This window comes from Pteropus medius, unplaced genomic scaffold, assembly GCF_902729225.1.
Source record: "Pteropus medius unplaced genomic scaffold, Ma_sr-lr_union100, whole genome shotgun sequence".
NCBI classification, from domain to species: Eukaryota; Metazoa; Chordata; class Mammalia; order Chiroptera; family Pteropodidae; genus Pteropus; species Pteropus medius.
Window position 1 is genome coordinate 5,316,399 of NW_024345600.1, and position 269,200 is coordinate 5,585,598.

General features: G+C 34.1%; 6 protein-coding genes, 1 long non-coding RNA gene and 3 pseudogenes across 14 annotated transcripts; 4 read left to right on the forward strand and 6 right to left on the reverse strand.

Annotated features, from left to right (window-relative positions):
• Positions 1–19,375: 19,375 nt before the first annotated feature.
• LOC120611704 (ovostatin homolog 2-like) lies at positions 19,376–60,122 on the reverse strand. The gene is given in 36 exon segments (XM_039874275.1): positions 19,376–19,526; positions 19,942–20,016; positions 20,743–20,845; positions 21,462–21,530; positions 21,898–21,988; positions 22,971–23,095; positions 23,550–23,759; positions 24,727–24,938; positions 26,161–26,326; positions 27,157–27,229; positions 29,133–29,306; positions 29,923–30,004; positions 30,782–30,958; positions 31,665–31,748; positions 32,551–32,602; positions 33,312–33,430; positions 34,987–35,116; positions 35,471–35,699; positions 36,106–36,202; positions 38,852–38,993; positions 39,796–39,966; positions 42,816–42,965; positions 43,318–43,463; positions 43,904–43,958; positions 44,928–45,155; positions 47,087–47,245; positions 47,567–47,676; positions 49,223–49,334; positions 52,157–52,274; positions 54,372–54,456; positions 54,964–55,132; positions 56,890–56,910; positions 57,554–57,606; positions 58,871–59,027; positions 59,551–59,734; positions 60,058–60,122. Coding segments are annotated over 35 exon segments (4,368 nt in total). The 3' UTR covers positions 19,376–19,526; positions 19,942–19,966.
• Positions 60,123–69,732: 9,610 nt separating this feature from the next.
• On the forward strand, positions 69,733–70,329 carry LOC120611753 (ubiquitin-conjugating enzyme E2 S-like; annotated as a pseudogene).
• A 23,103-nt stretch (positions 70,330–93,432) lies between these two features.
• Positions 93,433–104,943, reverse strand: KLRB1 (killer cell lectin like receptor B1). Its single transcript, XM_039874276.1, has 6 exons — positions 104,744–104,943; positions 101,997–102,095; positions 101,224–101,298; positions 99,592–99,746; positions 99,071–99,183; positions 93,433–94,135 (listed from the first exon to the last, which is right to left on the reverse strand). Exons 1-6 carry the CDS (start codon positions 104,826–104,828, stop codon positions 93,988–93,990), a joined length of 675 nt encoding a protein of 224 aa, XP_039730210.1. The 5' UTR covers positions 104,829–104,943; the 3' UTR covers positions 93,433–93,987.
• A 10,240-nt stretch (positions 104,944–115,183) lies between these two features.
• LOC120611706 (uncharacterized) lies at positions 115,184–226,051 on the forward strand. Of its 5 annotated transcripts, XM_039874281.1 has the most exons (14): positions 115,184–115,707; positions 119,122–119,200; positions 129,612–129,733; positions 143,616–143,729; positions 146,738–146,916; positions 147,495–147,601; positions 150,941–151,054; positions 178,040–178,165; positions 207,415–207,506; positions 208,405–208,503; positions 209,469–209,600; positions 213,645–213,799; positions 214,605–214,717; positions 223,718–226,051. In XM_039874281.1, exons 5-14 carry the CDS (start codon positions 146,749–146,751, stop codon positions 223,848–223,850), a joined length of 1,239 nt encoding a protein of 412 aa, XP_039730215.1. In that variant the 5' UTR covers positions 115,184–115,707; positions 119,122–119,200; positions 129,612–129,733; positions 143,616–143,729; positions 146,738–146,748; the 3' UTR covers positions 223,851–226,051. The 5 variants fall into 5 exon arrangements, with proteins under 5 accessions (XP_039730215.1, XP_039730213.1, XP_039730211.1 ...); XM_039874279.1 differs by lacking the exons at positions 115,184–115,707; positions 119,122–119,200; positions 129,612–129,733; positions 150,941–151,054 and adding exons at positions 129,777–129,793; positions 141,010–141,147; XM_039874277.1 differs by lacking the exons at positions 115,184–115,707; positions 119,122–119,200; positions 129,612–129,733 and adding an exon at positions 140,863–141,147.
• On the reverse strand, positions 132,243–139,470 carry LOC120611707 (uncharacterized). Its single transcript, XR_005655272.1, has 2 exons — positions 139,354–139,470; positions 132,243–132,298 (listed from the first exon to the last, which is right to left on the reverse strand). It is a non-coding gene; the product is annotated as an uncharacterized LOC120611707 (long non-coding RNA).
• Positions 182,148–182,266, reverse strand: LOC120611804 (uncharacterized; annotated as a pseudogene).
• Positions 182,974–190,211, forward strand: LOC120611727 (C-type lectin domain family 2 member D-like). The gene is given in 5 exon segments (XM_039874313.1): positions 182,974–183,049; positions 185,102–185,301; positions 187,232–187,275; positions 188,206–188,275; positions 190,041–190,211. Coding segments are annotated over 4 exon segments (333 nt in total). The 3' UTR covers positions 188,219–188,275; positions 190,041–190,211.
• Positions 226,052–228,690: 2,639 nt separating the features above from the next.
• Positions 228,691–238,951, reverse strand: LOC120611708 (C-type lectin domain family 2 member A-like). 4 transcript variants are annotated; one of them, XR_005655273.1, is made up of 6 exons: positions 238,801–238,951; positions 237,451–237,605; positions 235,259–235,416; positions 233,643–233,812; positions 231,795–231,898; positions 228,691–231,263 (listed from the first exon to the last, which is right to left on the reverse strand). XR_005655273.1 is itself a non-coding variant. In XM_039874284.1 (6 exons), the coding sequence occupies exons 2-6, from the start codon at positions 237,497–237,499 to the stop codon at positions 231,140–231,142; spliced, it is 591 nt and encodes a 196-aa protein (XP_039730218.1). In that variant the 5' UTR covers positions 237,500–237,581; positions 238,801–238,951; the 3' UTR covers positions 228,691–231,139. The 4 variants fall into 4 exon arrangements, 3 of the variants coding, with proteins under 3 accessions (XP_039730218.1, XP_039730219.1, XP_039730217.1); XM_039874284.1 differs by having other exon boundaries at positions 235,259–235,402; positions 237,451–237,581; XM_039874285.1 differs by having other exon boundaries at positions 233,643–233,809; positions 235,259–235,402.
• Positions 238,952–259,443: 20,492 nt separating this feature from the next.
• On the reverse strand, positions 259,444–267,244 carry CLECL1 (C-type lectin like 1). Its single transcript, XM_039874321.1, is given in 6 exon segments — positions 259,444–259,507; positions 259,509–259,569; positions 259,572–259,628; positions 261,129–261,219; positions 264,352–264,452; positions 267,169–267,244. Coding segments are annotated over 6 exon segments (450 nt in total).
• An 84-nt stretch (positions 267,245–267,328) lies between these two features.
• On the forward strand, positions 267,329–267,447 carry LOC120611793 (uncharacterized; annotated as a pseudogene).
• The last annotated feature ends 1,753 nt before the right edge of the window (positions 267,448–269,200 follow it).

Below are 269,200 nucleotides of genomic sequence, written 5' to 3' on the forward strand. Positions count from 1 at the left end.
TAAACCTATAACTCCTCACATACACTTAACATGACATTTAAAATTTTTTATCTCGAGAAAGATAACAAAAAATATATTATAAATACTGAGATTTAAAAAATAAAACTGTAATATTAGTTTTTAAATATATCCGATGAAATGCATATACTGTAGTCATTGTTGCAGAATCACCTCCCCAAATTCAGGTTCGTGTGCCCGACGCCCTAGGAAGCTAAAACACTGAGACACAGGTGTTTGGAGACAGAGGTTTATTTGATTTGGCTAAAGCGAGCAGACGGGAGAGCAAGATCTCTCAAATTTGTCTCTCCTAAAAAGCAAAAGGAGGGAATTTTCATGCATCTAGGGAGTAAGGATTGGGGGTGGTTCCCAGGAACCGAGAGAGAAATCTGTGTTTCTTTAGTCACAGATGACAGTAGCTGGTCACAGCTACCTGGGGGACATATTTTTTCTTATGCAAGACAAATATATAAATTCTTCACGTGATCTTGAAGTTATCTCTTTCTGCTTGACAAAGAGACATATCAGCAATGTATGACTACATTTGTGAGAACAATAGTTGAGCAAAAAGAGTGGTTAACGTGAACAAAGGCCTAATTAAGAATTAAATTTTTAAATTTTAGCTGCCAACAATATTAGTGCCATTAAAATCACAAGGGGTTTGGTTACAATACGAACTCTTTTTTTATCAGTTGGAAACTTTATATCGTTCTTGTTTCTTCTTGGTCTTGTATTTCAATTTTAATTCCCCAGATAATTTTATCCTGTTGTTTTGTGCTTCAATATATTTTAATGATCACTCTATAATACATTTCTGTAACTAAAAGTAATCAAAATTCTAAAAAAGTTTTTTTTACTTATATAGTTCTGACAAGTAATACAATTTTTCTGGATTGAATTATCATTACAAGTATTATCAATATATTATTTATCAAAACCATACATATCTACTACAATCTTAATAAATATTAAACATGAGAAATAAATTTTTTTTGAAAATCATTTCTTACTGAACTATTGTGTATTCTATCTTTCTGGCTCCTCCAATCAGATTTTGTATCTTTGGATGAATATTACTTATTGCTAGATTGAAACAAGTTTTGCCTATCTATTCACTTTCTGGTTTTTCTATTTTACTCTATTTCTTTTTAGAATATTCCTATTCTATTTCTTATTGTGTAGATGTAAACACCAAGAAATCTTGTTTACGTAAAGTGAGAGATAGAAATGAGAGAAACTCTGTTATAAAAATATCATTTAATTATTTAGGCATCTAAGTTACAAGTCAAAGATCATCTTATAATTTTGTTGACAGCGAAGCACTTGAAACTAGGTCAATTGCAGAAGGATTTGGAACTCAGTCATTAGAATCATTCTTCCTCTGTTTCTAGAAAGTATGCAAAAAAGGCTTACCAGAACTTAGAAAAGGCTACGATTGTTATTATTTTTTTTACTTGAACACATCTAATATACTTAAGAAATTTGGTAAAATTGAGATATTATTAATTTAATTAATTTAATTTAATTTAATTTAATGTCACTATAAAATGTCATAAAATACATTTATCTTACTTTTTAAACCACGACTTACACATGTAGCTGAATAAATTTCTAGAAAATGTCCACCAATAACTTAATTTGCAAAGCCTGTTCTAGTTGTCAAAATAATCAGTCCAATTACACTTATTTTTGATAGAAAAAATAGTACTTCATTTTCAATTTTAATAAACTCACAAATACATATTTCTATGACAATTATCCCACTTCTAAATTCTAAGACAAGGTAAAGAGTCTTGCTGAATATTTATTACCTAGATAAAGTAAGGCATTTCCACTTCAATATTTCTTTCCATGTTCTCTGTTTTATTCTTTTTTTAAAAAAACATAATTGCTAAGTTTAATTCAACTGTTATACCCAATTCTGCCTTGTTAAAATAAAAAAATAGTTCCAATGGAAATCGCATTGTGATGTGATATAGATTTGCTGTTTTTGTACAACTCTGGAAAAATTTGGCACCAAACACATTGAAAAATGTTTTAAAGCTTAAAAATACAGACTAGTAATTTTTCAATGCAGCTAAAGGTTGAGAACAGGACACTAAGAGTTAATGAATCTTCCAAATTCAGGCAGTCAGTCCCCAGGGTCTAGAGCAGACTAAATCCACTCCTAGGGCCCTAGTGAGGGAGAGAAATGGGAGCAGGGAGATGGGGAGAAAGATAAGGCAGGGAGTTCCGTCACTGCTTCCCAGAGGCTCTTGCCATCGTTCATGTTTGCCTCATTCCCTCAAGTCTGTCTTCCCATCTCTGGTTTCCTCCGTCTCCATTCCAGAAATTCCTGCCAGTAGACAGAACTAGAGAGCTCTTCCTCTTATTTGTCTGACAGGGAAAGTGGGGATGAAGCCACAAGGGCCAGCACTGCAATGTCAGGGTTCTTCTTGATGATCCAATTTGGAATTCACAAATCATTTTCATGTATATTGAAAAACAAAACGAAACACAGTTATAAATAGTAGTTCGCTTCTACCATTAGAACATTTCATTTTAAGTTAAACCAGTGAGTGTGTTTGAGCTTAAAAGCTAACCACCATTTATGGTATTTTTTTTTTAATGGAGAAAATGCTCTGAATTCCATACAACTTTTTTATAAATGACCATTCAAAGGAAGGAGACAGGAAGTACTTTGACAGAGTCACGTGTAGTGAATATTTCAAAGTTAGCAGGGCCATTGAAAGGGGGAAAACTATTTTGAGTTGACAAAGCCATGTACAGATACCCTCAATGTACCATGGAAGAAACTTTTGCCTGATAAATTATAGCAACATGACTCTTGTCAGCCCATTTCTTTACTGGCAAATACCATGGAAACAATCCCAATTGGGACTTTGCTGCCAAACTACTTAATCTCCTGGCCTAAGTTCTCAAAGTCTCTTTTGGAAACTGTGAATATGGTCCAGAGGTGCTGCTGAGTTTTATAAAGGGTGGCCTAAGCAAACTTTTCTTTCTCTTTGGTGTACCTGAGCAACTGATTTTTTCTAGAAAGGTGTCAGAAACGGCCCAGAGTCAATAGGCACTTATCTAAAGCTGGTATCTCAAAAGGGCTCTTTAGCTACTATTAAAGAATTCAAACCTAAGAACCCAAGGTTCTCAAATAATCTTGTTACCTGGATAGAGCTAGATAGAGTTTTAAAGTTTTGCAGAAGTCAGTGAGCCTTACTGATAAACAAAACAAAACAAAACAAAACAAAACAAAACAAAACAAAATAAAACTGTAGCTTGTGAAAGAAACCATTTGTGAAAGAAACCATCCACATCATTGGTGAAGAGCAAAAGACTGGACTTCAGGCTCATGAGAAAAAAAGGGAACAATTCACAAGTGAAACTAGCTTGTGAAGAGACCAAACCCAGCCTCTTGTGAATGAAAAGCAGAGATCCCTGTGTAAGATCTGGCCACGTTTTGCATGGCAGAAATAGAGGATCAAGGTGCAAAATCTTTCCAAGAGGCATAAGACTGAGAACAACTTTTTGGTTTTTGTGGACAGTTTCCAAGGAAAAACAATCAAGATGTTTCAAGAAAAGACTGCAGAACAATACAGTGGGGCCGAAGTGGAAAAGAGGCTTTGGAGGTTAGCAGAGGTAGTCTTAGGAATGGAGAGCTTATCCATGAAAGGTAAATGGCATTAGGATCGGAGTGGGTGATTTACCCAGAGATTCCCTGCTTCCATCCTTAGTCTTTCAGTTTATGCCTTGCTCCATGATCCTACAGCAATGAAGAGGTTGTTTTCAGTTTTCTTTCAAAAGCTTTAAATTCTGCTACTACTGTGTTAGTGATTTCTAGATACCCACTTAGCTGGCAGATGGCTGATCCCACCAGGATGTGGAAGATCCCATTTCAGCAAGCCTCTCTGCCTTAAGCACCTCCCCATCTACCCCTATGTTAGAGTTCCTCTCACATCTAGAACTACAAATGACTGTACACCAAGGAGTCACATGTTAGTGTCATGAAGACGTGTGGAAGACAAGGTCCACTGCAGCTCTCTCAATGGCAGTGGAGCCTGAGTAGTGGTTCAAACACATGACACACCTCCTCCCCATGACCACTTCTTTGGGCTAACAGAAACTGTATTTGTAATTCTATCTCTCAAGTTTTTTGTCTGGCTATGTGGAAGCAGCAGGTTCACTTCATGGAAGGAAATGCTGAATTTGTTTCTGGGTGGTTCGGACTGTGTTTTGAGAATGAGGCCTTGGGCTTGGTTCCTGGGCATTGTCTGCTTCTCTCTGCCTTCTTTCCTGTCCAATTCTTCTCTTGGCAAAGTGCTTCTTGCCTCTTTATGGAACGATTTTGGGTTTTCTCCGTCACACCAGCATGCATGGTCCTTGGGCTTTTTGTTTTTGTTTTTGTTTTTTTGAGTATGTCAGGGGTGCAGTGGCAGTGACTGGGGATCAAAAGTGTCACTGATTTTCCCACCAGCTGGCCTCAGATGTTGTCAAGTCGGCACAGATGTTGATTTGTCAGAAATACCACTTCCTTTTCCTCCCTGGGGGATTGGTCTTTTTAGGTATATTCTGAGGTTCTTCAGTTAGTCCAAAAATATTAGATGCCATCCTGTTAGGCCTGCTTGAAGAAATAGCTATTTCTGGATTTCTAAAAAGATTGCTCGATTCTCTTTGCAGGGGCTTCATGATCTTGGAGCTGGACTGGCCACCCTCTCTCCAGGCCCTGAAACATGTCAGCCACTGCTGGATACTTTATTCTAATGGAATTCCCAGAGGCAATACAAACATTGACAAGAGTTGGAGGGAGGAAGAGGTGAGGGTTTTAAATAAAAATTGTTATTGCTGCCATCCACAACTACAGTATATATGTGCAGAAAATTCCAAAATGTGCCTAAAATACACATTTTTAATGTCATACTTTTTTTTTAAATAACAGAAATATATTAAGGACAAATGGTTGTATGAGGCCTACAATGGGCTTATGATGCCTTAAGAAAGTTTGTACAAATATCAATATTTAGAATTGCTTTTTTGGTAAAAGACAAGCAAAAAAATTTTCACTCCAAAGTACATCTAAAATACATATAAGTGAATATTCATATATTAAAATAAATCCACATCATGCCTTAACATTATTATAGTGATTTTATATAATTATTACCTACAAAGACTGTAGGATTATTGATCATGTACAATTTCAGGGATTCCAAAAATGATGTTGAAATAGGTTGAGGCCAAAGATGAACTAGAATGGCAGATTTTAGCCAAGTGTCAAAGTCAAAGATCAAAGTCATCACAGTCCAACTTTTAAGAGCAGGTAGCCACTTAATTCATGTGAATGAAAATATAGTAATGAAATTCCAGTCATCAGTTTAATAGATACTGAATAAATATTTGGTATTTGTTGAATGGAAGAATAAATAAAATAATTTGACATCATTTACTGGCTAAAGTAATGTTCATATAGGAAGTGAAAGCACATAGAAAAGAAGCAATCTGAAGTATAACAGGGGAATATTTTAACTGCACAAAGCAGCACAGCATAGTGGTTAAGAGAATAGACTCAATTGTCAAACTGCCTGGGATAGAATTTCAGGTTTACTTACTGTGCCATTTTGAGAAATTATATAACTTCTTCATGCTTCAGCTTCCTCTATGAAAAGTTGGCTTAAAAATAATTTTCCTATGATTGCATTACATTAATTAACATATGTAAAGCACTTAGAAAGTACCTGGCATGGAGTAAGCATTTTATGTGTCAGTTATTATGAGTAAGATTGCCTTTCCAGTTAACGTTGCTGATTTTTGTCTTAGAAACTTTTCTGTGCAAGAGATGTTTGCTATACCTAACTGATGTGTAAGATTCATGGTTTTAAGCACCAAGTATAACTGACTCAGTCAAGAAATTCTCACACAAAGAATAAAAATGCATCTATGAAATCACTTACTAAAACTAAAATTAATATTAAGTGAGTGGAAATGTTTAATAATAACTAAGAAACATGTTGTAGATTGCCTTGATAGAATATTACACATATATCGAAAGTGAAAAATATGAAGTCTTTATCACAGCATCAAAAGCTTTAATTAGTTACTGCTATATGAAAAAGACAGAACAAAAGCTAAGTTGTGACTCTAATAACAACATTAAATATTTACAAGGACTAGAGGAGAATAACAAAACATGAAGAGTTGACTTTATAATTGTTGATAATTCTGACATGCTAATTATATAACAATAGATGAAAAACATTTTTTTAAATAAAGCTATTAAAAAAAACTATGAAAGGCACCATTACCTTTGGACATATTTCTAAACCAATGTTATTTCCAAAGAAAAATGTGTTTACAGAGCATTGAGTAACTGTGAGTGGGTGAGAATGAAGGTGTCCTTGCCATCTCAGTGAACAGTGGGGGAGGTAGAGTTAGAATCTAGCATATGTAGAATGAAATTAAAGCTCATATTAACAGATATGGGGCATTTATAGCAACATTTTTAATAAATAAAAAAGTAGGAATCCTGGTTGTGATAATTTGTCCTTCATGATAACTTGCTGATTTTCTGTATGTTTTTTTCTTCTTTTGAATACTTGGCTCAGTAGAGAACAGGCTGGAAAATTCTGGGGCTTAAAGGACACATTTCTTCTTTCAAGGATTTCCTGGCACCAATTCTGATAGGTAGGACAAATGATAAAAATAATATAAGGAATGTGTTATTTTTTTGTCTTACTAGAAAGACTCATGTTTAACATTACCATGATGATTCAGAGATCAGGCCAGTGGGCTTGTCAACTGAGCTGTGATTTCTTCATCCTGACTTATTCAGACTGTAGTAGTGTTTTCTTCATACATGTCATTCAAAATTGCCCTAGTGGCAATCTTCTTCCTCTGAGTCATCAGTGGAAGTCTTGTCCAGGAGCATGACATTCTATGCCTGCATACCCTACCGTGATCCCCAGTCTCCACTCCTGCAACCTGCTGACTCCTCTAACTTATCTATTTCAGCCATACTGAACTCCTCGCTTTCCTCCAGCACTTGAGAACCGTCCTGCCTTTAAGACTGTGCTTTTTGTTCCTTTCTCTTGTATTTGTCTTTTCTCAGATGTTCACATATCATAATTTAAGATGTTATCTATCATAACTTTCTCATCTTAAACCTTTGCTCTTCTATCAACTTCTCAATGAGAAGCAAGTGTCATGTCTCATGGGGACATGATTCTTCATCCATTTATCCAACAAATAATTTTTGAATGCTTGCTTTCCATGCTAGGAGGCAAGGCAAAGACAAATGCTCCGATACAGGATGAAAGACCATCTCCTTCCTACTCTCCACTCCCTATACACACCAAGTTTCCATGCAGCTCCATTGTGTATTGGCTTAATATGATTTCAAATCTACTTGTTTGTGACTTAGTGAAGTTATTTTAATCCACTTGCTTCTGACAAAAACAAAAAAATTTGCTTTGATATAAGAATGAAATAAATTGTGCCAGAATGTCATCGTTTTTTCATTCGTTGTCACTGATAGGCAGTCAGCAGCCCAGCTGCTGAGATGCCCTGCTGGGATAAGAACATGGGGAGATGCAATTATGACCAGGAGATATTAGACTATAAATACTGAGGATCTTAAAAGATAGTTTTGTTCATGAATACTATTAAATAAGAATAGAAGTTAGGTACAACAATATGTTTATTTAAAAAAAGGAAAAATAATGAGAAATAAGATGATAGAATAAATATATTAAAATATAGTGAGCTAAAAATAGAAATAAAATAGATATTAAAATGAAAATCCAAAAATAGAGATATATACTTCAAATTTCTAATTTTCGATCAAGTATTGATAAGTGCCATCACAGAGTATAATTTTAGAAATGCAGTTTAAGATTTCCTGAAACAAAATTGTATTAGGGACTATGTTTACCATGATCTCTCATCTTTACCAATAATTTAAAACTTATTAACACATATATTTATATTCTGAAGCAATAGGAAAGACATGAACTATTTTAAAGGAAATGTTAATGATAGACCCATTAAAGCTGCTAACTGAATTAATCCTATATTTTAGGCCAGTGCCTGACTTAATCACAGTGGAAACAGGAGGGGCTTTATTAGGTTAACTGTTTGAAGGGCTCCTGGCCTCATTCCTGGGGCTGGGTCCCTTTCATTGGTCAGCCACTCCTCTACCTCTCTGATCATTTGCTACCCATCCAGTAACAAAGCCCAGTGACTGGATGCAGGGAGGCATCCAGATGTCTTTTGACAGATGATTGGATAAAGATATGATACATGTATACAATGGCATATTAGTCATAAGAAAAGGTAAAATACAGCCATTTGTGACAACATGAATGGATTTTGAGATTATTATGCTAAGCAAAATAAGTCAGATAGAAAAAGTTGGGAACCATATGATTTCACTCATTTGTGAAATATAAAACTAAAAGCAACAAATGAACAAGACAAACAAACAAAAACTCATAGACACAGAAAACAGTTTAGTGTTTACCAGAAGGTAAGGGGAGAGAGGAGAGGTAGTTAAGGGTCAAGGGCATCAAATACATGGTGATGGAAGAAAATTTAACTTTGGGTGATGATCACACAATGCAATATACATATGACATATTTTTGAATTGTACACTTGAAACATATATAATTTTATTAACCAATGTCACCCTGATAAATTTAATTAAAAAATTGAAAGAGAAAAGAGATTGATTACATATTTTGTGAGATTTTATTCCTTGCTAAACATTATTTTAGGCTTTTTTTGCTCTTGGCTTAGAAGCCAAAAGTCAGGTAAAAAAGGCTTTACTGTTCCTCTATTCTAGGGAGACCAAGTACCACAGGGAAAGAAGCCCTTGTGAAAATTGATTTTATCTCCTAGTAATGCTGTATCAATAAATATATGATTTTCTTAAATAATTTTAGTCACTTAAAAGACATTGATTATAAAAGAAAATTAGAGTCTCTGATGTTTAGTTCAAGCAATAATTTTCTAAAAGAAATTCTATTCTCGTAACAAAGAATTGAGCCATTTACTCCCCCAGTGAATGAAGACTAAATTGAGATGAGCGTTATTTTCAGGTTTTTTTTTTAATTAAACTTGTTCACATTATAGTTTATTTCCTCATGTATATTCTTTAGAAAAGAGTTAATAAACTTTATAAGTCTCTGAAAGATCAGATATATAAAGAATTGGGATTTAGGAAGTATTTTTCCCTAATGAGAAATAACTTCTTCCCCAGGGATAAATTGAAGTTATTTTTTTTCATCCCAATGGGGCAAAGATTTAAGGACTACACAAGACAAAAACCAGTCAAAAGGATTTACAGATCTTTATTTTGCCTCTAAACACAACACCAAACTAATATTTAATACTACTGGAATAGGAATGTCTGATGGAGTGCTTTGTGTTCAAACAACCTTCAGGCACAAAGTAGCATGCTATTCCCTCATGTCAGGATTTCCAGGAGTCTTGTGGGTGGGAGACATCATTTCCATAGTTTGAACAGAAGAGTTTTTTTTTTTTTTTTTGGCTAAGCACTCAATATAGTTTTACTTAATCTAATTTGGCACCACTACAAATCTTCCTAAATTTTAAATGTAGGATAAATATAGCTGTGTTTAGACACTAGACTTTCCAGGAAAAATTCAGTTATCCAGGGATTTTAAACATGACTTTCATAAATAGGCTTCATGGGTTATATGAGCTCCTAGAAACTTTATACACTCACATAAAAGTGAGAATACGAATCTTCATGTTTAAAGGACCTAAAGCTTTGATTAGATTATCAGGGTACCTGGGAGCCACAGACCTGACCTAATCATTTGATTTGCATATGACTTAATCCCTTCATCTGCACTGATTAATTTGCCTTCCCTTAAAAAGCACATCCTCTTGGTGAAAGGCTCTCTCTCTTCTGTGATTTCAGAAATGGAGTGCTTGTGAGCCAAGGTAAGTTATTTATTGTCATGAGTTATCAAAATTGTATAATTTTTTTAGGGCAAACAAGCATTCATTAGATGCCAAGAGAAAATTCACAGTGGACACATGAAAGTACTAATGACTCTGTGTTCAGGACATGCTTTAACCTGAAGGAAATGTTGCATGAAGAAAGTATTAGTGGCTTGTTTACTTTACTATTTAATAGATGTGTGAGCTCTAAAAAATTATGTAGAACTGCAAATGGACTTGTGAGGTTTATGGTCGAATTAGGATGGAGCATGAGTTCACTGCAGCTGTATTGGATCTGTCATGAACGCAATATTGGACACAGAATTACAGTGGCATTGTGGCAAAGCCATAGACTATAGACCCCTCTCCAGCTTGACTGCAATGACCTAATTACTTGTGAATATGCCAACAAAAATCTATTGAATAAAATTTTAATCTGTAGGGATAACCATAGCCTTAGTTTCACTTATCTTTGAGTAACAATATTTAGCAAAAAAAGAGACACACAAATGCCAGATTTAGTCATCTACATTGTTTAATAAATCTGAATGGCTCCCTTATGCTTAAAAATATCATTAAAATAAAAATATTCTGAATTTTATTTTGCAGAATCATTCATTGGACATTCCTTTGAACACACTCCAAAGAAAGGTGCCTCCCGTAAAAGTATGCTTTTCATAGTACTGTTCTTCTCCTCAGCATTTGTCTTTATTATTGTTTTATCTGTTGCTTTTAGGATTCTTAATTTCTATCTGTTGAGTTTTTCAACAGTTTTCTATCCTGGTTAAAGAAAGGAAAAAATCAAGGCTGAAGATAAGCCTATATTTTTAAATTTTTTTCTCTATCATCAGATAAGCCTGTCGTCGGCAATGCCTATCTGGTAAAGTTTTTACAAAACTATGAAATGCAAGAAGATTTTCAAATGCTCTTGGAGATGCCAGCAAATGGAGAAAAGGAAACGGCAGGAATGATTGAGGTCCGTGAAACTACTTCACCAGGTTTGTCTGTCTACAAGAGTTTTTGAAAGATAATTGGCATGGAATAAAGGAGTCTAGACGGGTTGTAAAAGACAAGACATTTTATTCTTGGTTTCTTGTATTTGTTAGGACCTACTTCAGGTTCCTACCCACTATCAATTAAATTGTTCATGCATTTGTTCACCCTTTCATGTATATATTTCTATATGCATAGGTCCTAATTTCAAGTATCACTGAGTCAGGAAAAACTGACATTTGTTATTTTCTCCTCAGGGCTTGTTTTTGAAGGGCCAAACTTGAACCTTGATAATCAGAAGGTAGAAAAGAAATCCTTGGTTTCTGAGAGTGATCAGGATGGAGTGTGAATCGAGAACAGAGAAGATACTAAGGAAAACTCGCCACCATTCTAGAAAAAAGGTTAGGCCAACAGCAATTTGTGAACCAGATTCAACTCTCAAAATGCACATCTATTTTTTATGTTGAGGCCTTTCCGATAAAACTACCCTTAATTCAGTAACACTAGGAAGTAAAAGACACTGGCATCTAATACTTACAATTTCCTACCAAAATTCTAATAAATCTGGAGGGTCCATAATAGGATTGAATAATAAATATAATTTAATTGTATTTTAATTAAGGTATTCCTGTTTCACAAAAAGGAAGAAGATTTCTCAAAATGTTGCATGAAATCATGGAAGAAGTGAAGAGCTGCGTGGGTACTCTTTCTCAATCTACCCCACAGTCATGGAATAACGCTTACTTCTCAATTCGTTTGTATGTTTCTTTGCAATGCTTATTTGGCTTGATCAGCAGCTGTGGCTTTAGGTTTAGATTAATAATGAAACCCATGAGCCACAAGGCTTCACTCTGCCCAAATTTACTTTTTTCGTGTATGTGAAAATACGCAGGACAGACAAAACAACATCTTCAGGAACAGCATTCTGACATTCCCAAATCGTGTAGCAACTGGGACACATGTGGTCATAGGGTCATGATAGATAGTATTGAGTTAGCTCAGACCTCTTCAGCTCAGGGCAGCCACTAATTCTGGATACTTTAAGATTTTATGCTCTGTTAGTCACATCACCTTCCCTGATGTCCATTCCAGCTGTATGTGACTTACCCTCTTCTCTGGTGTCTATACCTCATCACCACAGATTACTCTTTACTCAATAAACTTGACAATAAGTACAGAATAACCTTATCTAGATTCTCATTTATTTTAGATCCAATGTATTCATACATTTTTTAGTTATTGTGTCAAGGAAGATTTGACCAAAAATAAAATCCTCAGCTTTCCTAAGGCTGGAAGGTAGGTCATATACCAATTTTTCACCCTCCTTCAACCTTTTTTTTCCCCTCCTGCTTTTTCTTTTCTGCTTGCTTCTTCTCATCCTTCTGAGTCTCTTTCTCTTTCTCTTCTATACACACACTTTCAGTATTGTGATGGAAAATCTTCTTAACAAATCCCAACCTTTGTCCATTGAGCTGTTCTTTGAAATACCATGAGAGTATGTAGAACATACTCTTTAGACCTAGTAGGAAAATATTTCTTATCACACTTTGTCTCTGAAATGTGTGTCTTATCCATGACTTCAGCTGCCCATATATACACAGGGCTATATAATTAATTTGAATATTTTTTTTCATTTCTTCCAGGATGAACTTATTTCAAATATCCTGTATTTTATGAAATTAATACTACTTTTAGAAGGTCAACCCTCTGGAAATATTTGTGAATTTTCTTTCAGTGACTCATGATTGGTGCATCACTAATACATTTAGTTTTCCTTTTAAATACTGAAACATTGTAAATATATCTTAATGTTTTCTACATTGATCCTCTACTTACTTGTCACCAACACAGCTATAAGTTAGAACGAAATCTCTTGTTTGCTAAGTTTGATACCTTTTTAAAAGAAACTCTAATTCTGATTCATGAAGTATCATTTGAATGTACATTATTGACATAAATTGTATTAAATGATGTCTAAATATTAAATTACTTTTGTATTTTATAAATAGAACTTGATTTTTGATATATTACTGGATTGTATTTGATAACATTTTATTTAGAATTTTTAAGTACACTCGTAATTGATATTGATGTTAGTTTTCGTTTATGAAACCATATCTCTGGGTTTTGGCATTTGGTTGACTTCATAAAGTGAAGTGAAGGTGAAATCTTATTGGAAGTCCCTAGCTCACTAAAGGTCAGTTATACTTCAGTTAGGAAACCATATGTAGGTGCCTTTATTAGTAAAATTAAGTTGCCAACCTTTTCTGTGGTATTTATTCCAGGTTTCCATTCCCTTTGAGTCAATTTTAGTCATTTATTTTATACTAGGAAATACCTGTTTTCCCTCTAGTTTCAAATTACTTACCTGATAGTCATTGTAATAATCTCTTGTAATTAAGGAAACTATATACTATATTGCCCAATTTAAGACTTTTGAGAGCAAATGACCACTATTAATAATCGTTTGAATGAGGACAACAGGCACAAGCCAGTTGGTCTTAGGCCATCTAGAATTTAGGTTTTCCATTCAGAAATTTTTCATTGCTTATAGGCATAAGCTATGTACCTTTTTTCATTTCAATGTTGTTTTTAGTTTTTATATTTATTTTCAAAGAATTCACTTTTAGATTTGACTGCTTTTTTCAGTTTGGTTTTCTGTTTTATTTAGTTTTACTTTAATCTTTATTAATTCACCCTTTCAAGTTTTCTTCAGTTAGCTTCTTGTAATATATTTTTTTATTTCACAAAATGAGTCATAGACACCTTTATTTATAGTCTTTCTTTGATAATCGTATTTAAAGTCAGACATTTTCCTCAGAGTACCACTTTTCTTCTGCCCTAGTAGTTGTGGTATGAAGGGTCTTTGATTTTCATTTCTCTTTAAATAGTTTGTATTAACCCCATAGTATATCTGCAAGTAATTTTCAAGATAAACTGTAAATAAGACATGTTCGAATCTGTGTAACTTGTGACCATATTTCAATAATATTATGAATAGAAATGGAGTACTTTTATTTCCACTGAAAATTTCTATATATAATACATGAACACATTTTATACCCACTTAACTTCATCTACCATAAAAAAATAATTGAAGAGAATATAGGCAATATATACTCTTAAAAAGTAAGTAGATAATACATACTTGTGAAAAGTAAAAATAAAAAAAGTAAAAGAAAAAATTGTGTTCCCCATCTTAGTGAAAATATTTTCCCTGTTCCAAAGTCAATTTTGGAATAAATCTGCTCATCCTTTTGTCCTTCTCACCTTTTATGCTTCCTTTTCTTTAAGTATGATTCCTCAGGTGGTATTAATAAATCTAATATTAAGGAAATATGAAACTCCTGGGAAAAAAACCTTAACCATTTTTCAACCTTTGACTCATTACTTTACATAACATTCAGTGTTAGGTAACGTTTCTTCTTAGACAGGGGCTAATGGGCTTAGAGAAAATCTGCCAGGAGCTTACCGTGAGGCAGGAAACAAATATGAACTTGTTCTTCCCTCTGCAGGACTTGTTCTTATGCAGAATTCCACCCACAACCCCAGCAGGCAGATATGTCGTGCAGTAGATGGTCAGCCACAATCATCCGTCTTCTCCCTTCAGATTTCTCTTTGTGTGCAGACCTACAGGAGTATGTGCCTGTGGTGGGACACTGTCAGGGGTGGCAAGCTCGCGGTGACCTCTTCTGAATTACCATTACCGATAATAATAAGGTGTCTGTAAACCTGTTGGTTTTGGCATCAAAGTTGTCACAGCAAGTTTTAAAATTTTCTAGAATCTTTTTGCCAGCAGAGGCTGACTTATGCTTTCAGTGAGAGGTGGTTGGGAATGAATGCAACTTGCTAGGAAAGGTTTGTAGTCAATGCAACCCCTTGGCATAAAAAAAAAGGTGTAGTTTTGTTGTAGTCCAAAGGAAACTAGGTTCACTCACCCTGTCTTTTAAACATTAGTGTATTAAGAATGTGATTTGTGTGTAGAATGTTTCTTCCTTTCTTTGCAAGCCAGTTACAAGAAGGTGCCCTGGTGCTAGAGCTTCACAGCCAGTGTCTAGGTCCTTGGTTGAAAGAGAGTGGGGAAAAGAGAAGAAGAAGAAGAAGAAGGAGAAGAAAGGGACATTCTGATTAAATTCCTCTAAGTTAGACATTACCATCTATGTTTTTTAACTCCCCAGGCACCTAGAAAGTTCAAAAAAATTTATGACTCTTTTAATACATATGTTCTAACGGTTCAAGAAGAATGAATGCAAATTACTTTGGTATATGATGTTCCTGTGTGAGTAATAGTTATCTAAGTAAGTAATCAATTTGCAGTTCTCATTTTACTTGACTAGTCAGCAGCACTCAGTGTACAGATCATTCCTTTTCCCTTGCTACATTTTTTTTTTTTTTTTTTGTTGCTTCCAGGAGACCACACTATTTTGGTTTTCATCTTACTTCACTGGTTTCTCCTTCATGGTCTCCTTTACAGAGTCTTCCTCAACCTACCTGTTCTCCACTTCTTGATGTTCAAGTGCATTACAGCAAATTTATTTGTTCTCTTCTATATCCAGGCTCACTGCCTGAGTAATTTCCTCCCAGCCATGGTTTCTGTGCTAAAATTGCCTAAATTTATATTTTTAATTCGTAGCTTCCTCTCCCAAACTTCTGTACTGATTGCTCAACTTCCTACTTGATATCTCCACTTGAGAACAGTTGACCCTTGAACAATATGGTTTGAATTGCACGGGTCCACTTATAAGCAGAGTTTTTCATTAAATACTGTTGGCCTTTTGTAAGTGTTGGTTTTACATCTATAGAGTCAACCAACCATGGATGGAAAGTGCTTTTTCCATCTCTGGTTTGTTGAATCCATAATGCCAAAAGCAGAGTGCAGAATGAAAGTCATATGCAGGTTTTCAAGTGTGTGAGAATGGGGGGTGACTCCCCTAACACCTTCATTGTTTAAGGGTCACCTGTATATAAAATTCATCTTTGTGTCCAAAGACGAATTCTTAACCTTCTACCCAAAATTTACTTCAATCACCGCTAGCTCATGTGATGGCAATTCTATTTTCCAGTAGCTCAGACTAAAAGCATGGAAATAATCTCTGATCACTCTTTTTCTTATTCCTTATATTCTATCCATCAGGAAATTCTATTGGTTTTGCCTTCAAAATACACCCAGAATCTGAGCACTTCTTACCATCTCCATTGCTGCAATCCTGGCCCAAGCCAGCATTATTTTTTACCTGGATTAATGCAATGGCCTCTATCAGGTTTCCTTGTTTCTACTTTTGCACCTCCTGTAGCCTATTCTCAACACAGAAGCCAGATGATCATTTCTAAACATAACCAGATCAGATCACTCTTTGTGCAGATCCTTGCACTTGTTCCCAGTTTTGCTCAGCATGAAAGCTAAAATCCCCTACCTATTCTGTCTCTCCATTATGATTCCCATCTCCTTATCTCCTACCATATGCTCCTCTTTGCTCTCTGTTCTGGCACACTGTATTAATTGCTACTCTTTGAACACACAAGACACATTTCTACCTTATGCCCTACCATCTCCCCTTTATGTTTTCTAGCTGCCCCTGCTGCCTGGAATGTTTATTCCACAGATATCTATGTGGATAACTCTCTCACTTCTTTCAAACCTTTCCTCAAATCTCACTGCCTCAGTGATGTGGACTCTCAGTCTGCTACTTGGTATTTCAGTCTTTCCTTTCTTATCTCTTTGAGAATTCTAGATCCTCTTACTTACCTCTACATTTTTTTTATGATCTACAACACTTTTTACCTTCAAATTCTCTATATATTGCTTATCTATTATGTTGATTTTATGTCTGTATAGATCGTTTGATTGTATTACATGTGTCTCCTCCATTAGTGTGTAAGCTCCAAAGGGCAACCATTTTTATCATTTTCATTCATTTGATTATTTTCATATTGAAAGCATCTAGAAGAGTGCTTGCCACAATAGGCACTCAAGATTGGTGATGTGAACTAAGGCAGCATAGCGGTGGTAGGTTAAAGCAAGTGGATCCATAAGGCATTCAGGAGGTGGATCAACAGTGATCACTTTTAAAGAGTAATTAATAGAATGTGAGAGATGAGAAAAGAAAGGAGTTAATATTGATACTTAGATGATTGTTTGGTGATATTATTACACACTGGATAGGAATCTCATTAGGATAAGATAGTTTAGGGGTAGATGATGAATCCTATTCAGGTGGCTGTATGCCATTATGCTAAAGAACACAGTAAGTAGTGGCATATAAGGGGCTAAAATGTAGATATAGAGGCACATATTTGGAAATCATAAAAATACAGATGGTAATTTAAATCACAATTTTAAGTATGTACAGTGAGAAGAGAAGGCTTGCTAGAAATATAAAGAAAAATATTTATGTTTGGGAAAACAAGTGGAGCTTAAAAAAGTTAATGTTTTCAGAAAGCGAGAAGAAAAATGTGTATATTATGGAGAAAGAAATCAAATCTTTAAGTGACTATGAAAATAAAAAAAACTATAAATGAAAATAAGCTGAGACTAAAGAAAAGAGAAAGAAAACAAAATTGCTGAAAAGAGGAGGAGGACAAAGAGGATAGGATTTCTAGAAGACAGTAAAAAGGATGCTAAGTGTTTCAAGTACTAGTTAAATGTATGTATAATTTATTTCAAAATACAAAAAAAAATATGTAATTACTATATAGGAACATGATAGATGGAATTAATTCCCATTGTCGAAAGTACTTTTGTGTGGAAGGGAAAGAGAAGCAAGTGCCAGATGAATGCTTTGATGACACAAGCCTCATCCAAATCAGTACTATACAACCTGCATGAAATATTTCAAGGTGTTTTGGTTTACTAAAGATCACTTCTTAAATACACACATGCACACACACACGCACATACACGCACACTCACTCATATCAAAGCTCATGTTTCTCATTCAATACTCCTCAACTAGAATGCTCCGTATGCTGCATTTTCTGTTAAAATTTGGACCAGGGAAATGACTGTTATTTTATTATTATTATTTTTTTGTCCAAAATAAACTAGAGAGAGGTTTTAATGAAAAGGGTAAGTAACAGAGCTGTATTGTTCCTCTACAGTTCCTCTATAGTCTGCAACAATTTTTTAGAAGGTATTTCAATCTCAGTTTCTTGTTACCTCCTATACCCATTGTGACATTAAAAAAATTTGCAAATGTAAACATTAAATCAGACTTTCTCTTGATGTACAGCAAGTAGTTGACTCTGCATACCTTCCCTACTTGCTTATATTTTGAGGAACAAATTTATTATGTGAGCAGTCTAATTATTGAATACATGTTGAGTAAAGTAAGGACTAAGAAGTAATTGTTTACGTTGGGAAAAAAAGCTTCCCACCAAGAGATATTACTTGCCACAAAGTAAATTCCCTTTATGTTTCTTGAACCTTTAGCAAAAATTGTACTAGAAGAGCCACATTTTCCTTTAGTAGAATCCTTGAATAACTATAGAGCCTGGGTATTTTTAAAACTGAATACTGATGCCTTATCTATACATGTGATGTGCCATGTTTTGGTATAATAGGAGAACTAAGACAGTATAAAGGAATTCTTAACACAGCAAAGTAAAATTTTATAGCACCAGACATGGACTGACAGTCTATCTATGATAAAATAATTAATACATATTTATTAAGGGTCAGATGTAATTTAGGTATTAGAATATACATTGAACAGGGAGACTACAAAAATAAATAAGTTTAACCATCTTCTATTAAAACGTTATGTTTTAAATTCGTTGAATATTGATAGAGTCTCAGGCATTCAGTTTCCAAATTTTTTAAGTCCATATCTGGAAATTTGATCTATGGTTTTTTGTTGACTGTAGAAATGTCTTAGGAGAGTCAGAAGCTTGTGTTAAAATTAGTAGAGAAATTTTCATTTCCTTTCTTTTCTTAATATTAATGTATTGCTATAATAATAATATTAAGTTAAGCAAAGGATAGATATTGAGTATTGCTTATCAATAATAAGTGATAAGTTCAGAACAATAAAATAATTTTTAAAAAGATAAAATGCCTCTGGATTATCCTTTCAATAATAAACATGAACCCAATAAATCGATCAGTTGTGACTCTCTAAGTAATGTCCCCCATTCTTTGATGATATTTTACTGACAAGAGTCTGTGTGTCTTTGTTGTGTTTTATGTGTTTAGTTTTATTTTCTTGACCTCATGTGAAGTCCTCTTCAACTTAGTCTTTTTCTCTCTCCCTCATCAACTTTGCCTTTCTCTCTTTCTCTGAATGTTAGAAGATTCCATATTTTGTATGCCATAATGTCTAAAAACTTGAATTTAGTATTGACGATAATAAAGCAAGTTTCTAGAGTTGCTATCAAATGAAGCCCTGTGTTTTCTAAAATTAAAATTATGAACAAAGTACTAGAAGAAGAAAAATCATAGACTCAAATGTAAAATCACAGCATTTAATGAGACAATAAAGAAATAAAATTTGAAAAGAAGTCATGGCAGATTACAGACTATTCATGGTGTTTTTCCAGGTTTGATATAGAAGAATGAGTTTGTTCAAAGTAAATAGCTTTCCACCTGGGATTTAAAAACATCATTTAAATAATAAATAAATGTGTCTGTGTACATATACATAAACATATAGATATGCAAACATACATATATACCTACACAGATACACATATGCACATATATACATGAATGTGTATGAATATACATATTTAATAATCTGTTAACTTATAAAACAAAAATGAGTTTTTTAAATGAGAGATTTACAAAAAGGCACATATATAGCTGTATATTCTTTTAAACTATTTTAAAGAAACTAATAAAATCTGAAATACTATCATAATACTCATCTAGTGTACACAGCTATGCAAATTTTGTGAAGTACCAGAGACTTCTCTTTGTTTCATTCCTTGTTTTATCTTTAGGTTTTAATTTTCTTATCAGATATGTTTTCAATGGTCTTCAATGTACATAATTTCCTTACCTTTACTTGTGCTTCGTTTGTCTCACTAGGAAACTGAAACACTGTTGACATTATAAGAAACAATAGCATATTCATCTGGAAAATAAAGGAAAAATTCATCCTTTAGATCTCCAAATTTCTATAATCAGATTATGTCAGACAATTATAGATACATTGGGTCTAGTCTTTTCAGTATTTTGCAAGAGAGTCAATTACTTCTGTTTTCTAAATCCAAAAAATATCACTAAAATTTAAGGCACTTGATGAAGTGCATCCAATTAGTTAATGACAACTGGAATTCAAATACTTCTTGACAAACCTTGTAAGATATTCACCAGGAAACTAATAGCATTAACAATCCAGGGAAAATTTTTATGGTCTCTACAATATCTTAGTAACTTATATAGAACCTCATCTATCGACATTTTCCTATACTATTTCAGAATATTGCCCACTCTCCTTCTCAAATCAAAGTTAATAGAGGTAGTATGAAATGGAAAGTCTTGCCATTACAACAACAACAACAATGACAACAACAATAAAAGACCTGATGCTAACACAGTACTTATTTCAAGTTAAGGGGGAGCTCTTGCACATTATATCAAAAGGATTCTATGTGTTGAAAAACTCCACTAACTGGAAACTGGCCCAGTCAGAGGATATATCATGAAGTAAAAAAAAAAAAATCAATATATAAAACAAAACCATTTGTTGTTTAGTCTTTGTAGACTGAGGATGATTTTGGAAAAATTGAAAGCTTGGGGAATCTTAGATATAGATATCATGTTCAATAGCTTTAGAAAGTGGTTGCTGCTTGCTTACCTTTTTCATAATAATCATAGACCATGACTGGGGCTGGCTGAATGTTGGACACAAGGTTGCTTTGCTCAACAGAGAAAGTGAAACTATTTTCTGTACCAGAAACCTATAAAGACACAAATTACAAATATATCAGAGCAGATCTGCTGGGGAAAAAATCACTGAGCAAATTATCTCCAGACATTCATGATCTACCCAATTAAATAGATCCAAGTTATCAATATCTTACATAATCTTACATGATGATGAAATAATGAGTTAGATAACAATAAATTGTATAAAAATCTATATTCCATGGCTTATATTGAGGTGCAAGGGATTTAGTTGAAAGCAGTAGAGTAATACAACATTTATGTGAATGGTAATGATGTACACATAGAAAGGATGACTCTAAAACTCACACCAGCCTTCGTTGGAGTTCATGTCAAACTACAAAATAATTATACATCTATTCTGGACCAGACTGTGTTAGATGCCATGAGGAATGAAAAACAGGGAAATTAGTCTCTAAACTTAAGAATTATCTAGTCAGGTAGTCAAGGCATACGTGACATAACATTAGAAGATGATCAGTGGGATAGAACACTGATCATCTTTAATGTCCTATATTAGATCCTATTTGTTTTTGACAAACCCTGTCATATGTGTCTTTAAAAAAGGGTTATCTAATTACCCTCGCAAGAAAAGAAAGTCATAGAAGAAAAAGTTATTGTTCAACTTACATTTTCCAAGTAGAAAAGAACATGGTCATTCTTGACTTCAGTCTTTATCACATGGCCATTGTTTTCAAGCTTTGAAGAAATTGGCAGGCAGGCATGGAGGATAAATATTACAGAGTGCCATTCCAATACTAAATGTTTCATAATTTTTATTTAACCAATTGTCAGAAATATATCTTATGACATGTTCCCTTGTACCATGATGCTTTCATAAGCACAGGTAGGAACTAAATAAAGAAATAGATGATAAACTATAAAGAATAATGACTGCTAATTACTACAAATGAAGAATGTTATCCCTCCAGTGTTATAGCCAAAATAAAATAAAAGTGTGAATTGAGAATAAGTTTGTTTAAATGAAGCATTCGTAGCTTGGTTTTGTTAACCAATTACTTCACTATTGCTTTTTCTGTGCTGAAACTGAGTTTCTATTACTTACCTCCTCAATGGATGACATGACTGGAGTGAATCCTGATAGCATTTTTACATCAACAAGAACCATATCGGAGTTATTGCGCATTCCAATGTATCTGAAATTTAAGAATAAAACACTAGTGTAGACATCAGTCTAGAAAAGTGACATCTTATGGCAAGAGTGAAGGGCAAATAGATTATTGGCTATAGGTCTGGAAACAAAGCTGAAGAAGAAAACACCTGAAGAAAGTCATTCTAAGACATCTGAGAATAGGCACAACAAGAATGATAATGAATGAGATGATACAAAGATGATACATATGCTGATAGTACACATACTTATGGTAGTCTTATGTTTGCACAACACCAAAAGGAAATCTTTGTTTAAAAATCAGGATGTGGGTAGAATCATAGAATAGACATGTCTCCAAGAGAGCTTTCAGGTCATGTCTCTAACTCAATAGCATTGCATCTACTTCTGATTTTAGCTCTGGTATTCATGAGATTATCATTTGGAAATTCTAAGAAAATCCTCCAAACTAATTTTACTCAGGGTTTCCTCACATATTAATTAAGGTTGAAACTCTTTGGCATCTATATATTATATTTTAATTTGAGAGAATTGTTTTTTTAGTCTGAAAAATAAATATCTAAAATTTTGCTCTGTATAGTTATGAAATAAGCACTTGTAGGTTTTCTCCTATCAATCTACCTGTGCTTGTTTTTAGGACAGAAAATACCCAAAACTGACAGTATTTCCACACACACAGACACACAGACACACAAACACACAGATATACACACAAATGGAAGCATTGCTGAAATACTGGTGTGGCAGAAGCTTGCAAATTATACTTGCATACAGTACAAATTATACTTGCCTAATTCTAGCTCTGACTTGGTTAAAATGTACTAAATTGTGGTGTCTACACAGAGAGCTATAAAGTGACTATGCTATAGAAATTACACACCAATAAGTGAACTCATCATGATTACCATCATTCATATTTTGTTATTCTGTGATGGTTTAAAATAATTTTTTTAATATATATTACTCTTTCTCTAATCTGGGAGTTGATATTAAAGTGGGGCACTTACTTGACAGACAATGTCAGGTCAAAATTATTCTGGAATATATCTGAAGAGTTTTTCTTTGCCATTTGCAAGGAAAGGGAAAATCCAGATGCCTTCTTAGGTAGTAGCACATTATACCTAAGGGTAGCCTAGAAAAGATAACAAATTATAAGAAAATTCATCTATTTATCCTGTAGTAAAAACTGAAGAAGTTATTGTTTCTCTTATTTCTATTATCAATTACACTTTATTTTAAATCTTTGCCATACAAGAATCACGCTAAAATTAATTGTTTAGTTTTCAGAAGATACAATAATATTTAACAACATAATTTAACAAAAATATCAGAATACTTTCAAACAGTGACATTCCTCAATTCCTCAAAAAAACTTCTCAGTTACCCAGTTATCTTTAAGGTAAATATCTCTTCATTAAATAACTTGCATTTTAAGATATTAAGTAGAAATTTTAAATGAGAGAAAAAATAAAGATAATCATGGAAACAGGCAAAATGGTAAAATAACACTTCATATATAACCAAACAGATAGTCTGACTATTTTACTGGCAAACATTCATCTCCCTCTCAGGTAGATTTCTGTTACCTGGATAAATGCACAACCTTGCCCTTCCACATCTACTGTATATTGTCCATGTGCTTTTGTTAGCTCTGAACGTTGGACCAGTAAGCGATTGTCACCGTTAATTTGGAAAACCTCATTGGATTCTTCATTGCTAAAGGTGACAGTGTTTTGATCATTAGAGAAGGTTAACTTCATGTAGCGGGTTATAGCAAGAAGGCAGACAGCAGTGTCCTGCATAAAACAGTACAAGCAACAACTCTGTTATGCTGTAATATTAATCATAATTTGACCTTGAACTTTAAATTAATTCATATGAATATTCCTAAGACATGTCAGTACAACACCAAGAAGCAATATTCTAAAGAATAGAAAAATATATTTGCTTGTGCTAATAGTTCTCATTTAAATTAATTTTATTCCACAAATCTTAGATTTTAGTTTTCTAAATGATTTTATAAAGTATAATCTCTAATGTTGAAAATAGTGCCAAATCTTTTCTAAAAATTAAAGGTATTATATAATTAGGCTGCCTTGGATAATGCTTATACCCAATTATCTTCAAAGATGGGAAGTCAGAATCCAGAAAGGATGTTGAGAGATTCACTAATGTATGGTTTTGCTCAGAAACTAAGACTGAAAAAAGGTAAGTAAAGAAGGAAGTAAAGATTTTCCCCATGAGAATGAAACTACATTTCTTTGTATTAAAAATTTTTTTCTGTTAAGACATATGTCATTGTTTTTCATAATCATTTCTTCTGTTACTCATTCATTTTCTTTGCTTTTCCCAATATGCAGACCACAGAAATAGAGAGAAAATTTCTTCTTAATTGGTATGTGGTTCATCCATAGTATCACCAGATATCTAATTTATCATCAAGACTCTGGTGCTTATGACAACATTTTCTTCTAGACTTACATTCTACTTTTACTGTGTGAATGGAGATATAAATCAGGCATAAATTCTTTGAAAAAGAGCTTCATTTTATTCATTTGTATGTAGAGAATTCTTAGTAGCCTGCCTGATACACAAGAACTACCCAATAAAAAATTGTTAATTAAATGTAATAAAACTTATAACAGGAAATATTCCTCATCTCAGAAAGTGTTTTCTATGATTACCTCTGCTGTCTAAATTATTGTAGAGTACTGTTTTTTGCATTAAACATATTGTTATTAATATCAGACTCACGCCAATCACCTGAGTGGAAGAGAAGCCACCATGAGAATTCATCTGTTGAGCAAGCCACTGCACAATCTTACTAGCATAGGTGAGATTAGGCATTTTCTGGGACATGAGAGCCAACAGCACATAACAAGTCTTCTCAGTCTCAGCAGAAGGTGCCCAAGGAGTAAAGAATGGGGTTGCTTCTGTCTTAGGTTTCTTTGGTCTTTCCCAGTATATCACATTATCTGAGAAAAAGGAAGAATTTTCACATGGTCTCTATAAAGAGAACTGATTAAACAATGTAAGAATGCTGTAAATATCATTATTGGCCTCTGTTATGGGCTGGATTGTGTCCTTCAAAATTTATATTTTCAAGCCCTACTCCTCAGAACCTTGGAATGTGACTGTATTTAGAGATGGAGCCTTTAAAGAAGTGATTAAGTTAAAATAAGGCCAGTATAGTGGGCCCCAATACCATATGACTGGTGTCCCTACCAAAAGAAGAAATGTGGATACATGAAAGGAACACCAGGGATGCATGCATACAGAAACAAAACAAAACAAAACAAAACAAAACAAAACAAAACAAAACAAAACAAAACAAAACTGAACATGGAGAGGGAAGAAGACCGTCTATAAAATAAGAATAGAGGACTCAGAACAAACCACATCTGCTGACACCCTGATCTTGGAATGCTAACCTCCAGAACCATGAAAAAAATAAAGTTCTGTTGTTTAAGCCACCCAGTCTATGGTACTTTGTTATGGTAGCCTTAAGAAACCGATATAGTTTTAAATAACAACTTCCTAAGGTCAAAAATGGTATGTAATTAAGTTTTACAAGCAGTTTTTATGGCATAGTCATTATGCTTGATTTTCTTTATTTCACTCATTTACAAAGAAACTAACAAAAAAAAAAGCAGAAAACCGAAAGCATATAATGTTCTTTAAAGATAAAAGACCACTCAAACAACAAAAAACGAATGAACAAAACAGAAACAGACTTGTAGATGCAAAGAAGAAACTGATGATTGCCAGAGAGGGGTGGGTGGGAGTGCTGGATGAAAAAGGTGAAGGGATTAAAAAGTACAAATTGATAGTTACAAAATAGTCACAAGGAATAGAGTCAATAATATTGTAATAACTATGGATAGTGCCAGGTAGCTACTACTTATTGGCAGGGGTGGGGTGGGGGGTGTCACTTTGTAAATTATAGAAATGTCTAACCACTGTTATGTATACTTGCAACTAATGTAAAATTATATTGAATGTCAACTATAATTGAAAAATAAAATTAATAATAAATAAATAAATGCAGTAAAAAAAAAAGAAAAAAAGCCACTCGGAAATTCCATAAGAGAAATACAAACATACTAGTGAAGAGGGTTCCTGCATGATTGCTAACTAATTTTCCTCACTTTATTCTCAAGGCCATCTTCATTAGCAAAAGTGAATAATCATATTTACTTATTTTTGTAGCAGATTGATCCAGGATCTGGAGTAAGGATTCCACTTGCTTCTCTTTTCCAGCTAATCCAAAAGCATAAGCTAGCACTGCACGAGTATAGCCATTGGTGATACCATTTTCTAGTGCCTCCTCTAGACAAAAGAGCCCATGTCGTAGAGCGGGAAACTAGTCATAAAAAAGAATACATTTTAAAATAATATCTGAATATAGGTTTGCTGAATATTTAAACTAATTATTCTCTATACTATATACTATATAATGTATCCTTGAAGTATATTTTACATACAAACCTGTTTATATATACATATATATTATACTTTATACATATCATTAAAATAAATATTAATGGATTAATAGTATTTAAGAAATGAAAGATAGTATGAAAATAGCAGCTTCTATATCTGATCAGTCATATTCTAGTTAAAAATGTAAATTTCTTCTATGTGGCAAAGAATGTAAATTTATTTTTACACCTAAGATATTTTAACACCTAAAATAAAAGCTTATATTTCTAAAGATGATTTTTGAGATATACCAATGACCCTGAAATTTTCTAGTATCTGATTTCAGGAATAGATTTTGCAATCAGATAATTTGACCTTTGGATTGGGAGGTAGCCAACACTTAAGTTGAAACATTTACACACTGAATTGGTTAGACAAACAGAACACAGGTTACGGTTACACTTAAAGCACAGGTTCTTAATCTGAATTTCATGGCTGAACTTCAAGAGATCTGTAAATACCTGAAACGGTATGAAAAACTTGCGTAAGTGTGCATATGTATGCTCTCCCTAGGGAAAAACTCAATAGTGTTCATCAAAGGTTTAGATGCATGAAAAAAGGTTTGAGTAACATCAACTTAAAGAGAGGTAATGAATGAAGTGTTCTTTTGATGTTTCATTGAGTCTAAAAATTTCAAATCACTCTGAACCTACAGTCTATTTAATAAATGCATTCAGCTGACTGAAACTAAAAGATGATGGGTATCCTTACAGTGAAATTGAGCCCGGCTTCAAGAAATGCTCCAAAAATATATGCAGTGAGTAAAATGTCCTCTTCATCTCCACTCTAAACACAAAGGAACAATGAGTCATACAGGATAGTAGAGCACAAAAGAACAACTATTCTTCTGAAGTGAAACTAGGTATGAAAGGAACACTGGAACAACTACCATTATTCATAAGAATACCTGCAAATGTGCATTTTTCAAATTGAATGTTAAATAACCAAATTCTCTGAGCAAGAATCCATCAAGATCCAATGTAATAATGGAATAAAACATACAATTAATCTCATGTATACTTAATGACATATATAATTGTATTTATGTGGCCTGGAATTAAACTTGAATTCCAAACAATACATATGAAGAGTCATATTTTACTTTATTTGGTATTAATTTGAAAAAGCAAGCAAAGAATTTCTCATGGGATGGAACAGAAAGTTGCTGCAAAGCTTTCTGAACATCTCTGGAAAAGTATTCCAGGAGGTAACGATAGTCAGATCTCATAGATTCTTGCAGTGTAAACTTAGAAAAACATTTATAAGTGATGTGGTTTGCAAACTGACTGTACATAAAAGTCTTCTAGGAAACTTATACATGAAATCAACCAGAATCCACAGAAGAGATTCTGATTCAAGAAGTCAGGAATAAGATATAGAGAAATAATTTTTAGTGGGTGTTCTAATGTACTGATGCAAATAATATTCAGACAGCATTTGGAACCCACTGATCTGGTATAAACCACTTGTTTTACCTATTTAAGCAAAAGATGACCCCCTCTTTTCTTCAGAAAAGAATATTTCTGAGGAGCTCTGTTTTCAAGATATAAGTAATTACAGATGGTGAACACTAAAATAAGATGTGGGGACCCAAAGCACACTTAAATTATAAGCAAGTTCTATCATCATTTCTCTCCAGTGTGAGTTTTATCTTTCCCGTGCTTCTTTCTCCCTCCCAATTCAACACACACACATAATGTCATTAATAATAATACACACACACACACACACACACACACACACACACAATTATGGAAGAAGAATTGGGTAAGATCAGGTGAACTGCAGTAGTGATCAGTAATGAATCCAACAAGAAGAAAGATCTGGAGATGTTTGGAAGGGAACATGAAAAATTCTGATTTTTTCAGAGGAATAAATCGTCTTTTCTTTCAGGTCCTCCTGATGTAAGGAATGGGTTTGGAATAATTTAAAGACATTTTTTTCCTACACTCCATAATGGTAAAGCAATGTGAAAACAATTCACCTTAAAATTAAATACCATTCAGAGTTGCCATTCACCCATATTTTGAAGTGGATAAGCTTTACATTACAAAAACCAAGACTAAGAGTGGTATTATGGACACAGAGGAAAAGTTCAGGATATTTCAGGGGACATCAGGGCCTGCTACAATATTATGATCAGGTATTTTATTTCCAGGGGAAAATAATAAAAGACACAGATGATGGGATGGAGGTGAAGGAAGGACATCAGAAGGAAGGGAGAATGCCTTAGGTAGTGACTTACCTAAATATGAACAGGAAAAGAGAAGGAGTGATTACTATCAAGGATATACTTCATCTCATTCGCATTTTGAACAAGGGCAAGCTAGGCCTTCATGTTTTGACTTGAGAGGGTATTGAAAGAGCGCTTCATTGAAACAATGTAAATTACTAGATACTATCACAGAACTTTCTTGCCATCCACAAGCCCCGCTCCCTTAACAGATTGTCTGGCTCTAAATTTATGTTTCCTTTCTGGGTTCCTTTTCTTTCCCCTCTCTCCTATCTCCAGTTTATCTATTGACAGAGACTGGTTCTATGGAAAGGGTTAAAAACAGTAAGGCAAACAATAGATTCATGAGGAATTATATATAGACTGTGTTTAACGTGTATGCAGTAGACTCAAAGGGGGTAATATTCCCTAGAGGTAAGGAAAACAGGTAGGCAAAGGAGCAAGGAAAGCTTACTTCTCTTAATCCCTTACCTCCCAGGCGTTGTTAAAAAGCTTGCCATCACTTTTAAAGCAGCCATTGCTTTCCTGTTTGCTTGAAAGCCAGATTAAGGTCTGTTGTTGAACTTGTTCATCAATGAAAACATATTTCTTCATTCCTTCTAATGTCTTAAAAGTAAGTGCACTGAGCCTGCAGTGCAAATCACCAGTTAGACAAAAGTTAGATAAGAAAGAAATGATAATGTCAGCTACTCAACAGGTTCATTATCATTGTTCCCTTTGGGTAGTGAATGCATCTAATTTGTCTAAAGTTGATTGTAATGAGTCTTTATTGATAGCGGCTCTTTCCTTTGGGTCAGTAAAATGTTTTGAATAGCAATATGTGAAAATAAGACTAAGTAATTTCCAGCATGTTTACACCTAAAGTTCTTGCTATACAGTTCATTAGATTATCCACATGTGGAGAGAGAGCGGGTGTAATTGGATGCTTTAGGGCCTTCTAGTTTTACTCTGCTGAATCTATACAGAACTCTGAGAAGTGCAGACTAAGTTGAGGTGTTTTCCATGGAGTTAGTTAATAAGCTATGGAAGTAGAGGGGCTGTCATTAAATTTGCCATGAGACTCGAGGTATATTGAATTAGAGTGGGAATAATCAAAGATTTCGTTTTATCTGATTCACCTCTGTAAATTCACCTTGAAACTCACTTTGTTTTTAAACCCCCACCTAACTCAACTCCCTTTATTCTCTCATAAGCCCTCTTCAGATCATTTCTACATTATTTAAAACAAAATGTTCATGTCTCACCATAAGCTTCCTTTCTGATTTCTCTGCCAAAACACACTATATGAGCCATCAGAGTTTTTGAAAGACAACTGCTTTTGATAACCTAAAATACAACATTGTAGAAAATTATTATTTTTTTTAATTTAAGAAAGTTAGAAGAAAAAAATGATGTAGTGCAAATTCTGTGTTCTGGTGTTAAACAGACATAAATTACTAAGATGATCATTTCAATTTAATTTCTGAGACTCAGGTTCTCTATCCATAATGAAAGAAAAAATTCCTCCCATATAGGGTTTTAACGGCAAATATATTACATGTGACTAAGCCTAGTTCAATACTTAACATTTACTAATTGTTTAATACTTTTCCATTAAGGTTATTTTACTGCAGTGTTATCTTTCTGAAAAGAAAACTCCCTAAAATTATACCCCTGGACTTTTTCTTAACATCACATTTTACAAGATTCTTATATCCTTTTTCTACATGCAAATCCAATCTCTTTATTGCAATGGAATACAATTGAAAGACAAACACAGAAGTTGATAAATGAACCAATTCTAGCTACTATTAAGAGCAATAACAACAAACAAGGCAGCCTGGCAAAATTATAGGCATTAAAAAAAAAAAAATACTGAGCTCATAATTGAAAATGTTACAGGTCTGAATTGTGAAACTAAATGACTACTCAGGTATTTAAGTTTAAAAAAAATCCTAAAATATCAAAACCAAAAAACGAAAAAGTAGCTCAGACACAGAGTATGTCGATTCAGATCCACTTTTTCCCTACGAGACCACCTCATAATAACAGCTTTTTGAAATCTGGGTATTGGTAATGACGGATTTCATCTCTTATAGGCAGAAATTACTTAAATATTCTTACCACTAGATAAGGAAAATAAAGCCTTAGATTTAACTTCCTCTGTTAATTGTTCAGTAGATTTCAGATAGTCAAGGACATAGGTATCAGACGCGAGTAGGGCAATATTCTGTTCTCCAGATCCATAAGGCATTTGGAGAAGATTCTCCAGATTCTGTGTTGCAAGTCCTAGAATATCCCCTAAAAATAGGAAAAGCAGAAGGTTACCATTGCTTACAGCATTAATAACTGTAGATAAAAGTCACAGGGGAAATAGAAAATGTTAAAAATTGAGTCTAAAAGGTGGAAATAAGGAAATTTTTTCTGAAGTAATTTTAAAGAGGAGATAGACATAAAGGGTGAAGTTAAAGGGGTTTCTGGTATGAAAGTTGTTTCTGAAAACCTCATTACTAAAGAAGAGGAAGTGAAGAAAACGTATTTGCTTGCTTGCTTGTTTTTGTAAAACTAACCTTATGAACTATAAAGTATAATTCATACCTTCCTAAAAAATATTAATGATAGACAAAGATATTTGACTTTTGTGAAACAGATTTTTCCTATTACTGAGGAAATGTTCAGCACCTTTAACAAGCAAAGATTATTCTGATTCTCCAAAGGGAAATTTAATATTTCAGATTAATGGGCTGTAATAGAACCCTTTGTTTTCCAAACACCGATTATCATCCACCAGAACAAGTGTTTCCCAGGGACAGAGATTCGAAAATAGTACTGTAATTTTCTCAGATCCCATACAGAAGCAAGCATAGAGGATAGTCCTCAACAATAATTCTCTCCAATTGATATCATAAGAAAATCTCTTTATCCTGTTATTTTTAAGAAAAATTTTGAAGACTATCACAATCAAAAATTTTAAGTTGTTTTGAAACAAAATATTTAGCCAGCTTACCCACAACAGTGAAAAAGGCCCTGGCTGATCCTTCTACCACATTGTTTGGCAAATCCAAAATTACCTGTTTGGAGGCTTTGGTGCCTGGAAAGAAAATATCAATAAAATAATGTGATGACTTCCTTTTATAAAAAAATAGCAGAAGTTTTGTAGGACAGACATGTTAGGAAATATATTCGATTATTTATTTTTATTTTACAAGTTGCTTTTTAGAAGAGATGAAATTGAGGTTTAGATTTAGTTCAAATAAAAATACATTCAGAAAATGGCATATAATACTGTGTGTTAGATAACAACTCCTATTCTCCATCAGTTTAATGTCTAAACTATTTACATATAGGAAAAATGTAAAACAAACTACTGACTATGACATATAAAACAGTACATAAAAAGATAAAGTTTGGAGAGTCCTATTAGGCATTAAAATTATATCATAATCATCCAGATAAAACACTACTCATAATTACCATAAATGAGGCAATTGAGGGGCAATGATTTATCTATAACTTGTTTCATTCCAAGAGTAAAAAAAACAAAAGTTACATTACGTGCTATTTAGGCATAACCCTGATTTCCCACTGTCTAAATTTATGCCAATCATATGAGAAGAGGAGTTAAAAATATACAAGATAGGAAAAATAGGCTGAGGCATACCACTGTTATGGGCAAACTAAAAAAAAAAAAATCTCATAAATATAATTTTTGTTTGCTAAAATTATACAATGAAGATAGGGCATGAAATAAAATAATCCCAGTGGGTATTTAGAATGAAATCACTGAGGTACTCAGTAAGGCAATTGGACTAAAGTGGAAGAAAAAGAAATACACTGACCTTGTTGATAAATTTTCTTTAGAACTAATTGGACCACCTAAAAGATCCTCTTACCTTTAGTACAGATAAGGAAACTTTCAGTCTTTTCTTTTTCAATACCTTCAGGCTGTCAAAAAGTAAACAAAAACGAGCACAGAATAATGAATCTGGATCATCCTCCCATGAAGGAAAGGTAATTAAGCATCAGTTTACACAGGCAGGACATGTTTGTCCCCAGGAGAAGATCCATTCATTGCCCCCTTCTGTTTGTATCTGGAAGCTACTATACGTTAACAGCATCCATTTTGGGCTGTGTGTTCTCATAGTTCAGACAGAGATAACATCGGTATCATTGTGAGATTCTCTCAACTCCTCCGATCTTGCCTGGCATTTCCAGTAGACAAACAAAAGCATTTCACAGAGTAGGAACATGCCAAGAGGTGAGGTGAGAACGCTCTACCAACAAACTTTGTTTTTTTTTTGTTTGTTTGATTGTTTTTACGATAATGGGAACTACATAGGGGTACAGGACAAATAGATTTGTCTTGGATTTGAATCAGTTAAAAAAAGGAAGGGAAGAAGAATAAGTGTTCAGGAAACATCATGAGTCTGGAGCAAACAAAAAATTAACAAGCCCATTTCAGGTGATAAATTTTACTATCCTGGGTCAGGTATTAATTAGATAAGGATGCACTTTAATGATGTTTTAATTAATTTAAAATGACATGTCTTGTGTCAAAAGTAACTGTAAAGATAATTTTTTTAAAATAGTTAATCTATCAGATACTGCGATTTTTTTTTTTCAATAAGGGCGTGATAGTTTTGTGTGTACATACCTCTACTAACAAGCTTCTGACCACAGTATCTTTCCAGTTTAGATTTTGCTGCTCAGTTGCTCCATTAGGGCAAGCACTACTCTGTTTGGACTCAGCGACTACAGTGATGTTCACTTTACCTGGAAGATTCCCAAACATAAGTTGAATTGACGACTGGCCCCCTCTGTAGGGGGAAATGATGAATCTGAACGACATCTTGAACTGGAGAAACAAAATTCTATCATATTTATGCTTAGACCAAAATAACTTGTTCTTTCTCCTGACTGGACTTAATTTGGTATGTTCTGTTTTACCTGTTTCAGGATTCCTTGTATTAAATAAGTGATTTGTTTACTTAATTAGAACTCAAGAAACTTTAAGGAAAAATGATAATTCTACAAAGTCAACTGAGCCATTTTCTTGATATTGGTTGTTTATAAAAGTTAGATATGACAATTAGGGATATAACATTAGATTACCGAGCTCTTACCTTTTCATAAGATCAAACAAGCAAAAATAGTAAAATATGACATAGTTGAAAGGGTACTGGATTTAAATCAAGTGCTAGCAAGGAATTCATTTTTTTTTAACTCCCTGTGATATCATGGATCACATAATTAATACTAATCACCAGTTTCCCTACTTGCAAAAATTAGAGGATTGAAAAACATAATTATTTTGGTTTAATGTTACCTATACCTATCTACCAATATATTATTCTTGCTTTTTGTTCAATGGTATGTTTTGTTTCATTTGTTTCTTTTTTAGAAAACCTTTGATACTCCACTCTTAGAATTATGTCCTCCACTTAATACTGTAAAATTATACAAATGAGTACAGTATTCTATCTCAATTGCCAGGGTAAGATTTTTAAAGACTTTGTGTAGTTAGAAAAATTGAGAAACTTAAGATTTAATAGGAAAACTAGTCTTAGGAAGATCAACATCACAGATGAACTAAAATAATCTAATAAACACACTCTGTTGCTAAAATAATATAATGAATATGAGACATGAAGTAAAGGAAATTTTAATGACCCTTAATTTTTTAAATTAATGATAATGAGTATCATGCATCTATAACATCTAGCATTCTTTGTTTACTAGACTCTTTTAAACTCTTCTCTTCCCTTATATTTTCCCTTATATTTTCAAATTTATTTTTTTATGTAGAAGATAATATATATGCACTGAGACAATACTCAGTGTTTGATCTTGTTGAGATCTTGTTGATCTCAAGAGTTCAGTGTTTTTGGTGTCTCATGGCATATTTAGTAAATCTACAAATCCTGGCAATCATTGTGGTTGAGGAGCAATTTTTGTATAGGTAATATGAGTTCATGATGATAGGTGAAGGAGCAAATGAGAAGTGAAGGAACTGGTCAGCATTAATGAACATATGACCTTCATTTGGGATAATATATAGAGACTTGATAGGTCATGCAAATTAGCATTTATATTGTATTTTGATCACATTATGCTTTTGTACAAATGAAGGGTGATTTTGCTCTACACAGGCACTAGCAACCAGAAATTAGATTAGAAAAATAGGATTTTTAATGGAGAATTTTAAAAAAGAATTTAAAAATGTGATGGAGAAAGTTATATTTACATAGAGAATTTAAGGAAAATAAAGAAACGCAGTAAAAATGGGCTGGTTTTCCATGACAGATCGGCATAGACGCATAGCTGCTTACCCAATTTCTTAGGTGTAAGAGTCCAGACGTATGTTTTCCTCTCTCCAGCTTGAATAATCTCACTGCCATTGTTTTTAGGGGTGCTGATATTTGCCTCAAAATTCTGAGATGCTTCTAGTTGAACAGAAATCTAAAAGAACAGTCATGGTAATGAAGGTGGCACTCTAAATACTTTGCTCTTACTATTCCTCCCATCTTGAGAAAATCCTGCTTTACTTATTTTGTTTTAAAATAGCAAAAATAAAAGAAACCAAATGGCTCCTCTCACAAGAAAATAAATATGGTAGAACGCATATCATTATGAAATGACATTCTCAAAGCAGTATTTAAATCATTTCTGTGAATTAAAAGACTACAGAAACGAGTCTTAGCACTTTATAGTACTATTATTCATTTAAGAATAAAAATAATATTATAATATTCAGGGAGAATGTTAAGAATTCTTTTGCCCTTGTTAGATTTTTGTCTCCAGGGAGCAACTTACCTCTATACATGTATTCAGGTAGCTGAAGACAGTAACAATCACATCAGATTGTTCATTTCGAATGACTGAAAAGGGTAAGGTCATTTCAACAAAGAAAGATTGGGAGACTTCCAGGGCAATTGTTGATGAAATGCCAAAACCAACTTCTCCATTCATACAGAAGCCATTTGTCTCCCATCGAGTGATAGTGTCAGGGATGAGAAATGAAAGATTTGCTGAACCTGAAGAACTGCAAGGCTAGATTATTAGTAAACTGCATTTTTTTTTTTCTAATCCAGGAACCCAAATTTAATACAGAGCAAGCAAAAAAGTATTAACTGAAGGTTATAAATGAGCTATAGTGTTTGGAAAGGCATTAAATAAAAGTCTTGAGAGTTATATTTCTATGAAATTTAACTTTAAAAAGGTCACATTTCTTTAAACATCAGATTTTTTTAAATTGAAGCATCTTACATTTACATAAAATTAATAAATGAGAAACAAGGCTGGAGAAAAAAATAAAATATGTGGTCAGTACATATTACATATTTTACAAATGTGGTTTTGCTTTATATACACAGAAATAAAGCTTCATAAAGAATAAAAGAAAAAATAAAAATAAAGACATATAGGAGAGAAAACTGTTAACAGCTCACTTGACACTGACGAGGTCCCATATCCATGTCTCTGGAAAGTTTGTTCTTACTGTTTCCGTTATAGCCTGTTCTACAGAGTCAAAATTTTCCTGCATGACTTCACCAGGTATAAGAAAAGAGAAATGCTTAATTTAGAGAGAATAAAAATACATGTTTCAATGACACATACCTATAAGTTATGCCTTTACCATACATGTTTAGTGTGAAGCAATATAGGGATTTGCTCCTGGGGCTCATTGACAATAAATCTCAACCTTGGCATCAACATTTTGATGTTCAGATTGCTCCCATTATTAAAAACAACAACAACAAATAAACAATCAGCCTACATTTTGCCTCTATAGCCAGATTCAGAAAAAGTGATATCTATTCACTGAATCTAGTTTCTCATCTAAAATCCTGGCTTCTGCCAGAAAGCACTCTGGTGCTTGCCAATGCCACATTGCTTTCACTAAAGCTCTAAATGACATTAATATTGTTAATTCTAACTTGGCCTCTAGGCTATATGTGACATTCTTATAATCGCTGTGTCCTTTTCAAACAGTCACTTTTGTTAACTTCCATCACACCGCATCCTTCTAGTTTTTGTTTCATCTCTTTTTGTTGCTCTTATTTTGCCATTCTTGTTCTAAGATGAGAATTTTCTCATCTTAGACACGCTCCTAAGAGTTCTGTTTTAGGTCTTCTTCTTACTTGGCACTCTCTCTTATTGATATCCTCACACATGGCTTCGTTACAATACTTATGCTGAAGTCTCCTAACTGTGTCTCCCACCCGGACCTCTTTTCTGATCTCCACATTGTACACGGGACACCCCTGCACACATTTCTTTTTAGATGCTTTACAAACATTTCAAATGACACTGCTCCAAAAGTAAACTCATTATTATCCTCCCCTGCTTCTTTCCAATATTTCCCATCTCCATGAAAGATACCAAAATCTAACTACTTACTCAAATCGGAAATTTAAGAATTGTCCTTGACCCTGACCCCTCACATCATGGATTTCTTATCATAACCAACTAAATGAAAACTGTTTGAAAACAGCCTTTTTATAGTAGTCCAAGCACCTCTGTCTCTCAACTCAATTACTAGCTTTTAAAACGTTCCATACATACAGACTTAAACAGCTCAAGTTCTAATCCCTTTTTCCACAGAGCAGCCGGAGATATCTTTTGAAATCACATATTAAATTGCTTGTTGATAATGAATTATTACATTAAAATGAATTCCAAATTCTTTAAATGCCTTACAAAGTCTTTATGGTGTGTCAGTTTATTTCTTTTATTTCAACTGTCTTTATTCTTTCTCTTGAACCCTACTTTCTGCCATTCTGAAGTGCATTTAGTTTCTTACCTTATTTTTCATAGTATTCCCCTCTATGCTTGGAAGGCCCTTCTAACTCTTTCTTTTCATTAAATTTATTGTGATGACATTGGTTAATAAAATTATATGTTTCAAGAGTACAGTTCAATAACATGTCATATGTATGCCCTTCTAACTCTTTTTGTGGTATATTATCATTCACCTTTCAGGATTTAGTATAAATGCTACTTCCTCCAAGAGGACATTATAGGCCCTTGAGAAATTTAGATCTCTTCTATTGATCTTATTACCATTTAATGCACTCTTTCCAGGTTTTGGAAATTATCTGTTTCACTGTAAGGCTTCCTTGTTAGACTAAAAATTCCAAAAAAGCAGAGATTAAGCCATTGCATTTGCAATATGTAACTAAATTCTTGGTCTCAATAAATGTTCAATGAGTTAATAAATGAATAACTGAAGAAAGAAGAGATTAAAATTGATGACTTATGAGTTTCAGTATATTTTATTTCAGTTCATTTTATTCAATGATACTAAAAAGTTTAGGTGTTTCTGATAAAGCTCAGTAAGTATGATTTAATCTAGTTGCAGAAAAGTAGATAGCTTCAACCTCTCGACAGGACTTCAAAGTAGTTTTAACTTTTGGATGCTATAGGGCCTCTTGAATTCACTGAGTCTACTCTTGTAGAAAGTTGCGAGGTCTTTCATTTTTCTCAAGTGGGGTTTCTAATACCCTTTTTCAAGATCAGCCCCACTTCAGTTACTAGACTAATCTCAATGGTAGGCCAGAGAGATTTAAGGAATTTTCAAGTATTTTTAGATCTGGAGTACAGCTTTTATTTTAGTTCTATTGTTATGTCCTTGTTTCATTTTGCTTCTCTGATGAAATTTCTATATTGGAAATCTGCCTAATTACCTTTCTGACCTAAGATATAACTGAGTTTTGTGCTTATAGTCCTTATATCAGGAAATAGACTAGTATTTGAATATAATTCTCTGATGTCAGCCATTTGGCTATCTGGGAATCAAAATATCCTCTGCCTTGAACTCTGTGAGTTATGGTCTATACATAATAGTATATAAGGTTTCCCATAAGGACACCTCATTCTTCTGTATCATATTCATTTAGAATGACTGTCTTCTCATATCACCACACATTGCATGCTCCTACATACTTCTGATATTGCGTTCTACCAATAAAAATAAACTTTCTCTCATATCTAAAGCTAATTCTTCCTTTTAGCTCAAACCATTCTCATCCTTTCTTATTCTGCTTTATTTTGCAGGATGTGTAGTTGGAGCCAAAACCTGGCATAATTCACATTTTAAATCCCATTTTTTGATAGTTTTATCCCAAATACACCCAAATCCATAACATCATTTTGGCCATCTTTCAGATACAAAATTCTAGCTAGATTACTCACCTGCAGCTTTAGATGCACCGTACAACAGTTTAGAATCTCCTCTGGCTAGATACAGTGGCCTAGGAAATGGCTTCATTCTCTCCATTGAACATACTTCTGGTTTCCGGTAATGGAGATTGGTAAAAACTTTCAGACCCATGTCCTTCGAAGAAACAAACAATGAAAGAACAATTGTGCATTCCTTTCATGCAAGACCTAAAAAAGGTCTATTACCTACATTAATGATAAATATATGTATTTCCTCTTCTAGTAAGGGTTTGGAATTTTAGAAGTCAAGTCATCTCTATTTAGCATATGAGAAATCTCTAATTTAGAGAAAAAATGATAATCAGTTTGATTTATCTAACACTCATCATGTGCTAGGATTTTGCTAAGTATTTTACATCATTTTCCATTTAATTCTATGGGAAAATTACTTATGAGATAGATAATTTAAACTCTAAGTAAACATACACACATACACACACACACACACACACACACAATATACAGTCAGTAATTTGGAGAGCTGAGACTTGAACTAAAATCTCCATGTTCCTTTTCTTCTATACCTATGACTTCAATTATAAAAATCCTTTTATGAAGGTCTCAGCATATCTAATTGATAATCCAGGTACGAATGGAGCCCATACTATATTCTAGCCTCTTGATTTGATAATTTCTGAGTAAGATTTATCATAATAAATAGAAGACTATCTCATTACTTCAAACATAAGTTTTTACAATTTCAGCTGCCACTTAATTTATTTTCAACAAAAGAGAGAAAATCAACAAAAATTAAGATCTCCTTTTAATGACAACTTCCAAGCACTCTTTAAGCAGGTTACTGACATCTCTTTCAAAGAATAGGAAGAAAACTACATAATTAATAAAAAAGACATACATTATAAATACTAAAATTAAAATTGAGATGAAATAATTTAAAAAATTTTGAGTGATCTTACCTTGATGATATTATATATGTCTCCATCCCCACTGTTGCTTACAGGTATGTAATACAAACCATTATAAAACATATCCTTCTGAGGAATGCAAGGGTCTAGCCTGGCATCATCAAGGTTGAGATCATGATAGAAATAACCATAGAGTTCTATATTTGGAAGCAGACTGTATACCTATGAGAAAAATCACATAGTTCCCAATGATTTTAAGCCCTTTTTTATTTTTATAAAATTGGCAAATTTGTGCCATAACTATTTATTCTTGTTCTTTTCTTTAAGACTGTAGCTGTAATATTGAATCTCACACTTTTGAATCAGCTCCTTCTTCTAGGAGAGGAAACCTTCAATTTTATTTTAAGTGGTCAATGACATGTTTACAAAAATTTTCAGCATTGGTGCAAGAATAACATGTGAGGAAAAGAAGCCCGAAGATCTATGGCTTAACCCAAGGCCCAGCGTACAGATAATTCATTGCAATTATGATGGTAGAACTCTCAAATTTGGCGAAAAATGGTATTTGCCTGGTTCTAAATGTTTTCACAAATCCTTTCAAAGAAAACATAAAATTGAAGAGAAGTAATAAAATCCATGACTTATATCTTTAACATTACTTGGGTACAGATAATATTGTGACCTTCAAATGACTTGTTATTAGAGAAATAAATACCAAATTCCAACTGAGTTTCTACTGCTTCTGAAAATCTAAGGGTATGGAAAGCCGGAGAGGGAAGGCTTAAGAGACTACAAGAAAAAAACAGAAGAAAGCTAGAGAAATTAGAGAAGATATACAACAAATCAACTCCAGATTAATAAAAGTACGTTAAGTGTGAAAAAAAAAAACAACAACAACGAATCATTGGATGTAATAGTTTCCAGTATAGGAAACAGGGAAGGTGCTTGAAATGAATGGATCTAGAAGTGGCAGATTTCAAACAGAATGGCTGATGGGAAATCAATTCATTCAAGGAGGTATAGTGACCCTTGGAAATAGAGCACTTAAAGGAAGAAAGGAAGTAAAAGGGTAAAATTTAGGACACTGCAGAAACAAGAGGAATAAAATATGCTAATCTCTTCACTCCTATTTCTATCATCAACAACATTTTTATTAAAGAAATTTTATTTCACTAAAATAACAGGAAAAAAGTACCCTTTATTTATGAACACTGTCCACAAAATACCAAGAACTGGAAAAAATTAATTCCAACAAAGTTACTATAAGATAAAAGAGAAATAAATGCTAAAGTGTTAGGAGCTCAAGAAAACAATAGATTGAAAGAAAAAGTTAAAAAGTAGCATAGCAAAAAAGAGAATAAAAGTGAGAGAAAGAATGGATTAAAATAGGTCATAAGCAAAGTGAATTGGAAAGCAGGCAAAGATAGAACATATTTATAGAGTTTTTCTAGAAAGAGAAAAATAAACAATAGAAAGACTGATATTTAAAATTGTAATTCAAGTCAAATTCTGGAAATAAAAGGTTTGTATTTACACATTGTACGGGTCCACTGAGTACTTAGTAAAACTTCCTCCAAATAATAAATTCTGACAGGTATTTTACTAAAATGAATGATTACATTTAAAATATAAAAGGCAAAAAAATCCTCAAGGCCTTCAGGCAAAAAGATTAAATAATTTACAAGGCAAAGGAATTAGACCTATGTCCGGATTTTTAAAAGCAATATTCAAAGCAAAGCAATAGTGGAGAAGTATTTTCAAGAAACCTAAATAAATTGGGAACCAAGTATTTAATATTCAGAAAACCTGCCCTCCTCACAACAAAACTTTAGTAAAACAATTTTACATTGGGAAAAAATATATAGTTTATGTCATGATTCAATTATTAGATATTGTTATTAATTTTTATAGCTTTGTATTTAAAACTAGATTTACTGTAGAGTGTTGATAACAAAATAAAAAACTGCATTTTTCGGTGAGATTTTGTTTGTTAAATATATATGCCATCAGAAAAGAGATTTTAAAAATTAGAAAAAAAAGTACTTATGTCTAAGTTTTAAGATTATGAGTGATTTTAAAGATTTCCTTCTTCATGCTTATGTTTATTTCACATATTTTCTACAATACGCAGGTGCTGTGGTTTGAATGTTTGTGTCTTTCTGAAATTAATGAGTTGAAATCCTAATGCTTAGTTTGATGACGTTAGGAAGTTGGGCCTTTGTGAAGTGATTGGGTCATGAGGAAAGAGCTCTAAAGAATGAGATTAATGCCCTTAAAAAAGATGATTAAACGTTGTGAGTTATGTGGATCTCTGGTCACTATGCTATACAATTAAAACTGGTATATTATTGTATGCCAACTATAATTGAAAAAAAAAAACCTCTTTGAATTGTATGATGTAAATACAATCAACTGATTGTCTATTATATTTCAATAAAGACAAAAGGAAAAAAAAGCTCCCTCGTCCCTTCACCATGTGAGGACGCAAGGAGAAGTCGGCAATCCAGGAGAGGGACTTCACCTTATGGTACTGGCACCCTGATTTCAGACATCCATCCTCCCAAACAGTGAGAAATAAATTTCCATAGTTTATAAGCAACCCCGACTGTGGCATTTAGTTACAGCAGCACCGATGGATTAAGACAATTTTTAAAATTATTAGATTAATTTTACATATGATCATAAATTTCCATATTTATATATATTTGTGTTAAAAATAAAGGGAAAATTATCAAACGGTTATTAACTGAAACAATTTTGGTGTGAAATTCTGAGATTTCTGGCTTGAAATACTTATGAAAATATGAGATCCATTAATAGATAATAACTTTAGACTGTATCTAAGCATATATTTAAATCACATTGTTGTACGATCCTTAACCCATTACAATTATCCGCAGAATTCTATATTGTTATGAGTGCTGGGTCAGCCAGGAGAAATAAATATATAACTCATGAAGAAACAAAGAAAGAGAATATTTGGTATTTTCGACATGTTCGGTTTCAAACAAAAAATGTCATCTGAGGAGTTCAGATAAAAATGAGGAAAATGAGGAAGTCAGAGAGCTTACACTTTCAGCTGACAGCTCTTTTTCTGATTTCAGTAGAAGAACGCTCTTATCCACAGCCCGGAGGGCACAGAATGAGTCAGGGGCTGCTTGAAGATACAGGCTAGTATTGGAGCCAGGTAGTCCCTGCTCCTTAGAGAACTTTATGCTAACCTAAAAGACAAAGAAAAAGAATGAGAGTAAAATAATTTTATATGAAAATAATTTGAATATATTCGATATTTTCCAAATAAGTCTTTATAGATTTCTTACCTATATTTCCCCTGCCTACTCTCACCTTCGACACTCCTACGGGGACATCCCCTAACATGTCAGGATTGGCATCGCTATCAAAAGTTATTCATTCCGTTTGGTGATTCTCTCATCCCCTAATAATTTAATTATGCCAATATTTATTGTGGGATTGCCATGTAAAGTTTATAGTAGTGAGACAAGAAAGAGGTGACAGAGAGAAAACTGCTTACCCCTCTCACTCAGGACTGACAAGAAATAAAAGAAACATCACCTTGTTTTTAAAGCACTTGTCAACCTGGAATTTGACACTGTCAGCCACGATTTCCCCACTGGGGTGAAGGGTGTAGACAAACACGATGGCCACAGGAGCCAAGTCAGCGCTGATGTTGATTGGGAATGAGAAGTTTCCTTTCCAGGCTGTGTAAATAGGAGATACCATTGACAGATGTAATACTAAAAGTTTCCTGGCTCACTGAGTACACTTACATAAAAGAGAATTGGCTTATGGATAGAAAGAGCAAATTGGGCTTTATTTTAAAGGCAAATAAATTAAATAATGGGAACTACACAGACAAATAAAGAAGACTGCTTAATTTAGGCAATAACAGTAATTGAGTTCCAGACACCACTTTTCTATAATGCACTTGATAACTTGGCAATAATAGAAACAGGTTGAAATTGCCTTCATCAAAATATTTAGTAGGTTATCTTGGGCCACGCTATTGTCCTCCATTCACAAATAGTAATGTTAAGCATTCTTCTAATCTAATTATTGACTCTATTACTATAACATTTCCTTAAAAAGGAAGAAAAATGAAAGTAGAGTACATATTAAAAAATAAATGTATTATATACACCTTTGTTTCTGATTTCCTTTTGTCCACTGAGGAAGATAGTTCCTTTTGCCATCACCTGTGCAGGACAAGACAACCCAATATGTGAAATCATATTATTTAATATGATATTATATTATTATTAGATAATAAATGATCTAGTGATAATTCTATTTGTATGATACGGTATTTTCCATGAACAAATATTAAAATAGGACTTCACATAACTTGGAAAAGAACAGACCAAGTGACTATACTTTATTGAGAGTCTATTATGTGTTAAAAACGTGTTGAATAAGAAGCAATGCACTCTGTGGGAGGGGATGCATAAAGCTGCATAAAATCATTTAGATTGTCTGGCTTCAAATAAGTCATTTCACTTCTTTGCCTCTGTTTCTTTATTTATAAAATGGAGATATTCATAAGGCTGACTACCAAAGTAATACTCATAACATGGCCTGATACATAATACTTACCCCAGGAGGTAAGTCATTATTTCCAATTACAAATATAGAGAAGAAAAACTTAAGGCTTAGAGAGTTTAAACAATCTGTCCCAGATCAACTAGCTGGCATGATAAATAGGAGAGAATAAAAGATTTCAATTAAGAGTCTAAATTCCTAAGTCTGTAGATTTTCACCTTTTAATATGCCTTATAGAGACAAAATAGATAAACATAAGGACAGAACCAAAAGGGCAAATTCCTTTTATTGCTTATCAAAACTAGCCTTCCACTTTAGTCTCTGATATCTGCCTAATATCTTACTCTCATGAAGAGTCATAAATACTTGATATACATTATAGTCGAATGCTTAAAATAGCAGACTCTAAAGATTAAGTTTCTCAGCCTTAGGGAAACTGAAATTATCTTGGATCTTTTCATGTGTTCATTGATTTGTTTCTGTTTGTTTTTAATGGTTCCAAAAGTATTCATCAGCAAAGTGAGGTTGGCTCACTCAGATTAACATGCATGACTGATATACCTATTTTAAGTTGAACTGCATTAAGCGGACAGACAAGATCCAAAAATCCACCAGCTGAGACTTACCAAATAAAAGAAGTTTATATTTGAATCATCCTTATATGCTTCACTGTTTAGTGAGTAATGCACAGTAACAATTTTCTGTTGATCGCATCTAAGTTGCTTTTGTTCAGGAACAATCTTCAGGAAACTGTTCGTTCGAGAGTAAAAGCGTGGGGCTGAAAAATGGGCATCCACATATTTAGGCGTCAACCAGCTGGGAAGATAGCAGCTCTCAGGGTGAAGATATGAGGCCTGATAAGATAAAAGAAAATAAAGAATCTCAGACAAGAAAAAGCTAAAGGAGTCATCACCATAAACCAGTATTACAAAAAATATTAAAGGGATTCCTTTAAGAAGAAGAAAAATATCAAAAATATATATAAGAAAAAAAAACTCAAAGAAAAAAAAATCTCACTACCAAAGGCAAATACATAATAAAAGCAGTAGATCAACCAACACTAAAGCTAATACAAAGATTAAAAGGCAAAAGTAGAAAGATTATGTGTAATTTTAACAATAAATTAAGGGATATGGATATGCATACACAAACAAAAGAAGTAAAAAATAATGACAAAAACATAAATTTGGGAGGGTTGAGTAAAAATGGTAGCGATTTTAGAATATGTTCAAAGTTAAACAACCATCAACTTAAAATAGGCTCCTATAAGCATAGCTTGGTGCATATGAAGCACTTGGTGACCACAAATCAAAAATCTATAAGAGATATACGAGAAATTAGGAGAACAAAATCCAAACACAGGAATAAGAAAGGAACAGAGAAGAACTCCAAAAACATTCAGAAAGAAATTAATAAAATGGCAATAACTATATACCTATCAATAATTACTTTAAATGTAAATAGAGTAAATGTTCCAATTAAAAGAATGGAAGATTCAAAAGAATGGAATATTACCCCCTTTGAATCTACTGCATACATGTTAAACACAGTCTATATATAACTCCTCATGAATCTATTGTTTGCCTTACTGTTTTTCTTCCATTTCATTCTTCCATTCTTTTGATTGGAACATTTAAAGTAATTACTTTAAATTTACATTTAAAGTAATTATTGATAGGTATATAAAGAATATGTGGTACATATATACTATGGAATATTACTCGGTCTTTAAAAAGAATGAAATCTTACCATTTATGACAGATGGATGGACCTAAAGGGTATTATGCTAAGTGGGATAAGTCAGACAGAGACAGACAAATACCATATGATTCTACTTATGTGTGTAATCTAAAGACCAAAATAAACGAATGAACAAAACAGAAACAAACTTGTAGATTCAGAGAACAAACAGATGGTGGCCAGGTGTTGGAATGGGGTTGGTGACTGTATAAAAAAGGTGAACGTATTAAGAAGTACAAATTTGTAGTTACCGAATAGTCATAGAGATGTAAAGTACAACTTAGCGAATATACTCTATAATATTGTAATAATTACGTATGGTGTCAGGTGGGTGCAAAACTTACTGGGGCTTCACTTTGTAAGTTATATAAATGTCTAACCATGATCCTGTACACCTGAAACTAATATAATATTGAATGTCAACTGTAAATAAAAAAAAAGAAAACCAAGGATCTTAGCACTATTACCTTTTCAAGGACAATAATTATTACGGAATGGAAGCTTCTTATACTTTCAAAGTAGGGAGGAATTTTAGCTTGTGGCTGACTTTTAAACTTAAGCTATTGGAAGTAAAATAATAATAGCACTCTCCTCTTTTTGCATATAAAACATGACCATAATTGTATGTCTATTTCATTAGGCCTACAATGAATTGTTTATTTTTGGTTTGTAATTGAAGTCAGAGAATAGCCTTAGGCCCTTTGTCTTTCAGCTACATTTGAACACTGATACATTTTTTAACTGCAAAATTGTGCTTAACAGAAAAAGAAAATCCTAATATCTCCCCTATTTATTCATAAAATGGTCAGAAGAAAAAAGTCAAATCATCTTCGTGAGCTATTTCATTTTCTCAGAGAAAAATATTGGTTGTTAGAGAATTTATAACAGTTGCGATAGGTTATCTCATCTTCTTGAATACATATTCTTACATATTATTTAATGAACAAGCAAACATAAAACATCCTAAATTTTAAAACGTTAAAATTTTCAATATGTTATCTTTTAAGAGATTCCTAACATTCAAATCCTCTTTAGTATATCTTACTTTAAGGGTGAACTCCGGATCAAATATATCTGAAGTGTCAATAGATAACTGAGCTTCACCATTCTCATCTGTGGTGTAATTTCCTATAAATTTGTCATTAAGCTCCAATTGCAATAACTTGTTCACCATCGGTACATTATTAGGGCCGGAAAATTTAAGCTGTTAAAACAAAAAGAAGTATTAATTTTTAAAATTTGAAATGTCATATTTATACAGAGAAGGAATTTTCTATTCATAAATATAATCATTTATTTGTAATTTTCTTAAATTCTGACAGAAAGATGTTCTAATAAATAAATGTATAATATGGAAACAGCTATAATTTTATCTATTGCTTTCTTTCAGCTTAAGACTTTTTCCAGTATATCAGACACAGTAATGCTGCAAATGTGTTATGAAAAAGGTATTCAGAAAATTTAAAAGGGCAAACTAGGATCCAAGAAAACGAAATAAGAAAATGTATTTTTTAGTCAGACTCACAGTTCCAAAATAAGGAATTCCTCTTCTATAAAAAGTGTCCATGTTCTCAAAATTCACACTCCCAAGCAGTTGAGTGATAGAAACAGAAGCCTTTTCGCTGATCTGCATACCTGTAAGAAATGAAAAACAGTGTCAGGGAAGATCAATCATTTGATTAAGAATTTTAAAAGAACAAATAGCTTAGGGTACGTGTGCAAATGTCTTTACACAGAATTATATTCTTGCTCTACATTGAAAGGGAGTTGTGGATGTTTCATGGATATCACATATTTTATTCAATAGTCTATTATTGATACACATTTGGGCTAATTTTTGTTTTTTTAAATTAAATCTATTGGGGTAACATTGGTTAATACAATTATATAATTTTCTGGTGTACATTATAATTTGACATCTATATATTCTATTGTGTGATTACCGCCCAAAGTCCAGTTTCCTTCAGCTACCATATATTTGATCCCCTTTGATGTGTGAATGTTTCAGAGCATGTTTCAGGGTACTCTATATCAATCTGATTATAGCATACATCAAACTGAATAATGTAATTAATATGAAAATATTTAAATCAAAAGCAGGAGAAAATGCTCTTAATTTCTTTTCTCTTACCATTCTATTCAATTGTTGCTTATAACTCTCTTTATGATAGAGAATGTCAAAGATATCTCAAGAATAAGGCTTTCACTTTCTGAAATCTTTTAGCTTGCAAGATAACTGTTTTTACACTTTCACCAGATTGGAAAAATATCTGATAGTAAAGTAAGTAGAAATGCATTGTGATGTCAACAAAGCATGTAATAAATAGAGGCAAACACATCTAGCTAAGTTACAATATAAATGTGACAAACATCCATCAAGAATGCCATCACAATATTGGTCAAGTATATTTATACAAAGCACTTTATAAATAATATGATTCCAATTATTTTTAAGTAACAAGAAATAATTAATAATTGAATTTGGTTTTCCCCATCCCAAATTAAATTTAACTTTACTTTTTTTCTTTTTTTTAACAAATATTTATTGAGTACTCACTATGTGCAATCTTATAAATGTCTCACTAATAATTTTTGACTTGCAAATGTCCCCAGTTATATTATACAGAGGCTGAAAAACTTCTGTAAAGGATCTGATAGTTATTATTATTAACTCATGGACCACATGGATCTCTGTCACAACTAACTACTCGACTTTGTTATTGTAGCTCTTAAGAAGGTAAACAAATGTGGCTCTGAACCAATAAAGCCTCATTTACATAAACAGGCAGAAAGGTGGATGTGACCTTGTGGATGTAGATTGTGAACTCATATTAAAACAAAGATTAGACACTGGCAATTGATAACCAACTAATTTACACAAAGTTAAAAAGAGATATCTAACTTATTAGTTTAGCTCTACTACTTCAGCTCATCTGCCTGATTGATGCAGGCATAGAAGCAGATTTAAACATGTAACAATTACATAATAATTTTATTTTGAATATTATGGGGAAAATCTTATTCCAAAGCAACCCTCCGGTTGACCTATTGGCAAATGTACACCACTTTACTATGTTGAGCAGTTATTGATCTGTAGTTAGTGAGTACTGCTAACTTGACAGACTTCTCCCTAGTGAAACACTGCATATGTTCTCAACTGCCCATAAAACACAATCATTACCTGTTCCAATTTCTGTCGCAGTTACAGTGATATGAAATGACATGTAAAATCCAGAACGGTAGAGTTGGAAGACTTTCGTATTTACAATTTGAGAAACACAACCATTTCTCAACTGAAAAATAAAGAGTAAGTATAATTTGAAAAGTTAGGAATTCAAAAGTCAAACGAATATGGAGTTTGATTTAGTGCAAATATATAACTCCCCCCACTGCTCCATGTTTCTATCTCACAAACTTGTTGAAATGACCAAATACTTACAGAAGAAGAGGAAAGGGGAATTAAAACAGCAACGAAAACAAAGTAAAGAGATGATGTATATTTTATAGATTTCAGAGTTATTCTCCTGGAAACAATGTGTAAGGGAACAAATCAAAAGATAAAAATGGAACTGAATGATATTTTAAGAATAAGAAATTAAAATAATCTGTAGAGGCACTACGAATGGATGGAACAGAAGCACCCCTCAAATGTGTAATACCAGAACATGATTTAAGGTAAACCTTTCTTAAAATAAGGAAAAATCTATAGATAAACTTTCACTGGTGACATCAGTAATTAGAGAAATATAGATTTAGTTATTTTTAAAATAAAAAGTATTAACAATTTCAAATTTAAAATGTTAGAGAGATGTATCAATTCATTTGATACTCCAAACTGCTATATGAGTGAGACACTATTATCATCTCTATTATGTGGATGAATAAACTGAAGCACAGGTAGCTTATATAATCTGTCCAAGCCACATGAAGGGTTTTGGAGCAAACCAGGCATTCTGATTTCAGAGTATGTGTTCCTCTGAAACATCAACTACATCAACAACAACAAAAAGGGAAACTTTACTGATACTTATCTAATGGTAATTTGATATTTATCTAATGATAATTATCTAATGATAATACAATCAAATTTAAAAAATAATAAAAAGTAAGAACTTTAATTGCTTTGGAATTAAGAGAAAAATATTTTTCAGTAATGCCTGAGTCAAAGAGAAAATATAAGATAGATCAAAAAGAATTTAGATATTAGTCTGAAGAAAAAAATGCTTTGCATCAAAATCTGCAGTGTTGTTATAGTTGAAAGAAAATGCAAAACAATGAATGTGTTTTTAACAAAAAGAAGCAACTAATATTTTTTAGAGCCAACAAAATAAACTAAAATTTTAGGGAAAAAATTAAAAAGATGAAAACTGAAATAAATTATTTAGAAACACAAAAATAATATTAGCAAGAAAATAATAAAAACAAAAGTCAGAGTAAGATCTAATAAAATAGATGTTTTTCAGCATGAGCTAGAATAAAGAGGAAGAGCAAAATTATGCAAGATTAGGTGCTAACACAACTGAATATTTGCCTGGAAGAAAACAAAATTTCTTATTTTAGAATAAAATAAAAAAATATTTATGTTGATTAGAGAAAAAATTTTTTAAATGCCAGTTTATTTTTTTCATACTACATATACATAATTTTTAAAATATTTTATTTTTTATTATTTTCCCATAATATTTGTTGATTAGAGAAAATTTTAAAATCTTAAAACCACTCTTAGCTACATGTAAAACACAGTGGCAGGTGAGACCTCTTTCTAAGGCTGAGAACCCATAAATATTAGGAACTTTGATATTTCAAAATTTCTACAATAAAGTCAATATTTAAATAAGAGACTTGAAAAACAATATTTGCTTAGAGGCTAGAGGACAATATTTACAATAAAAGAAAGTTTCAATTTCATATAAACAGGAAAAACAGGAATTATTAAGAGTTCTCAAAAGAATAATCCAAACTGATAATAAAAATATGAAGATATGCTCTAACTACCATAATGCCAATTTAAACAAAATAAATTTCTAAAATGACAAAAAAATTTAAAACTTCTCTATATATTGCTAATAGTAATTTAGAAAATATTTTATATTCATATGTTACTGACAGAAATTTGAATTCTTAAAATTTTTTGACAATATGTTAATATTTTTTAAATTAAAATTATGTGTAATTTTATCTATCTATATCTGTCTTTTTATTTTAACTCAAAAAACCAACTCCAAGTAATCTATGTCAAATAAATAAAGCTTCACATTTAAAAAGATAGGTTTAGTAGATCGTTTATTACTACATTTTTCACAATGGGGAAAAAAAATGAAAGATTAACTAAATGAACATCCATCACTTGTTAAAATGGTTGACTAAATTGCATTACAACCACATCACAGAACCGTGTGTTGTTGATGTAGAAGAATTCCACTCAGCCTTTCTTAGCCTGTAGTTCTTATCTAAAAGATAGGTTTCAGCCTATCTTTACTGAATATTGATATTTATCTAACTGGTGTTCACCAAATTTGGTGAGTAATTTTGGGACAATCAGGCTTAAAAATTTAAACTGTGTGGTGTATACAATTTTCGCTTTTAAAGTCCAAAGGTGATCCTCAGAGAATGGGCAGAGTTGCTCACTTAAGGTTAAAATGATACAGATTGAGAAAGCAAAATAGTAGCTTCAAATATGAACTTCGAATCTAAAGCAACAAAAGTAGCTACTCTGAATTGCAGATGTCTATAAACAACCCTTTTTCATAAGGACTACTTTAGGTTGCATGAGGAATCCTATGAAGGATTCATTTATTTAAAGGGTGATTAATGATTCCCAAAGAAAGATCAAGGAGGTCACTAAGACCGAATATGATACAAGGAAACTAATAAGATCTTTGAATTCTAAAACTGTATTAATCTGTAGGTGAATAACAATTTAAATGGCCTAGAAAATAAGAGACTACTATTAAACATTGTTATTTTCTCCCTCATTCTTTACCTTATCTAGCTGCAACTTCCATTATTCACAAAATAAAAATAATAAGTCCCTTTAATAAATGAAACCAAAGAAAGGACAATAATGAAAATGAACAAGAACTTTGATTTTTTGAATAAAGATCATGATCTGTACCTGTGCAATAAATTGTTCACATATTTCATTGTTGTCTGTTTCACAATTCTGTGAGGAAAAATACTCTCTGCACACACGGATTTGGGCTTTCCCTTGCACAGGTTGGCCAAAGGTGTACCTAGCAGGAGAAGGTGTACTGGTAATTATGGATGAACAAAACCATCATAACATTTTATGGCCTTCTTCAGAAATTATATATGAAATCTATAAACTAGGACCACCCCAGTGATCAAATTCCATTAGGAATTCTCATCTACTGGTGCTGTCATCTCCACAGAATTTAGATTAATTTAGTCATTTGATCTGTTAGGAGGATTCAGCATCTTTTTAAAAATCAAATTCAAGATAATGTGGACTCTAAAATCTCATTGAATAAGATTTAATGATAAATTGAGTTTTTCAAATTATATTTTAATCTGATAGGAATATTACAAAAATTGTTTACAGCACTTTTTTTTCTTTATCAGAAAATATATACTTACATAAATGAAACTTGGATTATTTAGGATTTGAAGAACTTCTAGATCAAGATTTTAAACAATTCTCATTTTACCACTTAATAACTATAACAAGTATAGAGAATGGCATAAACTAAATATACTTTGACCAAAAGCATAATGTCTTATGAGGTGGGATTAAATAAATATCGCATTATCTCTTAAAACACAAAAGACTACAAGTTTTTTAATGGTTCAATCATAGGCAAATATAGTTGACTTTAGTTTTTTGTTAGCATACCATCGGCAGATATTTTAGATATTAATCCTATTGACAATTCTGGCATAGTGTAGGGTTTTTCAAGTGAAGCCAGTTTAGGATCTTGGATTTCTTTAAGCTTATATTGATTACCCCCATTATTTTTAACATAGATAAAATAACATGCATTCTTTCAAATATTACATTTAGGAAATTCTGGCATGTGTTCAGCTACTCTTCATTAAAACTCAGAAATATATTATGATTATTTTCCTAGAGTCCAAAGTACATTTTAAATATTATCACCCCCCAAAAGGGGTTGGTGGTGGTAAAAACTGATTTTCAAGATTCTTTGTGGCATCCTCAAGCATTGCAACTATTTTATTAAACAGCCCTTTACCCATTGTGCATTTAATAAACTGCTGAAAATATTCAAGAGCAAGGAATTTTCATGTGATCAATTAAATAGTGTTTATCAAATGTGGCAAATATTAATATTTTAATCATTTATATCAAAGGTCTTAAGAGAGTGGCTCAGAAACCAAATAGCTAAGGTCTAAATCCTAGTTCTATCATCAAAACACTCCACATTTAGCATTGTGCTGAGACTATCAACCTAATGCTTAGCACAGTAATTGTCACATATTAATAAATATTAGCTATTTTTATTATGATTAGAAATTTGAGAAAAGGCATCACACTTTAAAAAGTGATAAATGACACTAAAAATAATTTCCCAAAAAGGAAATCAAAAATTTTCAAATCATATAGGAATTTTTTTACATTAAAAGGATTCAAATTAATTCCAATTAAATGGATAATACCTTTTTATTCCACCAAGACATTTTTAAAAGTTTATTTTATTTTATTTTTTTAATGAAGATTCAATGAGGCGGTTATTTCTGTACAAACTGTGGGAATTGTACATTGCACAACATATTTTGGGAGGATCATGACAATCAAAAGACTAAAAGAATGCAACACATTTTGTTTTGGTAATTCAAATTCTGGAAATCTTTCTTAAGTAATTTTTAATTCAAAAGCCATTTCTTATACACATATACAAAGACATTTACTTTGATATTTATATTTATTACTAAGAAAACCAGTGGAACAGCCTACATGCTATATAATAAAAGAATAGTTAAATAACTTTAGTAAAGCCACATACAGACATGTTTAGGCAGCAAAGAATTGGAATTCATGGAAAAGTTGCCATAATATGAGTACATGTTCTCTTAATTATAGTGGGTAGAAAAGTATGATTGCAGTTGTGGAAACTATTCATAAAAGATTGGAGGAAAAATAAATCCCAATGTTAATGGCAGTCAGTAGAATTATTTAAGGTAATTTCTAATGTTTTTCTTTATATTTTTCAAATATTCTACAATAAGAATTCATTACTTCTCTAACCATTTTAATGTAAGCATATAAAAAAATTAAAGCTACATGGTTAATTTCATTTCTTTTTCTCTGGGCCTTGTATTAACCTGAGGAGTCGACTCTCCTGAATACTTACTTAGCACATGCATCCACTTGGAATTCATCATCTGAAATAGTTATTGTTTGTGGCACATTGACTTTAACTTCAAACTTGGGCAACACTGGAAACAAAAAGAAAGATACTTCAGCCTTAGCAATCACTGGTGAGCAAAACTTATTGCAATCATGTAACTAAGCCAGCTGCAATGCACAACATTTCCCTATGTACGTGTCTGTATAGACCACATTTCAATTGTCCCACATTCTGTGTGATTCCAGTAACTGATGGTGTCTCATTAATGGTCAATTATTCCCCTTTCCTTTCTCTTCCATAGTCTCAGATTTTCACATTTTATTTGTTGTAATACATTAGATCCTCGCTAGAAGATTGTTTGGATTCTATAAAATGAGATATTTCCTGGGGAGGAAAAGTTGGGGTCAAAATAAGAGTACAAGCAAGGAGTGAGGAGCAAGAAAGGAGAGACGATAAAGAAGAAAAGGCCAAGAAAGAAAGGTGGCAGAACACGAAATCAAATCTCGCCTAGTTTTGTGTAATTCTAACATTAAAGTTGTTTTGTTCGGTCCTTGAACTCTTCATTTATATAACACAACTATAAATAATTGGTTACCATATCTATTAACAGTAAATTGGTGTATCAATGTATTTCTTGATTTCCTTTGTACAATAATAGAGTAATCTCCAAACATTGGTTCTGAAATCAATGGGAATGAGAGTTGGGTAATATTTTGAAAAGAAGTCACATTTTCCCATTGAAAAATCCTATTATTTTGAGGATCCTAGAAAATAAAGAAGAAATAAAAAGAGAGGTCATATAAGAATATTATTTGTTACTTCTTCATTTGGGGCACGTTTTGTAGTTATGGGAAGTGAGGAAAGCTCTACCATTTTATTAGACTAATATCTCCAATTGTAAAAACAATATAATTTCCTTAGGTATTCACATTCAGTCTTATGGCATATCTCTCTTAAGCCCAAAAAAGATAAGAAAAAATAATCTATAATTAATGCCTTTGCTTGTGATCTTCCTGAACCAGAGTTGCATAAAGAATTTAAAACTCGGTGTGCATGCTGTGGAGTAGTACTCTCTGAAGTATAGTGGACCCGCAGCAATAGATGCATAAGGAAATACTCATCCTAACAAATACTTATAAATATTGTCACTAGATTTTATTTGGTCTGTAAGTAAGTTGGTTGTGAATTCCACACGGCATGCAAGAGCTGTTAAATGGAAGTTCTACAATAAAAAAGGATTGATAATACCATCCTTTTCCCTTTATTTGTTTTTAGCCTATTGCAGATTATGTGAGCATGGGTCAACAAATTTATTGATATCACCCAATTGTGATTAAAGAAATTCTGATAAAAAGATTTCTGCAGAGCAACACAAACATTCTCTACACACTTTTTTTTCTTTCCTCTACAAGAAAATCTAGAAAGCTAAATTAATTTTCCATACTTCCTTTCAGTAAGGATTGTCCATGTGACTGGATGCTGGCCAATTAAATGTGAGTGTTGTCACTGGATTAAAATATCTTTCAAAAAAATCAGACTCAGTTGGCATTGAAAATAAAACAACACATTGAGGATGCCAAAGAAGTAGAAGCCTGGGTCCTTGGTAACGTTTCGCTGTTACTATTCTAAACTCCAAGTGCCTACACTCAGACAAAATGGTTTGAGAAAACAGTAAACTTTTTACTGAATATAAAACAATGTTAATTAAGCTTTCTGTCGCTTTCAATGTAACACAACACTAGTGGAATTAGGATGTGAAAATAACACTATTTATAGATTACAAATAATGCAGAAAACATTAAAATGGCTGACCTAACATTTATTGTACTAGAAGGATGTGCTATTTGACACCCATATAACAAAGTCAAAACATTCAAATTATAAAGAAGACTATTTGAAGTACGTATTTACACACATAATCATTAATGATGAACCTAGATATCAGTGTGTTAACCTTCAGAATTAGTTAATAATAATGGTACATATATTTTCTGTACAGATTTAAATATATACGTTGGAGTTGAATGTTATTTGCTGACAGGCATAAGGCTTCAAATATGTTTGAATGTCACACTACACAACATTAGAGATTTGAATTAGTAGAAAGAGACTCAATTAACTATTTTCAGAAAACAAAGATTCAATCTTATATTATTGCTTTCTAGCTAATGTGTAAATTTGTACTCATTTATGTTTTCTATTTCCTTAAACAAGATAGAGCTAAATTAAGATAGAGAAGGGCTAGCAGCTCAAATTAAGCAATTCTAAATATAAACCTCCCTTTAAAAAAGCCCAATCTTTTCTTTCCATGAAAACCTAAGTTACTGCATATGCCTGCCACACAGCCTACACTAAAAGTGACAACCTTTTATTTAAAGCTTCATCTGATGTCTTACTAAAGATTTCTCTTCCCCTTATTTCAGTTATATTAATTTCTAACTAGACATAATGAAAACTAGAACTAGACAAAAATCATTATCTGAATATTTTAAGTAACAGATACGAAAAGTAGATCTCTTACCTGAAGTGTGATTAAAGGGTACTGAAAGAGGGGGAAAAATGCAGGTTAATATTGTAATAGTGCATTCATTTTTTTGCCACATATTGCATGATAAAGATTATATAACTTAATTTAAGTGTTGAAACTTAGCTCTCATTTTGTGAGCGCAAATTTTCTACAACTAAAGATGCCAAGAAAACCCCAAATGTGAAAAGGATCCCAAACCTCTTCTTGGAAATAAGTGCAAAGAAGGTTTCATGCAACTAATTTTCTTTCTTATATGGTGAAACGTCCTAAAGAAGTATAAATTAACTCACTATAAAGAAAAGTTTTATCTTTAAATTTTGAAGTTTAACAATGAAATTATAGCTATATATGTCTCCATGTTAGAATTTATTTTTTATTTATTTTTATTAGATTTATTGTAGTGACATTGGTTAATAAAATTATATAGATTCAAGTGTACAATTCAATCATATGTTATATGTATATTGCATTATGTGTTCACTGCCCAAAGTTAAATTTCCTTCTGTCACCATGTATTTGACCTCCTTTACCCTTATTTACCTTCTCCCACCCTAGAATTTATTTTTATATTTATGAAAAGCTTCCTGACGACACTTTATATAACAATGGATTTAATTTGTTTAAATTTCCTTGTACGGTTAGAAATGATTGAACTTACCAAATCCTCAACAGGTTTGAACTTGGTATTCAGTGTCACAATGCGAATTTGAACTAAAAGAGAAGAGGAAAGGGGGACAATATATATATATTTTTGTTATTTATCTTCCAGGTATGATTGCTTATAAATAGAGACAGAAATCAATTGCCTTGCTATCATAGAACACTGCTTTCCCTTTTCCCTTAGCTCTGACTAGTCCCTTTGAGATCAGAGTTCCATTTGGAAGGATCTCTTATTGCACATTTGTAATTCCTCTGTTGATGATACTCTGTTGTTATCAAAGCTGACACTAGCTACTGCCACTGCTGGAAACTTTTACCTCAATAGCCCATAAGGATACCTTAAAAATTAGTGACAAAATTAGTCATAGAAGGACAAATGTGAAATGTGTATGGTAGAAGTTAGACATAATGTTAGCAAACATTACACTATATTAATTCAGAATTCTAGAAAACCATTTTAGTTACTTTTGTATACAGAGCATTTTAATAAGTCCACAGAAAAAATATAATACAAAAAAAATCACCATATGGATTGTTTTAATTCTTTTATTTCTTTTCAATAAATCATACAAATATATACTATTAGAACAAAATGTATAGATGCCCTCATTTAACTCTCTATTTTACACATGAGAAAACTAAAGATCTTAAAGGTCAGAATTTGCTTGACAAAAGTCAATACTTTATTAACAGAGCTAAGGCAAAAACCATATCCTTTTGAACCCTTCTTTGGCATTCTTTCTGCTACCTTTTATTTACAATAATAAAGAAAATAAAAGGGCTCTGCTTAGGTTATCAGATTTATGATTACATCTACTGACATAAATAATAAAAATAGCGATAATAAATATTGCTTATGGAGTCTTTACTGTGTGCTAAGTACTATTTTATATTTACTCTCTTATTTTATTCTTATAATATTTGTATAAGTGAAACAATTTTATTGTCTCCATTCTACTGATGAAAAAACTTAGTCTAAATAGAGATTTAATTAGTTTACACAATTGATAAATTATGGAGCAATGATTCAAATCAAACATTTTTGTTCCACACCCATGCTTGTAACCATTATATTGTGTAAGCCTGTTACTACAATTAGTAAAAAATTAAAATGACATGCACAAACATTTAGTTACTGAAGTTGGAGGGAATTATTTTATAATCGAGGAGCCAACTAGTAAAAATTCTAGAAATCCATAATCCCATAACATTAAGAGTAAATTTAAGACTAAAATTCATGTGTTTGGATTACTCTGAATGTGAAGAATGTGTTTTTCAGGTCAATTATACAAAGGAAACACAAATATTGACTTACCATTCTCTCCAGGTTTATAGATTGGTTTATCTGTCTGCATAAAGGTTACTGTCTCTTCTGAAGTGAGTGCTACGGATCTTCTTTCAAAGATTTTAAGAGTATCTCCCTTAGCCAACAATGTCACAAAAGCCAACTGTTCAGAGGACTTTGGAGAAACCTGTTTATGTTAAAGAGCAGAGAATGGGAAAATTACTTGTAGATATTAAGATAGCAAACAATGTTTTAATTTGGTTTGTCAGACAGAGAGAGCCTTGTAAATTCATTTCTTAATGAGAGACTTAGTGATCACTTGTTATAATTCCTTTACATGAGAGCAATTTGCAATTAAGTTATTTTCATGTCTTCTTGTCTCCTATTTTCATTTTTTTTTGTTGCCCTAAGTCCCAATTCAGCTTTCCTATAACCAGATTCTCTTTCCTCATGTTGTTAAAAGGTTCTATCAAAAAGCAGAAATTGTGTCTTAGTGTCACTCCTACAAGAGAAAAATGACAATATTCCACAAGTTTTTTGGCTATGTATATTTTCCTTTTATTTCTTACCTCTTGGAAATTCTTTAGTTTTACTCCCTAGCTTCCACAATTAACCTGAAATGAAGATTTGTTATCTCTCTAAAAATAATTTTTAAATAATAATTTTATTTTCCCATCTGAAGTTCTGAAATGGCAAATTCAGTGTCTCACCTTGAAATCTGCACAAGCATAGAAGTTCTCCTCCTCCACAGACTGGTCAAAAATAGTGGTATTGAATTCATTATACTCTAAAACAACACTCAAAGACACAGATTCATTGAGGTTTAAAAGGTGGAGACAAGCCTTTTCTGTAGAATGACTCTGTACCACAGAGGAGATCCACAGAATATATCGCCTATGCAAAGACAATAACCAACACTCTAAACAAGTGTACAAAAAATGCAGATCATGCATAAAAAGCAATGTTAACTTATCAAAATATTCCTGAAACACACATTTTTTTCATAGACAGTATTATAACATATTTGAGTATACAGAAAGAAATATCTCAAGAAAAAGATGTCAATTCTCTTCAAGTACTTGTTTAAAACTTATAAGGCAAATCAGCACTCAGTCTCAGAAGCTGAAATGGTAAAATATCAAATTTTAACACAGAACATATTTAATAAGGTCACTTTGCTAGTACTTTAATATATAGAGAGTATAATATTCTCTTACGGTTCTGAAGCCACAGCAACAATAAAATGAAACAAAAAGGTGCTTAGAAAAATGGTGGACACCATTTTATCCCAATGCCTGAATAATAAAGAGTTCAAGATAAGTATTTTCTCTGTCTGTCTCTTTGTCGCTTTTTCTCTTATTAAAAGTCAGCTGCTTCAAGTCTCTAAGATCTTTCCTTCCATCTAGTCTGCTTCTCTCTGCATAGTGTTGCTTTTATAGTCACGCGCAATGAAGGATAGATTACTTTTTGGAGCAAGTATCATGAGACCCACCAATTACATTTAGATCACCTTTCTCATTACTTCTCAAGAGGTGTCATTTAATATACTACTTCCTTCTTAAATTTACTGGATGCTGCTCTGTTTTTGGAATCAATAGCACAGGTTGGGCAGGAAGAAAGAGAAAAACAAAGAAAGCAGTTGTGTGACATTTAGGAGTTCATTAGTTTAATTTAGTACCTCACTCACAGGGCTGACCACAGTTTCAAAAGCATTAACACATCGGAATTAGCTCTTGGAAGAAAACAGCCTGTTATTCCAGTTCCCAAAACGTAAATTTTCCAGGCTTCTGAGAGAAGTGGCATATTTGATGTTGCCCAAACCCAGGAGCAAATAGATATCTCAATATGGGCTCATTTGACAGATAATTGAAACTAGTTTTTAAAAATAATTTCATAATACAGAATAGAGCATTTAAAATATTGATATGCATTCAACACTTACTATGATTTTCTTAGTGAGGTTCTTTTTACAATGTTCAATATTTTTATACCCTAAATATAAGAAAAAAATAAAAGAAAAGGTTATAAACACATGTGGGTGCATACACATCTACTAGAAACTTTTGTCAAAAAGAAAAAAGAAAAAGATTCATTACCATTTTGATTGCAAAACAGTCCTACAAGAAAAATGAGCCATACCAAAGAAACTGGCAACTTTTTGCCAGAATCTCCAGTGGGTTAATTCTCCCATCCATCTTGTTTTCTTTAACATCCTTTCTGTTTCAAATATTGATGGAGTTCATGCCTCTGGCTTGAAGAATGTTACATCGGGTAATGAAAGACAGAAATTGGTGTGAGTCTTTTAGAAATAGGCTTGCAACATTGCAACAGCAAATACAAACAACGGAACAACAAAACCAATTATAATAGATGAGGAACTTTACTGGAAAGTAAAATACGGGCAACAATGAGGCCTAGGGAATATGAGAACAAGGGTTCCTTGTTGACCATATTTCATATTACAACGCAGAACTATGTTCATGAAAACTCTGACTGTGCTATTCTCTCAGTAGAATTAAAACTTTGCTCCTTTCTCCACTCATATTTAGGACTTTTGTTTTTGTCTGCCTTTACTCTAACAAGCTGATCCTCAATTGTTGAACTGTCCTACCAGTTTCAAGATTTAATTTCTTTCCATTGGAACATAAAACTGTTAGTCTCTTTCTTTCCCTCAGCCTTATAGGCTTATTATTAGAACCAGTCTCTATACTCCACTCTCCATACTCATAAAATAAATCAAGTCATTAGCTTCCAAAACAAATTTGAAGCTCACAGCTTTTATTAATCAGCATTCAAGACAAACAGCACCATAAGGCAGATTGTTTTTAAATTAAAGCAACCAATTCTTTATTCCCAAGGCTGATAAATCTAAAGTAATGAAACTTCTCTAAAATAGCTTTCTCAATGTAAAATTTTCATGTTGAGTAAATGATTCTATTCAATCTTAACTTTAATCAAGCAACTTATTGTTAACAAAAATATATGCTTTGCACTATTCTATTAAATCATCTTAGGAACTAATGTGTTATTATGATATATCTCTTCCTAAATATACTTTTATCTGGTTAACATATGTCAAAATAATTTTATCTGATTAACATGGTCATCAGGTTAATGAATGAGCTCTTATTCCCAAAAATTCAGATATGAATCCAAGATCTATTGAGTACTCGTTATTTACTAGCAGCAGTGCTAGTTTCTAGAGACAACAAGATGAATGAGACACAGTTCTCTGAGAGAGTTTATCTTCTGGTAGAGAAGAAAAGAAAGGAAAGGAGAAAGAGAGGAAGAGAAGGAAGGATGAAAGAAAAGGAGGGAGGCAGGATGTGGGGAGATAAAAGAAGGAAGGAGTGTTAAAGAAGGAGGATATTTGCTGACTAATAATTAGCAGGCAGTGTGCTAGATGCTGACATTAACGGTATCTCATTTAATCTTCAGAAAATACAATTTTAAATTTATCATTTATTCTCATTTTACAGATGAGAAAAATACAGCATCAGAAAGTGATTAATTTTCATAGGATCCTCCAGACATTAAGGGGTTGGGAAAAATTACTTTTAAAATCATAAATTAAGTGAGATGGAAGGACAACTTTATACATAAGAATACAAATGAACATGGATTAATGTACTATGTTCTAAATTCTCAGTAGGTTTCTACTGAGCAAAGAAGTATATAATAGAAAATAGATATTACACCATCATCACTTGACAGATTCAATGCTATTTAAGTTATTGGTGTTTACTGCTACAGGAATACTTCTATTCACGAACTCATTCAATATATATTTATTGATTACCTACTATCTGCTAGAATTATGATTGGGATGAAGAGGTGAATATAAGTTTTGGAATTAACACTTTGTCAGGAAAACCAGAGGCTAAATAATTAATTGCACAATTAATTATTTCATTATGATTATGGTAAGTGATTCAGAGGAGAAAGAACTATAGGGCATCATGAGAATGTATGTTGGGGAAGACTTAGCATTAAACCAAGTTTTGATGATAAACAGATGAGTAAGACCACTTCTTTTCTTAGAATAGTCCACTCAGCAGAATATATAAGCAAAAATTGCTATGCCATATGATACAAAAATTACCCTATATTGAAACTCTGAGCAATGCTCAATGGAATCGCATTAAATAGATAAATGGAAAAGTTGGAAAAGAATTAAATAAAGGGGTTTTGAGTTGGAAATAGTAACATAGTTATGAATTTTTCAGGTAGAGAAGAAATTGAAGAAAGTGTTACCAAAATAACATCTTTTTGAAGAAGATTATAATATTATAATCAAATATTGTGTGTGTTTAAAAAATAATAGTAGGTTCAGTTTTGATGAAGAAAAAAGTGTGGTATAAAATGACATTCAATAAGCCTACCGATAAAAGGTTACTGTTCACTTATAAAAAGTGTTTTTCTTGTGTTAGGAGTTTGAATGTTATTTCGAAGAGGAATTATAATGAATATAATAACTGTACTCCATGGAAAACAGAAAGGAGAATTACATAGTGGTAAGAGAACCAACCGTATGTGAGTCTGCTCAAAGACTGCCCTTGGTTACAGAGGTAAGGGCCTGAACAATGGCAATATCAAACAACATTTTTTTTTTTCATTCTGGTTGTTAGAACTTGAGGCAGTTTTGATATGAGGATGAAGAAGAGGGAAAGGGTGAGACTGACATTGATGCAAACGCTGTTGCAATTAGACAAGAGAGGGAAGAGAAAATAACTATATAGATGAAGTGGTGATTTAAGTTCGGTGTATATTTAATGTGAGATGACTGCAATACAACAAAAATATGATACCCAGAGGACAGTTGAAATAATAAATCTGGTGTTCTGAAAAAAAGATGAAAATGTGGATGTGGATCTGAGAATCATTATATCATATAGATGATATTTGATATGATGGATATGGCTAAATTATATCAGAAAACCATCTACAAAGGGAAAGAAGAGAGTCAACAGTAAGAGAAAAACTGGTGAAGATCTGGCTGGCTACTCTGCTACTCCAGTTGTGAGATATTCAACAGGATATTCAATATTACTTTATTTTCCTCATGTTACTGAGTTGAAACTGAGGCAATGCCTCGAAATGTTGTTCTGACATTATACGTTTTTCAAATTCTTGAAACAACACAAAAAAGTTTTCTTGATTTTCCCAGCTGCATGATTAATGATAGTCTGTTTTAAGTGTCAGAAGTTTAAAATGTATTTCAGAATTCCATAGAACATCTTGAACTTCTAGTTAACCTTTATGAAATGTTTAAAGTCAACACTGCAAATAAGAGTATTGCCCAAGATCAGTAATGTATAGACTGTTAATTAGATTTTAAAACAAACAAACTATTCAGTTCCTGGTGTTGTAATCCATTGAAAGGGAAATCACCTTTTTCCCTTGACAAGTAAATTTGCTTGACAAGTGAAATTGCCTTTCTTGTTCTCAGATGTTGATCTTCTGTATCATTGATTGATTGTTAGAGTGGCCAAAAAATTTCTCATCACACAATATCCACTTGTGGCTGAGTAACCAAAAATAAAATAAAATAAAATAATAATAATAATAATAATAATAATAGAGTAGAAATGGATAGATAATGAAGGGCCAGCTGAATACTTATTATATGACTGGGTTTACAGAGCCACATATTTTCAATCAGACAAAGTTCAACATTGTTAAAGATAGGATTTTATCCTAAGTCACTTCAGATCAGTTTTTATCTTTCCATTTACCTAAGCATTCACCACCGCTTCTAAGTACTATCACTTCACTCAAACAGATGGACAGAATAAAGAGACAAATGTCAAATGGAGTTTTACCAAGTTACTATCAGTACGATTGTTCAGACATCTTTAGTTCTACAACTTTTTCCTTTACTAGAGAAAATGTTACAAGCTTGAGATAAGGGATGAATGAGGTAGGGAAGGATGTGTAATAATAAAAATGTAATGTATTATTCATAATTATATAATTCGTCAGTGAAACCATCATCCCCATGGAAATTCCTGTTACTGTCCTTCGAATAACATGGCCTTAGAAAACATTTAGACTTCAAATAATATTATCCATTCAATACAGAGTTTTATTCATTGGCTCAAAAAAAATTTACCGACATGTATTTTAGATTTTGTGATTGGATAGAAACAAAAAATAATAATATATAGTTTATTTTCTTCAAGAATATGGTGATATAAATGGAGACAAACAGAAAATCAACTCCAGACCTTGTCATTCATTTAACAAATAATTACTGGACACCTACTATCTGCCAGACCTTAAAAAAGGCACTAAGAACTCGATAATTAATTAACAAGGTGTATGTGATTCCCACTCTAAGAGATTACCACTTAGTGGGAAGGACATTTTCAAAATCAGTTTTAATACAGTGTGATGAGTGCCTTGATAGGAGCAGTGAAAGGTGAATGAGAGGTGCCTTTTACCTGGAGAGGCATCTTTCACCTAAGAGGTAACTACCACAGACTCGAGCAGCAGGGAAGGCTGCCTTCTGCAAGTGTGATAGCTCACATGAAAATAGGAATATGTTTGTAATGGAAATACATGTCTATTGTTGGAGTAAGTAGTAGATCTCAAAGGTAAAAAATGTTCCACAACTTAGAAGTAAGAGTCTTTCAAGTACAAGGATTCAGTAGCCAGAACAGCTAGAATGTAGAACAAGAGAGTAGAATGTAGTGAAATCTGAGACACTAGTAAGCTGAGGTGCCAAATTTTGAGGCCATTTTGTTTTTATTTTGTTCAAATGACAACTGTGAGCCATTAAAGTGTTTTAGATACGGAAGTGACAGAAACAGTTCTTTGATTGGGAACTGGATTCAAGAAAGCTCCAAGACTTGTATTACTCAAATTAACTAAAATATTCAGAAAGTATAGGATAAACTTGATTATTTACATTTATCAATCTATCTGGCATCTCCTTGGCATATAAAATTCCCATTTTTCCTTCTTGAGGGAATATTTGGTGAGTTGTTTCAGATACCTTATCAAGTAAGAGCAGTAATGAATTTTACATGGAGAAAATGTTTTTCAGAAAAATGATTTAGAAGGAAAAATAAGAAAAACGACATTTATTAAGTCTTTATTACATGTCAGACACTGTGCCAGGTACTTGCATGTACACTTTCTCCTGCAAATTTAGCCTGAGAAAAGGGAGGTAACGAGAAATGCATTCGATTAAACATTAATCAACTCTGACCCATGCGGCTTCAAATACGAGTCAAAGTCCCTAGTTGGAGTCATAAAATGCCAGGAAACAAGGCACTGATGTTCTTTCTAAGAAGTGTTGCCCTGAACTGCTTCTGAACTGCTGTCTTGTCAATATAGGAATTTCTTTACTTCTTTGATCTTCTACATCAGGGTTTCTCAATCTTGGCATTATTGATATTTGGGCTGAACAATTCTTTGTTGTGGGGACTGTCCTCTGCGTTATAGGATGTTTAGCAGAATACCTACTCACTAGATGCCAGTAGCAGCTGCCCAGTTATGACTACCAAAATATCTCCAGATATTCCTAAATGTCCTTGAGGATGGGAGGCAATATTATCTCCAGTTGAGAATCACTAGAGCAATGCCCAAACGATGATGTGAGAGTATCTGAGAAAAAGATATTGGTGGTGTTGACAAAGTTTGCATTAATCCTTGGGAGAATAAAGAAACCTGACAACAAATTATGTTCTTTAGTCTGAGTTTCCATTCTTCCTACATGTTTGGTATCAAATGTTCTGTCTTTTATAGAGTAATGGTAAAAATAAATGGTTGTACTTTTTAATGTTTAACTTCTTAGTTGGCAAAATAAAAAATCAGCCAGCTTTGGCAATTTTCTAATTTTTCTGTTATTTTATTAATAAATGAAATCCAAAATATCAGGTAACCTCTTATGTAGAGAAAATTTAATGGCCACCTCATCAAAAGAGAAATGTGCTTACAACATCTGGGAAGAAAATATCTGGGTTAATTCTGACTAAATAGGAAATAATGGTCTCCCTTAAAACTCCATACATTCCATTCTAGCCCTCTCTGAAAAATCTCCTTCTGTCACTTGTAAATTCATTCTGATAATATCGAAAGTGTTAACTGCTCTAGGGTATGTACATTTTAATATAAAATTAGTGAATACAAAAAATACTTCAAGGCCAAACAAAAAGTCTCTAATAGTAGAATTTCAAGCACAAGCAACTGTGGAGATCATTAGGGGCAGGAAGTCTAGCTTAAATTATACTAATTTTGCTGTTAAGATGAGTCCTATAAAGTGATAATTTCCATGGAAATTTAAAAACATAATATAGATGCATAATGCAGAAGGAAAATGAACAAAGTTTATGTTTTTCGAAATACTTAAAATTTTTTTTGCGAGTTACAAGTGCTCTTTTAATATTTTCAGTATGGATTTGAAACAAAGTTCAAAAGGCACAAAAGTCTTTTAAGATGCTAATATGTTCCAGGGCATTATAGAAGATGGCATAATACAACTCATCTGTGTCAAGCAAATACAGGGACTGAATTTCCGACTCCTGCGAGTGAATGTATCCCCCAAAATCTATGCTATTTAAGTACAACATACTGAAGTACTGTTTTTGGATAGTCTATAGAATCACATGTTTCTACGTTTCTGAGTCTTCTGCTTGGTTACTTACTCTTCCCTTCCTATTTCTTCCATGCAGAAAGGTCTGCTTATTCCCTGCATTGCCAACTTTAAAAGTTGTTATACGCTCACAAGAGAATATCTAAATCAGAGAGATCAGACATTGTGTCGAGACCTCTCCTGAAATCTCCTCACACCCTGGAGTGATTTCATAAGCCTAGTCTGAACAGGCTTCAAAGTTAGAGTAACTATTTGTATAAATGTAAAAGAATGCTGTCTTAGACTGTGAAGAAGAAATATATGTCCTAATAATTTAGCAAAGTCCTGAATGTGACCATCGGAAGCCCAGGAACCTTTCTTTAGTACGCTAAAGAATTACTTGTTAGTCTTTCATAGCCCCTAAAGACGGGGCTGCCACCAGTTTATACAGTATCTTTGTGTGAAGAAAAAGGAACCTCTTCTTCTAGGTGGATGCAGACAGGCACTAAAGAACACTGCCTGGCCAGCAGGGCTTGAGTTTCTGGCCCTCATGTCAATTTACTTTATATCGACATTAATTTTAACTTTCGTATATTCTATAATTAAAATTTTGATTAAGTCTTCCATTGAAAGTTCTAGAATTTACTGTTTTGTAATTTGATGTTTGGTGTTTCTAACTCAGTGTTTTCTAAATCCAAGTGGAGAGGTTTTCTTGGCTAAACTTTGGATGTAAAGTTCCATTTATATGTGCTGTTATATATGATTTATAAAAAGTACATTTCCATTGTAAAAGTCCTTTTCCCTATAGTACACATTTCTAAGTGAATACTGGTATATTAGTTATTTAATCTGTATTTCATAGATTAACATTGGAAACGACTACCCAGAGACACTTGAAGCTAGACTAATGTCTAGTATTATTTAGTTTGTAGTAACTGACGTCAGTCTGTTGGTATAAAACCTGTTTACTCAAATTGTGGTCCCTAAACCAGCAGCATTAGCTGCTTGTCAGATCACCATTTCAGACCTCATTCCAGATTTATTGAATCAGAATCTGCATTTTACCAAGATACTCCGGTGATTTGTGTGCACATAAAAAAAGACCAGACTGGTAATAAGCCATTTGTTTTATTTTCCAGGTTTACCACTGCTTACCAAAATAACTTCAAATTTCTAGACTTTGTTCCTTCTGTAAAGCAAGAGTTTAGAACTAGATAATCTCAAAACTCACTTTAAGTTCTAAAACTCATTGTCAAATGTGTAGCAATTCTATATTTCAAGAAGGCTATTCTACTTTAAATGTTTTATTCTTTAAAATTTAAGGATTAACTTAATAAACAACTCAATCTTGTTAGAAAATAGTGAAAGTTTCAAATAATTTAAAATTATTTCCACATGAGATGCTTCATCAAACACTTAATGCAATTTAAATATTTTATATTATTTAACCTCTCCTTATCTTAATGGGTATGCTTGCCATTATTTTCTTTTTCAGACTTGTATGTTTTTAATTATTCAGAGTTCTTACCTTTTAATGATATGAGACACTTCCATATATTATGTCTGGACAACGTCCAAACAAAAAGGGCACAAGGTGCACTGCGTGAGAGAAACGCTAAGCTTTGAATCCAGTTCAATTGGCTGGAACATTTCAAATCATAAGTAGTCTTTCATCTTCAATGCTTGTTCTATAGAATATATACATATATATGTATATGTATATACACATATACATATATACACTTGTTCTATAGAATATATACATATATATGTATATATACATATATATGTATTACATGTATATATAAATACATATATATATAATTACTTTAGAGAAGAAATGGATATTTCTATTAGAATGCATTCACTCAGCAAATATACATTCACAAGGGTTTTCCAGAGAAGAGCACAGTGTCTAAAACATAGTAAACATCTAATGTGTTAATTGAAGTATCAAATAAATGAAAAAATATTAATCACCTCAGCTGTGGAGACAGCCATGCTCTCCTGTACTCGATCTTTTCTATCCTTTCTCACTATGCTAAGCCCTGGATTTATAAAGAATATACATGTGTTCCAAAATGTTCTTTAGATAAGACATTAACAACTTATAAACAACCTAGAACTCAGAAGTGATGGAATTTCTTCTTTATTTTTTGAGGTGAAGAGGAATCCTAAAAAATTATAGTATGATGTACATGCTTTAAGACCTTTTCAGTTGCTGTTTCCTCTGCATGGAATGCTCTCCTCCTATCAATCTTTAAGGCTCACATTCTCATCAGCTTAACATTTTGTCAAACATCAGGTATTCAACATGGAGAACCTGCCCCCACCTGCCCCACCGCCTGGTGTACAAGGAGGTGACGATGTTGACCGCTGACCTGCCAGGTGGAATCAAAGTCTTTCCCAATGAGGAGGACCTTACTGATCTGCAGGGCATGAAACCTGTTGGGCATGAAACTCCTGCTGAGAAAGGACTTTCCTGCCCCCCAATCTCCCACCCTGCACCCTATGGGCTACTTCCTGACCAAAATTTTCCATCCATTGTGGATGCCTAATGGTGAGACTCGCATCAACATGCTCAAGTGGGGCTGGATGGCCGAGCTGGGCCTCTGGCATGTGATGTTGACCACCAAGTGCCTGCTGATCCACCCTCACCTTGAGTCTGTCCTTAAAGAGGAGGCGAGTCGCCTTTTCTTGGAAAATTGCTGGGAGTGTCCTGCTGGGTCCTGCTTAAACAGGAAGATTTACTGGGGCCAGTGCAGCTGTGATGTCCTCCACCCACCCTGTAGCCCCAGGGTACCTGGAAGGAGCCGAGGGCACCATGGCCAAGAAGCACCCAGGGAAGTGCAATAAGAAGCTGGGGGCAAAGAAAAAGATGGAAAAGGGGCAGATGCTTTCGTGGCTCTAGTGGGCTCTTCCTACTCAACCTGATCTGACCCTCCTGACTCGGACCCACAACATTGTCTCTAAGTTATTTAAATTATTGCTGGAGTAGGGTAGAGCATGGGGACACTGGGCCCTGGATTTGTTTTTCAAAATAAAGTTAGAAAAGCAAAAATAAAGAAAAATAAAAGTAAGCTCTTTCCTTATCTCTCTATTTTAAATTGTGTTATTCTGCAGAGCGCCCTATTCTTGTTCCTTGCTTAATTTTTCTCAAACTGTTTATATGCTTAAGACAAAGTATATATACTAATATATGTAGTATCTACATATGTGATACTGATTTATAATAACATTACTATGCATGAAAATATATTAAATGTATATTAATATAAAATTATATATATAATTTGTTGATTGATTTCCCCACTAAAATAAAGGCAAAAATTTTGTATTCCTAATACCTAAAAAATGCCTGGTACCAAATATGTGCTCAATTATATTTATTAAATGAATAAATTTAGGAGTTTGTCTTGTACTTTCCCTGCCTCAGCCCTAGAATTCCCATGCCCTGCCTCAGTGTTTGTGCTTTTTAGAGTTTTCCTGACTTTAATGATTGTTTATTTTACCATAACAATTTTAGAATTAGCTTATTTCCAGAATAAAAGGAATTCTGTTGTCAGTTTTATTGGAGTGCATTAGATTAGAGAGAATTGATATCTTTATGAAATATTGATTTTTTTCCTGTTTAATACATTGCATGTCTGTCCATTCTTTCAAGTCTCCTTTGCGTCCTTCAGGGATATTTCAGTAATTCTGTCACACGAATTTTAATATTTTGTTGTTTATTCTGAGTTGTTTTATTTTTTGTTACTACTATAAATAGTATCTTCTAATGTATGTAGACATTATGGTTTTTGATTTTTCATATGAACATTCATTTCATATTTTACTAATTTGTTTTATAGGAACATTTCAAATGTTTTTTTTGAGTTTTTCAAATATACAGTAATATTGTCTGCAAATAATGGCAGTTTTAGATATGTATTTTTTACCTCCATTTAGATACAAATTCTTCAGATTGTAATTGCAAAGGAGTAAAATCTCAATGATCTGCATGAATTTGTTCCTTTCAATCCACTCATTAATTTATCATATTTATTCAGTACCTGCTATATGCCAGATACTAGGAATCATTATTTTAAAAAGTGAAGGGAAAAGAAAAGCTGGGTTTTGCTCATGCCTCAGGGAAACAAATGCACCGTTAATTGCAAATTAAGATTTGTTTTGTATTAACTAACTAGTAAAGGAAGAAAATTCTGTAGTATACATTTCTAAAGAAACACTGTTCTTTATTTTTGAGGTGTACTGTATTTAATAGATTTAGTTTTGAACAGCTTGCTACGTTTCACAAATGCATCAGTGATGAGTACAGACATTGGAAAGGGATTATGATTATCTAAACTGATAAATACAATATCTATTAAACTAGATTGAATAAAAAATAGTTTAAATGATGTTTTTAACCCTGAAAAATAAGGTATGTAAAATGTGACTAACAATTGTATTGATATAATAAAAATATTTGTGTATAGTTTCACACACCTGAGTAAATTCATTAGGCAATATTGCTAGTTATAAGGTATTAGAGAGGTAGAATATGTTATATTTAAAATGTGGGGTGTGGAATCTGACAGGGTTTAAATCTAGGCTCTGTTAAATAACAAAATTCAACTGAGTAAATCTGAAGATCTAATTGGCTTTATTAAGCCATTTCATGAATCGGGCAACATCCCGTCTAGCAAGGTCATTTGGAGGGGTTGTACAACACGGAAGGTTTTAGAGGAAGAAGAGTGTGACAGGGGATACATTAGCAAAAGAAAAGAAAGAATTATTTTCAGACTAGGGCATCTTTTTTGTGTATGGAAAAGACCGGCAAGGCAAGTGTATTATCATGCAAATTGCTTCTTTTTTCTTATGAGGAATGGAGTGGGCCCACAAAACAGATTGTTTCATTGGTGTTGACCAGAAAATTCCAGACTCGGTGGTTAAGATTGTATTTCTCCAATTAAATCAGGATTAAGTCTAAATTTGCTATCATGAACTTTTATCACAATGATCTCATTTTGGGCCTGTGGTTTCTTTTTAACAGCTCTTTCATTTACAAACTGATTAATATTGGGCATGTTGAAACCTCGTGGAAACTAATTTCATCATCTGCAAGATGAGAAAAATAATACCAATCTTATAGAGTTTTTATAGAGATTAAATGTGTTATTAGAGTTAAAATGCTTAGGACAATCCTTGACACTTAGAAAAAACTCAATAAATGCTAGAACATATAAGGTGAGGTAAGAGATTGGACAAAAGCAAAGTAAAATTCTTTGACGTGGCCTCATGTTTGCATTTGTAGAATATGGCCATTGTGTAGTACATAATCTCTATGATTCCTTCTATGTTTATATATCTTACCTCTCTGGTTAGATGGATATTCCAAGCTACAGACAGAATCATTTATTTAAGAAAGCAGGGGTCATTCACTTGGTTCCAGGACAAAGATTTGCATTGTTCCAGGAAGTAGGAAGGAGAATCAGTTGCTTGCTATGACTTGGACTCTGACCAGTTGGTCTGATATTGTGCAAATTAGTACAACAATATTTGATTAATTTAGTCCAATACAAACGAGGAAATTTCTTCCTGACCAACTTTATCCACCAGGATTTAAAAAAAAAAAAAAATCCAAATGTAACTGAGCTCTTATAAAACCAGGCATTTCTCTTTATAAACTAAAGATTGTATAAATAAGAAAGCATTTTTTCGGGATTAGAAAATATTCTAGAGTCAACAAATCATTAAGACCTTTGTTGAAAGCCTTTTAAAGATCTATCTGAATGGTATGTTTCCCTTTGTTTATTGATCTGTGGTATTTTTTAAACTGTAAAGAGGAGAAGAGCTACCAATGTATTATCTCACATCAAACAAAAAGAAAAAAATAAAATACTTTTTATTGTAAAATCATTATTATTCTAGATAGCCCTGACCAAGAAAAATGTGCCTTTCTTTTTTTTTTTTAAAAAAATCACGGCCTACTTTTGAAGAACTAACACAACTATATAAATTAATCCCTTGTAGAGAAAAAACCTTTGGTGGCCCCTGTGATCTCCTAAAGAAAAGATCTTGCCATGATCAACCTGTTTTTTTTGCCTTGTACAACTTCTTTGTTTCTGCTCCTTTCTGCATATAAAAGTCTAACTTTGTACAGCTGTTTGGAGCTCCTTTCTATCTACTAGATTGAATGTTGCCTGATTTGAATCTATTTTTGGTCAAATAAACTCTTAGCATTTATAATATGCCTCAGTTTATCTTTACAAAATTTTTTAATTTATTTTTATTTTTAAATTTATTTATTTAAATTAGTTTCAAGTATACAGTACATTGGTTAGACATCTGTATAATTCACAAAACAATTCCCCCAATTGTTCACTCCCTTCCCTGGCCCTCTACCTAGCCATCATATTAATGCTAACTGCATTCCCTTTGACATGCTCCCCAACCCCATGACTATCAACTACTAATCTGCACTTCTTTAACCCTTCGCCCCATTCTCCCAGCCCCCTAAGCCCTCTTCTGTGTCCATCATCATTTTTTCCACTATATTTGTGAATCTGTTTTTGATTAGTTTGTTCTTTTTGTTACTTAGGTTCCACATATAAGTGAAATCATATGGTATTTATCTTTCTCTGTCTGACTTATTTCACTCAGCATAATAACCTCTAGGTCCATCCACATCATTGCAAATGGTAGGATTTCATTTTTTTTAATGACTGAGTAATATTCCTTTGTATATATGAACCATAATTTCTTTGTACAATCGTCTGTTGATGGGCATTTAGGTTGCTTCCATCTCTTGGCTATTGTAAATTGTGCTGCCATGAGTATTGGGGTGCATGGATCTTTATGAATTATTGTTTTGGTTTTCTTCAGATAAATATCCAGAAGTGCACTTGCTGGGTCAAAAGCTATATCTATTTTTAATTTTTTGAGAAACGTGCAAACTCTTTTCCTTAGTGGCTGTACCAATTTGCAATCCCACTAACAATATATGAGGGTTCCCTTTTCTCCGCATCCTCTCCAACACTTGTTTTATGATTTATTTATGATAGCCATTCTGACAGGTATGAGGTGATATCTCATTGTGGTTTTAATTTGCATTTCTCTGATGATTAGTGACATTGAGCATCTTTTCATATGTCTATTAGCCATCTGTATTTTCTCTTTGGAGAAGTATCTGTTCAGGTCCTCTGCTCATTTTTGAATTGGATTGTTTGTTTTTTGCTGTTGAGTTGTATAAGTTCTTTATATATTTTGGATATTAACCCCTTATCAGATGTATCATTAGCAAATATCTTCTCCCAAACAGTCAGTTGTCTTTTTGTTTTGTTGATTGTTTACTTTACTGTACAAAAACTTTTTAGTTTGATGTAGTCCCGTTTGTTTATTTTTTCTTTTGTTTCCTTTGCCCAAGGAGATACAACTGAAAAGAAATTCTTGTTAGTAATATCAGAGAGTTTACTGCCTATGTTTTATTCTAGAAGTTTCATGGTCTGGGGTCTTACATTTTTTAAGTCTTTAATCCATTTTGAGTCTATTTTTGTATACGGTGTAAGAAGGTGGTCCAGCTTCTTTTCTTTTTTTGCATATATCTGTCCGATTTTCCCAACACCATTTATTGAAGAGACTGTCTTTACACCATTGTATATTCTTACCTCCTTTGTCATATATTAAGTGAGCATATAGTCATAGATTTATTTCTGGGCTCTCTATTCTGTTCCATTGATCAATGTATCTGTTTTTATGCCAATACCATGCTGTTTTGATTATCGTAGCCTTGTAGTATAGTTTAATATCAGGTAGTGTGATACCTCTAACTTTGTTCTTCTTTCTCAAGATTCCCATAGCTATTTGGGTTTTTTTTATGTCTCCATATAAATTTTAGAAATATTTGTTCTAGCTCTCAAAAATGCCATTGGTGTTTTGATAGAGATTGCATTGAATCTATAGATTGTTTTGAGTAGTATGATCATTTTAATGATGCTGATTCCTCCTAACCATGATTATGGTATGTGCTTCCATTTATTTGTATCTTCTTCAGTATCTTTTTCAATGACATAATTTTCTGAAAACAGGTCTTTTACCTTCTTGGTTAATTTGATTCTCAGGTATTTTATAGTTTTCCATTCAATTGTAAATGGGATTGTTTTCTTAATTTCTCTTTCTGAAAGTTCATTATTGTTGTATAAAAATGGCACTGACTTCTGAATATTTATTTTATAACCTGCTACTTTACTGAATTCATTGATCAGTTCTCACAGATTTTTGGTAGAATCTTTAGAGTTCTCTATATATAGTATCATGCCATCATCAAATAATGAGAGTTTTACTTCTTCCTTTCCAATTTGGATGCCTTTTATTTCTCTTTCTCATCTTATTGCTGTGGCTAAGACTTCCAATGCAATGTTGAAGAGGAGTAGTAAAAGTGGGCATCCTTGTTTTGTTCCTGATCTTAAGGAAAATACTTTTAGCCTTTCCTCATTGAATATGATGTTAGCTGTAGGTTTGTCATATATGGACTTTATTACGTTGAGGTATGTTCCCTTTATTCCCACTTTGCTGTGAGTTTTTATCATAAATTGCCGGAGCCTGCCGGCTGAGATGAATGGTACCTGAGAGGGGGAGTGAGGATTAAAGAAAAGACAGAGACAAGAGATAGAGTCGGGAGGGCGTACAGTGAATACTGCAGCCCCGAGTTTATTTACAACACACTACTTATAGCATTGCAATGAGAAAACAGCAGTCACAACCCAAGGTCAGCCAAAGTACTTATCCTGCAAAACAATGAATTTCTCACAACTCAGAACTCTCTGCTCTGCTATCAAGTTCCCTTCTTTGAAAATACTGAGTGCTTCAAATAGTTTAGTGCCACTTATCTCAGAGCTCGCCAAGTTCGCTCGGCTCCCAACAATAAATGGATGCTGGATTTTGTCGAACGGTTTTTCTGCATCTATTGATACTATCATATGGTTTTTATCTTTTGATTTGTTAATGTGGTGTATCATGTTAATTAATTTGCGGATATTGAACCAACCTTGCATCTGAGAAAGAAATACAACTTGATCATGTTGTATGATATTTTTAATGTATTGCTACATTGAGTTTGCTAATATTTTGTTGAGGATTTTTACATCAATGTTCATAAGAGATATTGGCCTATAGTTTTCTTTTTTTTGTAATGTCTTTGTCTGGTTTCAGAATCAAGGTAATGGTGGCCTCATAAAAGGAGTTAGGAAGCCTTCTTTCCTCTTGAATTTTTTGGAATATTTTGAGAAAAATAGGTGATAATTCTTCTTTGAATGTTTGGTAAAATTCACCTATGAAGCCATTTGGTCTAGGACTTTTGTTTTTTGGGGAGGTTTTTGATTATTGATTCTATTTCATTGGTGGTAATCTGTCAGTTCAGATTTTCTGTTTCTTCTTGACTCAGTCTTGGAAGATTATATGTTTCTAGGAATGAGTCCATTTCTTCCAGATTGTCCAATTTGTTGGCATACAATTGCTTGTATGATCAGTTGTATTTCTATAGAGTCCATGGTTATTTCTCCTCTTTCATTTCTGAATTTATTTATTTGAGTCCTCTCTCTTTTTTCCTTGATGAATCTGGCTAAGGGTCTGTCAATTTTGTTTATCCTTTCAAAGAACTAGCTCTTGGTTTCATTAATCTTTTGTATTGTTTTTCTAGACTCTATTTCATTTATTTCCACTCTGATCTTTATTATTTTCTTTCTTCTATTCACTTTGGTCTTTGTTGCTGTTCTTTTTCTAGTTCTTTTAATTGTAAGGTTAGATTGTTTATTTGAGCTTTTTCTTGTTTCTTGAGGTAGGCCTGTATTGCTACGAATTTCCCTCTTAGGGTGCTTGCGTTGTGTCCCATAAACTTTGAGTCGTTGTATTTTCATTTTCATTTGTCTAGGTATCTTTTGATTTCTTCTTTGATGTCATTAATAACCCATTCATTGTTTAGTGGCATGTTATTTAGCCTCCATGTGTTTGTGTATTTTCCAGTTTTTTTCTTCTAGTTGATATCTAGTTTCATACCTTTGTGAACAGAGAAGATGGTTGATATGATTTCAATCTTCTTAAATTTATTAAGACATGATTTGTGTCCTAACATGTGGTCTATCCTTGAAAATATTCCATGTGCACTTGAGAAGAATGTATATTTTGCTGCTTTGGAGTAAAATGCTCTGAAAATATTTATTAAATCCATATGGTCTAGTGTGTCTTTTAGGCCCATTGTTTCCTTGTTGATTATTTGCCTGGAGGATCTGTCCATTTGTGTCAATGGGGTGTTGAAGTCTCCTACTCTGAGTGTTTTTCTGTTGATCTCTCTTTTTGTGTCAGTCAATAATAGCTTTATAAATGTAAGTGCTCTTATGTTAGGTGCATATATGTTTACTAGGGTTATGTCCTCTTAATTTATCAATCCTTTTATCATTATGTAATGCCCTTTTTGTCTTTAAAGTCTTTAAAGTATTATAGCCTTTGTTTTAAAGTCTATTTTATCTGATATTAGTATCGCTACCTGGCTTTTTTTCATTTCCTTTTGTGTGAAATAGCTTTTTAGTCTGTGAGTGTCTTTTGATTTGAAGTGGGTCTCTTATAGACAGCATATGCATGGGCCTTGTTTTCTTATCCATTCAGTTACCCTATGTCTTTTGAATGGAGCATTTAATCTGTTTATGTTTAAAGTGATTACTGATAGGTACATTGTTACTGCCAATTTAGTATTCATATTTGTTATTTCTATTTTATTTTTTACCCCTTCTCTTTTTACAGAAGCTCCTTTAACATTTCTTATAATTCTGGCTTGTTGGTGATGAATTCCTTAAGCTTTTGTCTGGGAAGTTCTTTATCTCACCTTCCATTTTAATCGAAAGCCTTCCTGGGTAGAGTATTCGTGGTTGTAGATCCTTGTTTTTCGTAACTTTGAATATTTCTTGCCATTCTCTTCTGGCCTACAAAGTTTCCATTGAAAAGTCGGCAGACATTCTTATGGAGGTACCCTTTTAAAGTAACTAGCTTTCTTGCTTTTAAGATTCTCTCTTTGTCTTTGACCTTTGGCATTTTAATTATGATGTGTCTTGGTGTAGGTCTGTTTAAATTCTTCTTGTTCGGGACTCTTTGTGCTTCCTGAACTTGTATGTCTAATTTCTTTGCCAGGTTAGGGAAGTTTTCTGTGATTATTTCTTCAAATAGATTCTCAATCCCTTGCTCTCTCTCTCTTCCTCTTCAGGAACTCCTATGATCCAGATATTTTTATGCTTCATGTTGTCTCAGAGGTCTCTTAAACTATCCTCATTTTTTAAAATTCTTTTTTCTTTCTGTTGTTCTGATTGGGTGTATTCTGCTACCTTGTCTCTCAATATGCCGATCCAATCTTCTGTTTCGTCCAATTACTGTTGAATCCTTCTAGTGTATTCTTCATTTCAGTTATTGTATTCCTCATTTCTGTCTTTTTTTTTTTATAGTTTCTACGTTCTTTTTTATGCTGTTGAGTTTCTCCTTGTGCTCATCCATTCTCCCCATAAGTTCGATGAGCATCCTTATAACCATTATTTTGAACTCTGTCTCTGGTAGGTTGCTTGCCTCCATTTCATTTAGCATATTTTCTGGAGCTTTCTCCTATTGTTTCATTTGTGGCATATATCTTTGTTTTCTCATTTTATTAGCCTCTCTGTGTTCGTTTCTATGTGTCAGGAATATTTGTTTCATCTCTTAGCCTTGGCCAGATGGTCTAATGTGGAAGGTGTCCTGTGTGGCCCAGTGGCACACTCTCCTGATCCCTTATGCTAGGGACTCTGGAAGTGATCTTTGTGTGGGTTGTGTGTGATCTTCTGTTGTCGCCAAGCCTTTATAGTTGTTAGTAGATCAGTGGATATGATTAATGCTCAGGCTGACTAATTATGGGAATTGGCTGCACCCACAGGGTAAGAGTTGCTGTGTGGGGGCTGACCCCACATGGTGGGATTTGCCTAGCAGGTGTGTGTACTTGTTGCAACCACCCTTTGTGTGTATCACTAATGGGACTAGTTAGGAGTTGCTCCATTGTGGTCTGGTGCCAGCTTCTAGATGCGTTGGTTTTGTGCCCCTTGGGAGGGGCTCCCCCATAGGCTAAGGTCAGCTGATGTTTTTGATTGCTCGGGGCTACCCAGTGAGAATTACAAAGTGATCCGCAGATGATTGTTGCCTATGCTGGATCTATAGATAAATGGAAGAGACAACGCTATAGGCAGCTGTCAGTTATCCCCTGGCCCTGACCTATGGCAGTTTAGCAGAGGGACCAGTGTGTCTCAAGGCCTGACACTGCCTGTCAGTTGCCTGTAAGTCTCTGAAACTGAATGAGCCTCTGGGTGATATGCGTGTTGGGTGGTGCAGGGACCCTGGGAGTCTCCAGGTCTAGTGAGTAAATTTCCCCCTGCCACTGTGATGTCAGTATATGTGTCTCTGTGGCTCCCTGTACAAATTTCCACTCATAGCAGGGTCAGCTGCTGCTCACCCTGGTCCTAAATGCGCTACTCCAGGGCAGGGCAGTTGCCTATCAATGTGCAGTGGCACTTTGTGTATTAGATGGGGCAGGAGCTCAGGGAGTCAAGGGCCGTCAGGCCAATATAGACCCCTGCAATCCCTTCAAGATATATTGCAGCTCATATAGGCAGCAGTGGTCTGTCCACAACTGTTTTCCTCAAAATGCTCTCACTGTGTTGCAGAAAAATCAGACTAGTGAGAAACCAAGCATCACTCAAAGAGTTGGAGAACTCAGGTTTATTATGCCGGGGATCCCAGAAGAGATAATGCTCTCAAGATCTGGGCCCTGAGCTCAGGGGTAACCTTACTTTTATAGAGCTTATCTGCGCAGTTACAGTTGGCATGGACTGATTGGCTAATTTGTCCTTAGGCGGTTACAGAGCGGGAGTTGCTATGGGCTACGGGCAGTTACAAAGAATTTTGGCAATATATCTGTTATCTAGTTAGAACAAGCAAAGGGGATACATCTGTTATCTAAAGAGAACAAGCAAAGGAGAGAGTGAGACTTCAGTTGATCTTGAGATCACCCTGCCCTTTGGCTTATGTGGCAAGCATGTCTATAGAAGCAGAACAAAAAGCTGATTACAAGGTTAGCCATTTGAGAGGAAAATTCCTCTTCAACTACTCTAGCCAAGATCTGTTGCCTGCGCTGACTGCACAATCCTAGAGCCAAGCAGGGCACAAGAGGCTACTTGTTAATGGGCCGCAGGCACTTTGTGGCTTGGGTGAAGCAGAGTCTCAGGGAGACAAGGTCTGTCTGGCCAATACAACCTCAGTTTTGCTGCAACACAGATCACAGTGAGACCAGCTGCCATCCAGGGTGGTCCCACAGACCCCTGTATTCCACTGACACAATATTGCAACTCTTGCAGCCAGCAAAGTTCTCCTTGCTGTTGATTTCTGTGCAGTGCCCACCCTGTGCCAGCCAAGGTTTGTTGCCTGTGTGGATTGGGAAATTAGGGGAAGGCAAGAGCTGGGCTGTGTCAGTTCACTGACAATGGGATGCCTGGGATAATTTGTGGATAGGGTGAGGCAGGGTCTCAGAGAGATATTGGCAGTCAGATCTGTACAGCCTCAGTCTTGTTGCAACTTTGGTAACTGTTTGTGAGTTCCCGCAGAAGTCCCAGATCACAGCAAGATTGGCTACTCTCTGGGATTGGTCCACAGGTCCCTGATATCCACCTAATTTCATGTTGGCAGCAGTGATCTGCCTGACCCTACCTCAGAAATGTGGCTCACAGTGCTGGTAGCCCACCGAGAATGGAAATGTGGCTCACAGTACTGATCGCAGCTGGGATTGAAAACACAGCTCACAGAGCTGGCCACCCGCTGGAAATGCTTGGGCCCTGAATCTGAGCAGGGCTTGACAGCTATCCAGCAACAATTTTCCTGGGCAATCTGCAGGTTGGGTGGGGTGGGCTGATCCCCTCTGACCAGCACTTCCTAATGGTTCTGTGGGAGGGATCTGCACAGTAAAGCTGGCGTTATCTGTAGATTGCCCGGTAAGGGGCTGGACTAAGGCACAATGGTGGCTGCCTTTCCAGCACTCATTCTGTTGTCAGGTAATGCAGACTTTCTTAGAATGAATCCCGTGCGAGCCTCTGACCCCCACCAGTGTCCCAGGTGAATGTCCATAGGTCAGAAAGCTTGTGCGCAGGTCCTTCAAAGGTACAGTCTCCTTCTGTCTCACCCAGATGGCTGGAATCCCCTCAGGTTTCTACGGAGTTATTAGAATCTTCTCTTCCATGGGCTGGGACCCTGGGCAGGGTCCTCCTACCCTTCAGGAGAGCCTCTGTAGACTCTTTCTCCCTCCCAGTGATCCTCCGCCACCTGTGGGTGCGGGTCCAGCCCTATTATTGACTTTGCCTCTCCTACCAGCTTCAATGTGGCTCCTTTATATTATCAGACGTAGGTGTTATGATCAGCTGGACTTCAGGTGATTCTCCATGTTGATTATTTTATAATTTGGTTGTAATTTCAACGTGGACCTGGGAGGAGATAAACCCTGCTTTTACTTGCCCTCAGTTTATCTTTTAACAGTGACAATAACCAAAATGCAAAGTGTAAACCTTGATTAGATCCTGAATTGAATAGGTAAGGGATTCTAAAAATATTTTAGAAAAATTTGAATATAAAATAAATCTTAGAATATATATTTTTAATTTTTAGATTTATTTATGTGTGCAACTTGCTTTCAAAGCATTCAGGAAAAAAACAATTGAAAGCAAGAAAGAGAGGTAAAGTATATGTGAACAATTTGTACAAATTATTAGAAGAAAATAACTTTAGCTGAGGAAAATATTAGTGTTTATTAAACTATTCTTGAACCTTTGATAAATGTGAAACTTTCCCCCTAAAAACTGCATTTTTACCATTGTAGTTGTACATTATAGTCACAAGGGGGCACTAGACTCACTTTTGAATTTATACAATACCACTCCTGCTGTAAAAGGAGCATCCAGAAGAAAAGATTTTTCTTAACATAATATTCTTAAATGTTGGCTTTAGGAGGAGAAATGTGTAAAAATCTCAGAAAGCAAAAAAACACTTAGAAAATTAACACTGCTGATGAGTAGTTAATATTCCAATAAGCATACTGGAAAGTGGAAGAAATATTGAAACAGCAAGAAGTAACAAGGACTGATCATTTGGGAGAAATCTAGATTCTAGTCTTGGCTCTATCATTTTAATTCTGTGACCTTGCCCAGTCACCTATGAGTAGTGCTCACATGTAAAATGAGGACATTGGACTCAGGAATCTTTGGCTCTCTTTCCTGTTGTGAAAAGAGTTGGTTATCCTCGGGTTCACCTTGAATACGGTAACTCTTTAACGACATCCTTAGTCTTCAGAGGCAAGGACACTAGAAGAAAATGACGGATAAATGTAATTGACATCCTGTTTCTGTGATAGGTTCCTATGGAGAAGGAAAACATAATTTTTCTTAAAATATGTATACATATACAATTAATAGATGCCATAAAATATCTACATAAATATAATGTGTCCACTATATCTGTCTGCAGCACATGGGTAGGTGTTTCTAAAAAAAAAACATATGTATATACATACACATACACGTGTATATATATGTGTGTATGTATATGTACCGGGTTTCTGTAATTCTCACTGTAGAGACAGTTAATGAGAGCTAATTACTTCTCTCCTTGCTCCTATGCATTGCAATCTCTTATGTTAGCAAGGATGGGAGAATAAAGCAACAGAACAACAAGGGATGAAGAGGCAGCGAGCAATCATACATACAATAAAAGATCTGGAAAGATTTGCATGATAAATTTCTTTGACGAGGAAAGGAAATAAAGCTGGTTTTGAATAAATTATCCTGCCAACTTCATCTTTCTCACACTGAAGGCCATTCATTTTGTGCATGATCCTCTCAAACTTTCTGATGTGCCATCCCAGGAGTCTGGTTTCCTTTTACTGTCTTCTGGCTGATTCAAAAGCATCCAGATCTTCCGTCTTTTATCATATTCACTGTTATAAAAATTTGCAACTCCTTTTTCTCCTCAAAACTAGACTTCATTCCCTAGGTAAAACATATTTTCAAATTAATAGACACATTTTATTGATTGAAAGTCTCCTTTCTTTCTCTATTCTTTTAATTTTTGTGGGTGAAATCATATACATAATTGTTAAATTCTTCCATTGGAAAATATCTTTGTGGCCATCTGGTACCAACACCTCAATTAATAGAAGAAATTTCTCTATATACACTGTAGAGCAAGGTACACCTAGAAATAATTTTAAAGGGTTATATGTAAATTGAGTAAAAAAATTAGCACCAGTTCTGGTTCTCTGAACCTCTTTGTGCCCTTTGTAATGTGACTTTGTGCCTCCTTTCATCAAGATAAGAAGTCTATTCCCCCACTCCTTGATTCTGGGCTGGCCTTGTGACTCTATTTGTCCAACAGAATATGGGGTAAGTGACAGTATTCAGTCAGAAACTTAGGCCCCTTTACTTCTTGGAATTCTGCCTAGCCAGTATGCGAACAACCTGGGATAATCTGATGGAGAATAAGAAACACATGGATCTGTCAGTCATGTGGACAATGAGCCAATTGCCCCTCAGGTCACTGAGGTCATCTTGCACCAGCCAGCCCTCAGCTGATCAATTGACTGCCCACAGATTCATGAGAGAGCTCAGACAAATTCACCTGAAGTAGAACCGGATCAGTAAACCCTGCCAGTTAACCAGTAGTCTCATGAGCAAAATTAAATCATTGCTTAGTTTTGGCGTGATTTTTCATGTAGCAAAACTTAACTGACTCAGCAAGTACAGTTATACTTATTGTTTCTATTATAATTTTATTTTATATAATTTAATTAATTAAATCTGAAATGTGTTTGAATAAGTTGCTGCTGATTCATTTGCTTTGATTTGATTGGTTAGATATTTTGGAGGTTATTCTGGTTTGTTTTAACAATTATCTCTCCGGGTTCTTTTGTCTGGCTGATAACTGCAATGGATACTCATTTAGGATGGAATAGTGATAAGCCAGACACAGCACTATTGCTAAGCTGATGCTAAGTAGTGTAAAAAGTTTTAAAGAAATTTTTAAAGAAATGCTAAAGATCTGTATTTGTCTTAGCATGACAACAAAATTGAGAAAAAAATTATAATATATTTAATATAAAATATGTGACCAGAATTGAAAGTACAATAAGATTTCATAGAAAACAGCATTTGCTGCAATCTGAAATAATCATGGGTAGCGCCATAGAGGTAGACTTAATTAGAGCCTTAAAAAATATTCAAAGTTTTCAACAAGTAAAGAAGAAAATAATTGGGTATTCAAACAGAAAAATGGCATTTTCATCCTATATACCATCTCCCAAAACATTGTTCTTCAGCTACCTACAATTTCCTACAGAGTTTAAACTCTGATATGGAATATTTATACTTCCTTTTCCATCATCATTTATTTATTATTCACTGAGTGCCCACCATGTGCCACACATTTTTCTAGATTCTTAGGATACATCAATGAAAAGAGAGGCAAAGGTAATTGTGATTGAGGTGCTTGCAAAAATCACTTTACTTATAAATTAATTACTAATTTAAATTATCCTATATTCACTTTAGCACCAAACAATAAATTGAAATAAATTAGTAATAATTGGATATTGCTTTCCATGTTTTCACTCCAAAAATCATTACTAATGAATAAAAAATATTTGAACAAAAACTTGGAGAAGAAAACGAGGTATCTGGAATGCAATTTCACTCAGAATTGGAATTAGATTTAGAAATTATGCCCATTGAATGTCTTTGCCTAAGACTATTTAGCCATGTAGCAGCTACTTATTTGCTGAAGTAAAACATTACAAATTTCCCAGGAAGCACAAAAGATCAATCCAAAGAACAATTTGATTATGCAGTATTTCAATGTTTATTTTGAAAGGGCTCTGATATATTGTGTTGAGATAGAGAATGTAATTGGCTTCATACACTTGGGAGATCAGAGGTAGGTTCTAGCTCTAGTAGTGGGTCACCCCTAAATGTAGAAAAATTATTCTTTACTGCTTGCATTACTTGAAAAATGGTTTCTTTAGAAAAATCGCTCTTGTAACTCAGTTATCCTACTGAGGTTCAAGACAACAGTCAAAATCAATAGCCACACATGTGAGTGAGGAAGGCTTTGAGATAACTCCAGTCCTAATGACCATCTCACTCCAAAAACATTAGAGACCTCAAGCAAGAACCACCTGGGTAAGTTCATTCAATAAACAAATTTGATTGTAAAATTACTTATTTATTTAGTAAATGTTTATTGAGCATCTACTATGTGCCAGAACCATCCATTGGTTAACAATACCATGAATGTCCTTACTCTCATGTTGCTTATATGCCCATGGAGAGGGCCTAGTAGTAGTAGTAGTAGTAATACCAAAGTAATAACAACAGCGACAAAGTAATAAGCAAATAAATCAAAAGAGTAATTATCCAATTCCATACATGATGAAAGAAATAAACCAGAGATAAATAAACCTCTTTAGAGCTGTTTTTCTCTCCTTCTGTTTTGCTTGTTTGGAAGGGAACCAGTGAAGCCACAACAAAAACAAAACAAAACAAAAATCAGTCCACAAGGTGGCATCATGGCATTTATCACAACGACTGCAGAAATAAACGTGAATTACTGCCAAGAAGTAGACCAAGGACTCTCCCTGCCAGACCAGATTAAGTTGTGCCATGACTTTACAGGTGTTTAGAACCCCAAATTATTTTTTAATAATTACTTTTTTACTTGTACTTAGAATTTCCTTTCTCAAGCTGCTTAGTATGAAAGTCAAAATTTACTCTTGTTTACACTTACGTACATCATAAAGAGAAGAATCTGATGGCTGGCTGCCTAGCATGTGTAGATTGAAAACAATGGTTCAGAGCAAAAACAAACAAACAAACAAAAACTAGGTTAACACATCAAGAATATTTTATTTTTTAAGTTTTCCCCTATAAGCATTTTTCATGATACTTATTTTTTAACCCACCTCAAACATATTGAAGAGCTCTAGCAAGAAGGTAAAACAGAAGCAAATAGACTTCAAATCCAAGTACATAAGAAACGAAATAAACACAAAGAACTTCATTGGTGTAGCCTCAAGGTCCATTTACTACAACATAAATAGGCCGTTAGTATGCCAATACTCTTTTAGCTTACTATATTAGAATAAGTCAGAGACTGTCTCTTCATCCTTAAATGTTTCAATTTTGGTACTGGTCCAACTTTAGAAAGAAAAGAAGTGGAACTAGCCTTACAGACATAAAAACAACTAATTATAACATAGCAAAGAAGAAATTTAATCATATTTCAGAAAAGTGGGGAAAGTAGATTACAAATTGTGAGAGACAGAGAGGTTCCAGGACAAATTTACAAATAAATATACATTTGATTCAAGCCTTCCACAATTACTAGGAATTTTGTAGGCAAAAAAATAAAGGAATTGTGTGAAGACAGTATCTCACACTTGTGAAACAACATGCATTAAGCTAAGAAATCATAGAATGTCAAGGATGTCTTCAGAGAATGTTACAGAATTGGTGCACCTGGAGCATGGGGCTGCAGAGAGAAAATGTAGATGGCAGATCCTGAATGACATAGTACCTCTTTTGGCTTCTCTTGTAGTCACAGTTAGATTATTGTCAGTAAACACTGAATCAAATAAATTTCCCTTTAGAGCTAATATTTTTAATCTACCTGGACTATAGTTAGATGTGCCCTCCTCAGGGAATCGCACCTTCATAGTTTGAGATTCGGAGATGATCTCAGCAGTGTCATTCCCAATTGTAAATTTACTTAATTATCTAATACTACAATAACAAATGACAGTGACACAACTTTAGTTCTTGGGCTTAGTTTCATGGTAAAAATTTCTCCCAGATGTGTGCTTTTGGGTCACTTGATTTCAGATCTAACAAGTATAGGAGGAGAAAAAGATCTATGTTTGGAAAGAATTCTGGACTAACTGGATGTACTTAGAGAGCCTTACTCTGAATTAGAACATTGCTTTGAACATTATTCCGAAGAGGCGGAAACGTACATTGTCGATCTTGGAACATTTTTTTTAAGATTTCTGTTCTTTACAGATCTCTTCTTCCAAAGATTCAGACACCTCAAAATCTCACTTTTATCATATATTTTATTTGTAATGATGCTCTTGTTCGTAATGTTTCCCTAGGTAATTTATGTCCTGAATATGCGGTATGAAACAAATGATGCTTTCAATTTTTGATGTTTGAAATTCTTTGTTAATAAATATTATAAATCATTATGCATGGAAAACAGGAATAGAATGATATTTTGGTCATTATAGTAAGTATTTGAATTTTATATAATTCAAATTGACATTGACTTATCAGAGTAAGAAGATATCTATTTTTCAGAAATTTTATTATGTCTTTTTAGTAGGTAAATTCAATATTATCATTATTTGATTTCCATAGAAAATTTGGCATGCATTTTTTCTTTTTATATTTTTCATTGGTTAATATAATTATATAATTTTCAGATGTACATTATAATTGGATAGCTATATATTCTATTGTGTGTTTATCACCCAAAGTCCAGTCTCCTTCAGTTACCACATTTTTGACCCCTTTTACCGTGTCTACTTTTCCCTCCTCCCCCACCCCCTACCCTCTGGTAATCACTATTCTGTAGTCCAGGTTAATGAGTCTCTGTTTGTTTATCCTGTTCATTTGTTGCTTTTAGGTTTATATCCCACATATAAGTGATATCATGTGATTTTCAACTTTTTCTGTCTGGCTTATTTTGCTTAGCATGATTATCTCGAGTTCTATCTTTGTTGTCACAAATGGCAGTATTTCATTTCTTCTTATGGCTGAGTAATATTCCATTGTATATATGTACCACTGCTTCTTTAGCCAATCATCTATCGTAGGACACTTCGGTTGCTTCCATGTCCTGGCCACCATGAATAATGCTGCTATGAACATCAATATGCAAATATCTTTTTGGATATGGGTTTTCAAGTCTTTGGGGTAAATAGCCAGTAGAGGGATTGCTAGATCATATGGTAGATCAAGTCCTAGTTTTTTGAGGAACATCCATACAGTTTTCCATTGGCTGTACCAATCTGCAATCCCACCAGCAGTGTATGAGGGTTCTTTTTTCTCCGCAACCCTTCCAACATTTGTATTACTTGTCCTGTTGATTACAGCTAATCTAGCAGGTGTGAGGTCGTATCTCATTGTGGTTTTGATTTGCATTTCCCTAATAGCTAGCGATGTTGAGCATGTTTTCATATGTTTGTTGGCCATTTGTATGTCTTCTTGGGAGAAGTGTCTGTTCAGGTCCTCTGCCCATTTTTGAATGGATCGTTTGTTTTTTTGTTGTTATTGAGTTATATGAGTTCTTTGTATATTTTGGATATTAGGCCCTTATCGGAAGCGTTGCTTGCAAATATATTTTCCCATTCGAATGGTTGTCTCTTTACCTTGTTGATGGTTTCTTTTGCTGAGCAGAAGCTTTTTAGTTTGATGTAGTCTCATTCATTTATTTTAGCTTTTACTTTTCTTGCCTTTGAGGTCAAATTCATAAAATCCTCTTTATGTTCAAAGTCCTTGAGTTTCACCCCTATGTTTTCTTCTATGCATTTTATTGTTTCAGGTCTTATATTCAGGTCCTTAATCCATTTTGAGTTAATTTTGGTGTGTGGTGATAGACAACAGTAGGTTCATTCTTTTGAAGGCGGCTTTCCAGTTTTCCTAGCACTGCTTATTGAAGAGGCTTTCCTTTCTCTACTGTATGTTTTTGGCTTTTCTGTCAAAAATTATTTGCCCATATAAATATGGGTTTACTTCTGGACTCTCGATTCTGTTCCACTGGTCCATGTGTCTGTTTTTCTGCCAATATTGTGCTGTTGTTTAATTTGTTTATGTGGCGTATCACATTAATCAATTTGTGTATGTTGAACCATCCCTGTGCCCCTGGGATGAAGCCCACTTGATCATGGTGTATAATCTTTTTAATATGTTGCTGTATTCGATTCGCTAGTATCTTATTTAGAATTTCTGCATCTGTGTTCATGAGAGATATTGGTCTGTAGTTTTCTTTTTTTGTGTTATCTTTACCAGGTTTTGGTATCAGAGTATTATTGGCCTCATAAAATTAGTGTTGACTTCTCTGATTTTTTGGAAGGGTTTGAAGAGAATAGGGATTAAATCTTTGAATGTTTGGTAGAATTCACTGATGAAGCCATCTGGTCCTGGACATTTACTTTTTGGTAGGTTTTTGATGATTGTTTCAATTTTTATATTGCCGATTGTTCTATTTAGATTTTCCAGTTCTTCTTGATTCAGTCTAGAAAGGTTGTATTTTTCTAAGTACTGGTCCATTTCTTCTAAGTTATTATATTTGATGTTATATAATTTTTCATACTATTCTTGTATGATCCTTTGTATTTCTGTGATGTCAATCATAATTTCCCCTCTTTCATGCCTGATTTTGTTCTTTTTGTGTCTTTTCTCATTTTTTTTTAGTGAGTCTAGCCAGGGGTTTGTCAATTTTATTAACTTTCTCAAAGAACCAGCTCTTTGTTGCATTTATTTATCTATTTATTTTTTCAATTTTAATTTATTTCTGCTCTAATTTTGATTATTTCTTTCTTTCTGCTGACTTTAGGCTTCATTTGTTCTTTTCTAGATTTTTTTAAGATGAAGCATTAGGTTTTTGGGGGGAGCTCGTTCTTGTTTTTGGAGGTAGACCTGTAATGAAATGAACTTTCCTCTTATGACTGCTTTTGCCATGTTCCAAAAGTTTCAATATGTTGTACTATCATTATCATTTGTTTCTATGCATCTCTTGATCTCTCTTTTTATTTCTTCTCTGACCTAGTTATTCTTCAGTAGCATGTTGTTTAATCTCCACATATTTGTGGTTCTTCCTGCTTTCTTTTTGCAATTGATCTCTATTTTCAAAGCATTACGATCAGAGAATAAGGTTGGTATGATTTCAACCCTCTTATATTTGTTGAGGCTATCTCTGTGTCCCAGTATGTGGTCGATTCTTGAGAATGTTCCATGGCACTAGAGAAGAATGTATAAGCAGCTAGTTTGGGATAGAAGACTCTATAAATGTCAATTATGTCCAGTTAGTATAATATGTCATTTAAGGATGTTATTTCTTTATTGATTTTCTGTTTAGATGATCTGTCCATTTCGGACAGTGGGGTATTTAGATCCCCTACTACGATAGCGTTTTGGTCTGTTTCTCCTTTTAATTCTGTTAGTAATTACTTTACATATTTCGGGGCTCCCTGATTGGGAGCATAGCTATTAATAAGTGTTATGTGTTCTTGGTGCATGATTCCCTTTATTATTATAAAGTGTCCCTCGGTATCTTTCTTTACTTTTTTTGTTTTAAAGTCTATTTTTGTCTGATATTAGTACCGCTACTCCTGCTTTTCTCTGAATGCCATTTGCTTGAAATATCATTTTCATCCCCTTCACTTTGAGTCTATATTTATTTTTGGAGCTGAGATGTGTCTCCTGAAGGCAGCATATGGCTGGGTTTTGTTTTTTTGATCCATTCTGCAACCCTGTGCCTTTTTATTGGTGAGTTCAGTCCATTTACATTTAGGGTGATTATTGAAATATGAGGTCTTCTTATAGCCATTTTATCTTTTGCTTTCTGGTAGCTTGATGTTTCCATTGCTTCATTGTCCTTGCATTTCTGTTTTCTTTATTTTGGTTGGCTTTTGTGGGTTTTCCCTCTGGTCATTCTTGTTTTATGTTATTTACTTCAGTTCTGAATCTTCTGTGTGTGGTTATCATTATGAATATGTAAAGGATAGTTATAGATATACAGTCATCCCTTTTCTTCTGTGTGTACCTTATTTCCATTCCCCTTTGCGAATTTGGATTTTTGAATCCTCCCCTTTTCAGTCATTGTTATCTTAATTTGTCTCTATGTATACTGAACATTCATTACTATCTTGCTATAGCAATTCTCTTCTTATTGTTTAAGCTTGTAATGCCCTGTTCTTAGTAAGGGTTGTACTCCTCTGCTTCTCTTTGCCTGGTAGTCACCTTACGCCTGATGATGATGATGATGATGATGATGACGATGATGATGATGATTAATTTGTCCTTTTGTTTTAGGTGAGCTGACCCCTTTCAGTATTTCCTGTAGTGCAGGCCTCGTAGTGGAGAATTACCACAATTTTTATATGTCCGGAAAGGTCTTTATATCTAAAGGAGAGCTTAGCTGGTTACGTTATTCTAGGCTGGTAGTTCCTTTCACTTAATAGTTTAAATATTTGATTCCATTCTTTTCTGGCTTGTAAGATTTGTGCTGAGAAGTCCGACGATAATCTAATGGGTTTAACTTTATATGTTATCCTTTTCTTCTCCTTGGGCGCCTTGAGAATTCTATATTTGTCATTGATTTTTGATAACTTTAATACAATGTGTCTTGGTGAAGGCCTTTTTGGGTTGAGATAATTGGGTATTCTGTTGGTTTTTTGAATTCCAAGCTCCAGCTCATTCCTTAGATTGGGGAAATTCTCATCCACTATTTGTCTGAAAATGCTTTCTAGTCCCTGCTCCTTTTCCTCACCTTCGATAATGCCCATTATTCTTATATTTCCTCTCCTGATGGTATCAGCTAGTTCTTGAATTTCTCTTTCATTATTTTTCATTCTTCGGTTTCTTTCTTCTTTCTTCTAATTTATTTCTACATTTTTTCTTCGATATCACTGATCCTCTCCTCCATTTGGTCAACTCTATTTCCCAAACTTGTTATTTCATTTCTCACCTCTTTTAGTGTGTTCTTCATCTCCAGAAGTTCTATTTGGTTCTTTTTGAGGGTTTCGATCTCTTTGCTCTGCTCTTCTAGTTGTTTTTTAAATTCCTGAAATTGTTGATATGATTTGTTTTTGACCTCACTGAGTTTTTTCGGAAGTATCAACCTAAATTCTCTGTCATTTAAGTCACATGTTTCTATGTCTGTAAGCTTATTTTCTGGAGATTTTTCTTTCTTTCTGAAATGCCTTGTCACTTTCGTTGTTCGTGGTGTTTAATGGACGATTTCTCCACCTGGGCATTAATAGAAGTATATTCTGCTTTTTTTCCAGAAAGAAGATTTTATATACAGGTCTGATTTGTAGTCTGTTACAAAAAAGACGTTTTTCTTTTGGTTTCCAGTAGATGGTGTCTAAGCCTCTTGTATCCCTGCTTTATATAAAACCTAAAAAATGCCTTTTTTATTTTCTTGTAGATCTCTAATAATGCTCGTTACCCTCAGCTTCAGTCCATCAGTGTTAGCAACAGTTTTTGTAGCATTTGCTCAGATTCCCCGGGGCTCTGAGGTGATTGGTCTTGGAGGGTATAGGGGGAGAGGTCCTCTGAGTTGGAGGTCAGGGGCTACTGCTCAGCCTTGGTTTTGCAACCGTGGCTGGTAAAAATCAACTGTCGTTTCTCTGCCGTCCCCACTTTTTGCCGTCTCCGCTTCTCTGCCTTCTGCCCTGATGACTGGGCCCTGCCACTGGCTGCGTGGAACTCACAAACTCTCCCAGACAGGGCTATTCAGAGGAGTCACTTCACCTTCTCTCTTCTCTCTCCTCCTACAGAGAGCTCCTGCGACTGTGAGAGGCAGCTACTATATTTCTCCTAGTTTACCGCCTAACGCCTGGAGTTCTGACCTGTGGTAGCTCATGTGCAGATCCTATGCTCACACATGCTGGTGTGCAGTTTGGGTGTTTTTTGTTGAGTTTTAGATATTCGGCTTATTGTTATTTCAAGGGGAGAGATCTGGGGACATGTCTCACTCCGCCATGTTTTCAAAATATCTGGCATGAATTTTTAAAGAGTGAAAAGATCTATAAAAAAAATTTTTGTTTGTTGCTTTAGTTTAACAACTGCATTCTTAAAAAAATATCACTTATTTTTCATTAGAATAATGAAAAATTGGATTGCCTATTTCCTACACTTAGTGTGTGAACCATAGAGAGAAGGAGATGTAAGGAAACTAAAGAAGTTATGAAAAAACTAAAATGGGAAGAACTTTGGAATGGTGGGAAGAGTTAAGTTTCCTTCTTAAACTCCCTTAGTTATGAATCTCTGACGCGAAAGTCAAAAGAATGAACTTAAGTCGATGTTCTGCCACAACCCAGTGTGTGATGATGTGAAAAATCACAGACTGCACAAGACTTTAGAAATCATATACTCCAACTTTTCTGGAGATGAGCTAAGGCACAGAGGGGATCAATGAAGGCTACATATACATGCCAAGATAGAAAACCATTCTGCTCATCTGATCTTGGCTTTTTTCCCTAAAATATCACTCTCTCGTAAAATGATACATGATTTCTCTATGTATCTGTTTACTCATTTGAAGAAGGAGTAGGTTAGTAATGAACTTCTTTAAGATTCACCATAGTTTTAGTATTCTCAGTATTTGATCACTTTGTGCCACCAAATGTACAGTAGGCCATTTTAACAGTATATATAGTTAAAATTACAGAAACCTATAATAAAAGGAAAACAGATCGAGAGGGGATGCATAGTCAAGAGTCAGGATATCCTTTATTTCTGACGGATTTTAGTTCTTTTTGGCATATCCAACAATTTTCTACTTCACAGTGCTCAGAAATAACTTTTGTCGAGGAGAGATAAGCACAGCTGTTTTCTTCATTATCACCAGTAATTTTTAATCTGTGAGGTAAAAGAAAAGACTCTCTTAGTATTTAGAATTTTCTCACATAATTTTCTTTCTCCAGCTAATATTTTCTACAACTTTCAGGAAATAATAGAATACGAAATTATTAAACAGTAAGTTTACAGTCACAAATATAATGATAGAAACATTTAATGGAAAGTTAATATAAACCTCTGGAGTCTGCAAATTTATCTTCACTGAAAAAACAATTCTAACAACAACTTCATAATCATTTTTTTTTTTTAAAAAAAGAGAGAAACTTTGGAAACCGGGAATCGATTCTCCTTATTCTACTACTAACATGTCATATGAAAAGTATCTTAACTTTATTGAGCCTCAATTTTCTTAAATATGCAGGATACCACCACCTAATATTTGGGGGAGGCATTGAGAACATGTGACATGCTTAAACAAAACACAAGCATACCTTGGAGATATAGCTGGTTTGGTTCTGGACTATCATACTAGGACAAATATCACAATAAAGTGAGTCTTACAAATTGTTTGGTTTTCCAGTGCACATAAGAGTTACATTTACACTATACTGCAGTCTACTAAATGTGCAAAAGCAATATGTCTAAAAATATGTACTTCCCTTAATTAAAAAACTTTATTGCTAAAAAATGCTAACCATCATCTGAGTCTTCAGTAGTTGTAATCTTTTTGCTCATGGAGGGTCTTGTTTCATTGTTCATGGTTGCCGACTGATCAGGGTAGTGGTTGCTGAAGGCTGGGATAGCTGTGGCAATTTCTTAATATAGTGAAGTTTGCCATATTGATTGACTCTTTCTTTCACAAATGATATCTCTGTAGCATACAATACTGTTTGATAGCATTTTACCACAGTAGAACTTTTTTCAAAATTGGAGTCAATCTTCTCAAACTATGCTTCTACTTTATCAACTAAGTTTATGCCATATTCTAAATTCCTTGTTGTCATTTCAACAATCTTTGTAGTATCTTCACCAGATGTAGATTCCACCTCAAGAAATCATTTTCTTTGCTTGTACATAAAAAACAACTTGTTATCCATTAAAATTTAGACATGGGATTGTAACAATTCAGTCACATCTTCAGACTCCATTTCTAATTCTAGTTCTCTTGTTATTTCCTAAACACCTGCAGTTACTTCCTCCACTGAAGTCTTGACACTCTCATAGTCATTCATGAGAGCTGGAATCGACTTCTTCCAAAATCTAGTTAATGTTGATATTTGACTGTTCTCATGAATGATAAATGTTCTTAATGATATACAGAATGGTTAATCATTACTAGACGGTTTACAATTTACTTTGCACATATCCACTAGAGAAATCATTATCTATGGCAGCTCTAGCTTTATGAAATGTATTTCTTAAATAATAAGACTCCAAAGTCAAAATTATTCCTTGAACCATGGAGTGTGGAATGGATGTGTGTTAGAGGGCATTAAAACAACATTAATCTCTTTGTATATCTCTATCAGAGTTCTTGGATGACTAAGTTTGTCTTCAGTAGGTAGTGATATTTTGAAAGGAAACTTATTTTCCGAACAGCAGATCTCAACGGTGTCCTCATAATATGTGTAAAGTATGTTATAAACAGACGTGCTATCTGTCATTCAGGCTTTGTTATTCCATTGATAGAGCACAAGCAGAGTAGATTTAGCATAAATCTTAAGGGCCCAGGACTTTTGAAATGGTAAATGAGCATTGGCTTAAACTTAAAGTCACCATCTGTGTTAGTTCCTAACAAGAGAGTCAGCCTGTCCTTTGAAGCTTTGAAATGAGCATTGTCATCTCCTCTCTAGCTATAAAAGTCCTAAATGGCATCTTCTTCCAATATAAGGCTGTTTCATCTACTGTGAAATTCTTTTCTTTAGTGCAGCCATCTTCATTAATTATCTTAGCTAGGTCTTCTGAATAACTTGATGCAGCTTCTACATCTGCACTTGCTGCTTCACCTTGTACTTTTATGTTCTGAGGGTGGCTTCTTTCCTTAAACCTCATGAACCAATCTCTGTTACCTTAAAATTTTTTTCTGCAACTTCCTCATCTTTTTCAGTCTTCACATAATGTAAGAGCATTAGGGCCATGCTCTGGACTAGGCTTTTGCTTAAGGGAATGTTGTGACTGGTTTGATCTTCTATCCAGACTGCTAAAACTTTCTCCATATCAGCAATAAGTCTGTTTCGCTTTCTTGTCATTCCTTTGTTAACTGGAATAGCACTTTTAATTTCCTTTGAGAATTTTTCCTTTGCATTCATAACTTAGCTGTTTGTCAAAAGAGGCCTAACTTTCAGCCTGTCTCAGCTTTCTATATGCCTTTCTCACTAATCTTAATCATTTCTAGCTTTTGAATTAAAGTGAGAAACATGCAAGTCTTCATTTCATTTGAACATTTAGTGGCTATTGTAAGGTTATTAATTGACCTAATTTCAATATTGTTGTATCTCAGGGAATAGGGAAGCTCAATGAGAGGGAGAGAGAAAGGGCAACAGCCAGTCAGTAGAGCAGTCAGTACACACACAACGTTTATCAATTAACTTCTCTGTCTTATATGGGTGTGGTTCATCGCACCCCCAAACTATTACAATAGTAAAATCTAAGGTCACTGATCACAGATCATCACAACAAATATAATAATAAGGAAAAAGTTTGAAATATTGTGAGAATTAACAACAAAGTGACACAATGTCAGAAAGTAAGCAAATGCTGTTTGAAAAATGACACCAATAGACAAGCTGGACATAGGATTTCCACAAACCTTTAATTTGTAAAAATGTAATGTCTGCAAAACACAGTAAAGTGAAGTGCAATAGAATAAGATATGGCTAAATGTTCTCAGTAACTGTAATAGTGACCTAGAGGGTAATGTCTATAGAATTTGGAGGCAGCTAAGAAAAGAGGCTCAGTTCATGTGCTATATAGTCAGAAGTTCGTTTCTTTTCCTCATTCCAAAAAGAGATTGGTGGGTGTCTGCTTCAACATGCTATTAGTTTTAAACAAGCCTGAGCCTTGTCACTCACTGCAGGTGGGAGTCAGAGTAGAAGTCAGACAATGGGATAGGCAGTATTAGGGTTGGGGTGAAAGAATCGAGTGAGTTCAAGACTCACTTATTTGTCTCCAACAGAAAGTGAAATGGAGACAGTGGGCTGGATTTCATCACAGCTTTTCTTTGTTCCTTTGTTCCATTCTTCATGCAGCCCTTGAGAACCTATGCAGCCAATTTGATTTCTTCCTGTTTCCCAACAGTCTTGTCAAACTATGACCTTCTCTCAACTGGGCTATTGCAAAAGTCCTCTATATTATTTATTTTTTTCTACCTTTCTGATCCTTCGATATTCAAGATATCTTTTAAGTGCTCATCTGACTCTTCCAAAAGGCCCTCACTTTCTTCTCAGGCTTTCCTTGATTAGATATCTGCCTAATTCTCTAACATTATCTCATTTAATCCTCAAAACAATTCTGTAAAAAAAAAAAATCATCCTCTATTTTTTTCCCTTACCTGAAAAACCAGTGCTGAGATTCAATAGAAAAGCAGAGTCTTACTGATGTTTTTTCTATTAAACCTGATACTTTCCATGTTTACCCAACTGTTACTGTCTTACCCAAAGCATCATTTTTATCCTCAGAGAAAAATGGAATGTTCAACTGAATTTAACACATCCACTAAACATGTCAGTGTTTTTTAAATTTTATTTGTATTATGAACCTCAATAAAATAAACATCATGGCCTGATAAGAAACAGACACACATACACACAATTTAATAAACAAAAATTAACCTTTACTATGTGTGAAAAAATAAAAGCAAGTTAATATCAGAGTTTCATTTTTATGTAAATAACATGTAAATAAGATGTAGAAAATAATTCTCAGAAAGCATATAAAAAATCAGCATAGCTTCTATTTAACAAAATAAGTATGTTGCCTTTTTCTAAATTTATTCTAGTCCAGAAAACTGATTTTAAAATACACGTTATTTTAAAGTCTCACATTTAAAAAAATATTTTAAAATAGCAATCAAACAATGTCAAATTTGCTAATTAAACTGACATTTCTTTTAATATTTAATACTTTTCCATATTTAATAATTTATCAGTATTTTAAAAACAATCTTCGACATGCTTCTGTGTTTTAAAGTTTAACCTTTTTTTGAATGATAAGAAAACCCATTTTAACGGTAACATACAAATATAAATAAATCACTCACAGAGTCATAACACTTAATACTATCTCTTCTGAAAAACTCATTGAAAATACTTTTACAAACTTGGTTGAATGCCTGTACACATTTGCTTTAGAGAGAAAAAAAATCCTGCCCTTTGCTATATGATTAATCACGAATTCTGTTAAAATATGTAATTTATCTGTGGAGCATTGGTGATGATCTTGACCATCTTACACAAGAAACTACAATGAGACACCCAGTAGAAAACAGCAAATGACGCCTTTGTGGCTATGTATCACATCCCCTCAAATAACTATCTTTTTTGTACCACTGGTTAAAATATACTATGATATTTGTCACAATGTGTGTAGTTTCTCTTAGGTGTCTGGAATCCATACTCTGGTATATACCATTTTCTCCCTTTGTATTAATTGTTCTAATTATGACCCACTAGGTTTGGAAAACTCTACTTAAAAATATTTTGTGTGCCATAAGCCTCCAGCTAGAATTTTTTAAATTTTACATGTCCTTCCCTATTCTCTCTCTCCTCGGTATCCATTGTGGATAAAAATATTTATTCTTATGAAGGGCTAATGTCTTCATATATGGAAATTTTCAACCAACTTCAGAGTTATCCACCTTCTCAACCTATTCTGAACCTCTTGAGAATTTTTGACTAAATTAAAACTATAAAACTCCAGCTTTAATAACAATGTTACCATCTTGCAATGTAAACCTGATGTAAATTGATTATTAAAAATAGTTTATGTAATACTCACATATTAGAATTTAGAAAAGAACCATTTATCCACTTCCATTTCTTATCTGGTAACGTAAATTTTAATCCAATCCAAAACATAAGGCTCTTATCTTTCAGGTTACTTATGAATACCTGTAAATGGAACTGAAAAAACAAAAAGACTAAATATTAAATCTATTTATCTACTCATGCTTTATCTACTCATGCTTGAGTAGATAAATAGATTTGCATTCTTCTACTCTTCCTCTAAAACACAGTTCAATGATCTCCCCCTCTATGAAGCCTTTCCTAACTCCACCTGAGAGTTAGTTATTCCTTTTTTGTGATAATTCTTCTCTGCATTTATATTTGTATTGTTAAATTCATCATGTCATAGTAAATCATTGCTTACGTGTTTGTTTAGTATCTCAAACTGTGAGCTTCTTGAAGTCAAAGTCACTACTTCCATCTGCATAGAACCTTTAGGCTAAAACCCAAAGATGTTGATATGGTTAGAAGAAAGTGTTATGTTCTATTCAAGTATTTTATTTAATTATTTACCAGTTCTTCTTGATTTTGAATAAGCAGCAAACTGGATTCTTGTGTGGAACAGTGAGCTAGACTGTCATTCCAAGGTTTGTGATTATTAGAAAAAAACAAGCATTTTTCTTGGAAAAGGTGCCAATGCATTGGGCACTTTAACAAACTTGGTCTCTCTAAGGTAAGAAAGAAAAAGAAATAAATGTTATATTACTAACCTGTCCTCACCCCACCACAACTAGTGACACACACATACAAGTCACTATAAATGCTTGGAAGTCTTTATCACCATAAGAACAATTCATGAATTTATTATAATTTTGAGTTTTTTGAGACCTACTCTTCATTCTAGTACCAACAATTAGAAATTAATGACCAGTTATATTGAGCATATGCGAAATCATAGGCTATCAGAATAGGAAAAGATCATCAAAATAATTTAAGCAGCCATTTCTTACATTTTTAGATGCCAACAGAATAACTTGGTTAAGTTCATACAGTGAAATGGTGGTAGAATCAAAACTATTTCTCAGTTTCTGTAAATTCACTACTCCCTGGACAAAAATATCAAACCTATCTCCAAATTTTTACTTCAAATAAATAAACTTCTAAGCAAACAATAATTTACTTCACTAAATTAATGATAGAAGCCATGAAGAAAATCATCATAGAGAAAATTTCTATTTGCCAAGTGGTATATTTGTCTATTTAATGTAATCTATAAGATTTAGTAGATCCAATAGATCCAGTAGATTCCAGTTTCTTAAAATGTCCTATAAGAATGTGCACACAGGTCACATTCCTCTACAGTCATTCAACAATAGTTATTTTCATTAACACACACAGTTGAACCTTGAACAATAGGAGATTGAACATGGATCCACTTAAAAGCAGATTTTTTTTCAATAAATACATACAGTACTGTAAATGCATTTTCTCTTCTATATGATATTTTTAATAATAGTTTCTTTTATCTAGATTACATAATTGTAAGAATACAGTGTACAGTACATATAATATGCAAAATATGTGTTAGTTGACTATTTATATTATTGATAAGTCTACTGGTCAACAGTCGGCCATTAATCGTTAAGTTTGGGGGAGTCAAAAGTTATTCATGGATTTTCAACTGTCCAAAGTAGTAAGCACCTCTAACCCCAACATTGTTTAAGAGTCAACTGTACTTACTAGAACAAGATTTTTTTGTTAGCGATGAATACAATCAATATTAAAAAATTCATTTATGTTTGAGTTCTATTAATTAACTTCATACCAAAGTTAACTATTTTGCATATTCATTGAAATCATCAACTATTTCAGTTAAAGGCAATATTCTACTTTTTAACTTCATATTTGGTTATTAATTATTGAATATTCTAACAGAAGCTTCTCATGAAGCAGTATGCTCTGGTAGTTAAGATTATAGGCTCTGAAGTCAGATCCTGCTAAGTATAATTCTTGGCGTCACCGCTTTCTACTTGTATGACCCTAAGTGAGTTGCTTAGCCTTTTCACGCCTGAGTTTTATCAAACATAAAATCAGGGTGATAATACTATCTTAACATATGAGCTGTTATGAGCCTTAAATAAAGTAGTGCATGATATCTACCAAATGTTAGTTGTTATTCTTGGGAAATTAAAGTCACAAATTTACCTGTTGTTTCATTTCTTTTCTCTTGAACATCCACATTGCTCTTTTCTGTTGATAATTTTTGTTTTAAGAATATCACTAGTAAATAAGGAGAAACTGTTAAGAAGATTAAATACTGAAACACGTAGTGAAATAGATATGTTCTGTTTATCACTTCAGGAAAATAAGTTATCTCAATAAGCTTCACATCAACAGAAGATAAGAGCAATAGCAGAGTAACAAAGGGTCTAGTTAGAAGACAGCATACATAGACAAACAAACAAATAAGAAAACACGTAACAAATAAACTCACAAAGGGGTTGGATTATCTGTTATCTACTAGATAAGTAAGGATATTACTTAAAGTTATAAATTGCTTAAATTCTTGCCCCAAATTTCTTATCTTTAGAGTGAGTTGTATTATTCATATCCCAAGGGAGAAATTGCCTCATGCAGTCTGAAATTTAGTAGGTATTTAAGAAACTGTACATAATTGGAAATTTAAATTTTATTTGTTATTGTTATATTTTTATCATAATAGTGATTTTTTTTTTAACTTCTTGAAACACTTATGAAATACTCCATGAAGACCATCAGAACAATTAGGAAGAAAAATGTGAAAGACTGTAGTCCTCAAAGTAGACATGGGCTGAGCATTGTTAGAAGCATGTTTTGTCATTTTTTTCCCATTGGGCTTTCACTAAGTTTGGGGTGACTAAATTATGTTATGATATTCTAATATTAATGATAGAAGCAGAATAAGTAGAGCAATAAATAAACGATCTTGCTTCACTTACCTGAAACACTCAACCCGATTATAGCCAAGGCAAGAAGAATAATCCCAGTACAAGCAAGTTTCAGAGCAAATTGATGCCAAGTTGGCCTTTGACAGACATCTGAGAAATTAAAAAAAAAACACACACAACAACATTCCATCAACTCAGTTGAGCTCATCTATTTTAAAAGCAAAGGTGGTTTAGATCATATATGGACAGTTAAATTCCAGTTGGGAGATGGAGCAGCAAAGAATATTTATCAGCCATCTTAAAGTTGAGTCACAAGATGAGATCTCAGTCAGATCCAACTGAGAACTTGCTCATTGATAAAGTCGAAATATTTATGCTTGTTCTTGTGTGTGAAGGATTGGTATAAGAATCAAGAGAAGTAGATGTGACAATGTTTTGAAAATTGCCGAATGCTATAAAAAATAAAGCATATGCCCTATTGTAGGAAGTAAGTCAAAGAATTCTGTCTAAAAAGAATAGCCTTCATTCTAGACATCTTTAAAAATATAGATTTCATAGGGAAAAATTATAAAAGAAGAACTTATAAATTACAGAAAATTGGAAAAATTCAAAATTAAATCAGCTCTGATGGGAATTGTTCTCGTAATTCATACTTGAATTTCTCTACTTGAAGGTTAGCATCTACACCTCTGATTTAATTATAAAACCCTTTTGTTCTCATTTGGTTGATAACATATTACATATACTCTAGTTATCAATTGTTTTCTAAATTGTATTAGAGGCAAAGGTTTTGCAAGTAATGTTTTTCTAATTTATCTACTGCTATTGATTTATTTATGATACTGATTTTTTTATATTTTTCCAATATTTCTCAATATAAATGATTTGTCAATTGTTAAAATATTTAGTATCAGGTACATTAAAATGTTGTCTTTTATTCTCATTAAACGTTCCAGAGTGACCTGTAAGACTATTTCTATCTGAGGGATATCTCATCTGAGGGATATTGCATTTGCTGGTACAACTTCCTAAAAGTCTCTTCTTCCAGAGAGCATGCCTTCGTCCTGTAATTCTTTCAGGTCTTTACTTAAATAGCATCTTGTCAGGGAGGGCTTCTATGATTATTCTATTTGTTATGGTACCCTCTCCAAAAGCTAGATCCCAATTTCATCTTTTATTTTTCTCAATTGCACTTAATATCGCCTAAACTTTTATATGTACTTAGTTATTTGTTTACGTATGTCTCCACAGAGGTATACTACAAACTTAATTCAAGATGAGATTTTCCTCTAGTTTATTCACTGCTGTACTCTCAGCACCTAGAGCATGCCCAGCACATTGTAGGTGCTTATTTCTGAATAAATGAATAAACTCTAAGGTACCAACACCTTATCTACTTTTGTAAGAAAGCAAATCCTTTGCTGTAAATAAAATAGGTCACAACTCACATGTCTCTTTGGTTTTACTGACTGCCTTTGATATAATCACTGTTCTATGTCGTTACCACAACCTGAATAGTTTAGCCAAAGAGCTCAATAGTGTTTTCAATGATAATTGTAATACCAGATCAGTGTTTTATAGTCACACATTTTGTTCTGACTCTATTCTACTATTTTTTACATATTTACTTTCAAGATGATATTTTGTAAGATAATAACAATCAAACTAGACAAATTTCCTAGACCCATTGATTTGGGATCATGGATAGCAGCTTTTGTAGAAAATCTTACTGTCTTTCTCTGTATTCACTTTCTGACATCCTCTTTCAACACCATCATCCCTTCTCCCCACTTTTGCTAGATCTGAATAGGGAAAAAGAAAGTCTTGCTCTTATCTATCAAAAAATAACTGTGACTTGACCAAAGCTTGACTGTAGTTATCACAATCTTCCAATTTCCCTTAACATCCATATGAAAAGTAGAGTGAAACTTATTTGATAACCCTGACTTTTTCTCAATTTAGAAGGTTGATAATTTAATAGTTTCAAACCTATACCAAACCACCTTAAAAACGTATAATCCATATGCTTAGCATAATACAGAATGAATACCAGACTGGATAAAAATCACAATATTATTGACTAGCAAACTTGATTAGATTTCAAAAAGTAATACTATGTCATAATGATTTCAGCCTAGTATCTGGTCTTTTAAAAATCCATTCCTAGACTATGGCATTTATCACCTATTACCTCACATCACAGTTCTCCTTTCATTTGGAAGAGTAAATCCTCTAAAACACACAAAAATGCCAATTTCAACAAATTTCAAATAGGTTCATTAGTGATATTTTCCAGGATATTGTGGCTTGTCTCTTTCTAAGCTGTAATACTTTTCAAGTTAGAAACTAACAGATTATAATTATTCTCAAGTCTTTAATCTTAAATACAATATCTTCCAGAAAATTTTTCACCTACCCTTTGGAGAAGGAAGAATGTTAATCATTAAGCCAACATTTTGTATTCTAAAAAAAAAAATACTTTGAATTCATATGCACTGGAACTTAATTATAATATTAGTATCTTGTAGGAAGATTTGGGATAAGGTAGGCTAGTCTTACAACAAGGTAACAATGTGTTTCTGAAATTCTTCAGGGTCTTTCAACAAAGCCTCAGTAATAGGAGTGATGTTCACTTTTCACACTGATATTTTGATAAAAAAGAAATCTCTGAGATATGTGTTCTTCTCTACAGTTAATAAGATTCATCCTCAAACCAACACTTTAAAGTCATACATTTAAGAGGAAAACCTAACTCTACAAGATATACAAATGTCAACAGGAAAATTAAAGCCACTTACCCTGAGGAAGAGATGGGGATGATGAAGTTTCAAGGCCAGTATTCCCAGTTAATTTTAAATCAGCATATGTCACTTCTCTGTCCATTGTAAACAGGAGAATGTGGCATTAAACATTTATATAAGGAGATACTCCAAGTTCTATAAGGCAAGATCAGTAAAAGGAAGTGACCATTGTAAAATGCTTTGCTGTTTCTCTCGTATTGTTACCCACCCACACTTCTCGCTGTGGGTTTTCTTCATAAATTAGAGAGGCAATCTATTACTGGTTGTCCACTATACTTAGACATGTAATATTGTATATACATGGAGAGAGACATTATACACACAAACACATGCATAATATATAATATTAAAGCTAAACATTTCAATGATTAAATAATTATAAGTGACATCTTATAATTAAATAATTATAAGTGACATCTTATAATTAAATAATTATAAGATGTGGCAATAGTAGCAATAATATTGAGTAACTCAAGGAAAAATAAAAATAGATTTTTTTTATTACTTTGTCTCTTGTTTTGACATTAAATTTTGCTAGGTTAATAGTGGGAGTTGGGATGGACAAGAAAATAGAGTAAAATAAAAACAAAGTTATTTTTGAATGTGAAAAAGTGTAATATGCTAGAAGATAGCTATGGCATGGAGAAAGGGGTGATAAGAGAGTGATGAGAATCATTTTGTGAAAGAAGGTGAGAACACGAGAAAATCTACTCTAGATTTAAAATAGAAAAGAAAATGATGACTTCAGTGAGATGGCAGACTAGGAATCTACAAGCCATTTTTCTTTCAACAGAGATATTGAGATGACAACAATATATGAACCAGAATACCTCTGTGAAGGCTCTAGAGACCAATTGATTAGCTATGGCACCAAGGCCATTGTAAAACCAAGAAGGCATTCTAACGAAAGGGGTAGGGTAATTCCCAGCATTTGGTGCACCCATTAGTGCCCCTCCCCTTCCATGGCATAGTACGGACACACCAAGAGGAACGCTCATATAGTGGGGATCCTTCAAGATGGAAGCAATAGTTCAACATTCTGGATTGTCTGGAGCTACTGAAGAAACAGTTCTCTGTCTTGCTTGACTGAGTATGTATGGGATCAGCGCAAGTTTGGATGACACTGAAAACTAAGGCAAGCAGCATGTAAAGCCATGGGGCAAGAGATAAAAATGGTTCGAGATGTCCTATGAGCTTCAGCTAGGCTGATTTGTGAGGGCACTACCCTTCAGAAAAACAGTGCACCAACACTTTGAGCAGTGGTTGTTTCTTCAAATGTTAAAATAACCCCCTCAAAAATAAATAAATAATACAAAGTATACAAAGAAACAGAGAAACATGGCCCAATCAAAGAAACAAAATAAAACTTCAGAAATTGATTCTAAAGAAGTTCAGATCTATGAGCTGCCTGAAAAAGAATTTAAAATAATGGTTATAATGATGTATGGTGATGGATGATAATCAGACTTATTGTGATGATCATTTCACAATGTATACAAATATCAAATCATTACGTTGTATACCTATAACTAATATAATGTTATATGTCAATTATACCTTAATAAAAAATAAAATAACTTAAAAGATGCTTAATGAGCTAAATGAAAATACAGAAAGACAATTTAGCAAAAAGAATACTATAAAATATTGTACAATATAATGGATAGCCCAAGAAAAATGGATAAATTCCTAGAAACACAACAAAATGAATCACAAAGAAACAGAAAATGTAAACAGATCAATGGCGAGTAAGATTTAAACCATATTTAAAAACTTCAAAAAAGCCCAAGACCAGAGATATTCACTGGAGAATTCTCCCTAACATTTAAAGAAAAATTAACAGCAATTCTCGCTAAAATCTCCCACAAAACTAAAGAGGACAAAACACTTCCAAGCTCATTTTATGAGGCTGAAGCCAGACAAAGCAACTACAAGAAAACTATAGATTAATATTCCTAATGAATATTGGTGTAAAAATTTTAAACAAACTACTAAGAAACTAAATTTAACAGTGTATTAAATGACCAAGTGGGTTTATTTCTGGAATAAAGGGACAGTTTAACATAAGAAAATCAATAAATGTAATATACCATACTAGGAAGGACAAAAAACATGATAATCTCAATTGGTGGAGAAATATTTCACAACATTTAATATCCTTTCATGATAAAAACACTCAACAAACTAGAAATAAAAGAAAATTACCTGAACACGATAAAGGCCATTTATGAAAAGCCTACAGCTAACAGGATATTCAATGGTGAGAGACTGAAATCTTTTTTCCTAAGATCTAGAAAAAGACAAAGATGCCTGCTCTTACCACTTATATTTAACATAGTGTTTGAAGTCTTAGCCAGAGCAATTAGACAAGAGAAAGAAATTAAAGGCATTCAAATTGGGAAAAAAGAAAAGCGTCTCTATTGAGAGATGACATGATGTTAGATATAGAAAACCCTAAAGATTTCACACACACAACACACAATAACACACACAAACTGTTAGAACTAATAAATGCATTCAGCTAAATTGCAGGACATGAAATCAACACATAGAAATCAGTTGTATTTGTATACATTAATAATAAACTATCTTGAAAAGAAATAAAGAAAATAATTCTTTTTCTTTGCAATCTACAAAATGAAAACTATTTTTATCAAAATTCCAATGGTATATTTTTCCAGATATTAAAAAAAAGTCATCCTAAAATTCACATGGACTCTCTAGGGACCTTAAACAGACAAAACAATTTTTAAAAAGAAGAACAAAGTTAGAAGACTCAGAATTCCTGATTTCAAAATATATTATAAACCTACAGTAATCAAAATAGTGTGGTACTGGTGTAAACACAGAAAAATAGACCAATAAAATAGAATAGAAAGCCCAGAGATAAACTCCCATATATATGGCCATATGATCTTCAACAGGGGTACCAATACTACTCAATGAGGGAAAAGACAGTCTTTTTAACAAATGATGTTGGGAAAACTAGGTGTCTACATCTGAAAGAATGAAGTTGGGCCCTTATCTTACACTACTGTATATAAAATTTAATTCAAAATGGATTAAAGACCTAAATATAAGACCTAAAACTACAAAACTCCTAGAAGAAAATATTAAAAAAAAGCTTCATGACATTGGACTTGAAAGTAATTTATCTTATATAATACCAAAATATAGGCAACAAAAGCAAAAATAAACGATGGGAGTACAGCAAACTGAAAAAACTTTTGTGTGTTAGAGGACACAATAAGCAGAATGAAAAGTCAATCTACGGAATGGGAGAAAATATTTGCAAATCATATAGCTGATAACAGGTTAATATCCAGAATATAAAAAGAATTTTTATAACTCATTAACAACAACAACAAAAAAATCAAAGAACGTAGTTTTACAATGAGTAAAGGACTTGAACAAGCATTTTTCTAAAGATGCTATACAAATGGCCAACAAGCATAGGAAAAGTTGATCAACATCACTAATCCTCTGAAATATGCAAGCCAAAACCACAAAGAGATAGCACCTCACCCTGGTAGGATGGTTAATATAAAAAAACACACCCACACAAAGTAACATGTTGGCAAGGATGTAGAGAAAGTGGAACCTTTGTGTACCATTGACATAATTGTAATATGGTGTAACTAGTATGAAAAACAATACAGGCATGCTTTGTTTTATTGAGCCTCGCTTTATTGCACTTTACAGATGTTGCATTTTTTACAAATTGAAAGTCAGACTCTCCACTAGCAAAAAGATTATGACTTGCTGAAAGCTCAGATGATGGCTCACATTTTTGGCAAAAAAGTATTTTTAATTAAGGTATGAACATTGTTTTTTAGACATAATGCTATTTCACACTTGCTAGACAACAACATAATGTAAAAATAACTTTTATTTGTACTGGGAAACTAAAAAATTTGTGCAACTCAGTTTATTGCGATATTTGCTTTATTGCAGTGGTCTAGAGAGAAACCTACAATTTCTCTGAGTTATATATAACTGTATAAAGTTTCCTCAAAATTTAAAACTAGAACTACCATCTGGATATGTATTTAAAAGAAGTGAAAGCAGATTTTTGAAGATATATTTGCATACTCATGTTCCTAGCAGCACTATTCACAATAGCGAAGAGTTGAAAAAATTCAAATATCTACTGACAGAAGAATGGATAAACAAAATGTAATATATACATACAATGAAATATTTCGACTTTAAAAAGGAAAGAAATCTTGCTACATATTACAACATAGATGAACCTTGAAGATATTACGTTAAGTGAAATAAGCCAGTTGCAAAACGACAAATAGTGTATTATTTTACTTTTATGAGGTATCTAAAATAGTAAAATTTATAGGAACAAAAAGTAGACTGCTGATTAACAGTGCCTGGGGGAGGGCATAAAGGGAGTAGTATAATGAATGCAGAGTTTCAGATATGCAAAATAGTCTGGAGATGTGTTTTACAAAGATGTGAGTATAGTTTACCATATTGAACTGCACACTTAAAAATTGTTAAAAAGATAAATACCATGTTATGTGTTTTTACCACAATAGAAAAAAGAAAAAAATACAAAAGTAAAGTTATATAACTGGAGAGAAACTAGTGTTCAGTAATGACAAATAAGAGAAGGGAGGGTACAATATCTGGAAATATTAAAAAAGGAAGGACAGTGTTTTCAATGAAATATCTTCTGAAAATGATCAATTGTTGGTGGAATGCAGTGGGATGATGGAGACAGGCCATGGACTAAAAACTTTTAAGGATGAATGAGTGTGCAGCAGCATCATTCCACTTACCTATCTTATTTAGAATTAACACACAAACCTGTGGCATCATTAACTAGAATATTCACATATGAAATTATAAATAAAATAATTCTTTCTAAATTTAAACAATTAAGAATGTAGATATTTTAAAAATATTATTTAAATAATATTTAAAATATAAGAGGGTTGTTGTGGTTTCAGACAAGTAAAATAAATCAATTCTAACCACTGAAGAACTCATCATTTGGCTATGGCTTCACTTTCTCACTCATTGGCATTCAGCTGTACTGCTTCAGCATCATTTTTTGTTTTGTTTTGTGTAAGTCTCAGTACTTCAATGTTCTATAAAGACAGATACATTTTATCCCTTCTTCCTCTGGGTTCTGCAGATTTTGCAAACAAAACATATATATATAATTTATTTTCAATGTCATAATATCAATTTATCTGTTTTTGCTATTAAATGGAAATTTTTCCTTGAACCAGGACTGTTTTTGTAGTGTCTGAGAATAAATTACGTGAATATATATTAAAAAAATGAATGTATGATGTACTTATTGTACTTAACCCATGCTTCACATTCGCACAGGGAAGTCGATATGGAGCACCTCTTGTATTAATCCGCTAGTGCTGCAATAAAGTACCACAGACTGAGTGGCTTAATATATTTTCTCATAGTTCTGGTGGCTAGAAGTTCAAGATCAAGATGTCAGCAGGGTTAACATCTTCTGAGGATTCTCTCTTTGGGTTGTAAATAGTTGTCTTCTCTCTGTATCTTCATATGATCTTCTCTCTATATATTTTATCCTAATCTCGATTTATAAGGACATCAGTCATATTGGATTAGGGCTTACCCTAATGGCCTCATTTCCACTCTTTAAAGAGTCTATGTTCAAATATAGTCATATTTTGAAGTACTGAGACTAGACTTTGAATATATGTATATTTTCTGGAAGGTGGCAGAAGCACAATACAGTCCATAACATCTCCTAAAAATTTTTCACCTTCAAGCCAAGCTAATGGTTTCATCTGGCTACAAAATATGATGTTGTATGTGTGATTGGGTATTATAACTGACTTATAGGTTGCATGTTTCTAGAAATTTAAACATTTTTATAGGTTATTCAATTTGCTAGCATATTATAGTAATATCTCATGATTCTTATATTTCTGTAGTGTCTGTGTTGTCTCCTCCTTATTTTATTTGTTTTCTTTTGTTGTCGTTGTTGGTCTAGCTAAAGGTTTGTCTATTTTGTTTATCTTTTCAAAAGAAAGCTCTAAGTTTCCTTGATTTTTTTCTATTGTTTTTCTGGTCTCTATTTCAATTATTTTCACTCTGATCTTTATTATTTCCTTCCTTGTTTTTTATTTTGTTTTCTGCTTAATATATGTATTTACCACTATAAACTTCCCTCTAAGAACTGCTTTTATGGCATCCCATTGATTTTTGTGTGTTATGTTTCCATTTTCATTTGTTTTGAAATATTTTTTAATTTACCTTTTGATTTTTTTCTTTGACCCATTGGTTGTTTAAGAGCGTGTTGTTTCATTCTACATTTTTGTAATTTTTCAGCTTTCCTCTTGTTGTTGATTTCTTTTCATATCATTGTGATTATAAAAGATACTTGTATTATTTCAGTCTCTTAAATTTGCTAAGGCCTGTTTTGTGTCCTATAATACATAGTAGCCTGGAGAATATTTCATGTGCACTTGAAAAGAATGTGTATTCTGGTCCTATTGGATGGAATGCTCTATAAGTGTCTCTTAGGTTCATTTGATTTAAAGTATAGTTCAAATCCAATATTTCCTTGATGATTTCTTTCTATCTATTGCTGAAAGTGGGATATTGAATTCTCCATACCATTATTATCTATTTTTCTCTTTAGATCTGTTAGTATTTGCTTAATATATATAGGTGCTCCTGTACTGGGGTGTGTATATATTTACAATTATTATATTTTCTTGTTGAGTTGATCCCTTTATCATTATAGTCATGCACCGCATAACAAAACAACATTTTGGTCAATGACAAACTACATATATGATGGCGGTCTGAAAGTATCATAAAAAATTATAAACAAAAGATTTGTTTACAATTTTGAAAAAAACACTGGATCCAACTAAGATGTTGAATTTACTGCTATGTGTGGGTAGTTTAAATAGATGAGGAGCCTCAGCATGCTGTTTTCTCACCCTGTACCCACTTGTAACTGGGACACAAATTTGGTCTAGGGAGTGAGGGAAAAGGGCTAGTAAGGAGGAAAGCTCAGAAGCCAACCCCACTGCCAGCCCATAGCCACACCTGCCCCTGAACCCACATGTACATGTACATACTCTCTTGTGTACAAATTCACTTCCTTCAGTATCTCTTCCTTCTCAGTTCTTTTCTTCTCTTTACCAACTCCCTTTTTGCTCTTTGTCTCCTCTCTCTCCTCTCTCTCTTCCTTTTATTATTTCTCATCTCAAGGTTTATCTCTCTGGGTCTCTTTCTATCTCATGCTCTCTCTCTCCTTCTCTTTCTTCCCTCTCTCCCTTCCTTCCTCCTGATGTCTACTCTCCCTTCAATGGTATCTACCTCTACAGCTCTCCCCATCCCTGCAATGCACACACACACACACACACACACACATCTTCTATACTATATTTTTACTGTATCTTTTCTATGTTTAGATAAGTTTAGATAGACAAACACTTACCATTGTGTTACAATTGCCTATAGTATTCAGTTTAGTAACATGCTGTGCAAATTTGTAGCCTAAGAGCAGCAGGATATATCATATAGCCTATGTGTGTAGTAGGCTATACTATCTAAGTTTGTTTAAGTGCATTCTGTAATGTTTACATAATGATGAAATTGTCTAAGGACACAACTCTTGTTGTTCAGTGGTGCATGGCTGTATAATGACCCTTTTTGTCTCATTATTGTTTTTGGTTTAAAGTCTATCTTGTCTTATATAAGTATAGATACCTCTGCTTTCTTTTGGTTTCTATTTTAATTGCATGTTTTTTTTTTTCTGTCCTTTTGATCTGAGTCTATGTGGGTCCTTAAAGCAAAAGTTAGTGTCTTATAGGCAGCATACAGTGGGTCTGTTATTTTTTTTTAAAATCCATTCAGCCACTCTGTGCCTTTTGATTAAATAATTCAATTAATTTACATATAGAGTAAGTACTCATATGTAAGAACTTACTAATGCCATTTTATTAACTGCTTGCTGGCTGTTTTGTAGTTCCATTGATCCTTTTATTCCTCTTTTTCTGCCTACCTTTATGAATTGGCGATTTTCTATGGTGGTATGCTCTAATTTGCTACTCTTTATTTTTTGTGAATCTACTGGGGTTTTTCACTTTGCAGTTATCATGAGGCTTACATAAAACATTTTATAGATAAAATAGTCCATTTTATGCCAACAGTAACTTAACTTAGATTATGTACAAAAACTCAACCCTTACACCCCACTTTTATGTTTTTAATTTCACAATTTACCTTTTATATTTTGTATTTGTTAAGTAATGATTGTAGCTATAATTAATTTTAATACTCTTTTCCTTTAACTTTTATAATATAGTTAAATGGTTAACACACCATCATATTACAGAATTAGTGTTTTCTGAATCCGATTACATATTTCCTTTACCAGTGTGTTGTATACTTTAGTATGTTTTCTTGTGACTAAGTAGCATCTTTTCATTTCAGCTTTAAAAAACTCCTTCCAGTATTTCTTGTGAGGCAGGTCTAGTTTTGACTAATTCCCCTAGATTTTGTTTGAAGTTTTATTTTTCCTTTTTAAAAAAAATTTTATTTTTCAATTAGAATTGACATTCAATATTATTTTATGTATGAGAAAGTCTTTATTTTTCCATTTATAAAGAATAATTTTGTCATGTAGATTATTTTTGGTTGGCATTTATTTTTCTTTCAGCACTTTTTTCTTTCATTTCCCTCTCTCCCAGGCTGTTAGGTGTCCACTGAAAAATCTGCTGATCACTAAATGGGGGTCCCATGTAGGTTAGAATATTTTTTGTTTGCCTCTTACTGCTTTTAGGATTCTCTGCATTTTTGATTTTGGCAGTTCTATTATAATGTGTTTTAGAGAAGATCATTTTGAATTTAACTAGGAGCGATTTATTATCTTCATGAACCAGGATGTCCAAATTTATCCTCAGGTTTGGGAAGTTCTCAGCCATTACAGTAGTCCACTCCCACCTTTTATCTGAGAGAGATATGTTCCAAGACCTCCCAGGGGATGACTGAAAACACAGATAGTACTGAACCTTATACATACTACTTTTTTTCTTATACTTATATAACAATGATCAAGTTTAATTTATAAATTAGGCAGAGTAAGATATTAACAATAATAAATAATAATAAAATAGAACAATTATAATAATATACTATAATAAAAGTTATGTGAATGAGCTCTCTGTGTCTCTGTCTCTGTCTCTGTCTCTGTGTCTGTCTCTCTCTCTTTCATAACCGATCTGATAACTGAGAAGGCTATAAGTGACTAGCAGGTGGGTAATGTATACAGTATGAGTATGCTGGACAAGGGGATGATTCACATCCTGGGCATGACAAAGAGGGACGGCACAAGATTTCATCAAGTTACTCAGAACAGTATGTAATTTAAAACATATATTGTTTATTACTAAAATTTTTCATTCTATTTTCAGAATGTGGTTAATCGTGGGTGACTGAAACTGGAAAGTGAAATTGTAGATGAGGGGGGACTATTGTATTTCTTTACATAAGCTTTCTGCCCTCTTCTCCCACTCTTCTCCTTCTGGAACTCTAATGATTCTGAGATTGCTTCTTTCGATGGTTTCCCATAGATCGCATAGGCTTCTTTACTTCTTTTCATTTTTTTTTTGTTGTTGTTTTCTTCTATGACTAGTGTATTTTAAAGTTCCTTTCATGTGACTCACTGGTCTCGTCTTCTGTTTGTCTATTTGATGTTGATGCTATTGCATTCTTTGTTTATTTATGGAATTCTTTAGCTCCAGGATTTCTCTCTTTTTTGTGTAATTTCTATTTTTTTGTTAAATTTCTCATTTCATTCATATATTGTTTTCCTGACTTTGCTGAGTTGTCCTTCTGTGTTTTCTTGTAGCTCATTGAGTTTCCTCAAAACAACTATTTTGAATTTTTTATCTAGTACATCACACATCTCTGTGTCTTTGGGTTTGGCTAGTAGAGGATTACTATGATCTTTTGCTGATATCATTTTTCCTTGATTAGTCTTCTTTGGAGTTTTGTGTTACTATCTTCACATTTGAAGTAACAGTCACCTCCTTCAGACTTTTCCAGTTGCCTTCAGGTAAGACATAGTTTTTGTTTGTTTTGATTATGTTCTGAAGCTGTTTCCAGCCTTGTATGGATACATCTGCTCCACACTTCTTGCTCTCTCTTTTGGCAGAATTGGATGCCTTTTCTTACAACACACCAGGCAAACTGTTGATAACCTCTTTTTTTTTGTTTCTTGAACATGGTGCTATTGCTCAAAATTGTGGTTTCTCCCTTGCTTTCAGACCCTGGCTTTTTTTTTTTTTTTTTTTTTTTGCACATTCTCCCTGTCTAGCCAAGCTTGCTTGTGTCACTACCCTCAGGGGTACACATTAGGTGCCAGCTGCAGAGTGGGGGAAGTTTGGCAGTTGGGATACTGGGGGGTACCCACAGGTCAGTTGGGAGGATCCTCATGAGAAGCTTTCCCAGCAGCATTTGGGCATGCCTTCTGCTGGAATCTGGAATGCAATCAGCAGGTTCTGTGTCCCTTTAGTACCCTTCGATATCCTTCTCTGTCTCTTTCCCAATCGCATCCTTCCCCTGAGTCATAGAACTCTTGCTTGAATACAACAGGAGCTTCAGGAGAGAGGCTTTCTTTAGCAGCATCTCATACAGCTGGAGAAGTTAAGTACTCACTGATCTCTGTTTTCCACCTTGGGGGAGAGTTGATGCTCACAAAGTTCCTCTCACCCAGTCCAATGCATTCAAACTTATTAACTTTTTTTTTTTTTGTCCTATGGAATGTTGAAACTTCTCTAGAAACAGGAAGTTCTATGAAAATTCTCTTGTCCATGGGTAAATGCCCAAGTCAGTGTTTTTCAGATACCATAGCCAGAAGGGGTTGGAAGTGGTTCATAAGCTCCAGCCAGTTCCACAGTCATACTGGGGTCTGCCTACCTATACCTGATGCACAGGTGAGTGAGACTCTTCCCGAGTCCCCTGGTGTGGTGGTAGATACCACAGCACCCATAAAGATATCTTTGTTTATGGATGGATGCCAAATTTTAGATGTTATAGAGGAGAAAAAATAAAGGACATCTTATGACACTATGATGCCGATGTTGTTGTGTAACTTTTATAATTTAAATTAATGTTCTTAATTTTGTATTTGTCTGCTGATCAAAAATATATGAAATTTGTACCTTTGTCAATTTTACTTTGTGATATTTCTAAAATAGTTTTCTTTCTTAAGGTAATATTAATTTAAATTGTGATTTAGCCTTAGTTCGATACTTCTTCATACATGGTGTGATATTAGTTATACACTACTTAGTTTAAACTTCAGTGTTAAATACAATCATTAGTTCTAGTGATAAAGTTATTTTATACAATGTCTTCACCTTTCATTTTATACAATGTCTTCACCTTTCTTGAGATTCTTAGTTTCAACTATTCATTAGTTGGCTGGATTTCTTCAAGTAATTTATTTTCAGAAAGGGATACGATGTATCTAATAGCTCCTACTGTTAAATTTTGATAATACATTTGCATGACCATGGGTGTAAGAACTCGGCTTACTCATTGTTTTCCTCAGACTGTGTAGACATTATTCTTTTATTTTCAGTAATTGGTGTGACTGTGACAAAGTCTAAGATAGGATTTATATTCTCCATTGTAAACAATATACTTTTATTTTCTACTGGAAACTAACAAACTTCACCAGGATGTGCTTTACTTTTGTTTTTAATGCTCATATTTAGTTGTCCTCTTCTTTTAGTACCTTTTCTTCTATTAATGCTTAACTTTTACTATTGGGGTCTAGTCTTCAGTAATATGACTTTTGTGCATGTAAGTTCTCATTCTTTCTTTCTTAACAATCGCCATTTTAATTGCTTTGACTTGCTTAGCAGAGTCAATTTTACATTGTGATATTTCTAAAACAGTTTTCTTTCTTAAGAATATCAGACAACATTCCTTTCTTTCTGATAAGAATATCAGAAGTGGTTTTCACCTTCCTTTTCTGTGCTGAGTACTACCAGCATTTTTCATCTCCTACTATGTTTTATTCTTTTAATTTCCTTTGTTATAGTTCTTTCTCAGTCTACGTTGTCCATAATTTCTCGAAGCATGAAGTATTTATATAAAATGATCTTATTTCTCCTGAAACATTTATTCTAATACAAATTCTTCAACTGCTTTTGGATCTTTTTCACCCTAATTTTGGTGGGAATGACAGTAAAACAGTGTAAGGAGAGCGTCTATGCATAAGTCCCTTGTAAGTTACTTCTGGACATTACTTATTGTGTATGAGAACAGCTTTCCAAGCTAGTCATTTATTCAAACATAGTTTTGGAAGGGAAAGTTATAGTAATACAGACAAGCCAGGAATTTTCAATCTTTTTACTAGGCGTAATATGATATTGTTGAAGGATTTTAAGAAAGAAGTAAACTATATATGCACACATTAAGAAGAATGCAAGTAGAATTTGTGTAAAATATGAAAGGAGATATTATATAAATATGATAACATTTTCAAACAACTGATAAGGAGAAAAATCTATCATCTGCCTCTAAACACCTATGCAGAACTCCTTAATGTCAGCTGATTTTCAGAAAAGACTTTTCTGATGTATTCAATCAGTCTCCACCTCCTGTAACTTCCATCAGGACATGCACAATTCAACAGAACAAACAGAAAAAGGTCAAAACACATAAATCTCTTCACAATAAGCGTTTTTCTAACAGACCCATTTTTCTAACAGATCCCCGCTGAGATACTCTTAAGCATCCTAGAAGTCCTGTTGTTTGGTTGAGAAAAACCAAACTATAGCTTTAAAACTTTGAAGGGACTTTATTTAGTGTGACTATACTACTCTAGACATCAATTTTAATTTTTCTGAAATCTAAAAATAAGTTTACAGTAATACCCTAGGCTTTATCTTTAGACCACAGTATTCCTGGAATTACCCTTGGTTTGGCATATGGGCACAAACCATTTATTAACGTTATCATCATTTGCCATCTGGAGAGCCTAGGCATTTTAAAATTAATGAAGTCTTGGTTCCATTTGATTTAAAACATTCTTTCCTCAAGTTTTCTCTCCTTCGCATTTCAAAACATAAAGAAAAAACCAGGCCACACTGTCAACACTTTGCTTAGAAATCCCCTAGCTAGATCAGCCTATTTAATTAGGGAGATTTTCTGCTTTCCACATAACTGCAGATAACAGAATTGCTAAATTTTCTGATAGTGTTTAACAAAGATCTTTCCTCCAGTTTCCAATAACAGGTTCTTTACTTGATTTTAAGCCCTCACTAAATCACCCACAAAGTCCAGATTTCTACTAAAAATTTGTTTCAAAGGAATTTGGGCATTCTGAACATACTTCTCAAAATCCTTCCAGTCTCTGCTTATTCTCTGTTCCAAAACTACTCTCACATTTTCGATATTTGTTATGCCAACACATTGTGCTCCATACTAAAAGATGTTATTAATTATCAAGCTTCTTACAAAATGACCTCAGCCACAGAATAAAAAAACAAAACAAACACTTATTATCTCAGTTCCCATAGCTCAGGAATTTAAGCACAGAGTAGTTGGGTGCCTCTGATTTGGGGCTTTTTACAGTCTGCAATCAAGGTTGACCAGGGTCAGTGATCTCAAGGTTAACTAGAAGAGGATCCACTGCCAAGTTCATGCAAAGGAAGTTGGCAGGCCTCAGATGGCCAGACACAACAATTCCCTTCTAGTGAGACACTCCATATGGCTATTCGCAACATGGCAGCTTACCTCCCCTAGGGTAAAGGCTCTTAGAGTGTTATGGGTTGAATAGTGTCCCCAAAGAAAATATGTTGAAATCTTAACCTCAGTACCTCAGAATATGATCTCATTCAGGCATGGGGCCCTTGTAGGTATAATTAATTAAAGTGAGGTCATATGGGAGTAGGTGGGCCCTTAATTGAAAATGACTAGGTGTCCTTATAAAAAGAGAGAAATTTGGACACACTCAATAACAGTAGGAAGAATGCCTTCTGATGACGGAAGCAGAGTTTAGAATTATGCAGATACAGACTGAGGAATGCCAAAGATTCCCGACGACACCAGAAGCTAAGAGAGTCATGGAACAGATTCTCCTAATAGAGTGTGATCTTCCTCACAGCTTGATTTCAGAATTTTAGCCTCCGGAACTGTGAAAAAATTAATTTCTGTTGTTTTAAGTCACCCAGTTTGTGGTAATTTTTTATAGCAGCCCTAGGAAACAAAAAGGGAGAGAGAAAGAGAGAGGAGGAAGAGAGAGAGAGAGAGAGAGAAAGAGAGAGAGAGAGAGAGAGAGAGAGAAGACGCAGTCTCTTTTAATCTCAATACTGACACACATCTTTTTTGTCTAGTGTCAAAGGGAAAAGATTACGTGATGATGTGAATACCAGAATTCCAGGAGGCTGGCATGACTCCAGACCATCTTAGAGGGTACGTATCTATATGTCCCATTAGATTGTTAAGAATAGGAATTAGTTCATTCTACTATATATTCACTATAGCCTAAAACTGTGATTGGCACATATACTATATTCACAATTATGTTTTGATATTCACTAATTAAACACAATGTAATTTGCAAAATTAAATATTATTTACTTTTATAATCAGAATAATCTTCAACACTGACCTAAAAACATCCGTTATCAGTCAGAACAGTTTAAACTATGCTGTGACTCTGGTTTCTCAGTCTTTAAAAGTCATATTAAATTTAGACATTTTCACATATTGTAAGTCATACTCATTATGCCCTCAATATAAACACGGGTAAAATTTCCTCATAGATCTTGAAACCACATTAGATGTTTTTGCACTTGAAAAATAGTTCGTGTTGTCTTGGTTTAACTCTTTTCACATATTGTAAGTCATACTCATTATGCCCTCAAAATAAACATGGGTAAAATTTCCTCGTAGATCTTGAAACCACATTAGATGTTTTTGCCTTGAAAAATAGTTCGTGTTGTCTTGGTTTAACTCTTTTCACATATTGTAAGTCATACTCGTTATGCCCTCAAAATAAACATGGGTAAAATTTCCTCATAGATCTTGAAACCACATTAGATGTTTCTGCACTTGAAAAATAGTTCGTGTTGTCTTGGTTTAACTCTTTGATAAATGAGCAATATAAACCTTTCAATTGTGAAATCTAGCAGCAATTAATAACTTCCAAATTCCTAGATATTTTTTCTCATGCTTCAAGTCAATTAAGAGTTAACTAGTGATTCTGCTTTGCATTTACCTCCCTTCAGGAACCAGAGGTACAGAGAAGGTACCACTGGGAATGCTGCCATCTACGATAATAAGGGGGAGAGGGGAAGTATGTGGCAAATTACACTTTAGTTTAAAACTCCCAATAATAATATATATTATACACATTCATTGACTAAAACAAGTCATATGGCCATGCCTGAGCTCAGGGAGGCAGAAAAGTATAATCTTATTATGTTCCCGGAAAGAAGAAAACCAGAATATATTTATAATTAGCATTAACACTGCTAACACTCCCATAGAGCATTCCAGAATCCAGAGTAATATAATCCTTAATACTTCAGAATATATGTTTAATGATGTTATTTTTTTAAACCACATAAATAATATAGTCCATACAGTATCTGTAAAACAAATAAGGAGAAATGGATACTTATCCACATTGTTTGTCTTTGAGCTTGAAGGTCTGAAAACTTTTAAGACTCTTGACATCTTGCCAGTTGCTTTCTAGAAAGGTTGTGTCAATTAAATTTCATGCCAATTATGTAGAAAAGTGCCATTTCTCATCTACCCTTAACACCCCCAAGTATTTCCTTTCTCATTTTCTTATATTTGCTGATAGGTAAAATTGTATTTACTTATTTTTATATTTTATTCTAATCATGTAGTCCTTTTGCTGTTGTTGATGTTCCAGGACAAATTCATATTTATACTTTAACCTGTGTGTACTAAGCCAGCCCAGTGCAAAGCTTTGGAGCCAGACTTAGAAACTTGCACTTGAATCCTAGCTTTAGCTTAATAGTTTTAACATATTGGGGCCTCTAACTGTCAGTTTGTAAAAACTTTAGGATCACGGATTGCACAGATTCAAGTCCTACCTTTCCATTTTTCTTATGTTGTTGCCTTGGACAGGATTTATAATCTGTCAAACCTGTTTCTTAATCAGTGAAATCTGGAAATAATGGTGCTTTATGGAGATGGGAAATTTGTGTAATGGGTTTAAGAGAGCTTTTGGCTGGTGGTAGGCTCACACCAAAGTAGGCTCAATATTTAGACAATCACTGTACAAATAAAATAAATTACAGGTACAAAGTATATATGTCATCCTTTATTCATTCAAAAAAAGTCATTGAAAACAGTTTTATTATTTAAGTAATTTATGAAGTAGTTGAGGTAAGGCATTATTCTACATTATTACAGATTTTTACCTGGAGGGGTTCTTTCTTTCAGTTTTATACAAAAAGCACTAAACTTTATCACTGGCATGGGGGCTAAAAAAATACTTTTCTTCCCACTTTCTAAATTCTTCTACCTCAGCTAATAATCAAATTAAAAGACAGATTAACAGGAGAAAATAAAAATTTAAATACATGCACAGAGGAAATTTATATAACAATGAAAATTCCAAAGACAGTGAGGAAACGCTGGGTATATATGACATTTTGAACAAAGGAGAAAAGTAGGGGAAAAAGGTATTAGATTTTAGAAGTGAGAATGGGTGATTTACAGGTAGTTAAGTAAGAGTAGGACAAACATAGCAGGAAAATTCTTGCTAGGCGAGTCAGAAGCAATGGGACGTGGTGGGAGTGTGTGTTCCTAGCTAAACACATCCCTGCATGAAGCCCTCCTATTTACCATCCTTAATTCAAATTAGGCTAAGGTAAACACACTAAGATCTTCTTTCTGAAGCAGATTATTCTATCTGAATCTCTTGGGCAGGAAATGGGGGTGGGATGTAGTGTCAAAGTTTCTTTCTGAGTCTTGTTTCTCAATAAACAGCTTTTAAAAATACTCCAAAAAGTATAACCACACACAAACTTCATTTCTTTAAGATAGCTTTTTCTCTGAGTCACGACTTTGCTTAGTGTAATGGCATTGTGACTTGCTTGCTTTTTCCACCCTTATCCTTCCACCTTTGTATGCCTACCCCCTTAATCATTAAGCTTTACGAAATAAAGTTCTGGCCAGTGTCAAATCTTTTAAGGATAAAGACTCAGGTCTATGATCATGAAGACAATAAATTTTGGTTAAACTAAGGATAACATCTTGGCTTTAGGTGTGTTTCAGCCTCAGACCCATTGAGTAGGAACAGCTGAACCAACCACAGGACCAGATGGGATAGCACTATGGCTGATCCTAGACCTAGACATGATGAGCAATTATCCATTCAATCAGTTGTGTCCACGACCCCAACTCCCTTTGTTTCTATGACTAAGGCGTTTTCTCCTATATAATCAATCCTCTTGAGACACTCTGGAAGCCAGGTTTTCGAGAGTAATAGCTTGCCTGTGTCTCCAGGACTTGCAGCTCTCTAAATAAACTCTTACTCTCTTTGCTGCAAACCCAGTACCTATCTCTTTGGCTTCGACACACACAGGCAGACAAACGACTTTTCTCCAGTAATGAAAGGCAGCTGCAGGGTGGCAAAAGTTTGGTTCCCGTTACAGAATATAAGGCCTGATCCAAGCAGTCAACAACTTGATTTTTGTCAGTATGACATGGATGTAGGTAGTTATGTGGACATATTATCTTGGCCACTAAAACTCTTACTTTCTCCTGTGACCTGCTTCCTGGAGACATCATCCCATGAACACTATTCCATGAACTAATTCTCTCCACCTGCTCTTAAAATGAATTTCTCTTTATCTACCTCCCAGATACACCAGAGGCAGGAGGGATGCACCATCCCTCCTAACCTAACTCATTGAGGGTTCTGCTCCTTGATTACAATGTGGGGTGGAGAGTTTCTCACACCATCAAGAAATTTTCCAACACCAGCTGCGTGTCCTACAATTCAGCTCAATCTTGACACTATCTATGTGGAGATAGCCTTGGATTCCACAGATTAAGGGCTCAATGTTACAAGATGCCAGTCACCAGTTCAGGTTGTCATCTGTGTTTCTGACCCACCAGCTATAGATTGGAAGTTCCAACTGTTAGGTAGTTGGGCAGACATGAGCAATGGGGAAACAAAGGAACAAAGGTTCAACCCAGAGACCCCCCAAAGACCTCCTCGAAACACCCAGTTTATAGTTATAAATCACTCCTGCATTTTGTGGGAAAAAAAGTAAAAAAGGCCAGAAAATAACTAGTTTAATGTGGCCAAAAACACTTGCGCAGTGAGGACTACTCTAACCTTTCCACCTCATCTTCACTATACCATCGTTATAATATCATGCCTATGCTCAGAAGTTCATGAACCTAATTATAACAGACTGAATCTGGGTAACTGCATGCACAGTAGGCAGAGTTACAGAACAACCAAATGTCAATCAAAATGACCTCACATGTCAATCATCTAAGACAACCTCTGTAACCTCCTGTCACAGACCTAATGTAATACAGACCTTCCCACTTCTGTGGAGTTACAACCTTTTTGCTGAAATCCACCCCTCCCTTGGAGTGTACTCTATCTTTTGTCTTTTTACCTCTCAAATTCCATGGGGCTGAAGACTCTTTGGCATGGCCCATCTCTTTCTAAAAATGTATTTTCAATAAATCTTACTTTTAAAACCTCGCTGACCTGTAATTCTTTACTGAGTCAGCAGGGAAGAACCAGGGACCCCCCAGTGTTACCAGGGCAATGCCGGATTTTAGATTGCTCCAATGGTAACACAGCTATCCCTCTTCATGTTTCATTAATTTGCTAGACTAGCTCAAAGAACTCAGATAAACATTTACTTACTGCATTATCGATTTGTTACAAAAGGCTATCATGCAGAAACAGCCGGATGGAGGAGATATATAGGAAAAAATACAGGAAAAAGACACAGATGTTCCGTGCTCATTTAGTCATTAGTAACTATCTAGTTCATCATATCATATGAAAATGTCTCCCATGGTGAAACTACTCAGGTTTACAGGCTTCCATTTGGTCTTGTCAGATTCCAAAAGCAGGAGCAGTGTAGCAATATATGGTTTCACTATCTCAATTCACTATTTCAAGCATCTGATATAACTGAGTTAAGAGACAGTATCCTCTCTTGCTCTGAGCATCTTTTAAGGTGTTAGTGTAATATTCAGTTTCCCTCATTACATAACCTATTTAGTCATTCTTTTACCCATAGCTACCATTTTTCCTTATCTTCATTTATATCCAAACTTTTCCACTTTGGAAGGGACATTAGGCTTGGCCACTGCTTTGGTCTAGATTTCAGGCAGCAACACTGGTCTAGCAAGGACCTCCCTTTCAATCTACTTCTGCTCAGATAAGGTAAAGTACATGGATGCAGATCTAGTGGGCTATCTTTACCACCAGGCAATATGGCTGCATTCCCAGTTAATTCCAATATTGCCAGATTGGGGAAAGGTCTCATCAGGTCTTTAGAAATTCTGACATAAAGGTTAAAAGCACAGTTACACTTTCTTACTTAGGAGTTATCCCTGCATCCTTATAGTTTCAGTAGCCATGGTCCTGTGATCACTGCATCCAGTCAAAGAAAAAAAAAACTAGGTGCTGTGGGAAAGAAAGAATACCAGCACTTTCCCTGCTGCCCTTTCTCAGACCCATCAGAAAAAGAGAGAAAAATTTCTATTGAAGACATTCCTTCATGTTGGGTGTGAGCACAAACTCATGAAGGCTTGCGAGTTAGTCCTTCATGCTTTATCTATCCCCATTTTAGACAACCAATGTTTCAATTGCCCATGCAATTCTCTGTTGAAGCTTTTATTTTGAGAAGGCTATCTCTCTGCCTGTTGTTGGACAGTATAGGCTGTAAAGCGTGTCCCTTGGTCTGAAGAAATGACAGTCAGCTATTCAAATTGGTGCAGTATATTCTGTTTGATTGGGCTCATAATACTCTGACGTATAGGAAAAACCCAGTCTTTCCTTTCTATGTGGGGAAAAACCCAGTTCTCTGCCAGATGCTTCTTTCGTGTATTTATATCACACATAACTTCAGTTCTGACACTCTAGTCACCAAATGTGTGGCGGTTTTTTCCCTCATCAAACAATTTTTTGTTACAGGTTAAGGACTCAGTCCCACAAGACTGCCCCTCCCCTCCAACATACCCACCCACACACTCACACTTCAGAGCACAGTTGCAAATCTAGATTATCATCTGTGCTTCTTTCTGAACAACTGGCTGAAGAGCAGCGGTTCCAACGACCCCCTCCTTGCGTTCAGTTAATTTGCTAGTATGGCTCACAGAACTCAGAAAAATAATTATGTTTACCAGTTTATTAAAGGATATGACAACGGACACAGATAAATAGCCAGATGAAGAGATACATAAGGCAAGGGCATTCTTTTACTAGATCAGGTTTCCATTGCCTTCATTCTTGACCGTATGGCCACTCCATTGGCAACTGCCCATGAGTCAGGTAAAACCAAACATAGAGGGTTTTACCACTATTCACATCTGCCATCACTGCTAGAAAACAGCATTCAATTCAGCTCACCAGGCTAATCTATTTTTACCTTCTTTGGGCAAAGTGGTAGCCTTTCAAACAAGATGTTTGGCCATTCACTGTGGAACTGCTGTCCACAAACCAAGTAGCTCTTTTTTGGTCAGTCAAGAGCAATTTATAGGGCACTGTCCAAGTGAGAATAGAACCCAGCAGTTCCTCACAGTTCTAGAGTGATTCCTAGGGGAAAAGAGGCTCCCTGCTCATGAGTATCTTCTTGCTTTGCCCAGGCAGCATAATCTTGTAAACCATTTCTATTTTATTAGGAAACTTTTCGGGACACTGCCATCTCCATTAGAGCATTTCTCTGACATGATACAAGACATATAGGCATTTCATGTTTTAAGAACATTTTATGTCCTTCAGTTATTGAGGTAACTTCAATTAGCATCTGATGGCAAGGTAGTAAATATCCCTTAAATGGAATTTCTCTAGTCCAACTTCTCCAGTATCAGTAGTCAAAACTGGGAAGTGCTCACAGGCTCTTCCTGTAAGCCCCAGTCCACACCCCATGCAGGTTGATTACACAGACAAATCGTTCGTGCCAGATCTCCAGCTTCTATTTTACATTGTGTGGACTCAGACAATATTACTCATTCCCATTTAGCATGTCCGATTAATAGTGCTTGAAGGGCAGATTTATATGCCTTCTGTTTTATAAATCACAAAGCTACACTAAAAAAAAAGCTCCTTTCCAGATCAGGGAAGTCACATTCAAAGCAACTCAGTTGCTTTCCCTCCTTTTCCCAATGGCAGGCTCAGAAGTGGAGTTTTAGGAAGAATAACTGTGCTTTGAATAAGTCCAAGTAGAGATTCTTAAATCTGTTCCAGGTAAGTGATCTGCATCCCTCTGGTGCCTGAGTTTTTTATAATTGGGGTGGGATTGGGGGAGAGGCAATGGGATCTGAAAACCCAAAATCTTGCCCCTGGAGGCAGATTTTCCCACTTTATGCTGTTTGCCACTTAGTTCCTTTCTCCAAGCAAACTTCCCTGATCATAGTCTTCCTCATCTCCTGCTCTGGGATGGTCTCTCCTAGGGACTGTGGGAAACTTCCCCTCTTACTAACCTGGCAGTGATCATTTCTGATTGCATGCCAGGGCTGGAAATTGCTGGAAGTTGCCATCACCAGCAGCATGTGCCTAGCATGGGAGATTATTAGAAATGCAGAACCTCAGGTCCCACCCCAGACCCAATGAATTCCAATTTGCAATTTAATAATATCTTTAGGTGATTCATAGACACATTGAAGTTCTAGGATCAGTGCTGTAAAGGTCACAGTCCCTGACCCGCACCCCTTGCCCCCATCACTTACTACTGGGTTTTCATTCCAACGTCCCCCTGACTGACTGTGTGTGTTTGGGGGCCGGAGTGAGATGGCAAGAGGGGAGATGAACACTGGTGCTGCTCACCAAGAGTTTACATTGGATGTTTGTCTGCCAGTAAAAAAAAAGTATTTGTATATAAAGAAATGGAGTAGTGACTGCTAGAGTGAAACTTCTTTTGCAACTGCTCCAAAACCCATGTGCTTTATCTGAGTTAATTTACTAACATCCTACCAGAGGGCGCTGTAATGCCTTTCTTTTCAGTCCTTAAAACCTTTGTATACTAAAGCCAGAAAGTTCAAGTTATCGGTGCTTAAATACATGTAATTTAATCGGATGCATCAAGACCTGTGTTATCCAGGTATTATTTTCTTGACTTTGTAGGTGAGTAAAGAGCTGTTCCCTAATTCCAAAACTCAGGCTCCTTTTGTAACCTATAGTACCACATTTGTTGCTGTTATTATACTACAAATACCAAGTCATATGGAGAAATAATTAAAACAAAAGTTTGCTTACCTCACAGTTTTAAGGCAAAACTGTGCTTAAGAAGGTAGCTCTGCTCCTAGTTAAGTAGTCAAGCTAAACAATATTTATTGGGTTGTTTTGCTAAGAGTCTTTTAACTGCTTATGACGCAAATGTAATCCATATCGTTTAGACTTTGAAAAGTTAAATGAAATATTGTTGGGTGTTCTGCAAGAAATTTAGAGAGTGGTGAATATCAAGGTAACTCAGAACAAGATTTTTAAATGTATATGATGACTTGGCCAGCCTTAATATTTCCCTCAGCTCATATGAACTTTAGACAGGTTTCTTCCTGACTCTTGGTCCCTGATTTTTTAGATAGGAGTCTACTTTTCATAAGTACCAATCAGTCATTATTGTTTCACTATGTTAAACTATGTCATCTTTTAAGATACACACACATATACATTCTTTATTTTCGACAGTTTTAGTTTTATGGAAAATTAAACAGAAAATACAGAGAGTTCCTGTTTCCCTTCTTCCTCCAACACAATTTCCCCTATTAACATCTTGCATTAGTGTGGTACATTTGTTTAAATTGAAGAACAACTCCTGCTACATTATTAACTAAAATGCATAGTTTACATGATCGTTTACTCTTTGTGTTGTGTATCCTATCTGTTTTGACAAATGTACATGACATCTATCCACTGTTATAGTATCGTAGAGAATTGAATTGTATTGTCCTAAAAATCCGGTGCTCTACTTATTTCTCTCGCTCCTAGATTTTACAGTATGTAGCCTTTTCAAATTGTCTTCTTTCTCTTAGCAACATACATTAACAGTTCTTCTATGTCTTTGTTTTTTTTGTTGTTGTTGTTGTTGCTGTTGTTGTTGTTTTTAACTTGAGATCTTAGGAGTCCCTGAATAATGTCATTGTTTGAAAGTTCCACAGTGTATTTAACCATTCATCTATTGACAGGTATCTTGGTTGCTTCCAAGATATGGCATTTAGGAATATAGCTGCTCTAAACACTATAAATAGTACAAGTTTTGTGTGGACTTCAGTTTTCGACTCATTTGTGTAAATGCCAAGGAGAGAGACTATATTTTGACTATGCAGATCATATGACTATATTTTGTATCTTAAGAAACCAGCCAAATTGTCTTACAGTTAATCTGCTTTTTGTTATCACCACCTGCTGAAACTTCTCAATAGTTTCAGAGATTAAAACAGCTCACTGGAAAAAAAATTGTGATCTAATACTGATTTCTGCAGTTCCTGTTTTAACGATATGTAAATGCTGCTGCAACTGGACAAATCTCATTGTGGGCAGATCCTCAGCTTTAAAATGAGATCACTCCAAAAAAGTCCAAGAAAGAGTGATGTAGATAGAATTAATCTACAAAGAGGCAGAGCCCTGTTCTCATCTTTGGTAGGCCAGGTAGACTCTCAGGCTGTGAAGTCCTCAGCTGACCTTCCCCTGCTCTGCCAGGAATGGACAGTTTGGGAGATGGGCCTGGGCAGAGGACTTTGCTCAGTTCCCCCAAGCCCGGGTTCTGTCCAAGAATCACGACCACAGGATTAGGGCAAGCTCTCTGCCACTTTCAGTCCATCACTAGCTCAAATTTGTGCTCCTTGCCAGGGGAGGGTTAAGTGTTCAAGATATGTGTAGCAAGGAAGCCACTAACCCCACCCGTAAAAGGCAGCCAGTGAACCGCTGTGGTCTTCCTGTTTATGAAGCGTTAGGTTTCCTCTTTTGTCTCAAAGGCTGCAAAGAACAGAGAAATGGAACATGAGAAAACAGAACTAAAAGCAAAGAGTCAGGCAGTGGGCTGAAGCAGTGGTCGGTTGGGCCTTGAGAAAGCCAAGTATCCTGCACATACTTTCTTCTACTCGAGGCCGGTATCACATGTTGCCTCCCCCAGGACTTGGTGGGTGGTTGAGGCCTAGATCTAGTGAAGACCTAGGACTTGTGGTGAGATAGATGTGAGAACTTGAGGCTTCCTGGAGGTCACAGTTCTGGGGAGGTCACATGTCAGAGTTTTGTAGCTGTGAAACATCTTCTTCTGCACTCCTTGGCTTTTTCTCCAGAGTCCTAACTACTCCAAATGAGGAACATTACCAGAAACAGAAACAAAAAATGCAGAAGGGGTGACTTGCCAGGGACTTCCCCACAGCATTTCGCCAGGCTATTGTGAAAATCTGACCAGATTTCCTCTCAGATGTCCTGAGCCCCTGACCTGTCCTCTTTATCATAGTTGGCAGAACTCCGAGGTGGGGGAGAACTAGTAAAGGATTACTGAGGACAGCCACCACCACCACCATCCCACCCTATTCTCCTTCCCCGGGATCTGGGTCTTAAGACTTCTGGAAAGACTGCCAGAAGGAAAGGGGTTTCCTAATGTTCTTGTTCAAGGACTCTCTCTCTCTTTTACAGCTCAGCTCTTTACCCCTCTTCAACTTCTTTGCCTTGCTTGGCGTGGAAATTTGTGGAAGTTATGACTTCAAGAAGCATTGGGCCCTGACAACCCCCTCTTCTGAAACTTCCCATAAGTTTTGGTAAGTTTCACATACCAAAAGCTGGGCCGGTGGCAGTGGAGAGAGAAAACAGGTTAAAAGGTGAGTGGTAAAAGATCTGCAAAAAGAGAAAAATAGTATTGATTAGAATGAAAATGAACAAACAGAAAAGAGTAAATTGAAGCAAATTTCCCTATGACCCATTAAACTGGTCTCCCATTCCTGTGAATAGATCAGTGCAATACAATGTCTTTGCTTTATTTATCTGATGGAAAATAATAATCTTTTCTTTTAACAGATTTAAGTTAGATACTACTTGTCCTGTTTAGTTTACATAAAAGCAACATTTTTCACCAATGACTGCATGAGCTTGTTGACCAGTCAGTTTTTAAAGCATGACCATTTTGGAGAACAACAGAGGCCAAGCTGGTAACTTATAACTAAAGTACTGTGAAAGTTTGCACAGTGGTATTGAACTCTTGTTTCATTACATGAAGAGATTTAAGATTACCTTTTCCATTCATACTTTCCAAGGCTTGGGAATAAGTGACTCACCACTGAAAGGAACTGGAGTTATGATACACAAGTGGATTTTTTCCAATTTCTCGATTGGCACATTTATGCAGCATAACTTTATGAACAAAGGAACCCAGGTTTGCAATTTGGCTGGCATTTAGGGAGTTTACAGACAAGGTTAAAGTGGAACCTGTCATCAGCAAGGGAAAGAAACAACCATTTGAATGGGAAAATATGTTTGTAAGCAATGCCTCCGATAAGGGCCTTACGTCCAAAACATACAAAGAACTCATACAACTCAATAACAATAAAAAAGCAAATGTTCCAATCAAAAAATGGGCAGAAGACCTGAACAGAAACTTCTCCCAAGAAGACATACAAATGGCCAACAAACATATGAAAAGATGCTCATCATCACTAGCTATTATGGAAATGCAAATCAAAACCACAATGAGATACCATCTCACACCTGTTAGAACAGCTGTTGTCAGCAGGACAAGTAATAACAAATGTTGGAGAGGATGTAGAGAAAAAGGAACCCTCATACACTGCTGGTAGGACTGCAAATTGGTATAGCCACTATGGAAAACAGTATAGAGTTTCCTCAAAAAACTAAGAATTGATCTACCATATAATCCAGCAATCCTTCTACTGGCTATTTACCCCAAAGACTTGAAAACCTATATCCGAAAAGAGATTTGCACACCGATGTTCATAGCAGCATTATTCACAGTGGCCAGGACATGGAAGCAACTGAAGTGTCCTATGATAGATGATTGGCTAAATCAGTGGTACGTATATACAATGGAATATTACTCAGCCATAAGGAGTGATGAAATACTGCCATTTGCGACAATATGCATGGATCTTGAGATAATCGTGCTAAGTGAAATAAGCCAGACAGAAAAAGTTGAAAAATCACATGATATCACTTATATGTGGGATATAAACCTAAAAGCAACAAATGAGCAGAACAAACAAAGACTCATGGACATGGACTATAGACTAGTGGTTATTAAAGGGTAGGGGGGGAGGAGGGAAGAGGTAGATGGGGTAAAGGGGATCAAATATATGGTAGCTGAAGGAAACTGGACTTTGCGTGGTAAACACACAATAGAATATAAAGATGTCAAATGATAATGTACACCTGAAAATTATATAATTATATTAAGCAATGTTACCCCAATAAACTTAATAAAAAAATAAGAAAAAAATAAAATATAAAAGTAAAAGTTCCTAAAACAAAACAAAACAAAGCAAAAACAACTAAGAATAGACCTACCATATGGTCCAGCAATCCCTCTACTGGATATTTACCCCAAAGATTTAAAAACTCATATTTAAAAAGATATTTGCACACCAATGTTCATAGCAGCATTATTCACAGTGGCCAAGATATGGAAGCAACTGAAGTGTCCTATGTTAGATGATTGAATAAAGAAGCTGTGGTACATATATACAATGGAATATTACTCAGTCATAAGAAGAGATGAAATACTGCCATTTGCAACAACATGGATAGACCTCGAAATAATCATGCTAAGTGAAATAAGCCAGACAGAAAAAGTTGAAAACCACATGATATAACTTATATGTTGGCTATAAACCTAAAAGCAACAAATGAACAGGACAAACAAACAGAGACTCATAGACATGGACTATAGACTACTGGATACCAGAATGTAGCGGGAATGGGGGAGGGGTGAGGTAGGCGGGGTAAAGGGGTCAAATATGTGGTGACAGAAAGAAATCTAACTATGGGAGGTGAACATACAACGCAGTATATATATGCTTTACTGTTAAATTGTACACCTGAAACTTCATGGATTTGGTTAACCAATGTTACCATTAAAAAAAATTTAAAAAACAAATTAAAAAAAATTAATAAATAAAGTAATTGTTGCTGGAAAAATAAAAAGTGGAACCTATAATTCCTAGTATCTGAAGCATTTCATGACCTATGCCAGTATGCCTACATTTCCAGTTTCCACATGCCATTTTTCAATCTGTGAGAGCAGAACAGATTGTGAAATAGCCAGTATAGAAGTTCTATAGTCTGGTTTTTGGCAATTATAGAGCTTGTTCTGTCACCTGTTGTGTCCAGAATAACCAGACCCAACTTGAGTGCTCTTAACCAGGAGACAGTTTATTAGCCGGCGGCTGTCCTTGCAAAGGAGCAGCCTCGAAATGCCAAGATACAAGGTTTTTAAGCCCCAAATCCTATTCCTCATTCTGTCTTAAACACAAAGGTCCATCTTTCTCCTATTCACTACCTGTCAACCCACTGGTCAGGTGTGCAAGCGGGAAGTACAGAAGCAGAAAGCTTGTGTTAGAATGTTATGTTCCTATGGGTGATTGCCTATGTTCCCATGGACAATAGCCAGTGTTCCCATGGGCGATGGCCAAACAGTAATTTTCAGCTTATATACAATTGATTATTTTTCATGCCACGCAAGCAAGCAGGGTTACACAGGCTAAAATTGGCAGTTAGCGTATGAGCTCATTGTTACAAGTTTCATGATTAACAGAATGTGGTTAGGGGTTCCAGAAACTAGGCCTAAGTTATAGACTTCCTTTGTCCAGTTTCAGGTTTTAATTATTCTTTAACCCTTTCATATTTCAGCGGGCTATTACATTCCCCACTGGTTTTCTTTAGAATGACTCAATCTTCGAGTCAGAAGTCGGGATTTCTGGCTAATGGGTCAGGGCTGACGCTCCTAAAATTAAAATCTTTGCCCCAGTTATATTGGATTGGATTAAACTCTTAACCCATTTGATCAAGCATGGCCCAAAGGTCAGTAATAACAGCAGAATTATCAATGGTCCTGCTATAGCCGACAATAACGTGGTTAACCAAGAGTTTCCATTAAACCAAGATTCATACCAGTTGCTTCCTTGTTTTAACTTCTTATTTCTGTCTTTTACTCTTTGTCTAATTAATGCTAAACTATCCCTAATAATTCCAAAATGATTAACATAAAAACAGCAAGTTTCTCCTAGTGCTACACACAAACCTCCTTGCTTAAGAAATAAGAGGTCTAAACCTCTTCTATTCTGCAGTACTACTTCAGCTAAAGAATTAAGAGATGTTTCAAGATGATTAATTGATTTCTCTAGAGTGCTTAAATCGTCATTAATCTGCTTTGTGAGCCAGGCTATACCTTGGTTCCCTGTAACCAAAGCAGCAGTCCCAATTGCAGCTGATCCTGCCACTCCTAGGCCAGCTAGGAGCGGCACAAGCAGTGGAACTGCTCGCTTACGCCGAGGATAGTTATATCCTCCCCACAAATCCATTGCTTGTCTCCCTTCTTGTCCGCTCATCATATACACCTGAGGTATAACATGAACCAGCACACAAAATCCAGTATTATTTTTCCAATAGTTAAGATTAATACAGGGAGTTAAACCAGTATTACAAGCAAACCAAGTGCCACTAGGGGCCGCTAAATAAGTAGAAGAGGTGCTATTTACTAAAATAGATGATTTACAATTTTCCTTATACCTATATTTATTAACTCTATAAGTGCTAGTATACACACAAGTTCCCTTTCCTTGTAAATCTCCCAATGTTACAGATGGGTTTTTGGTTCCCCAAGGGCAAATAGTAACATTCGGAGATGTTACATTCCTAATAGCAGTTTGATCTGTGCCAAGGTTAGCAATGACACCAAGTCCTACATAATAAGGTGGGGCAGGGTTCAGACAAAACCAACAATCCTTTGTAGCATTTGAGTTACTGTCATTAGCAAACTTATAAACATTATTCAGCATGGTCAAGACAGATTCAGGAGTATCCCTGGGGGGTCTATAAGGCTGTCTAGGTCTATGTCCTTTGTTGGCATTATTAGTGCTCCTAGTAATTGCTGACTGTGTAGGAGTTAAGGCGTTTAACCCTCCGTCATTAGGCCTAACAGGACCTAGAACTAACGGTGGCATCCTGACAGGCTTTTTCTGTATTGTTATTAACACTCCAGGATCAGTTCCAAAAACATACAACCTTAATCCCCAGGTTTTTCCAATCACCCAAGATGGATCTTCCCAATTTTTGACAGTAAAAATGACAGGATTGCATTTCCCTGCTGTGGCACAGGAAGACTGACTAGGTCGTGTAAGAGTCAGAAAGGGGTCTGTGTTCTTCCAAGGGGCTATGGTTTCACAACCCCAATGACCACAATAATATTGGTTTAGCTTATGGCAAGTGCTTTGGCCTTCTCTGGGACACATATATAACTCTACTTGTTGAATACCTCTTTCTTTGTCCTCCCTGCCACAACCATACCAGGGGCCAGATAAAAAATTAGCATCACTTATAAAATTAAATTTCTTTCCTAATATATCACACAAATCCACATGAAATGTAGGCTGGTACATAGTCTGGTTTACTAATATGGGGATGCCTGTTTCTGATTTAATTAATTCCCATTTAGCCTGTTGAGGTTGATGAGGGTTCCCTTTTACATTATTGATAACAATTAACCCAATTATAATTATTCCCGGAGAGTCTTATCTTGAGTGGATCCTCTGTGGGTGTTGCCTTCCATTTCTCTGTCTCCGGGGGAGGTTGAGCTGTCTTAAGGCGGGTATGGTGAATCCAATGTCTTTTTCCTGCAACTTTGACAGCCGTTGGTGTGGTCAGGATTACTGGAAACGGACCATCCCACCGGGGCTCTAGGCTAGCAGGCTGGATCTTCTTTATCCACACCCAATCGCCTGGATGATGTGGGTGAGGCTGTGATGTCCCCGGAGTCGGTCTAGCAGCTTTAATCAAGCCCTTGACTTGATTTTGGGTTTGTTGCAAGGCCTGTAGAGACTTAAGGAGACTTGTATTATTACTCATTGTAACCTTTTCAATTCCAATTTTAGGGAGTAAAGGGGGAGGTCTCCCAAACATTATTTCATAAGGGGAAATTCCCATAATATATGGAGTACACCGGGCCCGTAACAAAGCAAAAGGAAGAAGGCTCACCCAATTCTCCCCAGTTTCCAGCTTAAATTTAGTTAAAGTTTCCTTAAGTGTTCTATTCATCCTTTCTACTTGTCCTGAACTCTGAGGTCTGTAAATACAATGTAATTTCCAATTAATCCCTAATACCTTAGCTAACATTTGACTTGTTTGGGCAATGAATGCCGGGCCATTGTCGGACCCCAATGATAAGGGCAAGCCAAATCGAGGCACTATTTCTGTAATTAATTTCTTAGCTACTACTTGTGCAGTTTCCTTCTTTGTGGGGAAGGCCTCAGTCCATCCAGAATAGGTGTCAATGAATACCAGAAGATATTTAAATCCAAAAGTGCCAGGAGCAACTTCTGTAAAGTTCACTTCCCAATGCTCTCCAGGAGCTTGTCCTCTTAATCAAGTGCCGATATTTTCCTTTGGGATGGGGTGAGAGTTGACCTGTGCACATATTGGGCATCGTGCATTTACATCCCGAGCCTTTGAGGTTAGTCCAGGAATATAATAGTCTCTTTTTAGCAGTTCAATTAACTTAGTTCCTCCAAGATGGGTAGCATTATGCATCTGGCTAATTAAGGTGTTACCAAGCGCAGCAGGGAGGACCGGCCTTCCATCTGGAATCCAAAGCCACCCATGTTCAAACTTCCCGTGCAGTTGCTTCCCCAACTCTATATCTTGGGGGCTATAGTTTGGAGCCTGTACCAAGTGGGGCACAAGAAGGGGACCAATTATGACGTTAGTCCCCACTGGTTTTCTGGCTACTTCCTTTGTTGTTTTATCTGTCAAGCGGTTTCCTTTTTTTTACCGCTCCTTCCCCTTTTTGATGGCCGGGGCAATGGATAATAGCCACTTTCTTAGGTAGCCAGATAGCCTCCAAAAGAGCCAAAATCTGCTCCTTGTTCTTAATTTCCTTTCCCCCTGATGTCAATAGTCCTCTTTCCTTGTACAGGGCTCCATGTACATGTGCCGTTGCAAAGGCATATCTACTGTCAGTATAGATGTTTACAGTTTTATCCTTTCCCCACCGTAAAGCTTGTGTTAGAGCTATAAGTTTAGCCCTCTGTGCCAATGTCCCATGGCTTAGGGCCTGTGCCCATATCACATCCCTGACCGTTACTATGGCTGCCCCGGCATACCTTACTCCGTCGGATACAAAACTGCTTCCATTGGTAAATAATACCGCATCCGGATTAAGCCATGGCTCATCCTTCAAGTCTGGCCATAGTCCAGTTACCTGCTCAAGGTGCTGAACACAGTGATGCAATGGAGCCTGCGGGTCATCATCCGGGAGCAGTGTGGCAGGGTTCAGGGCTGCAGTTTTCAAAAACTAGGTCTGTGGGGGGTTAAGCAACAGTACCTGGTACTGAGTAATCCGGGCGTTGGAAATCTATCTTTCAGGAGGGCTGCGCAGCATGGCTTCAACTGCATGTGGAGCCACAATTTCAATATTTTGGCCCAAGGTCAATTTTAAAGCATCTTTGGTCAATATAGCAGTAGCAGCTAGTGCTCTCAGGCAACTAGGCCTTCCTCCAGCCACCAGATCTAGTCTCTTTGAGAGATATGCCACTGGTTGCTTAAATAGTGGCTTTTAATTTCTGGAGCAAATCTCTTCCGAGCAAAGGAAAGGGACATTCAGGCATAACTAAAAACCAATGTGTGATGGTTCCCTTTCCCAAGTCAGTAATTTTTGCCTGTGTCCATGGGTATGCCTTCCCTTTCCCAGTGGCTCCTTGAATTACAGTCTTTTCTTTGGATAACAGACCAGCAGTTTCTATTAAAACTGAGTAAGTTGCACCAGTATCAGCTAAAAAGTTCACAGGTTTGCCCCCTACTTGTAAAGTTACCTTGGGCTCTCGGGGGCTCATTAGATAAGAGCCCTGACGCCCCTATTCATCTTCCAAAAGAATGAGGGGCCTTTTTTTCTTCTCACCTCCTGGTTGCTCCTTTTCAGGGCACTCATTCTTCCAATGTCCTTTCTTTTTGCAAATAGCACATTGGTCTCTTCCTAGCCTAGGTTTTCTATTTTGGCCTTCTTCGTTGCTAGGTCCCCTCTATGGTTAGGGTTTTTTTTTTTCCAAGGAGGTCAGTTTCCTTGTTGTCCCAGAAACATGACTTTTTGCACACCGTCCCTATTGTTAAAGACCTTCTGAGCTATTTCTAATAATTTGGATAAATTTTCTCCCTCAAAACCTTCCAATCTCTGTAACTTCTTTCTAATGTCAGGGGCCGACTGGCTAACAAAGGCCAAATTAATGGCTCTTCTATTGTTGGGGTCCTCCGGGTCAATAGGTGTATATAAGTGGTAAGACTCTAATAGTCTTTCCAAGAATGCTGCAGGTGACTCGTCCTTAGTCTGAATTACTTCACTTACCTTGGACAGATTTATTGGTCTACGTGCAGCAGCCCGGAGTTCCTGTAGCAGAAACTGGCGATACCTTAGGAGAGCCTCCTTACCTTGATCTGTATTTGGATCCCACTGGGGACGTTGAGTCGGAAACACAGCCTGTACCCTGATTAAGTCTGCTGTAGGCTGCCCATTTGGGTTTGTTACTCCTCTAGCCGCCTCCCGCAAAATTCTTTCCTTTTCTTCAGTAGTGAATAAGACCTGTAAGAGCTGTTGGCAATCATCCCAAGTGGGCTGATGGGTAAAGAAAATAGACTCTAAAAGGGAGATTAGTCCTTGTGGTTTCTCTGAAAAGGATGGCGTTTGCAATTTCCAATTATATAAATCACTAGTACTGAATGGCGAGTAGATGACAGTAGGCTCACCGCCACCTCCTGGAATCACCTTCAATGGGGCTTGAACAGATACTGGCTCTTTTCAGGGAGGTTGAATCAGGGGAAGGTGGCCTACGATCCCTAGACCAGGTTACAGGAGGTCCCGGTCCCTCCGGAGGAGGACGTCTACCCCCATTTCCATTATAGGGTGGCGGATACCAGTCATCCTCCGAGGGAGGTCCCTGCAACACCGGTGGGGGCTTCTTAAAACCCTGGGGTATGGCTGCCATTACAGTAACGGGTGCACGACTGCAATTCTGTAAGTATTTAGGGGCATCAGAAACAACATCAATCCAAACATCAACATAAGGAATTTGGTCGGGATGCCCAGGTTTTCCATAAATCACACCTCGAACCCGGAATGCAGTCTGCATGTTAAATGATCCCTCGGAGGGCCATCCTACTCCGAAGGTCGGCCAATCTAATTGACAAAAGCGCTGCAAATCAAAAGGGGTTACTGAAGCACCATAGGCCCTTGCCCTACAACGAAAATCTTTAAAGTTGTTAGGCATGCACTGTAACGGAGTTAGTTTGCCCTGTGATTGTCCCATAGTTCCACAATAAAGCACACGAAGCAAAACAAAACAAGACAGACATAGACTAACAAACCAGAACAGGACTGAGAAAACTGTCGTCACAGTCTCAGTCGACCGCCGACTTACTTGTCGTGTCCGACGTCCGCACGGTCCCTGGGCCCCCTACCAGAAACTGCCTCAGCACTCCCAGGATCGTGCTCCGAAAAGCGAGAAACCACAGGCGGCGGGCTAGGGCAAGTGCCCTAGAGGCCTCCCCAACCGCAAATGGTCCAATGCTCCGGTGCACTGATCAATTTTCCCACAACGAGAAGATCTCGCTGGGGCCTCCAAATGTTGTGTCCAGAATAACCAGACCCAACTTGAGTGCTCTTAACCAGGAGACAGTTTATTAGCCGGTGGCTGTCCTTGCAAAGGAGCAGCCTCGAAATGCCAAGATACAAGGTTTTTAAGCCCCAAATCCCATTCCTCATTCTGTCTTAAACACAAAGGTCCATCTTTCTCCTATTCACTACCTGTCAACCCACTGGTCAGGTATGCAAGCGGGAAGTACAGAAGCAGAAAGCTTGTGTTAGAATGTTATGTTCCTATGGGTGATTGCCTACGTTCCCATGGACAATAGCCAGTGTTCCCAAGGGCGATGGCCAAACAGTAATTTTCAGCTTATATACAATTGATTATTTTTCATGCCACGCAAGCAAGCAGGGTTACACAGGCTAAAATTGGCAGTTAGCGTATGAGCTCATTGTTGCAAGTTTCATGATTAACAGAATGTGGTTAGGGGTTCCAGAAACTAGGCCTAAGTTATAGACTTCCTTTGTCCAGTTTCAGGTTTTAATTATTCTTTAACTCTTTCATATTTCAGCAGGCTATTACATCACCCTGCCAAGTAGGTCCAGATTTTAGGTGTACCCAGATATAGTTTGTGGTATTGGGCAGCTTACTACGGAGATCAGCTTCAATACCCCGAGATGTATAAGAGTGGCTTGTAAGCCATCTAGAATGTTTAGTGATTTGGCAAACATTTGTGTCAAAAGGGTAGTGCTAGAGTATTTTACAATTTCCTTGGCATGTCTGAAGATGCCACCTGTGTGTCTCCTTTATTACTCACAGAGAACTCTTCTGACTCTCTCGTCACCAAATGTGTGGAATTTTTTTACCCCACAACAAGCAATTGTCTATGACACCAGCTGGGTATCCTACAATTTAACTCAATTCTAACATTTTCTACCTGAAGATAGTGTCAGATCCCACAGGTTATGGGCTCAATACCACAAGACTACTCTCCATTTCAGATGCCTATCACAATTAGTAGGTCCCAAGATTACCCACAATTTCTGTCTGATTTGACTATAAATCAAAGGTTCCCATGACCGTTTCCCCAGTTTCAATTAATATGCTAGCACAGCTCACAGAACTCTGAGAAACACTTACTTACATTTACCAGTATATTAAAGAATGTAGTAAAGGACACAGGTAAACAGCCAGAGGAAGAGATACACAAAGTAAGGTCTAGAAGGGTCCCAACCACAAGAGCTTCTGTAAATCATGAAGTTGGGGCGAACCACTCTCCTGGTGTGGATGTGTTCACCAACCTAGAAGCTCTCCAAACCCCATACTATTGGGATTTTATGAAGGCTTTTTCATGTAGGCATGATCAATTATTAACCCCATTTCTAGCCCCTCTCCCTTCTTTGGAGGGTGGGGTTTGGGGCAGAAAATTCCGAGCTCCTAATCATGGCTTGGTATTTTTGGTGACTTGCCCCTATCCAGGAGCTCACCAGAGTCAACTCAATAGAACAAAAGATGCTCCTGGTGCTCTTATCACTTAGGAATTTGTAAGGGTTTTAGGAGCCCTGTGCCAGGGTCAATGTCAAAGCTAAATATGAAGACAATAGATGCTCTTAGTGTTCTTATCACTTTGGAAATTACCAGGGTCTTAGGAGCTATGAGTCAGCAACTGAAAGAAGAGACAAATATATGTATATTTGTTTAATCTTACAATTTGTTAAAGGAATCCAGGTCACCATTAAGTCCATGGTTAACTATTTCTCACTACTTAAGCAAGATATTTCTGACTATTTTTGAAATGCTCCTTAAATGAGATTTTTCTAGTCTGGCTGGTCTGAAGAGGCACTATTTCCATCTGGATGGGAATGCTGGATACTGTCTCCTCATCTCATAAGATGAATATGCCTTGCTAGTTCACCCAGTTCACTATAGTTCGTTTATACTCTGTAGTTATCTTTGGCAATGGTTCTTTTCCTGCTACAGGCTGTTTATCTAAATTCTTTTAGGCAGTTAAAGGAATGACAAAGAAAAACTTCCTGAATTTAAAAAAAAATAATCAGCCTACAATAATACTTATGCCAAAAAGACATTTTAGGCTGTTGTATTTTGCTTCCTTATAGAATCTCATTTTGATAATTCAAGCATATCATCAAGCTGGCTGTGAGTTAGAATAAGTTAAAAAAAGTTCACATTTCAAACACAAACTTTCATTTTCGTGTTCCTGCCTGTTATCGTTTTGCAAATAGAATAGAGTTCCTCCTAGAGGTTTGTGAACAGACCACAGAGTGCTCCTCTAAGCAGAAAGATGACGGCTAAAGAGGTTTCACTTAATATGTTACAGACAGACTTTACCTTCAGAGATGGTGTGGAGAAGAAAAGATCTGGTAATGTAAAATTTATGAAGTTTGAAAAGACAAAAAGTGGGGAGGGGAGTTTTTATTCCAGTGAAACATCATGAGAATTGTATTAGCACTTCATAGTCAATCTTTGTAGGAGATATGTTTTCAGGGAGGGTAAGTACGTCAATGTTAAATCAGTTATTTTATTACTGTTTCTGTTACTTAAGCATTTCTGGGGCAGGAGAAATGAACAGTGAATTAGATTATAAGAGGATAAAAGAAAAAAATGTTCTTTGTGTTTATATTGTTAGTCCTCCTGTTTCCCCCGGGTCCCTGGCAACTTGGTGTATAGATCCTTTGTAATTTACAAATGGATACGGGGGCTTAGGGGTGAGGGTAAGAGGCTGAACTTATCCACCAGCAAGTCCTTTAGCATTTTTAATTTATAGCAAATTTAACTAGAAAGAGGAAAAATGTAATAAATGTGTGTTTGTACTTTGGTCCAGCAGAAAGGATACCTTTTATTAAACTTTTATCTTCTGCATTTTGGAAAACATAAATTTCATGATTTTTCTTCTTTGCTTCTCCCTTCTCCATGAATTTTGTTTTCTATTTTGGAGGATAAGATATTGGATTCTCTAAAAATCAGGGTTAAACCTAAGGAAAAATGAAGTTTTTAAAGATTGTTAATGTTTCCAAGCTAAGCCAATTGCTTTTTTAGCTGAAACTATTTCACAATTGGAATGTTGACTAATCAGGATGTTATACAATGCAAATAAAAAAGTTACTTTTTGAAATCTAAGCTAACTGTTTTTTGAAAGCTAAGTTAACTGTTTTTTGAATCATAAAACTAAGTGTTAAAATTAGGCCAATAACCATTTAGGTGTGAAGCGATATCCCATTGTGAATGGATTTTCATGTCCCTGATGATGAATGATGTTTTAAGCATCTTTTAAAAAATATTTACTTTATTTTAAATTATAGTTGACATTAAATACTAAATTAATTTTAGGTGCACAAGATAGTGATTCGAAATTTGTATAGCTTTTGAAGCGATGACCACAATTAGTCTAGTAACCATCTGTATATAGTTATTATGACTTTCTGCTGCATATTACATCCCCTGACTTATTTTATAACTGGAAGTTTGTACTCCTTAGTCCCTTTCCTTTTCTGTCCATCTCACTGACTCCTTCACCTCTGGCACCATCAATTTGTTTTCTGTATCTATAAGTTTGATTTTGTTTTATTTTTTATTTTATTTTTTTGGTTTTTCTATGCTATACCCTAAATCCCTGTGGCTGTTTTGTAACTACTAATTTGTATTTCTTTATCCTTTCACCTTTCACCCAAAATGATTCTGTTTCATTTTGTTTGTTTTGCTTTTTAGATTCCACATATAAGTAAATTCACATGGCATTTGTCTTTGTTCAACTTATCTCACTTAACGTAATACCCTCTAAGTGCACCCATGTTGTCACAAATGGCAATATTTTATTTTTGTTTATGGCTGAGTAATATTCTGTTGTATATGTGTACTACATCTTTATCTATTCTTTTTGCTTTCTTTGGCTAAATATCCTGAAGTAAAATTACTGGGTTATACAATAGTTCTATTTTTATTTTTTGCTATTGAATTGTATGGGTTCCTTATATAGTTTGATTATTAATGCCTTATCAGATCAATGGTTTTCAAATATTTTCTCCCATTTAGTGTTGTCTTTTTATTTTGCTGTTTGTTTCTTTTGCTGGGCAGAAATATTTTACTTTTCAATTAGATTGTTTATGTATATATTTTTAAATTAATTTTAGTTTTTGATTTGATGTTACTATAAGTGAGAGTTTTCTTTTTAATATAATTTGCTGTTGGTGTCTAGAAATGTAACTGATTTTTGCATGTTAATTTTATATCCTTCAACTTTATTAAATTTATTTGTTGTAATGGTTTTTTGGTGAAATCTTTAGTGTCTTCTAAATATAAGATCATATTATTTGTAGACAGAGAGAGTTTTACTTCTTTTCAGATTTGGATTCCATTTAATGGTGTCTTTTTTTTTTTTTCCTTTGCCTAATTGCTTTGGATTGGACTTCCAGTACTATGTGGAATAGGAAAGTTGAGAGTGGGGTGTGGGAACCCTTGTTTTATTCCTGATCAGCAGGAAAGCTTTCCTTCAGGACTTCTAACCAGGTTTCTTATTTATGAAAGTAAATCTGCATTGTTTGAATGTGAATGTTTCTTTTTCATCCTGATTTCAACTCTTTTTGTTTCTTTTTCTCTCAACACTTATTCCAATAACTGTAAGAGTCCCTAGGGGTAAAAAAAATTCTGTTTCTCTTTTCTCTGGCTCTATTTGGGCAATTGCCATCATTTATGAACCAGTATCTCTTGTGAAATGAGCTGGCACTAGGGAAGTTGTGGTACAGATGCCCTTAGAGGTTGATTTTGTGATAAATTTAAGTTTTTCTTCCTAAGACTTTCTTGAGAATGAGAATATGACATTTGTATTTTATAGGTAAAAATCTCCAAATAAAACATCTAGCAACTCCATATCCTGTAACCTGTATTTCGGTTATTATTTGCTCCTTTATTACAATCCTTGTAATTATAATCTCACTCGTTCTGAAAGGTAAGTTACTTGTTTTTTAAACTTTACAACATTCTCCACTCATTTATATTGTCAATAGATATTTACTGAGTTCCATTTTGTACCGGGTACTGTGTCAAGTGCTCTAGGTATATCAGTGAACAAAACAAGTAAAAATTCCTGCTCCTAGGGAACTTATGTTCTAGAAAGAAGACACAAATACTATGATAAATAAAGATAAGGGTGGAACAGGTTCCGGTATACATAAAGTAGCCGAGTTAAGACTTTTTGAGAAGATGACTCTTCAGCAAACTTTCAAAGGATATGAAAGAGTGAGGAAAGCATTCCAGGTACGAGAGCAAGCAAAACGATCTCTTGGTTTGTCTGGGTAATAGCAGGGAGGCTGTCCTAGCTAGAGCAGAGTGAGAATAAGGAATAAAAAAGGATGGAGGTCAGGGGTCATAGCCTTGTATGTCATTTAAAGACTTTGGCTTTTACTTTGAATGCAGTGGAGAAAAGGAAGGTTGTAGGAGAGGAATGTCGTGATCTGACTCCATTGTAGAATAAACATTTTGACTGCTATATTGAGAATATTTAGGAGACGATGGTTGAATCATGGAGCCATATTAGGACAATCTTGTAGTAATCTAGGCAAGAGATGATGGCTTGGGCCTGATGATAATATTGAAAGTAGGACAGGGTGGTTAGGTCTAGACATTTTGAAAGCTGAATTAACAGTATTTCATATCAGATTAGATGTGAAGGTTTAGAAAGAGAAAAGTCAAAGATCACTCTAAGAATTTTCTATTAAGCTACAGCAAAATGTAGTTGCCATCCATTGAAAGAAAGGTTGTGGATGTAAAGAGTTCCATCTATGGAGCTATTTCCTGACACGTCACAATCAGAATTAACATTTTATTAAGTAAATACTCAGGTGAGATTTCTGAGTTTTTATCTTCTACTTACTCAGTTTGAGAATGCACAAAAGTATAAAATACTTAAAAAAATTCCTTTGTATATGGAGGCAATAGGTCCTCAGCATTATTTGGCATGCTTGGTATGTCCAGGAAGAAATGACATTGATATTAGTAAATGTTATGAGTATTCTGATTATATTAAGGGTCTTTGAAAGCTTTTTGTTTCTATAACTCCTAAACATGATGTAAACATTTTTGAAAACTAAATATCCCATGGTAAATGTTTATGTTAACCACCTGACATTTTTCATCAGAGATTTAAATAGTTGCAAATGAGGTACTTTCCAACATGTTGCAAATGTTGGCACTTAAAAATTATTCTATTATGTTGTTTTTTAAAATGTATCTATTGGTATTTGAAATTTGATGCAATTTGATACCCACTATTATCCATTTAAAAAATACATGAATAAAATTGTCTTAATTTTTGAAAAATGTGCTTTGTCTTTTTCAAATGCCTGATTACATATTTTATTTTTACTCTAGAATTTTATCACAGCATAATATGTAATATTTTTGTATCCTTAAAAGCCATGTATCCTTTGTTATTTAATAAATTTTTTTTGCCATAGAATTATCTACACATTAAAATTTAATTTTTAAAAAATCATATAATTTTTAACTTCTCAAAATTATTTTTTCTAGATTAAGTTAGAATTACAATTTTTAGTAATATTTAATATGTTAAAGCAACATATATTATAAATTTTGATAATTATCAAAAGAAAAATAAATTTATATATTTATTAAATTATATAATGTAAATTAGTCAAAATGCTGCTCTCAGTAATTTACTGCAATGCAGTATTTGTCATGAATAGATAAAACCATGAGCTATTAGGAAGGATGACAAAAAGCATGCTAATTCTTCAGTAAATGCCTTCACACAGTGTATTTAATTCTAACATTTACCTTTTAATGTAATTAAATTAGAATCACTTATAAAAACTCAGGGATAACTCCATTAATAAAGCTAGACATTACAATTCAACTTTTCTTATGAATATAAGGAGATGGTCTAATCTATAAATTTTCCCCCACCTCAAAAAAAAAGTAATTTGTCTAGAAGTTAGTATCAAGTTTTATTTTTTATTCATATCAAGAAGAACATACTAAATATTTTATGAGAACAAAAGAAGACAATCATACTTGGATTAAATATTTCATGACATTATCTGATAAAATTATCTTTAACTATCTAAACAGTTCATTTATGTAAAAATATGAAATGATATTAACCTTGAGAGCTATTTGCTTTCATTCCATTACCCAATGACTCACTCTAAGTATGAGAATTGAGAATAGCTGCAAAGAAATTACTTACCTTTAAATATAAGGGAAAATAAAAGTCATCTTTGGTGTTCAATATTTCTTATCAAGTCTTTTTTACTTTGTTTTTACCAGACTTTCCAAGGAGCAATGCATTCTTTCTTAGATATTAACGTAGGAAAAGGTGAGATTATGAAACAAAAATGTCTATTTTTCTCATAACCTACATTCTGAAGTATTTCTGGTTTTGGAACATCTAACAAGGGCCAAAATATTTTTATACATATTTAACAAAAATTCATATAAAATAGAAAAGTATAGGCAGCACTATATTGTATTTTTGGTACTAAAATCAATATTTGAATTGTGATATGTTTTGTCCATTAGAAGGTTATGTACCCCCTAAGAAATGTGCTATAGTAAAATCTAGCATAATTAAGGAATTTGCCTTCCTTTTGTCAAGAGAAAAAATGGCTAATATTAAGGAGGATGCAGGAAAGGAGAATCTGTATGACACTAGGAAAGAGTGCTACAACACTAAGGAAGTTAAATGCTATAGAAATTGATTTTCTTTAAAACATCAGTGTTCATGTTCTCCTTGGAAAGTCAGGTGCACAGGTACCCCACTTAAAGACTAGTGGGCTAATGACTTGTGCTTAAGATAAGACTCTTACTGATGATTTAGGAAAGCCACAATCGGATGTACATACCTCAAAACTGACCTCAGAACTGTAAGTGGAAAAATAAACAAATAGCTTGAGAAAATTTATTTATTATAATTCATTGTGATTGTCCAACTTTTAGAGAGAAGCACAATGCCAGTCTTAGAGTACCCTGTCTGTGCTGCCTGCCCAGAACAATGGATTGGGTTTGGAAATAAGTGTTTTTATTTTTCCGATGACACAAGGAATTGGACACACAGCCAAGCTTTCTGTGCCTCATTAAAATCTCAACTTGTTCAGTTTGAAACCCTGGAGGAACTGGTAAGAAATATTTTGGATCAGGTTCTTTGTTGAATACTTAGCTCTGTGATAAGGGTAAACTGCATAGGGTTAAAGCTGATAAGTGAGGAAGAATTCCATCCCAGGCAGACCTTGGGGACATGGGATGCATGTTGGTGCCTAACATTTGTTGGGGGTATATTCTCTGTCTGAAACCATCTGAGATATCTTAGATGCATTCTCTCATCTAATCCTCACAGTTAACTTGCAAGATTAGATGCATTGTTCTAATTGTAAAAAGAAATAAGCTAATTATATAATTTATTACCCGAATTGGGAAATTTTGGACAGTGAAAATGACAATATTAATATTATGCTGAAACAACAGGCATATACTGGGACTTTTCCAGTCAAACTGGGATGTATGGTCACTTTAAGTAATTTAGGATCAGAGACATTGAATGACTTAAACTGAGAAGTGGGGAATAGTCTAACTCCAAAATCTAAGCTTCTCAATTATACAGTGCTGCCATCCAAAAAGAGAAGGCTATAGGGAAGAGAGATTTAAGAGCAATATGAGAGAAAGAGACACATGTTTTACTTTCTGTGCTTTATAACAGAAATTCCTAAAAAGATACAAAGGCCTTTCTGACCACTGGATTGGCCTTAGCAGAGAATCATCACATCACATTTGGAAATGGACAGACAACACTGAATATAATGCCACGTACGTTTTGAGACTTCTTTTCCTTCTACCATGTTTATGTGGGGTTATGTATGTGAGTTGTGTTTATAAGAAAATACATTTAATATCATGGAAAGCTTGCTGCACTATGAGGTAAGAAATATAAATCCTTTATATGCACTTCCATTTATCAGTTATGCCTTTGGAAAAACTTGTTATCATTTCAGGTGAAGTCTTTTCCATGATGATGGCATTTGACACAGTTCTTGCACTTTCATCCAATGATTTAAACTTTGCTAAAATGCCTATTTAGAAAGTAGAGAAACAGCTGTTATATAGGGGTTCTAAAATCCTAGAAAGTCACAGAAGAAATGATATGTACAAGATTCTTAAGTTCACTCTTCCAGGTGCTACATCCATTTGTAAAAGAAAGGTCTGCAGGGAACCGATGGGAATCTCTCCTAAAGTTTCATCACCAGAAGGAATTTTGTAACAGTTCCTTGGAGTGTGAACGTTTCAAAGAGGGTATCAATTTTAACTGTAACAATTACACTGGAAATTATAAAATGTAGGGGCCCAACCACTTTCATCAAAGTGAAGCCCTTTTAGTATTTACTAGTAAAAAAGTATTTTTATTTACATATATTTTTGAAACAGTTCAGGAGAACACTGAAAATAATCTTCACTGAAGGCCACTGATGACAGCAGTTCATTTGGCTACGATAGCAAATGCGAGTTAACTATCTAATCAACAACATAACTGAGTTAGTAATGATAAATGTAAACTTGTGATATTCAAGCTGGGACCTTGAGAACATAAAAGGAACTAAATATAGAAATGGCATATATTACTAAACAGCCATATTAATAAAAGGTTTTTACTTTTATCTTACATACATTAAAAAAAAATTTTGGAGTGGGGTGCTTAAGATTACAGGCTGACCTTGGAGATATTATAGTTTAAGTTCCAGACCACAGCAATAAAGCGAATATCACAATAAAGCAAATATTGCACTAAGGCAGGTCACAAATTTTATGAGTTCTCAGTACGTACAAAAGTTATGTTTATACTATACTATAGCCTATTAAGTGTGCATATAGAATAATGTCTAAAATTGTGCTTAATAGCAGTATACCTAAAACATACAATGTACATACTTAATTAAAATATTTTATTACTAAAAAAATATTAAACGCTATCTGAGCCTTCAGCGAGTCATAGTCTTTTTGCTGGTGGAGGGTAGGGTTTCCCCTTGATGTTGATGACATCAGGTTGATGGTTACTGGCTGTGGCAATTTCTTAAAATAAGACAACAATGAAGTTTGCTACATTGATTGACACTTTAACAAACTATTTCTCTGTAGCATGTGATGCTGTTTGGTAGTGTTTTACCACAGTAGAACTTCTTTCAAAAATTGGGGTCAATCCTCTTAAAACCTATTGCTGTTTTATCAAATAAGTATATCTACTATTCTAAATCTATTGTGATTTCAACAATCTTCACAACATCTTCACCAGGAGTAGATTCCATATCAAGAAACCACTTTCTTTGCTCATACATAAGAAGCAGCTCCTTATCCATTAAAGTTTCATTATGAGATTGTAGCAATCCAGGTACATCTTTAGGTTCCACTTCTAATTCTAGTTCTCTTGCTATTTCCACATCTGCAGTTAATTCTTCCACTGAGCCTCTCAAAATCATACATGAGAGTTGGAATCAACTTCTTCCAAAATCCGGTTAATGTTGATATTTTGATCTCTTCCCATGAATTACAAATGTTCTTAATGACACCTAGAATGGTGAATCATTTCTAGAAAGTTTTCAATTAACTTTGCCCAGATCCATCAGAGGAATCACTATCAATGGCAGCTATAACCTTTCAAAATATATTTCTTAAGTAATAAGACATGAAAGTCAAAATTACTCCTTGATCCATGGGCTACAGAATGGATTTTGTGTTAGCAGGAATAAAAACAACAATTAATCTCTTTGTATATTTCCATCAGAGCTCTCGAGTGAACAGGCGTATTGTCAATGAGAAGTAATATTTTGAAAGAAATCTTTTTTTTATGAGTAGTAGGTCTCAACAGATGTGCTATCATCCAGGCTTTGTTTTTCCATTTATAGAGCACAAACAGAGCAGATTTAGCATAAATCTTAAGGACCCAGGGTTTTCGGAATGGCTCCAATTTAAAGTCACCAGCTGCATTAGGCCCTAACAAGAGAGTCAGCTTGTCCTTTGAAGCTTTGAAACTATGCATTAACATCTTCTCTCTAGCTATGAAAGTTCTAGATTGCATCTTCTTCCAACATAAGGTCCTTTCATCTACATTGAAAATCTGTTGCTTAGTGTAGCCATCTTCATTAATTATCTTAGCTAGATCTCCTGGATAACTTGCTGCACCTTTTACATCAGCACTTGCTACTTCACCTTGCATTTCATTATTGTGGAGATGGCTTCTTTCATTAAACCTCATGAACCAATCTCTTCTAGCTTCAAACTTTTCTTCCTTAACTTTCTTAACTTCTCTTAGTCTTCAAAGAATTGAAGAAAGTTAAGATCTTTCTCTGGTTTAGGCTTTGGCTTAAGGGAATATTGTGGCTTAATACTAATCTTCTATCCAGACCACTAAAATTTTCTCCATATCAGCAATTAGGCTGTTTCACTTTTTTATCATTGGTTTATTCACTGGCGTAGTATTTGAATTTATTTCAAGAACTTTTCTTTTGCATTCATAACTTTTGCTAACTGTTTGCAACAAGAAGCCTAGCTTTTGGCTTATTTCAGCATACCTTCCTCACTAAGCTTAATGATTTCTAGATTTTGATGGAAAGTGAGAGATGTTTGACTCTTACTTTCAGTTGAAAATGTAGAGGCCATTGTAGAATTAACTAATTCTCCTAATTTCAATATTGTTGTGTCTCATGGAACAGGGAGACCTGATGAAAGGAAGAGAGACAAAGGAATGGTGGTTGGCGGGGTAGTCAAAACATGCACCACATTTATTGATTAAGTTCACCATCTTATATGGGCTCAGAATTTTGGTACCCTAAAACAATTATAATAGTAACATCAAAGGTCACTGATCACAGATCACTATGACAAATATAATAATAATGAAAAAATTTGAAATATTGTGAGAATTAACAAAATGTGACAGAGACATGAAGCAAGCAAATGCTGTTGAAAAATTGCACTGATAGACTTGCTTGATTCAAGGTTGCCACAAACTTTCAATTTGTAAAAAATGCAGTATCTGAAAAGTACATGAAGCAAAACACAATAAAATAATGTGTGTGTGTGTATGTGTGTGTGTAGTGAAGGAATGAATATAGATATCGACTTATAAATTTTTAATATTTTTGTGTTTGGTTTTAGGTTTGCCATCAGAGGAATTGGGGAATGTGCCTACTTGAATGATAATGGAGTCAGTAGTGCTAGGCCTTACACAGATAGGAAATGGATTTGTAGCAAGTCATATACTGTCAATAGGTGACAAATTTCTTCAAGACATATAAATATGTACATATTATAAATAGCATGTTCTTACCTTTTTAAATAATCATAGATATATAGCACATTTTTTTTATTTACTATATATCTGTTCAAATTAGTATTTTTATTGCCTTCGGCTATAACAAAAAACAATTCAATCAAAAAATGGACAGAGAATATGAAAAAACATTTCTATTAAGAAGGCATACACTCAATATCGCTAATCATCAGGGAAATGCAAATTAAAACCACAGTGAGATTCCATGTCACACCAGTCAGAGGGCTATTATTAAAAAGTCAACAAACGAAATGTCAGAACGTGGAGGAAAAGGAACCCTTCGGCACTGCTGGCAGGACTGTAAATTGGTATAGCCACTGTAGAAAACAATATGGAGAATCCTCAAAAAAAAAAAAAAAACCCAAAAAACAAAAAGAGATTTGCCATATGATCCAGAATTTATGAATTTCTTTTTCTAAAAAGTATAAAAGCTGTCTCCTTTTGTCATTTCTTTAGGTCCTATATCTATGAGACCTCCATATGCACAAGTTAAATTTGTTCTTTCTCCCTGCTAACCTGTCTTGAGTCATTTTAGTTATTAGATCAGCCAAAAGAACTTAGAAGAGAATTTTCTTTTTCTATCTGACAGTCTTTATAGGGAATTTCCCAAACATTTATGAGAGATGCATTGCAAATTGCTATATGCAGCTGCTTCTCCATTGTTTAGTCTACCAAAAATACTCCCAATATCCATTCATAATATTTTTTGCAAAGATGCAAACTATCATAGAGTGGTATAGTACAGAAATCTGAGAGAGCATGATTCTAAATTAAGTAGGTATTAAATGGTATATGTTGATATTTAAAAAGCATGATTCTAAATTAAGTAGGTATTAAATGGTATATGTTGATATTAAGTAGGTATTAAATGGTATATGTTGATATTAAAAAGAGATGTTCATTGATATCAATTATTTTTTGATATCAAATAATTGATATCAAAGAATAATTGATATCAATGAACATCTCTTTTTCTAGATAGCATGGTCATTTTTATGGTGCCATGTGTGCTAACGAAGGATTGTCTATATAAGAAAAGAGATGTTCATTGATATCAATTGTTCTTTGATATCAAAGAATCCAAGAATAATTGATATCAATGAACATCTCTTTTAATATATAGACAATTCTTCGTTAGCACACATGGCACCATAAAAATGATCATGCTATCTAGAAACTATGCAACATGATTTTAATAACCAATGAGAAAAATTACAATTGGTCTGTGACATTTAAAAATTTTTAACTCATTCAAAATTCTTAAGTAAAATAAGCCAGACAAAAAGTTGAAAACTACATGAAATCACTTATATGTAGAATATAGACCTGAAAACAACATACAAACATGACAAACAGAGACTCATGAACATGGAGAGTAGAATAGTGGTTATCAGAGAGTAGGCAGAGAAAGGGGAGGTAGATGGGATAAAAGGGGTCAAATATGTGGTGACAGAAAGAAATCTATGCATAGTGAACATACAATTGTTGAATTATACACTTGAAATTTACTGGCTTTCATTAGCCAATGTTACCATAATAAATAAAAACAAAAAACAAAAAACAAAAACAAAATTCTCATTGTCAGTTTCAAATATGTAGGAATATTTAAAAAGTACTAAAAGTAATATTTATTTTGTACTCTATATTAAAACATTAGAAACATTGACAAAGTATTTTTTGTACTTTAATTCTGTGTTTATGTTTTAAATTTCAGTGTGCTACAAAAGTATTATACCTATAAACAACATTGTTTATTTTATCTTTCATTGAATTTTAAATTCTGTGTTTATTTTGGATTAAATCACAAAGAGTTAATTCCTGTAATCTTTAAGCATTCAATACTCAGTTTCAGAATTGTTTACATACCATCGAGCTTTAGAAAAAAATTTTTTTTTAAGTTTACATCATTAGCTACGCTGTACTGATGAGTCCCAAAAAGGACGAAATAACAATTTGCAGTGCCTTTCTCTTATGTACCTTCACCCCGCTGCTTTATTGCTGTATTAGTCAATTTATTCTTATAATTCTGTACAATTTTATTGTATACACTATGTCTAGTTCATGTCTGTATCCTTGAAGAGTAGCGCAGTGTCTCGAATAAAGAATATGTTCAATACATGCTTTCATGACTATGAGACTCTGCCTATTTGCCTAGTTTACTGCTAACTTTCTCACAAAAAAAGCCAGATTTCTACAGAAATCTAGAAAGTAAAAAAAAAAAACAAAAAAAACAAGATTATATGGTAAGCTGTGTGTGACTAACAAACAAAATTTGAGTTAAACTGTAATCCTAACTCATCTAGCATTCTTTTGCAAACTAGTTTCTAAGCAAAATATCTAAAGCATGGATTCTATTTCTTACCAGCTGTGACCTTGAAAAATTGCATAGCCCCGCAAACATAGTTTCTTCATGTGAAAATGAGTATATTAACACCAGTTTCACTGTGGTTTTTATTTGTATTTCTCTGATTAGTTGTAAGATTCAAATGAGAAGATCGCAGATGAAAATCTCTTGCAATATATTTGAGTGATAGTAAATGTTTAATAAACTATTGTTCTTTCATTATTTTTCTATGGAAGTAAAAGTAGAAATAACAGCAAAATTTCTGCCACTAATGTAGGAACTTTTGAGTGATGTTCAATTCATTGTCATTTTCCCATTGCCAATGACCAAAAGTCAGTGAGCTGTTTAAATCAGTTTCTAACGCTTCAGTGGAAATTGTTACTTGTGGAATTAATTATTCACAGCACATGTGGGAAATATTTCTTCACAAGAATAAGCCTGTAAAAGTAGATTGTTTTACCACAGGAAAAAAATCTACATAATTTGAGATTTACCCATTCTTTCACTTTAAATCCATTCTGATTCATTCTTCACATTTCAACCAAACTGATCATTCCCCCCACCAGCTTTATTGAAGTATAATAGACAATTAGTTGCTCATATTTACATTGTACAATTCAATGATTTTTTTCAAGTATAGTTGGCATACAATAATATATTAGTTTCAGTTGTACAGCATAGTAATTAGAGATCTATATAACTCATGAGTGGTCAATCCACTAAATCAGGTACCCCTCTGCCCTCTTACATATTTTTACAACATCGTTGACTATTTTCCTTATGCTATACTTTATATCTTCATGACTATTTTGTATCTATCCATCTCTACTTCTTAAAACTTTTGCTTTTTTTCACTGTCTCCCCAAACCCTCCTTTTGCCTAATAGCGCTCAAAATATTCTCTGTATCTATGAATTTGTTTCTGTTTTTGCTATTGTTGATTTTGTTCTTAAATTCCAGATGTATGTAAAATCATTATCTAACTTACTTTATTCAGCACAATACCATCTAAGTCCATCAAAGCAATATCTTTTTCCATCTTATTCCTTTTAATCTGTGTGTGTCTTTTAATCTGAAGTGGATCTCTTGTAGGCAGCATATGTAGGGAGTCTTGTTTTCTTATCGATTTAGCTTTCCTATCTTTTGATTGGAGCACTTAATTCTTTTCCATTTGATGTATTTGTTGATAAATATGTAGTTATTACCATTCTTTATTCATGTTTTTGATATAGGATTTTTCTTCTTAAAGAAGTTCCTCCAACATTTCCTGTAATATTGGCTTAGTGTTGATAAATTCCTTTAGCTTATTTTTGTCTGGGAAGCTCTTTATCTGTCTTTCAACTCTAAATGATAGCTTTGCTGTATAAAGTATTCTTGGTTATAGATTCTAGGTTTTTAACACTTTGAATATTTTGTGCCAAGACCTTCTGTCTTGCAAAGTTTCTTTTGAGAAATCAGCTGCTAGTCTTATGAGTGCTCCCTTGTAGGTAGCTAATTGCTTTTCTCCTGCTGCTTTTAAAATTCTCTCTTTGTATTTAACCTTTGGTATTTTAATTATGATATGCTTTGGTGTGGGCCTCTTTGGGTTCAGTTTTTGGGTGACTCTCTGAGTTTCCTGAGGTTGTATGTCTATTTCCTTCACCAGCTTAGGGATATTTTTCATCGTTATTTCTTGAAATATATATTTGATGTCTTGTTCTCCCTCTTTAGGTACCCCTATGACAAGGATATTGTTACCCTTAATTTTGTCCCATAGGCTTCTTAAATTATTATTATATTCTTGGTTACTTCCTTCTTGCCATTCTGTTTGGGTGTCCTTGGCTTCCCCATCCTCTGTATCGGTGGTTCCATCTTCTTGTTTTATCCACTCTATTGATTCCTTCTAATATACTTTTCATCTCAGATAATGTCTTCTTCATTTCTGACTGGTTCACTTTTATAATTTCCATTTCCATTTTTATATTTTTAAAATCTCTTTGTTAAAGTTCTCACTGAGTTCATCTACACTTCCCTTAATTGCATGGAGCATCTTTATAACCAGTGATTTGAACTCTGAGTCTGTTAGATTGCTTGACTTCATTCTTTCATATGGTTTCTGCTTCTCTGTCTTCCCATTTTGTCTGCCTTTCTGTGTCTGTTTATATGTACTAAGCAAAGCTCCTAAGTCTCCCAGTCTTATCAGTGTGTAGTAGGTGTCCACAGTGCAGTCCTAAGAGATGTTCAGCTACAGGCAAAGTTTAGCCCTAGCTTGTCTCCCTAGGGCCACCTGTTAAGATTCAGCGAGCAATCCACAGGTGCTGTGCTTATAGTTGCCTCAAGAAGCCACGCCAGAAACCGAGATCTTGGTGCTGCTCAGCAAGTGGCACAGAATTCACTGAGGACACAACTGAATGTGGCTTAGATGTGGCTGTGACTTGGAAGAGATAGGATGTCCTCTGAGTGGAATGACTTCTGTTATCCTGTTCAATGGTGTTGACTTCTCAGCTACAGCCGTGCTGAGTCTGCACACTGGGAGCAGGGAGGGCTCAACAGAGGAACAATGGATACTGCCAGCACTTCTGCCCAGTAGAAAGCCTCACCTCTGGCCCTTACTCCAACAACTCAGTGTTCCCCTGTAAGTCCCTGATGACCCCTGAGCAGCTGGCCTGGCGCTGGTGCTCTGAGAGAGCAGGTCTGTCACTGTGAAAGTCCTGCTGGAACACGGCCCCTTTTAGAGGTGTCTGCAGCTTCCGGCTGTCACTGCCACAGCCCCTATCCCACTCAGCTGCTGGGGACTGAGCAGCCTTGTGTCTTTGCCCCCTTGTACCTCCAACTGTTACAGCGTGATTTCTTATTTCTCGCCCTAGTTGTAAGGCTTCTGTTCCTCTAGACCACCAGGCAAAATTTCTTGCCGTATGCTCTGTGTTTCTGTCTCAACTTTGATGTGGTCACAAGAGGGGATGAGCAAAACTTCTATTATCTATGCCATTTTGTCTGTTGTTCCTAAACTGATCATTTTAATCCAAAATATGATTGGGTCACTGCCTTGCATAAAATCTTTCAATAACTCCTCCTTTCATGTAGGAGGAATATACAACCCAAAATCCTAATGGTAATCAAAGTCATATAATATTATTATGATATCTTTTTGCTTTTCATCTTCTCTTAGTCATTCCCTTCAAAATCCCTGCCCCCAAAATTTGACATCAAAATAAAATGAATAAAATACATTATTTACTAAGTGAGTTTCCTGCTAGTGTATCTTAGAAGGTGGAAGGGTCCCAGAAACAATCAGGGCACAGTCATCCATGAATAATTAGGACTGTAGACACATCAGCCACACCAGTTCTAAAGACCTAGATTCCATTGTAGAGGATGAAGGCTCGATGGAGCAGATTAACTTTGGGTGTAGAATCTAAAAAACAAAATAAACGAATAGACAAAACAGAAACAAACTTATAGATACAGAAACATTTTGATGGTTGACAGATGGGAGTGGGGTTGGGAGGATGGATGAAAAAGTTGAAGGGATTAAGAAATACAAGTGGTAGTTATAAAATTGTCACAGGGATGTGAAGTACAGCATAAGGAAAGTAGTTAATAATATTATAAAAATTATGTATGGTGCCAGATGGGTACTAGATTTATTGGGGGCATCACTTTGTAAGTTATATAAATGTCTAACCGCTATATTGTACACCTGAAATTAATATAATATTGAATGTCAGCTGTAATAAAACAATAAAATTAACAAATAAATAAAATTAAAGTAAAAAAAACTTTGGGTGTGGCAGAGAACTGCAATATTCAATGTGTAGAGAGCTACAACTACAAAGAGGTAGTTTAGTCACCTCATCCTTAGTCTTAATAATCACCCTCCATGGAGGGTGTTATTTGATCTTTACATTAGGTTATATTTTCCTATCCTTGTGTTCTCGGTGTTATTTCCCAAATATAAATCTCATTACACTGTGTTGTTATTGTTTAATCAATTTTCTCATTTTCTAGTAATAATGTATCTATATGCAGAGAGAATTCACAATGACTTTTTCTTCATTATGTTCTCAGTGTTTTATATGGTGCCTGACAGATGGTAAAAATTTAACCAATGTCTATTCAATTAATTAATCTGTCTCAATTTTTTCAGTTGTGGATTTTTTTAGAAAGCATATTTACTCTTAGTGGTTGTGGGCAATTTGCTTAAAATTATCTATAAGTTTAATTCAATTTCTATCAGAATACCAGAAGGATTTTTGTAGATGTAGACTATAGACAAACTTATTCTATAATTCAAACAAAAAGGCATAGGCCTAAGAATAGCTAACACAATCTTGAAAAAGAAGAATAAAGTGGGAAGAATCATTCTATATGATGTTGAGACTTACTATATTGTTAAGGTCATTAAAACAATATTGGCAGGGTGCTGAACACACAGTTTATATAACAGAATAGAGAACCCACACTAATATGAGTGACTGAATTTTCATAAAACTACAGAAGTAATTCTATAAATGATGCTGGAGGAGTGATGTCAGAAGCATGGCAGAATGAGAGATGTTCCCAAATCTCTCTCCTTGAAATAACAATAAGCTGAACACCCAAAACTCAACGAAAAACATCCAACCTACACACAAGCATGTCTGAGTGAGGGATCTGAGAATAAGAGCTACCACAGGTCAGAATTACTTGAGTCTGGCAATAGACAGGAAGAAACAAAAACCTGCCTCTGGCAGCCATCTCCCTGCAGGAGGAGGGAAAGGGAAGAAGGTGCGGCGGGTTCACTGACCAGCCCTGCCTGTGAGAGCTGTGAGCTCCATGCAGGGGCAGGGCCCATGGACCAGGGCAGAAAGCAGAAAAGTGGGGATGCAGACAGGCAACATCTGATTATTACCAGCCACGTTTGCAAAAAGCGAGGCTTAGCCACACCTCTCATTCTCCAACCCAGAGGGGACCTCTCGACATATCCTCCAAGACTAAACACCGCAGAGCCCCAGGGGAATATGACCAAATGCTACCGAAACTGTTGTTAACACTGACAGGGACTGAGACCGAGGATAGTGAACATGATTGAATATTTATAAGACAAAAAAGGCATTATTCAGATGCCACCTACTGAAAAACAAAATAAAAACACCTTCTTAGCAATGGGCTAAAGAGAGACCTTTATATAATAAATTTTTTTCTGGGGGGGCGGGGAGGAAGCAGAATATACTTGCAATAATGTCTAGACAGGGAAATAGTCCATTAAACACCATGAACAACCAAGGTGACAAGGCAGCTCAGAAAAAAGCAGAAAAGTCTCCAGAAAATAAGCTTAAAGATATAGAAATATGTGACTTAAATGACAAAGAATTCAGTATGGTACTCTGGAAAGATTCAATAAGATCCAAAATAATTCATATCAACAATTCCAGGAATTGAAAAAAACTAGATCAGCAGAATCAGTTTTTTAGCAAGGAGATTGAAACCCTCAAAAAGAGCCAAATAAAAATTCTGGAGATGAAGAACACACTAAAAGAGATCAAGAATGAAATAGCACGCTTGGGAAATATAGTCAACCAAATGGAGGAATGAATAAGTGATATCAAAATATCAAAGACAGAAATCTAGAAATAAATCAGAGAGAAGAAAAGAGAAACCGAAGAATGAAAATTAATGAAAGAGAAATATAGGAACTAGCTGATACCGTTAGGAAAGGAAACATAAGAATAATGGGCATTCTCGAAGGGGAGGAAAAGGAGCAGGGATTAGAAAGCATTTTCAGACAAATAGTTGATAAGAATTTCCCAAATCTAAGGAATGAACTGAAGCTTGGAATTCAAGAAGTCAACAGAACATCCAATTGTCTCAACCCAAAAAGTCCTTCTCCAAGAAACATATTAAAATTATCAAAAATTAATGACAAAGATAGAATTCTCAGGGCAGCCAGGGAAAAGAAGACATTAACCTATAAAAGAACACCCATTACATTATCGTTGGATTTCTCAGCACAATTCTTACAAGTCAGAAAGAAGTGGAATCAAATATTCAAACTATTAAATGAAAGGAATCACCAGCCAAGAATAACGTATCCAGCTAAGCTTTCCTTTAGATATGAAGAGGAAATAAAGAACTTTCCAGATATACAAAAATTGAGGGAATTCTCCACTACGAGGACTACATTACAAGAAATACTGGAAGGGATCAGCTCACCTAAAACAAAATGACAAAAGAAAGAAAATACATACTATGAGTAAGGTGACTAGCAGGCAGATAGAAACAGAGGAGTGCAACCCTTACTAAGAACAGGGAATTATAAGTTTTTAAACAACAAGAAGAGATTTGCTATTGCAAGATAGTAAAGAACATTAAGTATACATAGGGACAAATTGAGATAATAATGACAGAAAAGGGGAGGATTCAAAGATCCAAATTTGCAAAGGGGAATGAAGAGAAGGCACACACAGAAGAAAATGGACAAATTATATATATATATATATTAATCTCTTCTCTTCATATATATATAAACTATCCTCTACATATTCATAATGGTAACCACACACCAAAGATGCAGAACTGAAGTATATAACATAAAACAAGAATTACCAGATAGAAAATCCAAAAAACCCAATCCCCCCAAAAAAGAAAAGAAAAGAAACATAAGAACACCAACCTACCAGAAAGCAAAAGATAAAATGGCGATAAGAAAACCTTATATTGAACTCACCAGTAAAAAGGCAAAGTTGCAGATTGCATCAAAAAACAAAACCTAACCATATACTACCTTCAGTTCCATAGATACATCTCAGTTCCATAGACAATATAGATTCAAAGTGAAAGGGTGGTTAGAAAATCCTAAAGACTCCACAAGAACACTACTAGAAACAATAAGCAAATACAGTAAAGTCTCTGGATACAAAATAAAGATTCAAAAATCCATAGCATTCCTATACTCTAATAAGAAATGTCAGAAAAAGAAGTAGAAAAAATAATTCCTTTTGTGATTGCAACAAAAAGAATAAAATACCTAGGAATAAATTTAACAAAACATGTGAAGGGCCTATATAATGAAAACTATAGGACCCTATTTAAAGAAATCAAAGAAGATACAAAGAAATGAAAAGATAGTCCATATTCTTGGATTGAAAGAATCAACATAATTAAAATGACCCTATTATCTAAAGCATTATACAGATTTAATGCAATCCCATCAAAATCTTATCAGCATTTTTTAAAGAAATTGAACAAAAAAACATCAGATTTGTATGGACGCACAAAGACCCTGAATTGCCAAAGCCATCCTGAGAAAAAAGAACGAGGCTGGAGGCATTACTCTGCCTGACTTCGAATTATGCTACAAAGCGCCAGTAATCAAAACGGCATGGTATTGGCAGCAAAATAGACACACGGACCAGTGGAATAGAATCGAGAGTCCAGAGGTAAACCTATATTTATATGGGCAAATAATTTTTGACAAAAAAGTCAAAAACATACAGTGGAGAAAGGACATCTTCTTCAATAAATGGTGCTAGGAAACTGGAAAGCCGCCTGCAAAGGAATGAAACTAGACTGGTGTCTATAACCACACACCAAAATTAACTCAAAATGGATTTATAAGACCTAAAACAATAAAATGCATAGAAGAAAACATAGGAACTAAACTCAAGGACCTCGGACTTAAAGAGGATTTTATGAAATTGCCCTCAAAAGTAAAGGAAGCAAAAGCTAAAATAAATGAATGGGACTACATCAAACTAAAAAGCTTCTGCTCAGCAAAAGAAACTGTCAACAAAGAGACAACCATCCGAATGGGAAAATATATTTGCAAGCAATGCCTCTGATAAGGGCTTAATATCCAAAATATACAAAGAACTCATACAACTCAATAACAACAGAAAAACAAATGATCCAATCAAAAATGGACAGAGGACCTGAACAGACACCTCCCCCTAGAGGACATACAAATGGCTAATAAATATTTGAAAAGATGCTCAACATCGTTAGCAATTAGGGAAATGCAAATCAAAACCACAATGAGATACCATCTCACACCTGTTAGAATAGCTGTTGTCAACAGGACAAGTAATAAATGTTGGAGAGGATGTGGAGAAAAGTGACCCTCATACACTGCTGGTAGGACTGAAAATTGGTATAGCACTATGGAAAACAGTACAGAGCTTCCTCAAAAAACTAAGAATTGATCTACCATATGATCCAGCAATCCCTCTACTGGATATTTACCCTAAAGACTTGAAAACTTATGTCTGAAAAGATATTTGCACATCGATGTTCATAGCAGCATTATTCATGGTGGCCAGGGCATGGAAGCAACTGAAAATGATTGTCTAAAGAAGCAGTGGTACATATATACAATGGAATTTTACTCAGTCATAAGAAGAGATGAAATACTGTCATTTGCGACAACATGGATAGACCTCGAGATAATCATGCTGAGTGAAATAAGCCAGACAGAAAAAGTTGAAAACCACATGATACCACTTATATGTGGGATATAAACCTAAAAGCAACAAATGAATAGGAGAAAGAAACAGAGACTCATAGACATGGACTATAGACTAGTGGTTACCAGAGGATGGAGGGTGGAGGAAAGGGGGAGATAGATGGAGTAAAGAGGGTCAAATATGTGGTGACAGAAAGAAATCTAACTATAGGAGGTGAATACACAGTGTACAGATGAAACATTGGATTTCGTTAACCAATGTCACCACAAAAATAAACAAACAAACAAACAAATAAATAAATAAGAAAATAAAACAAAGTGAAATGGTGGAAAATGATATTTCAAGCACATGGCATTCAGAGAAAAGCGAGAGTAGAAGTACTAATATCGGACGAAATAGACTTCAAAATAAAAAAGGGAAAGAAAGATACTGAGGAACGCTTCATAATGATAAAGGGAATCATGTGCCAAGAAGACATAACATTTATTAATAGTTATGCTCCCAATTATGTAAAGCATTTACTAACAGAACTAAAGAGAGAAACAGACCAAAACACTATCGTAGTAGGGCACCTAAATACCCTACTGTCAGATATGGACAGATCATCTAAACAGAAAATCAATAAGGAAATAATATCCTTAAATGACACATTAGACCAACTGGACATAATTGATATTTACAGAATCTTTCATCCCAAAACAGCTGCTTATACATTCTTCTCTAGTGCATATGGAACATTCTCAAGGATTGAACACATACTGGGGCACAGAGAGAACCTCAAAAAATGTAAGAGGGTTGAAATCATACCAACTATATTCTCTGATCATAATGCTTTGAAGCTAGAGATCAATTGTAAAAAGAAAGAGAGAAGAATCACAAATACATGGAGATTAAACAACATGGTACTGAAGAATAACTGGGTCAGAGAAGAAATAAAAAGAGAGATCAAGAGAGACATAGTAAATGAATGATAATGGTAGTACAACATATAAAACTTTTGGGACATGGCAAAAGCAGTACTAGGAGGAAAATTCATATCATTACAGGCCTACCTCCAAAAACAAGAACAAGCCCAAATAAACAACCTAACCTTCATTTTAAAAAACTAGAAAAGGAAGAACAAATGAAGCCTAAAGTCAGCAGAAGGAAATAAATAATCAAAATTAGAGCAGAATTGGTGCCTCATAGTGTGGTGGTTAGCACGCTGCGTTACATGCAGAAAGTCCTGGGATCGCGCCCCAAGTGGAGCCATGGATCGGGCACCAGGCCCTCTAGGTGTGCCAGGGTCCGAGTGCACCAGGTTCCCTGAGTGTGCCGGGGATGCCAGGCCCTGGGGGCACCAGATCCCGGGGCACTCTCCAAGCGCATGGGCGGAGACGCCCGCCTTCAGAGATCCAATTCTTAAAGGGAGATGGCAACATCCGTAAGTCAGGGGTGGAAGTGATGATGGGGGGAATTAAAGAGGAAAAAAAAAAATAGAGCAGAATTAAATGAAATTGAAAACAAAACAAGAAAAAAAATAAATGTAACAGAGCTGATTCTTTGAGAAGATTAATAGAATTGACAAACCCCTGTCTCTACTCAATAAAGAAAAAAAGAGAAAAGACACAAATAAACAAAATCAGGGATAAAAGGGGAGTTATGACAGACACTACTGAAATACAAAGGATCATACAAGAATACTATAAAAAAGTATATAACACCAAATTTAATAACCTAGAAGAGCTGGATAAGTACTTAGAAAGATACAAACTTCCTAGACTGAATCAAGAACTGGAAAATTTAAATAGATCATTCAGCAGTATGGAAATTGAAACAATCATCAAAAATCTACCAAAAAGTAAAAGTCCAGGACCAGGTGGCTTCACTAGTGAATTCTACCAAACATTCAAAGAAGATTTAATGCCTAGTCTCCTCAAACTCTTCCAAAAAATTGAAGAGGAGGCAATACTTCCTAATTCATTTTATGAGGCCAATATTACCCTGATACCAAAACCTGGTAAAGATAACACACAAAAAAACTCCCTACAGACCAATATCTCTCATGAACACAGAAAACAGTATGGGGGAGGGTTCTCAAAAACTAAGAATTGATCTACCATATGATCCAACAATTCCTGTATTGGGTATTTACCCTAAAGACTTAAAAACCCATATTTGAAAACATATTTGCAGCATTATTCACAGTGGCCAGGACATGGAAGCAACCGAATTGTCCTACAACAGATGATTGGTTTAAAAAGCTGTGGTACATATATACAATGGACTATTACTCAGCTATAAGAAGAGATGAAATACTGCCATTTGCAACAACATAGATCGATCTCGAGATAATCATTTTAAGCGAAATAAGCCAGACAGAAAAAGTTGAAAACCACATGATATCATTTATATGTAGGATATAAACCTAAAAGCAACAAACAAACTGGACAAAGAGAGACTCATGGGCATGGACAATAGACTAGTGGTTATCAGAGGGTAGGGGAGAGGGAAGAGGGGGGAGGTTGATGAGGTAAAAGGTATCAAATAAGTGGTGACAGAAAGAAATCTAACTATGGGTGGTGAACACACAATGCAATATATATGCTTTACTGTTGAATTTTACATTTGAAACTTACTGGATTTTGTTAACCAATGCCACCACAATAAAAATAAGTAACCAAGCAAATGAATGAATGAATGAATGAATGAATGAATAATGCTAGAGCACTTGGACACCCATTGGCAAAAAAATGAACCTCAATCAAATCTTTACATCACGAAAGCAGGCATTTGCCAGTCTCAGGCCAGTAAATTATACTTGGTAAAAATGGCTTTATGTCAGCCCTGAAGAAAAAAGTTGTAGGTAAACTCCTGATCAAAATTTCATCAGAAACATTTTAGATACTATATTTAATAATGTTTCCTTAAACAGGTATGCATTATTAGTAACTGAATAATAAGCTTTTTAATAGTTGAAGTTTATTGGACACCTTTACCTGAATCACAGATTTCATTCCTCAGAACAAGCCTGTTACCATATAGTTCTTGTGGGTGAGAGAATTTAATTAATATACTGTAATAACTTGTGTAGTAATAAATTACCACAATTTAGAGATTTAAAAACAACATAAATTATTATCTTACAGTTCTGGAGATTAGAGGTTCAAAATGGATTTTACTGAATAAAAATTAAAGTGTTGGTAGAGCTGTGTTCCTTTTGAAGGCTCTAGTAGAGAATCTATTTCCTTGTCTTTTAGAGCTTTTAGAGGTCACTTGTACGCCTTGGTTTGTGACCTCTTGCTCCATCTTCAAAGCCAGCAGGATAATAATGTCTTCAAACCTCTCTTCGAGTATAACACAGCTGCCTTCTTCTCATAAGAACCAATGTGATTAATTTGGGTTCACCCAGATAATCCAAGATAATCTCCTCATCTCAAGATTCTTAATTTAACCACATCATCAAAGACTTTTTTTTTTCATGTAAGGTAATAAATATATCCATAGGTTTTAGGGATTATGGCATAGCATTTTTTTGGGGGGGAGGGGGCATTATTTTGCCTACCACGTATGTGTAAAGCCAAACAATTACCAGGCTACATATATCATGCTTAGCTTGGGCTTATTTTGCTCCAAAGGCTGTGTTCTTTCACATTATAGTATACTTCTTTTATATTATTATCACCTTAAGTACATCTACTATCCATTTTGTCACATAAGGCCTAAGGGGTAGCACAGAGATCAACTAAAAGTAAATGATTTTCATGAGTTTTTTCTGTTTCCTATAACTTTTTACCAGTGAGCTAGTCCAGTAAAACAAAATCTGATAACATTACTTTTATATTACTCATTTGAGTTAGTCACTTCTGTTGAGTAGTAATGGTTATCACAAAGGGGCTTTTTCCTTTCCTTTCTCGTCCACTTAGTTACATTTCTATCTTTTACATATAGGCTTGATTAAAAAAGTTTTTTTTGAAAAAAATATCTTTTAATAAATGATGTTAAATAACACCCTCTCTGTGACTCCCTCCCCTCACGCTGTGACTTTGTAGTGACCATATAAAAACATGTCACTGTATCTTATATATGGTATCAACTATTAGACATAAGAAAATAAACAGGATGATATGGTTTAGAAGTTATGAAATTTGCATAGTTTAATATAGAGCCCTTGTGTTAAGTAGAAAGTTGTATTTCATAATTTGTGCTCAAGCCTTCTTAAATTTTAGATGGTTTTCCAACTATACTCTATATTATCCTCTCTTTGGGCGTAAACGAATATAGTTCTCTTTAAATGGAACATTTCTTCCTCCATCTCAAGTGCCTCATTTTTTCATTTAGCTAACTTCTACTCAGTTCTTCAGTTTGTAAATTTAGTTAACACTTTCTTGGGAAAACTTTCCTTGAGATAGGTGTCCTCATTAAGTTCTCTCAGTAATTTATTTTACTGCCTTTCACAACTTGTTGCAATGAATCATATATAGTTTTTAGTTTTCTATTAAGTTCCTTAAAGGAAGGGACTATATCTTGTTCATTATTGTATACTCAGAGATTACCCTGCATGGCATTTAAAAAGTATTAGGTTTCAAAATACCATTGAAATGAGTATCTACATTGTTAAAATTCCATGCTTTTACTGGTCAGTTTCTTTTTCCCGTAATGAGAAACTGTTACAGCAAACAGAAACGAAAGAATCCTGTTAGACTATTGACTAACCCACAAATAGCATATGAGTCAACACTTGACCTTTTATGTTTTACTCAGTCTTAATGTCAAAATAGTTTCCAAATCAGATCATTTAATTGTGGACTCTGTCACTAACCATGAACTTTGACAAATTACTTAGTCCCTTAGTCAAGGAGCTCATCTTGAAATAAAAGTAATAATATCAGCCTCATTATCTAGTTGTACCAATTAAATGAGAAAACATTCAAATCTTTTATCAGTGTTTCTGGTTCATAGGAAGTAACAATAGACTGTAGTTTTATTTTGTTTGCCATGATAATAAAAGTAATGTTATAAGGTCTGCCATCTGTGTGGGAATTTCCAGATGATGGAAAATTTATCAAGGTTTTTTTCCTGTTCTCTTTGACTACAAAATCATGGAACAATGTAAAAAAAATAAACCTGAAAGTTTATATCCACTTGTGTCAATGATAATACAAGTTGAGAGGGACGAAACTCATGCTGCATACAACTAGGAGAGCTATATTAAAAAAAAAAAAATCTCTTTTAAGGAATTGAAGAGCTTTCAAGTCATATGGAGGGATAGTACAGATTCTGAAAGAAGTCAGCAAACATTTTGGGAGCCATTCTTCTCCTAAGCGCATCTGGGCAATGGGTCACATTCCGAAAATCTGGGCAGAGGGCCATGGATAACAGGTGCTCTTTTGTGAGAGATAAAAAGCTCTACCAATGCACTTGAAAAGCCAAAATCCCATAGAGATAGTAAGGCCAAAGAAATGAGATCAATATTTTTTCTCTTAAGTCATCTGCTGAACTATTAAACTTCATAGGGAAAGAGACTAAAAAGAAAAATGTGAAAAGAAGAATGGCGTTTTGGTACTCATATAGTGTTGAGACAAAAATTCAGATTCAGGTTTCAATAAGGAGAAGGGGCTTTAGTAATAATCCAGGCTCTCAGAAAGAATTGCTAGAGAGCTTTAGCCTAGGTGCTAGGACAAACAAGAAATGGCAGAATGGTAGAAAAAAGGTAGATACAATCTTTCAGAGACTGCAATTTAGACCTAAATGAACTCTGTTATATAAAGGCAATATCTATGCAGTCTACATGCCTACCAGAAGATAATGGAAACACTTACAGGAGGAAGGTTTCAAAAATAATGTACATATACACATATAGCATTACACTGACAATATTCAAGTAAAATTGTCACTATTTGGGGATGACATAATTATATATCTATATAAAACCCTAAGGACTCCACCAAAAAACTGCTGGAAATAATGAAAAAAAAATAATATAGTAAATTTGCAGGATATAAAATCTACATACAAAAATCTGTTGCATTTCTATATACTAAAAACAGAATGTCAAAAAGAGATATTGAGGGTCCCAGGCCTGGCTGTGATCCAGGTTCACGGCTAGGAATAGGACCCCAGATTTAGAATGTTATGTAAGTGTAGTAGGGTGCCTGTGCCTAAAATATGTAAACATACTTCAGCTTATTGTACCACGCATGTGTGGCTGAATGCCACTATTATACTCTGCTGTGTGTGAAGCCATGCAGTCCCCTGGAGAGCAAAAGGGGAACACAAGAAGGGAAGCAGGAGAAGTGCATGCAGTACCATGTCTCCTCCCTGCCCCCACAATGGACTGCGCTTCCCCCAACAAAACTGCACTCTGCACAATAAAATTGACGCCTGCTGTTTCATTCTTATGTCGGCCTTTTGTTTATTCTTCCAACTGGGCGTCTCACCATTGAACCTTCCCTTCTCGATCAGGTTGGCGCTGACAGATATGAAGAAAACAATCCCATTTATGATTACAACAAAATGAATAATATGCCTAGGAATAAACCTAACAAAGGAGGTGAAGGATCTGTATATTGAAAACTACAAGATACTGTTTAAAGAAATTGAAGAAGACACAAAGAAATGGAAAGATAGTCTGTGTTCATGGACTGGAATAATTAACATTGTTAAAATGTCCATATTACCTAAAGCAATCTATAGATTCAATGTGATCCCTATAAAAATCCCAATGGCATTTTTCACAGAAATAGAACAAAAAATTCATCAAATTTGTGTGGAAGCAAAAAAGACCCTGAATAGTCAAAGCAATTTTGAAAAAAAAAAGAACAAAGCCAGAGCTATCATACTCTTCAAATGCAAACTTTAATAGAAGGCTATAGTAATCAAAATAGTATCATATTGGGAGAAAAACAGACATAAAAATCAACGAAACAGATTTGAGAGCCCAGAAATAAACTCACACATATAGACAACTAATCTTTGAAAAAGAATCTAAGAATGTACAATGGAGAAAGGAAAGTCTCTTCAATAATGGTGTTGAGAAAACCAGACAGTCATATGCAAAAGAATGAAAATAGACACAGCACATAACAATTAACTCAAAATGGATTAAAGACTTGAATGTAAGGCCTGAAACAATAAAATTCATTAAAAAAACAAAAAACAAAAACAAACAGACACAAAGCTTCTGGACATTGGTCTCAGAAGCGTTTGTGTGAATCTCACTCAAAGCATGGGAATCAAAAACAAACAAAAAAAAAATGAATGGGACTACATCAAATTAAAAAGTTTCTGTACAGCAAAAGAAAACTAGCAACAAAATAAAAAGGCAACCAACCAACATATTTCAAATGACATTTCTATTAAGGAAATAGTATTCAAAATATAAAAAGAACACATACAACTCAACAAAAAAACAATCTAGTTAAAAAAGGGCAGAGGATCTGAATAGAAATTTTTCCAAGGATGACATACATGTGGCCAACAGGCATATAAAAAGATATTCAACATCACTAGTTATTACAGAAATGCAAATCAAAACCATGATCAGATTATACCTCACAATGGTTAGAATGACTATTATCAAAAAGACAAAAAATAACAAGTGTTGGCAAGGATGTGGAAAAGGAAACTCTTGTACAGTGTTAGTGGGAATGTAAATTTACCAATTTACATTTAAAAAAAATAGAACTACCATATATCCAGCCATTCATCTTCTGAATATTTACTTGAAAAATATGAAAACACTAATTCATAAAGATATATGTTCCTTATGTTCATTGAAGCATTACTTACCATAGCCAAGACATGGAAACGACCTATGTGTCCATCAACAGATGAATGGATAAAAATTATGTGTTAAATATATATAATAGAATACTACTCAGCCACAAAAAAGATGAAATACTACCATGTGCATCAGTAGGGATGGATTTTGGGGATATCATGCTAAGTGAAATAAGTCAGATAAAAAAGGACAAAAATCATATTATTTTTTACTCATATGTGGAATATAGCACAAAAAAGTAACAAACAAAACAAAAACAAAGTCATAGATACAAGGGAATGATGGTTAGCAATAGGGAAGGGGAGTTGGGGGAAGGTGAGTTAGATAAAGGGAGTCAAATATATGGTAACAGAAGGAAACTAGAGTATTCAGATATTGAATTATAATGTTGTTCATATGAAATTTATATAATGTTAACTAACGTTACCTCAATAAATTTAATGAAGAAGGAAAACAAAAAACAAAAAACCCCAAGAGCTAGCATATTGTACGATTCTATTTATATGAAATTTGAGAATGGCTGCAAGTAATTACGGTGTTAGAATTTAGGATAGTAATTATATTTGGGGTAATGAGCGTGACAATGCATAAGTAAGATATACAAGAGATGCTGATTTAGTTTTATTTCCTGATCTGGGCACTTGTTACATTGTATGTTAAAATTTTTAAAATGTGCTGTTCACTTACGATTTGTGCACATTTTTATGTTAAGGTTTAATAAAAACTGTGCTTAAAAAGTTTGTAAACAAGAAAGAGACAAATCTGTTAAAATGCTGCTGCTAGTGGAGAGCCTCCTAGCTACTGGAATATTTCAATGGGAACAGTTCTTTTCAGCCAGAGCTAACACAAGAATGACTTAACTTTCATGTTCATTTTTAAACAGTATTGAGTTTTGAAGAGCAGCTATTTGTAGTAGCTGTAGCAAAAACTTGCTGCTACATTCACTTGCCTAACATTCACTTCCTCATTTCTTCTCAGTAAGTTCCTATTTTTTTTTGCTTAAAGTAACAGAATCCATTCGTCTCACAATCAAAGCACAATTAGTGAATTAGATTCAAAGTCTATTAAAAACTTTTTACAAACACCAGTCTACTCTGATGAGGCAAAAAAACATAGACTTTTGACTAAAATTCTGTGATTCACTATATTTCTTTTTCACTATGAGCAATGAAAACTGACATTTCAGTTACTGATCTTGAAATGTCAGTTTTTAGCTAAGTGATTCTTGTGGCTAAGACAGTTGATGAGGTTTAGCTCACTCCAAAACTGATGGCAAAATGCATGATACCAGTTACATGGAGAAAGACGTGCCATCTGAATTGTTGGCAAATCTAGGTAATAAGCTGGGTGGGCTGTGTGCAATGAGTGTGGTAGGGTAGTGGTAGTGATGAGATCTAGTTTTTACACAAGGAAAATGGTTAAAAGGTAAAGCATTTTTAGGGGTGAGAGAAGTCATAAATTGGTTTATAATTTTTGTAAAAATAGGCAGATTCTTAAATACTTGTAACAAGTAAGGAAAGGGAACTATTAGAGGAAGATGTAAGAGAATTAGATCAGGTTAAATTTATAATTGAGAATAAAAGTGATTAATTTTACTGAAAACAATGCAAACTGCAAAGCATTATAGATATGCAATATATGATTATTATTAAATAAGATAGAAAACCTATCATGAAAGCTCATAGGAGAGAAAAAAATTAAAAAGTAATGAACATTTACAAATAAAAAAGTAAACAAATATCTAAGGAAAAAACTTAGTAGAGCATTTAAGTGGAATTATTTTATATTGGATGAACTGTAAAATATATGTACATACATATCAGATACACTACATATTTATATGAAGCTTGAAATTTAAAAAATTGTATTTGAGTCTTTATATGATGATTTAATAAGTGAAAAAAATGATTTTGTACTAGTTGGAAAAAAATCAAGGTGTCACAAAATTTAGGAATGAAAAAAATTGTTTTTGTCCTTGATAAAAGTAGTAATCAGCTTAGAGAGAAGGCAATTCAGATGAGAAAGAAATTCTTGTTAAATTACTTCATTTATTTTTTCATTCATTTGGTACTTTGAGCATCTTTATAACAGCCACTTTAAAATATTAGTCAGATAATTACAACATCTGTGTCATTTCAGCATTTGTCTTTTTCATACTAGTTGAAATTTTTATGGTTATTCATATGCTGTGTACTTTTGGATTGCACTCTGGAAATTTAGCAGAAGTATTTTGTTATGAGACTCTTAACTTTGTTTAAATTTTTGGAGTATATTGATATTTTTTGGTTTTAGCAAGCAATCATTCTGTCTGGGTTCAGGCCTTCTGGTTCCAATATTAGTTCCATTTTCAGAGCTTTTGTAGTGTACTCAGTTTTTTCTTGCATATGCATCAACCAGTGGTCAATATGGGACCTGGGCAATGTTTTATTTATTAGTTTAGGTCTCAGTGTCTTTGGTACATTAATTAGGGTCAGATCTAGGCATATACAGCTTGCAGTGGGGTGAGTACAGGAGTTCAAAATAAGATTTAGAAGTCTCTTTCCAAAGTGCCTTCCTCTTCACCTTTTGCCCAATACTTTGAGTTTCTCAAGGCTTCTCTTTTCCATTTTCCAGCTAGAAATTTATGACTCTACCTACCCTATTAGGCATTCCTGAAATGTGGCTGCATCTGAAAAACCCATGTGGCATGAGGAAAGAAAGAAGAGAAAAAAGGAGGGGGTTTGCACTACCCTCCTGAAACCACAGCTCTACTGAAGGAAGAAGAGTCACTTCTCTCAGGCTATTAGGTATAATCCTAATTGCTACTGCCACTGCTATCGTGCATGATATTATCTGAAGTTTGAGTCACAAGAATAGAGAAGAGGAAGAGAAAAAAAAATGGATTATTTTCGTACTCTGTGTGTTAAGAGTTCATTTTCCTTCTCTTTTAACCAGAGCTAGAGTGCTTCTACAGTTTTCTACGTTTGTGCTCTGATGCTCAATTCAAGGCTTTGAGGTGCATTAAGTTCAGGGCACTGGTACTAGGCTAAGGGAGAGGTAAATTCAATACTATTTTGGTGATATCTTGAATTCTGGTGTTCTTGGTAAGATTGTTGCTACTATATAGTTTCCAGAGTTCTCAGTATCTGTTCTATGCATTCTGTTTAGGTTTTCTTTTAAAAATTTTTATATTTCTTCAATTAGAGTTGACATTCAATATTATTTCATATTAGTTTCAGGTATACAGCATAGTGGTTAGACATTTATATGATTTACATAGTGATTCTCTAGGAAGTCTAGTACCCACCTGGCACCATACATAGTTATTACAATATTATCGACTATATTCCCTATACTATACTTTACATCCCATGACTATTTTGTAACTACCTATTTGTACTTAATCCCTTCAACTTTTTCTCCCAGCTCTTCAACCCCCCACCCATATGGCAACCATCAAAATGTTTTCCATGTCTATGAGTTTGTTTCTGTTTTGTTTGTTCATTTATTTTGTTCTTTAGATTCACATATAAGTGAGATCATATGATATTTGTCTTTGTCTGATTTACTTCACTTAGCATAATACTCTCTAGGTTCATACATGTTGTCACAGATGGTAAGATTCTATTATTTTTTATGGCTGAGTAATATTCCATTGTATATATGAACCACATCTTCTTTATCTTGGTTATTATAAATAATGCTGTGGTGAACATAGGAGTGCATATATGTTTTCAAATCAGCATTTTGGGTTGCTTTATGTAAACACCTGAAGTGGAATTTCTGGGTCATAAGGTAGTTTTATTTTTAATTTTTTGAGGAAACTCCAGACTGGTTTCCATAGTGGTTGCACCAATTTACAATCCTATCAACAGTGCATGAGGGTTTTCTTTTCTCCACACCCTTGCGAACACTTGTTTTTTTTCTTTTTCCTTTAAATTTCTCTTTGTATTCTAGGTGTTTTGAAACTTGAAAATTTAGTGCTTTCCAATATAATTTTGAATTGTTACTATTTTTAGAAGAATGTTAATTCCCCACATTTGTGACTCACCAATTCATCAACATGATGCTTTTTAAAAATTAATTAATTAATTAATTAATTAAAATTAAATTTCTTGAGGTGACATTGATTAATAAAATTATATAGATTCCAAGAGTACAATTCAAGAAAACATTATATGTATATTGCATTGTGTGTTCACCACCCAAAATCAAATTTCCTTCCATTACTGTATATTTATCTAGGTTTTATAGTTGTTTTCAGTGAGAAAGAAAGGATGTAGTATACTAACTCTACTTACAGAGAACTAGCATCATCCATTCATTGCATGTTTATTGAGTACCTTCTCTTATAGGCGCTGACCTAGATGCTAAAAACACAATGGCAAGCAAAAAGACAAGATTCTGTCCCTCATGGGGTTTATAATAAAATGATAAAAGTATTTTAATAATCATCTTTCCTTTTCATCGAGCCTGTTTTGCTTTTGGTCCATGCTTTTTTCAATTCAGCTTTAACCTCACATTTGAGGTCCTTGAGTGGCTGATCTTCCTGCTCTCATAAATGTTCATAGATGGCTAAATTTTATAGTTTAGGTATAACCTGAGTCTTCTGTTCTGTTCTGTACTGTAAGGTATATCAATTTAGCATCAGGGCCTAACAGAGAAAACTATTTTCTAAAAGACTTCAGATTTCTGATCTCGCATGTAGGGAGCTTAGAAATCATTACTCTTTTATCTACATGACAAGAAAATAACTGAAAAAAAAACCTAAAAAAAAAAAAGAAAACAAACCGAAACTGAAAAGAAACAGCAAAACCCCTTCCAAAAACTCTGAAAAACTGAAAATCATCTCTTGTTATATCCGTCAGAGAACTGAGGTTACGTGAAAAGCCACTGACCTTAAATGAAGAGAAGCACAGGCGGGTACAGAGAACCACAACTTACCAGAGCAGAAAGCCCAAGAACAAAAAAGTCCACAGGAGCTAATACCAGTTTCCTTTTACTCAATATATCTTGTCTGGGTTTGTGTTCTGACACCAATTTTTTGACACCAACTGAGTGTCCTATGATTCAATTCCATTTTGACACACTTCTGCCTGGCTGACTATAAATTTGAGGCTTACCACAGTTACTTCAGATTTGACAATTCACAGGAATGGCTCACAGAACTCACTGAAGGCACTACACATATGATTACAGTTTTATTATAAAGGTTACAAATCAGGAACAGCCAAATGGAACAGGCACATGAGGCAATGCCGGGGCAGGAGTGAGAGCACAGAACTCAATCACCTCACCTGGCGGAGCTCAAGTGCATTACAATCCCGGCATGTCAATGTGTTCACCCACCTGAAAGCTCTATAAAGCTTTGGAGTACTGTGTCTGGAGTTTTTATCCAGGTATTTTTATATAGACATAATTGATTAAATCATCGGCCATATGATTAAATTCAATGTTCTGCCTCCCTCTCTCCCTGGAAGTCAGAGGTCAGGTGGTTGAAAGTCTCTTCCCTCTAATCACATAGTGGTTAGATTTTCTGGTGAGCAGCACCCATCTAAAGCTATGTAAGATCCTCACAATAAATAATGACATTAGCGTAACAAAAATACTCTTATCACTCAAGAAATTCTTAGGACTTTTGAAGCTCCTTTCCAGGAACCAGGGATAAAGAGCAGATATTTATTATAACACAGGCTTTCAACCAGAAAAATTATAAGCCATACTAAAAGATAAAAAAAAAAAATGTAGTTTGAAAAGATAGAGCAATATCAGAACTGACTGAGTTATGGCAAAATATTTGAATAATCAGACTAGGAATTTAAAACAACTATGACTGATACACCAAGTAAAATCCCAGCAACTTATTTTGTAGATATTTACAAAGTGGTTCTAGAGTTTATTCAGAAAGGCAAAATCTCAGAATATCCAACAAGATATTGAAGAACCGAGTTGGAGTACTGATACTACCTGACTTCAAGACTTACTCTAAAGCTATAATAATTAAGATTGAGTAGACAAGTAGATCAACTGAAGAGGAAAGAGAGCCTAGAAAAAGCCCATTCATAGTCAACTGATTTTGATAAAGGAGCAAAGGCAATGGATAAAAGATAATCTTTTCAACAAATGATGCTGGAACAACTGGACATCAATATGCAAAAAATGAATCTAGATTCAGACCTTATACCTTTCACAAAATTAAAATGAATGAAAAATCTAAATGTAAAATACATTATAAAATTACTAGAAATTATATAGAAATATTAGGTGACCTTGGGCTTGGTAATGACTTTTAAATACAATGTATGATCTATGAAAAAAATTAATAAATTATATTTATTAAAATTAAAAACATCTTCTCTATGAAAGACACCATTAAAAGAACAAAAGTACTGTGGAAAATCTTTGCAAAACACATATATGATAAAGGACTGTTATCTAAAACATGTAACGAACTCTTAAATTCAACAGTAACAAAGCAAAAAAAAAACAATTAAAAATAGGCAAAAGATTTGAACTGACACCTTAGCAAAGAAAATATACAGAGTGTAAATAAGCATATTATGTTCAACATCATACATTGTTAGGAGATTATAAATTAAAACAAAAATGTGATACCACTACATTCCTATTAGAATGGCTGAAATCCAAAACATTGACAACTCCAAATACTGGGGATGATGTAGAGCAACAGGAACTCTCATTCGCCACTGGTGAAGTGCAAAATAATATAGTCATTTTGGAAAATAGTTTGGCAGTGTTTTGCACAACTAAACATACTCTTACCTTATGATCCAGCAATCACGCTCCTTGCTATTTATCCACATGAATTGAAAGCCTATATCTACATAAAAATTTGAGCATTAATGTTTATAGCAGTTTTATTCATGATTGCCAAACCTGGAAGCAGTAAGGATGTCCTTCATTAGGTGAATTAATAACCTTGTACATCTCTACTATGAAGCATTATTAAGGGATAAAAAGCAATGAGCTATCAAGCAAGAAAGAAGAAGAAAAAAGGAAGAAGAAAAAAGAAGGAGAAAGAGGAGGAGGAAGAGGAAGAGGAAGAGGAGGAAGAGGAGGAGGAGGAAGAGGAGGAGAAGGAAACTTAAATGCTTATTGCTAAGGGAAAGAAGCCAATCTGAAAAGGCTACATGCTGTATGACTCCAACTATATGATATTTTGGAAAAGGCAAGAGATAGTAAAAAATTAGTGATTGTCAGGGTTTGGGGGTGTGTGGGGAGGAAAGAAGAATGAATGGCTAGAGCACAGGGGATTTTTGGTGGCAGTGGAACTATTCTATTTGATATTATAATGGTGGATACATGTCAATCCCTAGCATGTACAACCCACAAAGTGAACTCTAATGCAAACTATGGATTTTATTTAATCATAATGTATCCATATTATCTCATCAATTGTGACAAAAGCGCCATGTTCAAGATGTTAATAATAGTGGAAATCAGGGGTGGAGGAGAGGGTGTATCTGTACTTTTCATTAAATATTTCTGCAAACCTAAAACGGTTCAAAAATAAAATCTCTCAATGAAGAAAAACGTCTTTAGTAACATCAATGAAAATCTAGCTGATGTCTCTAGTGTGGATGGAATGCTGGAGAAAAATATGCATATATAGTCAAGTACATGTCTAGATAAATTAGTCAAAGTGTGTACTGTAACTAAGAGATGGAACCAGAAGATGGTTCCAACAATAAAATTTATTAGAGGTTTTAGGTAATGTAGAAAAACAACACAAATACAGAAGTGTACAAAACAAATATACAGCTTAGTGAATTAACGAAGGAATATCCTTGTTAATTACTATCTTTGTCAGAGAAAGAAGCTTGCTATCCAACTCAGAAGCCCTCCATATATTCACTACCATTTGCTATCCTTTCCTCCCTAGAATAACGCTAATCTTATTTTTTCGATAATCATTTTCTTACTTCAATTTTGCCTTTAAAAAAAAAAGCCTTTTAAGTCCCTTTTAATTAATAGATTCTCCCTTGATCACTTTAAAAAATTTCCTTTACTTTTTTTTAAAGAATCAAGATAACTTATTATGTAGCATTTTCAATGGTCTGGTTTTTGTTGACTTTATTCCTGTAGTTTGACACGATTCTCTCTTTTTATATTTCTTGTAAATTGGTAGCTGTATCTGAAGGTTTAATCATATTTGTGTTTATTCTGGGGGTGGGGTGGGGAGGAGAGCAAGGCTACTTCACGGGTTGTGTGTTCAAGATCAATTTTAACTTCTGTAAACAATTTAAATCTGGAGACAAAATTATACATTCATAAAGTGACAGACCAATTGCCCCCTCTAATGAAAAGGGAAAAAAATTAAGTAGAAGTAACATTTTGATAGATAATGCTTCTAGTATTCAGGTATCTGCATTTAATGTAAAAAAAAAAATGTTTTTCAGTAATTTTTACAGGTTCTCTGCCTTCAAGAAAGCATTCCAGTACAGTTACCCCGAATCGAGCCTTGGTTTTCTCTACAATCATATGTCTGACAATCATGGTGTTTGGAATAATCACTGCTTTATCAGGTAAGTAAATTTTAATCTTTGTTTATCTAGAGAGTTCCACTTACCAAAAGAAGAGAAGACTTCTTGATAATTTTTGATTTTACAGTTTCTAATATATATTTTTTTTATTTTACCAATTGAATTAAACTCCAATAACCATATAAGTGGGATCTAACATTTTAATTGTATAAGGTAGAGGTCACATTATTGCAGTGTAATGCCCAGAGTCTGCAAAAGGGAGAACTGCCATTCATATTTTGCTTTTATTTACATTATAGCTTAGTATTTAAACAATGTAAAGTCTTCCAATCCATAAACATGTGATGTCTTTCCATTTATCTGTATTTTCTTTAGTTTCCTTCATTAATGTTTTATAACTTGCAATGTACAAATATTTCACCTCTTTGGTTAAAATTATTCTGAAAATGCCCTTTTCGGATAGGTCATTGTTTGTATATACAAGTATGAATGATTTTTGTTTTTGAGTTCTATGCCTTTACTCAATTTTCTTATTAGTTCTATTTTATTTTATGATTTTAGAGTTTTCTACATTTTTGGTCATGCCATCTGCAAACAGAGATAATTTTACTTCATCTTTTCTGATTTAAATAATTTTATTTCTTTTTCTTGTCTAATTGCTCTGTGACTTCCAATACTATGTTAAATAGAAGTGGCAGGAGTGGGCATATCCACTTTGCACAAAACCTTAGAGGGAAAGCTTTCAGATTTTTCCCATTGATTATGTTAATTGTGTGGGCTTTTCATATATGACATTTACTGTATCAAAGTAGTTCCTTCTATACCTAGTTTTTCCAGGGTTTTTATCATGAGTATTAAATTTTGTCAAATACTTTCTCTTCATCTATTTAGATGACCCCTTTTTTTTCTTCTTTCAATCTGTTAACATGGTATATCACATTAATTGATTTGCATGTATTGAACCATTCTTGCAACCTAGAGCTAAATCCCTCTAGGTTGTAGTGTTAAATCCCTTGAATGTGCTCTTAAATTCAGATTGTTAGCATTTTGTTGAGGAATTCTGCACTTATATTCAACATGGACATTGGCCCATAGTTTATTTTTCTTCTGGTGTGTTTGTCTGGCTTTGATATCAGGGTGGGTGACACTAGCCTCATCAAATGAGTCTGAAATGTTTTATTTTCTTCTCATGTTTGAAAGAGTTTAAAAAGAACTGGCATTAATTTTGTTTGAATGTTTGGTAGAATTCTCCAGTGAAGCCGTCTTTCTGTCTTGAGAGTTTTGTGTTTTTTTTTTAATTCCAGAATCAATATACTTATTTGTTATTAGTCTGCTCAGATTTTCTATTTCTTCATGAGTCAGCCTTGGTTGCTCATGTTTTCTCTATGAATTTGTCAATTTCATCTAGATTATCCAATTTGTCTGCATACAATTGCTCACACCATGCTCTTATATTATTTTTTTATATCTGTAAAATTGGTAGTAATTTCTCCATTCTCATTCCTGATTTTAGTAACCTGAGACTTTTCTCTGTTTTCTTGGTACATCTAATTAAAATTTTGTCAATGTTGTCAATCTCGAAGAAGCAACTTTTGTCTTTGATTTTCTCTTTTGTTTTTCTATTCTCTATTTCATTTTATCTGACCTCCTAATTATTATTTCCTTCCTTCTGCTATCTTTGGATATAATTTGCCCTTCTTTTACTAGTTTCTTAAGGTATAAAATAAGGTTATTGGATTAAAATCTTTATTCTTTTTTAACGTGAACATTTACAACTATAAATTTCTCTCTTAATATTACTATCACTCCATCATATAAGTTTTGGTATTTTGTGTTTTTGTTTTAATTTGTCACAGCTATTTTCTAATATCTCTTGTGATTTCTTCTTTGATAGTTTGGTTACTTAAGAATGTGTTAATTTTCTCATGCATATAAACGTTCTAGCTTTCTTTCTGTTACTGATATTTAGTTTCACGCTATCATGATAAAAAAATATACTTTGTATGATTGAAATCTTTGAAAATTTCTTAAGACTTGTTTTATAGCTTAACGTATGGTATATCTTGGGAATTATTCCAAGTGCGCTTAAAAAATGTACATTTTGCTGCTCTTTGGTGGAGTGTTCTGTATAAATTTGTTACAACTAATTGATCTATAGTGGTGTTTGAGATCTCTCTGTGTTTATCAGATTCTGTCTAGTCATTCTATCCATTATTGAAAATTTGTATTGACATCTACTATTATTGTGTTGCTATTTCTTCTTTCATTTCTGTCAGTTTGTTTCAATATTTTGGAGCTATGTTATTTGATGTATGCATGGTTATTATGTCTACTTGGTGGATTGACATTTTCACAATATATAATGCTCTTCTTTGTCTCTTGTAATAGTTTTTGACTTATAAGTCAAAATATTAGTATAGCATCCCCAGCTCTACTTTGAATATTATTTGCATAGGATAGTTTCCCCCATCCTTTTATTTTCAACATATTTATGTCTTTAGATGTAAAATGAATCTCTTGTAGAGAGCATATATTTAGATCATGCTTATTTTTTAAATCCCATCTGCCAATATATACCTTTTGATCTAAGATTTTAATTCCTTTACATTTAATTACTGATGATAAGTACTTACATTCACTATTAAGCCATTTTATTGTTTTCCTTATGTCTTAAAACTCTTGTTTTTGATTCCTCCCCTTCTGCCTTCTTTTGTGTTCAGTTGATTTTTGGTTATGACACATTTTGATCCTCTTCTAATTTTTCTTTTGTGTGTATTCTATAGATATTTTTGTTTTGGTTAACTTACTGATTACATACAATGTTCTAAATTTATAAATATCTAATTTAACTTGATAGCAACTTAGTTCCATCACATTAAAAATCTGTACTTCTACAGAACGCTATTCTCCTGCCACACTTTATGTTATTGAAATTATAAATTACATCTTTATACATTGTATTCTGAAAGATTTATAAATTTCTATGCATTTATCTTTTAAATCTAGTAGAAAATACAATGTGGAGTTACAACCCAAAATTCCAATAATACTGAATCTTATAACTGTCCATGCATTTGCCTTTACTGGATATCTTTATATCTTCAAACGGATTCCAGTTATTGCCTAATGTTATTTCATTTCAGCCTGAAAGAGTCCCTTTAGCATTTCTTGTAGGGCAAGTCTAGTTATAATCGACTCTTTCAGATTTTGTTTATCTGAGAATATCTTAATTTTCTTTCAATTTTGTAGACACTTTTTCCAGCTATAGAACTTTTTGTTGAGTATTATTTTTTAGCCTGTTAATTATGTCATCCCACTTCCTTCTTCTTTTAAAATTTCTGCTGAAAACTTGTCTGACAATCTTATTGAAAATTCCTTATATGTGATAAGTCACTTCTCTCTTACTGCTTTAAGATTCTCTTTGTCTTTGGCTTGACAGTGTGATTAGAATTCATCTTGGTGTAAGTTTTATTGTGTTTATCTTGGAGTTAGTTGAGTTGTATGGATTTGCAGATTCATATATTGCATCAAATTTAGGCAGTTTTTAGCCTTTATTTCTTTCAGTAATCTGTCTGCCATTATCTATTTCTTTTCTTCTGAGACTTCTATGATTCATATGTTGATCTGCTTGATGGTATCCAACAAGTCCCTTGGGCTTTGTTCACTTTTCCTAATTCTTTTTTTTCTCTGTTCCTCGGACTTGATAATTTTAATTGTCCTATCTTCAAGTTTACTAAATCTTTCTTCTGCCCTAAAATCTGTTACTGAATCCCTTAGTGAAAAATTTCATTTAATTATACTGTTCTGCTCCAGAATTTGTTTGCTTTCTTTTTATAATTTCTATCTTTTTTGAAATTCTGATTTTGTTCCTATATCATTGTCCTGACTTCCTTTAGTGTCTGTGCATGTTTTTATTGAGCTCTTTTAGTATTTTTAATTTTTAGTGAGGTAACCCTTGGTTGACCTCACAGATTGGAAAGACATTGTCAGCTTACAATCCCTTATTTTTAAAAAAAATTTTTTATGCCTGCAGCACCTAGTCTTCCTAGGTGGTCTCTCATCCAAGTACTAACCAGGCCCGACCCTGCTTAACTTCCAAGATCAGACAGGATTGGGCTTGTTCAGGGTAGCATGGCCATAGACTCCTTTAGCATTTTTAAGATAGTTGTTTTAAGTTCATTATCCAGTGAATCAGATGTCTAAGCTTACTCAGGGACAAATAGTTTCCATCAATTTACTTTTTATCTTTAAATAGGCCATATTTTCTTGTTTCTTTGTATGCCTTGTTACTTTTCATTGTAATTTGGGCATTTACTTATTTATTTTTGTTCTTAATTTTTCACATGATTTTTACTGAGAACTTATTTTGGAACCTGTGGAATAAACCACTTAGCATGATGTGTCATGTAAAAATACTCCCTAATAGTCCTTATATTTGCCTGTGACTTTTGTCCTTACTCATTCATATACTAAGTTTTGAAATCTGTGACTCTGCCCTCTGGGGTCAGAGATTATACAGGGTCTTTAAATTGAAAAAAAGCCACATGTGCAGTATCTGAGTCACCAAAGGCCATTAATGGACCAGAGACACAAAACTTACCCTTACCTCTGTAGTGTAAAGGTAATGGAATAAATAATTGTATATTTAGTATATTAAAATGTTAATAGGATTATATGATTTAATGCACATATAATGATTAGTTCATACCTGATAAAAATAAAGCCTTCAAAATTGTTTGCTACTATTTGTATTACCATAGTCAACATCATTACCATCATTAATATCTGTAATGGACATGTTATAAGGTTACAGATAAAGAAATAATAGAAGAGGTAATAATTAACTTATCATGGTCAGTGTGATATTTGCTCAAGATCAGTGTGATATTTGCTCAAGATCACCCAAGGACAGAAACCCTGAGCAGAGTGATTACTCATCACTTTCTCTACCTAAACTTTAATACTTTAAAACAAATATTATGAAGAGGTAAGACTTTGGTAAATATGTTTGTCATCTGCTGTGTGCAGTAGTCTCTTGTCTAGTCTGTTATAGCTAAAGACAAAGATTTGATTTTACTTCCGCAATAGACATGCTCCATGAATAAGAGTAGATCAGATGGTGAGAGAGAGAGGGAGGAAGGAAGGGAGGAAGGAGAGAGAGACAGACAGAGAATGAATATCAAAGCTAGTAATTGGCTGTATAACAGTGCAGGCACAGTCATTATGTATTTTAGTCTTCTCTTCCAGATAGTCTACCATGTACCAGCTCTTATTTTTTTGTTTGGAAGATATAGCCAGTTTTCCTAGATAAAAAAATTCCTTCTTGGATTACATATCTTGGAAGCAACTTACCTACAAACATGCCCTTATAGCTCGAAAGATGCTTGCACTGCATCTAACATAAAACAAGCTACAACATAGAAAACAAGAACATTTCTCTCAATTTCACCCCAACCTGAATAGTAAACTAAAATTAACCCCCTGTTACTGCATTCACCGGTAATATCATAACAGGCCCTTCAAATGCTGTTTACAAATCTTAGAGTCAGGAATACTTGGAATATTCGATATTCTAGATTATCCTCATTTCTGTTTTAATACTATTATGATTCCACAGAGGATGATCTATTCTTAACATTCTGTAACCTAAAATAAAATATGTTATATATTGACGAAGCAAAAATAATTAAGGTTGTAAAGATATAAATCAACAGTGTTTATTTAATAAAGGGAAAAAAGAACTGGAAGAAAGCAATCTTTTTGTTGTAAATACCTCAATAGTAAGCAAGAAAATGTTTTTTGAAATACATTTTAAGTCCATTACCCTCATTTCTTAAATAATCATAAGACTTTAATTGGTACTTTTGACTGCCTTTTTTCATTACTCTTTCTGTGTTTCTCTTCCTTCCAACTAGCGCTTTAACTAAAAAAAAGATTCCTTATGAGGAGTCAATAACTAGTCATCCTCTAATGTGGCCCTCATCTTTAAACTGGTGGATGTAGGAGCAGTGATAGCACAATAAATATAACACAGATTTGGAGAAAGGTAGTCTGCTTTCAGGTATAGTCTCAGTAATTATATGATAGGTATAATTCAATATCTGTTTTGTGGTGAGTGCCCTAGAATGCATATTTTTCTGGTGTTATGTGATTAGACATTCAAAATACATCAGTGATTATCCATAGCTAGTAGCTGTTTTTCATAAGAGGCAAATCTAAGGAGACTCCGTGGAAATTATGCATTGAGGACACAACTTCCTGACCTGTCACAGACACTTTCAGAGGCTTCGAGTTGACAGAGAAGATAGTCATAGTAGTGGAATAGTCAGCTACTAACAGATCAGTGAAGATCCTCTGGGGAGATTTTTCTTGTTCTCAATCTCACTTAAAGAGATCCTCTCTCCTGGTTATATGAAAAGTATATCAGAAAAGCCTGACCAATGTAGTATTGGTAGCTTAAAAATAGACAACCTCACAAAATGTTCTTAGTTAAAGGAAGTTCCTTAGAGGAAGGACACTTATCAGGGCACATATTTTTCTCATTCTCATGAGACTACTTAGACATGTATCTGACTACATCACCTCAAGAATCTTTACCCACAGAATTTATCTATTTCCTGTCTCTTGTTTTGTTTATTAAGGCTTCTAGAGCATTTGGAGAACTATCTGTTCTTTAAGACTGACCAAATGTTGCTGTTGATGTATCTGACATTTTAGGGAAAGTTAGCATTGTTGAAATCCAAGTAGATTGGTACTTAACTCAGAGTTTAAGGCATTATTCACTCTTTTTTCAGCTCATCCACTGCTGGAGGTATTAGTTTAAATCTCGGCTTTGCCATTTGCTGTGAAATGTATTCAACGAGTTTTCATATGCCTCATTTGAAAAACAAGGATAATACATTTAATATTTTACAAGAGCATCGGGAAATATGTTAGAAAGTACTAAGTAAAATATACATAAGAAAATATAAAAGTAAGTGTTTTCATTTTCAGTAACTAGAATTAAATTCCATCAACAGTCATCAGAATGTTTTGAAGTTGCATGCCCAGAAAACTGGATTGGTTTCCAAAGAAAGCGTTTCTATTTTTCTTATGATATGAAGAATTAGACATTCAGCAAGAGATTTTGTGACTCACTAGATGCTGATCTGGTTCAGGTTGAAACCATCCAGGAACTGGTAAGAAAATAGTTCTGGCTAGAATTTAAAAAAAAAAAATTGATCCTACCAAAACATGGTGTCATTTTGTGTGAGTGGGTCTAAGATAAGGTTTTGAACCTACCTAGACATTAACTTTTCAGCATAAAGAAACAGGAAACCAGTAGGTGCTGTATTCTAAAGTAGGCCATCTACAATTACCTTAACATTCATAGCAGTGCCTTCTTTGACTTATGAGTAAGAACTGTGCATATAGGAATGAGAATATTAGAGGTAGAAACATAATTTTAAATTCATATGAAGTTAATAACATCACTTCAAAATAAATCATGCAGGAACAATGTCAGAGAAGATGGTAGAATAAGCAGCCCCTGGTATCTGTACCTCCACATAAACAACTATTGAACTGGCAGAAACTCTCTAAGGTAACTAATTTGGAACTCTGGAGGCTAATTGAACACTTGCAGCATCCTAAGGAGAGTTCGATAAGTAAGTTGCTAAATTTCAGTTAATCTTAGTGAATTTCAGCCTTCCCACTCAGTAGTAGCTGTCATTCCCCCCACATCACCATGGCAGGGAGCCATAGGGACTGCTATCCATGTTCAGCATAACATATTGCTTCACATTGCTGGAGTCAGGGTGGGCAAAGACCTTGTTTTCCAAATATTGGGGTTATATGCTGTTACTTCTGATTACTGAGGGGCAGACACAGAGGCGGGCTGACACTTTTTTTTTTTCAAACTTCACCAACTGAAATGGCTTTCAGGGGATTTAAAGAAATGGTACTTGTTTTATTTCTCCCTTTTGGGAGTCAGGTATTTAACAAAATCTTTGGCTGGTAACTGACTAACTATAGAGATAACAGAATAGAAATTTCAGTGACTTCACACAACAGAGAATACATATTTTGCAAAAATTGTTTGAAAAGGTCACAAACAGATGGCTTCAAACAATCAAAATTCAACAATCCCTAAAGAGCAAGAGAATTAGATTCTCAAAGTTATCACAACAAAACACTCATACTGTCTAGTTGTCAACAAAAAATTATAAAACATACAAAGAATAAGAATGGACAGCGCATTCATTGGGAAAAAAATCTGACAGAAACCACTCTTGAGGGAACCCAGACATTGGAATTATTAGTCAGAGATGTAAAATCTGTTGTCTTAAATATGTTCAGTAAGCTAAAGGAAACTATAGACAAAAAACTGACCAACATATGCATTATTGGAATACCGGAAGGAAAAGAGAAAAAGAGAGTAGAAAAAATATTTGAAGAAATAATAGCTGAAAACCTCCCATGTATAAGAAAACAGATAAATATACATGTCCAAGAGGACCGATGAACTCCAAACAAGATAAACACAAAGAGAACCAAATCAAGACAAATTATAGTCAAGTTGTTAAAGTCCAAAAAGAGAAGTTTGAAAGTAGCAAGAGAGAAACAACTAGTTATGTGCATGGGATCCTTAATAAGATTAACAGCTGATTTATCTCGAGATACAAAGGAAGCCAGAAAGCTGTGGAATGACATGTTTAAAGTTCTGAAAGCAAAAATATGACCAATCAAGAATTCTTTATCTGACGGAGATCATTTTGAGGGTTACCAGATAGGAGGAGATTTGGGAGGGGTAGGTGAAAGAAGAGAAGAGATTAAGTAGTACAAATTGGTAGTTAAAAAATAGTTACAGAAATGTAAACTACAGCATAAGGAATATAGTCGATAATATTGTAATAACTGTACAGTGTCAGATGGGTACTAGATTTATTTGATGATCACTTTATAAGTTATATAAATGTCTAATCACTATGTTGTACATCTGAAACTAACATAATATTGGATGCCAACTATAACTGAAAAGTAAAAATATTTAAAAATTTTTGTATCTGGCAAATATTGAAAAAGTAAAAATATTTTTAAAATTCTGTATCTGGCAAAACTATCTTCCAGAATGAAAAAGAAATTAAGATGTTTCTAGATAATCAGCAACTCAGGTAAGTTTTTTTACCAGTAGATATATGCTACAAGTAATAATAAATGCTGAAATTAAAGTACTTAGACAGTAACTCAGCCAAAAGAATAAAGGACACTTATGCAGAACAATCATATGATTTAACAGGCAAATTCACTTAAAAACTAATTATAAATCTATGTTAGTGGACATACAGTGCATAAATGTGTGATCTGACAATAATATAAAGAGAGAAGGTTGGAGACATATAGGAGGAAATGTATACTGTTGAAACCAAGTTCATATTATAAACTAGGTTATTATGACTTTAAGATGTTAGTTGCAATCCCCAACGTATCCATTAATAAAATTACTAAAAAATATACAGAAAAAAGGGAATTAAAATTATAAAAAGTCAGTTAAATACAAAAGAATCCAATAACAGCTGAAGTGAAGAATAAAAAAACATATTAGACATATAGAAAACAAGTGGACGAATGGCAGAAATAAGTTCTTTATCCGAAATCACATTAAATGTAAAATATGAAACTATCCTATTAAAAGACAAGGACTGGCAGATTGATCAGGAAAAAAAATAGCATTCATCTATATACTCTCTACAAGAGGCTCATCTTAAATATAAAGACACAAAGAAGTTAAAAATGAAAAGATGGCAACAGATATTTCACGCAAATGGTAACCAAAAGAGAGCTGGCTGGTTATATTCTTGTCAGACAAAATAGACTAAAGGAAAAATAACTTTACAAGTGACATGGAAAGAAGTTTATGTAAAATTAAATTAACTCTGGCAGTGAGCTGCATTTTTTTTTCTAAGTGGGAAATGAGTTATATAATACAAAATTAAAAAGAAAATTACAAGCACAGTTAAGAATATAGCATAGAAGCACTACTTCTTTTGAGAGAGGTTGGGTAATGACAGATTAATGAATATCATCTCTGTGTTTTCCGAAAGGATTTCCTCTTGAGGTATAAAGGCCCCTCTGACCCTGAAAATGGATAAATGGCACTGAATGGATCAGAAAGTAAGTTTTAAAAAATATAGCAGCAATATTTATATTTGAATTTACTTTGCATAAAACTCAAAGTGTTCTTCAGTTATATGCTCTAAAAGTTATTCTAAGATTAGTTGTTAAAGAAGATAGTGCCAATCTGTATGTTGCAAAGTTTCTGCAAGCTCTTTGAATCAATCCAAAGTCTATCATAGGTGGCATGGTGAGGGAGAATGACCGTGAACCTGATTCCAGGCCTCATCTATGTCACTTACCAACTCCTTCACTTTGAGAGAACTGCACAACATACATATGTCTGTTTCTTACCTCTCGGCAAAAATCAAGTGTGTTCACCCTATTGATCTCACAGGGTTGATGTTAAGATCAGAGGTTTTGACGTATGTGAGTGTACTTTTTAAACTGAAAAATATTATATAAATGCAAGATAAATTATTATATAAAACTACCACGGCATCAATGTTCAGCTGTTTATAGAAGGATTATGAGAGATAGTAATAAAGTCTATTAAATAAGATCATAGTTACATTTAGGACAAGTAAAGTTTATTAATATTAAATTTAATCTCAACTGTATATTTATAGAATCTTTATATTACTGAAACAATTTTGGATGATGCTGGAAAACTTGGATTCAGAAAATTTCACAAAATATTTGCTTGCCTGAGGAGATAAGGAGGTTTTGAAAAACTGTTCTATGATGATAAAGTAGTCAACACGGGAAATATAACTATTTATTTACTGAGAAGGGCACTGTATTGGATGTTAGTAGGTTTGAAAACTAGTTCTTATTAGCTTTTTGATCTTGGACAGATGGTAAGTTTTAGAAATCAAAGAGAACTTATATTTATACACTGTCATCTCTGCAATGCTTAATATATTGTAGATGTTTGTCAAATATTCAAATTAACCTCTAATTTTTCCTTTACAATACTAAAACAGTAATATTTACTCTGTCTCATTCTCAAGATGTTTTAAGGGTCAAATATATTGTTAACTCTTCAGTTATTGAAACTGTTTATTATGATAGAAATGAAAAACATCGGTAAGGCCTAGCATGTTTCAACAGTATCAAGTATACTTACCCTATGGATCTCTCACAAGAAGATCATATTAGACTATAGAGATTTCATGATAAAGAGGAGACATTTATAATCTGAATGCTGACTCAAATGTTTGTGTCAAGCCATTTAAATTCAGTGGAATAGCACTGTAATTCCAGTACTAAAACAATTAGGGAATTAGGAAAACTGTGATAACACATGCGGTTTAGAAAAAGCTGCTGAGGTCTTCAGTTATTTAATGAAACAATATTGCTGAAAGTGGAGAGAAAATGGGCAGAATCTCTCCCACCAGCCAAGTGGGGCTTTGGATGTGGTTATGCTTATGGACGTAAGATAGGTTTGATTCACTGTCCCTGTAGCTGGTCTATTGAATCCCCAGCTAATGAAAGTCTATTAGCTACTCAGTGATCAATACATAAGTCAGGAGAAAATCAGGGCCTACAAACAACACTAACAAAATTACCTGTAACATAGGAGCACTTTTTCACTCTTCTCTTTTACAAAGCGAAGAAGGTGGAAATAGACTAAACTGTGTTTCATTCATCTAGGCATGAATCCTAGTTTTATTTGTTATAAGAACATGGGAAATTCAGTTTATTTAGGTATAAAAAGGAATCAAAATATGTATCTTGCAGGGTAATTTTTAATATTAAAAAGGTGGCATGTATAATGCATCTTACATTTAGAGGATAACTGATTTTGCTTCTTCCATTGTAGTTTTTCTATCAGAGGAAGAAGAGACTGTGCCTATGTGAGTGACAAAGGTGTCCGCCCTACACAGAGAGGAAGTGGATTTGTTCCAAACCAGACACATATGCCCAGAGGAGGATGCAAAGCCTTACCTGATCTTCAGATATACACTGGATGTATCTGATTATCTTTCTAAATAAAAGACTTAGTTTTCTTTTAAATATTTAATATAATTGCTTTGTTTGCAATTCAGTGTTTTCATTTTACTGAGATTTCTAGGAATATAATCCTGAATGCCAGCTGAAAGTTTGTTTTAGTTATTGTTTTTTAATAAAAAAATTGATTCTCATTTATTGACATACGAGGTAAAAATCAAGATGGTGTATGGCGGACTCTTGCATTTTCTTAAAAATTAATTTTCTTTTCTTTTTTTTTTGTATTAACATCTGGTCACAGATAATGATTCACTTAAAAAAACATTTTAATTAGATAACCTTATGTCAAACATGGCCAAGGCAATCCAATTTTCCCGTAAGCCCAATGTGACAGTTTCTCCACACATTCACTTTATAAAAATATGGTTTTTAGCCTTGAGATCTGATATTTCATGCAAGTGAGTCAACATTATATTAGCTTATGAAAGCTCTATTTTAGCTCTATTCTATTTGTTGAAAACTAATAATAGAAGCAAAATCATTTTGGGCTTCAGATCTTAGCCTACTACTGAAGAAATTATGGAACTTTTTGTGACTGGTAGTTAATTATATAGTTCATGAGCCACAGATTTAGTTACCACTTCCTACTTGTACATACTCTGTTCAACAGAAGTGGACAGAGTGGCTGCCTCCCCTTCTCTTCAGTATCCCCCAGATTATAGAAAATTCCTATTTTCACCAATGACCTTAAGTTGTGAAGATGTGTTACTGTTTGAAGGAGTCAAATAAATATTTACATTAGTCTACCTTCAACATTATTAATCAAACGGTAGAGACTTGCAAAGAAACCATACCACATGTGGGTGCCAAGAAGCCTAAATTAAGCATTGGCAAGACTGCAGGCTTGTAGGTAAGCCTGCTGCATGAAAAAACTCAGACCATCCTGAAATTGCCTCACCAGGAAACCATTTCATCCCAGGAAATGAGTTTATAGTCAAAAATTAGCAAATGTATGAGGAAGATCACAACATTAAAGAAAGTTTGCAATTTCCATCAATAAAATAAATTAGCACCTGAGGAAATAGAGCTAATAGAATAATTTTAAAAATAAACAAAACAGCCTCGTCGCCTCAAAAAAAAAAACCTTAAAAATATTTATATTTATTATTCTTGAGGAGATAAAGAAGTTCGACACAAAATAGGCAAACACAGTAGAAAAAGAATCTAATTATAATCTTGAAAACAACAAAACGTTATTGTTGAAATATACTCAATAGAAAAACTAAGTATAAAAACCCAGCTGACAAAACGTTAAAGTAGCAGATTGGGTGGACCATATCACTGAGAATGCAGAAGAAAGAGTATGAAGTGTTGACAAATATAAAAAAACGAAGAGAATGGGTGATTGAAGAAACTCGAACATTCCTTTTTCAGGAGTGCCAGAAGGGCATAATAAAGAAAGTAGAGAAGAGGAAACATCTGAAGAACTTACAAAGTACATGTAATACCATCGCTGGACTTAAACCATGGGGGTTTTTTGGCCAGTGTGGAGGACACCATACTACAAGGACAGGAAATATATTTGTTGTGACCTCAGAAGTTTATTTGAGAAAAGAGACAAAAGAAAAATAATGAAAGAAGAAAAAATACATATAATGGTTGGTCGTAATTTCTGCTGTAAAATCTACTGTTATGTGTAAACTGAAACATGGTGAAATAATAACTTCTTTTCATAGTAGGGACCTCAATGTAGAAACTGAATAAAACAGTATGTAGAATAGAATGAAAAATCATCAGCTTTCTCCTACACAATGTTGGTTACCAAGAAAAGAGATAGTTCTTATGGTTTTACTAGTTTGGAAACATGCAGTTTTATTTTTTTATGGTTGACTATAATGGTAGAGTAAGGGAAGGAGCTACTAGCAAAGATCTTGGGTAATCCTTAATAAACTTGAAATACTGCCTTATTAGCATCTGTAAACAATAGATATAATACCCAAATAATAAAAATAGTTAAAATCACACTTAAACTAAAACTGGACTTTTAGTATTATATGTGGTATATCTAAGTCATTTGTATCACCACTGGATTCAGGTGATATGGAAGACTAGATGTCCTTAACCTTTTATCTCATAAATAAAATGTTTTCTTTTCAAAGAAGTTTTCTCTCTATTAGAGGGCAGTTACTCTGAGTCTGTGCCAGGTATCAGTTTAGTTTGTCTTAGCTGTAATCCATGCTTTTGTTATCTGTTCTGCATTAATGGGCCATACTCAGCTTTTTTCTTTGCAGTGAGCTGATGTTAAGCTTATGACTAGAGGACACTGCAGGAGGAATTGGCTTCTGATGTTGTGTTTTGTTTTTTTCCTCTTTTTGCTCTTGCTATATCATGGTATGAAATTGATGTGAAAAATCATGCTAAACCTTTAATAACCCTGTGGCAACAAGCAGAAACACATGCAAACTATCATGGAGTTGGAATATTATTTATCCATAAAAAAGAATGGAGTACTAATACATGCTACAATGTGGATAAATCCTGAAAACATTATACTAAGTGAAAGAAGCCACACACAAAATGGTCACATATTGTATGATTCTATATATATGAAATATCCAGAATAGGTTAAAAACATAGACAGATGAGACTGGGTGTAATAGAAGAGATAGACAGTTGATATGGGCTGGGTGTGAGGGTGGAGAATGAGAAGCAACAGTTTCATGGGTATGTGGTTTTCTCTTGAGATGATAAAAATGTTTTCAACCTACATAGAAGTGGCAGCTGCATAACATTGTGAATATATCAGATACCACTGAATTATTCACTTTAAAAGAGTTAATTTTACTCTATGACAATTTTACCTAAATTACAAAAAAAATATTTTCTGGAGTGACACTCCATAGTGTGGAAAAATCCACACTAAAGGTGAGTTCACAATAAAAAAAAATTAAAAAAAAGCACCATCAGGGAGAGTCCACAGGAGTAACCAACGGAAGGAGTCTAAACAGGAGAGCCCAAGACCACATAAGTAACACCTAAAACAGTGTATTATTACAAAATGATGAAAATCATAAGTAAAGAACAAGACTATTAAACAAAAAAAATTAAAAAAATAACTAAATAGAACTTTTGGAAATAAAAATATATAATAGTTACAAATTTTTAATGAATTAATAAACAACTAAATTAAACTGAAGAAATAATGTACTGGAACTTAAAGCAAAGGATAATTAAGAGATTAAAAACTATGTAAGACACTAAAACAACTTGGATGATGGGAAGAGAAGAAGCTAAATTAAATCATCAGCATTTCTGACAGTGTATCTGAGCAATTTTCTGGCAGTTTTTTTAAAGAAAAAAATCATATAATATTTTTTCTAATTGACCCCTATGATGCCTAGGAGATGATATTCAGTTATACCTCATCTAATAGACCTATGGAGTTAAAAAGCCTTCAGAATATATTGGATTTCCTGAAAAAAAAAAAAAAAAAAGGAAAAGAATATAATCTGCGTGGGGCAGGAAGGCAGGAAATTTTGTGTCAGGAAAATATGGGTGTATAAAGTTATTTGGAAGTTTACTTGACTTCCTTCTCCCTGAAAAAAAAAAAAACACTTCCAAACTTGCTTTACCGTTTTCTTTCATTATAATAAAACAGTAGGTACTCAGAAGCTGCCTCTGAGTGATTAGACAGAAAGTTTCCACTACTCAGAGAGGCCTCTTCCTCTTCCTCCACTCCCTCAACCACTCTCAAATTCTGTTTGCTGGTTAATTCCTACTTACTTTACTTTACTTCATCTCAGGCTCTACCTCCTCAGGCAAACTCATGCTGACTCTCTAGTGTAAGCAGTTTGAGTAGAGAGACCTGTCATTTGTTTAGCAGGAACCAAAAATAGCAACAAGCAAGTAACTGCTCTATGACTCAAAATACCCATTTTACAGTGGATTATTTTTCGTTTTTGTTATATCACAGTAAGAAATAGCACAGAAAAGTACTTTTCTAATTAGTTTAATAGACTACGGACATTTTCAGTCATGTATTCAAGTACTCATCAGTTCATTTGGATCTTGGATCGTGACCATCACAGCATATTTTACTTTACAAATTATTTTTTCCTTCAGCCATGTTTCATCTTTCTTTGAAACCATTAGCATGTTTCTTGGACAGCACTGAGCTCCAGAGACCTCTGGTGGCAAAATGCAAGTAAGCAAATGAGAAGATTGTCAGCATGGTGTGCCTTGAACAAAATTGTGAAGAATGTTGCATACTTTTCTATTGCCTTTCGACATCATTCCTTCAGTGTTCTCTCCCCAAGTTCTAGTAACCTACTCTGAAACTCTGATGCTGCAGTTGTCTGCCTGGCCCACTCTTTTCAACAATATTGTGTATATCAGATTTTTCTCCGTCATTAGCCAGCTCATCCAAATTCACTTGTTTTATTCCCTGTTCCCTAAGAGCCTGGCTCTCTGGCGTGAATAAACCAATCAATGGTTTCAAACTGACTGATTTAACTCCTAAATAAGTTGACATAAAGCAAAGTCTAGAAAAAGAGATCTCTGATTAAAGATGAACAGCTCTAATTGATGCAGGACAGGACAAAATTCCCACAGTTGGGGGTAGGTGGTGGTGGGAGGGGGGGGATGACCAAGCCCTGCACCAAGAGAAGAGGGTCCTTTGGCAGAGTGTAGAAATTCAACACATAGGTCAAAGTTGAAGTCAAAAGGAAAGTTTATTAGAAAAGGGGTAACATTCTACAGACAGAGTGAGGTCTCCTCTGAGGCAGACAGTGAGAGGAACAGTGAGAGGAACCCCGAGTGTTCAGGGTTCCCATTTCCTTTGGACAAGCAATGAGGAAGAGGAAGAGTATGTAGCATGAAAAAGTAAGACTATGTAGCCTGAAAGGCCTGCTGGCAGTTCCCAGCCTTTAATCCATAGGTTCCCCATGGTTTTAGCCATAGGGAATGACTCCATTGGTTCCTGTTTCCCCTTCAGGAGTGTGGGGAATGGGTTGTTAGCAATCCCAGTAGAAACCTTCCTTTGTTCTGAAGGTCTCCTTCTGGCCTGGCTTCAGGGCTGATCTTCCATCTCTGAATGTGACTTGATTAACATTTTAATTCTCTTGCTTCCTCCCTGCAATATATGCTTGCCCTGTAACCATTACAATGATCAGATAGTCTTATGCTTCAAAAGAGATATCTATAATTCCCCTCTTCACTTACTCTCCTCCCTTCCCTCTTGAACTCACTGGATCTTTTTTTTTTCTTCTATCACTTTACCAAAACTGTTTCCGTCATGGTCAGAAGTGACCACCATTTCGTGGAAATCCAAAGCCAGTGTTTCTGCCTCCCTTGCGCAGACGCAGCCAGCTTCGCCCTCATTTCTGGCTGTGCGGGGAGAGGGTGCGGAGGCAGACCGGGTCCTGGGGTCCTCGCAGAAAAATGATTCCGGCGGGTAAAGCCCTGGCAGCTGAGTTAGAGAGCTAAACCAACAGTGCAGACACCAGGAGTGAAAGGAAGCCCCGCCGGAGGGTGGGCACAGTGCCCTACAGAACGCTGGACTATTTTAGTCCAGCAAGGACAGGATGTACCTACCCACTCATCCACCTCTACCCACCCCTAACCACCCCACTTCGCCCCTCTGCATCCGTGCTGCCTCAGCAGTGAGAGAGAGGGAAAAACCTAAAGCCAGTGCACCACTTCCTCCAGCTGAGACCAAATATCTTGTTTCTTTTGCTGAGGGTTCTGTAGAATCCACTTTCATCATGGAACAGAAAGAAAACATGAAAAAGACATTGATCTCTCTACTGGGAAGATTATCAAATCTCTTCTCCTGGCAGTATACCTATAATGTTGATATCCCTATATGGATGATATCAGTTAATTCTTCAAGCTATGCAGTTGATCTGCAGCCAGTTGTAAAGAATCTTATTATCTTTAAGACAGATACTATAATTGGGATGTTGGAAGTGGAAAAGGTAATTTTAAAGTAAGTTTTGGATTAGAAAGAACCCTGCACTTACAATAGAGAAAAGTGAAAGGAGTAATCAATTTAAGACAACCCAGAAGTCCTGAATCTGGGTGGGATGAGCAATGTCTTAGTCCAGAAGGGGCGCCTTTTGTACGTCTTCAGCTCAGAAGAGATACCTTTATATAAAGCTCCCCATCCTAACTTCCCACCACCCCCTCAGAGTTGTTTTTTCTCATATGTACAAGGGGCACCACAGATTCGCAGGAGTCTTGTCTCAGCCCCTCAGAGTTCACAGTGGTGGATCTCAGAGTTAAATTTTCTCCAGTTATATCTGGCAAGACAGTCTCAAATCTCTGGCCTCTTGGGGCTTACCCGACAGAGGCACCTTAACAGCCACACCTCAAAACTCAAGAGGAAGGGGTTGATCATGGAATCTCAGACTCTTAGGACTAGGAGGGCTCCTCTGACTTTGCTCAGAAAGTAAGTGGCTTTGTGGAGAGCACCAGCAGATAGGCCCAGGGCTCTTCACCGTGTAGAAACCAGGCTGCCTGGTGGGAATCCTTGACTCTCTGCTTATGACCTCTGTGACCCTGGCAAGCTACTCAATGGAGCGGATGCACAGTTGTCATCTACACATGACAACAGTTTTCTTTAATTCCGAAGCTTGTCTAAAGGGTTCTCAACCAGTCAGATGTCAGAGTTTGTGTCTTTAATGAAGAAGGAGACCTCAGACCCTCGTAGAAAAAGACAGCGCCAGGGACTTCAAACTCCTGGGGAGTTTGAATGGTAATATCTAATACCATTCATGGTAATAGATATTAGCAAAGAGTCTTGCCAGATATCACAAACCCAGACAATATGAAGGAGGAAGAAAATGAGAGTGTTTTTAGCTTTTTCCAAAGAAGTACGAGAACAAAGAAACGATCTGCAAGTGCCCCTTCAAACTTCTAATAAGTAAGTCTTGTCTGACTTGTATGAGGTGTGATATAATTTCTAAACTGTGTATTTCAAACTCTTGTCATCAGATCCACCTAAGAAGCCACAAGACTTATTGCCTCCAATGCTAGAGTCTCAGAATGCTCCACAGGAACTTGGCCACACCCAAAGGAGATCAGTTTTTGTGTAATGAATTCCATGAGCGCTGATGAAACAAATTAGGTCTCTGTAGAGCAGGTGTAGTAAGAACAGATTGCAGCTCCTTAAAGCTCCTCCATATCTTTCAAGAATCCGTCTTTGAGAAGGACAAAGCAAAAAGCACTTTCTCCACCTTCTAAAATACTTCTCACATCAAAGCGTTGAGAATAATAGCCACATGAATGCGCTGCAGTCAGTAGAAGCTGTTGATGCAAACAAGCACTCAGAATCAAACTGCTAAAAAGCTATCCATCCCAGATGCCTGCCTTGGCCCTGGGATCCCCAGGCATGAATAGTGCCCTGCCCCTATACTGACAGGTGAGACTTTTGTCTCTGATTGCCCTGAAATGACTGATTCAGCCATTGTTGACGTCCCTTGCTGATTTTCTTGATTGACTTGCATATATTACATTGGCGACCTTGACAAAAGAATAAATTAAGCTTATATTTGTATGGTATATTAATAAGGAGGTGACCATACATCTGAAACATTTAAAATCTGATGGGAATATTGAATCTACTTTGTTACTCTTTTCAGAATTATCTTTGAAAAATTCGCTGTTTTTTTTCCCTTTATTTCAACTGTTTTGAACATTTCTTGTGTTTTTGAATTTGGAAAGTTAACTGGAGTAAACATTTTTCAGAGTAATATGCTTCTTCTCTTTCATCATATAACGTTATTTTTCTTCTGTACGAAGGGATGTGTTCATAAAATACACATCTTTCTGTTTCCTCATCTTTGAATGGAGATCAATCCTGCTATGAAACAAGATACCATTAAATCTGAAAAGATTGCCCTCAATTTTCAGATGTTTTCATTAAAGAGTTGGCAATTTTCAGAATACCTATTTCTAACATAAAAACGGAGAACAGTTTGATCACACAGTGATCTTATAGTTTCTAGTACTTGACAGTTACACCAAATGCTGCTATCCCTCTCCATAGGTCTACTTGAGGCCAGTAGACCCCAAAGTGTGCTTTCAGTTCAGAGGAGGCAAGCCAGGCACAGAGGCCCAATCCTTGTGTTACTGCAGTTGGCAGGACTCTAAGAATGCTGGTGCTCCAAACCAAAAGTGATGCAAAGGGACTTTTTGCTGAATTCTGTATTCTGGCTCTAGAGACGGAGGTGTGCTCAAAGGCTACATTTTAGCTCCTTCCCAGTTCTCTTGCTCTCCTACTGGCCTTTAAGGAATTTGATTAATTCTATCCCATCAGTTGCTATGGTTGTAGAAATTTCTTCCATATTCTGACAGATTCATTCTGAAACTTAATTTGTGGTACCATTTCGGTCTTTCTTCAAATCATATGTATTGCATGATATTTTAACATGAGGTTGGGGAAAAAAATTACCTTACATTGGAAGTCTCTGTCATTTTTAGACATGTGCTGCTATTTACTTTAAAGATATCTACTTGATCTCAGTAAAATATTAAAAAATGAATAGACTTCTGGCATTGCTCCCCTATTTTCAGGGTCTCTTTAAACCCTGTCATATCCAGTCTTGCTTTGCCTGGATTATGAACGCCTACACCTTTACAACCACACACACTGAAGAGGACTATTGCTTATAATAATAATTATATTATTATTTGCCTTAAAATGTATTGAGTTCATTATTTGCGGACGAATTAGCTGGAACTCCTTTTGTTTGACATCTGGAAGAAAACTATTTTTATTCTAGACCAGCGCTATTGAATCAACTATTGGCAATGATGTCAGTGCACCCCAAATTGTAGCTTTTAGCCCTGTGTGGCTATTGAGCACTTGAAATGTGGCTAGATTTTTCATTTTATTTAATTATAATTAATTAAAATTTAATTAGTCACATGTGATTAATGGCTACTATATTGAACAACAGTCTCTGAAATGTGGTTGGGATTTAGACATTAAAACATTTAAAGAAGAATGTTTGACTATTAATTTCTTTGTTAAGAGTAGAGTTGTAAATCAATAAATATTTCAGAACAAGCTCTTGGTCAGGGGTCCCCAACCCACGGGCTGCAGATGAGTACCAATCCGTGGCCTGTTAGGAACCAGGCCACATAGCAGGATGTTAGTAGCCAGCGAGTCAAGCTTCATCTGTATTTGCAGCTGCTCCCCAGCACTAGCATCACTGCCTCAGCTCCACCTCAGATCCTCAGGCATTAGATTCTCATAGGAGCACTGGTCCCTGGTGCTAAAAAGGTTAGGGACTGCTGCTCTTGGTTACTTTCTGTGAAAAAGTGGTACATTTATAGACCATAGGCATTAATTAGATTTGCTCATTTGTTATGCTTACACAAATTAGCACCTGGACAAGGTATTATTATTTAGGGATTGCTGTCAAAATATCTGCACTTATGATCAGTCAGAAGAGATTGTATTGGAGAAGCAGAAAACAGACAGTGAAAAGATGGAACCTCGGCAAAAAATTCTAATTAGGGAAAAACTATAGTAGGAAGTGTAACTGATGATTACAAGGATGGGCTTTGAAAATGAACAAGTGTGAGCCTTGGCTTGGCCACTGTTAGTTAGAAATATTGGCAAGTTACACAGACTCTATGAGATTCATTTATTTTACTACTAAAGTAATAATAATAATAGCTCTATAACTTTTAGGGTACATAGTGTTAAGTTCCCCGAAGGAAGAACACAAAAAGCCAAAAAAGGGTTAAGTAAAGTTTATTGTAGCAGAGTGACAACTGGGCTGAGCTGAATATGGCGTCAGCCCTGAACGTGAGGGGACCTGAAACTTATATGGGGCTTGAGGCAGGCTTTTTCGGTGGGAATATTTCAGGTGGGTAAACTGGTGGGGAAGGGAGGAAAAGTCCAGTGACACGGGAGGTGAGCATGTAGCATTGCCAACCCTGACAAAAGATCCCCTCTCACACAAAGGTAAGGGAGGAGTCTAGTTCTCACACTATGGAGTTAGGGATAGGGACCTCCTGGACCTAACACATAGTACAATGCCTGGGATAAAATACTCTGTACATGTTAACTTTTTATATATCTGATTCTTCCTTGCATGTCCAAAGCATAAAATCACATAAATTCAGAAAGATGCAAATATTGAAAAAGAGTACCCCTGGTATGCGGGGAAAAAAATACCTTAACTATGAGTAAGTAAATAGATCTTCAATATTGTCAAATCTTCAAGAAAGGGAAATAATGTAACTTTATTTACAGATAACTGTGAATATAAATTTGTACCACTGGGAGGCAGCATAATACATTAAATAGGACTTTGATAAGAACAGATTTGCATACAAGTCTTGGCTATATTATTCAATAATTCTGTGACTTTGAACAAATCATGTAACATATTTAAGTTGAGCATCAAGTGGAAATAGTGATGTTTGTCTTGATTACATCACATTAAAGCATGAGAACATTTAAGAATTGTGTTAAAGCATCTATAACTTAAACATATTATGCATCATTCTTCAAACTTCCATTCACAGAATCACTGCCGTTATGAGGTTGTGTAAGAAAACAATAAATTTTAAAAGCAATAGAAGCAAAATTATTCACTGATGAACTGACACAAAATTGGCTCCCCCTCACCTTCTCTTGCCTCTATCTCTGTCATGATATCAAAGACATTGTAAATTGTCTTTCATCAGCTATCAGATGCTAAAACCTGATAATATAGTGCAAATATAATGTACTATGCAAATTAAAATTGCTTTCAAAATATTTAAGGTTTTATGAGAGCCATGAAAGTGATAAATTTGTTTAAAACACAAGCAAAATCGCTGAAAAATGAGAGAATATCCAAGTTGCACAAGTTAAAGATTTAAATGTAGGAAATCAATAGGGATACTAAGGAGATTGATAGATATCATAGGAGAGAATGAATTGAAAAATGAAGTATTACGAGACATTCGGTAAAACTAAAATATGGAAACTATTAATTTTTTTAAATGACATGTTATATGATCAGTTTACAAAAACCAAAGTAAAATTGTGCTTTTTTCTATTATAAAATTTTGTTAAAAAGTAATGACTCTCCAAAAATCTCAACTCTAAGAATTACTGCAAAACACACAATTGTAGCTTAATTTTTTAAATTATATGATACATTTATTTTCAAAAATGTTTTGCTTTATTTTTTTTATAGTAAAGCTTACTTAACTCCCTTTCCCCACCACCTATTATGAAATGTTGGTCTTTCTTTTAGGTCAGTTTATATCAGTGGCCTTTTCCCAATACTAATTAAGCTTGTATATTGAAGACTTCCAGTACATATTAAGATGACTTATTTAAAAAAAAAAAATTAGATTTGGAAATTGCTAAAATAATTACACATGATTAGGTATATACTTTATTTTTTCCATTCTGTGCCTTTGTATTAACTGCGCCTCATCCCACATTTACCAGTGTTATGAATATATAGTTAAATTTATAAAGTTAAAAACAAAATTTTGAATAATACGCAGTCAAAATATAAAAATGTGCAAGAAAAACAAGTCAGGGAAATTATAATAAAATTCAGAATATGTATATATATAATGACTTTCTTCTTTCACACAATATTGTGTTTATGAGATTCAATTTTGTTGTCAGGTGTAGCTACATAAATTATTAATTTTAATTACTATAATAGTAATTAAATTAATTTTCATCGGATGAACAATTGCAGTATTTCCTGTTGTTTGGGGTTTTAACAAAAATAGCTACAATGAACATTCTTTACATATATCTTAGTGAATATAATCACAAGTTCTTCACTAGTTTCTCTAGGAAAAAGATCTAAGGATAGAATTTCTTACTCCTTGGGAATGCTTATTTTCTATTTTGTTAGATAATATGAAACTGTTGTTTAAAATGGTTGTACATTTCCACCCATGCTAGATTATTGTTGCTATTGCTTCACAATCTCTGATATTTGATAATGTCAGAACATGCTAAATTTTGTCAATTTAAAGGCTATATACTTACATTTCTTGGTAGTTGAAGTTCACATTTTTTTCTGATTATGATTGACAATGATCACCTTTTCATATGTACTAGTTATTTGGATAACCTCTCATTGTGAAAACATTTTCAAATTTTTTTCTCCATTTTTGTTTGTGGGTAGTCTATATCCTATTTCTTATTGGTGTTTTTTTTTAAAAAAACATATTTGGATGCTAGTCCATTGTCCATTGTGAATGTTGCAAACATATTTTCTGATTTTACATCTATATTCACCAGAAATTTGGCTTGTAGTTTTCTTTTCTTGTAGTGTCCTTAAATGGCTTTGATATCCAGATAATTCTGGCCTCATAAAATGAGTTTGAGTATTCCTTCTTCAATTTTTTGGAATAGTTTGAGAAGAATTGGTATCAACTCTTCTTTAAATGTTTGGTAGAACACCTCATCAGACTGCTGAGGTGCATGGCACTGACAACTACATAGTCCTTGGTGAGTGCTGTGGGGGTCCTCAATGGTGTCTCTAGGTCTAGTAAATAGGAACCAGGGCAAGCAGCAACTGTGAAAATAGCCAGCGGTGTATACACACTTGGCTGCAGGGGCCATCTGCAGGTGCCTTTGCAGTGACAGGGCCAGTTGCAGACACGTACATAGTAGTGGGAGTATCCTGACAGTTGTGGATGCCTTGGCATGCACTACTGGGTCTCACCTTGGTGCACAGTGGTGGAGGATGGTGTTGAAATTCAGGCTGGGGGAATGCAAGTATACAGCTGGAGAGTTTAGCTGCTGTTGAGCTCTGGGGTGCAGGACAGTGACAGGAGTCAGAGTCAGATCAGGGCCCACAAACAGCTTTGCTGTGAACATTTACATGCATTTACATGGCTGTAGGATCTTGCCACACCTACGGGAGCCAGTGATGGGAGTTGGACTAGTAGTGTTCACGTGCACAGCTGGAGGGGTTAGTTCCAAGTGCACTCACATTGGTGAGAGACAGCCGTGGAGGTCTGGGCTGGTGTTTTGCCCTCAGGCAGCCACAGAGGCCTGGGCTGGCTTCCTGTGTCAGTTTTGGTCCTGAGCTCCAGCAGGGTCAGAGAGGAGAAAAGGGAGCCAGGAGCCAGAGCTGGGAGGCGCTTGGAAAGCTCCACTTGTGAGCACGAATACCTGTGGGATGAAAATTAGGGAGTCTGCAGTGGCTGAACTGACCTTTGTTCCATTCAGTGGTGAAAGCTGCTGGAATTCTCTGCAGAGAAGATCGCTGGGAAATACAGTCACTTCTGTTGTGTGGGATACTAGTAGCATGCACCCGCGCCCCCTTTCTTCCTTGTCCCTAGCCATCTGAACAGCTTCAGCTGGTCTCTGCTGAGGTGAAACCAAAGGAGGTTGCTCGCTCCACTCTGTTTCCCGGCAAGGAGAACTCTTTCTAGCCGGGGAGTTCCCTCTTGGTGCTGAGTAATGCTGGCCTGGAGAATAGGATGATGCAATTTAAAAGAACTGTTCTTCCTTCCCTTTTTATGGAGTCATTCTCTTGTTTTTTTTCACCCACAGTGTTACTGAAGTTTCTTAAGTGAACTCTAAATCTCTCCCAGAACTGTTTTTTGTTAGTAGAGAGCTAATTGTTGATTTTTGTGGGAGGACTGAGTCTGGCATCTCCTATGCCACCATTTTGGTGAGCAGGTCTCTCTTTTCTTACTTTCTATGAGTTGAGGGCCATTCCAGCTTTTATTTTTATTTATTATTTGTGCCTATAATACTTGGTCTTCCTAGGTGGTCTTCTATCCAAGTAATAACCAGGCCCGACCCTCCTTAGCTTCTGTGATCAGACATCAGGCTTGTTCAGGGTGGCATGGCTGTAGACCATGGACTGTGGCTCCATTAGGGTGCGAACCCAGGACCTGCATGTAAAGCAGACGTGCTAACTGCTACACTATGGAACCACGCCCATTTCCAGCTTTTAGAAGTTGCTGCCTTCCTGGGTTTACTGTTCCCTTTCTCCATTTTCAATACCAGAAACGGTGGGTTGAATTTTTTGAATTCTTTTTATATTCCATCTCTTCTGTTATCCTCACCTACTGTCAAGGACTCAAATGATTAGATTAGGCCCACCTAGTTGATCTATGATAATCTCTTATCTCAAGACCCTTAACTTTAATCACATCTGCAAATTCCCTTTTACTGCAGAAGAGAATATATTCACAGGTTCCAGGAATTAGGGTGTGGACACAATGAGGGGAGAGGGGACATTATTCTGCCTACCACAGCATTAAACTTTTATTATTTTTCCTTCTTTCGTTCTGGTACATGCATTTTTATTTTCAGATTTATTCTTACGAACTTTATATTTTAATATTATTTACATTGAAAATGATTTACTAACTTTTTGTTGTTGTTGTTTGGCACATTCTTTAAACAATTTGTTTCTGCCACAGCATTTCCTCTGTAATCTCTTCCTGATTCCCTACATCAGATTTAGGAATACTCCTTCATGTTCCAATCATGTTTAACTCATGCCACCACTCAGGCACTCTCATTTTGGGAGGTGTTTATTTTTAGCCTATCTCTCTGTCAATTTAATATGCTAATTCTTTTAAAATGAGAACTCAGTTTTTTTCATCTTGTAGTTTTAGTGCTCAAGATTAATGCCTGGCACATGATAGACACTGATTAAATATTATAGGTATTTGTTTGAATGAAAAGCTGTATTTTCTTATGTGGAAATCTTAAAGTTTTATTTTTCCTCTTTTGTTCTTGCACGTGATTATGAGGCACAACCCTAAAAATGTTTTAGTTCTATTAGCTCATGGTTTATTTTCAATCGTGTTAACTTTTTATCAACAACACACACACACACACACACACACACACACACACAGAGGAAATTTTCACAACGTATGGTCAGTTGCAGTGACTAAAGTTTCTATACCTTGTGGCTAAGCTCTGCTTTTCTCTGATCATCAGGTAGAAATAAAATTAGGTTACAGAAGATGTTATCTTTCCTTTTCACAGAAATTGTACTTAATCTCTGACTAGTTTTTCCTTTCTCAGATACTCCAGAAATTGATTCTTTCATTCAGAATTAGTATTGTTTCAAAAATGACCACATAATTATCATGCAGAAGATAATGATCAGAGAACACAACTAAGATAATTTGTACTTGTTTGCTCAGGAAAAAATAATTAATAGTTCAATTGCTTGTTCTGACTTGAGACTTATAAATGCAGTTTTTTTTTCCTTAAAACTACAAATTGCTACAAAATATGTCAACATTTGGATAAACATTTTCAATTAAGTAAAAAGAAGTGCATAGATTTATGTATCATCCTATATCTTTCCTCACTGTAAGCCAATAATTAAAAACAGTCATTCTTTCTGTGTGTTGTAAATTTGTATTCATCGAAGAAAAATAGGTAGCAGATGTTTTTAGTAAGTTTATGAGATTACTCTTTTTCCAAATATGTCTCCTCAATCTTTTTTCCCAGTCTTCTTTATTTTAGAAAAGACATGTTTAATTTCTCTTATTCCACATTCACTCCTTCTGTAATTTCTTTAGTTTTTTTCAGAAATAGATTTCAAAGATAGAAATAACTGTCTAATATGCAAAAACACCGTTATTATGCTTCTATATGTCAATCCAAAGGTGTAAACATTTGATGGTTTGTGTGATAAATGAAAAAGCATTTCGCTATTATTTTAAAGTGATTTTAACTTATTTTTATTTTCACATTTCCATTTTCTTCTCCTTTAACATAACTAACTTTTTTATTGTGGAAAAAAATAACCGTATGCTTCAGATGTTTGGTGGCGATCACAATCTTTGGACCTCGCAAAACCAACGAACAAACAAACGAACAAAACAAAACTCCCAAACAAAACACCCTTCACATGATTGGCTGAGTCACTGAAGAATATTCTTAACAAGCCGAGATTCCTATATGTACAAAAGAGCCTCAGAGAACACTGCACAAATAATGAGCAGAAATGAATAGAAAGCACCTGATTTGTTTAAAAGTAAAGCTATGATTAGAGGATTTTAAAACATCTAAGAGTTATCACACACGTGCTATATACTATAGAGCTGCATCAAACACATTCTCCTCAAGTATCACAGTGGTCTTCAAAATATTACTTTAATGAATTTAACTTTATTTTTATTTATATTCTAATTTTTTCAGCATTACTAGGAAAATAAAAAGTTCAGGGACATGGATTATATTCTAAAAATGATTTTCCCCAAAATTTTTCCTTGATATTGAACTTTTTTTTTTTTTGCAGTAAGAAGCATTAAGTATAAAATGAAGTTCCTCTTGATCAGATTGGCATTTTATAAAATACTCTAACCAATAATTGGAGAATGCACATTCTTCTCAAGGTCATATCCAAAATTCACCAGGATAGACCACATTCTGGGCTATAAAATGCATGTTAACAAATTTAAAAGCACACAATGTGTTCCCAGAATGAAGTAGACTTAAACTAGATATCAATAACAGAAAGATTGCTGGAAAATTCTCAAATATTTGGAACTTAAATGATATACTTATATATAACCCATGGGTCAAAGAAGCAGTCTTAAAAGAAAATGTTAAATATTTTAAACTAAATGAAAGTGAAGATACAAATTATAAAGTTTTGTGAGATTCACTGAAGCAGTGCTAAGAGGAAAATTTATGTCATTAAATAAATTAGAAAAGAAAATTTAAAATCAATAACTGAAAGTAAATTTCCCTAGGAAACTAGAGAAAGGAAAGCAATTTAAGCCTATGAGAAGCAGAAAGAAATAAATAATACATGTTAGAGAGCAGAAATCAGTGAAATTAAAAATAGGAAAACAGAAAATCAAGGAAACCAAAAGCTGTCCTTTGAAAATATCAATAAGATTTATCAAGCTCTAGTCAGGCTAAGAAAAAAGAGAAAAGAGAGAAAGTACCAATATCAAAGTAAGAGAATTTATGGCATTAAAAAGATAACATAAGAATACCACAGATAACTTTATATCCACAAGTTTGATAGATAAAATGAACAAATTCCTGGAAATACACAAATTACCAAAACTCACACAATGTAACTCATTCTATGAAGCCAGCATTACTATATAACACTGAAAGCTGATAAAGACATTAAAAGAAGGTAAAACCACAGATCAAATCTCTCATGAACACATATACAGTGCCACAGTTCTTACACAGGGACTCAGCTTTTGATCTGGTAATGTCTCTCTTTCCATCTAATTCAGATGGATTATTCTGTTTATAGGATGTTTGGTCCGGTGCAAAATCCAGAGAGATCGATGATGCAGAAGCCACCAAAACATCCCCATCATTGTCAACACAAGTGGGCACGCAAAGGTAGGAATCTATAACTCTCCATTAGACCACAAATTATATAGCTAGGATTTTCTGTGGGTTTTTTAATCCCAGGTTTTAATGAGAACTTTTAAGAATGTAAACTAGAGTCTATTTTTCAGAAAATTTGTTATCTTATTTTGAAATAATATGTTTACATAGATATCTCTGCACCAGATTGTATGGTTTCCTATCTCTGTAACTCTCACATCCAGCCTAGTTCCTAGCATACAGTTTTATAAATACTGTTCAATGGAATGTAATGGATAAGATTTGACATGACTTGGGTTGAAAATTGTGAAGGTGTTATAATGCTTGTTTTATTGAAGCAAAGTATATAATTATAAAGATCAGCATCTGAGTTTTGTTTCATGAATTGATATAAATATACAATTTCTATTTCAAACAACATTTGGGAAGATAGCTAGAATACCTGATCTTCCTTATGTTTCTCCACTAGACACTTATTTTTATTATTATACCATTATTTTGGTGCCACTTACATTTTACCTTCCTGTCCTCAATCCCATGAATATTATCTGTGTAATTCAGTCAAAATGTAAATAAAGGCAAATGACAAATTTTTATGGAAATGTTTTGACTAGCCAGTTAATCAATTAATATCTTCCCATTTGATTGTTTTGGAACAGAAGTGTTAACATAAGAAAGATATTTAAATAAATAGTAAATAAAGCATATTGACCTTTTATTTAGAATTGATAAATCTGATTCTTTAACGATAATTAAATATGTGTTCATGTCAAGATAATTTAAACAGAGATGGTAGATTTCTTCTCCAACCTACGACAATGTTTATCCTCAGAATTTACATTCCTATGACACATTTTCAAGGTCATTTTAAATGTTGAAATGTTTCAGAAAGAAAAATTAATCATTACAGATTACCCTGAATGTCCAAAGTGGCATCTGACTGCTCTGAGAGTGACCAGCATTGCACTGGTTATACTTGTTGCTACAGTGATAGGACTAACTCTTTGGGGTGAGTAGATCGAAAGGTGTATTTTCAACTATAGAAATTAACATATTTCTTTTGGAGTTTACTTTTATTTCTCTCACTTTTTTCAGAATCATTTTTCACATTTGCCTGATGTTCTCTTTCATCATTTTATTACATTGGCATTAAATAACACAGTTAATGATTTCATTAATGACACAGTTAATGATTTCATTAATAATTAGTAGTTTTTCCCAATAGAGAAAATGCAATAAGCTCATTAATTTACAAACTCTATTTTGTTTATAATTTTAATTAATTGGTAAATGGCATGGGCTTGGCAGTCACAATTCTATCAACTGAAGTTTCATATTTTGGTGAAAGCGCTTAATTTTATAAAAACTGATTGTCCCTTTAAATAAAACTTTTTGACTTTATAAGTGACTTGATATTTTGAAGTTTAGACAAAATTTATGAGCTGCTTGAAAATTTAAGGCTCAGTTAAATTTAAGATCTATTTCTAAAATGAGCTCTACTTCAATAATAGCCATAGATAACTACGTCTGTCATTGTTTCTATTTGTTGTGACCTACATGTTAGAAGTTTGTCTAAACATTTTATATACATTATCTTTAGCCTTACAACTCTAAGTTTGTTAAACATTTCCCCATTTTATATATGAAAAAAATGAGAAACAGTCTTCATAATTAGTTCAAGATCACACAGAATTCTAACCTATCATATTAAACAGATGCAAATTTAAATATATTTTAAATTTATTTAAATAATTTGTTTTTATTGTTTGTTTCTACTTTTTATAAGTGGAACTCTCCTGTCTATAAGTTTATTCATCCTTTGTCAAATTAGAGGGTTGGAATGCTGTAAATAGACTTCCTCTCAACCAGCAGGTTGTGCATTCACTTGCAGTTTCATTTTAATGGATATTTAAAAGGCACAGTCTTATATTTGTAGAAATCTAATTAGTGTTACTACTTTTCTTTATTTCTCAGTGTGTCACCTAAGAATACATTCTTTCAGTGATAACTACAGTATGAAGATGTTTGGTAGTGAGAATGGAACCAAAGATTGCGATTGTATGAATATTCCTCCCAGGAAACAGCTGGGAAATACAAACTTCACAAGTAAGTGGTTTTATTGCATTGTATTGTAGGAGAGAAAAAAACTTTTTTCTCTACATCCTTAAGTTTAGTACCTGAGAGCCTGTGAATTAAACTGACAAAAGCACAATTAACAGGAGAAAAACATTTACTTGTATGCACTAGAGAGCTAACAAAAGAAGTAGCTAGCTCAAAATGGTTACAGTTAAAAGCTTATACATCTAACTTAGCAGGGAAAAGGGAGGTTGAATAAATTACTTCTGTGGGAAAACATACTTCATTAAAAAAGACAAGTGGTTTTTTTTTTTAAGGAGAAAAACAAGAAAGAAAATTTTTTGTAGTGTCTGTTTATGCTCTTGCTGTAGTCTTTCCCTCTTCGTGGCCATAAAATTTCCCCGAGAAGGCATTTAGGGTGAGTCTTTTTCCCGGAGAAATAAACCACACAAAAGAGGAAATTTATAGCAGCCTCATTCCTCAGAAGTTTCTATTTTTAGTCAAGTAAGGGGAGCTCAGAGGAGCATCTGCTGAATCTCAGACGTCTTCAGTTTAAAATAACCCTTATACCGAAAGGGAATATCTTGGGCTGGTGTATTTAGACCTCCTTCAGTATTCTGAAGACGATTTTCTTATTTTCACTTTTTTACCTTCAATTCTGCTTCTTGTTAATCTGTTCAGGTTCACTGCTTAGAAGATACTTACTCTCAACTTGCTCATCTTACTGGTGCTAAAACTCTTCTCACATACCAGTCTCTATCAGCCAACTTGCCGCTACTTTAAGTGTTGTAATTCCCTTGCTAGGTAACAAACACATCACTGACTATCTCTTTTCATTTTTCAATTTCTTAATTTATTTATTTGACTTCATATACTTATTAAGCATATACAAAATACTTGATCTGCTGATGAGATGGCAAAGAATTTAAGAAAAAGTCCTTGTTTTAAGAATCTCATGGTCAGTGTTAGCGATAGTAAAGATAGAGTCAAATAGCACTACCACATGTGGTTTAAACTGATAAAATCTTTCTTAACAGAGCTTTAGAGTAGCTCTTGCATGAGGCATTATATCTCTAAAGGTAAGATGTGGACAGGAGGTGAAGTGTAAGTTAAGGATGACATGATAATAATTATTTGATAGCAGTGGAGTCATCTTTCTGGAATATTTATTTTATTTGATGAAAAGTAATCCAGATAGTAGCATACTAAATCAAACTCACAAGTACATTAACAGTTAGAATGTAATAACTGCATGAAAATTTAAGATGAAATCAATTTTTCAGGAAACTGTGTGTAGGAACTTAAGGAACAAGTTCCTTGTTCTTTAGAGTTGGAGATGATTTGGTGGAAAACTGAGGTGCATTTGCCTACAGTAGTTTAGTTGATATGGTTGCCTTCTACTTTACTACCAAAGGACATTATACTAGCATTTTGTAGTATCTATTTTTATCTATTTGGTAACACTTCTATACGATAGTGATTGCTGTTTTTATAATTATTATTTGTTACAATAAGCAATTAAGGTGTTTTAGATTATTCTTTAAAATTTATAATGTCAACAGATTGAATTGTACGGCATTTGGAGATCAGTATGTCTCACAAAGAAGGGTGTTTCTAACTTACTAACGTTCTGTAGATCTCTACTCATTCTCCATGCTGCAGCCATCAGAATCATTCTGAAATACAGATCGCTGGCCAGGGCTTTCCTGTGCTTAAAACTCTGCAATGACTTTCTACAGTCCTTAGAATAAAATCTAAACACTTTAACATTTCCACAACATCCTCTGAGTCTTGATTTTCTACAATAGCAGTCTCATTTCTCACAACACAGTACTCTTCTTTGTACTCTAGACTCTGGCAAACCAAACCTCTGTAAAGTAATAAAAGGCAGCAGACTCTCTCAACTTCAAACTTTTCTTAAGGCTGATCTAATCCATCTCCTTCAAATGCTTATTACTCCATTGCAACTTCTTATCCAATGAACCCTTTTAATACACACACACACACACACACACACACACACACAGTTCAGATTATACATGTTAATATAATTGATAAGCAAACATATCATTGTTTTTAGTTGAATTTCTTATATAATAGGGAAATTAAACATAAAATCACATACATTGAATATTTGTATTTTTTATTCTGTAAACTGTTCATCATAAAATTAGGGTGCCTATATTTTCTTATTTATAAATGCTGATTGTAGAGTTAAAAAGTTAATCTTTTCTCACAAGTTACAACTAATTTTTTAGTAAAATCCTACTCCAAACTATAAACTTTTGCACAGTTTAAATACAAAGAATTATACTAAAATATATTTCTAGTCCTTATGTTAAGTTTGGACAATTAATAAATGTATTGTAATGAAATATTGATGGTCATAAGAGTGATAGAATACAATATTAAAATATAACTAATATGCGTGTTTATGATCGCCCTTTTGCCTTAGTCTTTAGTCTTCATATCACATCTCTTTTAGTAAGTCAACAAAGTCCTTCATTTTTAAACCCATTTCTAGATTCCCCACACATGCACTCTTCTAGGCTTTTCTCAACCACTTGGAGGCCTTCCTTCTATGTGAGTCCCAGCATTATGATACTCAAGAATTATTTGTTGACTATCTCTGTCTTATCTTTGGCATATCAATAATAGTTCTCCACACTTTAAATAACTATAATTTTCAATAGATTAATTTTTTTCCATTTTACTGTACTGACAGAGCCTGGGCTTTGTTATTGCTGTGGTATGTGACTTTTAATCAAATAAAAAGAAGAGCGAAGTAAATAATTTATTTCAGAGACTAAATGCTACCATAGCAAAGGGCATATCATAGTAAACCTCTGGATATTCATGGGAACCTAGTTATTTATTTCTGTTAATAATTTATGATACTAAATTTCAGTAAAACTAAAATTTGTCTCCAACTTTGGTCTCAGGTGTATTGTTGAATTAGTTTTCCTGGTCAATGAAGATAAAATTTAGTTTATTAATATACTATTTCAATGACCACTTTGTTGTTATTACTTACAAAATAAAATGCCCTGAGAAGAGAGTTGTAAAGAATCAGAATACTTTGCTGATTCAAAACAGAAACTTATTATGTGATATTTTCCCCCAAATGATGAAATTCATCATATTCTCTCTCTCAGAGCATCCATAGATGCTAATGGTAATAACTAACTTTCATATAGAGCATTTTGTAGTTTATATTTTTACATTCATCTCATTTAACATAAGCAGATCAGACAAGTTTGTACACAAATTTATGGATATTTTAAAAATAATATGAAATATTTAAGATACACAAAAACTTAGGTAGAATGCAATCAATACTTATGTACCTACTATTTAGCTTAAAATATTTGAAAAATTAGTTCATTTGAAACCTGCATGTACCCATTTTTTAATATAGGTTTATTTTAATACATACTTCAAGTTTTTCTTTTTATGAAAATAAGTCTGGTGGTTATTGAGGCATTTAGATACTGGGGACATGTTGAACAGTTGTTTTACAAAGTTACTGATAGAGTGTGTTCTAAAATACATGTTTCTGAATCTAAAAGGGACTCTGAAAATGACATTTTATTTTTCCAGTACAGTTTTTTCTTGATGGCTTTTGGACTCTCTGTTTACTTTAAATTTTCCATTGCCCCACTTATTAGTTACATGACCTTGAGTAAGTCACTTAACTTTTACTTTAGTTTCTCAGTTTATACTTTACTTAACCTTAACTTTAGTATGTTTATTTACAAAGAGAAGAACATGGAGTTAATCATTTTATGGATCTCATAAATTTTTTATAAGGAAAAATATTTCATATACTCATGTGCATAACGAATTCAGAAAATTACTTGATATAGTAGGTAATTTTTAATAAATAATAACTATTATTATTTCTTGCATTTACCTCTTCTAAAGACTGTTTATCAGTGGAAGGGGAGTTCATTTCTTAAAAGTGGGGTAAAATCTTTAACTTTTAAGAAAATAGTTTATAAAATTAATGCAAAATTATTTTTGATATTCAAACCTTGTTCTCATTTGTATTTCTTCCATTTTTTTCCATTTCAGCAAACCCTAGACTAAACTTATGCCCTAATGATTGGGTACAGGAGAAAGGGAAATGTTATAAATTTTTTAAAAATTTTGAATCATGGATCGATACCCAAAAATTCTGTTCAATAATGAAATCACATCTCTTGATGATCCAAGACAAGGCTGAACTGGTAAGAGCTAATTTGCTATGAAAAGTAGCCCTTTCAAAACTGGGAAAAATAGATACATTTTATAATCAAAGAATAGTACTAATAATTACTTCCATTTTTTGAATTCCTGCCATATGGCAGGCACTGTAGTAGACATGTTACAAATATTATATAATTTATTACTCACTATAATCTTATGACGCAGACAGTATTTCTCCATTTCCATAAGAGGAATCTGCAGAACTTGACAGGTTGTATACACTTGCCTATTTTATACTATAAGTAAATTTCAAAGCTGGGATATCCATGCCATCCTTCCACATTACTTGTTTGGAGTTATTTGAGATACTCATCAAAAGCATTACCGATATCCGGCAATATACGTAGTATCTTGGAAGGAAAGACAGGGGCTCTTTAGTTTCATTTGAGTGTAGTATCACTATAGACACCAGTTTTCTTCAAGACTGCACCTTGGTAGACAAAGCAATCCATGTATAGTTGTTGTTCCTTCTGGAAGACTTATTTCCTAGTTTTTGCTTCACATCTTGTTTGTACTCTTTCACCAGTTGCTGTTTATATCACCATCCTCATGAATTCCATTTAGCAGAACATACTTTTACATAATGTATGCAGAAGTCATGCATTTTGAATATCTTTCTATATTTATTTCTTTGCCTAAAAATATAGACAACCTCTTTAGCCTTCTGAAGATTTTCCTGATTAGAAAGATAAATTTCAAAACCTTTTAAAATCTAGGAAGAAAAGTCAGAAGAGGCTATTTTAATAAGTATAACTCAGTTAATTTCCTTTGGATCTCCTTTCACAGGATTTCATACAAAATAATATACAAGATGGAATCTACTTTTGGATTGCTTTAAACATTACATATCCACAAAAGACATGGACCTGGTTGGATGGCACCCCATTAAATCCACAGTTGTGAGTGTTTGGTATCTGAGTACCATTGGGAAAATATAAGAGCTCAGCAGCCAGTTACTACTGGGGGCTTCTCGAAATTAGGTGTCCAATTTGTTCCTATAAATTGAAGACTTTAATCTGGTATTAATGTGTGGATAGGAAATTTCTCTTAGAGAAATGAAAGCTTCTAAACTTATTTACTTTTATATTTGGGCTTTCTTTTCATTTACCTATAATGCTAGAGGTATAAATATAAAATTCTTTATTTTAAATTCTTTTAAAATGTTTCTTGAATGTTTACAGAATAATCTTTATTTTGATTAGTAGAAGGACTTCAATTATTAAGAAATACTAAGACATAAGTTATAAATAATGCAACAAATTGCCATTTGACTCTTTTACCCTAATAAACAATATCTGTATCTACTTTTATGTATCTCATTCATTTCTGCTTAAATTATATGGGTAGAGAGAGCTGAATCTTTGGGAATTATGTGCTAATTCCCCCAAAACAGGCAGAATATCTAAGGATTCAGGGTGAAATTTTCTATTCACAGTGTCAAGGTTTCAGAGGTCATCAAAAGTTAATTAAACTTCTTGAAAATTGTGATATTTGTGGTGGCATTCAAAAAGAGTGAGAATTTTTTTGGAGAAACATGGCACAGTTGAGAGATGTCCCCAGATCTCTCCCCTTGAAACAATAATAAGCTGAAAACCTAAAACTCAACAAAAACACCCAAACTGCACACCAGCCTGTCTGAGTGTGAGATCTGTGCATAAGAGCTACCAGAGCAGAATACACTTCCATTAATGCCCAGACAGAGAAATAGTCCATTAAACACCATGAACAACCAAGATGACAAGGCATCTCAGAAAGAAAGGGAAAAATCTCCAGAAAGTAAGCTTAAAGAAATAGAAATATGCGACTTAAATGACAAAGAGTTTAGGATGGTACTTCTGAAAAAAAGCAGTGAGTTCCGAAACGAGTCATATCAACAATTTCAGAAATTGAAAAAATACCTCGATGAGCATAACAAGGAGATTGAAACCCTCAAAAAGAACAGAATAGATCTTCTGGAGATTAAAAAAACACACTGAAAGAGTTGAAAACTGAAATAACAAGTTGGGAAATAGAGTCGACCAAATGGAGGAAAGGATCAGTGATATTGAAGACAGAAATCTAGAAATAAATCAGAAGGAAGAAGAGAGAAACTGAAGAATGAAAAATAATGAAAGAGAAATTCAAGAACTAGCTGATACCATCAGGAGAGGGGACATAAGAATAATGGGCATTATCAAAGGTGAGGAAAAGGAGCAGGGATTAGAAAGCATCTTCAGACAAATAGTTGATGAGAATTTCCCAAATCTAAGGAATGAACTGGAGCTTGGGATTCAAGAAATCAACACAACACCCAATTATCTCAACTCAAAAAGGCCTTCACTAAGACACACTGTATTAAAATTATCAAAAATCAATGACAAAGACAGAATTCTCAAGGCAGCCAGGGAGAAGGAAATAGTAACTAATAAGGGAAACCCATTAGATAGATTATCATCGGACTTCTCAGCACAAACCTTACAAGCCAGAAAGGAATGGAATCAGATATTTAAACTATTAAGTGAAAAGAACTACCATCCCAGAATAATGTATCCAGCTAAGCTCTTCTTTAGATATGAAGAAGAAATTAAGATCTTTCCAGACATACAAAAATTGAAGAAATTCTCCACTATGAGGCCTGCACTACAGGAAATACTGAAAGGGGTCAGCTCACCTAAAACAAAATGACAAGAAAAAACCATAATTAGGAGTAAGGTGACTATCAGGCAAATAGAAGCAGAGGTGTGCAACCCTTACTAAAAACAGGGAATTATAAGCTTAAACAATAAGAAGAAAATTGCTATAGCAAGATAATAATGAATGTTCAGCATACATAGGGACAAACTGAGACAACAATGACTGAAAAGGGGAAGATTCCAAGATCCAAATTCGCAAAGGGGAATGGAGATAAGGCATGTGCAGAAGAAAAGGAAGGCTGTATATATATAAAACTATCCTTTACATATTTGTAATGGTAACCACATGCCAAAGATTCAGAACTGGAGTATATAACATAAAATAAGAAGAACCAGAGGACAAAAACAACAGAAGCCAACCAAAATAAAGAAAACAGAAACACAAGGACAAGGAAGCAATGGAAATACCAAGTTACCAGAAAGTGAAAGATAAAAAGGCTATAAGAAGACCTCATTTTTATAATCACCCTAAATGTAAATGGACTGAACTCATCAATAAAAAGGCACAGAGTTGCGGAATGGATCAAAAAACAAAACCCAACCATATGCTGCCTCCAGGAGACACATCTCAGCTCCAAAGACAAATAGAGACTCAAAGTGAAAGGGTAGAAAATGATATTTCCAGCAAATGGCATTCAGAGAAAAGCAGGAGTAGTGGTATTAATAGCAAACAAAATAGACTTCAAAATAAAAAGGTAAAGAAAGATACTGAGGGACACTTCATAATGATAAAAGGAATCATGCACCAAGAACACATAACACTTATTAATAGCTATGCTCTCAATCAGGGATCCCTGACGTATGTAAAGCAATTACTAACAGAACTCAAGAAAGAAACAGCCCAAAACACTATCATAGAACGGGACCTAAATACCCCACTGTCCGAAATGGACAGATCATCCAAACAGAAAATCAATAAAGAAATAACATCCTTAAATGACATATTAGACCAACTGGACATAATTGACAATTACAAAGCCTTCCATCCCCAAACAATTGCTTCTACTTTGTTCTCTAGTGCACATGGAACATTCTCAAGAATTGACCACATACTGAGATGCAGAAATAGCCTCAACAAGTGTAAGAGGGTTGAAATCATACCAACCATATTCTCTGATAATAATGCTTTGAAACTAGAGAACAACTGCAAAAAGAAAGCAGGAAGAGCCACAAAGACATGGAGATTAAACAACATGCTACTGAAGAATAACTGGGTCAGAGAAGAAATAACAAGAGAGATCAAGAGATGCATAGAAACACATGATAATGATGTGTTTCAAGAGATGCCTAGAAACACATGAGAATGATAGTACAACATATGCATAGAAACACATGATAATGATAGTACAACATATCAAAACTTTTGGAACACGGTGAAAGTGGTCATAAGAGGGAAAGTTCATATCATTACAGGCCCACCTCCAAAAACAAGAATGAGCCCAAATAAACAACCTAATACTTCATCTCAAAAAATCTAGAAAAGAACAAATGAAGCCTAAAGTCAGCAGAAGGAAGGAAATAATCAAAATTAGAGCAGAAATAAATTAAATTGAAAACAAACAAACAAACAAAACAATAAAAAAATAAATTCCAAAAAAAGCTGTTTTTTTGAGAAGATTAATAAAATTGACAAACCTCTGGCTAGACTCACTAAAGAAAAAAGAGAAAAGACACAAATAAACAAAACCAGGGATGAAAGAGGGGAAATTACAATAGACACTGCAGAAATACAAAGGATCATACAAGAATACTATGTAAAAGTATATACCACCAAATTTAATAACCTAGAAGAGCTGGACAAGTACTTAGAAAGATACACACTTCCTAGACCGATTCAAGAAAAACTGGAAAATCTAAATAGACCAATCAGCAGTACGGAAATTGAAACAATTATCAAAAACCTACCAAAAAGTAGAAGTCCAGGACCAGATGGCTTCATCAGTGAATTCTACCAAACATTCAAAGAAGATTTAAAAAATCGAAGATTCCAAAAAATCGAAGAGGAGGCAATACTTCCCAACTCATTTTATGAGACCAATATTTCCCTGATACCAAAACCTGGTAAAGATAACATTAAAAAAGAAAACTACAGACCAATATCTCTCATAAACACAGATGCAAAAATCCTAAATAAGATGCTAGTGAACTGAATACAGCAACATAGTAAAACAATTAAAACGACATATTAAAACAAAATGATCAGGTGGGCTTCATCTCAAAGGCACAGGGATGGTTCAACATATGCAAATCGATTCATGTGATACACCACATAAACAAATTAAAAAATAAGAATCATATGATCATATCAATAGATGCAGAAAAAGCCTTCAACAAGATACAGCATTGATTTATGATCAAACACTTAACAAAATCGGCAGAGAAAAAAAAATGTACCTTAACATAATAAAGGCCTTCTATGACAAACCTTCAGCTAATATTATTCTTAATGATGAAAAACTAAAAACCTTCCAAGATTAGGAACAAGGCAAGGCTGTCCACTATTGGCACTGTTATTCAATATAATATTGGTGTCCTAGCAAGTGTAATCAGACAAGAGAAAGATATAAAAGGCATCCAAATAGGAAACAAAGAAGTCAAACTGTCACTATTTGCAGATGACATGATTCTCTACATAAAACCCTAAAGACTCCACAAGAACACTACTAGAAGCAATAAGCAAATACAGACAGTAAAGTCTCTGGATACAATAATGATGTTCAAAAATCCATAGCGTTCCTATACTCTAATAATGAAGTGTCAGAAAATGAAGTGGAAAAAGTAATTCTTTTGGCAATTTCAACAAAAAGAATAAAATATCTAGGAATAAGTCTAACGAAACATGTGAAGGAACTATATAATAAAAACTATAAGATCCTGTTAAAAAAGATCAAGGGAGATATAAAGAAATGAAAAGATATTCTGTATTCTTGGACTGGAAGAACCAACATAGTTAAAATGACCTTATTACCTAAAGCATTATATAGATTTAATGCAATCCCCATCAAAATCTCACCAGCATTTTTTAAAGAAATAGAATAAAAAATCATCTGATTTTTATGGAAGCACAAAAGACCCTGAATTGCCAAAACCATCCTGAGAAAAAGAAACAAGGCTCGAGGCATCACTCTGCCCAACTTCAAATTATACTACAAAGTGACAGTAATCAAAACGGTATGATATTGGCAGAAAAACAGACACAAGGACCAGTGGAACAGAATCGAGAGTCCAGAAGTAAACCCATATTTATATGGGCAAATAATTTTCGACAAAGAAGCCAAAAACATACAGTGGAGAAAGGAAAGCCTCTTCAATAAGTGGTGCTGGGAAAACTGGAAAGCCACCTGCAAAAGAATGAAACTAGACTGTTGTCTATCACCACACACCAAAATTAACTCAAAATGGGTTGAGGATCTGAATATAAGACCTGAAACAATAAAATGCATAGAAGAAAACATAGGAGTGAAACTCCAGGACCTTGGACTTAGAGAGAATTTTATGAATTTGACCTCAAAGGCAAGAAAAGTAAAAGCTAAAATAAATGAATGGGACTACATCAAACTGAAAAGCTTCTGCTCAGCAAAAGAAATCATCAACAAAGTAAAGAGACAACCATCCAAATGGGAAAACATATATTGCAAGCAATGCCTCCAATAAGGGCCTAATATCCAAAATATACAAAGAACTCAACTCAATAACAACAGAAAAACAAATGATCCAATCAAAAAATGGGCAGAGGACCAGAACAGACACTTCTCCCTAGCGGACATACAAATGGCCAACAAATATTTGAAAAGATGCTCAACATTGTTAGCTATTAGGGAAATGCAAATCAAAATCACAATGAGATACCACCTCACACCTGTTAGATTAGCTATAATCAACAGGACAAGTAATAACAAATGTTGAAGGGGATGCGGAGAAAAAGGAACCCTCATACACTGCTGGTGGGACTGCAAATTGGTATAGCCACTATGGAAAATAGTATAGAGATTCCTCAAAAACTCAGAATTGATCTACTATAGGATCCAGCAATCTCTCTCTAGTGGATATTTACCCCAAAGACTTGAAAACCCATATCCAAAAGATGTTTGCACACCGATGTTCATAGCAGCATTATTCATGGTGGCCAGGACATGGAAGCAACCGAAGTGTCCTACAATAGATGACTGGCTAAAGAAGCTGTGGTACATATGTACAATGGAATATTACTCAGCCATAAGAAGAAATGAAATACTACCATTTGTGACAACATAGATGGACCTTGAGATAATCATGCTAAGCGAAATAAGCCAGACAGAAAAAGTTGAAAATCACATGAAATCACTTATATGTGATATATAAACCTAAAAGCAACAAATTAACAGGAGAAAGAAACAGAGACTCATGGACATGGATTATAGACTAGTGGTTACCAGAGGGTGGGGGGAAGGGGAAGGTAGACATGGTAAAGAGGGTCAAATATGTGGTGACAGAAAGAAATATATATATATACCTTATTATTAAAGTATACAGCTGAAACTTATTGGATTTCATTAATCAAAGTCACCATTAAAAAATTAATTAATTAATTTAAAAAATAGACATGAGATTAAGGAGATAAGAAAGAATGTTGATGATTTAGAGTGATACATCAGGTACACCAGGCTGGCTGAGGGGTAGTAAAAAATTGCTCTGGCACAGAAAGTCATTCTACAAATGAATGTTCTTACCTGAAGACTATTTACAATATTTTTCATTAAAATAATTTACACTCTGTACCTACCCATGCCATACTCACTGTATACCACACACATTAAATTTAAAAATTTTATCTATAATTATTTCTAATAGAAATTTATAAACATATTTTTTAAGTTATATTACTTTGACTCACGAGCAAACTTGCTTAGAATTATTAATATGTAATCTGGTTTTTAAAATTGAGAACTTTTTGATTTTTTTAGATGCTTTTTTTTTTTTTTTAATTTGTCTAACACAGGAAAAGTTGCTTTAAACATTATGTAAAAACAGAATTAAGGGGAAGTTCCACTCTTTTGTGTTAAGGGTGAAGGATTTGGGTATACCTATATATACACATATACACAGAAATTCTTTTGTTGAGGTGCCAATATGAGTTTAAAAAATTTAATAGGGGAGAAAAGTTTTCTTTCCTGCTCCTCACTCTCTTACTCCCTCTTTTAATCCTGTCTGACTTTACTGTCACCATCTTTAGCATGTGAAGTCTAGCTGTACCAAAGAATGTTCATTCTTAGATCTTTTGTACAAGCGAGGAGGCTCATTATACAAGAATAGTGAGAGATTTTTGAAAGGTGTGACATTTGGGATTTAGCTATGGAAGATGAAAAGTTTAATCGTTTGATTCTACAGAAAACTGTTTAATATTTTTTAAAATCATGTGTGTTTTGGATACGTTATTTCTAAATCTTAAAATGATAAATGTAATATTACATGCTGTAAAGTTGGTATCATTCAATTATTTCAGATACTCAAAAAGCTTGAATTAGAAATTTCTGGAGTAACAAAATGAACTTTTTGATTTCACTTATATGTGGAATCTAAAGAGCAAAGTAAAGGAAAAAACGACAAAAATAGACTCATAGATACAGAGAACAAACTGATTCCTGGATGAGTGGAGGGTTGGGAGACTAGATGAAAAAGATGAGGAATTAAGAAGTACAAATTGGTAGTTACAAAATTGTCATGGGGGTGTGAAGTACAGCATAGGGAATATAGTCAATAATATTGTAATAACCATGTACAGTGCCAGGTGGGTACTCGACTAAGCAGGGAGATCACTTCATAAACTATATAAATGTCTAACCTCTATGTTGTATATCCGAGACTAATATAAAATAATATTGAATGCTAATGCTCATTGAAAAGTAAAAATTAAAAAAACTAATTAGTAGCACCTTTTGACATATTAAAGATTTAACTTTATATTGAAATGGTTCTAGACAGCATCTTATATGCAAATATTTCCTCAAATATTAAGAGTGCTTTTCTCAAAGTCTGAGATAAATCTCAACATTATTTGGTAAAAATAAGGTAGAACATGAGCCCAATAAACACAGTGGCAGGGCCCAGAGCAAACCACTCCAAAATATCTCACATGTGATATGGCACATTGATTATTTTGAATTAAAATTACTTAAGAAACTTTCAATATGAGAACACTCTGACCTATCTCTCATTTACTTTCCCCTGAAAGCAGGGGATAAACTCCCCTGTGTAAGATGCCCTCCCTATATCTGGAGATATCCTTATCACTAGAGATAAGAAATCTAGAGCCAAAGAATTATAAACAAATCTTGTGGTCTCTTTATTAATTTACTACCTAAGCCCAAACTTTGTTTAGATTACTCACTAATTAATACCCAAACCTTACTTAGATTTCTTGCTAATGAACAATTTTTTTTTTTGTCCTGTTAATTCTTCATAGATTTATTCTTTCTCTAAAAAGTACAAAACACTGGCTGGTTCATCATTTCTCTGAACATCATTTATGATTCTCCTGTGCACATATATTAAATTGTTTTTTCTCTCCTGTTAAAAAACAAACAACAGCAACAACAACAAAATGAACTTTTCTCCTAAAATGGCAAAATTGTCCTCATAGTCTGCTTGGACTGCCATAACAAAATGCCACAGATCAGGTAGCTTATAAACAACAGAAATTTATTTCTCACAGTTCTGGTGGGTGGAATTCCAAGATCAAGGTGCCACTAAGGTCACGTTTAGATGAAGGCCCTTTTCTTGGTTCACACTTGGAGCTTTTTCACCACATCTTCATATGGTGGAAGGAGCTAGGGATCTCTCTGGAACTTCTTTGTAAGGAACAAATCCCATCCATGAAGGTTCCACCCTCAAAACTTAAGAACCTCCTAAAGGCCCCACTTCCTAAATACCATTACTTTTAGGGATTAAATAGCAGTCCTCTAAGATCTTTATTTTCATATGATCATGTGGTATTGGGAAAATGGTGTTTCTCATTCACATTTTTATCCCATGTAGTATTTCTATTTACAAATGGTCATTTTTGGTGAAAAAACTATTTAGAATAATTTCTTCATAAAATAAGTCATTTGATTGCATTTCTTGTCTGAATACTATATCTTAGGTCTCCAGTTTGAAGAGTAGTACTTTTTTTTCTAAGAGAGAAAACACACAAAATACACCTTGTTGTTCTTTTAGCAGAGTGAAGACAATATTGCCTTTTCTTTACAGGTTTCAAGTCACGGGCCAGGTTGAAGATAATGCCTGTGCTGTGATAACAAAGAAGGGTGTTTTTTCTGAAAAGTGTCACAGTCACAATTACTGGATTTGTCAAGATGTGGTTTCTTCAGATGATGGCCTTTAAATAGATCACGGGTATCTTTCCCATCAAAAAAATTCTCAAATACACTTTATTTATGTATTTTTATAGAAAAAAACACTTTGTTTCTACAACAAACATATGATAATAATGATGGTAATAGTATAGATTTGTGTTACTATAAATGCAAGTAATCACCCTCACTGAGTCTTTAGCTATACCTGGTCACTCGCACTTTATTTCCATAGACATCTCTCACTCTTGATAGTGGCTATCTCAGACAGAAATTATCCTTTTGTCTCCTCAATAATTTTCTCCCTGCACCTGTCATTCACCATTATCAGAAGAGCTTGTGTTTGTTTGTTTGTTTGTTTGTTTTTAAAGAGAACATAGTATATATATTCCTGAACTTTCTAACATTGGGTCTACATATTCATCTTCATCTTACTTTACTTTTTCTTCTCCTCCTATTTCCAAAAAAAACAAAAACAAAAACAAAAACAAAAAACCCAGTATCTCTCTTTCTGTCTAAATCAAATCTGTAAGTCTGTAGTCAGGATTGCATCCATTTTAATTTTTTCAGGGAAATTCTTTCCTTGACTACCTCCTCTCTAACCTCTCCTTATGCTTCCTTTTCTAACAGCAGCTAAATATGCTAGAGCAACAAGAAAACTTTCCCTCAACCACATGCGGTTTCTAGTTTCTGCCCATTTTTTTCCCCATCCCTTACAAGTCAAACTTCCTAAAAATTGTTGATGTTCCCTTTTTCTTCTTTTTACCTCAAGTTCTCAAATCTGATCTCTGCTTTTCGTACTATTTCGCTAAAGTGTTCTCACCATGTCACCAATGACTTTTTTTCTGGCTAAATACAATGAGAAATTTTTAGCTTTCACTTTAACTCTCAGCAAATTCTCTCATTATTGACCTATCCTTTCTTCTCGAAGTATTCTCTAATCTAAATACCCTCAGCATCTACAACACAAAGCTATCTTGAACTTCTGTCTATCTCTCCAGCCATTCTTCCTCAGTCATTTCTGCAGTGTTTCTTTCCTCTTCTGATCTCTAAAATCCTGATGTTCCTCAGAGTTTTGTGTAGGTCCCCTATCACACACAATTCTTGGCTGAAAACATTCAAGCTGTAATTTCAATTGCCATCAATTTATTGATAATTCCCAAACCTTTACTTCTAGTCCAGACCTTATTACAGTGGATCATTCATTGGGCGTCTCTATTTGAATACCTCGAGGCTCTTCAATCTTCACATGTTAAAAATTAAATTTATTAACTTAGTGAATGACAGCAACATGCACACACTAATCCAAGCCAGAGTCCTGGAATTAACCATGACTTCCATTTTTTCACCCCAATATTCAAACACTTATTTAATTTCTGTCAATTTTACTACTTAAATATTTCTGGAATTCATCTACATATCTTCATACCTACTTTGTAATCCTGGATTATTGCCGTAATCTTTTTGCCTGCTTCTAATTTTGTCTGCCAAAGTCCATTCTCCATATGGTGACGTAGTGACTCTCTATATCTCATACTAGACCACAGTACTTACCTCATTCTCTTCAGTGGCTTTTCATTGCTTAAAACTTTTTCCAGTGCCTATCACACCCTTTGTGTCACAGCTCCTCTGTATTCCTCCCCACTTTCATGTGCGTAATGATGTAGACACTTTAAACTTTTTTTTTTTTCCCTCAAATGTGTCATGCTTTCTCAGGCCTCTGATCTAATCACATATTGTTTGCTTCAATTTAAAACTTTTTATTTTTTCCTTTTCTTAACTTTAAACTCTTACTTAATTTTCAGGCGTCTAGTTAAATGTTATCTGAAGGAAAATACTTTCTTGACCATTCTTCACTACAGACTAAATTACATGGATTTTATATATATTTTCATAACTCCCTATACTTATCTAATCTTAACATCTAGTACCTTCTTTTTTGGACATTGTTTAATTAATTGTGTTTCTTCATGCACTGTAAGCTCTGTAAGGTCAAAAATCCTTACCATTGTTTGGAACAATGATGTATAATGGAAGATAAATAAGTACCTTTTATGTTATTGAGTATGTATTTGTAACATGTTCTATGATTTTCCCAGCACAACTTTTACTAGTTATGCAAATCTTCCCCTAGTTTAATCATAATCTGCATATAGAGAAATAAACCACTTAATTTTTTTTAAAAAAGCTCACGTTAGGTTTACAAGAGATAATAAATAAAATTTTTCTAGTTTGCTATTTGTTCGTTTTTGTTTTTAACCTAGAATTTTAACCTACATTGAGATTTGGGGCAGCGAGATTACTAAATTAATGCTTACTAATTAAGCATAAATTCAGCAATGGGAAACCTACTTTAAGGCCTTAGATTCACTGAGAAAAAAACTTAAAGGATATACCAGAATTTAAAAAAAAATATATTTACTTCAAATACATATGTGTGAACAGAAGTAATTATAGTTTTAGGGAACAAAACATAAAACATTCAACTCACTTAAAAAAATTAAACACGAAAAACACAAAACAATGTTTATTTAGTATATGTACTATTTTGTAAATGTGAACATTTAAGAAATGTGGAAAAAATGGAAAGAAGTTACAATTGAAGGAGAGAGAAAAATAATGGAAGATTAAGAGTTCTTAAGATCTCTAATATTTAAAACCAAGTTATTAATGCTCTTTGAAACACTAATGTTAACTTAAACAGTAAATGTTTAAATAATTAAATATTAAAACATGAAGTTTTATCAGCTTAAACAATTAGTCTGCATTTTTTAAATTCTTACTTAAGGATTATTGATGAAATAATATTTCCCATTAAATTCTAAAATCTGTGTTTACACAAGGAAATGTTTTCCCTGTAAACTTCTGATATGAGAATTCTAAAAACGACTCTGAATTTAATTAGCCATTCCAAAAAAATTCTAATAAAAATCAAACCTTGTTTTTTTATCTCCATTATATACCTGTCTATATTTTTAATGAGGAATTAGAGTGCCCAAATCATAACTAAAGTTATTAGACCACCCAGTCCTCCAAATTAATATGTTAAATTATATAGTGATACTAGTTGTTGGGAAGGGAGCATATTAAATAATGTAAATTAGAAGATTCTTAGTGGAAAAGTTTCAGGAATAAATGGGATCATTGAAATTTATGGCACTTCAAAGTTTTTATCCTTAAACTTCAGTCTTATTTTAGAATGTATGTTTGTTATGTGTTTTTGCATTTGTTTGCAATTGGGGAAAAGTACTGTTTTCGATGAGATCACTTTTAACTTCTCACTTACACCTCCATTATACCTGAGAGCTACATGGACCTCCCTCCACCACAAAAGGAAAACAGCTTAGTTTCCTTTGCTGCTGAAATCCTAATATGTCATCTCCTGCTCCCATTTCCCCTGGCCCTTATTTCCCTTCTTTGAAAAGTTTTATACTGTTAACTATTTTTCACTTTATCTGATGCATTACCTGTAACAACTAAAACAGATCTAACATTAGGTAAGTCGGAAGTATTGCTAGTGTTGCTTCGTTGATTTGTCAAGCAGCCAGTTCAGCAGGGTGAACACGTGAGAACACCCTTGGCTAAGGAGCATGAAGTCCCCATGTTACTTTTCTTCTTTAATCTTCCGTGGGCTCCCTTTCTGCCATTATCATTTTCTCAATGAATTCTTTTTTTAATTCTCAGAAAATTGTTTAATGATTTCCAAAAAAGATAAAAACAAACAAAATAAGGTTATTTTAATAGTTAAAATGCACATTAGATGATATGGTATCTCAAGGGTGGTAGGCCTGAAATGCATGTTGGGTGTTTTAGAGCAAACCAAAAGCAGAACTCCAAGTAAATAAAAGAATCAATCAATAAACCTTTAATAGCAAATTGTTCATAAATATTAAATTACTGTTCTGGGAATATATGTCCGTAGATACCATATATAAATCAATTTAGCATTCGCATTTTCAAATAAACATCTTTTAAGTCAAATGAAGTATAGTATATTTAACCTACAAAAATAGTATATTCTTATCTATTCAGCTACCCTATATGTATTTTAATTGGAACATTTAATCCATTTAAATTTAAAATGATCACTGATATAGGGAGATTGTTTTATAAACTACATAAACATCTAACCAATGTACTATATACTTGAAACTAATAATAATAAAAAATATATTCCTGAATATCTTTTTCTCCCCATTTACATTTAATTTTTTAAGATTCTTTGGATTGCCAACTAATTGTTTTAAAAATCAACATGCTACCTTAATACTTATACTTAATATATATACATTCATACTTAAACATAAGTGCATATATGTTATACTTAAAAGCATAACAAAAATTTTAATCAAGTGTAAAAAAGTTTTAACTCTTAAAGTTCTTTTTCCAGAATTTTAGAGATATGCACTTCCAAGCATAATTATCCATTATTATCTCAACAGAGATATGAAAATATTTGTAATTTAATTTAAACACACCAAACTCTCAACTTGTTTTTAAAGTAACAACTTTATTTTAGTATTAATTAATAGACTTTAGGCAAACACTTTAAAATCTGTCATTAATTATGCAATAGCATTAAGTACCATAAAAGCCATGAGTTATACAAAAAGATTCTTGACATTATTACTCTATATTAGAGGTTAGTACAATGAAAATATAATTTTGAAAACTATAACTTGAAAGAGCAAAAAACATTAGTATATTTTCTTACTTGATCTTAGACACTATTCAGTATTAGAAGTTTTACAGATTCAATACTTCAGAGTATTGCAGCATCTCTATCTTCTGAAAAATACGTATTATTCTAATTTATTTGTCTGAAGTTATACTATTGTTCTACTCTTACAGGCACAGATCTAGCTCTGTGACCAAACCTAAATTACCCTAATTTAGACCTCACCTAAATTTTTTAAAAATTTTTTTAAAAATTAAGAAACCAGTATACATATAAGATTTTTTTTTTTTATTAAGCAAATAATTGTCTGGTTTTTGCTACCATGTAATTTTCTCCCTTTGTTTTGTAAGCTTATACCTCAGATCCCTGCATCTATCTCATACATCCAGTCCAGATTTGCTTCTCAGTTCCAGAACTTTATAACCTACTTTCTGATAAACATTTCCACCTGGATTGCCTCCAGATTCCTGAAACTCAGTGATTCTTAAATATCCCTATCTTTCTACATCAGTTAATAGCACCACCATTCATCTGATTGACTTAGGGAGAAACCTGGGATTTAATCTTAATATCTATTTCTCCTTCATCCTCCTCATCATCCTAAATTTTCTAAGAGTTTATCTTTGAAAGTGTTCCTGAATCCATTCGCCCCTCTCCATTCTCCCTGCCACCGTTTCTGGCCCTGTTCTTAACAAATGTCTTCTTCTAGTCAATTGAAAAGCCTTCTAAATAATTTCTTAGATAACGTTTATATTGCCTTGAGTGTTACTCTAAATTATGTATTTGAAGATATTATTATCTAATTTGCAAGTATTCAAAAACTTTAGAGAAGTAACATAAAGCATCAAGGCTAAACTTTTTTTTGGCATAAATCACAATTTCCCCTAAATCTGGTTGTGGTCCTCCCTCACTTCTTCCCCAATTCCTGTCCTCAACTCAAATGCTTATTCTTTTCCATCTCACACTTATCCTTCCAGTGCTTCCAGACTACTATAATTTCTCAATCGTACAACACTTGGTAACCTCACATATACTTTTCAGTCTGCTGGCAATGATCTTGAGAATTTTCTCCCTAGGAAATCACTACTTTCTTTACATGATAATTTTAAAATATTTTTCCTATAAGAAGTTTGCTTGGCACCTCTTTGTCAACTTTGAGACACTTTATCCTTGTGCTGTCACTGAACCTTTTCATACATCCTTTGCATATGTTTTTGCAATTCTTTCTTTGGTAATTAAACATCAAAAGTTCATTCATCTAGACTCTGATTTTCTGAACTAATTGTAGATTTATTGCTAAGGTCTTTATCATCATTTTATATTCTAATTTTCAATTAAAAAATCATTTTATTTACTCCTGATTCAGGAGAACAATGGTGTAATAATACAATACAGTCTAATAAAATGAAGAACTTAAGAAAAAGTCCTGAGTTTTCTAATGACCCACACAATAGTCAGTTTTAGTTAGAAAGGAAATTTTCTTTTTTAGTCTTTTACTGTCTTGGTACTTATATGACTGTGGATAGTTATTTCCTCTATTCATGTCGAGATTAAAATAGTCAAATGAGCATTTATAAAGAATGTGGTGGAGGAGTACAGGGTGGGAAAGAGTAAAATGAGGGTGAAGAGAGAAGGTGAAAAGATAAAAAATTGGAGATGGTCTGTAATAGAAGATAAAAGAATGGGACTTTACTGTTATTTTCCTAAATTCTTACTAATCTCATTCTCCAATATGTGTTCTCCTATTACGACTATTAAATTTTTCTTAATGTGTATACATTAAGCATCCATAGGATGCAGATCACAGATTTCACAATATCGTCAAAAAAATAATTATATTTTACAAATAGAGATTGTTAACATTGAGTAAACACAAAGATACTATCCTCTAAAAAAGTATATATTCTGATGCAGAACAACTTTTCTTAAATAGAGAGAGATTTGAGCAGCAACGTTCAAACCCCTCCTTCACCTGTTTGCCCACCAAAGTTTTACTATTCACATTGTTCATTATGCAATAGGTCCTTGGCATTCACAAATAGGACACTGTTAGTTCTGACTGTTTACTCAAAATCTTGAAGTCTCCTACCATGATGGTCTAAATGTGAAATCTTTTTTTTTTTTTTTTTTTGCTGTGAAGTTGGTATATGAAAGAGATTCATTTACTAGTAAATCAACACATTTAAACACTATTCTTGTGTTTGAATTATACTATATTCATGAGCGAATCTCATAAAGTAATGCAAATATTGCAAAACTAAAAGAAAACCAACAAATGGGTATTGATAATAAAAGAAAGATGACAAGTGCAAAAAAAAAAGTAATTTTAAATGACCCTAGTCTGAATTCATAGGATTAAATAACTTAAGGTGTCATTTAAATTTTTCATTCATATTTTAATGTATTACATACCAAAAATTTATTCTATAAGAGATTTGGGGACTTTTAAACATGCTGGAGCATATACTTCTTGAATGCCAAGAACCTAATAGATTTATTTAAAAAATGGACTTAGATTTGGAGTGAAACATCAGTGAAAATTTCTAAACATAAATTTCATTTACTTTCATATTAATGTAATATATTTCTTTCATGAAGAATAAGAACTACATTTTATGTAAAATATCTTAGGTCTATGATTTCTTAACTTCTTGGAATACATGTGTAAGGTTTGCTGCAAATCCATTTTCTAACCAAGTGGGTACTAGCACTGCTAATTCCACTTTTGTGTAGATAGGCACATTCTCCAATTCCAATTATTTTAAACCTGAAACAAAACACAAAAGAAGAAAAAGTCCATGGGATAAGTGAACTCTTTCAGTTAGAAAATAATTTCCTCTGCTGTGAGCTTTTACTTTAATCCAATATCATATTGTTAGAATATAAAGCAAACTGAATTTATATGTTTTGCCTGGCCTAAAATGTAACCTATATGATGGTGAAGTGCAGGATTTATTGTTCAATACATTTTAAATATCTTTTGCAAAATATTCTAATTATTCGACATCTTAGAGCATCAGTATTTTCATCTGTAAAATGGAGATAAATGTATTCACCTTCCATAGTTGTTATGGAGGCCAAATGATAAAATGTTTATGAAACATAGTGTTTAGAATATTATGGATATTAATAATTTGTATAACAATTTGTATTACCACTTTTTCTCTGAGTTCATTTTATTTTCCACCACAAAGGAAGCTTCCATGGGGTGTGTATGGATTATAACTCAGATGTCTCCATGGTGGGAAAGGCTCAGAGTCCCAGTTTTAGGTGTGTAAATTATATACTCAGGACTTACCAAGCTTTGTATAAAGTTCCATCTATCCACATCCAGGTCTGTCCTGGTTTTAGGCTCAGTCCAATCCAATATTGAGAATGGTCGGAGTATCGCTTCAGGAAATTCTTTAATAAAAGAAATTTACAGCATAAACAGCAAATGCCTCATTGTCTTGGATTTTCTTTCACCTAATTCTTTATACTCTTTATAGAAATATAGACTTTTAGATTTTGAAATAATCTTAGAGGTGATATTGTCCTTATCTGGTTCATGATATCGTCCTTATCTGGTCCTTATCTAGTTTATGGGTTGTGTTACTTCTTAACTTCTGTAGTAATTTTCATTAGGTAGCTTTCTCTCTTTTCTATTTTCTAAAAGAATTTTTATAAAAGAAATCTGTTCTGTGAAGGCTTGGTCAAATTTGCTAGCAAATATTTCTAGGCTTGATGCCTTTTAGGATGGGAGAATTTTTGTTTTCAGTAAAATATATTGAATAGTTATTGGTTTATTGAAGTTTTATATATGTTCAGAATTTATTCTGATACATTATATTTTCTGATGTTATTACCACTAACTTAGCTTTTTTGTTTTGTTTTGTTTTGTTTTGATTTGGTTAAAGATGTGCTTTGCCTATCTTTTTATCTTTCGTGTGTGTGCGTGTGCACATGTGTGCTTAGCTATGTCTGTATAAATAGCATGTAATGACTTCATTGCTTTCTAAAAACCAATCTGATAATATTCATCTTTCAAGAGATGAGTTAAAACATTTACAGTGTATCACAATTGCTGTAATATTTGGATTTATGAATGTTGTGTTTCTATTTTTTCTTTTACTTTTTCTGAATTCTATTGGATTGATACTTTTCCTATGCCTTTAGTTTATTTGAATATTTTTTACTCTTTTATGCTTACCATTTAATTTTTAAGAAGTAAAATGCCTGACTTCATTTATATTTTTCAGCCACCCTAATGTACTCATTTAAAAATCTTTGTCAGAATGTTCTACATAATTAATTTCAACTTGGGCCAATCTCTCTTCTGTCTATTCTTCATAGAATAAGTGTTCAATTAATGTTAGATATATTCCTATGCTCCTTGAGATCTTAACTTTTCTGTCCCTTACCACCTCTGACATTTTACATCTCTATTATTTCTGGTTTGGGGGCAGTTTGTATTGCATGTTTTTAAGTTTATTTATCCTTTCTGTACACCAAAGCTCCCCAGTCTTCATGGTTATGCTGACTCAATTTATAATTCTTTGCAGTATTTTTGAAAAATGCTTCATCATGACTCTTTGTTTATCATTTTTTTAAATATAGTCCTACAAAACGCAACTTTCATTCGGTGTAAAATAGGTAGGTCAACAAACAGTCTGTTGCTTTATTATGATTTTCCAGGTCTGAACTATGGAAAGGTTTTTGGACTATCCCAAGATTTTGGTGCTCTATTTCCACTTGAAAAGGTAGTATTAGGTAATCATGTGGTTGAGCTCCTTTAAAGAACATTTGGGATCTTTCTGGTCGGCAGCAATATATAAATTGCTCTCTATAGGGCATAAGGAGAATGCCTAGTACATAACTTGTTTCTAAACACTCCTACTCCCAGTTGAAAAGTCAAGTGGGAGAAGTCATCTCCTTAATGTTGCTTTATAATTTATATCATGAGGGTTGATTTGACGTAACTTGTGAGGTAAATGTTTTCAAACCCTGATATAAGCTGCTTCTTATGGCCTGAGTTGATATGAAAATTAGGGCCCTCTCTATACTGGGTAAGAGAGTCTTTTCTAGATCATTCCCATTTCCAGGGTGCATTCTCCACACCAGCTATAACTTCTGAAAAGATAATCATAGTTCAAAAGTATTGCCTTACCAGTTCTTTTGTGGTATTGAACACAGCAAGCGTTGCTGCATGAGAGACGCAGAAGTTTTGGCTTGCTGTCCAGGTTGTTGTATTTTCAGAAAAATAGAAGCACTTGCCCAGATAACCAATCCAATCATCCAGGCATGGTGTGTGTTCAGCAGAAGATTTTTGTTTTCCTACTAAAAATTATTTAACGATATATTAAGTACTGAAGGGGTGAAAAACCCAGAATTTAAACCAATTATTCATGTGAATGAAATCCAGCAGATTGCTTTGGTTTTCCAATCTGAAAGACTTCGTTAATCGCTCTTCACATTTTTCCCTAAGTGAGGACAACTCTTTGTTTTTTGTATTTATTTTCTTGCTAAGTTGAAAGAAATTCTTGATGAATGCCACTTAGGTAGATATTATCGCTCAGATTCAAGGCTTAGTACTCTTCTCAAGTGACATGCTCCTTCTAGGTGATGATATTTATTCTCATGATGTTAACTGTATATATGTATGTAAGTACATACAGTATATGCACATCTATACATTTTTATGCATATAGGCATATATATAATCATGTATATATACATATCTATGTATATTTTAATGCCTAGTTCATGGAATAGGTTGATTAATAATATATATTCTATATAAACTCATTTATACATATGTATGTGCACATATATGTAGACATGTGTATATAACAGATATGCATTAATTTACATCTATTTCTTTATATATAGATATGTTATATACATATTTATAATACATAAATTCATGTATATATCATATACACACTTATATATGTACATTTATATCATATATCCTTATGTATATGTTTTCAAATATCTCATTAACATTGTTTTGTATGATATATATTTGTAGGATATATGTCTAAAGTCCACTATCATAAAGGTGAGATATATCTTGCTGTTTTCAGGGTCTAAAAGTAATCTATATTTTGTGTAAAAAACATGGTCATTAGGATAGCAACAATTTTTTTTGCCCAGTTCTTTATAATCCATATGTTTCATTGTAAATTATGAATAAATTTGGAAATCTGACCCCATCATTTCAAGCTGCAAAACCAGAGAGAAAGAAAGTGTTTTGCACCTTTAAATCAATTTATATTTTTTATAAACATAAGCATTAACTAGAAATAGCTTAGGAAAGCTATTTCTATAAAAACATAAGGTTTAGGGTGAGGTAGTCTATAGCTAGATAATGTTTCACAAACTGTTTGCTATTGGTCTATAGTGAGATAAAGACCTTGTGACATTGTTAACTGTGTCACCAAATACACTGTTTAGTTCTTCCGATATTCCTTCAAAGTGAGACTTTCTTGATAAAGGAAGCAGTGTGGTGATTTAAATTTTACCACAAGCTCCTTACTTTGTAAGGACTATAAGAAATACGGGTTTAGTGGGAAATTTCATATACATTAAGTTATTTTTACCTTCACAATATTTAGTATAGCTATTATCCTCATGTTATAGAAGAGAGAACATATGCTTATTCCATGTACAAAGATGTCTGAAATTACTCTTAATCTTGAGCTAAAGTATAAAAAGCACACATATGATAAAATATTTTATAGAAGAGTTAACATAAGCATATTTGGGAAATGGAAAACCCACCTGCTAAAATTGTGGCCAGTGTAATTATTAAAATTACCAGAAAGAAGATGATGATGATAATAATTTTAGAGATATAAAGTCCCTTTTTGTTCTTTTTCAGGTGTCCTTTTGACTGTACGGTAAGGCTGGAAGAGGTATGATCTCCTACAGAAAAAAATCTATCAGTTTCATCACTAGTAAGTGAGTTTAGAATGTTGTAAGATTCAATATCAATATATACAAACTATATTTCTATATACTATCAATTATCAATAGGAAATTAAAATATAACATTTATAATAGAATAAAAAATATTAAATATTTGGATAAATCTGACAAAAGAAATGTGAAACTTGTACACTAAAGATTCTAAAACATTGCTGAAAGAAATTGCAGATGTAAATAATAGAGATATTGTTTTCATGAGTCAGAAGACACAATATTGTTGATGTCAATTCTATTCAAATTAATCTATAGATTCATCATAATAACAAGTAAAATTCTCATCAAGCCTTTTCTTTTATAGAAATTGATAAGCTGTTTGTAAAATTTATGTAAAAATACAAAAGAACTAGAATAGCCAAGTTTGAAAGAGGACTAATTGAAGGATGAACATTACTTTGCTTAAAGACTTATTATAAACCTATAATTGTCAATATACATAATATTGGTGTAAAAAGTACATGAAAAGTCTACAAATAGACCCACACAAAAGTGGACAGCAGATTTTTGATAAAGACATGAACAAGGATAGTAATTTTGATAGTGCCAAAATAACTAGATATAAACATGCAAAAAAGATTTTTTGATTTACACCATATCACATACACCAAAATTAATTCCAAATGGATAATAGAAGTAAATATAAAACCTAAAACTGTAAAACTTATAGAAGAAAACAGAGCAAAATTTCTTTATTACTTTAGGTTAGACAAAGATTTCCTCAATCCAACCCCAAAAGCATAATCCATTAAAATGTAATAAATCGGACTTTCTAAAACTAATAATATCTGCTCTTCAAAAGACAGTATTAACAAAAAAATGAAAAGACAACCTAGAGCCTGGGAAAAAATATTTGCCAATCGAAAGTCTGATTAGGACTTGTGTCCAGAATAAAGTACTGTCAATAGTTAATAAGAAAACAAACAACACAGTAAAAAATCTGAGCAAAAGGGTTGAACAGACACTTCATGAAATAAGATATATAAAAAGATGTTCACTGTCACTAGTCATAAAGAAAAGGCAAATTAAAACCAAATTTATAAACCACTACATACCTATTAAAATGACTGAAATTAAAATGTCTGACTACATCAAGTGTTGGTGAGGATATGAAAAAATCAGTACCCTCATCCACTGTTGGTAGAAATGTAAAATGGTACAAACATTTTGGAAAGCAGTATAAAAGTTTCCTAAAAGACTAAATACATATCTACCATATAACTCATCCATTCTAGTCATAAGTGTTTCCCCCAGAGGACTGGAAGCATATGTTCACACAAAGACTGGTACATAAATGTTTATAACAGCTTTATTTGTAATAACCCCAAACTAGAAATAATACAAATGTTCATTAATGAATAAATGCATGAATAGGTTGTGGAACATCTACATGAGTGAATACTAGTCAGAGAAAAAAAACAAAGAAATGAACTATTGATATCTGCAGAACATGGATCCATAATTATGCCAAACAAAAATGAGTACATGCTATATGAGTCCATCCATATAGAATCTCAGAAAATGCAAATTTATAGTGACACAAAATTGATCCGTGGTTGTCTCAAGAAGGGCATACTGAAGGTGGCAGCAAAAAAAGATTACAATGGCATATGAGGAAACTTTTGTTATTGATGGATTTGTTCATTATCTTGAAGGTATTTGTGGTTTCATGGATGTACATTATATATGTCAAAATTTATCAAATTATATACTTTAAATATGTACATTTCAATGTATGTCAATTTTATCTAAATAAAGCCATTAAAGTAGTACAAATATCAGTATCTTTTACTCACACAGTGTGGATCTGTTTATAAGATACCTTGGAAAATAGCTGAAAATAATCTGACACAGATGAAAGCTATGAAGAGCATAGAGACACTGACTTTCCAGGAGGGTAAAGATTCAGAGCAGATGGTAGAGACTCACTAAATGTAAATTTGTTTACTTCACAAACACCTTCTAGAGACTGTCATACATGTGCTTCTTACCTGGAAATGGGGAATTTCCTGCATTAGTCAGCCTTATGTTGTTATTCATGTCTCTTTTTGAGTAAAAAAATATAGACTGGTAGTTGCGAACACACTGGATTCAAGATCTCTGGCTAATACTTGGGTTTATCCTCAATAATATAAAGGAAGACAATCTAAAATGAAAATACAATGTTAAGACAATCTAAATAGAAAATGTAACATTAATATCAAAATTATGACAAAAGTTCCTCAGAAATCTGACCACTCACGTAACTCCTTCCCTTTTGGCACACTGCCATCAAAAAACCATTCTATCTCACTGCAGTTTGAAGACCCACTGGAGATAGTTAAGACTGAAATAATTTTTCGGATTGTTGGATTTGGTGGAAAGAAAGTGAGATTTAGTGATTTATGAAAGCAACTGTTTGAGTCTTCACATCATCACCCTGCCCTACCAAAATGTTTAGTTAATTTTGACCATTATAGATCCCAGTTGCAGATCCCATTCTAAAGGATTTGAGCATGAAATGGCGACTTAGATTTCCGTGAAAAAACATGAAATTGCTTTCATAATAATAAAAGAAAAAATGATATCTACTATTTATTGTGAGTTTATTCTATGGTAGGGCTATTTCTGAGCTCCTAACTTTTATGATTTAATTTAAACTCACAATAACATTATCAAATAGGAGCTTGTTATTATCATTAATTTACAGATGATGCAACTTCCTTAAAGTAACAGATGTTAAAAAGTTTCTTAAAGTAACGGAGCTGATAAGTGACAGATCTTAGATACTAGCTGGCTCTGTTCATGTAATCACTCAGCTATATTCTTCTGCTTCTCTATGTTTATAACATTGCCATGAGTGGTTCTCATATACTGAACTTCTACTTCCAGATATAGAAAGCAGACATCAAGTTCAACAACAACAAAAAAGTGCCATTTGCCTCATGCTCTGTTATTATAATGAAGTATCATTTGACATACACGGCAGCCAAAGTCATCTCCTAGAGGGACACACAGAAAATAGTGAGTTGGCATTTTTTTTTTTAAGCTAAACTATAAGATAAAGAGTTTGCTATAATTTTGAATGTTGACTTTTTAATACATAAATATTATATCACATGTCTGAAAAAATTATTTCAGGAACCAAGCAGATTGTATGCAAGAAGAAGAAGAGAGAGAGAGAGAAATAGATATTGGGGAAACCTACAGATACATTATTTTTTCTAAACCTTCCCCTGTAGTAAAAATTATCCCAAAAGTTTAAGTACTATTTTAAAACCATAAATTTTGCTTGTATACCGGTTAGCTAAGGCCATATTAATGCTAATTACAAATTATACCCCAAACCCAGGCTCACTTACTAGTCTGTGCTGCATTGGCTGAGAGTTGTCTCTCAGAAGCTGGCAAACGTGTCTGTCTCAAGCTGCGAGTCTGGCTGTGCTTGTTATTCTGAGATCCAGACTGAAGAGGCAGCTTTTCCAGAAGCTCTTCTCATGGAGATACAGAAGTGTAAGAGCATAAACCTAAGTACTCAGTAGTTCTTGTCACTATTAACATCTGATTGGCTGAAGCTCACCTCTTGGCTGACCTCAAAGTCTGCAAAAGTACACTTTACTTCCAATGAAAGGAATCTTAATGTCACAAGGCAAAGGCTTTGCTACAAAAAAGAGTGAATTTGGGCCAATAATTCACAAACTACAGCTTGCTTGAGCATTTCTTAAGTCCCCCTGGTCGAATTTCACCATTGGTCTGTTTTTTGTTTGTTTGAATTTTTTTTTCCTTTGTCTAAATTAATCTTTTTGATCTTTTTGTTTTATTTTGTTTTTTAAATTAAACAGTTCACCTAAGAGTGTTGCTTTCAGCCTTTTTCCATTTTCTCTTATGAGCAATCATTATGTTTAAGGAAATGCTACAGAGTATGACAACCTACCATTGTAAGAATCAAATTATATAACAATATAAAATTCATACAAGTAGAGTCATGATTTTAGAGATGAAAGGTCCTGTTTTAACCACTATATTTTATAGATGAGAAAAATAAATTAAGAATAAATGAATTAATTATTCAATGTTACTCAGATGATTAGTACAAGATTCTGATTCTCTGCCAGTTTATTTTCTCTTTAATATCTATATACAATTTTGCAGGTAAATTTGATTGAGATTTGAGAGCTTGTTCTCTACTCTTGTAAGACATTCAAACTAGAAACTGGGGACTCATATTCAACTTGTTCAATTTTTTTTTACCCACAAATAAGATTTGTTATGATTATACATAAATATCTCTTTAATTTGTATCTTTTTCTCCCACACCAATTTTACTAAATATTTTAGTCCTTTTTTATTTCCTAACCAGACATTTATGCTGGCCTCCTAACCAATTACTTTACCTCTAGTCCAATCTCTTCCCTCTCTTTCACATTACCGTCAGATTGTTTCCAGAATATAAATCTACTTATAAACTTCATTGCTTAATTTTTTTTCAATTTCTCTCCAATACCTCCAAAAATAAAAATTAAGCTCTTTAGAATGACCCTTGGCAATTCAAATGTCAAATTATATTATCCTGTTCATCTCTATTCCTTCTTTTCTATACTGGACTTTGCATTATTTTTGAAACATTCACATTCTTTCACACTTCCATGACTTAGCACACACTGTTACCTCTACCTGATAGGCTCTCTTTCACTTGTCTACCCAGTTCAAAGGTTGTCTCCACTGAAAACAAACTTACAAAAACAAACAAAAAAGCAATCGTCTCTCTTGAGTCTTTTGGCAGTTAGTCACCTTCCCTGTGAATCTCATACTACCAATTTAAGCTTTGTGTAACTGTCTTATAGAACTTATTAAATTATACTTATCTGTTCATATCTGTCTCTTTTAAGGAACTATAAGCTCCAAGATAAAAGAAAATTTATTTATTCATTTTCATATTGCCATGCAGTAATTGATACAAAATAAAGTGCTGAATTCAGTGTCTAATGAATCAATAAATTAATGTTCTCGACCCTTTTTATACAGTGTTTGGTTCAGTATAGCTGGATTTATCCGCGTTTTCTAAAAACAAACCTCTTTTAAATACAAAATGAGAATTTGTTCCTTTTTATCCTGTTGGTCTCTAGTTTGGTTTTCTTGCCACTTCCCCTTCCCCAAGCTAAGTTGTCAATATTATTTCTCCAGTGGCCACAAAAGTATGACTCTCCTTAAAAACAACTTAAGAAAAAACTAATACTATTTTTTTTTCTTCTGTGCTTGCTGTTAGTTTCGCACATGGTCACTTGGGTCTTCCACTAATCTATTGCTTGCTGATATTCCCTAAATTGTATCTCTTTGGGAACAACCAGAAAGTTATCTCTTGTTAAATAAAGAATGACCAGAAACACTAAATAATAGGCAGAACACAAGGTTAATTATATTACTGAATCATCCTACAACACTCATCTGGTTATATACATTTGAAATATCTCTTTTTTTTTTTTTTTTTTGCTTTAAAATGGTTTACTAATTGTCTGTAAGCACCTTCACTGAACTCAGACTTTCAGTAATGATTACTTTGACAGACAATTTAGGAGAAAATTGTTCAACAGAAATTTTCCTTCCAGTTCCATTCTTTACCTTGAGAGTCTTTCTACAGTTCTTTCTGAACTCTTTAAACTTCATTTAGTTCAGTGATCCTTTCACACACTCAGTAGATAGCACTGACTCTACAAAATCAAGACGACTAATCATGAAAAATGGTTAGCTCACCAGTTTAACCCTTAGGAGTCTAAGTAGGATCTAGCTGGAAGCAACAATAAGAAATGACTCGTATTTATAACCATATGAGAGGATGGGAGGTGCTGAGGCCATAAATAGCCAAGAACATCAGAGCCTGAAAAAATTCACACTTGATCATAGGCTTGCTTAGAAGGAAGTAAGTGAAAACGTAATCACCTAATGAAAAAAGCCAAAAGCCCCTAATGAAAAAAGCCAAAAGCCAAGTACATGGGTAATAAGTGAGGGAGCCATTAGAACTGACCAAATTAGAAGTACCCTGAGAAGCTGAAGCATCAACCTCTCTTCCACCCAGTTGAGAAATGTCATTCTCCTCCTTCTGTTTATTCACATTCTAATCTGCTTTTAAAACAGCTATCCCTTCTCAGACCGCTGACAAAATTTATATGGAACTCTTCTTATATACACTTATTATTAGTTATGTTTCTATATGAATATTCTTCCTTTCTCTTGCTAAATAAATTTTTTGAAAGAATCACCATATTGAAATCTCCCAGGATGAAGAATTTTAATACATGTTGAAGGAAAGGAAAAACCAGTGTTCCTTAAGTTCTAGCTCACTGCCACCTTCCTCTTAAATTTAACCACAAAGCGTACTAGCTTTTAAAGATGAGAAGTATATTATGAAAATTCAGAGGAGGTAGTTTTTGCATTTCAATGATATCATTTTTCATATTTCCAGAATAAGCAATAAATTTGCTCACCATACCCAGTCATTGCTATTTGAGATTTTCTTTGTTTATGGGAAAACAACAAATTCAATTTATTTTCATACTTATAATTTATAAGATAGATTTGTTAATTATATATGAAAATTAAATTCATCAGTACTGAATATAGAAACTCTAGTCAAGACCAGAAGGTTTTCTGAGTCCACACAACTTAATACTGTACTAGGTTTTGTGATCCTTTTTTTTTTAAAGGGAAAATGTACTAAATTTTGAAAGTTCACATTCCAAATAAGTTTTGAACTTCAAAGAATTTATGAATCACACACAACGATCTGGTAGTGTGTGTGTGTGTGTGTGTGTGTGTGTGTGTGTGTGTGTGTGTGTTTAATTTTTCTCAGTCATCCCTTTCACCAGAACTTTAGAGGGTTCCATTTGTGTAAGAGACATTTATTCATTTTTGGTAGCGTTAAGCCCTGGACTTATCAGTGATCCCTACATGCTTTTCTTTTAAAATTTGTCTCTCTGTTTACCCTCTTTAATGTCGTACTATGTCCCTTACTCCACTTTTCTTTGTTCCCATTGCGAAACATCCTATTGAGTAGCTATACAAAGAGACAGATAATTGTGGGATAACTTCTTGACATTTGACTTGGATAACTGGAGGAATATGGTGTAGTGAATATTTATTTGTCATTATTTCAGATATACAGCAACTGAATCATTTTTCTTTGCTTAGGCAGTTCTTCACCATGTGAGTCCAGATGGCAGGTTAAAAAAGCTTTGCACCTTCCCAGCCTCTCCTTGAACTGAGGGGCATGTGGTCTCAGCCAGTAGGAAGTACTCAACTCATATCACGAGTAGAAAGCTTTTATACACAGAAGCAGGAGGAGTGGAGAAATCAGTCTGAAGCAGGGCACAATAACATCAGCAATATTTAGATTCCAGTGCACTGAAGGAGCTGAAAGTGTTTTCCATTCGTGCTAGCGGTTTCTATTTTTTGTAGCTAAGATCGGAAATACAGAAGGAACATATTTAGTTGAATAATATAGTTTATTTTCTGACACATTGATGCTAAAGTTCCTCTGAACACCTAGGTGGAGTCTTTTAGTAGGCATTTGTATACAAGATTCCAGATTTTAGGGAAGATATATTAATTAAAGGTCAAGACTTGAGATTGTCAGTGTGGATGAGTCAATAGAAGCTTTGGGTATGGAAGAAACTACATACAAATAGTTCATGAACTAAAAATACGTGTCAAGTCAGAACAAAAATTTTATATAGTAGTATCATATAATTTATGTTATTTTATAATTAACTTTTGTCATTCAAAAAATCTTTCAATTTTTTAAAGAAAAAAATGTTTTTTACGCTTCTAATATGTTGCCAAGATTTATTCTTTGGTCTCTTTCTCCTCATTCTCACTACTTTATTAGGCAATGTGGCTTCCTTCTTCCATGTGAAACCTGAGTCCCAGGCCAAGGCTAACCCCTACTCAACAACAATTCAGTTAAACTTATTTCCCACAGATTCAGTTTCAACCTATAAATAAATTGAACAAACTGCTAAGACGAGCAAATACTTTATGATTTCATTTGTATTTGTGAGTGCTACGGATTCTTTCAAAGCAACTGCACATAAAGAAAATTTACTTCTCACTGACTTAATTCAGTAACTACTTTGCAATATAACAAATACAATATTTTTATTCTGATAGAATGATTTATAAGTTTGTTTCTACTACAAAGGTATTTATTCACTTATTAACATAGAATTGAGTGTTTTGTACATAAAATTTTCTAAATAACTGACTTTTACATGTAAAACTCCACATGCACATAAATAAATGCCTCAGATACAATTTCGTAAAGGCAATATCTACTACACTTCATTTTAAACCTTATATATAAATATAAAACAATTTAGTTTTTCTTTTAGTCCCAAATTTATTGTTACGAATACTATTTTTTTACTTTTCTTTAACTCAGCATTTGTTAAGACATTTGCTGCATGAAGGGCTGCTATTTACTGATACACTAACTGACACTAGATTGCTTGATTGATATACTTGAAAGCATACAAGAACTAGTTTAACTTCTATTTTAATGTATTTGGTTTCTCATTATAAAAGTGCTATAGGAGTAGGTTTCACTTGTTTAGTACAAGTGTTGAGCTTTCCATACTTCACAGCATTGACTTTGTATCTCAAAACTTTGACAATTTTTTTGAGATACATGTAGCATGAATTCCTCATGTTTAGAAATTATTTTTTCTCCAAATCTTACATTACTAGCTGTTAGTTATTTTTTTTTCTTTCTTTCTTAGTGGGCATAGAAAGACTAATCATAACTTTTTGCTCTATAATAATTTTTGTACATGGCTATTTCTTTAATTACTTTAATTACTTTACAGCCATTTCTTCAATTACTCTCTGGACTAAATATTTAGTTTTTTCTTATTTTTTCCACAGGCACATATTATCTAGTAATAACTTCCAGCATTTTAATTTTCTTTTGGGAAAAATCTCCTAAATCTAATCTGGACCTGTTGGGACAGTTATGTATGGTGCTTCATTCCTGCACAGTTGACTAATTACAGTTTTTCATCTTCCATAACACAAAAATTACTTTACTTCAGAAATAGTGTCCTGTAATTGAGTTTTTCTTAAGTGTTTTACCTGATACATAAGACAGACATATCTCTAAAAAGATATGAGAGAGGGAAGGTATCTCTCTTATTCTAGGATTAGGAAGTGTAAAGAGTCTCTATACTGAAGTTATTTTTTAATCTTAGGAAGGAAATAAGTTAGAAATGAAGCCCAGAATCACAGAGTAAGAAAATAAAAAGTTGGAAAGAAATGCAGACCTCTGAAAAGACTAGTTGAGTCCTCCCATCAAGCCAGAGCTGATAAACAACATACTTTTCTGGATATTGCATAATCAATCTTTGTGAAAGTCCTGGGTTTTCTAGGTAGACCATATTTTATTATGTGTATTTTTCAGATCATGAATCAAAATATTAAACTTAGTTTCACACAGCTAAAACTAAGTTGTCTGATTCCAAAAATCATGTATTTTTCTCCTGTGCTTCTCTACAAAAGCCAAATTCTCTTTTGAATATTTTATATCTCCTTGGGAAAAACAATCTCCAATTCAAAATCTACAACTTGGTGACTTATGAGTTGGATTCAGCTTTTATATTTCCTTTGTTTGCACAAACACTGTTTTTAAAAAAACTTTTTTTTTTTCAATATTTGATGATATTTGAAAAGCTGGGTTTCCTAAAACGCTGAAATATGTCATCACCAGGCCTGTAATCCTTCCTAGCAATACTTTTTATGAGAGCCAAGGGCTGGAATGGAAGAGGACAGGGGTCCTCAAACCTGATTGAGTTAGAAAAAACTGATTTTAAAACACACACATGCTAGAGTTCCATTTGTGACCAACTCCATCATAATCTCTGAATGGAGTTTCGTCATAGTAAAATCTATGTGCAACTGCTGAAATGGAGTACGTGTTCTCCAGGTTGTTACAGTCCTCACAGCACCCTCTTCACTCACGTGACCTCCTAACCTTTGTAGAAGTTTGAGTTCGTCAACCTGTTTAATCACATTCTCAACTCATAAACTTAACTGACGATTTGGATTACTGTGCCCAACAATCTAAAGCTCATTAGTTTTAATTGTACTCGTACTAAAAAAATTGTCATCCTTTCAAATGTGGGGTCTCAAATTGGAAACAATCAAAGAATAGTCTGAAAATTACTTTATATAAGTTTTCATGTTATAGTTCTCTTTATAATAGGAGCTGGGACAAGTGTTTCCTGTTTGTTTTTTGTTTGTTTATTTTGTGGATAATCACATTTAACATAAATAATAAGCCTGCTAAAAAAAGAAATGAAACCTAGTTATATCTTGTTTCCAGAACATACCAATTACACAGAAGGCTCAGGAGAATGTTGTCTTATTTTTGTGATACTTATTCATTTTATACATTCCTCCTATATCAATTAGGGTTTAATTAGGGGGCAAACCCATAATAATTTGAACTTGGAAAATTTGATATAAAAATTATTAATAGAGGATTGGAGTAATGAGGCATGGATTAAATGGAGGTAAAGAAAACTCTAAAAATACAGAAATATCAGACATAGGGAACCTCAGGCTGAGACAAAATTCTCAAGAAAGAGACCTCCCCCATATTAAACTGTGGACTGAAATCCAGACCTTAGTAAGGAGGGCACAAGCATGGCTCAGTAGATACTGCAGATGTTAGCCGAGGTGCCACGTCAGCAAATCTGCAAATCTGCCTTCTGGAGGGTTGAGGAACGTGTCCATAGGAAGGTGCTACAATTGGGAGCTCACTGTGGGATCACCAGAAGTTACATGAAGGGAAGCCCATCATCAGAGCTGCCCGGCTGGGACCACTCCATTATGAAGGCACCTTCTAGTGCCATTAGAAGTTTCCCAGGGGAAGGTACTATGTTCAGTCGGCCACAGGATATTGAAGAAAACCAAAACTGCAGCAGCCTGATGAACAAAGCAGCCTGATGAATCGGAATCAGGAAGAGAAACTCTTCCTCTTCCAGAGTCTCTCCAGTATCCTCAACTGACAAACTTAATGTAGTGCCACTGACAAAGGAGAAATATTTAGTGTATCTCCATTAAAACAGAGCAGGTGATGAAGGGTAGATTTAGAGTTAGAAAATAACAAATTGATGTTTGGCCTGATCCCTAGACTAATTATTTATATGAACTCTTAGAACTCTGCTGATAGAAAACTTGATAAAACTGATTTCTCTTAACTCGTAGAATTGTTCCCTGGACCTAAAAGAAAGAAGAGTTAAAGGTTTAACTGGTGTTTCCAAGCACCTCGATAATGAAGATATTAATTTCATTCGCTCACTTCTTAATTTAGTCATTCAGATGCCTACTCTGTTCATGCATTGTGTAGTGCTATAGGAGATGCAAAATATACTGTTCTTTAGGGGAGAGTAATAAACATAAAACAAGGCTCTTGGCATTCAGGAAACTCATCTCAAAATATTCCAGAAGATATTTTTTTTTAGGGCTCTTCTGGAATATTTCTCCTATTAGCAGCTGTTTGAATTTGGATTCTGTCTGAATTCAAATTCAGACAGCTGCTAATATTCCGGAAGAGCCCTAAAAAGAAATTAAAACAAACAAAAACCAAATTTATTTCTACTAAAACTTATTTTAAAAGTTTTTAAATGGACTTGCAGAAAAATATACACTTAGAGAAATATTTCTTAATAATAAGGACCAAAGAGAGGGAGACTGATTAATATATTGCCATAAAGCTAAGCAAACTTATGATTACTAAATATTGAATTTAACCTTGAGATGTCTGATAGCCTGATTGTAACTATAATTATTTACATAGCTCTCACTATTAATATCATAAAGCATGTCAACTTCTTAAGGGTGAAATTTATTATTCTAATATTCAAAAGTATATTTTTCATATGAAATTTTCTGTATTGAGATGTATTAGACCACAGACGAACTTTTATTTAACTGACACAGTCTCAGAAACGCAAATAGTTCCCTCAGAAAATTGTTAACGATTGCTAACATTAATGTTGTAAATATTTGTGGACTAAGATGTATGTGTGATACACATAATTTATACAATGCTGGACCAGGTTCAGTCAGAGCATTTGGTTTATGATTATGGGCTTTTTATTTTTTAATCACACAGGAGGTTTAAACAGAAAACAATAGAATGTCTGCCCAAGTTCATCACAGACTCTAAAACTCTTATCTTCATTCAATTAACTTCACTATCTGGCCCTTAGGGGCATATAACCGAGTCGTTAAACATAGACCCTGAAGCCAGATTGCCTGAGTTTAAATTTCAACTCTGCTAGTTACTAGATATGAAACCTTATAAATTTACTCAAATTCTCCAGAAGAATATATTTATCTTTAAAAGGAAAATAATAACAGGTCTAGTAGGTTTTTGGTGAAGCTCAAATGTATTTAATGTTTTGAAAGCACTTAGAACTATGCTCAAAAAATAACTACTTATTTAAGTTGTGATTATTTTTTAATATTTGAGGTTGGGACTCCAGAGAGTGAGTTTTTAAAACCAAATATGTGATTACTTTGCATTTCATCATCTATTTGTCCAATTTTTATCTGAGATACTGTTCACTTCAACTCTTCCAACCATTATGATGAAATGAATTTCTAATTCATACCTCTGTAGTCAATTATTTTTCACAAAAGCATCTAATTTTTAGTGTCCATGTTCACCTTGTAGTGCCTGATCTTTTTTTCCCCCCAGCTGGTGTACCTCAAATTCTCAGTCCTGGTTCTGTCACCACTATTCCTACTATACAGCCTAATTACCACAATCTGTGTATGAGTTTTATAGTTCACGTCTATGTTTAGAGTGGAGATGTATCATTCTATAGTTAATAGAAACTGAGAAATGAGATGAGTGGACTACTTTACTTAAATATTTTAATCCTTGTCTTTTTTCAAAATTTTGGGCTAACTTTGGGCTGTACGAGAAATGAATCGTGGAGATGAACAAATGGTGATCCAACTAGTGACAAATGATTTCTGTGCTTTCTCAATACATCCACAGTTTGGGAGTTCAGAATTACTTCTTTCCAAATTTTACTAAATTCTCAATCTGAATTTTGAAACTATTGTAAATTGGTATTAAACTTACTAAGAGATTGATATATTTGGACTCCCTTCGAAGAGCTCACATACCAAATGATTACATACAGTTGATAATCTGATTAGTTCAAAAATTGAGAAAGAGACTACTATAATCCAATTGAATAAAAATTCCTTCAGAACATCAAATTTTATTACTTACTACTTTTTCCACTAGATATCTAAACATAAATAGTTATGTTTACTTCATAACTTTCTAACATAAAAATCACATTATTACTGAGGGGTTGTCACTTATAGGATTCTGTAAAAGCCAGATTTCTTCCATACTTCCATTTTCTCTTCTACTCTTTCAACAAACATATAATTAGTATAAACAGTACCTGAGAGTGAATTCATAATATTTGATTAAGCAGATCATATGCTAATGTTAATCTTAAGACCTCTTTTTATCTGACAGACTCATGAGTCAGTGTGGTCCATAAAGTCAAATCAGTTCTCTTCTTAGAAGCATTTGAGAGAAATGATTTATATTAGTAGAAAACATATAATTGATAAATTAATAAACTAATTATTGTTCATAATGGATGGATGTTCATTTTGATTTCAATTCTCTTTTAGTAGAAAAAATTAGTAACAATGTGTCCAAAAATAGATAAGTGGTAATATAGTGTTGTTCATCACTCAAATTAATTTAATCTACCTCTAAAATGGCAAATAACGACATTGTACAGCAACCTTGAATAGATCCGTGAAGCACTGTGACGTAGGGACAAAGAGAATACAACATTTTATTGGCACGTGTCCACTGCATTGTCTGGGTTTTGTTGTGAATCCTCACATATCTCAGTTTTATAGTTCCTGGGCACAGTTCAGTTTTAGCAATATCGGTAAACAGCTTTGTCTGGCTCTGAGGAACTGAGAAGCTCTTCCTTACTCCCTCTCATCCCCAGTCCCTAGATCATACTCGCACACCCTCCCTCTCTTATTTCTGGGGATCACCAGAGACCGTGATGTGTCACTAATATCTGAAGATAGGTCAGCTCATGCTTTCACGCTCTAGCCTGCATATCAGCTCTTCTCTGCTGTTTTCAGTTTTAAAAACAGATAAAATTTCAATTCTTTTCTCTCATTTCCTAAGCTTCTTGTGTGGTATTTACTCATTGTGTTTTTTTCTTTTTCCTTCCTCATCAGTGAGTTATAGTGAGTAAATCATTTACTGATGTTAATAGTTGTTCTCAATATCTCAGAAGATCGTAGAGAAAATGTTTTCTAATGTTGCTTTCCTAAGAACACCTTTATTTAATGGCTCCATCTGCTGGAGAGAGTCTGCACTACTTGTTTTTATTATCAGTCACAATGTGTTAGGGACAAATTAGGCAAGTCCCTAGAAATATTTAGAAAATTTGCAGAGAATTTGGCCTAGAGGGATTTGCTGCATTGTGAGGAGCTGAAGAGAGGGATTTTCTGTATTCTCAACATTATAAGATGTCTTTTGTTAAAGTGAGGGCACTGATTGGGAGGGAATGAGATCTTAAAAACTGGAATGGGAAATATGGGACTATTTCGAGCAAGTTAGGGACATAGAACTTTAAATTCTATTGAACCCTTTGTCAGTAGAAGTAGCCCTTCCACTCCTGTGTGAAGAAGTTAACCTTGTTTTGCTTGGAGAAACTGTAATGCCCTCCCTTAAGTACAAGAGTTCTAGGTCAAGTTAACAGAAGTCTAACTAGCATCCTAAAAACAGAGGGTCATGTCCTCTCAATCAATTTCCAGACTTGAGCCAGTTTGTAGACCCAAAACCTCTTTAATCAAGAGTGGGGGCAAGTGTCTTAAGGAAGGACTCTACCAAAGCAAAAAAGTTTATGTAATTAATCTTTTTCTCACTCACCCTCAAAAAGATCTATGACCATTGAGGAAAAGGAAATAATCAGACTTTAGAAGAGTCATTGGGCACTGGCTCTGAACTGACACTAATTTCAGGAAACCTGAAACATTATTGATTCCACTAGTCAGAGTAGGGGCATAAAGAGGTCAGATGATCAATGGAGTTTTGGTTTAGGTCTGCCTCACAGTGAGTCCAGTGGGTCTCTGAATCTATCATTTGGTCATTCAGGAATGTATAATTGAAATAGATATTCTCAACAACTGGAAGAATCCCAATATTGGTTCTATGACCTGTGGAGTGAGAATTGTTATGGTAGGAAAGACCACGTCAAAGGAACTAGAACTGCCTCTAACAAGAAAAGTAGTAAACCAAGAGAATTACCACATTCCTGGAGTAACTGCCGAGATTGGTGCCACCTTCAAGTACTTGAAAGAAACAGGGTGGTGATTTCCAACAGATATCCATTCAATCCACCTGTTTAACCCATGTAGAAAAGAAATGAATCTTGGAGAATGACAGTAAATTGCTGTAAATATCACCAGATGGTGACTCCTATTGCAGCTGCTGTTCCAGATGTGATTTTATTGCTTGAAGAATTTAACACATTACTTGGTACCTGGTATGCATTTATTGACCTGGCAAATGCTTTTTTTTTTTCTTTCTTTCTTTCTCTGTACCTTCTAGCAAAGACTACCAGAAGCAGCTTGCTTTTTGTTAGCAAGGTCAGCAGAATACCTTCACTGTCCTACCTCAGGGATATATCAACTCTCTAGCCCTATATTATAATTTAGTCTGCAGGGACCTCAATCTCCTTTCTGTTCCACAAACATCACATCCATTACATTGATGATGTTTTGCTGATTAGACCTAGTGAGCAAGAGGTACAATTAATCTAGATATATTGTTAAGAAATTTGCATGTCGGAGGGTAAATAAATCCAACAAAAATATAAGCCTCTTTAGTGAAATTTCTAAATCTAGTTGTAGGGGGCATGTCAAGATATCTCTTTTAAGGTGAAGGGTAAGTTGTTGCATCTAGTCCCTCCAACAACCAATCTTGGAAGCAATATATGCTCCAAATCAGCTTATACTATATGGTCCCTTTTGTTTGTTTGTTTGTTTTTCCCCACAGCCAGTATTAAAAGGCCTAAGAATCAAAGAGTAGGAAGAGGAGTGGCACCACTCACTATTACCTCTATTGATGCACTGGAAAATGTTTGCTTCCTGTTACTATGACCTTATGCTTTGCTGGTCTGGAGGTCTTAGTTCTAAAGAAAGAAATGCTTCTACCAAGACCACGATAATGATTTTATTGAACCGGAACTTAAGACCCAGCCACTTTGGGTCCTCATGCCTCTGAATCAACAGGCAAAGAAGGGAGTTACTATTCTGAATGGGTCAGCTGATACAGATTCTAAGAGGAAATTGAACTGCTACTTTACATTAGAGGTAGGGAAGAGTACGTCTGTAGTATAACAGATCCCTTACAACATTTCTTAGTACTACCATGTCCTGTTATTTAACTTAATGGAAAATTACAACTACTCATTGAGGCAGAAATACAAATGTCCCAGACCCTTCAGGAATGAATGTTTGGATCACTCCACTAGGCAAAGAATCACAACCAGCTGAGGTGCTTGCTGAGGGCAAAGGGAAAATGAATGTGTAGTAGAAGCAGGTAGTTGTAAATACCAATTAGATTATGTGATCGGTTGCAAAAAATGAAGACTCTAATTGTTATGAGTATTGCTTTATTATTTTGCTTGAATGTGTGAATATGTTTGTGTGCATATGTACATATACGTACATATCTATATGTATTTATATGTAATCTATTATGTTTGTCTCCCTTTCTTATTCCCATATCTTCTAAGATAAGATGTATTAATAATAGTTAACTTTTATCTCTGTATATAAGTTACAGAATTATTAAGGAGAAGAGTAAACATTACCCAAGGACTTTCTATCCTCTTCTGGGAAAAGGTTTAACATGTTTTCTATTATATCTAAGATAGCAGTATCATAATAGACAGAAGTATGACTTTGTTATTGTTTTTATTTAGAGACTAAATATTGTTTAAGACATTAAATATGGGTGCCAACTTGACAAAGTGTGGAATGAGATGGTCAGTTTTATATGTACTAAGGCATAATAACCAGTTATTTAATCAAAACTATACTAACCCAGGTGTTGCTGTGAAGGTATTTTGTAAATGTAATTAATATCTAAGATTTGTTGAATTTATATTAAGGAAATTATCCTGGATAATCTGGGTGGGATTGATCCAATCAGTTGAAAGGTTTTAAGAACAGCATTGAGGTTTTCTAAGAAAGGAGAAATTTCACCTATGAGCTGAAGCATCAGTTTTTGCTAGAGAATTTCCAACATGTGCTTCCTATGTCCTGCCTTACAGATTTTGAATTTGCATAGACAGCTCCCATAATTGTGTAACCTTGATTGATTCTTTGTATACAGTCTCTCTCTCTAACTGCATAAACAAATTCTTTATAAGTTCTATCTATATCTATCCTCATCTATCTACCTACCTCTCTATCATCTATCTATCTATCTATCATCTATCTATCTATCTATCTATCTATCTATCTATCTATCTATCTATCCATCTATCTATCATCTATCATCTATCTATCATCATCTATCATCATTTGTCTATCTATCTATCCTATTGGTTTTGTTTCTCTGGTGGAACTCTGGCTGATACAACCCTTCTCAGTGATTTTTCTGGAGACTTTTCTTCACCACGAAAGGAATGTCTCTTATCCTATGGGCCCAGATCTTTTCTGATGTTTCCACAAAGCCTCAATCGGGAACAAGTAGAATCCATCACTCTGTAGAATCAGTTACGATGCCCCGTGTATTTTTTCAGGCTGCCACTAGAGGGTGACATGTGGCTTTTGAATAAAGTCAAATCTTTTATATATTACTAAATTGGTTAGGATTTTTGCATCTATATTTGTGACTGAGATTAACCCTAATTTTTCTTTCTTTATATCTTTTTATTTTGGATGTCATAATGTTTTGGCCCTATGAAACAATTAAGGATGTGTTTGCCTTTCCAATAGTGTCTGAAAGACATTGAGTAAAATAGATTTTATTCCTTTCTTAAGTGGGCCTGGGATTTCTTGGGAGATTTTAATTTATCAATTCAATTTTATTAGAGTTAAGAAAATTTTTGAGTTTTTCCTTTTATGAAATTTTGTGAGTTGTGTTTACTTTTTAGAAACTGTTTTGTTTAAATTTTTAAATTTATTGTCATAATATTGCTCTTATTATTCTGTTGTCTTTTTAACATTGCCAGAATCTGTGGAGATGTACCCTTTTTTATTGTTGATATTGCTTATATGTGTTTCCATGTTTTTATCTTTATCAATCTCAATGCACCCTTAACAATTTAATTGGCTTTAAAAAATACAAATGTATTTATTGTCTCCAGTTTATATTAAATTCATTATATTGGCTCTTAATTTTGAAATTTTCTTCTTTCTCTTTTATTATGGATATAATTTGCTGTTTTTAATATCTTCGTGCAAATGCTTAGATGACTGATTTTCAGCATTTTCAAGATATGCACTTATACATTTTTTTTATAAAAGCACTTAATAACCTCTATGTTTTGATGTATATTTGTACTATCACTCAGTTCAAATATTTTGTAATTGTCATGGTAGCCTTTTTTATATGATCCACAATATTGCCAATCGATTTTTTTCTTCTTATATTTTTGTTTCTTTCTTAATATTACCAAGTTCTCAGATATATATTGTATTATCTTAGTTCATTGTAACTTGTGGAGATTTGTAACCATTCCTTGTATAACTGAAAAGAAAAAAATTTCAGTTGTTTCATGTACTGCTCATGATATGTCATTGGACCTATGTCTTAGGTCAGGTTTGTTAATTTTGTTTTTCAAATCTTTTATATGCTTACTAATTTTTTTCTGTTTGTGCTGTTCAGTGTTGAGAGAGATCCATTTTTGTTTGTTCCTTGTTTTTAAACACATCCTGCTAATCTTGTTTTATTTGCAGTGTTTTGTTCACTTACATTCAACTTAGTTATTGGTATATTTGGGTTAAAAATCTATTAGTACTTGCTTTCTAAAAAAATAAGTATTGAGAGGTAAGAGAATTTTTGGAAAAATATAGAAAGTATATGGTAAAAAAAATCAAAGAACTCTTCTTAGTGGAAATAACCAAAATACATTTTTATATATAACATCAGCTGCTCTTATAAGACACTGGGTTATGTTAGCGAGGATTCCCACTTACTCTACCCAAAATAATGGATTTGTGGGCTCAGTTTGGGATAGAGACTAGGGAGAGGTAAATCTCTTTCCCAGATCTTTCTTTCCTGTATGACCTATGAAATTCCAGAGCCCTAGTACAGTTTAGGTTGACCTTGATTAGGAGAAACCATAGGGAAGACAATGTGAAGAAAGCCTTAGGGTGAAAACAAAAGGAATTTGGAGAAGTCAGGGATGTGGGAAAATGTGAATCCAGCTAGGAATACCAGCTCCTTCTGTCCCTGTTCTCTGGTCTAGAGCTTGTATCTTCTGTCTCCAGCAGCCACATGAACAAGGTCTCTCTTAAGAGCGACTGCCACTAATTCTTGCAGTAAGATCACTGCCGTAGCAATGGCAAAAGTTGAGCTGCTGTGTGGGGAACTTCTGGGGGCTGTGTCTTCTTTGTCTCTTGGCTCCCACAACTTTTTGACTTTAGCTTTCTCCATCTCTGACATTCACTCTTTTAGAAAAAACACCACAGGTGCAATTACTAACCACCTGCTGCTTAGCTCTCTCTAGTTCTGGTCTTTTTGTCATCTTGTCCTGAGCACTCTGTGAAAGCACTTCTCCAGTGGTTACTATCTCAGCTCTCATCTATTCTCCTTCACTATCTCCTTTCTTCTCATTTTGTCATAACTTCACATGGAGTCCTTCTCCCTCAGAGCTTCTTTTACTCACATCATTGGCCTTTTCTCTATCACCAGAGGCCACTCAGATATTAGCTAACACTATTATCACTGATCAGTTTCCTTGTGCCCCACCAATGGTTTTACATCCTCTGGGTTCTGCTAACTCTTCATGTATGCTTTGTTCACCTTCGTAATTGACTTTCTTGTCTTTGCAAACAGGGTCCTCTCTGCCCCTAATCTTAGCTTCTCTCTGGTTTACTCTTATTATTGTTTCTCTCTGCCATCTGAGTCCTTTCTGTGACTAGATTTCATGTTCTTATTAGATTTTTTTTTTTGCACTCACCACTTGCCATTTCTTCTCTTTCTTCAAAGTGCATACAGATACAGGATCCTGTTCCCCAAGCAGACAGATCTCACTTTATCTCTGGACTCTACCTCTTTACCTACTACACCTTTTCTTAGAATATTATCTTCTCGCCAAACTTAAATTTTTTCATTGATCTCACTGTTTTGTCTTTTATCTGATACCATCGATCTCTCTATTCTATCATCCTCAGACTTCACTTTATCTCTGAGTCAGGCTGACTCTGACTCAAATAGGGCATGATAGTTTGATGAACACTATTCCAGAGAGTTTATCTCCAGATAACTACTATTAATTAGTCTCTAATTTCCCAATGATCTTTTGATTGCCTATTTCAACCATCTTGTGTCTGGTGTCTGGCAAAGACTTGCTCTATCTCTCTTGTTCAAACTGTGAAGTCCAGCAAGAGCTTTATCTCTTTATCCATCAGATGCCTCTCTCTGGGAAGACCCTACAACTAGGCATGTGGATGCCAGTAGCTTCATCTCCTCAGGAATGTAGTTTAAGTAGTCCTGGACATACATGTCAAAAAAAGAATAGATTTCCGAATTCGAGAGGAGAAAGAGAGTAAGAAGGGATCATTTTTAAAATATCTGAGGCAAGACTATCAAATTCTTCTGAGACCACCCTGGAAGTATGTGAGTAGGAAACAATAGCAACCCATCATGCATTTCTGTGAACTAAATGTGAGTCAGAACACCCACACTGCCATAAGCAGTGTCTGAATTCAGTGTCAAGACTCATAAATGAACACAACAATAACACACACACACACACACACACACACACACACACACACACACACACACCTTCTCTAGGACACAAGTAGCCCTCTGGACTATCCTATGATCTAGGTTCAAACTTCATGTGGTGTTTTCAGTCAAAGAAATGGAGACTTATTTCCTGCAGAATGGATTACAGTTGACAAATACACTGTTTATTGTCATCACAATTCTTTTTAGCTATGTTATTACGAGACACCTGGACACATTGCATGCTTTTGGTCTGTGGTTTGTTTCATTCTAAAGAGGACCTCAAAAAATATTTTATAATTTTTTTAAAGAAAGTATGACCATTAAAACAATTTAAAGAATATACAATGACATAATAAGTAAAGTAATTTTTCCTACCCTCAGTTTTATTTCTCAAAAATTCCCTCTAGAAAAGTTAGTTAATGAGTATTAGCTAAAATGTCTAAAATAATGCTAAAATATTCATTGATTTTTTTCCACTTAACAATTATCGATCACTGTAGAAAATGAGCAGAAATTTATATTTTATGAAATAAACTCGTACTCTCATAAGAGATTTTTACACTTGCTAATTCCTCTCTTAGATAATAAAATAAAAAGGCAGCAGTGGCAAATTCTGTTTCACACATAAACCTTCAAGTGGATGGAGTGAAATTTCCTTTGTTTCTCAACTCTCTGTGTGAACCATTTTACATGAGTATTTATTAGGTTATAGTCAGGAAATTTATACTGTTCACTTAGTTCAAACCAAACAATATCATAGAACTCTTTCTTGTCACACAATATGAGATTAAAACCACAAAAAAAGCTAAAATACGATGAATTTACAGATGAGGTTCAAAAGAGTTATCGTCCACTGAAGTCCATGATTTTTCTGTAGATGGAGTACTCAAGCTAATCCAATAAGGGGCTCAACTATGTAGGTGCAGCCACAGGAAACTCTAAAGGGAATTAGAAATGTTTTATGAAACAACCGATTAATTCTTATCCATACAAGAAAGATATCTTGAGTGTACTTTCTGTATGCTTGGCATTGCACTAGAACAGATGAGTAACATATTTCATGTTTTCCAATAGGTCACTGTGAAAGTTCAAACTACTATAATGCAATGTGATGGCCTTTAAAGTAGAATTACACACAGTAGTAATAGATACTAAGGCTGTGGAGTCTGACCGTCTAATTTGACTCCTAGCTCTACTATTTACTTCCAGGCATCTTTGTACATTTATTAAATCTTCTTATTTCTATTATTTTCAATCGTTACAACTCAGAATATAATAGTACCTATCTCAAAGAACTACTATTGTTTTGTTATTTAATAATATTATTAAACACTACCTGGCACATAATAAATATTCATTACATAAATGTTAGTGATTGTTATTAAATACAAGCATGAACTAATATATAGAAACAAGAGAATATACAGAAAAAAATTAAAGAAAGAAAGCAATATCTGACCTGATGTGGCACATATTACTCATAGTTTCCTAATAATGTTTTTCTATAGTAATATAATCCCTGAATCAAAGTACATGACCAAACATAATAAAGGCTACATTTCCCAACCTCCCTTTTGGCTAGGTGTGGCAATGCAGTTGACCTAATTTCTGACTAATGGAAGAGAATGGAAGTGATACTGAAATTCTAACCAAGCATTTAAAGGGTAAGTGTATACGCTTTTGATTATCTATTTCTTTCCATGATGACACATGGGTATTCTAGATAGACTAATAATTATTTTATCTTTAACTTATTTGAGAGCTGAAGAAGTAGCTGCCTAAAAATTATTTTGTTTCTTGGAATAATAATTCTCCTCTAGTATATATTTTATCTGATTTTTATTTGTCTTTTCTTGGAGAGGTTTGGAATAGAGATATTTATGTGTAAGTCATATGCTGATTCAATTAGATTCTTATCTATCCTTGAAAGGGAACAATTATGTTTAACCCATTCATTTGCTTAGGAATATTGTGAAGAAGTGTAACCTAAATTTCAGTCTACTGTTCTCTAAAATTTGGTTTACTGATTGCCCAGGAGGCACATCTTATCAGCATGCTTCTCTTTGATGGTGAGTAGGAAATAGAAGAGGTTCTAGTGAAGTCTTTCATTGCACAGTTTCTCCATGCAATAATTTATTGTTAATTAATTTCAGAGCCTGCTTCCCCTTTCTGGCCTTAAGATTGACTCTAAGAGAAGAAAAACAATTGTCTCTCTTCAGTTTTTAATCTATCCTGGATTTGGTTCATATTTGAACCAATTTGAATTGCATCTAACAAAGAGTCCCATAATTTGGTATTTGGGATTATATTGGTTACACTGAAGACAGTTTACTACTCTTCTGTTTTTCTTGTTGTGGATTCTATGAAATTCAGAAGGTATTTTTTTCCCCTCTCAGAAGTATATAACAGCTAGGCTGTTATATAACCCCATCTCCCCACAAAATGGCTGTTGTTCAACCAAGATTGCAAAGCACTACTATTCATTGGGTTTTCAGAAACTGAGCCTTTGACAAAGTTTGTGATTCCAACATATCAATATTCATGCTGAGAATACTCAGTTGGTGTTTGCCAATTAATGTCTGTATTAACTTTATTTAGTAGAAGATTTGGTGTCCAACCTTCATGTAGCAAAACTTCAAATTTAAGTTTGAGCCAGAGTTATCAAAATAGTAGTTCTCCAGGAAGAACAAAATCGTAATTTCAGCTGCCTTGTGAGCATTGCAATAAACTTGGGAGATTAGATAAGATATTTTGTCTTACTTTTTAAAATAGAATCTGGTAAGTAGTAGGGGGATCCAAATAAATTCCTTCTATCTGCTTTGCCAGAAAGGGACCTAAAATAATCATGTAGTTCAATGATTCATTCAACCAATATTTTGTAGTTAATAGCAGTGATGTTTAAAAATTTTTTTACAGAAATTTTCACATTTGTAGCTCAAGGAATGCATTGCGATTGTGAAGGAAGCTATAAACTCTAAGTTTTATATCTCACCATATCAATGAAGTTTCAAATCACCATGAGATGCGAATTTTTCATGGCAGTCATTTTTACTTTGATTCCAAGTTTTCTTATTTTCAGCAATCCAGTAACATTTTCCCCATGCAGCTTCCATTCATTGGAGGGGCATGATTTATGAGTGGTAGAAGAGTTGGAAGAAACTGGTAGAAAAAAGAATAAGTAATTAAAAGAAACTTAGAACTGTATCCCTAATATTGTATGATTATACAGAATTGTAACCTATGTGTTTTCATTCATTTATTCTTTCTTTCTCCATTTAATTTGTTCTCTTAAAAATATGTCATGTTTTCTATCAGTAGACAATGCACTGGGCACCAGGGAAAGAAAAACAGTAAGCATCTAAGCCACAGAGAGAGAAAATTTTACTGGAAAAATAGAAATTAGAGATTTTAATTAGTGGTTCACTAATGAATCATATTTAGAAGTTTTATATCACACTGGAAAAGTTTTTCTTGAGTAAAATTTGTGTAGTAGGTGTCCCCCAAAATTCAGATAGATTGATCCTCCCATAAAGTGTCTTGACATCCAAAAATGTGCTGGTGAATTTGTAATATTTGCCAGTAGATTTAAATGATGACACATAGGCATTCTAAATATGTCAATAACTTATTGTCCTCTCAAATAAATATTCTTTGAAAACACATACATACATACACAAACACAATTGCTAGACTCCATTGGGGAGTGAACAAAAACAGGCAGAATTTGGAGCTGACTCTTAAAAGGTATGACAAGGTAAAAGTTTCCAATTTTTACAAGTTTTAGCCTCAGACAGACCAATGTGAACTTGAAATTATCTAATATGAAAAACAGAGAAAAGATGGAAAAATATACAGAACCTCAAGGATTTGCAGGACAATATAAAAATATCTAACATACGAAATTAAAGTCCTGGAACCAGAGGGGAGCGAAATTAAGGCAAAAAAAAAAAAAAAAGATAATAGCTGCAATTTTCCCAAATTGTTTAAATGTATACTTTCAAGAAGCTCAGCAAACTCTATGCAAAATAAATCTTTAAAATATCATATGAAGGAATGAAAGAGTTAAACCTAAAATCAAAAATAGAGAAAAAAAGTGTTACTTGCAGGGAGACAATTATTAAAAAACTCTTCATTCTCATCATGAACTTTGGGGTTCAGAATAAGTAGAAAATATCTTCACATTGTTGAAGAAAAATAACTGTCCAAAAAGAATTCCATATCTAGTAAAAATATTCTTCTAAACCATTTAGAGAAAACATTCTTCTAAAATCACATAGAAGGCAAATTTAAGACACTTTCAGGTAAAAGAAAACTAAAAGAATCCACTGTCAGCAGATAGTCATTATGACAAGTGTTAGAGTTTTCTATGCTGATGGGAAATGTTTCTAAATGAAAACTTGAATATTCAAGGAAGAAGAATATCAATGGCAAATACCTGGATAAATACAAAGATATGTTAAACACAAAACTCATTATATAAACTACTTTTTCTCATTTGCCTTTTCTCGCTGTTCAACTGTCATCTTCCCAGATAGGTCTTCCCTTGCTTTTTATATGTAAACTAGAACTTTATACTATGCTTCCACATACTTTTACCTTTCTCTACTTCACAATACATACTTGGTTACTCAGGAATTAAGCAATATAAAATAATGTTACCCATTGAGATGATTGATCCAGATTGATTTTTCCCAGTACAGTATTTCTCTTTTGATTCATTATCCACTTCAGTATGTCTTGCAGATTTGAACTGGATAAGTAATGAAAGAAAAAGCATATTTTCTTAATTAAATACAAAACACAACCATTGGGTTCTAACTCTGAGAATTTCATCATGTGGAAAATCTATAAGTTAAATGATAAAAATGTAAAAGGAAACAATATTATATTTTCCAATATTTGGACTTTCCTTTGCGTTCTCATTAATCTTATTAATGTTAACTTTAGGGGAAAATATGACCTGGAATCAGAGGGCTACTCATTCGATTTGTTTTTTCCTGGAGCTTCATATTTATTTTAATAAACACAAAATAACCAGCTCTGGATATAAGTCTCATTTAGATGGTTTGTGTTTAGTGAGTTTCTTTAATTATACCAAGTGTCACCTGATTTCATGGAAAGGGGTTTTTATGTTTTGGTTTCAGTTCGTGATTCTGTCTCTTTAGAGATTCTGCATGTAAAGGCTGTATATAAAAGGGTAGGGTGAGGCCAGAGCTACAATGAAGAGGATATCTTTCTGACAGATATTCAATTGAAATTACTTTTGGTAATTTATATTCTCACAATAGTGTGTATTAGGAAATTAAATCTATTTTAGTAACTAACAAATATCTATTACTAATAAACTATTTTAGTAACAAACTAATCTGTTTGTTACTAAACCTTAACATAACCAAAAGAAGTATGAGATTTTTAATACTAATTATTTTTGCTTCCCCCCTACCCAATTTTATAGCCTCAATTAGGCCATTGATTAGTTTATATTAAAAGAGTCAGAATATTTACTCCTTTGGAGTTTAAGTTGTTCATCTCAACTAGAGATTTGACCTTAATTTCTAGAGCTCTTTCCAGTCCTATTATTCTATCACTCTGCCTATTTACTTATAATTACTAATGTCATTTATAATTACTAATATCATTCACAAGAGTTCAGATATGCTTTGGTCTGTTCTAGGGTTTAGCTTAATTTGGAAGCCTGAATTCCTTGGAATATATACCATCTGTATATTACCTTTGTTCTATAGATATTCATGAATAACTTTTCTTCAAGCATTTATTCAATAAAATATTAAAACAACTGCCACATGAATAATTAGATTATATTCAGTTATATTCAAAGTACATGAATACACTTTTAAAATGCTTGTTTGAATTAATTTGAAACACATTTTTCAAATTTGTTTGAAAAATTGATACAAATTTTGTATCAATTATGTATGCAAAATTGATAATGCCCAAGAGTAGTTCATACGAATAAACTTATACAGAAATATGCTTTCTAATTTAATTTCCTTTTATCTGAATGTGGTTTTAGGAAAAAATGTGCATAGCCCACTATCAAATTGCACTGGGAAATCCATTGTGTGATCTTGATCATAAAATATATGTAAATATAATCTTGACATCTCTTTCTTTATCAATGAAATGAATTTATAATATATATTATGTCACATGCTAAAGTTCTGTGGAAAAATCTCCAATTTTAATTATGTTTCAATTTCACACTTTATGAAGTGGCCCTATACTGTTTAGAAACCACCTGGACAGAAAAACAATTACAACAGGTCACAAGAAAATAATTACTTGGGATAAATAAATAATATTGTTCATCACTTACCAAAAATGCTGAGCACAATTACTGTTACAAGGAGGATGGTAATTATTGCATATCCAACTTTCGGGAAAATTCCATGATGGTGAGAATCTATAAAATTGGACAGATTTCACTAGTAAGCCCAGTAGATAATTCCTTAGGTGGTGAGAGGTAGGAAAAGGCTAAATAAATTTTTTTCATTTATGATCCTTAGTTACTTTCCTTTGAAATAGATAGACTCGGCTTTCTTTTACACACACACAAACACATTTTTTTTTTCTAGTTTGTGAAAAGGAGGGCCAATAAATCCAAATGTCTAATCCAAAATAATGACAGTGTATCATTTCCACTAGATATATGACATCAAATACACACATACATATGATACACCGAGAAAGTACTAAAATAATTTATGTTAAAATTGTGTCAAGACGAATTAACCTGAACATTTATTTTGTGGAATAGTATTATACTTTCCTTTTTTATATGTTCAAATCATTATTATTATTAAGTAAAACATGTTTAGTGGAAATTTATTAATTCTCAGAATGTAAAAAAGTCCATATATTTTCATTATTAAGTAAAATAATGCAAATTGTGCTAGTCACAACAATCACCAGAAAAATGTGATGCTATCCCTACACATGTTTTTAATATAAAAAACCAAGGTTATAGACATAAAAACTTACAAAATAAAATTTTAGATTTCATGAAAGGACTGACATAAGAGGGATTTTAGGCCCCTGCTGCTGGGACTGCAAATTGGTATAGCCACTATGGAAAACACTATGGAGGTTCCTCAAAAAACTAAGAATTGATCTACCATATGATCCAGCAATCTCTCTACTCAGTATTTACCCACAAAGACTTGAAAACCCATATCCGAAAAGATATTTACACATCGGTGTTCATAGCAGCATTATTCATGGTGGCCAGGACATGGAAGCAACCGAATTGTCCTACGATAGATGTTTGGCTAAAGAAGCAGTGGTACATATATACAATGGGATACTACTCAGCCATAAGAAGAGGTGAAATACTGCCATTTGCGACGACATGGAAAGACCTTGAGCTAATCATGCTAAGTGAAATAAGCCAGACAGAAAAAGTTGGAAATCACATGAAATCACTTATATGTGGGATATAAACCTAAAAGCAACAAATGAATAGGACAAACACACAGAGACTCATGGATGTGGACAATAGACTAGTGGTTACCAGAGGATAGCGGGGAGGAGAAGAATAGAGGTATATGGGGTAAAAGGGGTCAGCTATGTGGTGACAGAAAAAAATCTAACTGTGTGCAGTGAACACACAATGCAAAATATATATGCCTTACTATTAAATTGTACACCTGAAAGTTACTGGATTCTGTTAATCAATGTAGCCATAAAAAATAAAAATAATAAAATTAAAAAAAAAAAAGGAAAAAAAGAAAGCACAAGCATTTGAATCTTAGTCTGTGATATTCTCATTGAAATATTCCCTGATATTCTTCACTGGTAGGGATGACTTCCTTCTGCTCTCTCAAGTTTCCTGTGTTTCCTGTAAGAATAAGAGAAAAAAAGCAATGTGTTCAATCTTATCAATCATAGTTTTGAACACTTGCATGATATGGAAGAAAACTACTAGCCATATAGTAATTTCTTGCTTGTCAGTTAGTTTTCTGCCTAAATTTGGAATTATTTTTAACTTTTAATAGTTATAGAAGATATTACATCATTTTTTCTATGAGCCACTTTTTAAAAATATATTCTTTGGCAGAAACTGTGACTGTCCAACATTTTGTCCAAAGTAGAATAGCAATTTGGGAGGGACAAGCAAAAAAGAGATTTTATTTGGGACTGTGAGAGAGGAGAGGAGGCATCTGAAAAAATGCAAAAGAAAGGGCCTGCAGAAATAACCAACTCAGCTGGTTAAAACTGTTCTCTGCCCCCATTCCGCCCAGTGCTCTTCAGCTAACATGTTTTCCCACAGCTAACATGTTCACCCCCATGTCAAGGACTCTCCAGCTCACGTCTGTTGATTGATGGCTTGTCAACTTGCTGGTGTTCTTCCTTATCTCTGTAGCCGTGTAGGAATAACAAGACTGTGTAAAACTGTTTATGTTACAATTAGAGCTTAGCCTTTGGATAGGAATTCACTGAGCCGGTGCCGGCATCAATAAGAGCTACTTTCCGCTTATAGCCTTAGTGTCCTGCCTCTCCGAGAATTCTATAACAGTGTCGATAGCGCCAAGGTCATGGGTTCTATAAGGCAAAATGACCTATAAATAGATAAGACCAGTAGTCTGGAAATTCCTTCCCCCTTGCAGCCCCCTATCCGAAGCTCCTCCTCCCCATCCTGAGTAAGAAGGCACATGTGAAACCTCAGACAAAGGAATCACGTGTTTCTTGCATGGACACTGCAAAAGTATATAAGCTGTAAGAAATCCAACAAGACCAAGCATGTGCATGGAGTTGTTAACTCCACGCTCTTTGCCAGCCTAATAAATTCTCCTTCCTCTAACAAAGTTGTCTGAGTGTCCGAATTCCTCTGTCGGGTGTTGCTTCCTGCAACAACTGTATCCCTGAGGCCTCTGTTGGAGCAGGCAGAGCATCAGAGATGGTCAAGTAGATGGGTCAGGTCTGAATATTGTTCACATTTCAAAGCTTTCCACAGGCTGACAACAGAGTGTTGAGTTGTCAATCTACCTGTGCAGGTGGGGTACCAGAGCAAGAACCATATTTGCTTCTGAGTTATTTTTACTGGATCTTTTATAGGGATAGCCTTTTGGCTTTCTGAGCTCCCTCTCTGTCTCTGGTCTTTTCTGTTCCCATTCCTAGGATTTGTCAGTTTCTCCCCGATCCTTAATGAATTGCCCAGCAGCACAACTATCTTGTCCAATGACTGGGCTCAGCAGGAATATCAGTGTCTCATACTGGAGTTGGGGCGAGTGGTGGGTGTAGGGGGAGAGGTGGGCAGACTAGAGTTATTTTGGCTTTAAATCCTGCAGTAAATGTGGCCTCATCTGGGCCTTCAAAGATAGGAGTATAGATGGTCTCTCCCATTTCCAATTCGCTAAGGATTTGTTATACTTTCTCTATAGATTTCTAGGCTCCCATATGCCTAAGGGGAAACAACTTCACTGGGACAAGCCTGCCTATAGTCTAGAATAATCTAAGTTATAAGGGAGTAAGTATCTTGAACCCCAGGTCCCCCAGCATCATGCAGGGTATGTGGTGACATTACCCATTTCCTCCGCTTCCTGCCAGGTCAGAGAAATGTTACTAACCCCTCTCACCCCCATACACACACACACACTCACACTCACCCCATATCCCATGACCGCACTAACCACGCCTGGATACTTGCTCTGGTTTTTTGCTAGTAATTGGCAGCTACATCAATCAGCTCAGTGGGAGTATATTCTCTCATTACGAAAATTTCCTGAATTGGAGGCTGCCCCGCCGGCTGGAAGTGTTTTTACTGTATTTTACCTTCCTTTGTATTAGCAGTCAGAGGGCATGGGGCATTTAATCTGTTTCACTGCCAATCACTACATCCTCCTCTTTCCTCTCCTCACTTTCCAAGGGATTCCACCTCTTAGTATCCCAATCAGTCTTTGTCACAAACTCTTAGATCTTAATCTATGGCAGTTTGCATCTTCTTAGCTTTGCAAAGCAGTACACTAAGGTCTCCAGCTTATCCTGATCTTCTACCTGTCTGTCAGCCCTGAAGTGTCAGAGTAGTGGGCAACTGCATATCCTTCTCTAAACTCAGTTCTTCTTCTAAGTTTCTAATTTGATCTTCAGTGTCTAGTTGAGCATCAGTGGCCAGCTGAAGTGCCCACAGTAGAGGCCAGACCATTGTGCAGCCACTCCATTCCCTTCTTAGCCACATCATGCTCTGCATAGTTTCTTAAACAAGTACATAAAGCAGTTTGTATTTATGGGATGACCCTGTACTCATGTGGCAGTTCACAAGCACCTAACATATGGGCCACCCCTGCCCATATAGAGGTTAATGGCCACTTAGGACTTCCTCTGAGGATGTCTCTTTCCCAAGGCTCATTTCTTTGTTCTTTTGGCTGACTTTCCCATTGTTAGTTGGTAAACTGGTTGCTGTACATGGAGAACAAGGAGAGACTGAAGAAAGATGCAGGCTACTCCAGACTGGTGGGTGACAGATTTAATAAGCAAGGAAACTTATTTAGGAGGATTATCTTGAGCAATTGAAAGACAAGTAGATTTTTAGGCCTGTCCACCAGAATCTTAAAAGTTTACATAGAGACCTTAAATGGATTTGGTCATGTATTCAGTCCAGATGGTTTCAACAACACCTTACTCTCTCAAGGCTGTGGCCTGGGAACAGCGCCCACTGTGGAACAGTATAAGCAGAACATACATTCCAAGGACAGGGGAGGAGAGCAAGGAGCCTCACATTGGCAGGGGTCAGCTCGAGGGTCAACTGGTGACCACATCCTCTTCATTATTTCTTCTAGAAAAGAGGCATTTTTGTGTTTAGAAAAATGACTCAAAAAAGTAATATTTAGGGAAGAATTTGGGTCTACAGCTCTGCCACCCTGAATGCGCCCGATCTTGTCTGATCTTGGAAGCTAAGCAGGGTCGGGCTTGGATAGTACTTGGAAGGGAGACCACCTAGGAATACCAGGTGCTGTAAACATTTAAAAAAAATAAGATTTGGAAAGGTCCTTTTTTCACCAACATCATTAAAGTACAATGCAGGAAAAGATGACACAACCGCACACAAAAAAAATGAAGTCTGTAGTGTTAAAATGTCAAGTACACGAAACAGACAATTAAGTAATTAACCACATTTAGAGGAGAGTCTAAGAAAAGGGAAATTTTGCAAATTAGTAGTGTCAGCCAGTTACGAAATGAGGAAATGTGATCTAAGATAAAGAGGAACATTTTAGCTTACAAGAAATTATGGAATCATTAACTTTAAATTCACATAAAGAAATTGAGATTTATGCAAAAGTGGAGGGACCAATATTCTTTAACTAGTAATTGATGTCAAAAGTAACTCAGACATTTATTTACTTAGTTATCAGCACAGACAATTGTTCATGGCAAGGTCAAGAGATTTTTGTCTAAAAGACAAGTTTGAGATGAGGGCAGCGGGGGAAGAGAGAGAGAGAGAGAGAGACTACAGTTTTCATTGTTTTGACTGAAATGGGTTTTTATTATAATTGTGAACTTGAAATGTAGTTTGAATGTAAAAATTAAGGTTGATAATCATATTTTCTCTTAATTTTAGTTGCACTTTCTGTTAAATGATATAATAGTTATTCCAATTTCTGATCCTGTGTTAGGAGCCTAATTTTTCTATCTAGAAACTTTAAAAATTTTCTATCTGGAATCTTTAAAAATATTTTATATTTCTTGAATTCTGAAATTTCATAGTGAGATATCTTTTTGGTCTTTCTCCCTTTCTGTTGGGCATTCATTCGGTAGGACATTTTAAACAGAAACATATTCTTAATATCTGAGAAAACTTTTTCATATCTATTTCATAATTTTCTTCCAATTTTTATTTTACTTTCTTTTTATGGAATTCCTGTTAGTGAGATATTGGTGCTGTTGGGTTGATATTCTACTATCATTATACTTTTTCTTATTTCTTAGTCTCTTTCTCTTTAGATTCAACTAGCTAGGAGAATTCCCAAAGTTTTTCCTTCATTTGTTTTATAGAATTTGTTTTTCTTAACTTATTTTATTATAACTTTAATTCCTAAGTGTTTTTTCTTGTTTTTTAAATGTTCTTTTTTTCAGTTTACTCTTTTTGTTTAAGTGGTGCAGTTATTCTCTACTTCTCTCTCAAAGTTATTATAAAAATATTATAAATTTTTTGTCCTTTGCCACCAATATTAGTCTGAACTTTCTCTTACATGTGCTTGTTTTGGTCTCTGCTTTTTTAGAGATCTACCTAGATATCTAATGATCCTTAAGTGTCTATTAATAAGTAAGAGTGAGGTTCTAACAAAGTAGTGGGAAGCTCTGTGTCTTGAACTAGTGGTCATTATTGTGGATGTTCAGGCAGAGACTGTTCATATTTTCTTATTCTCAATATTTTTAGACTTTTTATACTGGTCAATTTTCTCAAAGAGTACTTCTCTATTATGCTAAGTGAAATAAGTCAGACAGAGAAAGACAAATATCATATGATCTCACTTATATGTGGAATCTTAAAAAAAAACAAAACAAACTCATGGATACAGAGAACAGATTGCTGGTTTTGGAGAAATCTCTATTCAAGTTCTTTGCCTACTTTTTAAAGAGCTTATTTCTTTTTATTTATTTATGTATTTATTTACTTATTTATTGCTATTGAGTTTTAGGAATTCCATATGTATTTTGGAAATGAACCTCTTATCAGACATAAATGGTTTACAAATATTTTCTATAATTCCATA

What these genes read in the sequence shown, in the direction of transcription:
- KLRB1 (XM_039874276.1), bottom strand. Translation starts at nt 104,828, where the DNA reads ATGGACAGAGAAGTGACATATGCTGATTTAAAATTAACTGGGAATACT. An exon ending in GAAAAGAAATGAAACAACAG is followed by an intron (nt 99,747 to 101,223) that starts GTAAATTTGTGA and finishes TTCTTACCTTAG; the next exon opens with AGAGACCAAGTTTGTTAAAG. An exon ending in TTCAAAATCAAGAAGAACTG is followed by an intron (nt 99,184 to 99,591) that starts GTAAATAATTAA and finishes TTCCATTTACAG; the next exon opens with GTATTCATAAGTAACCTGAA.
- LOC120611706 (XM_039874277.1), top strand. Translation starts at nt 141,069, where the DNA reads ATGACGGCTAAAGAGGTTTCACTTAATATGTTACAGACAGACTTTACC. An exon ending in TGTGGAGAAGAAAAGATCTG is followed by an intron (nt 141,148 to 143,615) that starts GTAATGTAAAAT and finishes TGTATTTTATAG; the next exon opens with GTAAAAATCTCCAAATAAAA. An exon ending in AACACTGAATATAATGCCAC is followed by an intron (nt 147,602 to 150,940) that starts GTACGTTTTGAG and finishes GTTTGGTTTTAG; the next exon opens with GTTTGCCATCAGAGGAATTG.
- LOC120611708 (XM_039874284.1), bottom strand. Translation starts at nt 237,499, where the DNA reads ATGAATAACAACATAAGGCTGACTAATGCAGGAAATTCCCCATTTCCA. An exon ending in AGGAAATTCCCCATTTCCAG is followed by an intron (nt 235,403 to 237,450) that starts GTAAGAAGCACA and finishes TTTTTTCTGTAG; the next exon opens with GAGATCATACCTCTTCCAGC. An exon ending in GGAACTTTATACAAAGCTTG is followed by an intron (nt 231,264 to 231,794) that starts GTAAGTCCTGAG and finishes GTTTTGTTTCAG; the next exon opens with GTTTAAAATAATTGGAATTG.